The 270,205-nt window shown below is 35.9% G+C and overlaps 2 long non-coding RNA genes across 3 annotated transcripts; one reads left to right on the forward strand and one right to left on the reverse strand.

The window, feature by feature from the left end:
- Positions 1-5,646: 5,646 nt before the first annotated feature.
- On the forward strand, positions 5,647-47,770 carry LOC105499409 (uncharacterized). Of its 2 annotated transcripts, XR_011617334.1 has the most exons (4): positions 5,647-5,973; positions 8,707-9,281; positions 28,608-28,698; positions 46,538-47,770. It is a non-coding gene; the product is annotated as an uncharacterized lncRNA (long non-coding RNA). The 2 variants fall into 2 exon arrangements; XR_011617333.1 differs by lacking the exon at positions 8,707-9,281.
- A 58,635-nt stretch (positions 47,771-106,405) lies between these two features.
- LOC139360158 (uncharacterized) lies at positions 106,406-242,178 on the reverse strand. The gene is made up of 3 exons (XR_011617337.1): positions 241,968-242,178; positions 180,529-180,703; positions 106,406-106,468 (listed from the first exon to the last, which is right to left on the reverse strand). It is a non-coding gene; the product is annotated as an uncharacterized lncRNA (long non-coding RNA).
- Positions 242,179-270,205: the final 28,027 nt, after the last annotated feature.

The following is a 270,205-nucleotide window of genomic DNA, read 5'->3' on the forward strand; positions in this document are numbered from 1 at the left end:
GTAGAAACCAAAAAGCATTAAAAATTATAAATATTATCTGGACTGGACTTTTATGGAACAAAGGAAACCCAAAGAAGTTTAAGGATAGTGCTTGTTTGTCCTACCTGGTATATTTTGCTAGTAAAATAACCGCTGTGTTAGAAAAATACACAAATGTTTACACCAAGTAGCACTTGTGGAAACTAGTTTTGTTAATTTTTCTTCCTCAAATTAGTTTGACTGTTATAACCCTACAATTCTACTTATTAATATATAAATAAGCTTCATTTACTATTTATAAATAGGTTCCATTTACTATTTAGTGCTCAGTCACTGGCAGAAATACAAATAGCTCTAAAGAATTTTTGGCATAAGAAACATGACAATGAAGAGTGATAACAACTGTGGGGGCCATTGTAGTTCCAGTATAGTAACTGGCTGCAGAACCAAACTAGAAAGTGGCCAACATGGTATGATTCACCAAAGTTTTCTGAAATAATATATCCATTCATTCAATATTTTTAAAATATATATTATGTGCCAAGGCAAGGTGAGGTATGAATGCCACAGTAGCTGAGATTGACCTCATTTTGAAACTACGAAATACTATCTTGTATTATCTCAAGAAAAGAGGTAATACTAAGTTATTAAAAGTATTTTACTTACTATCAGTATGTCAAACAAAAAGGATCTGGAATTTTGTAATCTAAGCCAACATTTTTTTTTCTTTTAATGGGTAAGTTTAGGCCATTTATACTTATGAGAATTTTTAATTTATCTGATCCTTTCCTACCATTGTTTTTATTTGTTAGTTGTACTTGTTTTATGTTCCTTTATAATATATTCTTACTTTTTAAAGTGTGATACTTACATCTTGCACTAATCTCAGGAAACTATAAGTCATTTATATCTTTTTGTAAATTAAGTCTGTTAGATCAGTGCCTCTCAAACCTTTCTAAAACCTGTACTTTGATTCAGTAAGTCTGGAGATGGGAGCTAAGATTCTTTAAGTAGTTTATTTTCTGTATGTTTCCAACATATCTATATGTAGCTTGATGAAACTCAATAAATGTGGAAAGGTAAGCACCATGTATAAAGAAATTCCTCAGTGGAGCATTCCCAGATGGGGGCTGTAGGGGTCAGTCTGTGGGATCCTAAAAACCTGAAGAACAGTTTTTTGTTTCTTTTTAAAGACAGCTAAAAACAAACATGGGTGAGAAATCTGGGAATACAGTTTGTCTAATTTTAATTTTTTTCTGGAACAAGCCTGAATGGTACCATATTTAGCTCTGGGGAAATAGGACCCCTGTCCTGGGGGCTATACTTTAAAAGATGCAGATCTGGCCCTTCTATGGCAGTGACTTTTCCCCTGGTGTAAGACAATCTTAGGGCAAAGAAGAGGTGCTTTCTGGAGCCCAAAACTCTCTCTTCTATATCACATGCATTCTTCTCTTTCCAAATGTCCTGCATCCACCTCTAGGAACTATATGGGCTTCATTCTCAGAATGTCCTTCCCAGGACAAACCATGCCACCCATGTGAAACAGCCAGGAGTAGATTGTCTAGAAACTGCAGGGATTAACAGTGTGGAGGAAGGTGCTTGGTATATCCACATAGCTGAAACACCTTGCACTGTAGCACAAAATGGGCATTAGTGGGAAAGGAAAACAATGTGAGTGGGTTACAGTCTTCCACTTGCACTTTTGTCCTGAGCCTTGCAAATGTTAGAGCCAGGCTTGGATCTGTGTGGAAATTTTCAATGTTTTTGATTGCTTTGATTTTTCTTTGGTATACGTGGGACTGCTGTTGAAACAGATAAAACCTTGAATTGCTTCCATGTTTAGTTTCTGGAAGCAGTCTTTGTCCCAAAAGATCTCCACCTTTATGTCTGAACAACTTATTATAAATTAATTGCTATATGTTTAGGTATGATTTTGAGAAAGAGTTATGGTAGAAAGAATCAGAGGGCTCTGAACATGAAAGCAGAAACCATGAAGACTTTTGGAACATATGGAGAATAAAAGCAAATGACTTGTCTTATTTTCTTTGAATTGTATAAGACAAGCACAGAGTGGCACACAGTTTATGGCCAATAAACATTGCTCATCTTTTGATAATGAATGGATTGATGAGAAAGAAACTCCGAAAACAAAATTCGTTGGTTTTCTTCACCATTCTACCTTCCACACCCAAGATCAAACTAAAAGCTTAGCTTTCACAGCACCAGCTGATGGTGAGTTCCCTATATTAGTATTTGGTCAGACTATTCTGACTGAAAAAATAACAGTAAGATCCCTTAGTTTGGTAAGTATAGTGAGGGAACCTCTCAAGGACTTCGGAGTTAGGCTGGGACTTACTTAGACTGAGATTAGGGATTCTAGCCCTAGCTCTGCCACAAATTAGGTGTAAGATCTTGGTAAGTCATTAGATTTTACATTCCTTAGTTACAAAATCAGAACTATAATAATTCATCATTATACTTAGGTAAAATAAATAGAAAACAATGTCTTGAAACAATGTGGTACTATAAAATGCTAAATATTAATGTAGTTATATTTAATACACAATAAAGTCTTCTGCTTCTCTGTGTCTACAGTTGAATAGGATATTTCAGATAAAAGTATATCCTGGAATAATACTGTCATGTGGAACATCACAGATACAAATAAGAACTTTAAGTTTTCTCTAATTTTGTCTGATTTGATATATTTAAAATAGGACCATACAAACTTTGTAGGCAGTTTTATGACTTGTGGATCAATTTTTTAGTAGAGACTAGGCTCCGAAATCAAGCTAGGTGTAAGCGAAGTTAAGTCAAACCAGCAGGGATACTGCTGAAGAATTCCAGATAATTTTATCCCAAAATATGACACCTTGGTATGCTAATTATTTTAAATTAAACGCTCTTGAAAGTCAGATTTTGGAAAAGGCTCTTCTCTGCTATTCCCTTATCTACCTTAGGACTGGATCCACCAAAAACAACACAATTACCTTCCAATTCCTTCTTGATATTTCATTATCTATCATGGAAAAGAAGACTAAAGAATGAAACCACATCTGGATGAAGATTTTCACAAGATAATGCCTGCCTCCTGGGATCATTTAAATTCCATAGAGAATCATATAATTTTGGACTCCAAATTTGTTCATTCGCCCTCATAATCATCTACCACCCCCTCAAAAGGATTGTCTAAATTTTCTATCTCCCACACCATGAATAAGGGTATATGTGCATCTGTAGTCCCCTGGGTTAATAGGTAATACTGTGATTACCCCATGCTGTGCAGATTAAATAAAGCTGTAGACCTCTTCCTAATGAATTTGTCTATTGTCAGTTCATTTTCAGGGAATCTTCAGAGGGCAGAGGGAATCTTTCCCTTGGCCCATACACTGCCATTATAAGGGGACACATTTTTTTGGAGATACAGATTCATACGTTTTATGATGTGTTTCTGTGTTTGGTGGATATGTTGAAATTCTACCCATTCGGCCAGATCTTGACAGTGATGTTTAAAGAATACTGCTCAAAATATCAGGACACTTACATTAACATTCTGACCCTCCCTTTTACTAGTTTCTCAATCTTTGTTTAAACAAATTAATTACTTATTTATGTTTTCATTTACCCATCAACAAGGCAAAGTAATTAGTTCCTTATATTTTCATTTACCCATCAACAATTATAACAAAGACTGAAATATTTTTTCTACAAAGCTATTACAAGAAAAGGAGAGAGAAAGAGAGACGGAGACTGATAAATATGCTTTGGAACATACAAGTTCTTACCCAAATGTTAGCCGTCAGTGTTGTTAACTAATTTTTAAATTCTAGGCTCAGGAGTAGTATCATTTTGCTCCATACACTTTCATGTGGTTTCTTGTGGGACCAATGGACTACAAGAACCAGATGATTAGTTGAAGATTGAGAGTATCTCCAGAAGAAATCAAAGATGGCTAGTGTAATGAGGCCAATTCCATTATTGTTACATGACTATACTTCCTAAAAAGACTGAGGGTTATATGTATCAAGTTAACTTGCTCTTTGGGAAGTCAACATGTTACTTTGTCTTGCATGGACTTCTTTGTAGTCTTTTTTGTACCTGAGAAACAGTGCCTAGCTGAGATTATGGTTTGTTTAATAATAGCAGCCAAATTTAAAGACTTTATATATCCTAGTAAAATACTGAATCAATTCGATAAACCACAATTTCTTCTGAAAGTAACAAATGCCAAAACTATGAATAGGTACAAATTTTTAACTAGAAAGTATGCTATTGATTCTGCTTCTCTGATGCAGAATATACTACATATATTTAATTATCTAAATTCTTGAACAGCATTTGGGATAGAAATTTAGAAGCTTGTGTGATATAGTTCCAGCAATCATATCCAGAAATAAATATCCGGATGAGTTAAATTAATGTCTTTGTGCACGTACACATGCATACACAGACACAGACCCACAGATTTACACATGGCTACGTCTATAGACAGCAAGCTCACATTTATTTATACTTAAATATTTGAATATACCTTATACAGTTTCATCTTCCTATCATCAAATTATATTTTTTCTCCTTGCAAACCCTGGTCTCCTAAAAGATTTGTATGTCTACAATGACATATTTAAAAAGACTGAAAGATAATCCAAAGTAATCTGTAATCTCTCATTCCTGGCCCTCCTTCTGTCAGTTTAGCTAAGGAACATAAACAAGAAAGTAACCCAAGAGCCAAAGGAAGAGTCTACCATCACCATCATTTATTTGTATTCTGCATGCTAATTGTGTTCTTTCTGTGGTTTGATAATTTGGGATCTCAGATTTAGGGGCGAAAATTATTACAACTGCATTAAGGCTTGGCTCCCACATTTCGCTGTATTTTTACTTTCGTGGTCATTTAAAAGACATGTCTAGAGTTTGACAAAGCATTGATGACTCTCAGTAAGAATAACGTGCACAAATGGATCCAGGCTTCCCAATAAATCTGAATCCAGGCTGAGCGGTTGTCTGAGCACTTCCCCCGATTTGCTGCAGAATACTGCCATCAAGTGTGGAGTTACAATGGCAGTTTCTAGAGGTAGTTTCAGTGGAGCTGTGGTAGTGCATGGGTTTTTTTCAGAACTCTGATGCTCAGATATGATTTCTTTTTCAATTTTTTGACAAGTTCTCAGTAGACACCAAATGCCTTTTAAAAATTTTCACAGAATCTTGCCTTGATACAGCCCTTTTAACCTTCAGAGCAAAGGATCTTTTATATACTATATTCTACAGCCCTAACTTTACCAGTAAATATACTTGGAAATATGTCTCAGAATTCTAATCACTTTTTTCTGTCTAATTCATGTGTTGGTATTGAGCCTGAATTAATCTTCCTCCTCTCTGATCACCTTTAGCACTGAGTCTCAATCTCACATCATAAATAATTTCTCATCTTTATAAACATCAATGAATATATCTTTTAAAGTTAATAAGCTATTTGATGCATATTTTAATTGATCAAATCCAGTTGGCTATCTTGGAGAAGTGATGGCGATCTGTAACCCTAGCGTGATAGTTGAGTGTCAACTTGATTGGATTGAAGAATGCAAAGTATTGTTCTTGGGTGTGTCTGTGAGGGTGCTGCCAAAGGAGATTACCATTTGAGTCAGTGGACTGGGAGGGGCAGGTTCACCCTCAATCTGTGTGAGCACTATCTAATCAGCTGCCAGTGCAGCTAGAATAAAGCAGGCAGAAGAAGTTGGAAAGAGCAGACTTGCTGAATCTTCTGTCCTTCATCTTTCTTCTGTGCTGGATGCTTCCTGCCCTCAAACTTCAGACTCCAAGTTCTCCAGCTTTTGGTTTCTTGGACTCACACCAGTGATTTGCCAGGGACTCTCGGGCTTACTACCACAGACTGAAGGCTGCACTGTTGGCTTCCCTACTTTTGAGGTTTGGGGGCTGGCTTCCTAGTTTCTCAGCTTGTGGATGACCTACTGTGGGGCTTCACCTTGTAATCAGGTGAGTCAATTCTCCTAATAAACTTAGGCCAATTTTCCCCTTCATTTATACATATATCACATTAGTTCCGTCCCTTTTGAGAACCCTAGTGCATCTAGACATGTGCAGCCCCACCCAATTTACCCAGTGTACTGCACCTCTCTTTCAATGGCCCAAAACTTCCAAATTCCACCAATTTTTAGCAAGACATCCTAGATATCTAGAAGCCTGGTGGTGATATGACAAAAGGGAGGTGACTAAAATCTGCACAAGATCTTCTTTTGAACCAAGACCAAGTCCCCTCACTTTTATGTTATAGTCATTAATCCATTCAATCTTATAGAGTATTTCACTTTTATAAAGTCTTCTAGATGCTTGTAAGCAGGGCATACATAAGCAAGTTGTTTGCCCTACAAAGCACTTAGTTAAATGACATAGACATTTTAATTTTATTAAGAAGAAAACTCATGGGAAATAAGTCAGTGGAAAATGAGAGCAACTATATGTCACATGACATAAAATATTTTAAAATAAAAATGTAGACTTTGAGCTCAGAGAAGGCACTTGCCATGAGGCAAATTAGAACATTAGTTAATATACCATGTGTCTAGTATTATCTAATGATTGCACATGTTCAAAAAGTTGGAAGTTTGCAGAATTCAATTAAATTTCAGTCTGGCATTTTAAGCACTTTATATAAAAGGAACAAAAAGTTTTACCCCTATTTGCAACACACAATAGTATTACATATGTTCAGATGATAGCGTAGAGCCATAATGACAGACCCTATGCTAAGTATTTCACATATGCTATAGTCCAGTAATAAATATTTCTGTGCTTTAAATTAATGTCTTTGTGTGCATACACATTCATATAAAGATACAGGCACACAGATTTACACATGGTTGTGTCTATAGAGAGCAAGCTCACATTTTTTTATACTTAAACATTTACTTATACCTTAGACAATTTTAACTTTCTATTATCAAATTATTTTGATAGATAGGTAAAATTATTCATATACTATAAATGTGGTCAAGTAGTTTTAGCTACTTAACACATTAAATGTTAGAATAGCCATGATTTGAATGTAGGCCTATGTGATTCTACTCCAAAAATGTTAAAGATTTTATATAATAGTATAAAGAATCACTAAAGTCATTCAGTATAAGTTGAGTTGTTTGGTTTTCTGTTAGGTTGATAATTATTAAATATTTTCTTTTGATTTGGGCACAGAATTTGCTAATCATGGTTTCTTCTCCTTTTCTTCTATCAGTGTGAAATGCATATACATGTACTACTCTAAATCCAAATCTTGAACACCCTTTGAAATACAGCTCAAATATTTGTTTTTAGAAATTACCTGCACTAATTCATCTCATATCATTTTGACTATTCTGATACTTCATCAGTATCAGTGCTTAGATTATCTATTTATATTTACATTTTTACATTTATTGTAAGATTGTTCGTAGTTGGTTCTTGAATATCAGTCTAACTTGGTTGCAGCTTCCTCCAGTAAAGGAATCAAGTCGCAATGAAATTTCCATCCACTATTCATTGCTACCTAGAACCCAATACACTAGCTCATAGCATTGCTGTTGGAGTGTTTCCTGTGTTGATTAATATTTAAATCCAAAGGACTAAGAATGTTTTATGAGTGAAAGAACGGATTACAAAGCTGTGAATTCTAAGCCATATTCAGCCTAATGAACCACATTTAGGTAAATAGTTGAATGTTTTGGGTTACAAAAAGGACTTCATCATGTAAGGATTATAATATTTAAAAATGTGTTCCTATGTGCTATTGATTTGGTAGGTAAGAAAAGGTCAAAAACTGACATAGTAACTAAGGAATAAATTTAGATCCCAACATCATTGAGACAACATGGCAAGCAGTGTCTTTCAATAGGAAGACAGTAGATCTAGGAGGTAAGGGATGTGGGTTGTATTTTCTATTCTTAGATTTACAAAGTGAAATGTAAAGCATACCTCTTAATCTCCTGACCATAGTTTCCTCACCTGTAAAATAAAGATATAATGTTATATAGTTACATATGTCCATCAGATCTCATGGGTGGTGAAGAATAAATGGGATATAAGATGAATGGTATTGTAAGTTTTATATTAACAAAAAGGATTAATCACTGTAAAAAGCACACTTGGTTGGATAGCAAGAATAACTGGCTTTTGTTCTCTTTCTGGATTATGCATGCTACCTTGTCAGTCAGCAGCTGGTCTGGGTTGTGGCATAGCTATTTTAAAGGAATCTCAGTCTGTAGCACTGCCAGTGTACTATCCACTGATTAAGAGGCTCTTGAGCTCTGTGGGCTAAGAATTGCTCTTTTATTGTATCCTATCAGTTGTCTAGCATGCATCTAGTAAAAAATCTTTGCAGCAAAGATCTTCATAGATAGGCTGAGTGGGAAAGGCTTGGAAAATAACAAAGTTACTTTGAGGATGGCTTAGAAATGTCATTTTGACCATTTGCCCAATATAAGAGATGCTATGACCCATTTTTAATGTATACGTATATACATATATATGTGTGTGTGTATATGTATATATGGTGTGTATGTGTTTAATTAGGACAATCTTCTATAAGGTGCTAATAATATTGAGTCTTACAGTGGGATTAATCTCTAGAATTAACATCTGCATCTATTCTGCAGAATCAATATGATTTTGAGGGGTTAAATGTAGAGGTTTATACTAACTGCTGCTTTGAACTAACCTTAGGTCTATTTTATCTAGGAACCAGAGAGTCACTTCCAGCAGTGAAGGAGAAAACTCTCAAATAGCCCCTCCGCATCTCCTACTTGATGCTTAATGCTGGTTGAGGATTTCAGTGACAATTCAGAATTAAGGAGCTATAACCAAAAGTGGACAACACTTAGAAAGTCAGCTCTTCTTTTCCTCAAGCCTTACTTTCCTGGATGCACAGAAGACCAACAAAACACTGGGATTAAGGAGAGATGGAACTTTGGTATAAATGAAAACCAAATATAGCAATATATTAGAGGTCACAATCATGACTGACAGGGATTAGTGAACTACCAATATCCAGTGAGACTGGAATGCTCTCCAGTGGCATCCATGAGACCCTAATCCGTATGGGTACAGGCTGCTCACTTCCCCTTCTGCAGTCTCATGGATTGGAATCTTTCCCTGCCCTGTGGCCCCACCACCCTCTGCCTCTGAGCCTAATCTTGATTTTTATTTCTTCAAACTGCTGGCCAGAATTCTTTCTCAACCTGGATAGATCATCCTATAACCACAACTCTGTGATTCAACATGGAAAATAACTGCTGCTATGTCTTGCATTTAAGGTTAGTTAATTTGGGTACGGACACCAACATTGCAAGAAAGTTTAGCTATTCCTCATTTTTGTGATTTCATCCCAATTCCGTAAGTTACTCACATTTTTAAATTTTTTATTTTTATTTTTATTTTTTCTGAGACAAGGTCTTGCTCTGTTGACCAGGCTGGAGTGCAATGACTTACTCGCACCTCAATGCAACTTCCACCTACTAGGTTGAAGCGATCCTCCCATCTCAGCCTCCCAAGTAGCTGGGACTACAGGGGCAAGCAGCTAATTTTTTTTTTTTTTTTTTTTTTTTTGTACTTTTTGTAGAGACAGGATTTCGCCATGTTATCCAGGCTGGTCTCAAACTCCTGAGCTCAAGCAATCCACCAGCGTCAGCCTCCCAAAGTGTTAGGACTACACGTGTGAGCCACTGCACCAGCTGAGTAACTCTAACCTTAAATCATTTTTTCAACTTACCCCCACTTCCCAGACAACTCCCTCTTTTGGTGACAGCATCTTTTGGTATGAAGTATACATAGGAAATAAGGTAAACTTCATTATCTTTGCTGGGTGATTTTATACTTGTTTGCTCACAGCCAGGCTCTGCTCTGAGACCTTCTCTGACTTCCTGGCTCCTAATGATTATTTCCCTTCTCTGAACTCCTTTTCCATCCATCTATACCATTCACTTGAGACATAACAAATATTCCATTTGTAATTATTAAGTGTTTGCAGAAGTCCATGACCTCGGTGTTATAGGCTTCTAAAGTGCAAGTACTATACTTCATAATTCTTTCTGTATCACATTATGCTCGACAATACCTTGCTTAATTTATGTGTAGCAAATATGTTGATGACGAACATTGTATTTTTCTTTTTTTTTTAATAGCTTGTAGATGTATTTATTTATTAATTTTTATTATTATTATACTTTAAGTTCTAGGGTACATGTGCATAACGTGCAGGTTTGTTACATATGTATACTTGTGCCATGTTGCTGTGCTGCACCCATCAACTCGTCAGCACCCATCAACTCGTCATTTACATCAGGTATAACTCCCAATGCAATCCCTCCCCCCTCCCCCCTCCCCATGATAGGCCCCGGTGTGTGATGTTCCCCTTCCTGAGTCCAAGTGATCTCATTGTTCAGTTCCCACCTATGAGTGAGAACATGCAGTGTTTGGTTTTCTGTTCTTGTGATAGTTTGCTAAGAATGATGGTTTCCAGCTCCATCCATGTCCCTACAAAGGACACAAACTCATCCTTTTTGATGGCTGCATAGTATTCCATGGTGTATATGTGCCACATTTTCTTAATCCAGTCTGTCACTGATGGACATTTGGGTTGATTCCAAGTCTTTGCTATTGTGAATAGTGCCGCAAGAAACATATGTGTGCATGTGTCTTTATAGCAGCATGATTTATAATCCTTTGGGTATATACCCAGTAATGGGATGGCTGGGTCATATGGTACATCTAGTTCTAGATCCTTGAGGAATCACCATACTGTTTTCCATAATGGTTGAACTAGTTTACTATCCCACCAACAGTGTAAAAGTGTTCCTATTTCTCCACATCCTCTCCAGCACCTGTTGTTTCCTGACTTTTTAATGATCGCCATTCTAACTGGTGTGAGATGGTATCTCATTGTGGTTTTGATTTGCATTTCTCTGATGGCCAGTGATGATGAGCATTTTTTCATGTGTCTGTTGGCTGTATGAATGTCTTCTTTGGAGAAATGTCTGTTCATATCCTTTGCCCACTTTTGGATGGGGTTGTTTGTTTTTTTCTTGTAAATTTGTTTGAGTTCTTTGTAGGTTCTGGATATTAGCCCTTTGTCAGATGAGTAGATTGCAAAAATTGTCTCCCATTCTGTAGGTTGCCTGTTCACTCTGATGGTAGTTTCTTTTGCTGTGCAGAAGCTCTTTAGTTTAATGAGATCCCATTTGTCAATTTTGGCTTTTGCTGCCGTTGCTTTTGGTGTTTTAGACATGAAGTCTTTGCCCATGCCTATGTCCTGAATGGTCCTACCTAGGTTTTCCTCTAGGGTTTTTATGGTATTAGGTCTAAGATTTAAGTCTCTAATCCATCTTGAATTAATTTTCGTATAAGGAGTAAGGAAAGGATCCAGTTTCAGCTTTCTACTTATGGCTAGCCAATTTTCCCAGCACCATTTATTAAATAGGGAATCCTTTCCCCATTTCTTGTCTCTCTCAGGTTTGTCAAAGATCAGATGGCTGTAGATGTGTGGTATTATTTCTGAGGACTCTGTTCTGTTCCATTGGTCTATATCTCTGTTTTGGTACCACTACCATGCTGTTTGGGTTACTGTAGCCTTGTAGTATAGTTTGAAGTCAGGTAGCGTGATGCCTCCAGCTTTGTTCTTTTGACTTAGGATTGTCTTGGAGATGCGGGCTCTTTTTTGGTTCCATATGAACTTTAAAGCAGTTTTTTCCAATTCTGTGAAGAAACTCGTTGGTATCTTGATGGGGTTAATTCTGCCTCTCCTTTTAAATGTTTTACCCTAGTTGTTATATTTCCTGTCTGTTGCTTCATTTCTTTTCCATTCTTCCCTGCAAATCAACATGGTTTGGATTGAATAATCTTTTTTTTTTTAGACAGATTCTAGTTCTGTTGACCAGGCTGGAGTGCAGTGGTGCGATCTCAGCTCACAGCAACCTCCACCTCCAGGGTTCAAGCAATTATCCTGCCTCAGCCTCCGGAGCAGCTGGGACTACAGGCGTGTGCCACCACGCCTGGCTAATTTTTGTATTTTTAGTAGAGACTGGGTTTCACCATATTTGCCAGGCTGGTCTTGAACTCTTGACCTCATGATCTATCTGCCTTGGCCTCCCAAAGTGTTGGGATTACAGGCATGAGCCACCGCACTGGGCCAGATTGAATACTTTTTTTTTTTCCTTGAGATGGAGTCTTGCTCTGTCACCAGGGTGGGGTGTTGTGGTGTGATCTTGGCTCACTGCAACCTCCAACTGCCTGGTTCAAGTGATTCTCTTGCCTCAGCCTCCTGAGTAGCTGGGATTACAGGTATGTGCCACCACGCCCAGCTAATTTTTGCATTTTTTCAGTAGAGACGCGGGCAACACATGTTGGCCAGGATGCTTTCTATCTCCTGACCTCGTGATCTGCCCGCCTCCGCCTCCCGAAGTGCTGGGATTATAGGCATGAGTCTCCGTGCCGAGCCCGGGTTGAATAATTTTAATGAAAACCGAAATCACTAACAAAGTTGAGAATGGAAATGATTAGAATTTACTTTGGGTCAGGTATTTTGGTCATTTGATTACCCAAATCAGATTCACCACATGGCTAATTTCATCATCTTGATAACATCAGTCTTCAAACCGCAGTGCTGACTTTCACAGCACTAAATAAACATAATCACAACTGCTGGATTTGGGAATTGATGTGATATCAGCCTCTTTTCTCACTTAAGACAAGCCTCTACAAACAAAACCAAGTAAGCAATTTGAAACAATCCTATAATTATGTGTGGTAGCCTTGGGGTGATGGGGGATATGCAAAATAATTTTAACTTCCTTTATCTTTTGCAAGTATCTTCAAAAATATTTCAGTTAAAACCCAATTGTTATTGCTGCTATCTATATCAGACGCATGGAGAAACTGAAGCCCAAAGAAGATGAGGGAGTTTGCTAAAGGTATACAACTAATTATTCAAATAGTTAGGACTAGAATTCTTGCCAAGATGATTCCAATTGCACCAGATCACCTCTTACACCTCAATCATCAGGCCAGAGAAATGAAGATCTATGTTATTATGGTAGGATTCCTCCCTTTCAAACTCCATTGATGATTTAGTCCTTGCTTCAATCTGTCTGGGCAAGGGGGAAAAAAAAAGTTTGGGCTAGTTTCCTCTCTTCCAAAATGATTTCCTAAAATTTTGACATCTGCCAAAAGTTTGGACTCAGAAGAGACCTTTAAAATCTCTAAACCTTAATTTCAAATATTTTTTGGAAACATAGCTGTGACATGATTCCTCAGGAGTCCTAGCCACCTGCCAAGTTCGAAGTGTTTTTGTTCAGCTGTTTTTAACTTACTGCCCAAAGAGGTCTTAATTTTAATAAGATGGAAAATTGTTGTTTTTTTTTCCATTGGCCTATAACTCCAAAACAATTAAATGGGTGGACTACATGAAAAAAGAAAGAAAGAAAGAAAGAAAGAAAGAAAGAAAGAAAGAAAGAAAGAAAGAAAGAAAGAAAGAAAGAAAGAAAGAAAGAAAGAAAGAAAGAAAGAAAGAAAGAAAAGGCAAAAACAAAATACAGCATGATTATTGTTTGAGTAATTTGATAAATTATGTATTTGGAAAAGTGACATAAATGTTGAACAAAACAGAGAACACTGTCTCTCAATCAACCCTGAATGATTTACTGAGTGTCAACAAAATATCTGGTCAGTATTTGGTGCTATTTAGGAAACAATGTGGGAAAATATTGCCCATGCTTTAGGAAGACACTCAACTCAGTCTGCTAATTAGTATAATTATATCTTTGAGTACTATATTTTAAATCAAAAAAGTAAAACATCCAATAGCTGTAACATTTTTAAAGACATCATCTCATATATAGCCATTGCCTATGTATGCTAGAAAGTAGGATCCAGTAAAATATTCAGTAATGCAATTTCTTGTTGTTTATTAAATGACCTTAAAAACTAGAACCAGCATTTGTGAACTAGCATCACCCTTATGGCTGTTGAGAAAGACACAAGTTAATAAATCATTTTCCTCTTTTCTGTAAGTTTATTTTTCAATTTTCTAAAAGGATAGCCCATTTCAGTCTTGCCAATTAGAAAGACATAATTGTAAAGACAGCAAAATTATATTATATCAGCCTGTAGCTATGATCTCAATTGAAACTGTAAGACTGTATAGGTACCAAAGTTTGTTAAAACACCCAGAGAGAAGAAGATGCTTGAGTAAATGTCTTGCTTTCTTTAACCCTCAATCAACACATTTAAGCCATTTGGTGTATGGAGAACTGCCGTAGTGCTAGACAATTGAATAATTCTGCTGGATTCTGTTGGAACACTGTCTTGTCCTCAAGAGAAGACTGAAGATTTCTGAAATCATGAATCACATTTATTGCTTGTCCTCTCAAAAATTATACATTTCCCCCCTCTGACTTAACCAAATAGAATGTTGTCACATGACTTTTTCCTACATTTCACAGATAAATGTTGCAAATCACAGACAGTTCTCTAGAAAGTGAAAGACATGTATTTTGCAACAATACAGTGATTTTTGTCTCTATTATTCAGGATGATTGATGTAAATGTAATCAGTCTGTCTCTTAGATATTGGTAAAATAAAGTGATGGTTGTTGGCTCTGCAATGAGAGACCATCTGTACTGGGATGCCTTGAGGCATTGAAAAGCTGGCATTTTCACAGCATGAGATAAAAGATCACAATTATTCAGTTAGTTTATAAAGGATATGACTAAACCAGAAAACTCAGGTCTAATATTTTCTTCAAATGATGAATTATATAAATTGGTTTCTAGAATTAGACAAGATCAACTTTGAAAATATTGAAGTGCTATATCCACGAGGTTTCACGGTTTTCATCTCTTTGCATACTTACATTGTCCAGATTCACTTCTCACCTTATGGTCTCCCACCTAATTGCTACGCTATGCTTTTAGATCTGGGTGAAAACCTACTTCCTCCAGCACAACCTGAGCTAGGACTGAGACAGCCTGTAATCCTATTACCCTCCCATCCTCTTACTCATCAAACAAACATGAGATAGACATATATTTTTTGCCAAGGACTATGCTAGATAATGAGAACCCAAACTTAAAGTAAAACATGCCTATGTTTTCCAGAAAGGCACAAAAATAATATCCAATCAATGAATAAATAATAAACCCATGTCAAAATGGTTGTAAAATAAACATTTTGTTAATCCCTGAATTCCTCCATGAGTTCACACATTGAGGACTTTTAGCAAAACCCCTTTCCTCTTACAGCCATACTAGAAGAGGAAGTGTTTTCCTCTTGTTTATTCTTTGCTTCCTGAATGTCGGGGGAAGTCACTAATAATATAGGAACCTGCCATGCTGTATAATTCTTAATTGGAGCCAATCAAGGTGTCGTTTAACACAGACTGTGCTTGACTTCTGCATGTGTGTACTCTTTCAATCTCTTTCTTTCTCTCTCCTTCCTTTTTTTTTTTCCTTCCTGTTATTAGAAGCATGTTTCCATCCCTGTCTGTTTTAGAGTTGAGTTTTAAACGAACATTATTCCAGTAGAAGGTTAAGATGTGTACAACATTTGTAGTACATTCATTTTTCTACAGAAAAGGAATATTATCCAATAATAACATTTTATTTCCAAAGAAACTGTAGTAGTTTAGTACATAGTTTAGTAGTAGGTAGTTTAGAAAGTTATCTTTTTCAGATATAAAATTAATCCAATGTCTCTCATTAGTTTTAAGTGAATTTGAGAAGAGAGAGATGAAGCAAGCATCATTTAGCAGACATGAAAGAGAAAAGGGGCATTAAAAATCAAAAGGTAGATTTTGAATAGGTAGAAAGAAAATAAATTCTGGACGAGAATAATAAAAGTTATAAATTCAGGAGATAGTAAATTGTATTCTTTATTAAAGAGCTGCACTGCTTTGGAGTAATGTTTTTGTCATTATTATTTCATAATCATCATTAATATATATATACATTAATGTAAATTGAAGAGTTAAGGCAAATTATCTTTATTAGGTTACTTTTTGGTCTCTCTTACTAAATTTTTTTTAAGAGGGTTGTAACCTGCCATTTCTCTGTCTTCCTGTGACCCTTCTTCATCTAGAATAGAGAAAATCAGGTAATTGAAATACCAAACTTTCAGCTTACTGTCTTCTCCTTACTCTGAAATCTGAAAAACCACCCTAAAATAAGGATGTATTTGTTTGCTCACCTGAACAAACAATTCTCTTCCTTTTCCATTCACTCAAATTTTAGTCTTAATCTTCCATTTTCTGTGGACCCTTTTAAATGTAGTATATAACATATCTCTTTTAAAATTATGAAATTCAGTTTTACGAGAAACTTTTTTTTTCAATAGCTCCTTTTTCTCTTTCTTTGATTCTGTGAACATTCTTAATATGCTCAAAACCAGAATCTGAGGGGTACCAGTTACTATCCTAACATTTAAAAATATCAGGGTAAGGTTTCCCTGGAAACCACATGCACATGAAAACCATGCAGAGAAGGCTTAGTTTCATCTCTGGTTACATTTTCTATTGAAGAGAGAAATCACCCTGGCCTGTGTGTTTTTTTGGAGGTGAGATTCAGAGCGAAAAGCTATGCTGGTTATTTTATCAGGTTTTGACATCTATCAGACCAATCAAGTAGTTATAGTTATTGGAAAAAAAATAAAACTAAGCCATATATAAGCCTGTAAATGAATTTGAAGCCCAGTCTTGGCTTTTCTCTTTGCTTATGTGGTAGAAATGACAATTGACAGCATGGCAAAGTGTCCTGGGTGTCCTCCCTATCTCTGGTGAAGGAAGAGAGAATGGTGACGCCTAGAGGGGTGAAGAAAAGATCAGTTATCTGAAGCATACACCAGGTGGTCAGATTGGAAGAAGGTGCCCACCAAGTGTCTTTTACTGCCGAGGGAATGAAAGAAAGCACACTTTATATTATATTGATTTTCCATGAAGGTACTGTAATAATCAGAAGATAATAATGTCTTTTCATTAACTCATATATATCATAAATATAAGCTTTTTGCCCTATAACTTCTTAGAATTGCTATGCAGTGATGATAAGTCTTTAGACAGGTTCATATTGTCCTGTCATCTGAATTTCTCATCACAGAGTCTATGTTCTATATAATACATTATGCAGATGTTTCATACAATATATCAGTTAGCATGTGCTTTCATTTAAAAGTGGGGCCAATGTTTCCCTTCCCTGCACAAAAAAATTGGGCCTAACCCAAATGGATATTTTCTAAGTCAACCTGGTGACATGGTAATGCATGAAATTGTGAAGAGTACGTAGTAATTTCTGAAAAGCTTAGAATTTATATTCTCTTTCCTGCAGTAAAACAATAACCCTAAAACACAAACAAACAAACAAACAAACAAAAACAAGAAAACCCATCCTTTCCTGTAGCAAATTCCAAGTTCTTGGCAAAAGGAATATACATGCACATTAAAGAAACACAGGGATAAAAGTCATCTACAGTCTGAAATTACTCAATAGTCCTGTTTTTCCAAAACAAACAAGAACTCACCCTGCAGAAGGGCTATGGGAAAGAAGAAGAAAAAAAAAAAACAATTATCCTCATCTTCTATAGACTTATCTACAGAGCAAATGCCAGGTTCCATCTCCACCTCCTTCTTCTGCTGGTCCAAAACATAGCCATTTGTTAGCAATTTGAAAGGAAGATTGTAAAGCCAAATGACAGACAGACACTTTTCGTACTCTGTATTTAGAATGGCCCATTGTTATTACTATCCTATTATAAGAAATAGGTTGTCTTTGTGTCCACTTGAATTAACTAGTTTAACCTCATTACCTACTTACTTGTATTTAGACCTTTTGTTCAATCACTTCCCAAGCTATTTACTTGTAATATTGATTAAAAATAAGACTACACCAATCGTGCATGCAAACTTTTTAAACTATATGAGATTAAACATTGGAAGCTAGGAAAACATTTTTCTTTGGTTTTAAAAATGGAAAGTGTAGGTACTAGGTTGTGAAATAATTTGTCCTGGAGTCCCATAGTCATCTAGTGATCTGAGTCAAAATAGGTGTCCTAATTTGTTATCTGGTTATCTTGAAAACAATTTGTAAATAATGAGTACATTTAAATTTGAGATCTTATATGCCTTTATGTGATGTTAAGTTACAATTTGTTAGGCAATACACCTACCTATTAGTCTTTATTGAAAGAGTGGATGCTTAATTCCCATTAATTCATACGTCTATAACAAGTCAGCCAATGTTTAGAGGAATTTCAGTGGAGAAGAAATAGCTTTAGGAGGTGGTAGCTGAGAAAGTCAACATTGACTTTTCACTTGTTTCTTTCCTGAGTGACATTTTGGCAGGAGCAATGAATGAGAAAAATCCCTATTACATTTAAAAGTTGACATTTTTAGGGCAATTTGATTTTTCTATATATTATGCTTGTTTATTTCTTATAATGTCTTACAATTTTAATAGAAGAAGTTAAAAAGTATGATAGGCTACAAGTATGTAACTGAATAAATGAAACTTTTTTGTGGGTGATTCTATAGTATTAGCAGGAGGAAAGACTGGTAGGTTTTCTTTCTTTAAAAAAGAAAAAAAAGAAGAAAAACAATTTGTTGCCTTGTGTGATCGAGAAGCACTGGGGGTAACTGGCTTCAGGAAAAACTGGATCCAGGAGCTCAAATGATGTCACTAGGCCTCTGTCTCTTTCCGTTCTTTGCCACTTTAGTCTCTACATGGCTTCATTCTCCGACAGGCTGTCTCACCACAGTTCAGGCAAGATGAAAAGAAGCATTCCTAGCAAACATATTTTATGTTTATCAATCTTTTTGGAAACAATTTGTGTGTGTGTGCGCACTTGTGTGTATGTGTGTGTGTTTATATTTTGGTCTTTTTTAAAAAATTTTACTTTAAGTTCTGGGATACAAGTACAGAACATGTAGGTTCGTTATAAAGGTATATGGGTGCCACGGTGGTTTGCTGCACCTATCAATCCGTCATCTAGGTTTTAAGCCCCACATGCACTAGCTATTGGTCTTAATGCTCTCCCTCCCTTCACCCCCCAACCCCTGACAAGCACCAGTGTATGATGTTCCCCTCCCTGTGTCCATGTTTTCTCATTGTTCAGCTCCCACTTATGAGTGAGAACATGCAGTGTTTGGTTTTCTGTTCCTATATTAGTTTGCTGAGGTTGATAGCTTCCAGCATCATCCATGTCCCTGCAAAGGACATGATCTCACTCCTTTTTATGGCTGCATAGTATTCCATGGTGTATATGTACCACATTTTCTTATCCAGTCTATCATTGATGGGATTCAGGTTGGTTTTATGTCTTTGTTATTGTAAATATTGCTACAATAAACATACATGTGCATGTGTCTTTATAGTAGAATAATTTATATTTTTGGGGGTATATACCCAATAATGGGATTGCTGGGTCAAATGGCATTTCTGGTTCTAGATCCTTGAGGAATCACTACACTGTCTTCCACAATGGTTGAACTTATTTACATTCCCACCAACAGTGTAAAAGTGTTCCTATTTCTCCACAGCCTCACCAGCATCTGTTGTTTCTTGACTTTTTAATAATCGCCATTCGGACTGGTGTGAGATGGTATCTCATTGTGGTTTTGATTTGCATTTCTCTAAAGATCAGTGATATCGAGCTATTTTCATATGTTTGTTAAATGCATAAATGTCTTCTTCTGAGAAGTATCTGTTTATAACCTTTGCCCACTTTTTGATGGGGTTGTATTTTTCTTGTAAATTGGTTTAAGCTCCTTGTAGATTCTGGATATTAGACCTTTGTCAGATGGGTAGATTGCAAAAATATTCCCCCATTTGGTAAGTTGCCTGTTCACTCTGATGATAGTTTCTTTTGCTGTGCAGAAGCTCTTTAGTTTAATTAGATCCCATTTGTCAATGTTGGCTTTTGTTGCAATTGCTTTTGGCATTTTTGTCATGAAGGAAGACTAGCAGGTTTTCTAAGGGCATGCAAAGTGGGAAGGAAATGAATAATATTGAGGCTGATGCCGAACATTTGTCTTGTTTTCTGGTTGTTTATCACTTTAAGAACAGTCTCAGGATGTTTGAGGATTTTCTGCTTTAGTAGTCATGCTTGCCCAAGGAAGAAGTCTTAAAACTTGCCTTTGCTAGCCTCCTTGAAAACTGGCATGCAGCATTTGAATTAGACTTTACTAATTGGATGAGTCTCACAAGACTTTGATTTGGAAACTGGTCTCCCTAAACTTGATTTGGGAACTGAGTAATTGGAGGAAACATGCACCAAGCAGAGCCAATTTTCTGGCAAGGGGAGCTGTGGCGAACTGTGGTTTCCAGGGTCAGCAGCAACAAGAGTCCTACTGACACCCTCATCAGTGTCAGCTGTGGGATCCATGCCCACCAGCAGTGGTTGTAGCATCTTTGCTGGTGTCAGACCATAGTGAAGCTAAGTGTTGTTCCTAGCTGCAAGTTTTCCAAGTGTGATATTCTGTCCTTTATGAGCTAATTTCCCTTAATGGATTTCTTTGCTAATTAAACCAGTTAAAGTGGAATTTGTTATTTTCAATTTAGAACTCTACCTGACTCAACCCATAATTATATGCCAGGCATTCTGCCAATTACTTTTCATATTCAAAATAACTTTAGTCCTTATAGGCATCCTCTTATACAGGAATGTTGTACAATGAAGCTCAAAGATGTTAAGTAATTTGCCCAAGATCACTTAGCTATTTAGTATAGGAGCTGAGATTCAAACCCAATATGCTTTTCCTAACTTATGAAGAAAATGCATGGGTGGCTTACACTGAAATATAAAATGAGGAAATCTTGATGAATTCTAGAATCAGAACCCTAACCTGTAACCAACTTACATCTCAATACTACCTAAGTTAACTATTCCTATGAATCAGAGGTATTTACTATTTCACATAGATTCTCGTCTCTTAGAAAATTTGAAAAAGTGCCCTTCTTTACTGTTTTCCACTTACCCAACTTCTTACCTCCAGCCACAGTTGGATCTTTCCCTGAGTAGCTTGCTTTGCACTTGTGTCTTTCCCGCTTAAATCCTATGGCACATGTTGTCTCTATAAATAATCAGCTGGCATCCAGCCTGTGTTACCATATAACTCTCTTTTTGGGTTCTATAGCTCATGGGTCAGCAAAATTTTTCTGGAAAGGGCCAGATAGTAAATATGTTTCTCTTTGCAGTCCATACAGTCCCTGTTGCAGCTACTCAATTCTCCCATTGTAGTAAAAGCAGCCATAGACAATCAATAGCAAATGAATGAGCATAGCTGTGTTCCAATATAATTTTATTTACAAAAACAGGTGGTCACCTGGATTAGTTTGCAGAACCCTGCTATAGTTTAGTGACTCTCAAATGTAAATTTATAACAGAATCACCCAACCAGAGCTGGGGTGTAGCCAAAAAATTTACTTTTCTAACGAGTCCCAGTTTTCTTTGAGGTAAAGTTGTATTCTGTCCCTACAGTGTGGAATGAGGGTAACGGATAAGTGATTACCCTCACTTTCTTTATGAAATATCTTCTAAGGCTTCACAAAACACCCACTGCATTCAGCAACTAATTGCCCTTAGTGTTAGCCAATTTGATTAAATATTTTTGCATTGGTTTTGCCTTCTTTCTGGTTTTGTTTCCTTTGTCCCTTACTCCTGCCCCATTAAATCACATTCCCAAATAATATACCATTCATAGATCTTTGTTTTATGCCTGATTTGGGAGGAACTCAGATTAATAACATTGATACAGGACCAGGACTGGGGTTAGAGATTAACACATGGCATATAGTAACATGTTCATTGAGAATCTTGCCTTTGGTTAATTGTGACAATGGGCATGTGAGATGTGAAGCACTGAATTATATGACAGGGCACTTAAACAGTATGGGGAAAACTTTATTTACAAGGCTGATGATATAAGCTGAAATTTGTTAACTGCTTTGGAAATTATGACCAAAACAAATGAAAGACTTGGTCAGACAGCAATCAACTCAAGGAAACTGGAGTGCCTCCATTGCAATGTTAAAGGAAACCCTTCTCACTATAGCCCCTAAAGACACAGTTCTAAAAATGCATTCCAGTCTTTAATTTTAAGCCTGGAGATGCAGTGACAGGTTTTCTATGTCAATGTCAGAGGCCTGGAAAGAAAAGAGTTGAGCCCCGAAATCTAGTACATAAAGAGTTGGTAGCTGAGCCTGAGAGCCTAAAATTACCAAAAGTCCTCTGAAACCTCTATGCCAGCAGAAAAATTTACCTTCCTGAGATTTAGGAGAAGAGTTTCCCAGGCTTGGTGATTCTATAAATACTCACCTAAAGCAATTATCTCTCAAACTTACACTTGCCATCTGCAAGGTCTGCCCCTGCCTCTACCACCCGACACTACCTTCATGCCAATACTAGGGTCAGGGCTTAGTGTAATCCAATCAGGAAATTCAGCCACTGCTCTTTGAGGGTATAGCTTACATACTAAATACACTTAAAGTCTGGTTAATATATGCTAGAAGTAATTGGTACATATATATGTATATATTATATATATTCACTTCCATATATATTCACTTCCATATATCTTATATATATAATATATATGTACCAATTATTTATACACACACACACACACACACAGAGAGAGACAGAACATATATGGATGTGAATCTCTAGATGTTTTTAGTGGTTGGGCAAGGGTGTAGATTAAAGATGGTATGTAAACATCCACCACTGTCTTAAGATTCAATACTCTGGAAAGATTTCCTTGCTCTAGTACATTGCTGGGGTGGCTTTTGAAGTTGGGACATAACTCTGTTTACAGAATAAATGATGCAGAAAGTACAAGGACTACTACTGATGAAGTGGTCAGAATGTTCAGAGAAGTAAGCCTCTTGTCATTAAGTCTGTGATTATTAATTGGAGGACCAACAAGCAATGACTTAATTCCCTGGGTGGGCCCACAGGCATGCCTTTCCTTTAGGCTGTAAAGAATGTACAATGAAGGCAGAACTGGCATCTCTGACAAGCTCAGTGTTGGCAATCCTCTAGAGGCCACAATCTAGAGTGAAAGATGGTGCTCGACACATTAGATTACCTATATGGCATTGTCTGCCTGATAACTCAAATGCATAAGTCTGGGAACCAAGGGCAAGTAATAGAATTGGGCGCTCTCACCAGCATTTTCAGTCATTCATGTGTAATTTTTTTTTCTCATTTCCGCAGACTTAGGGTCTGCTAAGCCCTGACTCTTGAGAACTTCTTCTTTCAGAGGATACAGTAAAGGTTCCAAAGACCTTGAAGCTAGAACTAGCACATGGTCACTTTGAGCTCCTAATGCTAGTAGAAACAAGGGCAGAAAAATGCAAGTAATTATACTGGGGGAATAAATGTATTCCAATTACTCTAAATAGCTAGCCTTCTAGCTATATAACAGGGTCAGAGAGGATTCATTATGATGTCTCTTGTGCTGCCATTTCCAGTGATAATAGTTAACGGGCAATTGTAGCAACCAAGGTCCAGAAAGCAAGACAATTAAGTACTGTGGGAGAAATTTCAGTCATATTTTAAGCAAGCCAATTAGACCAGTTGACGATCTAGTCAAAAGTGAGGGAATCCTGGAATAATTGAGGGAGGAAGGAAATAATAAATATCAGTACATGTTTAGGACTATGTTGCTACAGTGAAGACTACAGGTTATTCTTCTAACCCTCTTGTGTCAATTATTTGCAGAGTTTGTGACTCGCTGTCATCTTGAAAGGGCCACTTTGCCATATTTAATTTAGTGGAAGGTATGAATACATCTGAGGAGTCCAAAAACTGGACTGTTTGGGGCCCCATTTGTGTACCACTTCTAAACTTTTTAGCTTTAACTTTTAGTTCAACCCCTATTTTAATAGTAAATTTGATGTGTTCTTCAGCTAGGTTCATGCAAGTGTAACCCAAAAGCCTCTTAACTTCTCTTGTTTCTTGGTCCAGAGCTTCTCTTATTCTGTATCATAAGACACCCATAGGAATCCACTAGAACTCATACATAAACAACCCAGAAGTGCAAAGTTGTTAATATCCCATTGATAATTGATATGTGTTTCTTCCTTTTTTTCCCTGGACAAAAAGATCTCAGGCATATTTCTTAGATCTCTTGGATTCTGTGGGATAGAGCACCAGCCATTCATAGTGGTGGAACTCAGCAATGTCCTCTTACATTTTCTTTTTCTGTTTCCCTGCTTGATTGCAAAATTTATTGTTTCTGTTTTCTGTATAGAAACTTTTGTCTGAGGGTCTGCATTGAGAGCAATTTAGTCTAAGCCATTGAAAAATGAGAATTCTCACAGTTTACCCCGGGATTGCCATGAATATCTGAATGTTTGATTGCTTAGTCTAGCAAACATCAAATCCATGGAGACCAGAAAGTTTTAATCTCTTGAACTCTCTACAAGAAAAGAGACACCTTATTAAAAGTAATTGTTGCTTTAAAATAATCTTCACAGGGTAAAAATACTAGAGAAGTTCTGTATTGTGTTTTAATATGGGACATGATGAATCACAAATTCGCATGCAGGTGTGACGGTCTCACAAAGATCATGATTCACTAAAAAAATATGATGTAGGCTGTGTTATTTATCTTTGAAATTTTTAAATGTGTTAAAGCAAAGCTAACTTTACTTGAATCTTCTGATGGCTTTTCAATTAACAGGAAAGATAGAGCTTGATAGATTCAGAATATCACAGATTAGCAATTCTAATCATTATTCTAACTGTAGTTTTCTTTTTGTCAATTATAGACCCTTAGGGGGTAATCCAAACTGCTGTGTAAAGAAGGCTCAGAAGAACAGTACAATTTAAAATACTAAAGTGGTTTTTATGCTGATTGAGTCTTTCTTATTTTGAAAACATAAACACTTCTAACAACATTTAGCTTCTTTTTTTTTAAGTTCTTTAAAATTAGAGTATAAAGCATTCTGGGGACATGTTACAAATATATAACTGACCTGATTACACAAAGTAATGAGTAACAAAATGGCTTAGAGTCAATGAATATTAGAGCTAAACTGGGGTCCTAAAAATAACCTACGTATGTCTTATGTTGGCAGCTGAGTTAAGTAAAGGCAAAATGAGATGAAGTAGCTTTCTCATCCTGGGGCCAGGACCCTGGTCCCTTGACTGACTTGACTGAAAGTCAATCTCTTCCATCTTTTAAAATTTGTTGAAAACATGTATTTTTTTCATTAGTTTTGAATAATTGTATTTGTTTTCACAGAATGTCCTTCTGTTTTTGCCCTGAAACAGAAGCTACTTAAATGAGTAAAATATCAGAATGTGAAAGGGAACCTGAATATGTTACACATGGAAATATGTGTGAGGTACTTTCTACTGGTTAGCACTGGCCTTATAAAAGAACAATCTTCTGGGATGTATCCCCTAGATATATTCCTCCTGAGAGATGATCTTGGTCTATTCATGAAGATAGCCGTGGCCACTCCAGTGATATTCCAAGTCTGACTGACTCTCCCAAAGTGAATCAGATGATTTTCCATCACAGTCTGTTTGGCCTGACTCACCGAGTCCCATTCCCACTTCATATTCTAGTCTACTAGGTCCTGGTAAACAGGCCTCAATATGTAATTCCAGTACACAGGAGAACTTGCTTCCAAACGAATTTATAGCAAGTCTCATTCTCCTTTACCTATGGAAAATAATCTGAGTGTGCAGATGATGTTCAAAACAACTAAATTTCTGTGTCACACAGTTAAGAGAGTTTACATTGAGATAAAAAAAACAAAAAAAAACAAAAAAAAAAACACAGAACCCTTGCGGTTTGAAACAGCAGAAGTTGATTCCTTAAGTGTTATGTGTCCAGTGCAAGTCATTAGGTAGGGATGCCGGAAGGGGAGCAATGCTTATTACAGTTCCTTGGGCTGACAGAGGCTCCAAACAACATATGTGTTCAAAGAGGTTACACATGGGAACATGATAACATGCATACAATTTGATAAAGTTTCTTTGGAGAAATTTTACTCCACTTATTTGTAAGGTGGTGGAAGAGGAGAGATAGAAATAATTTGTAGACAGAGGTAATAATGACCATCACAACTCCCTTTTGATATTCCCCCACCAGCACCCATAGAAGAGACTACATAAACCACTTCAAGTTCCTGGTCTACCTCCTACACATCATCGGGCTTAGCCTGTTTTCTCTGTCCTTGCTTCTGTCTTCCCTTCTAGAAGAGTTTCCACTAGGATTTGACTATATGGCATGTGTTTAGCAATCTTTCTGTCTGTATTGATCTGGTTAAAGCCCTGGTCGCTTCCTTTGGAAGCATAGCTATATGCAACCCACAGGCCAACATCATATCACCCTTGAACTCATCCCTAAAGTCATCCAGAATCTCAGCTTATGCATAGCATCTCAAGTCTATGATGTTACAAAAGGATCTTTCTGAGATAGATTAGGAAAAGGAATGAAGTGAGACTGCCATGAAAAAATACCTGAAACATGGTATTCATATTTTAAAAAAAGGACTGACCAAATTGATTTAAAACCTCAGTTTGAGGCCATTGGAAAGACATCAGAGATACCAAGAGGAAATAATTATTCAATTTTTAAATTTTAGTATAGTTGTATTATATGTCTACCTATGTGGGAGATAAATATGTATAAAATATAGATATCTAGAAACTATTGAGTGAAAAATAAATTTCTGAAAGAATTTTTTCAATTATGTGCTTTATTTGAATACTGTTATGTAAGAGGTCAAAGATTCATAAGAAGGGACTAAAAGGCTAAAATTTTAATGGGAACCCAAAGGAATTTGTAGAGATTTTCTGTAAAAATTCCACTTATAACTAAATTCTTTCCAGTTCTCACTATACTGGGAGGTGGAATAATCACCAAAACTGAGAGCTTAATTCTAGGTTCTGTTTAATTTTAACTAGTGCGGAAAACTTGAAAAAGTTAGTTTGCGCTCTGGGCCTAATATCCTCAACTGGGTGAGAATATTGAACTAAATGGTGTGAAAGTTTCCTTTTAGATTGAAATTAGAGAAGTCTTTTCTTCTTGGCATCAAATCTACTTAAATGTGTCAAGGGAGTGAGATCAGAGTAGAATCCTCCTTTAGCTTATTTTATTGACATTTTGGGTGTGGCTCCCCATTTCTCTCGGGTAACAGGTAGCCCCACTCAGAAATGCTACATGTTTGTAAAAGACCTTGCATTTTTATTATTATTATAGTTTACAAGAGTATAGACTATTCTTCTTTATTCTGTAAGAATTCCAAGGCCAGCTGCATCCTATTTGAGTCACTACACTGGACTCCACACACAGACATAGATAGCCTTAAAAATGGGTTTTGTAAAAATACTTACTGGTTCATGCTAGAGAAAGAGGTTGATTCCCAAGATATCTCTCAGTCAGGAGTTACCCTGACCCTAAGAGCAGAACAATCTGATGAGTGTCATCAAGGCGCTAGTCTTGCAGCTCTTTACTCCAAGGGTGCTCAGATGGATGAGACATCTATTGAAAAACCACCTAGGTCAGGTCAGAAGAAAATTTCACAGGCCACACAGGGCCATTAATTTGCTGAGTGAGATGTGTCTCTAGCCTTGCCCTCCTAATGTAGGAAATGAAGGGGTTTTATTAGAGCAATGGTTACTGAGGCCCATTGTCTAAGTTAGATTAACCTAGGCTCTCTGTATGGTCCTGTAAGTTTTCAGGCTTCAGAAAAATGTTTCCTCTGATGGTTTTAATTAAGAATAGACAGAAAAGACAAGGATCTAAGCTGGAAAAGCAGTTTTGAGGCTCAGGTAGGAGACAGGAAAGGACAGTAGTAGTGGGGATACTGAAGTGAGATCAGATCCCGGCACTATTTTAAATGCAGTGACAATAATATTCTTTCATGGTTTGAATGAAGAGAATAAAAAATAGAGCAAAGGAAAGGTGACTTCAAGTATTTTTGGCCTAAAAACCTGAAGGACAGAGCTGTCATTAACTTAGGGAGAAGACTGTGGGAACATATATTACATTTTTAGATAATTCATATAACTTATTATACCATATAAGATGGTATTATTTAATAATGATATCATTTATATAATTTATTTAACTATGCTTATATTTGTATATATATATGAGAAAGGTTTTGAGAACTCAAATTTGAACACTTTAAGTTTCAGATAACTGGCATGTTCATGAATCCCCTAGTGTGTTTTTCTATGCATATATAATATTATGTATACATCTGTAATCATCCTCTACATATCATTGAAAAGAGTTAGCCAACTTGCTTTAGGCAGACAGTAAGGGAAGGGTCCCTCTAGAACCTCCGACCCCTGTTTTGTGCAGATAAGGGAACTTGCATAGGGGGCTTGCCTAAACCTGCCCGCAGGGGCCCTCAAGCGCACTGGGGAAATGGGGTGGAGCCACCAGGAATTTGCACTTTATACAAACAGGGAAACCAGCCTTATCAGCTTTTATGTAAAAGCTCTTGTATTCAACTGCGAAGAGGGCAACTGAAAACCAGCTTTCAAGAACCTTTTTGCTGAGAGCTTTCCTTTTCGCATAATGAATTTGACTCCACTGACTCTTCAATGTCTGCATGCCTATTTCTTCCAGGTGGTGAGACAACAACCTGAACCTGGCTGAGCTAGGGAACAAAAAATTCCTGCATCGTTGTTCTATAACATTCTTCTTTCTTTGGACCCAGGTGAGTAAGGAAGATCTTTGAGAAACTCTACATGCTGCTACTTCTTATAACATGCTTCTTCTCCAGCAGGTCTCAAAGCGATAGAACACTTGACCTCTAATAAATAATGCGAATTTATTTCTTAATGTAATTCATCTGAAGGATGAATACTTTTTATTTTCTGAAGTTGGCAAGAAAATGTGGTATATTGTGGTATATTAAGCCCCTCAGGCTAAGATGATGTATTGTAAGTTTTGTTGGAAGGATAGGCAAGTCTCTGAGGGTGTTACAGTGACAGTGTATGGAGGGTATGGATAGATTTTTGTCCAGTGTTGAGATTCTCCAGTACTTCACTAAACCCTGAATCACAAAAACTATTTGGTTCCATGGCACCTTTCCGTTTGTTGTAAACACAAAATGTGCCTTATATTAACCCTTGAGCAATTGACCACAGGATTCTGAGAGAGATTGCTCTAAATTTATTCACCCATGAATAAATTTGGATATGGATGTTTTCATTCTAGCTCAGATAACTCATTATTGAATTCCTTGGAAAGAACTTTGCTCCCTACATAAAAAACAAGCAAACAAACAAACAAAACCCAAAACAAACATGAATTTCCTTTGGAGACAACGTAGGACGATTCTCTAAGGAAGAACTCATATCAGTATTGCTTACAAAGTTACTTGCTTGTCCTTTAGGAACAATAGGCCTCTTATTCCTGTACCTCCCTCCACTCTTTTCCACATTATGCTGCTTAAATGCTCTTGGCTTTGTCTTGCCCACATAAGGCCTGCCTGCAATTACAAGACAAACCATTCGTACAGGAAATGGTTGCTCTTTGCTACTCAGAGTTAATACTGCCAGGTCTCATTTCTTTTTATTCTCCCTCTGAACAAAGATGATGAAGAGAGGGGTTACTGATTTGTCCCATTCATGCAACATATGGTTTAACAATCATTTATGGGTTATATTTCTACCTTCAGATCCCAAGCACAGTGCTTCTGTTTTAACAGGTGCAAATAATTGTAATAAGTTATATGGCATATGGGAAAAAGGAAGAAAATGAAAGGATACTAGGGGAAAAAAGTAGTTACAAAATGGGGCAAATTAGCAAAAACAAAAAATGAAAAGTAATCAACGAAAAACTTGCTAATTGTCCAAGCTTGCTGCTGGCTGACTGAACCCAGTACATTCAGGGAGTATACTTCAGACCCAGAAAAGTTCCTGTGATGACAGGAGGAGTGAAGGGTGTTCTAAACATCAGCCTGATACAAACCAGCTTCTTCTTTCTGTTCCAAGTTTCCAGCTCTTGGCTCACAAGCAAAGTGATATTTGGCCCAGAATCCCCACAGCTGTCAGTTCTAACAAGGGCCAGAGCAATTTTGTCCACTGGTGTGGAATGTTCCATGAAGTGACCAACGGTACACATTCCAGGCTCTAGGTGACTCCAAGCCTTACATTAGGCATCTGGAAAACAGAAAGTTTACCTGCAAACTGGGAGCAGTTTTTAGACAATAGTCATTGTTTGGAAGACTTTATATAAGCAGAAGCTATACATGAACACAGAGCCTGGAAGCTTGTCCAGAACAAGTAATTGAATTGTATCAGATTGTCCTGAAGAAAATTACCCACCTTTGCTGAGAAACCCATATCAGTGATTTCAACAGCGTTCTTTATATACATAGCATGTTCTAATAAATATTTAATGCATCTATCAATGAAGGGTTCTTAGTTCATTTTATTAACTCATGCTTCTTGGTGCCTGCAAGTAGGATGGTAAGATTGATCTTCTATGTACCTGAAATAAAGTGATTGCTCTTGGTAAATGATTAGTGTGATATGAGCTACTCTTTTATAATCAAATCATCTCATTATATTTTCCTTTTGAAACTTGAGTTCTTATTGAAGTATAATTCACTGACATATGTCAGATTACCCAGAAAATGTAAGACTAAGATCTGTGTGTAGTTGGCTGTCTTTGTTTGTTTCTGCTTCCATAATGAAATATCTGAGACTGGGTAATTTACAAAGAACAGAAATTTGTTTCTCACAGTTCTGGAGAATGAGCAGTTCAATATGGCATTGGTAAGGTCTGGTGAGGCCTCTGGTGAGGGCCTGGTCTTTGCATCCAAGATGGCATCGTGATGCTGCATCCATCCTCCAGAAAAAAGAACGCTGTGCCATCACATGAGAAAAAACGACCTAGCTAGTTCCCTCCAGCCCTTCTATAAGGTTGTTAAAGCCATTCATGAAGGTGGAAACCTCTCCTAATCACCACCCAAAGGCTTCACCTCTTAATACTATCACATTTGGGATTATGTGTCAAAATCTGAATTTGGGAGGGACACATACAATCAAATAATAGCAGTGACTTTTGGGATTGTGTTAGAGAAAAAAGGCTGCTCATCAGAAGAAGTTGAATTGATGAAGTCACATCAGCAGCATTAGTCAATCCCATAAGGACAGCAGTGCAGAGATAGCCTGAACTGAGATGAGAGCCTGGACCTACATACCAAGTATTAACCAATCATAGGGTAAAGGCTGTCTTCAAGGAGAACGTGCAACCTTAGGAGAAGCAGTTCCATTTGGATGAGGGCAATTTCCAGAAAGGGATGCTCAGTGTGCATTTAGAAGCCACCTCTCTCAGCAGCTAAGAAATGAGCATGTCAGTCCTGAGAGCATATCTGGTCAGCCCAGGGAGGCTTACCACAGTCATTGACTACAGTCTACTCCTTACACTGTAATTCCTTACTTGATCATTTAAATTTATTTCTTTTGGAAACAGCTGCTCCAGGATTCCTGTTGATTTTGTTTCCAGGAGGGTTAGTAGGGAACCATATAGTCCCTGGCACTACAAGTCGTCATGAGCTTCTAATAAATACTCATGATCTCCCACCCTCCTACCCATTCTAGATTCCCCTAATCTTGTCTAACATCTCTTCTAGTCTAGATAGCTTAGCTTGGTAGGGTGCTCCAAACCCTCATTACAGGCAAACCTCAGAAATATTATGTGTTTGATTCCAGACTAATGCAATAAAGCAAATATCACAATGAAGTGAGTTTCACAAATTTTTTTATTTCCAAGTGCATATAAAAGTTGTTTACATTATACTATAATCCATTAAGTGTGCAATAGTATTATGTCTTAAAAACCCTACCTACTTTAATGAAAAAATACTTTATTGCTAAAAAATGCTACAGAACATCTGGTGGCAAAGGGTTTTGCCTCCGTTTTCAGGGATGCTGATTGATTAGGGTGGTGTTTGCTGAAGGTGTCTGGCAATTTCTTAACATAAGACAATGAAGTTTGTCACATTTATTAACTCTTCTTTTCACAAAAAAAAATTTCTCTGTAGCATGCAATGCTCTTTGGTAGCATTTGACCCACAAAAAAACTTTCAAAATTGGAGTCAATCTTTTCAAGCTCTGCTACTGCTTTATCAACTAAGTTTATGTAATATTCTAAATCCTTTGTTGTCATTTCAACAATGTCCATAGCATCTTCACCAGGTAGATTCCATTTCAAGAAACGACTTTCTTTGCTCATTCTCAAGAAGCAACTCCTCATCTATTCAAGTTAGATCAAGAGATTGCAGCAATTTAATAACATCTTCAGGCTTCCCTCCTAATTCTAATTCTCTTCCTATTTTTCCACATCTGCAGTTACTTCTTCCACTAACATGTTTCTTGTTTTTTCTAACATTGGAAGTTTTGAGTTTTGACTAAGTTTCCTGTAGCACACCTCTATATTAAAAATTTTCTAATGCTTTTATCATTATTAGACTGGGGTTATAGTTGGGAAAAGAAGATCACAAAGTAAAGTGCCATTTTTATCATCTATCAAGGGTACAAACAATATCACTTATGACTATTGATATTGACCATGGTCCTGACTGAAGTAATTGTTGTCAGATGCCTCCACTGTAAAGTTACGCTCACCCCACACACTCTCCATACTGCCATCATCGGCAGAAAGTCACTATGTTAGTTCACACTTAGGGAGTGGGATGTTATATGCTCCCCCTTCCTTAGGGTGAAACATCTACATAATTTATTTGGAATTCAATATGAGAGATTTATCTCTTCTCCCCCATTTATTAATTTGTTAATTCATTTGTTAATATTAATATGAAATCATAAATATTTATTTTATACTTTAGGTTAAAATCCAACACTACTTTATTTTGATACTCAAATTGTTCCCTCTTTGAACATCAAGAGCTTTTAGTTGACTCCTGTGTCACTTTGACATACCCTTATTATTGTGGATTATTGTTGCTATTGTATTGCTTCCTTACTTTCTGGTACTACAAGATTCCCTAGGCTCATTTGAGTATTTCCTCTTCCAGTTCCCAAATCAGAGTTTCTTTAGGAAACTCTATTTTCTTTCACTGGAGATGAGATAGAAACCAAGATCTAGGTATTAGGTGTGCTCATTGCTACTGGGGTGACATTTTTCAGTTGCTCCCAGCTAATAGTAAAAAACACTAATCCATATATATATTAGGGACACATACTAAGTTAAACATAGTTTCTTACTGATGTCTCTCATTCTAATCTGATACCATATAGATCATGTTAGTCATTTTCTTTGTTGTTTATTTACAAATTTCTACTCAAACATTAAGAATATAGTTCCCATCATATGCCATCCATTTCCTTAATTGTTCAGTTACAGTATAGATGTATCGTAGCACATTTTTTTAACCTTTAGCCTCATGAGAAACAATTTTGCCAACTATTGCTTATTGTGCCATTCATTTTGCCTTTAATGTTGCAGATTCCATTTATCTCTAAAATCACTTAGATTGATACTTCTTCTCATATTCCTTTCAGTGAGATTGTTTTATACATTGTTATTATAATCAGCTTATCTTGTCACAAACAGCATTCTTTCCCGGGATCCTTGACCTCCTAAGTTTTTTCTTTTTAATTTGTAAATATTAAGATTAACTATTTTCCCAGGGATGAAGCCAACTTGATCATGGTGGATAAGCTTTTTCATGTGCTTCTGGATTCAGTTTGCCAGTATTTTATTGAGAATTTTTGCATCACTGTTCATCAAGGATGTTGGCCTGAAGTTTTCTTTCTTTGTAATATCTCTGCCAGGTTTTGCTATCAGGATGATGCTGGCTTCATAGAATGAGTTAGGGAGGAGTCCTTCTTTTTCAAGTTTTTGGAATAGTTTCAGTAGAAATGGTACCAGCTCTTCTTTCTACCTCTGGTAGAATTCACCTGTGAATTGTCTGATCCTGGGCTTTTTTTGGTTGTTAGGCTATTTATTACTACCTTAATATCAGAACTCATTATTAGTCTATGCAGGAATTCAGTTTCTTACTGGTTCAGTCTTGGGAGGGTGTATATGTTCAGGAATTTATCCATTTTTTCTACATTTTCTAGTTTATGTGCATAGAAGTGTTTATAGTATTCTCTCATGGTTTTATTTCTGTGGGATCAGTGGTGATATCACTCTTATCATTTCAGATTGTATTTCTTTTACTCTTCTCTCTTTTATTAGTCTTACTAGCATTCTGTCTATTTTACTAATTTTAAAAAAAATCCAGCTCCTGGATTTGTTGATATTTTGAAGGGTTTTGTGTATCTCTATCTCTGTTAGTTCATCTCTGATTTTGGTTATTTCTTCTTTTCTCCTAGGTTTGGGCTTTGTTTTCTCTTGTTTCTCTAGTTCTTTTAGGTCATGTTAGATTGTTAGGTTGTTAACTTGAGATATTTCTAGCTTTTTGATGTAAACATTTAGTGTGATAAATTTCCCTCTTACACAGCTTTAGCTGCATCTCAGAGATTCTGGTACATTATCTCTTTGTTCTCATTAGTTTCAAATAATTTATTAATTTCTGCCTTAATTTCATTATTTACCCAAGAGTCATTCAGGAGCATGTTGTTTAATTTCCACATAGTCATGTGGTTTTGAGTGATTTTCTTAATCTTTAGTTCTAAATTGATTATGCTGTGGTCTGAGATACTGTTTGCCATGATTTCAGTTCTTTTGGATTCACTGAAGGGTATTTTATTTCCAATTATCTGATCGATTTTAGAGTAAGTGCCAACAGGCAAAGGTGGTTCAACATATAAATGTGATTCATCACATAAACAGAACTAAAGACAAAAAAAAAAAAAAAGACTGTCTCAATAGATGCAGAAAAGGCCCTTGATATAATTCAACATTTCTTCATGTTAAAAACTCTCAATAAACTAGGTATGAAGGAACTTACCTCAAAATAATATAAGTCATCTATGACAAACCCACAGCCAATATCACACTAAATGGGCAAAAACTTGGAAACATTCTCTTTGAAAACCAGAACAAGGAAAGGATGCCCTTTCTCATCGCTCCTATTTAACAGAGTATTAGAAGTTCTTGCCAGGGCAATTAGGAAAGAGAAAGAAATAAAAGGGTATTCAAATAGGCAGAAAAGAAGTCAAATTATTTTCATTTGCAGATAACATGGTCCTATATCAAGAAAATCCCATTGTCTCAGCTTCAAAGTTTCTTAATCTGATAAGCAACTGTAGCAGAGTCTCAGGATACACGATGAATGTGTAAAAATTGCTAGCATTCCTATATACAAACAACAGGCAAGCTGAGAGTCAAATCATGAATGAACTCCCATTCACAATTGCTAAAAGGAGAACAAAATACCTAGGAATACAGCAAACAAGGGATGTGAAGGAACTATTCAAGGAGAACCAACCACTGCTCAAGAAAATCAGAGAGGACACACACACAAAAAAATGGAAAAACATTCTATGCTCATAGACAGAAAAAATTAATATCATGAAAATCGTCATACTGCCTGAAGTAATTTATAGATTCAATGCTATTCCCATTAAACTAACATTGACATTCTTCACAGAATTAGAAAAAAAAAAAAAAACTATTTTAAAATTTGTCTGAAACCAAAAGAGAGCTCATATGGCCAAGACAATCCTAAGCAAAAAGAACAAGCTGGAGACATCATGAAACCCAACTTCAAATTATACTACAAGGCTACAGTAACAAAACAGCATGGTACCATTACAAGAACAGACATTCTAGACTAATGGAACACAATAGAGAACTCAGAAATAAGACTGCACACCTACAACCATCACGTCTTTAACAAACCCAACAAAAAAAAGCAATGGAAAAAGATTCCCTATTTAACAAATGATGCTAGAACTGGCTAGCCACATGCAGAAAATTAAAACTGAACCCCTTCCTTCTACCATATACAAAAATTAACTACATATGGATTAAACACTTCAATGTGAAACTCAAAACTATAAAAACCCTAGAAGAAAATCTAGGCAATACCATTTAGGACATAGGCACAAGGGACAATTTCAAAATGAAAATGCCAAAAATAATTGCAACGAAAGCAAAAAATGACCAATGAGATCTAATTAAACTAAAGAGCTTCTACACAGCCAAATAAACTGTCATCAGAGTCAACAGACAACCTATAGAATAGGATAAAATTTTTGAAATCTACCCATCTGACAAAGGAACTTAAAAAATATCTACAAGGAATTTAAACAAAAATAAGAAAGAAATAAATGATCCCATTAAAAAGTTGTCAAAGAACATGAACAGACACTTCTCAAAAGAAAAGATATATGTGGCCAACAGACATAGGAAAAAAAGCTCAACATCACTGATTATTAGAAAAATGCAAATTGAAAACACAATGAGATACCATCTCACTCCAGTTATAATGGCTATTATTAAAAAGTTGGCCAGGTGAGGTGGCTTATGCCTGTAATCCCAGCACTATGGGGGGCTGAGGCAGGTGGATCATGAGGTCAGGAGTTCGAGACCATCCTAGCTAATATGGTGAAACCCTGTCTCTTCTAAAAATACAAAATTTAGCTGGGCGTGGTGGTGTGTGCCCAAAGTCCCAGTTTCTTGGGAGGCTGAGGCAGGAGAATCGCTTGAACCCAGGAGCTGGAGGTTGCAGTGAGCTGCGATAGTGCCACTGTACTCCAGGCTGGGGAAAGAGCAAGATTGCATCTCAAAAAAAAAAAAAATTGAAAAAACACAGATGCTGGGGTGAGGTTGCAGTGAAAAACAAACACTTTTACATTGTTGGTGGGAGTGTAAATTAGTTCGACTGTTGTGGAAGATATTGTGACAATTCATCTAAGACCTAGAGGCAGAAATACCATTTGTCCCAGAAATCCCATTCCTGGGTATATACCCAAAAGAATATAAATCACTGTATTATAAAGACACATGTGTACGTATGTTCATTGCAGCGCTATTCATAATAGCAAAGACACGGAATCAATCTAAATGCCTATCAGCGATAAAGTGCATAAAGAAAATGCGGTATATATCTACCATGAAATACTATGCAGCCACAGAAAGGAATAAGATCATGTCCTTTGCAGAGACATGGATGGAGTCCATGTGGAAGTCATTATTCTCAGCAAACAAATGCAGGAAAAGACAACCAAACACCACATATTCTCACTTGTAAGTGGGAGCTGAATGATAAGAACACATGGACATAAGAGGTGAATAACACACACTGGGGCCTGTCAGAGGGGTGGGGATGGGTGAGGGAGAACATCAGGAGTAACAGCTAATGGGTGCTGGACTTAATACACAGGTTATGGGATGATCTGTGCAGAAAACCACCATGGCACATGTTTACATATGTAACAAACCTGCATATCCTACACATGTACCCCTGAGCTTAAGAAGTTGAAGAAGAAAAAAAAGATTAACTGTGTTGTACAGTACTACAGGTTTTGACAATGCAAAATGTTATGTATCTATGATTACAGTATCACACAGAATAGATTCACCACTCTAAAATTTCCCTGTGGTTCTATATCTGCAGCTTCTTCTCCTCCTGAACCCCTAACACATATAAATCTTTATAGTACAAATTTATCTATTTTTTTTCTTTTTTTTTTGCTAGATTTCATTATATGAATGTAATGTAATTTGTTTACTAATCATCTATTAAGTGACATCTTGGTTGTTTTCAGTTTTTTACAATTATGAATAAAGCTGGCATAAATATTCATGTATAAGTTTTTTTTGTGTATGTGGACATACTTTTCAACTCAACTGAATAAATATCTAAGAGCACAATGACTGAATTACATGGTAAAATTGTATTTAGATTCATAAGAAATTGCCAAACATTTTTCCAAAGTGGCTACATCATTTTTCATTTTCACCAGCAGTGAAATGAATGAGAATTGCTCTTGGTCAGCATCCTTGCCAGAATTTGGCATTGTTCTTTTTGGAATTTTACCCATTCTAATAGTGGTATAATTGCATCTTGTTCTTCTATTATTTGCAATTCCTTAAGGACATATAAGAGTGAATATTTTATACGCTTATTTCCCATCAGTATATCTTCTTTTTTGTCACCAACTTTGGACAGAGAATGTCCATATATTTTCTTTGCTGAGATATCTGTTCAAATCTTTTGCCCATTTGGAAAATTGCATTATTTTCTTATGGCTGAGTTTTAGAATTTTTAAAATATTTTAGATACAAGTATTTTATCAGATAAATATTTTGCAAATATTTCCTTCCAAATGGTTCATTGCTGTTATATAGGAAAGCAATTCTCTTGTATGTTAATCTAATCTTATGAACTTGTTAAAAATTACTTATTAGTTCTAGGAGATTTTTATTAATTCAATGAAATTTTACTACATAGATAATCATGCCTCATGGAAACAAATAGAGTTATACTTATTCTTTTTAATGTATATAGTTTTAATTAACTTTTCTTGTCCTATTGCACTAGCTAGGACTTCCAGTACAATGCTGAATAGAAGCAATAAAAGTAAACAATCTTATCTAACTCCTAATATTAAGGTACATGTAGTTTTTGCCATCAAATATAATGCTAGCAGCAGATTTTTGCAGATATTCTTTATCAAGTTGAGAAAGTTTCCTCTAATCCTAGTTTGCCTAGAGATTTTATCAGGAATGATGCTGAATTTGGTCAAATTATTTTTCTGCATCAATTGAAATTCTTATATTTCTTTTATAGCATTCTGATTTATTAAATTAATTGACTTTAAAATGTTGAACTAGCCTTGCTGGGAGCAAATTTTACTTAGTCATGGTATATAATTCTTTTTGTACACTGTTGGTATAATTTGTTAATATTGTGTTGACAATTTATTCAACTCTGTTCAGGAGAAATAATTGCTTTGTAGATTTTCTTTCTTGAAAGGTATTTATTGGGTTTTGATATCAAGTTTTTGTTAAGGGTGACCTCATGGAATAAGTTAAAACATGTTTTATCTGCTTTTATTCTCTGTAATAGAAAAGAATATAGAGAATTGATATCACTTTCCCTAAAATACTAGGTGGATTTCACCAATGAAAAAATGTGAGCCTGATGTCTCTTGTTTGGAAGGCGATTAATTATACTTTTTAACATTAATATACACTTAATTAAATTAATATATACTTACTCTGTTTTTTAAGTTTTGGTAGTTTATATCTTTCAAGTAATTGGTTCATTTCATCTAGGTTGTCAGATTTGTAGGTGTATGGCTCAGCTGTTCTTAGTATTCTTTAATTATACTTTTAATGCCTGTGAGATCGATAGCCATGACAACACTTTCATTTATCAATTTCATTCATCTTTTATTTTATTGATATTATGATCATTTTTCTATTTTTATTTTTATTTTTATTTTTATTTATTTATTTATTTTTTCGAGACGGAGTCTCGCTCTGTCTCCCAGGCTGGAGTGCAGTGGCCGGATCTCAGCTCACTGCAAGCTCCGCCTCCCGGGTTCCCGCCATTCTCCTGCCTCAGCCTCCCGAGTAGCTGGGACTACAGGCGACCGCCACCTCGCCCGGCTAGTTTTTTGTATTTTTTTAGTAGAGACGGGGTTTCACCGTGTTAGCCAGGATGGTCTCGATCTCCCGACCTCGTGATCCGCCCGTCTCGGCCTCCCAAAGTGCTGGGATTACAGGCTTGAGCCACCGCGCCCGGCCGATCATTTTTCAAAATAAAAGTTTTTCTTTCATTATTTTCTCTATGGGAATCTTGTTTCATTTTCATTGATTTCTTTTCTATTTTTTATTATTGCTGATTTTCTGCTTCCTTTAGGATTAAATTACTTTTATTTCTACAGTTTCCTAGGGCAGAAACAAATTATTGATTTTACAGCTTTCTTCTATTCTAATTCTATGCCATAAGTTTCTCTCTAAACACTGCTTTTACACCATTCCACAAATTGATAAGCTGTACTTTCATTTTTGTTTACTTCAAAATACATTTAAATTAATTATGAGCCATTTTATTTTTCTGTTTTTGGAAGTATGTTGTTTAATCCCTAAATATTTTGAACTTTCCACCTTTCTTTATGTTGATTTCTAGTTCAATTCTATTGCAGTCTGAGAACATAGTTTGCATAACTATATTCCTTTAGATGTGTTTAGGTGTAAGGTTTTCCTCGTCCAGAATATAGTCTATATTGATGAATCTTACATGTGAGCTTCAGAAAAGTGCGTATTTTGCTGTTGTTGGATAAAGTAGTCTACAAATTTCAGATACAATTAATCAATGGTAGTTAATCATTACTGATTATTTACCTGCTATATCTATCAGTAACTCAAAAAAGAGGAGCAGGAAGTTTTGTGGGTATTTTGTTTTCTTTTTTTTGGGGACGCAGGTCTGTAGGCAGTAATTCAAGCCTATTAGTTAGAATTTCTGGAATTGTAATGCCAGGATATGTGTATTTTCCTTTTTTTTTTTTTTTTTTCTGAAATGGATCTTGCTCTGTAGCCCAGGCTGGAGTGCAGTGGCGTGATCTCAGCTCACAGCAGCCTCCATCTCCCAGGTCCCGGTTCAAGCAATTCTCCTCCCTCAGCCTCCCGAGTAGCTGGGATTACAAGCATGTGCCACCATGCACAGTTAATTTTTGTATTTTTAGTAGAGACGGGGTTTCATCATATTGGCCAGGCTGGTCTTTAACTCCTGACCTCGTGATCCGCCCATCTTGGCTTCCCAAAGTGCTGAGATTACAGGCGTGAGCCACCGCACCCAGCCAGGTTGTGTGTATTTTTAAAGCACCATGAGTGGTTTTCTTGTGGATAGTGCAACTAGAGTAGCCAAGGACTACCTCCATGAGAATTAATTTGTTGATACATTTTCTCTCAAAAGTGAAAGTGAATTTAGTTTTATAAGTGGTGAAATTTTGATATCAGACCTGTCAAACACCAAAATTTCAACAAATTTAGTTTAAGATTTGACTTTTATTAGTGATTCATGAATTGGTCAGCACCACATCTATGAAATAGAAAAGGTACTCTCATAAGTTGAGCAGAAGTGAGTCCTATAGACAGAAAAGGCTGAGGAAAGCGGAAACAAAGAACAAAAATCGAATTGATATTTCAAACTTTCTTTCCTTTTAAAGTTAAAACAGAGGGGACTTCCTTATCATGCCAGCTTGAGTACACTGGGCTTCTTTCTATTGGCTTCTATAAATTTTCCATTTCTTAGAAAATTAGTCCATCTTAAAGTTCAGTTTAATTACATGACACCTACCACAAGTGACACCATCCTGACTTGGTCTGGTCTGTTGGGGTTAAGTGCATAAAGTCAGTCCAAAACAAAGGCTTCCAGTAAATTTTATTTAACAGAGCATAAGGCATTCTTTGGAAGGCTTCCTTTAGCAAGTACAGTGCTTTGGGACCATGGATAGCTGAAGAACATATGTAGATAGATATGTTTATTACAATACCTAAACATTCCATGTGTTACCTTGATAGTTTTGGGTTTTATGGCACTATAGACATCCAGCCATGAGTTTTCCTGCTCTTGTCAGATCATTCCCAAACATTGGGAAAAGTTCTTCACTCAGCTATCAGGTGGACTAGCTGCACCAATCCTCTGGTTACTACAAAGCCTGCCTACCATAGCCCCTGCTGGTTCACTCTACTTCTAAATAAATAACCCTGCCAATGTGACCCTGTATGGAGTGTAGTGTTCCCCTACCCAAGGCTGTGAGGATCTGTGACTAATAAACTGCTGCCAATCTTATCTGTCCAGTTTTGGGTATCACATATTTCGCCATCTCACACTATTTAGGGTGAGATATCCCTCTATTCCCAGCAGGTAAGTAGGAGGTAATCAGAATAATATGGAGTATCTAAAAGGAAGGGGAATGAAGCAGGAACAAGAAAGGAGAATATTAAAGAAGAACTATAGAGACACTGCCTAAAAACAAAAAATGTGTCTAGTCCTTTAGGCAATAATAGAATTAATTAGAAGATTAAATTTAAAAACTGGCACAACTGAGGAAAAAATACTATTTTCTATAAATTACATGTTTTTATTGCAAAATTTGAATACAAATAACATTTTAAATAACATCAAGAAGCATTTTCTTAGATGAAATATTTTAAGAAAGATAGAGATGTCAGTTTGTATAGGAACATCATAGACTTTCTAAAGATGTTGTAATATTCACCCTTATCTTTAGAAATATGGAATCAGAACTGTGAACAGTTTTTCCTGCTGGTTCTGTTGAATTTCCCTTAAACCAACAATCACCAAAGGTATGCCAGTGTGAACAGAGTACTTCTCTAAAATGAAACCAATAGGGGGCTTGTTCCAAGAAATGCTTTGCTAGGTAAGCAGGCTAAACGTGCTGAGCAGCAGTTTAGAGGCACTCTGCTATGTTTCCTTTTTATTTACTTATTTTTGTTTGTTTATGTTTTCAGAAAACATAGCCTCTGAAGTCCAGGCTAGTGATAATTATTCAGATCCTCTCAAAAGCACAGTTGCTTTACCCAAAGGCACTGTCTTTGTAGAATTGAAGTCTTTAGATTGAACTACTCTTGGTATAAATTCATTCTTTAGATTAAAAAATAAAAAGGCAAATATTAAATTTATTATGACTTCTGTTTGATAAAAAATGAAGAACTTGATACCAATTAAAAGATTCAATAGTCTATTATTTTTTATAATGCTCACCCTCATTTTAATGTAAGATTTCAGCTTGTACCTTCTTTGAATAAGAGAAGGAAGAAAGTGAGAAACTTAAACAATAATGAAACTCTCCTAAGGAAATGAAAACATGATGAGGCTTCCACTAGATGTCATAATTTTTTGATAACTCTCCTAAAACTCTCTTTTATTCATTCCCATTCCTCTGAAACAACCTATTATTTTGTTCTCCTATAACGTTTTATTTAAAGCTCCTCTAAAAACAGGTATTAGATTGAAACACAGTGAATTATCCATGTGGTGTTTTTTTTCTGATTTTATACTTACCCATCTTTATATCTCTAGCATGGCGGCAGGCTTTAAGTAGATATTCAAAAATATTTATCGAATTTTATTGACTGTGCTGTTTGCATTGTTAATTAATGCCAGTGGTGTTGAGGGCCTTTTGTCTCTTAGCATCTTCACCTACAGTCATTAGCATCTTCACCTACAGTCCCACTCAAAGATCACAGGACCAACAAGAGCATCACTACAGGAAAAAAAAATACTTTAAAAACTATTTGGCTTAAGAGGAAGTCATCTCTAATCTAAAAGGGAAAGAAGAAAGGACCTTTGTCATTGTAAATGATCATGATGTCAACTGGTTCAGAGACTCGATTCCTTCTTGGGTTTAGAACATGTTCTCAACTTGGCCCCTGACTTTTGTCTGACTTTTAGAATGCCTGAACACAAACTGATCTTATTACTCATCCTTTTTTTTTTTTTTTTTTTTTTTTTTGTGCCACGCTCACTCTGCAAGTCCAATTAGATATGTTTTTCTTTGCCAAGCCACTCTCTGGGCTGAGAATGAAGATTCCAAAACAATAAAAGTAAGAGTTGTGTTGGTGGATTGAGCCTTCTTTGTCAAAACCAGCAGCCATATCACTTCCCAGCAGTCTTGCTTTTCAACTCTTTTCCTCATGTTTCATTTAACTATATCAGTACTCAGTAGTGTCTTACTGAGTTCTATTACCACTTTGCTTAATTCTTCAATTTTCTCTTCCTTAATTGTGCCTAGGCATGCTTTGCATTCAGTCACTCTTTAGTTCATGGGACCCTATTTTCAGCAAAGAAAAGTCTACATCTGTGAAGAGGCCTTGAGGGGCTGTGGCCATTGAGCTCACTTAGCCCAGTCGAATCTAAAATGGATCTCTTAGAAACACAAATGTGAGCAGAGCAAGCATGGCATGGAGAAAAAAAGGATATGGAGATGTTAGTGGAATTTCATATATAGGTACCACAGACAAGTTCTACCTAATGATTTCTATCTAAATCCCTCCATTAAAGTTTTACTCCTCAGCCTTACAAAGCTTTTCCACCTATTAAAATACTGTTTACAAAAATTTTGATCAGTTACATCTCAATGTGAATGTCTTTAGCACAGTATTTCCCCAAAGCACATTTTAATAGTGGAGAGGGACTATTTCTCACAGGTAGCTGCGTACCTGAGGCATCTGGGGAGGATTCCCAGAGGTGAGATAAGTAGAGCAGAAAGGAATAGCAGGGAACTCTGGCAAACAAAACTTAAGGTTTTCAGGAAGAATTGCCTTGCATTTTCATGTTGCTTAATCTCCCTATCTTGGTCTTATATGGAAACAATAGCAATGTCTATGCTCAAAAAAGTTAATTTACTCTTAAGTAAATTATTTTAATAATGGAAAAGGGTTTTGCAAATTACTATGCAATTCTTAAGAATGCTGGAGTTTCCTACTGGTTATCCTACCTGAGGCAGCATACTCTAGGCAGTTGGTATTTTAAACAGCCAGCGCTTTCCAAAAGACACAAAATGTCATTGTCTTAGTTCTGTGCTGCTCCCCACAAATAACTAACTTAGACCTGGTACTCTTATTCTTCACTTAATCACTCTTTGTGATTAGCTGCCCTTCACTGAGATCTTTCTTGTTCAATCTATCAAAGGTATATACATGTACGTGTGTGTGTGTGTGTGTGTGTTACCTTAGAGTTTAGCACTTATTTGATTTACTAAACATTCACAGGAATTTTTAACTCAAATTTATTAACCCTAGAAGTAAGCATTTATTTTTTTTCTTCATCTAATAAGAAGTCCTCTAAATCAATAGCTAAATGACTCATATATTCTTTTACCATGATCAGTCACTAAGGTTTTTTGTGTTTCACCTTCTATAATTTAACTGATTCTTATTCTTTGACATTTTCAAAGCAAGAACAGCCTTTTTGAATTCATTAGCGGAGTCCTTAGCTGGATACTTGCCCCCTGTGAATTCCGGCCCTTCACAGTTCAACTTTCTCCAGCACATAATTGCAAGTTCTACATCGCTCCCCTCTGATTATTACTTTTAAAAATTGCCTCTGTTGATTACCTGCGTTCTTTCAGTAAGGCCCTGTGAGACTCCTCTAATTTTTGAAGCTTTGCTGGATTCCAGTTCACCACCAGGATAAGAAGAAAATGAGAACATTTTTGTCGCTTGCTATGAGGAAGTAGCTTAAAGCAATCTCTCTCCAAATGTCCTTCTGCCTCCATTTCCCACCTGCACCCCAACACACAGGCACCAGGAAATCTCAGTAGGACAGCCAAGTGTTTCATGCAGAAGCAATTAGACAAAGTTATAAGATTCTCTTCACCTTCTCCTCCATGTTCCCCGCAGCTTATGCAGCCTTCAGGGTAAGCAGGAAACAGTGGAGAAGTCACCAAGCTCACAGAACCTCTCGCAGCAAGCAAATCATTTCAGTGTATCACATTTAACTAATTCACTAGTTAGAGATCAGGCCTGCCAACATACTGAATCTTTCTCCCTCTGTAGTTCGATATTAACACTTAATAGAAACTTTACCTATAAACTCCCACTTTGGGCGGGGGTGTGTTTTAGGCTCCAAATGACTGGCAGTAAATTCCTTATCAAAAAATTTATGGAATTGCAGTGAGATAACCTTATTTTTGCAAAAAAACTTTTAATATTAATATTATATTGAGTCAGTCTTATTTACTTATAAATTATGTTTGAACGCCAGTTTGCAATTTGTCCAGAAGGGTGGTCTATTTAGTACTGACAAATGGTGACAAAGAATAACTAAGAAATTTAGAATGTGACACCATAATTTCTCCTGGGACATCCACATCAGCAGTCTTTAAACTGCAAGAAAATTAAGAAAATGACAAAAGAGGAAAAAGAAGAGGAAAGTCTGGCAGTTGGCAACTAGAAGCTGACAGCCAAAGAAGCCAGGCTGGCTGTTAGAAACTGAACATGAACCAAAAACACAAAACAAAACTTTCACAGACAAACCCATTGTGTGACCTTGGAGGAACATAACAGTGACCCAGAGACTCTATGATGAAACTAGCTGGAAAAGACACCATGGACCCACAAAAATATGTATCTCCTCTTCCAGCTAACATGAATGACCACTGTTTGTTCACCAGTAATGGCTCTAATTTCACATTAATCCTCTCACCTCTAGCTAAAAGTTACCAAGATACCCAATCACAGCATTATCCCTGCTTCCTGACAGCCTGCAATTCCGAAAAGGCCACTGCTTTCTGTACAACCTCCTTAGAATCATCTTGTACATATTCGAGTTCCATAATAACCTCTTCATAACTCTCTTTTACCAAGATGCTGTTTGTTTGCTCTTATGTGTATCCTTCTTTGCTGCTGGAAGGTAAATAAACCCAACTTTGTTTGAGTGCAGGCCTGCATCTACAGGTCATTGGTTGATGTGTTTAAAAATGTAATACTTGTTATAAACTTAATACTTTTGTACTTCCAGTAATTCATATGCTGAAACTATACCCTCTACTGTAACAATATTAGAAGGCGGGGTCTTTGGGAGGTAATAAGGATTAGATGAGGTCATGAGAATTGAGCCCTCATTAATGGAATTTTTGTCCTTATAGGAATCCCAAGAGAGCTTGCTTCCTCTATCTGCCATTTGAGGACACCACTAGGAGACAAGCATCTAAGAACCAGGAGAGTATTAAGCCATTCTTGCATTGCTATAAAAAAATACCTGAGACTGTGTAATTTATTTTTTTTTTAAAAGGTTTAATTGGCTCATGTTTCTTCAGGCTATGTAACAAGCATGGCACTGGCATCTGCCCAGCTCCTGGGGACACCTTAAGGAACTTTGACTCATGTCAGAAGGTGAAGTGACAGCAGGCATTTCAGATGCCAAAAGCAGGAGCAAAGAGGGGCTGTGGAAGGTGCCATATACTTTTAAATTGGCAGATCTCATGAGGACTCAGAGGGAGAGCTCACTTATAACCAAGGGGATGGCCCAAGCCATTCATGAGAAATCCGCCCCCATGATCTCAACACCTCCCACCAGGCCACACCTCCAACACTTGTGATTGCATTTCAACACGAGATTTAGGTGGGGACAAATATACAAACTATATCAATGCCAGACATTAAATCTATTTGCCCCTTGATCTTGGACTCCTCAGCCTCCAGAACTGACTGTGAGGAATATATTTGGATTGTTTATAAGCCACCCAGTTTATGATATTCTGTTATAACAGCCTAAATGGAGTAAGACAGCACTTTTTACAGATGATTAACTATAAGGACTTTATCTATACATTCTTAAAATATTTTTAAATTACATTGATTCTTTTTTTCCAAATTAATACAGTTTGACCACTGTAGGAAATTTGGAAAACAAATGATTACATTTTTAAAAAGCATCTTTTTTAGCCATGCTATTTTCTACACTGGTACTACTTTTATAGATATTAATGCTACCACCATCACTTATTGATACTTATAGAGTATCAGTGACAAAAATAAACAAGTTATATGTAATAATGTAGTAAGATAGAATTTTTAATCCTTACTTCACATATTAGGAATCTGCAACTAAGAAAGTTCACAAAACTAGTAAGTGGCAGAGCTAGTATTTAAGCCCCTGTGTGTTTTAAGAAATATTTTTTACATGAGTTCACTTTGTCTTATCTACTTTCTTAAAGGCTCTAACTCCAAATACAGTCATATTTTAAAATACTAGGGGTTAGGAGTTTAACATGTGAATTTAGAGGGACACAATTCAGCTCATAACATTAATACATGGTCTCATTTTCTTCCTTTCTTTTAAAATATATGAAAACTTTGGATTATGTTGCATATATGGTAGAGTCCTTTTTATATACAATTATCATGAGTATTTATAACTTTAAGTATTTTATAAATATAATTTTTAATTGCATTAAATTATTTCTTAACTTTGGATTATGTTGCATATATTGTAGAGTTCTTTTTATATACAATTATCATGAGTATTTATAACTTTATTTTATAAATATAATTTTTAATGGCATTAAATTATTTCTTAATGTAGACACCTATACATTTTATCTCATAGTCTCTTGGGATAATAAATTGCTAAAGTATTCTGTCTATTTAGAGAACAGTGTTGCTTTTAATTTAAAATTTTATTAAAGAGTGAACCTCACAGGGGTGCGAACTCCCAGGGACTCCTTTATAACATCAAAAAACTTACTAAAAAATATCTCACATATAGTTAACAATATTTGTCTTAATTCAACATATATTTAAATTTACTCTATCAAAACCTTTCAATATTTGATAAACACACATAACAGATTAAAAAACTTGTTATATCTAAGTCAACCTAAGGAATTACTAGTTTACAAACCTCGTGCTACAAAAAGAAAATTGAAACACTGTTAAGAGAAATTACTTGCTAAGTTCTGTTGTAGGTAGACTCAACATTTAAACCAGGCTTCTGTACTTCACATAACCATGTCTCAGAACTTCTGATTTTTAGTGGAAATACTGGAAAGGTTTTTTAAATTGAGTATCATTGAAATTCATTGACACACTCTCTATTTTTTCTTTGAAATGTTGTATGTAGGGTCATCATATAATGTAGAGTCTGAACCAGGACTCTCTCTCTCTCTCTCTTTTTTTTTTATAATGTGCTTTTTAACAGCCACAACCAGACATAGGTATAAATTAGAAGGGAATCAGGCAAATCAGGACCTATTATCAACATACTCCTAAGCAAAAATGTCAATTGTGCTCAAGAGACTATGAGGTCAAATCATAAGCATGGAGTACAAATATGTCATTGCTAACCACCAATAGTTTTATGTTATATTTTCCAAAAGGTAGGCAAAAATATTCAAACACTATAGTAATGGACCAAAGGGTACATGATCAAAATAGGATTAAATAATGAGTGATGCACAATACAACTTATCATGAAATATGAAGTGCAGTTTTTAAAAAATGCACACACACATATAATTATGTATGTATACACACAGATAAGTACAATTTATTTATACAAATAAAATGTACAAATAATAATTTACTTTTTTTGTAATTTCACAAAAAAAAAAAAAAGGAAGCAATGTCGGCAAGAAAAGGGAAGTAAAAAACTTCAAATTCTTCCCTTCCATTAAAAAATATTAAAAAGTGGATAAAAACTGTTGGAATCAATTTTTCTTTTTTTTTGAAATTCTAGGTATTAACCAAAGGGTTGTGAAAAGCTTTGTTGGGAACTCTTACTCAAGAAAAACTAGGCACCATTTATTCAAGAAAAAAAAAGGCTAATTCTTGGTAATAATAGCAAACTTTGTGGCATTTTAAATTGCCCCTAGCCACTCTGTACTCCAAAGCTTGGTACCCATGAAAATAACAGGCTGAGGATGAGCATGGTAGCTTATGCCTGTAATTCCAGCACTTTGGAAGGCTGGGGCGGAAGGATTGCTTGAACCCAGGAATTTGAGACCAGCCAAGGCAACAGAAAGAGACCTTGTCTCTTCCAAAAATTAGAAAATTAGTTGGGTGTGGTGACACACACTTGTAGTTTTGACTATCTGGGAGGCTAAAGTGGGAGGATTGCTTGAGCCTGGGAGATAGAGGCTACCATGAGCCATGGTCAAACCACCACACTCCCACCTGGGCAACAGAGTGAGAGCCTGAAGGAGGAGGAGGAGGGGTGGGAGGAGGAGGAGGAGGAGGAGAAAACAGGCTGCATTCCAGCACCAAAGTGTATAAAAGAGGAATTACTTGTAAAAAACTGTAATTAGTTATTTGATATGACCTGTTCCCAGTTGCTTGCTGAAAGAACAGTTTAAAAGGCTTGCACTTATTTTAACGAACTTTAAGCTAGCTTAGTACTAAAGTTGCTTCCCAGGTGGTATTGTAAAACATTTATAAACTAATATCTTAGGTTGCCACTGCCTGAGGTACTAAATAGCAGTTGGAACAGATAATAAGCTAACCAAAAAGCTTGAGAAGAAAGGCTCAGGAATGAAATGTTATTAAGTGTTTTGAAAAGCCCCAACATATTCCTGGAATCTAAAAGCCCACCTACATGTTCAGGGCTGTATGTGTGTTCAGGAAAGATAAGAAGATTTTGCTAAGATCTCATCTCCTGCTGACCCTGAAGCTTAGTGAAAGCAGGAAATGAAGGCTAAGGCAAAATTGTTAACTGCCTTGATGAATGTGGAAAATGTGCTCCAAATAGACACAGAATCCCTCAGCGAAGACTAGGAGATTTTTTGGTTCTAGTCACTTAAAAAAAAAAAAAAAAAGACCATTAGCTCATCATGAAGAACACATAACAGAAACTCCAGGGGACATTTGTAAGAACTAATACAAACTTTATGGACTAAGTTCACGATAGTACCAAACAAGCAACAACAGCTATAATAGAATAAACAACAGATCTTGACAAATCCCTGGGAAGGAGATAGAATCTGATTTCCAAAGTTGGTGCATTCATTATAATAGTCAAGTGTCCAGTTTACAGAATAAAAAGCATGGCAATAGACAAAAAACAAAATACATTGATACGAACTATGTCTAAGAAAGCTCAGGTTTACTGACTAAGAATTTCTAGGATTGTCATTCAAGATCTACAATTTTAATAACTTCCTTGCATGATTCTAGGTTTAGAACACATTGGTACCTAACTATATTGGGAGGTTTTTGTTTTTTTTTTTTTTCTTTTCAAATTTTATTTTAGGTTTGAGGGTTCTTGTGCAGGTTTGTTGTATAGGAATTGGATGTCCTAGGGGTTTGGTGCACAGATTATATCACTACCCAGTTAGTAAGCATAGTACACATTTGCTGGTGTTTATTGACATAAAGTATTCCTAAATGATCAAATTAAAGAATTCCATAATTTTAAATGGCGTCAGTGGACTTAAGGTTAAACTTATTTTGACTGAATATTTCTAGTAATAAGAAAAAGGGCTCATTACTCACAGCAGTTACAATGGGAATCTCATAAGATTTTGAATTTCTAAAGATTGAAGAATTTCACATATATACTCATTTTTGGAGGAATGTAAAATTAATATAACTATGTTCATTCTCCAGTTACAGAAAGTTGTTTTCATAAAGGTTAAACATAGAGTAACGTATCTAGTTAGCAACATTACTAAGATTAAAAGAAAAATATACCATTTTGTTTCATTTATAAACGTACAACACACATACACATGTACATTTATACAAATCATGTGCATAGAAAAGATATTCACCAAGGTCATCTTGATGAATAAAACATTATTTTGGAATGAATAGTTTATTTTTGTGTAATTTGAATTTATTTAAAACCACCAAGAAATTCCAATATGTCCTTTATCCATTTTCACCAATTGCCTATATTTTGCTCCACTTGCCCTACTTTCTCTTTTTTCTTCGTATATATTAAATATGTGCATATATGTGTATGTCTCTCTCTCGGCTTAAACAACTTCCTTTAGCATTTATTATAATGCAATTCTATGAGCAATTAATTACCTCAGTTTTTGTTTACTGAAAATATTTTTACTTGACACTCATTTTTGAAGGACATTTTTGCTGGTTATAGTATTCTGGGTTGACGGAATTTATTTCTCTTTTTCTTCATGTAATCTCATTTTTTCTTGATTTTAAGAGTTAATTATAGATAGTAAGTTATCATACATATTGCTGTTTCAATAAGTTTTTTTTAATTCAGAATTTTTTTTGCAGACATCTTTAGTTTTCGTCAGTTTGATTATGTGCCTAAGCATGGTTCTTTTTTTCTTTTTGCATTTATCCTGCTTGAGGTTTACTGAGCTACTTGGAACTGTACATATTGTTTATTTGCAAAATTTTGGAAAATTTGAACTCTTATACATTGCCAAATATGTTTTTTCAGCTCTGTTAAGTTTCCCTTCTCTCTGCAACTTCAATTACTATTGTTTTATGGTTTGCAAGTCCCTATATAATTTAAATAGTTTTCTCTATTTTTTTTCTTCAGAATAGATAATTTCTATTGACTTGATTTTCTTGTGCAGTATCTAATAAAATGTTAAGTCAATTGAGTAAAGGTTTTTTTTTCAGATCTGGTCATTTTCAGCTCTACAATTTCATTTTAGTTCTTTTTTATATAGTATGTCTTTACCTTTTACTATTTCCTGACTGTGCAGTCATAATCTATACTTCAAGTTCTTAAACATATTTACAATAACTACGTTTAAATCCTTACTTAATACAAATAAATGAGTCATCTCATTTTTTTTCCTTGACTAATTTTTCCTAAGACTATGAATCACATTTTCTGCTTCTTTGTGTATTTTAAAAATTTCTGATGGCATGTTTGACATTGATGATGATTCATGAGATGATGTCACCATTTAAAAAAATGGTTTTGAGTTTTGTTCAATTGTAAGCTAAATTACTGGAAAATTATCTTATCCCTGTTAGGTATACTCTTATTCCTTATTAAAACTGACCCATTTTAGTTTAGAACCTAGTCCTAAATCATGCCTTTAAGTCAGGGTTAAGCAAATTATGACACATAGCCCAAATCTGGCCTGTTGCTTGTTTTCATGAAAAGATATTATTGGAACACAGCCATACTTGTTCATTTGTATCTAGTCTATGGCCACTTTCACATTATAATGGTAGATTTGGGCAGTTGGGACAGAAATTGTATGTCTCACAAAGCTTAAAATATTTACTATTTAGCCTTCTACAGTGTCCTTACTCTTCACTCACAGCCTTTAATGGGCTACATGTAAATGGCTGGGATGATCAATAAGGTCTTTCTATTATGGCAGAGTCAGAATTTCAATATTTTAAGGATCACTTTTTAAAACTCTTGTGTGTGAATGTGAGGGAATGTAAAGAGTCTTTTCATGGCCATGGCCTTTGCCCATTTTTCTATCAAATTGTTGGTCCTTTTATCTTAACTCTGTAGATTTAAAAAAACATGTTAGGGTTAGTACCCTTTTATATTTTATATATCTTGCAAACATTTTCTCACAGTTTTTTTGACTTTGAATATTGTTGACGAGCAAAAGATGCATTTTAATGTAGTAAAATATATTTACCATTTCCTTTGTTTTAAGAGTTCTCAGTTGCAACATGATGGCTAGTTTGAACAAGAAAATGTTTTGTTCTGGGAATTGACCTGTGCAATGCAGGATGTGCAGTCTCATTCTTGACGTCTACCTACATGATACCAGTTACACACACCTCATTTTCTTTTCAGTTGCCACCAAATTATCCACGGACATTTCTAGATGTTACCTGTACAACCAAATCACACCTAATTGAGAACTACTGTTTTATTGCATTTGAGTTTTAAATTATAAATATAAAAGCTTTTTCTACACCAATGCTGAAGTGGAATTTCTTCTAATATTCCTATGGTTTTATTCATCCATTATTCATTTTTACATTTAGATATTGAAGTCATTTGGAGCTTTTTACTGTGTATGTTATAGGGTATGGATATATTTTCTTATTCTATATAGTTATATGGTTGTTCCATCATTACTTATTAAAAAGTGCATCTTTGCCCTAAAGATTTGAGGTACATGTAATGTGCTAATTTTCATATATATTAGAATTTATTTCTGTACCTTCTAGTCTACTCTTAACTCTTTCTGGCTATTTAAATTATATATAGACTGTATGGTACCTTTAATACCATACAGGGATAATATACTATTGTAGCTTTTTTATGTTTTTCTACGTATTTGTTTATAATTATTTTATGTCAAATTTACTGTTAACTTGTCTAGCTTCATAAAAATATTATTTGTATTCCTTTTGAGATGTTTTAAACTTTAAAAAGCAACTGGAATGCTCATGATGTCTATGAATCATTTATCCAAGTAAAAAGAAATATATTTCCATTTAACTATATCTGTTTTTCTATCTTTCAGGGTGTTTACAATTTTTTCTTATATAACTTTCACAATTATTTAAGTTCATTTTATGCATTTTTGTCTTCATGGTTGTTACTATATATAAATTTGTAACAACCATTATTTTTTCAAACTGGCTATTTGTGCATACAAAGTCTACTAATTCTGGAGAGTAATTTTATATCCTGATGCCTTACTGATTTATATTATTGTGTGAGATAGTTTTATGTATTGATTTCATGATTTTGCAAGTACACCATTTTATCATCAGCTAATAAAGCTAATTTCACTTTGTTGTTTCAATTCTTATTTTTCTAAAAAATTTTCTGTGAGTTCTTACATTGATTGATGTCACTAGTTTAATTTCATGTAGTAGTGGAAATAGTGAGCATCTGTAACTGTTTCCTGAAATTTTGTAAAACCTAGAGTAAGTACTTTCCTAGTAGACGTAATGCTTCTTTTAGGATTAAGGTATATTCAAGCAAAGACATATCCACACACATTCACCTATGCACAAACACAAAAACACACATATGCAATTTTGAGACGAAAGTTATACATTCTATATTCTTCTTCTTCTTCTTTTTTGTTTTTTTGTTTTTTTGGTTTTTTGAGAGGGAGTCTCGCTCAGTCTCCCAGGCTGGAGTGCAGTGGCGTGATCTCAGTTCATGGCAAGCTCTGCCTTCACTGGTTCATGCCATTCTCCTGCCTCAGCCTCCCAAGTAGCTGGGACTACAGGTGCCCTTCTTGACTATTTATATCAGAAATGTATATTGGATTTTGGAAAAAAGATTTTTCAGCATTGAGATATTCATAAAAGTTTTCTGTTTATATCTATTAGTAGGGTTCATTATTTTAATGGAGTTTTAAACATAGATTTGGTATTAGTATTATAAAATAAAGCCCACTTATTTATTTTTGCTATTTTAAAAGTGGTATTAAATTCTGTTTACTGATATTTTATTCAGTATTTTTGCATTGATATCCATAATTGATATGATATTAAAGTGGTTTTATTTACTTATTTAGTACTGTATCAGGTTTAGTAAATAATATTATCCTTGTCCCATAAAAATAATTAAATAATTTATATATTTTCCTTCAATTTTTATGATCTGTAAATAATGTATGCATTTTCAGGATTATCTGGTCTTTACAAGTCAAATATCTGAGCCCAGAACTTTTGCTAGAATTGTTTCTTGAAAACTGTCTATATTTTTATTTAATTTATTCTGTTTAAGCCTTCTCTATTTAATTGGGTCAATTTTTTACAAATCCAAGCCCCCTGGGACTTTTTCCAGTTCTTCAAAGACTTCAAATTCATTTTTATAGAGGCTTGCAAAATATTCTCTTCAATTGTTATATTCCTTCTATTTAAATGGTTATTTTTTTCTTTATGAGTTCCTATGTTTTATATTTATGACTACCCTTTAATTTTTTGTTTACTTTTATTTAAGGTCTGGATGTACATGTGAAAGTTCGTTACATAGGTAAACATATGTCATGAGGATTTGTTGTGTATATTACACCATCACTCAGGTATTAAGCCCAGTACCATTAGTTATCATTTCTTATCCTTTCTCTCCTCCCACCTTCCCCTGTTTAGTAGACCTTAGTGTCTGAAGTTTTCTTATTTATTTTCATAAGTTCTTATTATTTAGTTCCCACTTATAAGTAAAAACAGGCCATCTTTGGGTTTCTGTTTCTGAGTTTGTTAAAGATAATAGCCTCCAGCTCCATCCGTGTTCCTGCAAAAGGTATGATCTCATTCTTTTTTATGCTGCATAGTGTTCCATGGGGTATATATACCATATTTTCTTTAATCTGTCATTGATGGGCATTTAGGCTGACTCTGTGTCTTTGCTATTGTCAATAGTGCTGCAATGAGAATTCGTGTACATGTGCCTTTATAGTAGAATAATTTATGTTCCTCTGGGTATAAACCCGGTAATGGGATTACTGGGCCTAATTGTGGTTCGGCTTTTAGCTCTTTGAGGAATTACCATACTGCTTTCCACAATCATTTAACTAATTTGCACTCCCACCAAGTGTATAAGTGTTCCATTATTTTCACAGCCTCACCAACATCTGTTATTTTTTGACTTTTTAATAATAGCCATTCTGACTGGTGAGATGATATCTCATTGTGGTTTTGATTTGCATTGCTCTAATGATCAGTAATACTGAGCTTTTTTTCATGTGCTTGTTGGCCACATGGATGTCTTCTTTTGAGAAGTGTCTGTTGATGTCCTTTGCCCACTTTTAAATGGTATTTTTCTCTTGTAAATTTGTTTAAGTTTATTATAGATGTTGGATATTAGACTTTTGTCAGATGAATTGTTTGCAAATAATTTCTCCCATTCTGTAGGTTCTCTGCCTAATCTGTTGGTAGTTTCTTTTGCTGTGCAGAAGCCCTTTAGTTTAATCAGATATCTTTTGTCAATTTTTGCTTTTGTTGCAATTGCTTCTGGTGTCTTTGTCATGAAATCTTCGCTGATTCCTATGTTTAGTATAATATTGCCTAGATTGTTTTCCAGAATTTTTATAGTTTTGGGTTTTACATTTGTCTTTAATCCATCTTGAGTTGATTTTTGTATATAGTATAAGAAAGCAGTCCAGCTTTAATCTTCTGCATATAACTAGCCAGTTATCAGATGGTCATAGATCATATGGTTATAGATATGTGACCTTATTTCTGTGCTCTCTATTCTGTTCCATTGGTCAATGTATTTTTTTTTTTCCTTTTAGCAGTACCATGCTATTTTGGTTACTGTAGTTTTGTGGTATAGTTTGAAGTCATGTAACCTGATGCCTCCAGCTTTGTTCTTTTTGCTTAGGATTGCCTTGGCTATTCAGGCTCTTTTTTGAGTTCTGTATGAATTTTAAAATCCCCAACAAAATACTTGCAAACTGAATCCAGCAGCACATCAAAAACTAATCCACAATTATCATGTTGGCTTCATCTCCACAATGCAAGATTTGTTCAACATACACAAATCAATAAATGTGATTCATTACGTAAACAGAACTAAAGACAAATACCATAAAATTATTTCAATAGATTTTTATTTTGTTTTAGGGTTCTCCAGAGAAACAGACCAGTAATATATATTAGATAGATAGACAGATAGAAAGATAGATAGATAGATAGATAGATAGATAGATAGATAGATATTATAGGGAGTTGGCTCATGTGATTATGGAGGCTGAGAAATCTCAAGATCTGCTTTTGGCAAGCTGGAAACCCAAAAGAACCATGGGTATATTTCTTGACTTTACCTGAAGACAGACAAAGATGGATGTCCCAGCTTAAAGTCAGAGAGTGAAATCTCTCTTACTCAGACTTTTTTTCTAGTCAGTCTTTTAACAAATTGGACGTGTCAACCACAGAAATGTGCTTTACTCAATCTACTGACTGAAATATTAATCTCATTTAGAAACACTCTCACAGACTTATTAAGGATAATGTTTAACTAAATATCTAGACATGCTGCAGTCCAGTGAAGTCAACATGTAAAACGAATCATCTTACCTTTGATCACTGTTTTTTAATTGTGGTAAAATATACATAACAACATTTACCCTTTTAAGCATTTTTGAGTATACAGTTCTGTGATATTTATTACATTCACACTGAATTACAGCCATCACCACTGTAAACCAAAAATGAAATCCTAAGTCCTCCAACTAACTGAATGGGCCCCTCTTCTCATCCAGGGCACTCTAAAGTAAAGCCAAAACACTAGTTCAGGCCATGATGGGAATGGGTGGTTGGACATGGACATGCCTCATTATACCCTCCTCCCTTTGGAATTCAGGGAGAGCTGACCAGTATTATCATTAAAACAGAGATTAAGACAGATAATATAGACTTTTTGTAACAATAAAACATCAAATTCCACCCTGACTTCAATATAGCATCAGATGACAGATAGCAGGACCTGAAAGAAATAGAAGTATTTTACCCCAAAATATATTTATTTGACATGTTTTGAAATAGCCCTGTAAAGCTATCTCTTATGAGGAAAATCTACATTATATAGAGAATCCCCATTCCTTTCCGGGTCTTTTCCCTGATCCAGGAGACAATTAACTAAGAGTCTAGAACTTTTTTTTTTTTTTTTTTTTTAGATGGAGTCTCACTCTGTCACCCAGGCTGGAGTGCAGTGGCACCATCTGGGCTCACTGCAACCTCCACCTCCCGGATTCACACCATTCTCCTGCCTCAGCCTCCTGAGTAGCTGGGATTATAGATGCCCCCCACCACACTTGGCTAATTATTTTGTATTTTTAGTAGAGACAGGGTTTCACCATATTAGCCAGGGTGGTCTCAATCTCCTGACCTCGTGATCCACCCAACTCGGCCTCCCAAAGTGCTGGGATTACAGGCATGAGCCACCGCGCCTGGCCCAAAACTTCATTTTTTAATTGAATATCAAAAAATATTATTTTTTGGACCTCTCCTAAATTTCATTATTCTAGCTAACTCTCTAGATTCTTAGCTACTGTTTCTTGGTTCATGGTAATTACTGCTTCCTTTCCATTGCTGGTCTACATAAGTAAAATTTTGCCCTATGTCCTTCTTTATAGTATGTCATCTAATATATCCTCTGTGAATGCACATCTACATGTTTTTTGAATCTTCAAATGATATACCCTAATCTATTTTCAGAGAATCTAAGCTCTAATTAACTTGCACTGTGGTCCCAAGCAAGTCAGTTACCTTATTAGGAAGTCAATTTCCTCATCAGTAACTTGCAGAAAATAATGCTTCCCACATAGTGTTATCATTACCTTTAAAGAAGACAATGAATGGGACAGCATTTTCTAAATTATAAAATACTTCACAGTTCCACATAAGTTCTCACAGCCATTACAACTGTATTAAGATATATGTTATATCCATTAGACCAGTGCAATATAAGAACATAAAAACAGGAGATTTGTTCCGTGATTTGAGTTCAAATCCCAATTTACCACTCCTTAGATGTGAATTACTCAGCAATTTATATAACTTCTCTGACTTAACTATCTAATATGTAAAATAAAATAAATACCTAGGTCATAAGACTGTCATAAAAACCAAATAAAGTAAATAATATAAATACCTTAGCATATTAATAAGAAGTATTCAAAAAGTGTTAACTATTATTATTTTTAATATAGTAATAAATTTTTAAAAATTATCCACATTTTTTATTAGAGGATCTATGTTATGTCACTTAGCATAAATCCTTAATTGATTATAAATATATTTTATATTAGATAGATAATATTTTAATAATCATTAGCAAATCTAATTTTTTACTTTTTATTTTTATTTATTTTTTTTGAGATAGAATCTCACTCTGTCACTCAGGCTGGAATGTAATGGCACAATCTTGGTTCACTGCAACCTCTGCCGCCTGGGTTCGAGCAATTCTTGTGCTTCAGCCTTCCAAGTAGCCGGGATTAGAGGCATGTACCACCACACCCAGCTAAGTTTTTTTGTTTTTGTTTTTGTTTTTTTTGTTTTGTTTTGTTTTTAGTGGAGACAGATTTTCACTATGTTGGCCAAGCTGGTCTTGAACTCCCAACCTCAGGTGATCTGCTTGTCTCGACCTCCCAAAGTGCTGGGATTATAGGCATGAGCCACGGCACCCTGCCTTCTTATTAATTTTAATAACCAATACTTTGCCTGTGGTTCTTCTGAATGTTCTCTGTAAACATCATGTCATTTAACAACAAAGGCAGTTTTTTTTTTTAATGTTCTTATAACTTTTATCCATTTTCTTGTCATATTACATTGGCTAAAATACTGCTTATTGAATATAATCAAAAAAGATGCTTGTAAGCATCCTTGAGTTTTCTGATTTTGAAGAAAATGCTTTAAATATTTGAGAGTTAGAAATAAAATTAGTTATTGTTTCTTAATAAATAATCTTTACAATTTAAGTTTGTTCTTTTATATTTCTAATTGCAGGTATTTTTCACATGAAATCCATACAAAGAACTTTAGTAGCTAAAAAATATTCTTTGATAGTGTATTTAAAAACATACACAAACACACACACACTTAATAATATAAACACATTACTAAAGTCTTGCAGCTATACATTATCTTGAGTGTTGATAATATGAAAATATAAATGATTGTATGATGTTTTAGCTGCTTATGAATTATTAGGCATTGTGATAACTTTGGACTCATACAAATTTCATAACAACATTATGAGATGGCTAAAAAAAGACCATTTTACTGATGGAACCTGGAACAAAGAAAGGCTTATTTGTTTTTCCAGATTTCTAAGAATCCTCTCAGTAAAGCAGAAATATATATCAGACTGAATAACGGCAGTGTTAATCTGTTTAGCCATTACGCAATTGCATTATAAAATTATGGAATATAAGTATTTGGATTGCAGAGCTTACTTATATTTCAGGTACAATCTTAGTAACAGTTTATAGAAGCAAAGAAATTCCTTATTCTGAGAGACTGTAACATTTTTCTAACAAATGCCTTCATCTTAAATATACAAAAAACAAGCAAGATTCTGTTGTTTCTCTCAATCTCACAAACAATAATAAAACAACATTTTTTGACTCTATACTGTCTTATTATTTTATTCTTTGTTATTCTTGACAGCAAAACTTCTTGGAAAAGTTTATCTCACTCTCTCCAAATTATTTTTTCCAATTGTCTCTTAATTTTCTTCTAATCAATCTCTCATCTGTACCTCAGCAATAAAATTGTTCTTTTCATAGTTGTAAATTTTGACCATATCGCTAAATTCCAGGTCAGTTCTCAATCCTCATTTAACTCATAAAGTGACCACTGATTTCTCTTTTTGGCACCTCAGATTTCTCCCTTTTCACTTTCTTCACTTGGATTTTACAACTCCACAGTAACTTAGCGCTTTTCTTACCTCTCCAGTCACTTTATTCTTTCCGCCTTTCTTACTGATCTTCTGAAGTAAAATCAGTTCTTGGTGCTTTTCCTTCTCTATCTTCAAACACTATGCTTGGTCTCATAAAGACTCAGAGCTTTAAATACTATATAATATGCTCTTAATTCCAAAATGTATCCATAGTCCAGTCTGCCCCTACATATCATACCCATATATTCAATGTCATGCCAAGGGTGAAGGAAAAGTGGTGTAGGGTGGTGTCATAATTTGAAGAGAATATATTAAGTCTGATTAAAAGTGGGTCTGCTTTTTATGATCACCATGCAATTATAGCATAGGCCATTGTTAAATATATCTCTAGGCCGGGCGTGGTGGCTCAAGCCTGTAATACCAGCACTTTGGGAGGCCTAGACGGGCGGATCACGAGGTCAGGAGATCGAGACCATCCTAGCTAACACAGTGAAACCCCGTCTCTACTAAAAAATACAAAAAACTAGCCGGGCGAGGTGGCGGGCGCCTGTAGTCCCAGCTACTCGGGAGGCTGAGGCAGGAGAATGGCATGAACCCGGGTGGCGGAGCTTGCAGTGAGCTGAGATCCGGCCACTGCACTCCAGCCTGGGCGACAGAGCAAGACTCCGTCTCAAAAAAAAAAAAAATAAATAAATACATCTCTAGAGCTAAGATCCAAACAACAGTTTTCACCCTTGATAGATGCTCCCATCACCCAGCAATTGATGTGCCTTGGTTTATAGCCAGCTACCTACCAGGCCTCTCCATATGAATATTTACTGAACATTAATCACAACATGCCTAAAACTTAATTGTTTCCCTTAAATTTACTCTATCTTCAAACTTTTTCATTTCTACTGAAAGGCAACCAACTGAGGTCAAAATCTGCAGTCGTCTGGGGCACTTCTGTTTTTCCCACAACCCTCATTGAATCGAGTAAGAAATCCTTATTCCTCTACTGAAGTGTGTGCCTTATCTGAATGGCAGAGATCTTTGTGTGTTTGTTTTGTGTTTTTTTTTCCTTCTGATATATCTTAAGCTCAGTAAAATTTTTAAACAAATCAATAAAGTATCTATGAAAATATGTTATCATTATTTTTAAAAACTTTCACTCCTTAGCAATTATTCTATCACATTTCAAGCAATCTGTGCTACTATTTGTATTTTTGACAGTTTTATGTAGTTACTATGTTGTTCTTTGAAAAGTCACTTGCCAAAACTACCTATTTTTACAACATGTTTCTCCAAGTTAAGGATTCCAAATATTGGCTTGTTTCCTCCACTGCTACATCTAACATCCATTTAACAGTATATCACGTGGAAACATAATACCATAAATTTTCGTAAGCTAATCAATTAAATATTGTATATTTGCTGGATAAGACAGATATATAAAAATTTCCAAAACAGAGCATCAGGAGATAAATGAGGTAGTTTAAAGAATGGAGACATTTTAATGCTGTCACTCATGAAAAGCTTAACAGAGGAGATACCACATGATCTGAGTCTTGGAACAATTTTAGCCAGTTGAGAGTAGGCCATTAATGTTGTGGTAATAGCGAAAGTTCCTCATGAGGGTGGCAATTGGTTGGCACATTGCAGAGTAGCAAGTGATATAGTTTTGCTGGTAACAAGAAGAAGCATGGAAGAGAATGGGAGAAAATATTTTACATGTTATAATTAGAAACTCAGTATCACTCAGAGATGTGTGTGTATGTATAAATATGTATGAATATATATATGTGTGAGTATGTACAAATATATATATATATATATATATATATATATATATATATATATATATATATATATATATCTCCATGGGTTAAAAGGAAGCATTTCAAAATTTTTTTAGGATGAGATTGAGAAACTAGAGGGTTGTGATGAAGACGCCAAGTAAAGAGCACTGTGCCAATGAAGGTGAAACGGACTGATAATAAATTTGGAACTATACATTTGTACACTATTGATACTGTGCACAGTCCAAATCCAGATCACTGATTCAGACATTTCTCATTAACCAAGACTCTTACTTTTGACTGGGTGCAATGGTGTGCACCTGTAGTCCCAGCTACTCAGGAGGCTGAGGCAAGAATATTTCTTGAACCCAGAAGTTCAAGGCTGTAGTGTAACATAATCACTACTGTGAATAGCCAATGTCCAGCCTGGATAATATAGTGAGGCCCTGTTTCTTATTAAGAAAATGACTGTTATTTTTAATTATGCATTGTGCTATCATATAGCCACTTCCATTTTCATAAATCCAAAACAAGACATTATTTTTTATTCAAATCTATTTTAGCTGTACTCCTAAGTCTTGTGAATAACCCAAAAGGTTATTCAATTAGTTGAAACAGAAATCTAGAACTCTGCAGATTATTTTTTCTCTTCCTCACTTAGCGTATAATGAATCAATCAAAAAGACCTACAGGCTTCATCTCATGTCTTAATATGTTCCTTTTTTTTTTTTTTTTTTGAGACGGAGTCTTGCTCTTTTGCCTGGGCTGGAGTGCAGTGGCTGGATCTCAGCTCACTGCAAGCTCCGCCTCCCAGGTTGACGCCATTCTCCTGCCTCAGCCTCCCGTGTAGCTGGGACTACAGGCACCCGCTACCTTGCCCAGCTAGTTTTTTTGTTTGTTTGTTTGTTTGTTTGTTTTTAATTTTTTTAGTAGAGACAGGGTTTCGCCGTGTTAGCCAGGATGGTCTCAATCTCCTGACCTCGTGATCCACCCGTCTAGGCCTCCCAAAGTGCTGGTATTACAGGCTTGAGCCACCGCACCCGGACTCCTTTATCTTCATCTTCCTGTAACTGTCCACTCTCAATCTTCACTTTAATTTAGCAAGGAGATACACTTGCTTCCTCTTTTACCTGTCCTCAAACCATATTTCAATGTGTTGTCAAAGCTTTGTTATAAAAATATTATGCTTTGACTTCCCTGCTTAAATTCTTATGCTGGTTTCCGACTGCTTCTAGGTAGAATGTCAATCTCCTTTATGTGATATTCCAGCTCATCCATGAAAATAATAATAAATCTAGCACTGATAGAAGTAATGACACTGATAGTAGTTACAATGAGTGCTAACTAGAATGCTTATTATGTGTCAGGCATTGTTTTACTCATTTTATATAGTGTAGTTCCTTTTACTCCTCACATATTTCTAAAAAAGTAGGTGATAATGTTATGACCTGATTCTATAGACAAGGAGAGTGAGGAACAGAGCACCAAAGCAGCATATCCAAAATTACAAAGCCAAAAAGTGGCAGAACTGAAATACAAATGCATATTGTAGATTTCTCCCCATTATTTCCTGCATGCTTTACCTCAGTTCACATCCCCCAACCACAGTCAAACTTTGTTTCAACTATACAGGAATAGTAGAAGTTCCTAAAGCATTGTGTTATATGGTGGAGTCAGATTGCTATTTTTTAGCAGAGTGTGAGCCCCTTGAGGGCAGAGGCTGTGTTTTATACTTCCTTCTCACGTCCAAACTCAGCAGGGCACTTTATATATTATGGATGTTTGATTTAATTTGTTCATGTAGAGTCAGTTCTGCTGTAACTGACAATTTAAGTATCGCATAAATTTCACTCTTGTGTATGGGCAATTTTGTCCTTGAGAAACACTAGGTGAACATAGAAAACCATACTTAAAAGAAGCAAGTGATATTGGAATATGCAAAATGCATACATCTCACACTCCTACCAGCTATCTTAATTCTCTGTATGCATTATGAGTCAGCCTCTACCAAATTTGATGTCATAACTCCCTTTCATATAAATCTTGTTTCAGATAAATCTTTTACCACTTCACAATAATTCCCAAGCTGCAGCTTTTCCCATACCCATTTCCACAAATGCTTTCAGGTCTTTCTCAATATAAAATGTCACATTTATTGTAGTATTTACATATTTTCAAACATATAAAATGTGTAGAACTGTTGTGCCATTTTTGCTAGGTTCCTATCTCTTTTTGTATGTGTTACTGATAAAGTATTCGAGTGTTGTGTCTCAACCCTACTTTCCTCATAAGCCCTGTAGCTTTTATTGTGCCAAGCTTTCAGAGAATAGTGAGGCTTCAGAACACACATTTCTCATTATAGCAGAACCGACTGTACTTGAATGAATTTTAAAAAGGCTGAAACTCACCCAATTATCATCTGTGGCTGAATAGCATTCTCTCAAAATTCGCATGTTGAAGCCCTCACCCCTAGTACCTCAGCATGTGACTGCATTTGGAGATAGAGGTGATTAAGTGAAAATAACGTCATTAGCATGGACCCTAATATAATATGACTAATGTCCTTATAAGGAGAGGAAATTTGAACACAAGGAGATACCACATATACACAAGCACAGAAGATAGGCCATATGAGAACATGTAAGAAGGCAGCAGTCTACAAACCAAACAGTGACATCAGGAGCAACCAAACCTGCTGACACCTTGCTCTTAGAGTTCTTAGCTTCCAGAAGGGTGAAAGTATAATTACTATTATTTAAGTCACCCAGTCGGTGGTACTTTATTACGGCAGTGCTAGCAGATAGTTACGTTGACTATTTTCTATGCAGCTTTCAAGACTGAGCTAAGGCATATATCTATTGCTTACTTGAAACATAATCCTCATCCTGAATGGGAACTTTTATCCTCAGCCTATCCCTGGCTTCATCCCAGTATATCTTTTATTTAAATTTTTTATCAAACGATGTTATAATAATTTATACTTTTTGTATCTGGTATAGGTAATACATTCTATAGACCAATTCATCTGTTTTTTAACCCTGTGCCAACAACTTCAAACGTGACATTTGTAACATTGTAGACTCTGAATATATCACTGTTACATATATTGTGGCATAAAATCAAAATAATTTTTCAATGAATTTAATGAAGAAAACCAAGAAGTAATGCATTTTATGTGACTACAATGTTAGGATGGCACATATCTACAGCTGTCCACGTTTCAGATGATTAATTCTGTTTCATTTGTGGGTACATTATTCCTCTTCTGTCCATGTTCCCCTGCATCATATTAATGAAAAATCACTCAAGACTTCTAGCATGGGTGAAAGAGAAAATGATAGTACTATTGAAAAAAAAAACAAAAAACAAAAAAAAAACTAGAGATCTGGAGAAAAATTACAACCAAGCTTTTAACACATGAATCAATATCCCTGTATAGAATAACGTTTGGATATCCATCATCTATTGGTGGGAATATCTACTTATCTCTCAGAAAATTAGCTCATGCTGAATAAGAGTAACATTCTACAGAGATGCTATTGCTTTGCCAAACACTATGCTTGCTGCAATGAAGGAAAGGAGAATAAGTGTTTAGTGCCTAATAATTGAAACGTAAACATAATAACTGTAGTAACATAACTGTAGTATTTATATACACGTAGGAAGGATGATAACTTTAATACTAATGATAATATTTAACATTTTTCTTTTTTTGAGACAGAGTTTCCTGTTGCCCAGGTTGGAGTGCAACGGCGCAATCTCGGCTCACTGCAATGTCCACCTCTCGGGTTCAAGTGATTCTCCTGCTTCAGCCTCCCAAGTAGCTGGGATTACAAGCGCCCACCATCACGCCTGGCTAATTTTTGTATTTTTAGTAGAGACGAGGTTTCACCATGTTCGCCAGGCTAGTCGTGAACACCTGATCTCAGGTGATCCACCCACCTCAGCCTCCCAAAGTGCTGGGATTACAGGCCTGAACTACCACACCCAGTCCAAGTGCCGCATCTTATGATGCCACTCTAGCTCACCATGCCGTTGTTGCTTCTAAATGTCTATGGGCTTTACCTTCTGTATAATTCATTTGTCAACTACCATGCTCTGTTTTACACTTTCCCATCAGGTTACGAATACCTTGTATTCAGATATTTCAACTGCTTTTCAAAATAAATTCTCTTTGTACCTTATAGTGAAATTGTACATATTTCTGGATTGATAAATTCTAGAATAATTTAATACAAAATGTTAATATGATTGGGGTAATCTACCAAATGCCAGACACCGTGCCACAACATGAATTTTGTTTTATGTCTTTAAAAACTCATTGATAGTAGGTTTTGTTGTCATTGTGTGTGTGTGTGTGTGTGTGTGTGTGCGCGCGCGTGTAATGGGTTGTGATCTAAAATGTATTTCTTATCTTGGGTAATGGTCAAAAAATTTCAACACCATGGTCATTTAACAAAATAGCAAACCTAGGTTACATATTTATTTTTTATCCAAAAGCAAACCTTTCGGACTTTTTTATTCTCACCATTTTGCCAGTCTGAGGTCTTGTAGATTGCAATAGTGTCTTTAGGCAGGGATGCTTGAACTATCCTGATAGCATAAACAAAATGTCAGTTGGGCTAGACTCATTTTCTCTCACCTGGCCCAGCTCCAGGAGTTCATTGATTTCTGTAATTAAATGAGTTGGAAGTAAATCCCAGGACTGTGCTGCATGTTGGTCATTGGTGCTGAGGCCTGAATCTTAATAAGCTGTTGAGTGTGATCTTGTGCCAGAGAGGCAAAGTGTTAACAGTCTTCCTGGTGCTCCTAGACCATGTAGCAATCTGGGGTTATAATTGCTTCATGCAGGACAAAATGGAGAGGAGTTAGTTAGAATGGCATTAGATTCGAATAAAATAGCATACTTCAGAAAGTGCTTAAATGACAGAATACAAAATATGTCTTTTTTTTTTTTTTTTTACATAAATCCAACTTGGTGAATGAAATATTCTTTAGCCTTTCTAAGTGGAATATGAAATTCAGGCTTTCAGTTTGATTGGGACAGTAGTAAGTATATAAACTAAAAAAAGCAAACAGTAAGCATTTTAGTTAATTTTCAAGTTGCTGAAGGCCATGCTAACTCAACAAATGTCATATCATTTTTTGTTTGATTTCTTTGAGTCAGGTCTTAAAATTATATTATTTTCAAATTTACTTACAGAAACAAAATAAAAAATATATCAAACATATATGTCTAAATATATGACTAGAAAAAATAAAAACACGTATATCTGATACATTTTTCTTTTGTTATATATGTTCAGATATGATTTTATATATATGTAAAATATGTATTCTTATTTATGATGTATCTTTATATGATGTAGCTGTATCTCTATATCTATATTATCTCATAGAATATGGTAGCTAGAAAATAATCTAATCCAGCTCTTGCAAAACACTTAGTTACAAGAAATTACACAAAAAATTACAAATTGAAATTTGTAATTTCTCAAATTATAATTGAGAAATTTGTAATTGAGAAATTTGTAATTGAGACATTCCAAAAGTGGAAAATTCAGAGAGTTGTTTTTGGAAGGCAAAACTTTAAAATCTAAATATATTTAAAGAAAAACCTGATTCAGAAAGAAATAAAACTAAAACATGGCTTTTATTTGCAAGTAGTGGAATCCTAAATCTTCAGAATTTTCTATTTGCTGGTGAGAGTGAAAAAATACTGGTTCAAATTTTATTAATGCTTTACAAATTTTTCTATCATTTAACCTGCAAAGTCCAATTTAGAAATATATTCTGAGAAATAGTGTTCATGAGAGTAAGGGAAGTCAAAACTTAAAATCCACAAAATAACCAATTAAATAATACAACTATAAAATAAAATACCATGCAAGCATTAAGAATAAAAGTGTGTTGTTATTGACATATATTTTAATATACACTGGAGAATAAAAACAAGTTATAAAATGTATGTATACAGATAAGTATTATATAAACGTAGTTTTATATACACACATATACATATGTCATGTTTGCTTTATATTTCTATATTTATGTATATGATTATGAATAAAAAATAGTTGGATATGTATACAACAAAATTTTAACAGTGATTGTCTTTAGTAGTGGAACTATGAATGGTTTAACTCCATCTTTTCATATCTTCAAAATGAGCATTTATTTCTTGTGTAATTAAAAGTAACTTTTAAAAACTCACATTTTAATGTTATTCTATATAAAATGAAAATACAGTAATTTATTTACCAAGGAGATGAATAGCAAATTGAATCAAATTCATTAAATATTTATTATAACTTGAACATTTTACCTGGAACTCTGGAATATAAAAAGAAATAGAATGGCTATACAGCATTACATTTTCTAAACATAAAGCTTTGACAACTCTTTCCTCAAACGTGCAAAATGCTGCCTATGCCAACTGACTGAAGTGAAAATGTCAGTCTGGCATTGAAAGACTTTATAAAACAATCTGAACATGACTCTAACAACCCCTACCAACAAAAACAGCTAAAATTGAAGTAACAACAAATAGAACTAGAAATAACTGATTTAGTTCCTCATATTAAAAACTATACACACATACACCTATATGTATATATGTATAATCAGAGTCACTATATACACACAAACACACACATATGTATACAAACATATATACATATGCATGTGTGTGTGTGTGTATAGTTTCTTTTCTTTTTTTTTTTTTTTTGAGACACAGTTTCGCTCTTGTTGCCTAGGCTGGAGTGCAGTGGTACAATCTTGGCTCACTGCAACCTCCGCCTCCTGGGTTCAAGCAATTCTTCTGCCTCAGCCTCCAGAGTAGCTTGGATTACAGGCACCTGCCACCACACCTGGCTAATTATTTTAACTTTTAGTAGAGACTGGTTTTTACCAGGTTGGCCAAGCTGGTCTTGAACTCCTGACCTCAGGTGATCCACCCATCTTGGCCTCCCAAAGTGCTGAGATTACAGGCATGAGCCACCACGCCCAGCCGTGTGTGTGTAGTTTTTAACATACTATACACACTATACACACACAGACACGCACATACAAATATATGTATACATACATATATATATATATAAATATGTATATGTGTGTGTCTGTGTGTGTATATGTATGTATGTGTGTGTGTACCGTAGACCCTCTATACTTGTGGTTTCTGAATATGGAACTCGGTATAAAGGACTGACCATAAGAAACTTCAGATCTGTGGATTTTTGTATATGAGGGGTCCTGAAATCAATCCCCTGTGGATACCAAGGGGTGACTGTATATTTTATATAATACATATACATACATATATATAGAGAGAGGGGCACTAAAAGTAAATTGTATTAAGATGTTACATTTTCTCTATTTATAGGGCACTGTGTACATCACGAGAATGCATATGATACATGCCCATGACTTTGAAGAACTGGCAATCAAGTTGAAAACAGTGAGGTGACTTTGACTTCTGACTGATAATGAGCTAGAGTGAGTGGGCAGGGGCTGACTTTGCTTACGATAATTCCTGCTAAAGAGGCTAGGCAAATGGGGATGAAACCTGGCGTCCGCCCACTGGTGACTGCATTCTTTCTTAGATGGCTTCCTGTAGATGCTCCTAGGGTATACTTCTAGGTAAACATATTTACAGCTTTTTGACTCCTGTAAAGCCTGTTGAGGAGTAGACTGTCAATACGTCATTTCTCACTGGTTGCTTTTAAGATCTTCTCTGCATTTTTTCTGTTCTACAGTTTCATTATGATAGATTTAAATATGCCACATTTGTCAACTCTGTGTATACGGATTCCAGAATATTTATTCTAATATGTCTTACAATCCCTAATTGTTTATTTAGCTATGTCTGATTTACTGATTAGGCCACCAAGTTTCTAATTTTAGAAACTACATCAATCACCTCTAGAAATTCTATTTGATCCTTGCTCAAATTCATCTTCTTTTTGTTAATTGTAGTTGTTAGTAGTTTGGGTTTTTAAGCCTTCCGTTTCTTCTTCAATAATTTTAAACATACTTAAGTTATTGTCAATATCTGATAATTATACTATGTAAAATGATCAGGAACCCGATATTCCTATTTAGTCTATAGACCGTCAAACACAGTAGATTCTTTCCTATTACGTTTTTGTAATTTAGGATTTTAGGTTTAGAATTTCTGGTGATACAACCATCGCAGTAGCACTTTTTACATATGTTTACCAGTTCATAAGGAGGCAGGTAAGTAGTGTGAATTTTGCCTCGAACCTATGGAACAAGAAGAATGTAATTATGATTTGCTATGCAACGGTCTTTTGTTGTTATTTTCTTATCTAGATCCTAAATTTAAATATGGAATTTTTCTTGTCATCTCTTTCTGTATGAGTTTTCCATATTTATCCATTCTCTTTGTGTTTACATTTTTAGTGTTCTTGATCATTTTCATGGGCCAATAAATTCTATCCTGCTCGGTTGAATATAAATGCTTTTAAGTGCAAGCCTCTTGGTTATTAAATCCTACAACTTCACCTCTCTTGTTCCCTTCTCCCCAGCTCTACCAGGTGAATAAAAGCATCAGTACCACATAACATCTCTGATATTGTATTTCGCCTCCATTTGTTTTAACTAAGAAAACTGGCATTTATTTAATGGCCCTAACATAGTTTGGAACTGTCTTTCCTATCTATGTTTTTTAAAATTTAATTTAATTTAAGTTCTGGGATACATGTGCAGGACGTGCAGGTTTGTTACATAGGTAAACACATGCCATGGTGGTTTGAATCTCTCACTTTTCTTTGAAGTTGGTATGAATTTAAAATTTTTGGTATGTATTCGTTATACTTGGATGTATTCAGGCAGCATATTTTCGTGTTACCTGCCTTTCAATGTTGCTACGTCATAATGTATATTTTATTTAAAGGCATACCTAATCTTACATATCTATAAAGCAAAATTGTTGAAATTATTTTCTTCTCAATAATTATCCCAGTCATGGTGTATAATAGAGGCTCAATATATAAACACAGATTGAATGAATATGTGAGGGGTGCACTTCTTCCCAGCTGTTGACATAGTCCTCTTTTTCAGTGGTACTATAAAACTATAATACTGACTCCTACGACAAAGAAGATAACCTCGGAAAGGGAGGTGAACTGGATTCAGGGAGCCTCGTGGAATACAGCGAAGGTCAATGAACATCAGCAACTTTATCAGCTGAGCATCAGTCAGTCAGCAAAAGTGACCAATAAAGCAAACTTTGAAACATAACCAAGCCCCACCCCAGATAAAAAGCCCGTGGCATATCCCTATTGACTGTCAGACAGAATACATTCTTTCTGGAAAGATACATATTTCCTGCCACATTTCCTGCCAATGTTTTGCTTCATGCCCAAGGTAGCCTAGTCATCCTTGTTTTTGATTATGCAGTTCACACATAGGTAATAACTTATTTTTCCTTGTGCCTTTATATTCATAGATTTGCAAATGTTACTCAACCGTTTCCTTTACTCTTTTAGCTAGAAGAACAAACTTTTTTAATTATTGAAAGTATTTAAAGTATTTCTGTTGACTGTTTTCATTTACTCTCCATGTTTCTCAATAAATACTATTGGGACTTGTAGATTCTTCTACAACTAAAGTCTTAACCATGACTAAATATGTTTGGGATAGAAATTGTAAAAATTACTTTCATAGGATATGATAGCTTCTAATTGCTCTAATATGTTCTATATTATTGCATGAATATATTTGGGAATCAATTAAGTTTAGACATAAAAATAGTTTTAAAATGTATTTACTATTTAGAAGCCTGAAAACATAGTACACAGAAACATAATATCAAATGATTCTTTATCTTATGAAAAACTACTCAATCTGGCTCAAAATAACATAAATGCTGACTAAACTACACTGTAATACTATTTCTCATATATTGAATAAAAAGTTAAAAATCATTCTCTGTTGGTAAATCTATAAAATAAATAGGCTTTCGGACATCATAGCTAGTGGAAATACAAAATGATACAACTTCTGTGAAAGGGAATTTGGAAAATTCTCTATTCTAAGTATATGATGAGAATTTACTCTTAGTTTCAGAAATATAAATTCTAGGGTTCTATTCCTAAGATTCTGTGGCAAAACCACAAAATACTAAAATGACATATACACAAGATTATTTTTATTGTGGCATGTTAGTAATAATAAGAAACTAGAAATAGGCCTTTTGTCAACTGTAGGACACTAGTTGAATAAAGTATGGTAGGCACACCTGATAAATTAACAAAAAATAAGGAAGATTAACTATCTCTAGGATACACTGTAAGATTTTTAAAAAACCAAGCCAAAGGAAAGTATTGTCAAGCTAAAAAAAAAAAAAAAAAAAAAAGGAGATCTAGAAACATCTTTATAATAAATTACCTTTTCTATGAAAAAGGGATGTTGGCAATATAAACATTATATACACTCATGCTTATATTTTCAAGATGAAACTATTAAAGAATAAAGCCAGACTGAACCAAATACAATTACATGAGGAAAGAGGGAACTGGGGGAGAATATAGAAACAGAGATGAGACTTCTAACAATACATTTACTTGTATAGTTTTGATTCTGAAACCAAGAATATTCAATCAAAAAGACACAAGCAGTATAAATAGAAAGCGAACTAAAATTGATACACTAAACCCTATATCAAGGAAGTACTATAACCTCCAAGAGAAGCTAACTGGGTCCTGTGACTTTAAACATTATATTTTGACTGAGTACCCTTAACAGAAATGATTTTAATGATAGAAAAAAAAAATCTTAAACTTTGAACAATGTAGCAGAATTGTATAGGAACTAAAGGGGGTAGAGGAACAAGATAACCAACATCACGAGGTAACAGTCAGAAAAGTTTAGGTAAGGCCGGGCGCGGCGGCTCAAGCCTGTAATTCCAGCACTTTGGGAGGCCGAGACGGGCGGATCACGAGGTCAGGAGATCGAGACCATCCTGGCTAACACGGTGAAACCCCGTCTCTACTAAAAAAAGTACAAAAAACTAGCCGGGCGAGATGGCGGGCGCCTGTAGTCCCAGCTACTCGGGAGGCTGAGGCAGGAGAATGGCGTAAACCCAGAAGGCGGAGCTTGCAGTGAGCTGAGATCCGGCCACTGCACTCCAGCCCGGGCGACAGAGCGAGACTCCGTCTCAAAAAAAAAAAAAAAAAAAAGAAAAGTTTAGGTAAAATCAAATCTGTGTTCCATCATCTACAGGATAAATGATGTGGCTTTTCGGACACATCAAATGATATCAGGGCAAAAAAGAATTGTTATTAAATAAAAGACACAAGAGATGTTCAAATTCTGATCTGAATCAAACCAATTTTAAAAACGTATATTATTAAGGGCTGTTGAGAAAACTTCAGTCTAGACAGGCTATTCTATGCAGTTAAAAAATTTCTGTTTGACAGTGATATTAACTTGGTGGTTATTTTAAAAAATACTCTTATAGAATATGCTTAATAATAACGATACATAAACTATCTACAGAAAAATGAGATGATGATGTCTACGGTTAGCTTTAATATGCTCCTGAATTATTTTAAAAGAAACATTTAGGGCAGATATAATAAGATTAGCAAAATGTTATTCATTGTTGAAGGTGGGTAATAGATACATAGGGGTCCATTATATTAGGTTGGTGCAAAACATTTAAGTAATAGCAAAAACTGTAATTGTTTTTGCACCAATCTTATAATATCCCCTATAAATTAGAATCTCCAAATATAATAACAAATAAACTGCATTTTAAATCTCTCCTTGAGTGTTTCTGATATCCATCCAGGATTAGAAAATGTTGTTACCTAGCAACAAAAAATATGTTTATGGATTCTTTATGTATCTAAGTCAAGTGCCGAAAATTCAATTGTTTGGCTAATAGATTCTACTATTCGTTATTCTTGTCCTTTAGTTTGGTTCTAGGTGAACCATATCTTTATTCTTCTCCTCCTTTGGTTCTTACTCCTACTCTTCTTTTAATTTCAATAATGCAGGATAACTTAAAGAAATTTAAAGTTGTTATTGAGCAAAAAGTGCTAGCTGCCCGATGCGCTAGAATTCAATACTATGGCACTGGAGTTTTTAAGGAAAGCTTTATATTGAAATTTTACTTTCAAGGAGAGAGAAACCAAACTCAAATCTGTGTCCCTGTGCTGCCTTCAACCCTTAGAAAAGGTTTAGGGGCTGGATACTGGGATTAGCAGGTGATTGGTCAATAAATGTGACTATTTAGATAAAATAGAATCCATGAAAGATGCAAACTATGAAAGCTTATTAAAACAAACAAACAAAAAAACCCTAATAACCTGAATAGTCCTAAAATCTACTTCTGAAATTGAATTCATAATTTTTAAAACCTTCCCACAAAGAAACTTCAGGCTGGGATGAATCATATGAAACATTAAAAAAGAAAAACATTTTCAAACATACATTTGAAGGGGTGAAAATATATTCTGATATATTCTGATTCACCTGGAGGCCAACATTAACCTGACACCAAAACTGCACAAAGATATTACAATTTAAAAAACAACAATAGAACAATATTCCTCATCAACTCCAATGTAAAATTGTTAAACACAAGTGTCTGAAAAGGCCAATACATCATAAATAAGTGGGATATATGTTAGAAGTGCAAGGTTATTGTTTAACATTTGAAAATCAATAAATGTTATTCTTCATTAAAAATAAAACTTTTAAAAAGGTAATTTCTCATTAGATGCAGAAAAGGCACTTTATAAAATTTAATACTTATTTCCAATAAAAAACTCTAGCACACTAGGAATAAAAACAAACTCTCTCAATCTGATAAAGAGCATCTTTCAAAAATTAAAGCTAACATTGCAGCTAATGATAAAGGACTAAATGCTTTTTGTCTGAGATCAGGACAAAGTCCAGGATGCCTGACCCCTCCTTTTTTTACTCAGCATTTCACTGGAGGTTCTAGCCAAGGCAATAAGGCAAGCAATGAATATAGCAGTCATCTAAATCGAAAACGAAGTAGTAAAATGTACTTATAGCCATTTAGTTTCTTAATTATATGTGCTTTTCTCTTTCTCTCTGTTCACTCTACCATATGGTTTTATTCTAAGTTATGTATACATATACCTTTACTATATATTTGTATATATTGCTCATTGCAAAATAATGAAAATTAAACCATGGAATTGTCTAGAAATACACTAATATAGTAGGTTAGTTAAACTGTGCAATTAACTCAATTATCCTATGCTGTAATTTGAATATGATTTACTGCATAATTTAAGAAAAAAATTTATAGTGAAGAAAATATTAATCAAACATAAAACAGGTTTAAATTTGATTTTTAAGTAAAAGCATTGACTAAAGAATTTAATCAGCAAAATTCATGAAGGTTAATCCAAAAATTCATTGGAATCTATTTAGGAATAAATTAATTCACTTGAAATGTATCACTAAAATTATTTCTTGATCTAATGGAGTGATAATCGAATACTTTTCTAATCTGAGGCAGCGGAGATAGTAGCACCACAATGTAATTACTTGTCTAGTTAAATACATAGTCCTTTTTTGTGGAAATTATTTGCTTTCAGATTCATGCTGAGAAGTGACCAGCTTCTCTTTATCATAATACAATTTAACAAAATGTAGCATTCCTTCTCCATCAAAGAAAGGCAATTTGGAAAATTAAAGAGTCTTTGGGTCTTAGCTCTTCAATCATCCTCCGTTGTTCTCATCAACTGAGAAAAAATAACTGTGAAAAAAATCTTGAAGGATTTAATTTCCTTCCATATTACTAAGCTGAGAGAAGTGATGCCCCTAAAAATGGTAATGACTCAGAGGGTAACACTAGCAGTGTCCTTCTTTACATACCTTTTCTGAGCCAAGTCAACTTCTTCCAGGCTCTCACAGGATAATTTACAGGTATATTTGCATGATCACAAGAATAACAAGTTTAGGCTGAATAGCACTAAAATGTCTAAGATACATATTATATTGACCAAGATTTCTGTCTTTTTTTCCTCCCTCTCTCACCTCTCGTGTCTTTCTCCTCTCACCACCACATATTCATCAACACAACCATCAATCAATGACACCAACAGAATCACTTCTTTATCAGAACTTAAACCACAAAAGAGGTATCCCGTAATTCCATAATCTGTTCTGCTCATTAAATCCTGGGTTTTAAGTGAGTAAATAAATTACTTGATGAGAATAATTTCAACCTGAAGTAATACTATTTAAGCGGTATTTTAAAAAAAGATTTGCATGCTCTGAAATGGCAGTTATAAAGGCATTTGGAAAGGCAGCTATAAAGATATTAAAGGAAGGATATTGATTGTAAAACTAATTAAAAAATATTCTTCCTAAAGTATTTTTGGGACTATCATCTTTGAATGATTATGGAAGGATGCAATAACATGTTATTTATATTAACTTAAAAATGAAAAAAAACACAAAAAAATCTGGAAGCATGAAAAAAAATTGCCCCTTTCCTTACTTGAGTGGCACCATCAATGTGAGAAGTCTGATCTGTCTCTGTTTTGGGTGTACACATGGATGTGTGTTTCATAGCTGTAGAAAATTTTGTACAATATGTCATATAAAAATTTTCACTTATAGTTCGGAAAATTCGTTTTAGAAATCTGTAAGTACTTGATTAAGTATGAATTAACTTGTCCAGATGTGGTGGCTCATGCCTGTAATCACAGCACTTTGGGAGGCCAAGGCAGGCGGATCACTTGAGGTCAAGTTTGAGACCAGCCTGGCCAACATGGTAAAACCTCGTCTCTACTAAAAATACAAAAATTAGCCAGGGTTGGTGGCCCATGCCTGTAATCCCAGCTACTCGGAGGTTGAGACATGAGAATTGCTTGAACCTGGGAAGCGGAGGTTACAGTGAGCGGAGATCCACCACTGCACTCTAGCCTGGGCAACAGAGCGAGATTCCATCTCAAAAAAAAAAAAAAAAAAAGACAGTGAATTAACTCATAATTCCAGTGCTCTGATGAATCTTTGCAGAATAAAAATATTTTTATTTAAAATTGTATGTACATTCAATATGTTCTGTACAAATCATTGTTTACTTTTCTAGGGTTTTATTATGGAAAATTTCAAACATATATAAAGGTTAAGAAAATAGACCCCCAGGTAGCTAAATCCAGATGTGGAACGCATCCCTTTCTTTCATCTGACTCCTATTCACCTCCCATCTCCAAATGGATTATCTTGAAGCAAATTTCCAACATCATATAATCTCTATATATTTTAGTATGATTTCTAAAAGATAACTTTTAAACATAACCACAGTACCTGCAATATGTTCCTCAGCTTTTAAATGTATATTTATATTACTACATAAAGATACATGATTTATTTTAACCGTTTTAAAGCACTCCAAGAAATCAGCACACAATAACCTATTTACTAAATCTCCTAATAATATTTTTTTCCCAATCCTTATGCAGTAGAGACAAGGCTGCAGTGAAGGACTTCTCATGTTACTAAATGTTGCCAAATTCTTCTCCAGACAGCTTCCCAACCTGTATTCCTACACATAGTAAAAGAAAGCATTTATCCCTGTGTTTTCTAACACTGATAGTGACAGATATTTTCATTCTTGCCAATAGAAGGGGTCTGAAATGGAACAGCATTATATCTGTTATTTGCATTTCTACTCTTGAGGCTGAAGTAAGTCACATTTCCCAATGATTAAAGGATCATTTGGTTTTTTAATCATTAAATTGCCTATTCCTCTATCTGATTTATTTTCTCTATTGTGACATTTTAAAAATGTATAGCCTAGTTCAAAATGCCACAATAATTCTCCCAGTTTGTGGCTGGCCTCTTCACTATGTTTATTGTTATTTCCTGAACAATAATAATAGCAACAACAACAAAATTAACTTCAAATCTTTCAAACATGTCCCTCTTTTCCTTCAAGGTTGGATTTCTCCAACCTTTTTTGTCTTTCATGTATAAATATTATTTTATCACAATGACATAATTATATTATTTAAATATTTTAGTTTAAATATTCTTGCTTTTAAACTTGTCAACTATTATGTCCTAAAATTTTGGGGGTTTTCTTTGCATATTTTGAAGGCTCCAATATTTTTCATACATATGACCAAAAGTCCCAGCACCATTTTTTGTTTAATTCTTTCTTACCTCATGATTAATAATGCCATGTGTCATTTAACATTCTCCTGTATGTATAGGACTTCTCTGAGTTTCTATTCTGACCCATTGGTTTATGCAATGTGTCCCTATTTAAGTAGCACAACAGTTCGTTGCTGAATTTTGTAAAATTTTGAATATTTTAAAGCAAATATTTCTATAACTCACTTATTTTTTGTTTTCAAACTGGTTTTGCTGCTTGGTACCCATCAAATTTTCATAATAATTTTAGTATTGCTTTTTCAAGTTGTAAAGAAATTATTATGTATAAGTATTTACTTTTAAAACACTTTTTTTTTTTTTTTTTTTTTTGAGACGGAATTTCACTCTGTCGCTCAGGCTGGAGTGCAATGGTACAATCTCAACTCACTGCAACCTCAGCCTCCCAGGTTCAAGCAATTCTCCTGCCTCAGCCTCCTGAGCAGCTGGAATTACAGGTGTGTACCACCACGCATGGCTAATTTTTGTAGTTTTACTAGAGACAGGGTTTCGTCATGTTGGTCAGGCTGGTCTTGAACTCCTGACCTCAGGTGATCCACCCACCTCAGCTTCCCAAAGTGCTGGAATTACAGGTGTGAGCCACCGTGCCTGACTAAAACACTATATTGTCACTACTGTATTTCAAGTATTGTTCTAGGTCCTAAATATTTCCCAGTATTAACTTACAAAATTTTTATAACAATAATAGTAATATCTCATATCCCTAGGGCCACAGAGGTTGTAAATCTGTTACTAGGGAAGCTGCACTATAAATTCAGGCAATACAGATTCATATCATATTTACAAATTTATTTGAACAGCACTGCCTGCCATCTTTATGATATGGAGAGACATCTGTCCAACAGAAGGCCATTAGGCACATGTGGCTATTGAGAACATTAAGCCACTAGAAATGTGGCTTAATGTAAAATAAAAATGATTTGGATTTCAATGGCATTGATAACTTTTTTGAGACGGAGTCTCACTCTTGTCGCCCAGGCTGGAGTGCGGTGGCGTAATTTTGACTCACTGCAACCACCCCCCCCGGGGTTCAAGCGATTCTCTTGCCTCAGTCTCCTGGGTAGTTGGGATTACTGGTGCCTGCCACCATGCCCGGTTAATTTTTGTATTTTTAGTAGAGATAGGGTTTCATCATCTTGGCCAGACTGTATTGAACTCCTGACATCGTGATCCACCTGCCTTAGCCTCCCAAAGTGCTGGGATTACAGGCGTGAGCCATCGCGCCCGACCTAAAAATTTATTTCTAAAATACATCACTGCTATATTTCATTAACTGACTATATATTGCAATCATAATATTGTGAACATAATTTTAATAAAATATTAAAATTATCTTCACCTATTATTTTTGGTCTTTAAAAATGGCCATTGAAAATTCAAAATTATACATGAATCTCTCCTTACATTTTTAAGAACAATACTGATATAGAGTATTCCATCCATGGACATACTATATATCTACATTTATTTAAAGATTCCATTACATCCTTTAGTACTGCTTATAATTTCCGTATAAAATTCCTAATTATTATAAATTGTAGGTATCATAGTTTTTATTATTGTAATAACAATTACCTTAAAATTAAACTTCTGAATTCATATACTGCTTATAATTTCTCTATAAAATTATTATTTATGTATTTATGCATAAATAATGTATAAATAAATTATTATTTATGCAGCATTATTATAAATGTATTTATAGGACTCATAGGTGGCTTCTGTTATTGTAATAGCATATTATTTTGTTTTTGTTTTTTAATTTCTGGGATACATGTGCAGGATATGCAGGGTTGTTACATAGGTAAACGTGTGTCATGGTGGTTTGCTGCACCTGTCAACCCAACACCTAGGTATTAAGTTCAGTATGCATTACCTATTTTTCCTGATGCTCTTCATCACCCTGCACTAGCTTCCAACAGGCTCCAGTGTCAGTTGTTCCCCTCCTTGTTCTGTGTGTTCTCATCATTCAACTCCCACTTCTAAGGAAGAACATGTGGTGTTTGGTTTTCTGTTCCTGCATTAGTTTGCTGAGAATAATGACTTCCAGCTCCATCCAGGACCCTGCAAAGGACATGATCTTATTCCTTTTTATGGCTGCATAGTATTCCATGGTGGATATGTACCACACTTTCTTTATCCAGTCTATCATTGATGGGCATGTGGGTTGACTCCATGTCTTCACTATTGTGAATAGTGCTGCAGTAAATATATGACTGTATATATCTTTATAGTAGAATAATTTATAATCCTTTGGGTATATACCTAGTAATGGGATTGCTAGGTCAAATGATATTTCTGATTCTAGATTCTTGAGGAATCACCACAGTCTTCACAATGGTTGAACTAATATACATTCACACCAACAGTGTAAAATCATTCTTATTTCTCCACAGCCTTACCAGCATCTGGCATCTGTTGTTTTATAGCTTTTTAAAAATCACCATTCTGACAGGTGTGGTTTTAATTTGTGTTTCTTTTAAGATCAATGATGTTGGACTTTTTTTGTATGTTTGCTGGCTGCATAAATTGCTTGTTTTGAAAAGTGTCTGTTCATGTTTTTTGCCCACTTTTTGTTTGTTTTTTTCTTGTAAATTTAAGTACCTTGTAGATTCTGGATATTAGACCTTTGTTAGATGGATAGATTGCAAAAATTTCCTCCCATTCTATAGGTTGCCTGTTCACTCTGATGACAGTTTCTTGTGCTGTGTAGAAGCTCCTTAGTTTAATTAGGTCTCATTTGTCAATTTTTGCTTTTGTTACAATTCCTTTTGATGTTTTTCTTATAACATCTTTTCCCATGCCTATGTCCTGAATAGTGTTGCCTAAATTTTCTTTCAGGGTTTTTATGGTTTTGGGTTTTACATTTAAGACTTTAATCCATCTTAATTTTTGTAAAAGGTGTAAGGAATGGGTCCAGTTTCAATTTTCTGCATATGACTAGCCAGTTTTCCCAGCACCATTTATTAAATAGGGAATCCTTTCCCCATTGCTTGTTTTTGTCAGGTTTGTCAAAGATCAGACGGTTGTAGATCTGTGGTCCTACTTCTGAGATCTCTATGCTGTTCCATTGGTCTATGTGTCTGTTTTGGTACCAGTACCATGCTGTTTTGGTTACTGTAGCCTGGTAGTGTAGTTTGAAGTCGAGTTGTGCAATGCCGCCAGCTTTGTTCTTTTTGCTTAGGATTATCTTGGCTATGTGAACTCTTTTTTCATTCCACATGAATTTTAAATTACTTTTTTTAGTTCTGTGAAGAATGTCAATGGTAATTTAATTGGAATAGCATCTAATCTATAAATTACTTTGGGCAGTATGGCAATTTTCATGATATTGCTTCTTCCTATTCATTGGCATGAAATGCTTTTCCATTTGTTTGTGTCATCTCTGATTTTCTTGAGCATTGGCTTGTAATTCTAATTGAAGAGGTCCTTCACATTCCTTTTTAGCTGTATTTCTAGGTATTTAGCTTTCTTTGCAGCAATTGTGAATGGAAGTTCATTGATGGTTTGGCTCTCCGATTGTCTATTTTGATGTATAGAAATGCTTGTGATTTTTGCACATAGATTTTGTATCCTGAAACTTTGCTGAAGTTGCTTATCAGCTTAAGAAGTTTTTGGGCTGAGGCAATGGGGTTTTCTGGATATAGGATCATGTCATCTGCAAACAGAGACAACTTGACTTCCTCTCTTCCTATTTAAATATCCTTTATTTCCTTCTTTTGACTGATTGCCCTGGCCATAAATTCCAATACTATGTTCAGTAGGAGTGGTGAGAGAGCACATCCTTGTCTTGTGCTGGTTTTCAGAGGGAATGCTTCTAGCTTTTGCCCATTCAGTATGATAATGGTTGTGAGTTTGTCATATATGATTCTTATTATTTTGAGATATGTTCCATCAATACCTAGTAGTTTATCGAGAGTTTTTAACATGAAGGGATGTTGAATTTTATTGAAGGCCTTTTTCTGCATCTATTGAAATAATCATATGATTTTTGTCATTAGTTCTGTTTATGTGATGAATTACATTTATTGATTTGTGTATGTTGAACCAGCCTTGCATTCCAGGGATGAAGCTGACTTGATTGTGCTGCTTTTAATGTGCTACTGGATTATGTTTGCCTATATTTTATTGAGGATTTTCACATAGATGTTCATCAGGGATACTGGCCTGAAATTTTATTTTTTTGTTGTATCTCTGCCAGGTTTTGGTATCAGGTTGATGCTGGCCTCATAATATGAATTAGGGAGAAGTCCCTCCTTTTCAATTATTTGGAATAGTTTCAGAAGGAACAGTACCAACTCCTCTTTGTACTTCTGGTAGAATTTGGCTTTTTTGATTGGTGTGCTATTTATTACTGCCTCAATTTCAGAACTTGTTGATCTATTCATGGATTTGACTTCCTCCTGTTTCAGTGTTGGGAGTGTGTATGTGTCCAGGAATTTATCCATCTCTTCTAGATTTTCTCGTTTATTTGCATAGAGGTGTTTATAGTATTCTGTCATGGTTGTTTGTGTTTCTATGAGGTCAGTTGTGATATCGCCTTTATTTTTTTAATTGTAACAATTTGATTCTTCTCTCTTTTCTTCTTTACTGGTTTAGCTACCAGTCCATCTAGTTTATTAATTTTTTCAAAAAACAAGTTCCCGGTTTCATTGATTTTTTGAAGGGTTTTTCATGTCTCTATCTCCTTCAGTTCCTATCTGATCTTGGTTATTTCTTTTCTTCTGCAAGCTTTGGGGCTTGTTTGCAACAAAGAGAACTTGGTTTTCTAGTTCTTTTGGTTAGGGTGTCTATTTGAGATCTTTCTAGATTTTTGATGTGGACATTTCATGCTATCAATTTCCCTCTTAACACTGCTTTAGCTGTATCCCAGAGATTCTGATACATTGTCTCTTTGTTCTCAATGGTTTCAAATAACTTCTTGATTTCTGCGTTCATTATTTATCCAATAGTCAATCAGAAACAAGTTGTTCAATTTCCATGTAGTCGTTTGGTTTTCAGTGACTTTCTTAATCTCGAGTTGTAATTTGATTATGTTGTGGTCTGAGAGACTGTTTGTTATTATTTCAGTTGTTTTGCATTTGTTGGGACTTTTAATTATGTGATCAATTTTAGAGTAAGTGCCATGTGGCACCAAGAAGAATGTATATTCTCTTTTGGGAGGGGGGTGGAGAGTTTGGTAGATATTTATTAGGTACACTTGATCCAGCACTGAATTCAAGTCCTGATTATCTTTGTCAATTTTCTGTCTCAATGATCTAATACTGAAAATGGGGTGTTAAATTCTCCCAACATTATTGTGTGGGAGAGTAAGTCTTTTTGTAGGTCTCTAAGAACCTGTTTTATGAATCTGGGTGCTCCTTTATCGGGTTCATCTATATTTAGGGAAGTTAGCTCTTCTTGTTGAACACTTTATGATTATGTAATGCCTTTCTTTGTCTTTTTTAACTGCGTTGGTTTAGAGTCTGTTTTGCCAGAAACTAAGATTGCAACTCCTGCTTTTTCCCGCTTTCCATTTGCTTGGTAGATTTTCCTCCATCCCTTTATTTTGAGCCTATGTGTGTCTTTGCATGTGAGATAGGTCTCTTGAATACAGGACACCAATGGGTCTTGTCTCTATACAGCTTGCCATTCTGTGTCTTTTTATTGGCTCATTTAGCCCATTTACATATAAGGTTAATATTATTATGAGAATTTGTTCCTGTCATCATGATGCTACCTGATTATTGCACAGACCTGCTGATGTAGTTGCTTCATAGTGTCATTGGTCTGTGTACTTCAGTGAGTTTCTGTAGCAGCTGGTAATGGTTTTTCCCTTCCATATTTAGTGCTTCTTTCAGGAGCTCTTGCCAGGTAGTCCTTGTGATGATGAATTCTCTCATCATTTGCTTGTCTGAAAAGGATTTCATTTCTCCTTTCCTTATATAGCTTAATTTGGGTAAATAAGAAATTCTGGTTTGGAAATTTTTTTGTTTAAGAATGTTGAATATTGGTCCCCAATCTCTTCTGGCTTGTAGAATTTCTGCTGAGAGGTCCACTGTTACTTTGATGGTTTTTTTCTTTGCAGGTGACCTAGTTTTTCTCTCTGGCTGCCCTTAGCTTTTTTGCTTCATTTCAAACTTGGAGAATCTGATGATTACATGTCTTGGGGTTGATCTTCTCATGGAGTATCTTATTGGGGTTCTCTGGATTTCCTGAATTTGAATGTTGGCTTGTCTTGCTAGGTTGGGGAAGTTCTCCTGGAAGTGTATTTTCCAACTTGGTTCCATTCTCCCCATCTCTTTTAGGTACCCCAATCAGTTGTAGGTTTGGTCTTTGTACATAACCTCGTAGTTCTCAGAGATTTTGTTGATTCCTTTTCATTTTTTTTCTTGAATATTGTCTGCTTGTTTTATTTCAGCAAGATAGTCTTCAAGCTCTTAAATTCTTTCCTCCACTTGATCTATTCAGCTATTGATACTTGTGGTTGCATACAGGGGCCTCTGAAAACAGTATGCTGAGAATAGATAGGGCTCAAGGACAGTATCTCCAATTGAACTTTTAATGAACTCCCGTAGGTGCCAAGAAGGCGGGCAGATAAGGAAGAGCATAGAAACAAGGAACTGAGTAGAAGGTTACATCTGGGAAAAGAAAGTTTGTTTTGCATTGCATTCTTTCTGCTGACGTGGGGTTTATGGGGTATAAAGTGAGGCGGAGGCTCTGAGTGCGGCCGCCATGTTCTCTGTGTGTCTTTGTTTTTGTGTGTTCTTTCATTCTCCACCACCCCCGACATGGACCCCAACAAGTGGCGCAGCGAGCAGGGTCAGCATGGGTGAGTAGGAGAGAACAAGAAGGGGAACCCCCTAGGGGCGGGTAAGGCCCGGATATTGTTAAGGGGAACCTTCTTAAGCTTTCATTATGGGAATTCCATCTCTCTGGCCTCAGAATATTTACGCCTGTTTCAAGGACTGTTGCTGTCTATAGGAGTAGAAGTGAAAGAAAAAGACTTTGAAGTGATTGTTTGCCCATGTTGAACAACATTGTTACTGGTTTCAGTATCAGACTAAAGTGCAGCTGAATCGGAGAGAATGGTTACAGGTAGTAAAAGCTCTGCTTAGAGCTCTCCAGTTAGGGGATATTATGCCTCTAAAATTGTGGACCTTGTCTAACTCTATCACTCAGACATTAGAGTTACTTGAGACTGATTCAGAGTGTGGTAATGTAGCCACAGGAGGAAAGGTATCTGAAGATTTGGGAAAAAATAAATCTGAAATGGAGCCCATTTGTGCCAGGGTAACAGAGGATGGGGGGTTAGCAAAAGGGGGAGAAGAGAAAAAGCCAGTTCTTCCTTCTTCTAAGGGAAATTCTGACATGCAGTGTATTATGGAAATGCTTCAACAAATATTACAGATACATTCTTCTAATTCACCTTTGCGAGCTTTCCCTGTTTCTTTTCCTTCTGCCCTGTTAAAAGAGGATTTTCCAGTGCCTCCAACCCCCCGGCTTCCTTACCTTTACTTTTGTCTGGCAAAGTTTTTTCAGTGCCTTGCCCGCCATTGGGGGAGGGAGAAAAGGAAAAGATAAAAAAAATTTAAGGAGCTGGATCTGTTTCCAATTAGTTGTGCTTCTTTTGCTCCTAATGCTCAGTTTTTAAATGGTGGCAATAATGTCCAATTTAATCCTTTACAAATTAAGTTTTTAAAAGAAATGAAACCTGCCATTTCCAACTATGGATCTCAATCTCCTTTTATCCTTGGTCTTCTTGATGTTTTTTCATGAGAAAATTTGATGATTCCTATAGACTGAAAGACTTTGGGGAAGTCTTTTCTTGATCGTTCTCAGTCGTTATAATTGCACAGCTGGTAAATGGACAAGGCGCATGTACAGGCTAGAAAAAATGTTACGTGTGATCCCCCAGGACCCACTGAGGAACAACTCACAGGCACGGGCCAATATGCTACTCTTAATGCTCAGGCTGGTTTAGATGATGTTGCCCTTACTCAAATCAAGACTTTGTTTTTAAGGGCCTGAAATAAGGTAGAGATAACAGGAAAATCTTTCCTTTCCTCTGTGAAGATTTTACAGGGCACAAATGAACCATATCCAGATTTTGTAGCCCGTCTTCAGGATGCTGTCTTGAAAATTGTGAGTGCTGGCCTTGCTTCAAAAATTTTGTTACAAACATTGTCTTTTAAAAATGCTTATGCTGACTGTCAAAAATTGTTAAAATCATTAAAGGCCAATGGGGCCAATTTAGATAAATATATTAAAACTTGTGTTAGTGTTGGAGGGGCTATTTATAATGCTCAATTATTTGCTGGAGCTTTGTCTAAAGCCTTAAAAGGAAATAACAAACAAAGTGTTTGTTTGCAGTGTGGTAAACCTAGACATTTCAAAAAAGGAATGTCATAAAAATTGAACACTTTTATCCCTCAAGGCAGAAAGCTGCCTTCAGAGGTGTACAAATGTTGTGATAAAGGTCGACATTGGACAAATAAATGTCGTTCCAAAACTGATAAAAGTGGAAATTTACTGTCTCCTCTCCTGGGAAATGGGAGTCGGGGCCCACAGGCTTGGGGCCCCAACAATTACAATACAAGTCTATTACAATATTCAGTGAGCAATGGCCTACAACATCAAGGAATAAATTCAAGTCCTCCTTAAGGATCCTACACCTTACCCCAGTTTCTCAGCTTTATGCAGCAACTAAGCAGAGCACCGCTGCTGACTTAGCTATTACTCAGCCTTATACTTTGTCTCCTAATAGAGGAGTATATAAATTAGCTATTCGAGTGTGTGGCCCTTTGCCAAAAGGACATGATGTTACTAATAAAATTCTTATTATGGTACAAGTCTCACAATTTATACACCTAGAGGCAGGGGAACGTATTCTCAACAGGGAGGGTTTGGTAACACAGAAAAAACTGTTTTTTGGGAAACTTTAGTTTCTAATCAAAAGCCCTTATGTTCATTGCATATTAATGGAATAGTTTTTAAAGGGTTAATTGATATGGGGGTGAATATGTCTATTATTTGTTTAAATTAGTGACCTATACAATGGGAAAAAAGACAAGTTTCAGTTATACTCACTGGCTTGGGTGCTGCTTCTGTGGTTTATCAAGACGTAGAACTTTTAACCTGTGTCGGTCCTAAAGGTCAACAAGGTCAAGTTTTTTTTTATATTATTCCTATCAATATTAATCTTTGGGGATAAAATCTTTCATAACAATTTGGTGCTTTTTAAAACATTCTTCATATTTCCTCAGCTGCCAAAATTACGATGTTCAAAATGGGCTACAATCCTTTAAACTCATAGCCACTGTTCACCAGCCTCAAGTTTTATAATTAAAGTGTAAAACGACCACTCCTCTTTAGGTGAAACAGTGGCCATTATCTAAAGAAATACTTAGGACTTTAAAAGAGTAAGTCAAAAAACAAATGGCTGAGAGGAATCTAAAGCCACGTACTTCTGCATGGAATTCCCGTCTTTGTCTTGTTCTTAAAACTATAAATGTTTACATTCAACCTAGGGAAAGTTTACAGCCTGGTCTTCCTAATCCTGCCCTTATCCCACAAAGTTAAAAATTAATGGTCATAGATCTCAAAAATTGTTTTTTCTCTATTCCATTACAACCTCAAGATTGTAAAATGTTTGCCTTTATTATTCCTAAATATAATAATGGACAACCTATTCAAAAATATCAGCAGAAGCTTCTTCCCCAGGGTATACTTAATAGCCCTACTATATGTCAAAAATTCGTACATAGGACTTTAAATCCTGTAAACAATCAGTTTCCAACTGTGTTAATTTATCATTGTATGGATCTTCTCTGTCCCTGTTTTTAATAATTTTCAGCCACTTTTTCGATATCAATGGAAAGTTTTACCTCGAGGTATGTTAAATAGCCCTACCTTGTGTCAAGAATTTGTCCATAGAGCCTTGGATCCTGTTCGAAAGCGTCATCCTTCTGTTCTTTTATATCATTATATGGATGACATTCTTCTTGCTGCACCCACCAGAGAAAAGCAGCAAGATGCTTTTGTATCATTACAAACTCAGCTTTTCTTTTACTCACTTAATATTGCTCCAGAAAAAATTCAACTGGATTTTCCTATTCAATATTTAGGTTATACTGAAAGAAAGAATGAAAGAAAACAGGCACATTCCTCAACCCCGGGCTCAACACAAACAGGCCCAGTACAAACACATCCCACCATATATCTCTTAACTTCCTGAGCCCAGTACAAACACATCCCACCTGGAAAGTCCCCGATAAGGACACAGCCATTTGTGGTTTTACTGAAAGTGCGGGAACCAATAGAAAAACTGCTAAATGTATAACTTAAAATGTAAACCAATTGTAATGCTGTAACCAAAAGAATTCCCTTGTTCCTCTGTAACTTTACGTATCCTATTTACATCGGGCTATAAAAAGCAAGCACTCGCATTGTTCAAGGCCCTCTTGTATGCTGTGGAATGGAGGGACCAAGTTCGAACTTGCAGTAAAAGATCTTTGCCGCTTGGCTTTGACTCTGGATTCTGGTGGTCTTTGAGGAACAAACGGTCTGGGCATTACAATACCTTAAGAACACAAAATATTCGACCCCCAAAAAACTCAAATTCGATGTGATAATTTAAAAACATTAAATGGTTTTCAAAAGCTTCTAGGAGATATTAATTGAATGAGTCCTGTTTTAGGAATACCAACATATCAGTTACAACATCTTTTTTCTATTCTAGAAGGAGACAGTCACTTGGACAGCTCACGCCATTTAACTCCTTTGGCTTTACAGGAACTCCAGCTTGTGGAAGAGCAACTTCAAAAGGCCCATTTACATTATCTCCTTCCCGATGTTCCCCTTTCCCTTTGTTTATTTCATACTTTATATTCTCTTTCTCTTACAGGAATGATTCATCAGACCAATCGGCCACTAGAATGGATATTTTTGTCCAATAAAATCTCTAAACGCTTGGCTACTTATATCGATTGTTTAGCTGAGCTGATCATCAAAGGACGACATCGTTGTCGACAACTTTAGGGAGGAGATCCTTCCTTAATTATTTCTCAATTCACTCATAATCAGATCACTTATCTTCTTGCAACTTCTAATTCTTGGCAAGTTGCTTGTGTTTCCTTTGTTGGACAATTTTCTACCCAATATCCTAAGTCTCTGATCTTTTCATTTTTTAGACAACATTTTGTGTTGCCTTTCTCACTAATTTCTGTATTTCCTGTTCAAGGTCCTACCTTTTTTACTGATGCTAGTAGCAATGGTAAGGCTGGATATTGGAGTGTTCATCAATCTCGAGTCACAGTTTACCCTTATCCCTCGGTGCAACAGGGATTCTCTGTTTGCTATTCTCATGGTTTTACTTGATTTCCCTACTACTAGTTGTAATATTGTTAGTGATTCTCAATATGCCGTTTATGTTACTTCTTATATTTCTCAGGCCACTTTACCTCTTTGTGCTACTTCTTCTCTTCAAAAACTCTTTTCCTTATTATCTTCTACTTTGAGCCAACATCGAGCTCCTTTATTCATCACTCATCTTCGTTCTCATTCTCAACTTCCTGGACCATTAGTTCATGGTAATACTCAGATTGATTCACTTTTAATCGGCCACCTACATGCTGCAGAACAAAACAAGCTCATTCTCTTATTCGAGCTTGTCTTTCCTGTGCTCCTTTGAGCATTCCATCCTTCCATCCTGGGGTTAATCCATGAGATGTCCCTTCTTTTGGACGATTAAAGTATGTTCATCATACCATTGATACCTTTTCTCATTTTCAATGGGCCACTCCATTGCCATCTGAGAAAGCTGATTCTGTTATTACACATCTCTTAGCTTGTTTCGCCATCATGGGCATTCCTCTTATATTTAAAACTAATAATGCCCCTGCCTATGTCTCTCATAAATTACAAGTTTTCTTACAGCAATTAATATTCAACATATCACCGGTATCCTGGGCAACAGTCAAGGTCAAGCCATCATTGAGCACGCAAGTTTAACTTTAAAAACTCAACTACTAAAACAAAAAGGGGAAAATGAGCCCCCCAGAAACCAGATTTTGAAGGTTCTTTTTACCTTAATTTTTTTGAATCAATGGAGACAATTGCAAGACTCCGCTGTTGTAACCCATCTTTCCTCACCTCCCTCGGTGATAGTCCCCGCTGACAATTTAAAGGTTTGGTATCCTAATGAAGAAGGTAAGTATGTTCAAGGGCAAGTTCTAAAACAGGGACAGGGCTATGCTCTTGTCCTTACAGGGAGCGGACCTGAGTGGTTTCCTACAAGATGATTGAAACCCTGTTGAAAAGAAAACTGGATTCAGCATGCATTTCTTCCTTTGTTAGATGTGCCTCAGCAGGGGACTTATTTCTCTTAGTGAGGCTTTGTATGAATATTGGACTTATATTCCCTTTCCACCCTTGTATCAGGGAGTCGTCTGGGAGGAGGCAAAAATTAAGGTTTTTACCAATGACATTACTTGGATGCCGTCCCCCTATATGGACAAGGACAACATAGAACGGGAAACAGGAATTATAATCAGCACATACCAATTTGGAGTGGAAGGACTTCCAATATGTATGGGAAATAGTCCTCATTGTCTCTGAAAATCGCATGAAGCTTGGGCTGTTCGCTATAATCATAGTCATGTGGCTGCTAATACTGTTATTATTGTAACTAGAAGCTTTCAGTATAATCATACTGTATATAGTAATGAAACTATTCCTAGTTCTTTACCTTTTTGTCCTATTCTAGATGTTTCTCCTAATATTGAGGTGCTAGAGTGGCAACAATGTCGGGGAACTAAACCCCGGATTTTATTAGAATACAATGGGATGCAAATAACTGATTGGAGTGTGCACAGTGATTTTCAAATAAAATTTAGTCATATACCTTTGAAATGGCACGGGGTAAATAAAAGTATTGCCGCTAACAGTAATGAAACCTTGGTATGGCGTGAAGGAGGCCTGAAGTACAGAGTCATCTTTGGAAGTTGTTAGCTGCAGGCAATGCCATTAGCACTTTTGTGGGGAATATGTCCCTTAATCTTTCTATCCCAACTAACTCCTTTCATATTCAGTTATATCGGAATACCTCCCGATATATTATTGCTTGAGTCCGTAAGCCCTACCTATTATTAGCGGGGAATTTGACATGTGATGATAATATGGGAATTCTTAATTGTACAGATATGTGTACATTTTTGTCTTGCCTCAATCATTCTTGGTGGCACAACTTTACTGGGGATATTTATATCCTCAGGACTCGTAAGGAAATTTGGCTACCTGTTAACCTTACGTGACCATGGGGGGCATCACCTCTTGAAACTTATATTTGGACTTCTCTCCAGTGAACCCACTGTGCCCTTGGACTTATAATTGCCTCGGTGATGAGTCTTGTCACCATCGTCTCCACTGCGGCCATAGCAGGGCTCGCTCTACATCAAAGTATACAAAATGCTGAATTTGTGCAGCAATGGCACGAACAATTTCATCAGTTATGGCTTCAACAACGAAACATTGACTCTCAACTTGCTGAAAGATTGGACAACATGGAGCAAGCATTGACATGGCTTGGAGATCAGCTCATTGTACTCAGTACTCAGATGACATTACAATGTGATTGGAACTCCACTCAATTTTGTATAACGCCTATGCCATTTAACATCTCTCAAAATTGGACTGTAATCTGAAAATTATTAGTAGGCCATAAAAATATTAGTTTGGACATCCAAGAGCTCACTCAGAACATTTCTGAAGCATTTCGACAACAATTACATGTGTTGTCTGGAACCATAAGCCTGCAGAAGCTGGGTCAGCGCCTTGCTGCCTTTAACCCATGGACCCAGATGAAAACATGGATTTCTACAATCTCTGGAAGTATATTGCTTTGGGCACTTGGATTGGGTCTACTTCTTTTGGTGATTCAATGCTCCCTCCGTCGCCTCCAAAAACAAAAGAAAACACAGGAACAAATATGGGCTACCTTTTTAGGATTGAGGCAAAACAAAAACAAAAAGGGGGAAATGCAGGGGCCTTTGAAAACAGCATGCTGAGAATAGATAGGGCTCAAGGACAGTATCTCCAATTGAACTTTTAATGAACTCCCGTAGGTGCCAAGAAGGCGGGCAGATAAGGAAGAGCATAGAAACAAGGAACTGAGTAGAAGGTTACATCTGGGAAAAGTAAGTTTGTTTTGCATTGCATTCTTTCTGCTGACGTGGGGTTTATGGGGTATAAATAAAGTGAGGCGGAGGCTCTGAGTGCGGCCGCCATGTTCTCTGTGCGTCTTTGTCTTTGTGTGTTCTTTCATTCTCCACCACCTCCAGCACGGACCCCAACAGTTGCACTGTAAAGTTCTCGTGTTGTTTTTCAGCTTGATCATTATTTTCTCTCTAAGCTGGTTTTTCTGATTAACAGCTTCTGTACTTTTTTAAAATCATGGTTATTAGCTTCTTTGCCTTGAGTTAGAATGTGCTCCTTTATCTCAGCAAAGTTTGTTATTACGCACCTTCTGATGCCTACTCTGTCAATTCATCCATCTCAGCCTCAGCCCAGTTCTGTGCCCTTGCTAGAGAGGTGTTGCAATCATTTGGAAGAGATGAGAGGCATTCTGGCTTTTTGAGTTTTCATAACTTCTTCATTAATTATTTCCCATCTTCCTGAGTTATCTATCTTTGATCACTGAGGCTGCTGACCTTTGGATGGGGTTTTTGTGCGGACTTTTTTGTTGATGTTGTTCTAGTTGTTGCTTTCTTTTTTGTTTGTTTGTTTTTGTTTTTATAGTTAGGTACCTCTTCTGCAGGGCTGTTGTGGTTTGCCAGGGTTCCACTCCAGACCCTCTTCTCCTGGTTTCCTCCTGCTCCTGGAGGTGTGGAGGCTGCAGAAAAGCAAAGATGTCTGCCTCCTCCTTCCTGTGGGAGCTCCATCCCAAGGGGGCACTGACCTGATGCCAGCTGGAATGTTCCCATATAAGGTGTCTGGTGACTCCTGTTGGGGGAATCTCACCCTGTCAGGAGGCACGAGATACACATTTAAGGAAGCATTCTGGCTGCCCACTGGCAGAGTGGGTGTGCTGTGCTGGTGGGAATCTCCCTCATCTGGACTGCCCAAATTCCTCAGAGTCAGCAGGGGAAAAGACTAATTCTGTTGACCCATGGAAACCACAGCCACCCCTCACCCGATGGGCTTTGTCCCAGGGAAATAGGAGTTCTGTCCATAATCTCCTGGCTGGAGTTGCTACTAAAATTCCCACAGGGAGGCCCTACCCGGTGAGGAGGGATGGGTTCCGTTAGGTCTAAAGAGGCAATGTGGTGACAATCTGCCACACCCACTGTGCTGTGCTGTGGGGAATTCTTCCAGAGTCCAAACTGCTCAGTCTCCCCAGTGCTGGAAGGGGAAAATAACAGACTGGAACTGTAGTAATGTATTGAAAAGCAGCATTATTCTTAAAATTAAACTTTTGAATACAAACTTTTCAATTCATTCATGGATTTTAAAAATATCCACCATGAATCCAGCAATTTAGCTAAACTCTCTAATGAATTCAGTTTGTCTTTAGTTTCTATTGAATTTCTTATTTAGAAAAGTATGCCATCTTCAATTAATAAAAATAGTGCTTGGTTATTTGTTTATGCTTGCTTCAATCAATTTCCTAGGACCTGACGTAAGAACAGAATATAGAATGGTTGTAGCAGGCATTCTTATATTTATTCCGATTTTACAGAAAATCATGTTTCATGATCCAATATGATGTTTGCTATAGATTTGTGGAAGATAATTTTGTAAAGTGAAGTAAGTTACTCTACAATATTGGTTTGTTAAAATATTTTCTGTATGCTTAATATTATCAACTTATTTTCATTGATTGAATTTATACTGTTTTCTCTTATTTGTTCATGCTGTAACAAATAAATTTTCTATTTTTAAACCTTTGCATTTTATGATAAACATTACATGTTCATAGTTTTAAAAAATATATTGTTAGGCTGACTTGTATGTACATACATATAAAGTTATGCATTTTTGTGTTTTTGCAGATATGTTCTCAAGTGATTTTATTTATGGTTTGAGAATCCCCAATATGGCAGCATTGAAAGCTGGGGCCTTAGGTGATTGTGTCATGACAGCACAGTCCTCATGAATAGATTAATTCATTTATGGATTAATAGATGAATTGATTAATAAGTTATCATGGGAATGAAACTAATTGCTTCATAAAGAAGAGGAAGAGACCTGAGAAACACACTCAGCCCCTCACCATGTGTCACCCTGTGTTGCTTAGAAACTTTTCAGAGAGTCTTCGCCAGCTAGAAAGTTTTCAACAAATGTGGACACTGGAACTTGCACTTTTCAGCCTTCATAACTGTAAGAAATAAATTACTTTTTAAGGGGAATTTAAGATAGTTTCAGACACTCTGTTACAGCAACAGAAAACAGACAATTACAAATGAGATTTATCTATATTTTCTTTTATTTTGCTATTGTTTTGTTTAGATACTATGATTCTAGCTTAATAGAAATAGGTTCCTTCAAGAAGGGTAAAACATGCCTGGAGACTGTGAATAGTTTTTTGAATAACAATTCAATTCACTTAAAGTACATGGTCTTTTTCATCTTTTTTTTTTTTTTTTTCCTGAGACGGAGTCTCACTCTGTAGCCCAGGCTGGAGTTCAGTGGTGTGATCTTGGCTCACTGGAACCTCTGCTTCCTGGGTCTCAGTTCAAGCAATTCTCCTGCCTCAGCCTCCCGAGTAGCTGTGATTACAGGCACACACCACCATGCTCAGCTAATATTTTCATATTTTTAGTAGAGATGGGGTTTCATCATGTTGGCCAGGCTGTCTTAAACTCCTGACCTGGTGATCTGCCCACCACAGCCTCCCAAAGTGCTGGGATTACAGGCGTGAGCCACCGTGCCTGGCCCTTTTTCATCTTTTTAGTAAATTTAGCTAGTTTATAATTTTTCAAAAAAAATTGTTCAATATTCAAATATGTTGACATAAAATTGTGCATATTTTTTATGATTAAAAAAGCATCTTTTTTGACATTATACCCTTACTTTCCTTATTTCTAATATTGTTCGTTTGTGCCTTTTCTTTAAAATTTTATCAAATTTTTTTTTTTTTTTGAGATGGAGTCTTGCTCTGTTGCCCAGGCTGTAGTGCAGTGGCGCAGTCTCGGCTCACTCCAAGCTCCACTTCCCGGGTTCACGCCATTCTCCTGCCTCAGCCTCCCGAGTAGCTGGGACTACAGGCGCCCACACCATGCCTAGCTAATTTTTTTGTATTTTTAGTAGAGACAGGGTTTCACTGTGCTAGCCAGGATGGTCTTGATCTCCTGACCTCATGATCCACCCACCTCGGCCTCCCAAAGTGCTGGGATTACAGGCATGAGCCACCGTACCTGGCCAATTTTATCAATTTTGATAGAACTTAGTTGTTTTGCCAGTCTTTTGCAAGAGCCATCTCTAAAGACTTGTTCCTCTTTTTTATGTGTACACATTTTTTCACAATACTGTAACTTTTATACTTGAAAGATCTTTCTTTTTCAGTTAAATATATCTAGGAGATACTTAAATTTCATGTTTTTGAACAGTATCATTATTATTACAATAAAAGATGCATAGTATATTATTTAATTGGTTTACTAGTAGTGGTCATTCATATTATATACCAATTTTGTACATTTAATTCTGTGTTGAATACTTTCTAGCATACCTACTTTGCAAAACTGTGTATGTTAGTAGAATATCTTCCTAAAAATAGAATTTCAGGAATAAAACCTACATTATTTAAATTTTGTTTTTACCATCAAAATTTATTCTGTGGACATTGTTCCCATCAACAGATCAAAAATAAGTGTACATATTTCCCCACCATTTTCCACTATAATGTGTTATCAAACTTTTTGTTATTTACTAATTTGATAATTGAACATTGGTATATCAATAAACCCTTAATTCAGATATTTCCATGTGTGAAAGATTGAACACAACTAATAGTTAAGAAAACATGCTAAGAATGATGGTTTCCAGCTGCATCCATGTCCCTACAAAGGACACAAACTCATCCTTTTTTATGGCTGCATAGTATTCCATGGTGTATATGTGCCACATTTTCTTAATCCAATCTGTCACTGATGGACATTTGGGTTGATTCCAAGTCTTTGCTATTGTGAATAGCAAACTATCACAAGAACAGAAAACCAAATACCGCATGTTCTCACTCATAGGTGGGAACTGAACAATGAGATCACTTGGACTCAGGAAGGGGAACATCACACACCGGGGCCTATCATGGGGAGGGGGGAGGGGGGAGGGATTGCATTGGGAGTTATACCTGATGTAAATGACGAGTTGATGGGTGCAGCACACCAACATGGCACAAGTATACATATGTAACAAACCTGTACGTTATGCACATGTACCCTACAACTTAAAGTATAATAATAATAAATAAATTAAAAAAAAAAAAAGAAAACATGCATTTTCCTTTTTGTAAAATCTCTCTTTACATATTTTTCTCACTTTTTATTTGACTGTTGGCAGTTGTCAATGTACATCTCTAAATGTTGTACACACGAAATAAATTATTCTATTTTCTGAATTATGATGATCAGTTTGATATTATATTTGGAATCTCTTCATTATATTTAATTTTTAAAATTTTTCACGTACTCAAATTTCTCTAGTGTTTCCCATTAGGCTTCTTAGTTATGTGGAATACCTACAAAGACTCTCTTTAACAGGTTTTTTTTGATAACATCCATTCTGACATGTATTGTTCCAGTCCATTTTCTATACTTTTATTCTTCATATTTAAATATGTCTCATTTGTAATTCACTTTGGTGTAGCTATTAAATACAGAATCACATTTTTTGCAAAAGTCTATCCAATTGCCTCCATATCATTTATGGAACAATTATTTCACCCAATAGATCAAGTTCTAGATTCAAAAGGTATGTTCCTTTATTTCTGGTCTTTCTAATCATTATGCCAAAATGTACCCTAGTAATGTTCTGTATTACACATTGTAGTTTTACAATTTGTTTTTATTGTAAGTTGCTTTTTCAATGAAATTTTCTATTATTATTTTCTATATTATCTATATATGAAATATAGAATTAGCTCAGCTATATAGAAAATAGTTTTTATTGGCCGGGCGCGGTGGCTCAAGCCTGTAATCCCAGCACTTTGGGAGGCCGAGGCAGGTGGATCACGAGGTCAGGAGATCGAGACTATCCTGGCTAACATGGTGAAACCCTGTCTCTACTAAAAATACAAAAAACTAGCCGGGCGTGGTGGCGGGCGCCTGTAGTCTCAACTACTTGGGAGGCTGAGGCGGGAGAATGGCGTGAACCCGGGAGGCGGAGCTTGCAGTGAGCCGAGATCACGCCACTGCACTCCAGCCTGGGAGACACAGCGAGACTCCGTCTCAAAAAAAAAAAAAAAAAAAAGAAAATAGTTTTTATTTCTTTGGAAATTATTATTTTTACTCTTCTGTTGTAGAAAAAATGACATCTTTGTGATGTTTAGTTTTCCTGTCCATGAAGATGGCATACTTTTTCATTTGTTCTGTTATTTGTATATGTGTTTGTGTGCCTTAATATAATTTTAATAACTTTTTATATAAATCATGTACCTTTCTCATTAAATTTATAACTATATATTTTATTCTTTTTTGTTGCCTTCGTAAATTAAGCACTTGATTTTTTCTATTATATTTTCTCACAGTCTATAATACATCTTTATTCCAATATCTGTAATTTTCAGTCATTTTTCTTATCTAATAGTATTTTTCACCCCTTCCACAAAATGTTTCGTAATGCAATATTGGGTATCCTTGAATTGCTTCTTACTTTCATGACCATCTTTCTAGCATTTCCTCATTGAGAAAGATTTTGGCATTTGGCATATGATACATCTGTCTACTCATGGCTGCCGAGATTTGTCTGAATAAGAGTAGATAAAAGCAGAAGCAGGTGTTTGGAACCTACTGCAAAGATTCAAACAAGAGGTAATGGTGACTTAAAGACAGTGGTCTTGGGAGTGATGAGAGGTGCTCAGTTTTGTAGGCAGAACCAACAAGACTTCCCAGATGATGTTGGTCCAAACACTGAAAGAATGGAGTTACTATTAATTAAGGTGAATCATGGAAAGAGTAGGTGGGAAATGAGGCAGAAATACCAAGACCTGAGTTTTTGACATTCATTTCAGGAATAACAATATGTATTAATATTAGGAGAACTATAATCTACCACATTAATAAGTTAAAAGAAAATACTAACTTTGATTTATGTGGGAAACAGCATTTGATAGAATTCAGTATCTTTTTTTCATAAAACTCCTTAGCAAAGAATAAATAGAATAATAATTCTTAATATATTTAAATATAAATTTTACAAACAGCCAGCATCGTCCTTATGAGTAAAATATAAAAAGCATTATCATTAAATCTAAAAAACATTGTCTGCTCTAACCACTGCCATTAGACAATTAAAAAAACAAGTATGAACATTTGAAAGGAAAGCACATGTGATTTGTAAATAATATAGTGTAGAGCTGAAAACTGAAAAACAATATTTGAAAAGTATTAAAATAATATGAGAGTTTAGGAAAATGATAAATTATAAAATAAACATGCAAAGTATAATAGATTATGATATTTTAAAATACAAGTTTCAAGACATACTTTAAAACATCTTTTGTTAAAAGTATGAACAGGAAAGATAAATGTACAGAAATTGTATTAATAAAACTAGAAAATTATCCAACTCTATTCAAGGAAATAAAAAATATATAAGAAGCATGTAAATATCACTTACTGTGTGCCAGACACTGGTCTAAGTTCTTTACCCTTTAATCATCACCAAAAATCTTTTTCATAGATATTAATATTAACATTATTTTACATTGGATAAAAATTAGGAAAGGAAGGGCTTAAATCAGCTACCTAAGATCAAGCAGGTAGTAAATATCAGAGCCAGGTGGAAGACTGAACATACAAATTGGACAATAACCAGACCATAAATAAAAATAGAATTCTTACCCTCAATCTCCAGCAACCAGCCAAGCTAGCCAACCCATTATTTATAGTAAATTGTTCCCAGAAGCCAGATTACTAATTCTAATAACAATTGTGAGAAGTCAAACTAAACCCCTATAACACTTAGCCCCAAATGACTAGGAATTGATTAATATCTGACAGCTTTCCTAATTTTCACTCCTGTAACGTAAGGCCAATCTGAGAACGCTACACATGCATCCTTAACCAATAACATAAGGTAGCCTGCTTCTAGTTAGCCTAGTTTCAGCCTCCCCATGCCAACAGCCTACAATGAGGGCATAATGAAGTCTTCAATTCATTGTGAGGCTTTCACACTTTTCTGTTTGCCTTTGAGTCTTTGTCAAATGCAAGTGATAATGGCTGATTGCCTTGCTGTAGCAAGCATTGAATAAATAGCCATTGTTTATTCTCATTTGGGTGGTCTTACTTGTTTTCACACAGAATTCAAACTCAGAATATCTGAATCCAAACTCTGAGAAAAATCTTTCTCCTTGATGAAAAGATCAGTTTATTACAATCTATTGCAAAAATTAATTTGGCTAAATTTGGAACTTCATAAAATTATTCTAATTTTATCTGTATATAAACATAAAAGCAGAAAAATATGAAAAAAATAATTAAAAAGGATACATGCCTTTTCAAATATTAAAATGCATTTTAAAGTCATAATGATCTAAATAGCATGGCAATGTTATGGAATAGCCAATTATAGCAACAAAACAGAAAAGAGAGTCCAGAAATTTTACTATATATATAAGACATTATATGTGAAAAAAAACATAAAATTATCTCAAATAATTGCTAAAATGACATTTTTTAAATTATTTGAATTGCATAATGTATATACATATCCTAATATGAAAATAAATTACAGATTTTAACTCAAAAGGTTAATCATTGATATAAAGATAAAGTATATCATTCAAAATAGTAATACTATGTCTTGAATTTTCATCGGATTTTTACATCAAACCTATAAAGCACTAAATACTTGAAAATAAAGAAAAAAATGACAGAAAATACTAAAAGCAGTAGCTAAACATATTTTCATCTGATCAAAAAAGATCAAGCAGATAAACAGTAGTAGGAACAAAGAAGAAATAAATAACATAAATAATTACATATTTATTTAGTCAGCAAATAAAAATATACTCTCTTATCAAATAACTATGACATACTTTAAAAGATGGACACAAACCCATAATTTGATCACAAAAATGTAATATATTCCAAAAATCAGAGGTAGCATAAAGTTCAATCTCTTGATCCAGTGCATACACATATTAATTAAGAGTAAACAGAAACAATAATAACATTGACAAAAATTTCTGAAACATTTGGGAGTATAATGACACAAGTTTTAAATCAAAAAAATATTTAGGGCTGCAATTAAGTGAGGCACTATGTGTCGTAAAAGATGGGACAAGTTCTAAATGGCACCAGGAAGAAAATTTAATCTGTTGAGTTACAGAAAATAATACCCAAAGTATGATGTTTAGACATGTTGAGTATTTGAAATAAAAGAGACTGGAAAATCTCAGATGCAAGTTCTTTCTCACCTTGTCCTATCTTCCTGTTTCCTGTCCCTCTTTCTCCCCTGGAAGTGAGACATAGAAATGAAAATTCCCTTCCCCAAGACAGGCAATAGAAACTAAAATCCCTCTCCCCAAAGTAAGCCATAAAACTTAGAAGAGTCACTCTTTGCCTCCTTCCTTCTTCCTTGAAGACCTTTCCAGAGGGGTCTAGCCCCAGACTCATAAGCAAGGAATGCTACATAGGGAGTCTTAGAAAAATATGAATAGATAGACCTTGCTGGGTTTCTCCACTTAGTCTATTATCATTAGATCATAACTGCTTGCCCAATTACATTTGTATGTGGCTAGTCATTCTTCATCAAACCTAAGCATAAAAACGGACAGTTTTCTCTGGATCTTTGGGCCTTCATTTCTGAAGGTTCTTGTGTTTAATAAAACTAAATAAATTTATTATGTATATTTTGTGTCAACCTGTCTTTTGCTATAAGAGTGTTAGCCATGACCTTCAGGAGGGGTGAGAATAGGTATCAAAACCTTTCCATCCCTACAAGTCTTAAGTATGAAAAAAATGACTTAAGTATCCTACATAATACATTAGAAAAAGAGCATTATGTCACAGTATAAGGAAAGCAGTCCAGGCATGGAGGCTCATGCTTGTAATTTCAGCATTTAGAGAGTACGAGGCAGAAGGATCATTTGAGGCCAAGAGTTCACGATCACCCTGGGTAACAGAGCAAGATCCTGTCTCTATAAAAAAATAATAATAATAAGGAAAGTAAAGTTAAAGGGCTCCTGAAAATGGGCTACTGCTATCTTTTTTTAAATTCTACTTCTCATTTTATATTTTACTCTAGACATGCTGATATACAGAAGGAAAATATTCTTTTCCCTCTACTCTTCTAAGTTCGTAACAGAAGACAGATTAGACAAGAAAAAACAAACAGAAGTTTATCAACATGCATGAGAGGTGGTTCAAAATGTTTGTGGAAAATGCATATTATAAAAAAGCTATGCATGGATTTGAAAATCTTTATGCTAAATAAAGGTATACTGACTTTTTACAATATATCTGAACAGGATCTAGCTTGAAACACTAAGGGTGATAACACATTAGTTTGAATTGAGTCTCTATCAGAAGAACATAATTCTGCTAAAACTGAAGCAAGAACAAACATCAACCTTATGGTAAAGCTTGGGTAGAAGAATGGTGAAATTATTGATGCTTAACAAAAGTTTATAGGGAATATAACCCAAATAAATCAGTAGTTTACAAATGGATAACTCCTATTAAGAAGAAACGAGACAATATTAAAGATGAAGCTCACAGCAGTAGACCATCCACATCAATGTACAAGGAAAAAATTAATTTCATGGTGCCGTAATTGAAGATGAACAATGATTAACAGCCGAAACAATAGAGAACAGCATAGCCATCTCAACTGCTTCAGCTCACACAATTCTGACTCACAAATTAAAGTTGAGCAAATTTCCACTGAATGAGCACAAAAACCATTGTGCCCAGGTCAGTTGCAGACAAGAGCAGAGTTTCTTTTTCTTTCCTTCTGTCTTTTTTTTTTTTCCTGAGACAGAGTCTCCCTCAATCAACCAAGCTGGAGTGCAGTTGTCCAATCTTGGCTCACTGCAGCCTCCACCTCCCAGGTTCCAGTGATTCTCATGCTTCAGCCTCCTGAGTAGCTGGGATGACAGGCATGCACCACCATGCCCAGCTAGATTTTTGTATGTTTAGTAGATACAGACTTTTGTTATGTTGTCCAGGCTGGTCTCAAACTCTAGTCTCAAGTGATTTGACTGCCTTGGCCTCCCAAAGTGCTGGGAATACAGGCTGGAGCCATAATGCCCAATCAAGAGCAGATCTTTCCATGGAAACTTTAAACAAGTAAAATCAAGATGCTGATTTTTTTTTTTTTTAAGAGTCATAACACGGCATGTAACATAGCTTAACTAGTATAATTCTGAAGACAAGCACAATCAAACCAATGGCTACTAAGAGGTAAATGTGCTCCAGTCAAAGCAAAACAGCACCAGTTTAGAGCAAAGGTCATGGTAACAGTTTTTCAGGATGTCCGAGGCATTTTGCTTGTTGACTTTCTGGAGGGTCAAAGAACCATAACAGACCCAGTGCAGTGGCTCACGCCTGTAATCCCAGGACTTTGGGAGGCCAAGGCAGTGGATCACCTGAGGTCAGGAGTTCAAGACCAGCCTGATCAACATGGTGAAACCCCATCTCTACTAAAAATACAAAAACTAGCCAGGCGTGGTGGCAGGCACCTGTAATCCCACTTACTCAGGGGGCCAAGGCAGGAGAATTGCTTGAACCCAGGAGGAGGATGTTGCAGATCGCATCATCGCACTCCAGCCAGAGGGACAAGAGCGAGACTTCATCTCAAAAAAAAAAAAAAAGAAAAATGCCCAAGAAAGTGTCGCCAGGTAGACCTTTTCCAGTGTGACAATGATTTTGCTCATTCCTCTCATTAAACAAGGACAATCCTGCAAGAGTTTCAATAGGAAGTTAGTAGGCATTCACCTTACACCTTATTTAGCTCCTATTAGACATTTACCATTCACCAGATTAGGCTTCTAACTTTTTTGTTTTCAAATCTTAAAAAAAATTTAAAGAGCATCTATTTTTCTTAAGTTAACAATATAAAAAGATGACATTGACATGTTTAAATTTCCAGGACGCTCAGTTTTTTAGGGGTAGGCTAAATAGCTGGTATCATTCCTTACAAAAGTGTCTTAAACTTAATGAAGCTTACAGAATGGGAGACACCTTTACAAATGGACATTCCCTTTATAATATAAATTTGTCATACGGAAGGGTAACTCTTCATTTGTTTACAGAGGTTTACCTATGTCTGTGGTTTCTTAAAATAATCACCCCAATATAATTCCTGTGCCAAAAAGGCATATTTCAGGTGGCATGTTCTGGTCTCTTACACGGGCGCCTCTCAATTTTCTAGCAACACTTCGTGGAATTATCCAGAATGTCCTCCACTCTATTTCTTAGCATTGTATCATCTACATTAAATTAAATCCACCTTCATTAAATCTACCTTCTTTTGTAAGATATTCTTCAACAATAATCAAGCCACAGTAAAGAAAGAAATAAAAAATAAAAAATTATATCATAGACCAGTATCAGAGTGTATTTAAAAATCAATATTTAATTATGTCCACTCAGTGTATGTGTGTCATTCTCTAACCACCAGATTAGTAGCTCCCCTACAGCCTTATCTTGATTGTTTCCCACACACAGGTTATAAGGTGACTGATAAAGAGTTTACTTTTGGAAGGGCACTAATACTTTTGTGACATGCCAAGGATAATACTTTACAGTCATTTAAACATGGGAAATAAGAGATAGAGAAGTGTACTAAAAGTCAGATATAAGGCAATGATTTTCTCCCATAGGCCAGAGATTTTTCTGATGATTTTTCCAGATAAGGAGTGGACCTTTGGCCCCATCACTTAAGCTGATTCTGTTGTTGCCATTTGGTATTTCTTTGAGCCCTTTTTTCATCACCACAGGCTGTGATCGCTTTGTATCTACTTTGCTACTTTACGATTTACTGTCAAGGATCTTTGACTCTGGCAAATATAACTCATGCTAAATGATTTTCAGTAATACTTCAAAACAGGAGCTAGCATAGCCACATTTGTGACTAAAAAATCTCCTTCTCGCTCATCCCTCGTCTTGTCTTTTCCATTTTCCCTCCTCTTCTACTGACTGATAAAATAATCTGACTATATAGCAAATTTGAGAAATTATTTTCCAATGAAAATTTTGTGAATAACTGCATCCCCACGCCCACTCAAAAGATACAGTAAGCAATAAGAACATGCATTCAGGAAAAATCAGTAGAATAATTCATGGGACAGATAATTACTACTTACATTTCACGTATGTAATATATTGATACTTACATTTCAATGGTGCCACCTGCCCTGAGCTAATGGGAATTGGTTGTCAGATAATAAACTGGATAGACTGCCTGGCTGTCATATCAGAAGTTTTTAGTTTTATTCTAAAGATAAGAAGCAATGCAGATTTCCCTGTGATGGAGTTAAATTAAGCTATTCTGAGAATTTTAAACTGCAAAATTGTCAAATAAAAAGATTATTGCAAAAGGAAAAAAGATTTTCAATAAGAAAAGAGAGACTATTGCACCAGGAAGACTACTTAGGTCATAAGATCTGCAAGCATCTCAAAGGTAAGGCAGAAAAGAGCTTTTCTTTAGTAGGGAGAAATGAACAAGTCTAGAAAGAACTGAGCATGGAGAAGTGGGGCCAAACCAGAGTTAATTAGGAAATATTATTCCCTGAAGTTAGACTATGTTCAGCTGTATGCTAGTTCAAGGTTAATGTGGGTAAAATTCAGGGGCCTGGGAGAAGAGAAGGTTAAGTGTTAGGTTGGTGCAAAGGTAATTGAGTTTAATATTGTTGAAAAATCTGCATTAATAAAGGGATTATCTGATAAGTCTGAGTAACTGAATGAATATATAAATGACGATAATAAATACAGATGACGATAAAACTCTGATCTGCAACATCTACAGCAACCAGCCAGGAAGCCAAATCACAACCTCTGTAGCAACTGGGCCATAATGATGAGAACTTGGTCAACAATGTCCAGCTTTCTGGTTTACTTCTGATCTCAATGCAGGATAAGCCAAAGAAAACCAAAAATACTTCCCAAACCAATCACATAGGATGCTGTCTTCAGCTTCCCATACCAATCATCTCCAATTAGAGCATTTCTGAATCCTTCCCTTGCTTTTACTGTAAAGTTTGCTCATTCCTTTGTATGACTGTGAGTCTCCACTAAATGCAAGTGATGGTAGCTGGTATCCATGATATCACAAGCTCTGAATAAATAGTAAACACTATTTATTCTTATTTGGGTGGTCTTCATTTATTTCCACAGTTTTTCTAGTGGCTCCATTGAGACACGGTTGCACTGCCTTCTGCCAAGTGAGGTACTCACAATGGCTTCTTATGCCTTGCTGCCCAGGGCTTCCATGCTAATGTGGTAAGTCAACATTACATCAGAACTCAACCATCCTTTAAGTATCTCTGCTATTTATTCTTAAGTATATTACCTGAGTTTTGTTATAATTCCTCATTGTTTGCCATTCTTGGTGAGATCAGAACATTCATTTTCATTCATTTTTGCTCTTTTGTGCTTCTGTTTTGTGTTATGATATCTAAAAGTGTGGTAGTGTTGCTTGTCCTAAGAAAGAGAGTCAGAGGATAGAACACAAGCATGGACACTGTAAGTTTGTGGTTTAAGGAGACCTCACAAATCAATGAGTTTATATAATACATAGGTACAGCCTCAAACAAACTTTGCTGTGGGTCACAATTAAAATCATTCTCCCTCTATCTCTTTTGTTTTGTCCTGAGATCTTTGTTTTAACGAATAGAAAGCATTTTCTTCGATCATTTGCTTCCCTGGTGGCATAGATTGTCAGATCTGCATTTGGAGGCAATAAACTATCAGATTGGGGTGCCCAAGATCTGAAGTGCACAGATATCACTTTCAACTAGCCATTTCCAGCTCTTGTAAGCATTCTAAGGCTAAATATTATCCTCCTTTAGGAAAAAAAAATTCCTGCCTCTGTATGTATTCTGATTATAATTATAACTATTGTCTTATCTTTCCAAATGTCATAACTTTACCAAGGATCATTTGGACCTTCAGTGGCTCCTGTGTGCCAGATTTGACTGAAAAAGGGTAGTTCTTTTAAGAGACATAATAAAAACAAACAGAGAACAAGATCACTCAAACTCAATGGAAAGCAGTTTTTAGTTGGTATGCAGAAAACCCAGAATGAAATTCTGATTCAAAAATTGCTTATCTAAATGATTATTTGGTCAAAGCTAATGAGCAATTTGAAAACTTAAGCACCAGAAAACAGACTTATATTTTAGTCAATGCCCCCTATTCTTTGTTTTCAAGTTGCCTTCCTATATTCAATACTCTCTCTTCCTCATGTCAGTTGTCCATAAAAATCCATCCCACTCATGAATCAGGTATGCAGACAACTGTGGAATTTAAACCTCGGATCTGAATTAAATTAAGAGTCATTATTAAATATTTCCATAATAAAATATCAACTTAAAATGCTGTATTTCAAAAAAGTAAAAATTTATATTTCCATAAAGTTGGGCAAGGCCAGCAACTGTTTATAAAATAATTTATAATTCTTTTGGGTTCATACAACAGAGTTACCTGATGTATTAGTTTTTTTAATTGCAGCTGGAACAACTTACCATGAATACAGTGGTTTTAATCAATAAAAATTTATTAACTTAACCTCCTGTAGGTTAGAATCCTAATCAGGTCTAAGACCAAGGTGTCGGCAGAGCTGTGTTCTTTTCTAGAGACCCTAAGGAAGAATTCACTTCCTTCCCTTTTCTAAAATCTAGAGGTCATCCATATTCCTTGACGCATGGTCCCTTTCTCATGTGATTTTGTGCAGTTAACCTGGATAATCCAGGATAGCCTCCCCATTTCATGATTCTTACCTTAATCACATCTGCAAACCTTGTGCTATGTAAAGTAACAAAACTACTGGTTCCAGAAATCAGGATCTCCCTATAACTGGTATCTGGGAGGCTCACACGTTTAAGAATTTTGTCTGTGGTACTAGACTCTATCCTGTATCATGCATATATGATAAATATTGCAATGACCCATGTACTACACTCAGACCCACCACTTCACCGCTGATATATTAAGGCCATTTCTCACATCTTTTTAAATAGCCTCATCATGATCTTCAACCAGATTTCACCTATTGGAAGAGACATCAGAGAAAAACTGCTCTTGAACCGTGTTAAAAGGAACCTAATTAGGTACTGCTGACAACAAATACAACTGTGAAACTCCAGGGAGTTAATTGTTAGGTTCCCATTTCACAGCCTGAGAAAGCAATGCAGAATTCGAGAAACCATTGCTAGACCTCAAACTATCATGCTCAGACTTTCTCTAGACGTCGTCAATCAGAAGTAAACCCTGACCAAGACCCCTTTGAACAAGGAGATGATCTCAGGTACAGGACAGTTTCTACACCAGTATTTGAGCGGCATCAAGACCCCTGTCTAATACCTATTTTGTTTCTCATTTGCTTGTTTATTGTAATTCTTCTCATTTTCCATAGTACCTGGTTGTAATCTACCAATAGTATCCCTTTTCCTCATTTCTCTCCTTTTTATAATTGTTAGGTCAGAACATACTCATTCTAGTGCCATTTTTAGATTATTTCAAAACAGAAACCACAGTCCTTAATCTTGCTGATTCCTAGATATGCCATGCAGCTCTGAGTCCTCATGTTAAAAAACCTCTGAACAATTTCAGTCTCATCAAATGAGATCTTAGAAAATTATAGTCAATGGTGCTTTCAGGTACCTACATGAACACATGAATTTTAAAAAACTCAAGTTATGACTTTCCTAGTGGTCCTTTCTTTCAAAAAACTAAAATAAAAATTATTTTTAATTCTCTAGAAAATTCTTAATTTGTAATCAACAATCATCCTACAATTACAAGCCAAATACTTGCCACCTGAAAGAGACTAATTGAAATTCAAAAGTGTAACTCAGGTAATGTAAGACCTTGGATGTAACTTCACATCATGAATGATTCCTTTGTTCCCTGATCTCCATGTTTCTCTATTGGATACTAATTCCTTTGTGGCCAGGGTACCTGTTATTGTTTGCTAGGACTAAAATCTCATGAAATTTAGGAATAATGTTTCAAGAATTGGCTATACACCAAGATTCTAATTCTATAAATCCCCAAAGCTAAAAATTTTAACTTAGACACAAGGTCCAAAATGAGGTTAACTTTGGTTATTTAGACACTCTAACTGAAGGAATTACTGATTCATTGTTTATATAACAATCAGAACAATGTTCCCGATGGTAAGAATCATACAACAAATGAAGGCTATAAGAAATGTATGAATTCTGGCAGCAATAATTAATGATATCACTTCTGCCCTAGATGGAACACAGATCATTCTCAACACTTTGGCATGAGTAGTGGTAGACAATTGCATTGCTCTGGAATTCTTATTGACTGATCTTGTGTATCTGTGCCATTGCTAATATTTTCCTTTGTACTTACATCAGTTAAACAGGCAAAGTAGAACCTTAACATATCACCTTAAGACAAAAGCTATTGGGCTTTCTAAAATTAATCTTCATAACCTATGGAATTTGTTCTCTCGATCTTTCTTTAGAAATTTTAGTTCCTGGTTCTAAAGCATCTTATGAGGGCAATTAATTATTTTATTTTTATCATAGTGGGCATAATACTGGTCTGTTGCATTCTATTCAGTGTTTTAAATGCTTCTGCCTAGTGACTCTCTTATAAGATGAGTGCCATGAAGATACAAGAAAAGGTCAAGAAGACTTTGCAATATAATTGACTATAGAGACAATAGGATTATCTGTGAGTGGTGAAGATCTGGATTTCTAATCTTCCCTCATTTGGTCAATCTGTTAGAACTGAGAAAATGACCAAAAAGAGGAAATGAGAGATTGAGTACACAAACAGACAATGGCCAGTCCATATATGAAAATAGAACTCTGACCTAAACCTTCTGCAGCAACCATCCCAGGGAGCCAAACCACAGCTTCTGCAGCAAATAGTCCAGGGAAAGAAACTACAACCTCTGTAGCACTTGTTTCAGACCAGTAATCACTTCTTTAATCACTAAGATATGATAGCTTTCCTTACCCATCATAAGGGACACAGCTGACACTCCTATAACAAAAGACAAGAGGAAGCATAAAGGATTTATTTAATCAAAGTTTACATGACATGGAGGCCTTCAGAAATGAAGACTCAAAGATTCAGGGAAAACTGTCTATTTTTATGCTTAGCTTAAATGAAGAATTGGCGGCCATGTGGAAATGTAATTGGACAAAAGGGTATGATCTAATAGTGAAAGACTAAAGGAGAAAACCTGGGATGTCCTATTTGTTCAGATTCTTACTGGCCTCTTTGTGTAGCATGTCTTCTTTCTGGATATGAGGCTGGACCCCTCTGGAATGAGGGTCTTCAAGGAAGAAGGGAGAAAGGAGGGAGGGACATTTATAGATTTTATGGCTTGCTTTGGGGGAGAGGAGTTCTAGTTTCTATGACCTGCCTTGGGGAAGAGGAATTCTTTCTATGACTTGCTTCAGGAGAATGAGGAGTAAGAGAAAGAGGACAAGAAAAGTTCAGAAAGACCTTGCCTCTTAAACCTTTCCAGTTTCCTTCAGTTCAAAATATTCAGTGTGTCATGGTGCTATACTTGGGGATACTGTGCTCTGAGCTCCAACGGTCATTAGTTTTTTAATCTTTTTTCCCTGCTTTGAGCTCCGGAATAACCAGAGAAAGTCAAATATATTCCCAAATTAATTACAGGTTGAATATTCTTTATCTGAAATGCTTAGGACCAAAAGCCTTTCGAGTTTTAGATTTTTTTTGAATTTGGAATAGCGTCATAAATGTAATAAAATATCTTAGGGATGGGACCCAAGTTTAAACACAAAACTTATTTATGATTCATATGCACCTCATACACATAGATTGAAGGTAATTCCATGCAATATTTTAATTATTTTTATTCATGAAACACAGTTTGACTGCATTGAATTTTCTACTCGTGGCATGATGTCAACACTCAAAAAGTTTTGAGTTCTGGAGTATATCAGATTTTCAGATTAGCTACGCTCCACCTGTTTATGACGTGTCCTGCTTTTATTTGGTCTGCCTCTAGCATCCTCATACCAAGAAACTCCACTAAGAGAGTTCCTGAAGCCTTCCTTTTTTTTTTTTTTTTCCACAACGAAGTTCTCTCAGTCCCCTACCTCTGTTGGTGCCTGCTAAATGATGAATGCAAGTAATAAAGATTTACTCCTTTGCACCAGGCGGCACTGAATACATACCTTTTGTTTGTTCTCATTTGGGTGATCTTCCAAATCATATTTTTTACATACAAGTTTTTATCTGATTTGAAATTTTCTTCTCAAAGTGCTTCTCACATTAGGAGATAATAAGATTCAGGTGGAATGAATTATAAGGCTATTCAGTTTTCACAGCTTTGTATTGACATATCTTTCTTCCCTGTCAGGACTGGGTGCACAATAATTCTCAAACCAGGTTTTTCAGCACCCTGAACACTCAATTGCTATAATGTATTATCTTTTAGTTTCTCAAGATGGGATTTACTGGAACTTTTTCTTTACCTTAAATACATATAGGATACTGCAGTCACAGGACATTTTAAAACAACAAAAATGGGCTGTTTTGTAAGAGAATTTAGAAAAACCAAAACATGTCTTAGGCGTATCCAATGGAAAACTGGACAGTTTAGAGCACATCCTTCTTGAACCCCTTTCATTGACTTTGGGCTATTTTACAACTTTGTAAATAGATTATTGTAGCAATGCAAAATAATTTTCATGCATAGACATGCAAATGAATTCAGTCTTGTGAAAGTTCAATTGACTGCCCCCTATTGAAAAGGCATTTCTATTTTTAACTATAACACATATAAAATTGTGCTTCTTTGACTTCAGCTTTAAACTAGTAGTAAGATGTGCCCTGTTTTTATCAGTAATAACGAGCTTAAAAAATACTTAACAGGTGTTCAGCTTACATCTGTATTAAAGTCATAACTTTAGCTTTTTTAAAAAAATTATCCTTTCATATTTTTAAGTCTGTAAAATCACTGACAAAATTAAAACCATTACGTGATAACTATGTGAAATGACAGTATATTTTAAAAGCAATTATTTAGGTTTGTTATTCACTATTCTTTCTGATGTTTAAAAATAAAAATTCTGAATATTTAGACATGAAGAGAAATTATTAGGTACTTGTATATAATACAATTTCACAGATTTTAAAGTCTTCTCTAAAATAGACAGAACTGAAAAGAAAAACTCTCTGAGAAATTTCTACTTTTTCTTATTACCAAGTATGGCATTCATTTTAGTTCTTCAATGTCATCTGTACAAGAAAATGTTGAAGATAATATGCACAGCTACTTATTAATTTTGATGTGAAAAATTGTCAGCAGCCTTGTCTTATTCTAAGTTTCCTTTAAAATATCCCATTCTTACTTTAAAAAATTTTTTTTTGGTTATGTAATCTGAAGCCACACACACAACTGCCTAAATCTCCACCATTGCTATACTACTTCTTTCAGTTTGACAGAGTTTTTGGTTATATACCAATTAAAATAAAAAATACCTCTGGAAAGAATCAAACATAATTAGGGTTGAAGCCCATGACAGAAGCTTATTAAGTCTTAGTAGATTCAGATACATCATATACTAACTTGAAGTGTTCCCTGAATAGGGAAAAGTGGTCAAATTGGCAAAAAGGGTGCTGGAATGGCATGTTTGAATTCTTTGACCTTTCTCGTGTTTTTAGAATTTAGTGAAATTTTAAATGTTAACTTCTGGCCAGCAAATTCTTTGGAATCTGGGGCCACCCATGTAACACCATTCAGTGGACATTTTCTCTTTCTTAGGGATACCTAGCCTTTTTGTGTTGTTTTATTTTGTTGTGCTGTTGTTGCCATTTTATTTTATTTCAGCCTGTCTCTCATCATCCTTCTCCAGATGTCTCGGTGTCTTTCTTAGTCATATCAGGTCCTGGCATTCTTCAAATGTCCAATTAAAGTTGGCAAATAGAAAATGATGGTTTCATTATTAACAGACAAAACAAACCAGCAATTGAAAGAGTGGCCACAATAATAAATGGGTGCTTGATGCCTGAGAAATGTGAACGGAAACAGTTCATTTACATTTACGGTCTCCAGAGTTCTAATTTAGTGTAGCCAGGTCTAAGGAAATAGGAAAAGGAAGGAGAGAAATAGCTTGGGTTAGAATAATGAGAGAGTCTTCATTTGATGGGAAGTTAAGTTGGGCCTCAATTAGTAATGTTAAGCACATAAGATAATAATGCATTAAAGGTAAATCAATAAAGTGGCAGAAAGCAAATAACATGGTAAGTGCTGGTGGAATAATAGTTATTTTTCTGGGTCATTTAAGTGCAATGCAGGTTGGGGAAGAGATCTTTATAAATTGAGAAAACTTTTTTTTTTTTTAAGGGAAGCTCCTTTTACGTTTTTCTTTTTCTCAAAATTGAATGATCAATTCCATTTTGTACCTGGAATTAGATGAGATCACTAAGAGCTGATTAACATACAGATCTAAGGCCTTCGCCTCCTTCAAGAACCTGAACACATCTCCTCTTCCACTCATGGAAACTTTCCTTCATTCTAAACATTTATTTTGTGTAAGTTCTATATCTACAAGGGATCATAAGGTGACTGGTAAGATAAAATTGTACTCTGTGCCCAGGCCTCCTTCTCTTACTTAAGCTTTAAAATAATTCAAGGAGATGGTTTTTGTTTTTATTCTCATTGTACAGATGTGAAAATTGAGGCAAATAAAAGCTATATATCACACACAGTCTTAAAGGTTGTAAGTGATTTAGCAAGGATTTTATCTGGATATAACTGATTCTAGAGCTTGTACCTTTAACCACTTGTTTATCATCTTCTCCAAAAACACCTTTTAAAAGAGTAAAAGGCACATTGCTAGGATTTAGTCGGCACCATTAAGTCTAAGAGTGATTCTATTTTGCTAACTGTACCTCAGCACTTTGGTCTCTCAATGCTGATAGGCAAAGTATGATTTTAACAGCACAGATTGTGGAGCTAGACATCATGTATGTAAAATCCAGCTCTACTGTATCCTACCTGTGTAACTTGGGGAAACTTTACTATGTCTCTTGATGCCTCAGTCTCCTCTGCTGTAAAATGGTAAAACATTGATAACCACCTTATATAGTTTGGATATTTGTCCCACCCAAATCTCATCCTGAAAAGTAATCCCCGATATTGGAGGTAGGGCCTGGTGTGAGGTGTTTGGATCATGGGGGCGGATCTCTCAGGAATGGCTTAGGCCATCCCCTTGGTGATAACTAAGCTCTCTCTCTGAGTTTTCCCAAGATGTGATCATTTAAAAGTGTTTGGCACCTCCTCCAGATGCTCTCACTCTTTCTTGCTCCTGCTGTGGCCATGTGATGTGCCTGCTCCCCCTTCACCTTATACCATGGTTCCTGAGGTCTTTCCAGAACCCGAGCAGATGGCAGTGATATGTACAGGAGGCAGGGAAATACTGGGGTGAAGATGGTGGGATCCCTGACAAGTTCTCCACCCTCAAGCCTGAACCTGCGAGCCTAAATGAGAAAATGAATTTCTGTTTTCCTGCCCAAATGCTGCCTTTTCCAAAACCACCCTGGCCTGCCATGCCCCCCATCCTGTACCCATAAAAAGCCCAACCTCCACTGGCAGAGGAGCTGAGTGGTGTGGCAAAGAAGGAGAGAAGAGAAGAAGTATCTGAACAACGAGAGGAGAAAAGGCAGCTGGACCTTAGATACTACTGTCAGAGAGGAGTTCTACCAGAAACAGCCAAACACCAGGGGAATATTATCTTTCCTCTGCATCTCCTTTCTAGCTCCCTGTCTTGCTGAGATGCACTTTAACTGGCAATAAAATTTTCTGCATACACCACCCTTCAATCCATTCGTGTGACCTGATTCCTCCTGGATGCTGGAAAAGAATTTCGGACACACTGGGTGTGGGAACCCCAAAAGACTGTCATGGTGACTCTTCACTGAGCTGTTTAACACTTAAGCCATCCACGGACAGCAAAACTAAAATAGCACAGTTTATAACACATGCCTTCTGGGACTCCAGAGGCCCTGGGCAACCCTTAAACACTGCTGCAGGCAGGTACAGGGTTCGTTCCTGCTGGTGCCAAAGGCACTCGTCCCAGCTCTTGCACCTTCTTACCTGTGGCTCCCACTCCTGCCAGGGGTTTGAGCTCAGCAGCCCAGTAAAGGAGCCACACCACTGTCACAAGTGCCACGAAAGGGTTAAGGGAATTCTCCTATCTCACCAGCATCATACTTCCTGTAAAGATTGCCAAACTGTGAGCCAACTAAACCTCTTTCCTTTGTAAATTACCTAGTCTCAGGTATTTCTTTATAACAATGGAGGAATGGCCTAATACACTACCCAATAGAGTTGTAAGATTTAAATGTACTTATATATGAATGTATGTAAATTTAATATTTATATATGAAATATTATATATAATATATACATAATTATATATGTTACAAACAAATATTTATGTGTTTGCTATTATTTCTTTTTCAGATATATATATATACTTTTCAATTGGATAGATATTTTTATAATGTACCCCAATTAAATTACTATTTGATTTTACTTGCATGCATATAATCCTTATAATGTCTGAGACTTTAAAGTTCCATTAGAAAAAAGTTCAATCTCATGTTTCTAGATTCTTCAAAAATTTGTACATGAAAAATGTTCTAGATATTAAAAAATCTTAATTGGTTAGATTTACTTTATATTTAAGAATACCAATGATTATGGCCAAGTGTGGTGGCTCATGCCTGCATTTTGGAAGGCTGATGTGGCTGGTTCACCTTAGATAAAAGTTTGAGACTAGGCTGGCCAACACGGTGAAACCTTGTCTCTACGAAAAATACAAAAATTAACTGGGTGCAGTGGCATGTGCCTGTAATCCTAGCTACTCAGGAGGCTGAGGCAGGAGAATTGCTTGAACCCCGGAGGTTGAGGTTGCAGTGAGCTGAGATTATGCCACTGCACTCCAGCCGGGGCAACAGAGCAAGACTCTATCTCAAAAAAAAAAAAAAAGAATACCATTAAAACATTTGGTGTCTTATGTACCAAATTTAAATGGGAGCAAATAAGTCTGGAATGAGAAGATTAAGTTAGAGTAATGGGCCACCTAATATAAAAGACCTTGGCTTTGATCTTTGACTTCGGAACTTACTAGCCACATGTACTTGGACTATATGTTCTACCTTTTGGAATTTTAGTTTTCCTACTTGTGCTATGGTGATAATAGTGTGAAATTGATAGGGCTGTAGTAAGAATTAATGAATTTATACATTGGCAGTGTTCTCAGTAAATGCCAGCTACTATTTTTTGTTGTTGTCTTGGCTGCTATTAAATTTTCAAAGATTAGACAGTAGGGCAGGGTAAGCCCTTATGGCTTTCATCTTAAAACTGAAGTTACTAATATCCTTTGTGAATTTTATCTGAGCATATTTGGTTCCTTTGAGAAGCTAAGTAACTAAGTGGTGATCACTAATGACAATAATACACATTTCAGCATCACTTCTACTATATTATCTTAGGAATCAAAGGTCCATTCACTTTCCTTGTCTCAGACCTTTATTTTGAATTAATCTGTTGGGTTTTTTTTTTTTTTTTTTTTTTTGCTTTTGTTCACTCTAGCTCTCTTTCCTAGAGAAAACAAATTCTCTGAAACAATATACAGTAAGATAGTGTCTGAAGGATGAGCAGAAGTTAACTAATCAAACTAAGGATGAAAAAACAGTCAGCTTAGAGAAAGTGTGTGCCAAAAGCCTGTGGTTCAAGACAAAATTGTAAGTAAGAGTATCTAAAAATTTGGCGCTGTAAGACTGCTAAAACTACATCAAAATTTTGAATTAAAGTAAATGCTGAATTTAAACTACTAAAATTATTTTGAATTGAATAATAATAAGTGATACAAAGATGTAAAGGGGATAACTGAATAAGAGAATCAAACAACCTAAATATATTTATTATCAACATAACTGGCAAAGAGTTAATGTTCTCACTACTGACACCACTTATTCAAGAACATGTTATATTTTTAAATTAATTTTATATTTTCAGATTATTTTACATCTTTCAATAAGGCCTTATATTCTTTTCATGTGGGTTTTAGCATTTTTTGCAACATATTATTTAAGAATTTTATAACTTGTGGAGCAATTTCTAAATTTTGTTTTGCATTTTAATTTCTGGGTCACTGATTCATATTATAATGGCAAGAAAGTATAATTTTTTACATTCACAGTATGTCTAATTACCTTGAACTCTCAGAAATTCTAATGTACTTTAAATTATCAGTATTTACAAGTATATAATTATAAGCGTGAACCAAAATATATAAGCATATTTGTACTATTAATTTTATTTTATTATCTTATTGCACCTACACTATGAATACAAATAGGTTTTTAAAATTGGATTATATTGCCCCAAGGTTTACATTAAAAATGACAAATAATATTTATTATTTTATAATAAATAAAAATAAATAATATTTTTATTTATTCTTAATAAAAATAAGAATTTCAAAAGAAGTTTTACTCAGCTGAGTATTAGTAGAGCCATGTAATAAAATCAGTTTTACATTGGTAAAAAATATAAAAATAAATGATGGGAAATAATATACAACATCCAGAATGCATATACCTGATAGCAAAAAAATGAAGTTATTCAAACCAAAACTCATTAAGTACAAAACCTATTCAAAATATTAAATATATATCATCGGTGTTATCAAACAAAGACAATACAATGAAGAATAGAGGTCAAAATCCATAAGAAGGAAAAATACACAGAAGGCAGTCTGGCACTTGGAATCAATTTCTCTGTAGAAGAAAACTATTAATTTTTAAAGTCAAAATATAAAAATTGTATGTGTTTATGGGGTACATAGTGACGTTTTGATACATATAATGTATGGTAATCAGATCAGGGTAATTAGCATATCCATCATTTCAAACATTTATCATTTCTTAATGGAGAACATTTAATACCTTCCATCTAGCTATTTAAAATTATATAAGATATTATTACCTATAGTCAAGCTACAGTGGTATAGAACACTAGAAATTATTTCTACCATCTAGCTATAAATTTGACTGACTCAACAAATATGTCCCTTTCTATTCTTTCCACCCTCTAGTGTCTTTTGTTCTACTTTTTACTTCTTTGAGATTATCAGTTTTCATTTTACCTTGTATATATGAGTGAGAATTAACAGTGTTTAAGTTTCTCTTCCTGTATTATTTCACCTAAAATATTGTCCTTCAGTTCCATACAGTGGCCATGAATGGCAAGATTTAATTATTTTCTATTACTTATTAATATTCTTTGGTGTATGTATACCACATTTTCTTTATTCATTTATCTGTTGTTGGATACCTAGGTTGATTTCATAGCTTGGCTATTGTGAATAGAGCTAAAATAACCATGGAGGTTCAGATGTCTCTTTTATGCACTGATTTCTCTTTTTTTGGACAAATTCTCAGTGATGGGATTGCTGGATCATATGGTAGTTTCATTTGCAGCTTTTGAGGACTTCTATACTGTTATTTATAGTGACTTTACTAGTTTACATTCCTACCAACAGTACATAAGAGTTTCCTTTACTTTCATCTTTGTCAGCATTTGTGATTTTTTGTCATTTTGATAATAGTCATCCTAACTGGGGTGAAGTGATACCTCATTGTGGTTTTGATTTGCATTTTCTGATGATTAGTGATGTTGACCATTTTTTCATATGTTTTTGGTCCATTTGTATGTCTCTTTTTAACAAATGTATGTTCAAATCATTTTCTAATTTAATTTAAAACAATTGTATAAATTTATGGCACAGAAGTGCAAGGTTGTGCACTGGTTGTATTATTTTGTTTTCACACTGCTAGAAAGAACTTCCTGAGACTGGGTAATTTATAAAAGAAAGAGGTTTAATTTACTTACAGTTCTGCATGGCTGGGGAGGCCTCAGGAAATTTATAATAACGGCAAAATGTGAAGCAGACGTGACTTACATGGTGGCAGGCGAGAGAGAGAGCACGAGAGAGTACAGAAAAAACTACTATTTATAAAGCCATTAGATCTTGTGAGAATTCACTCATTATCATGAGAACAGCATGGAGGAAACTATCCATGTAATCTCATCACTTTCCTTCCTCAACACCTGAGGGTTACAATTCAAGATGAGATTTGGGTGGGGACACAGAGCCAAACCATATCAGTGGTCAAGTCAGGACTTCTAGAATATCTATCACCCAGATAAGATATATTGTACCTACTAAGTAATTTACCAGCATTCACCCCCTCATTCTGCTAAATCTTCATTGTGATCATTCCACTCACCAAGTCCAAGTGTATGCCGTTTTTCTCACCCACTTATGGGCAAGATCATATGATACTGACTTTCTGTGTCTTGTTTCACTTAATGACCTCCAGTTCCATCCATGTTGTTGAAAATGACAAAATTTTATCCTTTTTTATGAATATATACACCACATCTTGTTTTTCCAGTTACCCGTTGGAATCAACTTAGGTTGATTTCATATTTTTGCTATTGTGAATAGTGCTGTGATTAACATATGAGTACACGTATCTTTTATATACATTGATTTATTTTTCTTACTTCCACTGGTGGGGTTGCTGAATCAAATGGTACTTGTTTTTTGTTTGTTTGTTTTGTTTTAAGAAAGAGTCTTGCTCTTTTCCCTAGGCTGGAGTGCAGTGGCACGATTTCAGCTCACTGCAGCCTCCATCTCCTAGCTTCCAGTGATTCTCCTGCCTCAGCTACCAAGTAGCTGGGACTACAGGCATGCGCCAAGACATCTGGCTAATTTTTGTATTATTAGTAGAGACACGGTTTCCCCATGTTGGCCAGGCTGGTCGCAAACTCCTGACCTCAAGAGATCTGCCCAGCTTGGCCTCTCAAAGTGGGATTACAGGCGTGAGCCACCACATATGACCAAATCAAATGTTAGTTCTATTTTCAGTTTTTTGAAATACCTCCATACTGTTTTCTATATTGGCTGTACTAATTTACATTCATACAAACTTCTTCCATACTATTAGTTTCAAAAAGTTTAATTTCCATTTTAATCCTCTGTTGACTCAATGATTGGTCTGGAGCATGTTGTTTAATTTCCATGTATTCATACATTTTCTGAATTTCTTGGTATTGATTTCTGGTTTTATTCTGCTGCAGTCGGAGAAGACACTTAACACTCTTTTGAGCTTTTAAACACTTTTGGAAACTTGTTTTGTGGCCTAACATGTGGTTAGTCTTGGAGAATGTTTCATGTGCTGATAAAAAAAAAAAAAAACAATGTATATTCTGCACTTGTTGGGTAGAAATTTCCGTAAATGTCTATTAGGTCCATTCGGTCTGAAGTTTAATTTCAGTCCAGTGTTTTTAGCTGCTTTTCTCTCTAGACATGAGAGTGTGAGGTGTTGCAGTACCTCACTGTTATTGTCTTGCTGGCTATCTCTTTCTTTCTCTTTTGGTCTAGCAATACATTTTTTATGAATGTGAGCATTACAGTATTGGGTGCATATGTATTTAGAATTGTTATATCCTCTTGCTTAAGTGATCCATTTGTCGTTCTAGAATGTCCCTAATTGTTTTAGTTCGTTTGTTTGTTTTACTATTTTGGGCCTAAATTCTATTTTATCTAAGTATAGCCAATCCTGCTCACTTTTGCTTTCTGTTTGCATGAAATATTTTTTTCTACCCCTTTACTTTCTGTCTCTATGTGCCTTTTCAGGTAAGGAGTTTCTTGTAGGTAATATGTAGTTAAATCATGTTTTTTTGTTTGTTTGTTTGTTTTTTTTTAATCAATTCAACAAGTCTATAGTTTTATGTGGATAATTTAATCCATTTGTGTTGATTTTAATATTGACATGTAAAGTTTGTTCCTGTCATATTATTAGTTATTTTCTAGTTTTACAAATTCTTTTTTTCTTTTTCTTCATTTGTCATTTTGGCTTGGTGAAATTCTGTAATGACGCCATTTGATTCCTTCTCTTCCTTGTGTGAGCCCTTTAAAATACAAAATAGGATATTTTTACCTAGCCCTGTCCTGCTTGGCAGGCATTGGACTCTGTTTTGTCACTCTAACTGTAAAAAGTTACAATATTCTTTAATGAACATCTGAATCCAAACATCTCAAAAAAACAAACAAACAAAAACCCGCAAGCAGTCCAAGGAATAAATGGAATAAATGGACATATGCAGAAATGATGTCTGACCAGAAACATTTCAAGCATGCCACACCCACTTAGAAGAACCAAATAATATGTAGACAATCTCACACTTTGAATACATTATCCAAGAGGGAACATAGGAGCTCAACAGAAAAGAGACAAGAAACACCACATTCTAGAAAGGAGGAAAACAGGGAGCCTGTTTGGCCAGAACTGGCTGGAAACCAGGAGTGACTCCCAAACATGGCAGAGAGTCAATGAGTCACTGGGGAATTATACAATTTAGTTCACATGAGGGCATCTTGACCACCCCCACCCAAATCCCTGAATCTAACTAAGAGAGTGGCGAGGAGGCTGTGAGAAGAAACTGCTCAGAGAGGGAACAAATCCTGGGTCCCACACACTTTATGAGACCTAAGTGACTACAATAAGATTCTATTCTTGATTCTAGATCTTAACAGGTAAGCAAATGTTAAGGGAATTTGTCACTACTAGAGCAGCCCTATAAGACATGATTAAGAGAATCCTAAACTTGGAAGCAAAAGTATGACATACTTTAGGCAGATTGAAAATAATTTCTAAGTTACATTTGGATCTGCAATAAAAATGGGAAATGGGAAAAAGTGAAATGCCTATTAATAGTATATCAATAATTGTGAAATGTGGGTTTATACAGATATGTGATATGTGTGTGTGTGTGTGTATAAACTGCATAACAATAAGTTAATATAATTTGGAAGGGTACTAAATTAATCCAAAGTATTTTAATTTGTGTGTGTGTCTGTGTCTGCCTGGGAAGAAGTAAAAGTATGTACTGATTTTTGATGAGACCCAAATGAGTTTTATAATCTTGATGCTAGTAAAAAGTTTGTTTTATAAGAACTAATGTGTTTTACAATCATTTGGATTTCTGTACATTGCCCTCTCCCCTAAAAAGTTTTTCCCTTTTTATTGCTATAGTAAGCTCCCACTTTTTCTTTACAGTGACTCTCAAATCTTAATTATTTGGTTAACTCTGACATTCACAACTAGACCTGGTACATTTCTCTTTGATCATCACTGAAATATATACATTCTCTTTTCATTGTTATATTACAGATTTATTTGAGACTAAAAGATCATGAATCAATTGGCCAAGGCTACATGAATAATCAACTGCAGATGCTGGATGAAAATTCTGAACTCTTTCTTGGTTCTACCACATATTTCTCATGTTACATTGTAAATATTACATTTTTATTATTTTTCTATAAAGACTCTAAACTTCTGTAATCATTTCTTTTGCAAAACTATTATTTTAATTCCCAGTGTCACATTCATTAGCTTTTCTTTGTTTTATTTATATTTTCTAATCCCTTCTACTAATATAGAACCTTTTAAAGGCAAAAATAAAATGCCCCAAGTAGAGCCAACCATTGTGATTAAAATGTTTTAGTGTGTATGTATTTACCACCATTTTTTTGTTTGTTTGTTTCTGTGTATGTATGTGGGTGAAGAATAAAAGTTATATATGATAAATACAAAAGTTTCATGTTTTTAGTAATACTTTTAAAATATTACACGGTGAAAAGGAAATAATAAATGTTACCTATTTTTCTGTAGTGAAATACAAAGTTTGTTACCCACCCACGTAATAAAAGATCACATAAGTAATATTTCTAAAAGTATTTAAGATATAAATATATTACTCCAAGCTAACTTTTTTTCTGAAAGGAAGAGAAGAAAATCCTAGATCTAGAAATCTATCAAAATATATTATGGTCTAAATGAGTTTAGTTTTATAATACAGCTCATGAATTAAGAGAGTCACAGAACTACCTAGTGTGCAGATTTCATAGTCTACCTATCAGTTAAGATTTTTAAAACAAAAATAGTTTTAAAAGAAAGGGTAATATTTTTTGAGTTAATCTAAAAGAATTTTCTCCAAAGGATGAAATCATTGTGAAGATGTTCTTGAATGGCTGAAGAACAATTTTTGAATGTTGGCTTAAGATTTAGACTACTGAAAAACAATCAGCAAGCAGGATGAAGTAGAGTAGTTCATGCACAGGAAAATTATTTTGAGGGAAAAGGCACCAGCAGTATTGATAAAATGAATGCTAACTGACATTCATTAGGAATTATTTAAGTTTACATCAGACTATTTATATTTGATCTAAATTCCTTACTCTCCTTCAGTGGGTCAGGTCTTCTACCATACTTTCATAATTTTGCTCTGATATTGATGCTAAACTAGAATATTTTGATTTCTTTATTCTTTTTTTTAATTTTTTTTAATTTTTTATTTTTTTATTTTTTGAGATGGAGTCTTGCTCTGTCACCCAGGCTGGAGTGCAGTGGTGCGATCTCAGCTCACTGCATGCTCCGCCTCCTGGGTTTATGCCATTCTCCTGTCTCAGCCTCCCAAGTAGCTGGGACTACAGGCGCTCGCCACCTCGCCTGGCTAGTTTTTTGTATTTTTAGTAGAGACTGGGTTTCACCGTGTTAACCAGGATGGTCTCGATCTCTTGACCTCGTGATCCGCCCACCTCGGCCTCCCAAAGTGCTGGGATTACAGGCTTGAGCCACCGCACCCAGCCTTATTCTTTTTTATTATAATCATTATTTCAAAAATTTTATTTTAGAGTCCAATAAGGCATTAATTGGCATTTCAGTTTGTTTTCTACTGATACAACAGAATAACTGAGACTGGGCAATTTATTAAAAATAAAGAAAATCATTTAGCTCATGGTTCTGGAAGCTGGGAAGTCCAAGAGCACGGCAACAGCATCTGGTGAGGGCCTTCATGCTGCATCATACCACAGCAGAAGGTAGAAAAGCAAGAGTGCACCAGTAAGAGTGAGAGAAACAAGGAAGAACTTACCTTTTATCAGAAACCCATTCCTGTGATAACTAACCCAATCTTATAATAATGGCATTAATCCATTCATGAGGGCAGACCCTTAATGACCTAGTCACTTTTTAACAGTCTTATCTTTTAAAACTGTTTCATCGGGGATTAAGTTTATAATATACATTCAAACTTTAGAACTACTCCCCTTTTCTTCCATCTTAAATGAATATATGTGCTACTGCTAAATCTATTTTAGGTGGCTTTAAATTCCAGATAATCTTCTTGTACCCTCACGTGTGAACCAGGTTCTTCAATGAACTCATGAAATCCTTCAATATAATAAGATTGATATCAGTATTAATGATCATATTTATCATTCCCAACTCTAGGGAATTAAAATATTATTTTTTCTTGCTTGATCCTCTTATCTAGATGGCAAATATGAGCAGTGATGACAAAGAAGATTTGGAAAGATTTGTTAGGTTTAAACAACTATTACCACTACTGAAAACATTATTCAAAGACATACCAGACTAATACATTGCACTCGTAATTTCTACCAATAATAACATGAACATATTGTGGCCATCCCTCCTATGTTATCTTATTTATCATCAAATTTAATATTGTGAGAGTCACTGTATAATTGTAACATTAGTCATCTGTTGCATCAATACATATATTTTCTGTCAATTTTTTAAGAATAAATTAATAATCTGTGTTCTCTTTACTTACTAATTAAATTAGGCTGAAAATTTCCATTTGATCGGAAGGGTACTTGCTTCAACATTAATTGATTTATTAAGTTTTTTTGACCCAGGAAAAATGCTTTGATATGTGGTGCATCCAATATAATAGTAAATATATTTCTAAAATGTCATATGGATATAGCATCTTCAATGATGTTAAGATTATTAATGAAATTAAAACTCTAATATTGTCTCATAATTTGAAAGGTGATTTTGTGTGTAAACATTGCTTGTTCATGTTTATGTGGGTCTCTGTGTTTGTATGTGTGTATTCTATTCTCTTGAACAGTGCTAAATGTAGGTAAAATTGTGAACAAGGCACATTTAACTCTAGACCTCTCCTCAGACTTTACAAAAGACTTATTTACTTTTTTGTTGTCTGAAAATATTCTGATATCCATCAGAGTAATAGTCATTCACAGGATTCTTTTCTCCAGGGAATTCTAACTTTCACTTTCATTCTTGTTCATTAAATGAAAATCATATCCTGGCAAAGAAATATTATTGCTTTTGTTGAGAAGTGTTTTAGAGATGAGAAGAAGCATAAAAGACAAAAGGGGAAGAGAGTGAGATGAGGAGGATAGAGTTAAAAAAAGAAAGAACAAAAGAAAGGAGACTATCTCGTGAAGCTCAGTAGAGAAGACCTGGAAAGAAAGAAACCAGAAGTATCAAAGCAGCACTTGGAATCTTGATCCAGGAAGCAAAATTATATTCAACGAGGTAACAAGTTCTTGTCTTCTGCTCATAAAAAGAGGAAAAAAGAAAAAGTGGAAAAAATGAACCTGCTTGAAAGAGATTTCTTCAGAATGATTGTAGAAACTTGTAACGTGTTTACTTAATTAGTATATGCTATGGTCTGATTGTTTTTGTCCTCCCAAAATTAATATGCTTAAATCCTCACTCATGAGGTAGTGGTATTAGGAAATGGGGCTTTGGGGACTTTGGCAGAGCCCTCATGAATAGGATTGGTGTTCTTATAAAAGAGACCACAGATGGCTAGTTAGCCCCTTCCACCACATGAAGAAATAGTGAGGAAGTACCATCTATGAACAAGTAATGAACCCTTAGTGGACACTGGATCTGTCAGCACCGTGATCTGAGATTTTCCAGTTTTCAGAACTGTGTGAAATAAACTTCTGTTGTTTATAAACCAGACTATGGTATCTTGTTATGGTAGCCCTAATGGACTATGACAGTATAAGACACTGAAATAATAGGAATTTTAAGCAATTATACATCATGTATTTATTCTTTGTATATTTTGAATCCATTCAATCAATATAAAATAAATGTGGTAGCTAGGTGCTATGTAATGCATTTTATAGAAGATAAGGTATAAAATATTTATATTTTACATGAATAGACTTTATTTTTTAAACTGTTTTTAGTTTACAAAAAAAATTGAGCAGAAAGTACAAAGTTCCCATATGCCTCCTCATTTTATTTTTTTCTCATTCTCCCCATTATTAACATTTTGCATTAGTATGGTATATTTGTTATAACTAGTGAGCCAATATTAATATATTAATATTCATTACATCCTAGTTTTTTTTTTATTATTAACTAGTCCATGTATCAGGATTTATTCTTTGTGTTATATGTTCTATATAGTTTAAATGTATAATGATATATGTTAACCATTACAGTATTACACATAATAGGTATACCCTAAAACACTCTTATTCATCCTTTATTTATCCCTTATCCCTAAAACTCCTCTATTCATCCCTTATTTACTCTCTTACTTATTCCTTAAAATTCCCTTATTTATTTGCCCTAAAACTCCCCTTATCTTTTTCTCCCTCTCTGCTCTCCTGGCGACCACTGATCTTTTTACTGTCTCCATAGTTTTACCTTTTTGAGAATGCCATGTGGGTGAAATCATGCAGAATATAGTATTTTCAGATTGACATTTTTTACTTACCAATATACATTTAAGTTTCCTCTGTATCTTTTTATGATTTGCTGGCTCAATTGTTTTTAGCACTGAGGAATATTCCATTGTATAAATGTATCACAGTTTGTCCATCATCTATTGAAATACATTCTATTGGTTTATTAGGGCTGCCATAACAAAATACTAGATTGGGTGGCTCAAACAGTAGAAATGTATTTTCTCACAGTTCTGGAGGTTTGGTTTCTTTTCTCTTTTGTTGGTGTGTAGAAGGGTGCATTCTTGCTTTGACTTCCATGGTGTGTGTGTGTGTGTGCACATCCCTAGTGTCTCTTAGTGTGTCCAAATTTCTTCTTTTAAGGGCATCAACTATAATAGATTAGGGCCTACCCTAAGGATCTCCTTTTAACTTAATCACCTCTCAAAAGGTCTATGTGCAAATACAGTCACGTTCTAATGTTCTGCGCTTAAGGGCTTCAACATACGAATTTGGGGGGAACACAATTCAGTCCAGAATAGATATCTCACATGCTTCCAAGTTTTGACATTTATGAATAAAGATGTTATAAATATTCGTTTGCAAGTTTCTGTGTGGACATAAGTTTTCAACTCATTTGGATAAATATCCAGGAACACAATTGCTGGATCATATGGTGGGTATATATTTAGTTTTGTGAAAAACTCCCAAACTCTCATCCAAAGTGGCTGTGCCATTCCTACATTTCCACCAAAAATGAATGAGAGTTCTTGTTGATTGGCATCCTTGCCAGAATTTTGTGTTGTTATTTTTTAATATTTTTGCTATTCTTATAGATGTGTAGAGGGATATCTTATAGTATTACTGGAAATTATCAGATGGCATGTGATGTTTAGCATATTTTTATATGCTTATATGCCATCTGGATGTCTTCTTTGGTGTGATATCTGCCCACATCCTTCAACCATTTTTTAATTGACTTATATGCTTTTCTGTTGTTGAGATATAAGAATTGTTTGTATATTTTTGATACCAGTCCTTTATCAGATACATGTTTTGTAAATATTTTCTCCTAGTCTTTAGCTTTTCTTTTTTCTCTCAATGTAACTTTTTTTCTGACATTTTAATTAGTGCTCATTTGTAGATGTGTATAGACTGGCATTTGGCACCCAAAGGCTCTTGGATTAATGCAATATAATCAAACAATATTTCTAGTTATTGAAAGAACCTCAAACAACTTAATACTATAATAAGCTGTTTAGAAAATATACAGACTATATACTTCATTGTCAAAAATAATCTTAATTCTAACCCAAACTGTTACCTAAAGATTTTATTCAGTTCCATATGTTCTGTAGCATTATCAAGAGGCAAAGCTAAGTGAACAGAGACTCAATTGTTCTCATGGACAATATACAGGGAGATAAACTAGTTGTTATGTAGTTTTCTGTCTGCTGCAGAGTTTTTCATGCAAATGCATGTACAGAGGACACAGATATATCTATTCACGGCCTGTGCCTATAAATATACTCTTTTAAGTAATAGAGTTTATCCCAAGCTATCCTGTGAATATTGACATTTACGTAAAACATACCTCAGCACATTTATCTAATATTTACTTTGTTGAACACATTTTATTTTAAAATAATTCTAGATTCATAGAAACTTTCAAAGAAGTACAGAGAGCTTCCATGTGACCTTCACTAAGTTCTTTTTATTAGTTACATCTTATATTAATTATAGCACAGTATCAAAACCAGGACATGGCCTAGTTCTGTGTCATTTTATTGTATGTATAGAATGATGTAACCACAATGACAATAAAAGTAAAGAACTAGTCTACCTCACAAAAATCTTTCTGATGCTATCACTTTAGAGTGACACTCACTTTCCTCTTTTGCATCATACACTATCCTGGCTATCACTAACCTGTTCCTCATTTTCATAATTTTGCTATTTTGAAAATGTGACATAAATAGAATAATATAACCTGAAAAATTTTGAGATTAGTGCTATTTTTACTCAAAAGAATGTTCTTTATGTCCCTATGAGTTGTTAAATTACTAATAGTTTTTTCCATTCCATCACTGAGTAGTATTATATGATATGGATGTATCACAGTTGGTTTAAACATTCACCTGCTGAAGGATGCTTTGACTGTTTCTAGCTTTTGGTAAAATAATACACTCTTTAATTTCAATTCTTTTAAATTTTTGAAATTTATTTTATGGTCTTTGATATAGTGTATATTGGTGAATGTTCTAAGGCACTTGGAAAGAATATGTATAGCATTGTAGTTGGGTGGAGCATTTTATAAATGTAGCGTAGATCCTGTGGTTTCATAGGATTGAATTCTGTGTCCTTGCTAATTTTCTGTCTAGTTCCATCAATAAGTGAGAGAGATGTTTAAATTTTCAAAAATATTTATGAATTTTTGCATTTTTTTGAGTTCTAACAGTTATGTCTCATATAACTGATAGTTTTATTACTTGGTAGATATGTTTAGGACTACTGTATGTTCTTGTTAAATTGAAGCTTTAATCATTAGTAGAATGTCTGTTTGCCTTTTACTATTCTTTGCTCTGAACACTGTATCGTGTAATTTTTTTAAAATTATATTCTTTCTAATTGAAAAAAAAGTATACATATTCATGGGGTACATAGTGATGTTTCAGTATATATAAATATAGTAACTGGATCACAGTAATTAGTAATCCATCATCCCAAACATTTATTATTTCTTCACGTGGGGAGCATTCAGCAACTTCCTTCTATCTCTTTGAAATTTTATATAATTGTTAACTACAGTTTAATACTACAATTGTATAAGACACTAAAACTTATTCCTCCCATCTAGCTGTAATTTTGTATCTTCTAACAAATCTTATTCCTTTCTTCCCCCTACCCTTCCCAACTTCTAGTATCTTCTGTTCTACTTTTTACTTCTATGTGATCAACCTGTTTTAGCTTCCACCTATAAAGGAGAACACGTGGCATTTAGCTTATTTCCTAGCTTATTTCACTTAACATGATGTCCTCCAGTTCTATCCCTGTTGTCATGAATGAATAATTTCACTCTATTTTAAGGTTGAATAATATTCTATCATGTTTATATGCTATATTTTCTTTATTCACTCATCTGTTGTTGGATACCTAGGTTGATTCCATATCTTGGATATTGGGTATAGTGCTGAAATAACCATGGAGGTACAGATGTCTTTTTGATATACTAATTTTCTTTCCTTTGAATCAGTGCCCAGTAGTAGGATTGCCAGATCATCTAGTATTTCCATTTGTAATTTTTTGAGGAGACTCAATACTGTTCTTCATAGTGGTTGTATTACACTAGTTTACGTTTTCGTCAACAGTATATAACAGTTCCCCTTTCCCAATGTCCTCATCAGCATTTATTATTTATTGTGTTTTTGATAATAGATACCTTAACTGTGGTGAGATAATACTTTGCTATATTTTTTATTTGCATTTTCCTGATAATTAGTGATGGTGAGCATTTTTTCATACATTTGTTGGTTATTTGTATGTCTTCTTTTGAGAAATGTCTGTTCAGATATTTTTCACATTTTTTAATCAGACTTTTTTACTGTTGAGATTTTTAGTTCCTTGTATATTGTGGATATAAGCCCCCTGTTGGATAAGTAGTTTGCACATTTTTTTTCGGTCTTTAGGTTACTTCACTCTGTTGATTGTTTATTTTGTTGTGCAGTTTTTTAGTTTGATATAATGCCATTTGTTTTGTTTCCTCTATGTGTTTTCTAGTAGTTTTCTCATTTTAGGTCTTAATTTAGGTATTTGCTGTACTTTTGAGAGAGGAAAACAGGATCTGGAGGCAGGGAACATGAGCCAATTCACACTTCAGCTACGACAGGAAATTTCCTTTCCATAGGGCATAGGCCAAGTAAATGACTTTGTAACTTTAATTCATCCTCTTCATTTACATAGGGTGTACCCCAAGTAGAGAGTATTTAAACTCCCAAAAATTATGTAATGGGGATTTTGAGCCCCTAAACTTGGGCTTACTCCCACTTTGTGGAATGCACTTTCATTTACAATAAATCCCTTCATTCCTTCCTTGCTTTGTTTGTGCATTTTGTCCAATTATTTGTTCCAGATGCCAAGAACCTGGACAGCCTCCACCATTAACATACTTTGACCAGCCAGCCAGAAGGAAGAGGTAATTCCAAAGTTTGAGATGCATTTTTCTCCCTCTCTCTCTCTCTTTTCTTTTCCAACTTGGGACCCTTGGTAGGTAGCACCTAAACATGGAGACAACTGCAGGTTTCTGGCCATAGCCGATGAAACTTAGGGGTTTCCATGTGGAGAAACCTGACCACCACCACCTGGTTCACTTAAGAAAACTGAGTCTTTTTCATTTGTTTCCTTTCTTTCTTTTTCAGTCTTTCAGCAGCTGTTTATAGTTGTCCTGTGCCAAAGGGGCAATAACTTCTTTTTTTAATCTTTTCTGAGCATGGTCCCTGATCCCTACATGCAGAGCAGCTTACAGCAAATCACACATGTTTCAGAGGACTTAAACCTTACTTTTGTATGCTAACTTCTTCCCTTATCAGACTCAACTGGCTAAGGACGAAAAAGGCTCAAATGGCATCCAGTTCTCATTACACTTCATAGCTATTCTTATAAAGCTCAGAGTATGCTCTGGAGGGGAAAACCTGCATGCGAGTTGATTTTTGTATAGGGTGAGAGGCGGGAGTCTAGTTTTATTCTTCTGCATTTGAGTATCTAGTTTTCCCAGAAGCATATTTTGAAGAGACTATTTTTTCCCCAGTGAGTGTTCTTGGGACCCTTCTAAAAAATCAATGGGTTGCAGTTATATGGATTAATTTCTGGGGCCTCTATTCTGTTTCATTGTTTTATGCATCTGTTTTTATGTCAGTACCATGCAACTTGGTTTGTAGTGTATTTTGAGGTCTGATAGAGGTCTAGCTTTGTTATTTTTGCTCAGGATTGCTTTGGATATTTTGTGGTTCCATATAAAGTTTAGATTTTTTGTTTTCTGTGAAAAATGCCATTGATATTTTGAAAAGAATCATGCTGACTCTGTAGACTGCTTTGGTAGTATTGTCATATTGACAATATTAATTATTCTAATTTATGAGCATGAGATATTTTTCCACTTCTTTGTTTCTTCTTCCCTTTTAAAAATCAATGTATGTCGGCCAGGTGCGGTGGCTCACGCCTGTAATCCCAGCACTTTGGGAGGCCGAGGAGGGTGGAACGCCTGAGGTAGGGAGTTCGAGACCAACCTGGCCAACCTGGGGAAATCCGGTCTCTACTAAAAATACAAATATCAGTCGGGCGTGTAATCACAGCTACTTGGGAGGCTGAGTAATGAGAATCGCTTGAACCTGGGAGGCGGACATTGTAGTGAACTGAGATCGCGCCATTGCACTCCTGCCTGGGCGACAAGAGCAAGACTCCATGTCAAAAAAAAAAAAAATCAATATATGTCATTGTCCTTATAAAGAAAGGTCTTTTACCTCCTTGATTAAATGTATTTTATATTTCATAAATATTTTTATTTATGAAATATATATTTTATTTTAGGTATTTTATTATATTTCATAGCTATTATAAATGGGATTTCTTTCTGGATTTTACTTTTAGCTAGCTGGTTGTTCATGCATGAAAATACCACTAATTTTTGCTTATTAATTTGTATCTTGTAACTTTACTGAATTTGTTTATCACTTCTAAGAGTTTTTTGGTAGAGTCTTTAAATTTTTCTCTATATAAGATTATGTTATCAGGAAACGGGAACAATTTGACTTCCTTCTTTCCACTTTGGATGCATTTTATTTATTTCTCATGACTAATTGCTGTGGCTAGGATTTCTAATACTATGCTGAATAAGAGTGATGAAAGTAGGCATCCTTGTGTTGTTTCAGTTCTTACAGGAAAAGCTTTCAGCTTTCCCCTAATCTGTAAGGTGTTAGCTATGGATGATCAGATATTAATATAGCTGCCTCTGCTTTATATTAATGAATATTTGCATGGCATATATATATATTTTTTTTCTTCTTTTACTGTCAATCTCTGATAATATTTAAAGGGAATTTCTTGTTAATGGCTTATAGTTAGGTCATTTTAAAAAATATCTGCCATTTTTGTCTGTTAATTGGTATATTTAGATAATTCACATTTCATTGTAAGTATTGACATGTCAGGGCTCATCTGTCACTTTTTGCCTTCTGGTTGTTCCATGTTTTGTTTTTTTAAATCTTTTTGTTAACTCTTATTTTTTTCTGCCTTTCTTTGGGTTACTTAAATTTCTTAAAAATCTACTTTTAGCTATCTATGTTTTTAAATGTCTCTTTTTATATAGATTTTAAAGTTGTTGCTGTAGATTTTACTTGGGACATACATAACTAATCACAGTCTACTAATGTTGACATTTTACCAGTTTGAGTGACGTGTAGAAATATTACTTCTCTATTTATCTTTCTCCATGAATAATTGTCAAAATATTCTATCTGCCTATTTGACACAATGTTATTCTTTTGCCTGAACCATTAAATATAGTTTAGTAATCTCAAGAGGAAATGAGTCTACTTTATTTACCTATGTTTTTGCTTTTTCCATTGTTCTTTTTTTCTTTTAATATTCCGAGATTCTTTTGTTATCCTTTTTTCCTTCTTTCTTGGCATTTATTTTCTTTATTTCGTTGTTTTTGTTGTTTTTTCTCTCTCTCTTTTCTTTTGGCTCAAGCAATTTTCATAATTGCTTCCTTGATAGATTTTTTACAGTAGATCTAAATGCTATAAATTTCCTTATTTTTTTTGATCAAAGAATACATTTGTTTTCCCCTTTATTACCTTATTCTAGATAATTTTGCTAGCTGACATTTCCTTTCTTTTTTCAACACATGGAAATTGTTGTGCTACTTCCTTCTGGCATAAATGACTTTTGATGAGAAATCACCTGCGATTTGAAATGGTTTTCTCTTATAGGCTAAGTGTTCCTTATCTCCTGTGGCTTTTAAGATGTTTTCTTTGTTTTTAGTTTCCAGAAGATTGATCATAATTTATTTTGGAGTACATTCTTTTTGAGTTTATTTTGTTGGGGGTTCATTTAGCTTCTTGAATTTGTAGGCATGTATCTTTTAACAAATTTGGGAAAATTTCAGACACTATTTCTTCAGATAGCTTTTTCAGCCCCACTGTTAAGCTCTACTTCTGGGTCTTTAATAACATGACCATTAATTTATTTGTTGTAATCTCAAAAGTCCCTGTGGTTCTACTCTCCTTTTTCTTCTTTTGGTCTTTCACTAAGATTTCTATTGTTTTATCTTCAAATTCACTGATTATTTTTTCTGCCCCCTCCATTCTGCTATGGAGTCAATTCACTGAGGTTTTTGCTTTCTTTTTGTTTTCCTTTTATCTGATATTATATTTCCTAGGTCTAAAATTACCTTTCTGTTCTACTTTATATCTTCTATTATTTTGCCAATATATATTTTATTCATTTGTTTCAAGCATTTTCATAATTACTCATTAAAGACATAGATTGGCTGCTTTAAAATTCTTGTCAGATAATTCTAGTAACTAGAATGTTTGAAGCAAAAAGAAAACTCAGGAAACACCACCATGTTATTTTTTTAGCCTCAAGGTTCTAGCCAGTCAATCCTTTTATTGCCACCTTTCAGAGTCTTCTAAACTATTTATATTATAATATATACATATATATATATTTACAAGACTGTTAGTTGTGTTTAGCATAATGAAGAGAAAGACGTGTATTTACATCTGGAATGTTGAGGAAAAAGAAGTAAAGTATAAGAGAAATAAAGAAAGTATTCTTTCTCTTTTAAGTAAAAAAATGTGGAAAACCTGAGATTTGCTTTCTTTCCTAGCTGGGATAAAAAATAGTGACTATTTTATTAATTTCTTTTAAATGGGAATCTACCATCTCAATATATATAGGGTAAAAATGAACATGTGATTTATCAGCTATGTTCACATGTAATCAAAGGCCCATAGGGTTCGGAGTGCTAGTATGCTGAACGATACAAGAGACTTGAGTAATTCAGTGGGTTCAGAGTAACATGGCTGCTTCTAGAATAAAATAGCTGAGATTTTACAAATCAATCAAATTTCACAGATTTCTAATTAAGTGATATAAAATACTAATTATTTTCCTGAAACTTAAAAGTCTGAAAATATTTGAAAGACAGACTTGAAGTTTGATCCTGCAAATTTCCTTCTTATATCATTTATGTATACAGATTTGGAAACAGATGAGAAAAATAGTCAAGTTCTGAAAACTGTAATAGGGACATAAAGTCAAATTGAGAAGACTTCATATTCCATGAGCCATCAACCTTTAGTGTGTTCCTCCTCCATTTGTCTATAAAGTTATTTCTCACTAACTGGTAAAGGTGCAGAAAGTATTATTTTGAGCCTTTATACCTTAACAAAATAGGCTAGTTTTGTCTATGCCTTGCCCTCAGTCATCACCCAAATTAAAACTAGAATCAGATTCCAGCGTTTCCAGCTAATAGGGGATGATCCATACAAAGTCAAACCTAGGAAGAGAAGCTTTACAAAGCCAGAAGAGCAGACGTTGCTATTTTAAGTCTGGGAAATGATGTAGGAAATGATTTTGAGACACTGAGTACAAGAAGCAGTTTAATGTCTTCACACTGCTGAATATACCAGATATTCTGAAGTCCTTGGGCCAACAAATGAATAAAGTGATTTTTATGATTCCTTGATTAGCAAACAGAAATATAAATTCAACACAAAATCATAGAGTGCATTTATCATTTATAATCCATCATACTATCTCATACAATGTATATCATTATAGGGATACTCTTGTTAATATATTCTTATATGGAAAATAAATTCTCAACATGTTTCAAAAGCATCTCAATGTTTGTTACCAGAACTATGTGGATTCTCTGTTACATTGTATGTAAACTCGAACTTGTCTAAAGGGATCTCTCAATGACAGAGACTAAGTGGGAGCATATAAGAAGAAAATTCATTATGGTTAGTATCATTGAAGTAGTGTGAGAGTAATGATCAGAATTATCTATTCTGTAGACATTTTTGAAGGCTATTATTTGATTGTGTGGGATTACTCAGAATACAATAGGAGGGCAGCCCACTAAATGATGAGTTGATGGGTGCAGCACACCAACATGGCACAAGTATACATATGTAACAAACCTGCACGTTATGCACATGTACCCTACAACTTAAAGTATAATAATAATAAATAAATTAAAAAAAAATTTTGCCACAAAACAGAGAGTCACAGCTTCCAACTTATTTCTTAAACCTGACTCTGTACACAAACTTAAAGTTCCTTAAAAGAAGAGGAGTCCATATATTATTGTAAAAAGACAATCTAAGACCAGCAGAGATTACACTCTAAGACTTCTTCCTCCATTTCCCACAATCTCTAGACTAATAGAGTACAAGAAAATGTTAAATCACCAAAAAGTCAAGACTTTTAGAGTCCTTGCTCTACGAACACTTGTTCCTATCCAAAATAATTAATAGAATAACTAAACTGATTCTCTAACTTCATGAAGAACTTATAGAATTGGCTAAATGTGAACCATAGGAGATTTATTGCTCCCAAAATAGTAAATCCCAAAGTATATCATAAGCCTGTGAGAGTTTCAGTGGTGAGTGCAACTGTTAAGACTTGTAAGATGTAGGGTAGATAATTATTGAACATCCTCATTACATCTCCATGTGTCCAAATACAAAAAAAAAAATACCTGTGACATTGAAGAATAATAATGAATTACATGATAAACAGCAGTTGCACAAATGAATTTCTCACTAGAGCAAATTTGTATTGCCCCGGCACCTAATGACAAACGTTTTGTCATTAGTCTTATAAACAGAAAACAGAGGGAACAGTTAACTTGCAAAACACAGGCAGAAAATTTCACTCTTACCAACATGCTCCAGTGTTCCTCAAAGAGATGAAAAACAATGGGCCATTGTGTCAATTGGGGTGATTGATTTTGACTGTTAGGAAAATATAGGTTCTTCAACCCAATTTTGCCAAGGAGAAGCTACAAATAGAACTCAGGGGATCTATTGGAGCACCTTCTAATAGTACATGGGCTAATAATAAAAGTTAAAGAATAATAGACAAAGTAATCCATACCGTTATTAATCAGGATAGTGGAATAGTGGACATCTTTGGAAGGAGCCATGACTTGAAGAAAATTCAAGGAAGACTTCTAGAGAGCTGGTAAATGTTTATTTTAGGTTCGGGGATACATGTGCAGGTTTGTTACATGGCAAATTTGCATGTCTTGGATGTTGTTTGGTTGTACTCTTTCATTTTCATGGTGCTGATAAAGATATACTCAAGACTGGGCAATTTACAAAAGAAAGAGATTTAATGAACTTGCACTTCCATGTGGCTGGGGAAGACTCACAATTATGGAAGAAGGCAATGAACAACAAGTCTCATCTTACGTGAATGACAGCAAGCTAAAGAGCTTGTGCAGGGAAATTCCCCTTATAAAACCATCATATATTGTGAGACTTATTCACTATCATGAGAATAGCAAGGGAAAGACCTGCCCCCATGATTTAATTTCCTCCAACTGGTTCCCTCTCACTACACTTGGGAATTCAAGATGAGATTTGGGTGGAGACACAGCCAAACCATATCATTAGTACACAGATTATTTCATCACCTACATAATTAGCGTAGTACCCATTAGGTAGTTTTTTGATCCTATTTGTTCTCTGCTTCTGATCAGCTTAGTTGCAAGCTAAAGGCAAAGAGTCATTCAATGAGAATGGAGGGCAAGATTTGTAAATACCAGCAACTCTATTTGGATTAGGTTTAGAAACAAAGCAGTGTCCATTGTAATTTTCCCTATTTTGTGTTCTCATGGTTATTTATTCATAAAGATTTTGTTTTGCGTTCCTACTATTCTTACTATATTTTGTAAAGTGTCATGTTAAATTGATCTTTTAGTTAATGTTTTTCAGAAAAGCAAGATGGTTATGACAGATGAGTATGCCTTACCCCAAAATACTGGATGTACAAGTGGAGAAGAACAGATATGAATTTCAGTCATTTCCTTTGAGAACATGTTGAGTGTGGGTTTTTTTGTTTGTTTGTTTGTTTGTTTTTTTGGTTATAAGAGGGATGGTAACCATATCCAAGGAGGGATTAGTTCTATATAAGTAGGGAAGACAAGTGTCTGTAGCTGATGAGCAGGTAAAGGAATTTATTAATAGTATGTGTGGCTGGGCATGGTGGCTCACACCTGTAATCCCAGCACTTTGTGAGGCTGAGGGGGGTGGACCACCTGAGGTCAGGAGTTTGAGACCAGCCTGGTCAACATGGCGAAACCCCATCTCTACTAAAAACATAAAAAAATACCCAGGCAAGGTTGTGGGCGCCTGCAATTCCAGCTAATCTGGAGGCTGAGGCAGGAGAATCGCTTGAATTTGGGAAGCAGAGGTTGCAGTGAGCTGAGATCACACCATTGCACTCCAGCCTGGGCAACAAGAGTGAAACTCTGACTCAAAAAAAAAAAAAATGCCATTTTTACAGACTAACTTAATGGTCCTTCCTATTTAAGAATAATCCTCAATAATGTTTGGTATTTGGTATTGGTGGGAAAAAGAGTCCAACTACTTATTAGTAAAGCTATAGAAAAGTGGTCATCTCTCTCTAATGCTTAGCAAAAACAGGAGAAAGCATGATTAGGTCATGGGCAACTTAATGTTTTCATACAAGACTCTATACCTGGGATTTGTAACACAAAGCCTAAGGACAGGTTAGAATTCAAACTAGATAAATGCCAAGATAGAGGAGTACCCGGGCATTGGCAGCAGTGGTAATATTGTGGCATGATAGTTCCCGGTGGTTTTTCTGCTTTCTGCTTTTTGTCCTTCCAAAATGTGTTTTGGATATTGTTTTCAAAGTTTGCTATTGCAAATGCTAGTTGTGTCTCTAGTTATGTCTATGAGTATCTTACATCTTTCAAATGTATTTTTTATTGCCTAAAATAACTAGAATCAGTTTCTGAGGCTCAAAACAAAAACCCTGACCATACCCATACAGTATCTAAATTGATTATTATAATGAACTCGGGAGGCCGATATTGTTATTCACAATTTACAGAACCAAAACCAACTCTTCAGAGGAGTTTAAATAACTTACCCAAGGTTAAAATCTTTTTAAGTATCAGACAGCAAATTTTAACATTATCTTTCTGCTTCCAATTTCCCATTTTAACCATTATGTGATACCGTACATAGGAGAAAAAAGCCTGCCTAGTTCTTTGTCCAGGACACTCAGGAACCAGGGAGGATGTCAAGTGATTATGCTTCTTAAAATTCTGAAATATAACATGTATTACAATGCCATATCATCATCGATGCTTTCTGTATTAAGCTATGAACTCAAATACTGAAGGAGCATTTTCAAACAGTTTGTTTCTGCCTCCTAATGCTGCCTTTTCCTTCCTCATTCCGAATTAATTTTACAAATACTAGATATGGGCATAAAGTATTTTAAGACTCTCAGAAATAAGCTGCACACATGATCAAATCAAGCCAGAATTGCCAGTTTCTAGGTTATTGCCTGCATCTTAACGTCCTTTGAAATAACTATTCTGACTTTAATGCATGTGCTAAGATACTTCTTTATCGTTTAATAATACCATTTAACTATTATACGCCAAATTCGATGCTAAGTTCTAAAAGTATAAAGGCAAATACCACATTGTGCCTCTCTTTAAGAGCATAAAGAATTTTAAGAAGGAGAGATGTATAAACATATAATTCTTTGTAATATTCTAAAGTCTGGAATCTACAAAGTGTGCAATTAAAATAAAGAGAAATAACACTTATAACAGCAATGGGAAAGAATGGAATTCAGGGAAGATTTTCTGGAAGAGTTGCCATTGGAAGTAGAGATTAAAGGATGAAGAAGTAATTTTCCAGGCAAAGAAGATAAGACTGTAGGGAGTGTGTACTCTAAGATAGTACAGGTTCCAAAAAGTACAGAAGCATGAATTACACTGGGCTGCTATAACGGGTCTGGCATTATAATGTAGTGTATGAGACAAGAATGGTAAGCAATGATTCTGGAGAGTCAGAAAGGGCCAACTGAAGGAAGACTTTGTAAATCATGCTATAAATTGTACTGAAACCGGGAAAGGGTTATCATGCAGAAATTCAAGGAAAACAATACATTACAAAATTAGTGGAATTTGCTAATGGATTAACTACTGTGGTGAGGCAGGGGAAGAAGTCTAAGTTGAATTTTGGCTTCCTTTCTCAATCAATTAGGGAATACAGAAAGAGAAGAATTCGTGCAGTTGAGGTCAAGTAATACTGTCTTTAGTTTTTAACATGCTGAAGATGTCAATAAAGCATTTATGTCTATAAATATCTGAAGCACAAGAGAGGAAATATCTGAAGATATCCGAAGCTAGGCTAGAGATTGCTAGAAACACATGTTGGTGTACAGCCAGGTCAAGTGAGTCAGGGAAAAGAAGCTCATATAAAAACTTCACAAAGAAAGGAGGCTACTCATTCCCAGGAAAATATTCCTTTTTCTTTGAGTTACATACCTTGTTCTCATCTTCCCCCAAGTTTTATTATTCTTGTATTTCTCTTTGAAGCTTTCACTAAAATATTACAATAAGCTAAAAATAACTATACTCCATGGACTCATGCTTGGGCAAAGTGAAATTTGGAGAGTATAATCAGAATTTTTCAGCCCTAATGAGCTATATCAGTTAATCTGGGACTAATAGACACAAGAAGTGAGAAATATTTGAGCCAATGGTATGCTACAGTCAGCTGGCATCACTTTTTTTTTTTTTTTTTTTTTTTTAGCAACTCTTATTTCAGTGACATTATATTAGTAGCTTGAAATTAACCATGGTGGGAGTATCTATACTACAAAAAATGGATACTTTGGTTTGAATGTTTTGCCCCTTCCAAAACTCATGAGTTGAAAGCTTAATTACCAATGCAACAGTATTGGGAAGCAGCACTGAATAGAAGGTGTTTCTGTCATGAAGACTGTGGCCTCATTAGTGCAATAATATTACAATGAAAGGGCTTTCAGCCTTCAGGAGTGGTTTCCTTCCCTTCAACTTTTTTTGCATGTGAGGAGTAGCGTCTCTACACTCTGGAGAATGCAGTCATCAGTATGCCATCTTGGAAGTAGAGACTGGGCCCTCACAAGACACTGAACGAACCTACTAGCATTTTGACCTTAGAGTTCCCAACCTCCAAAATTTGTAAGAAATAAATTTTGTTATTTTATAGATTACACAGTCTCAAGTACTTTATTATAGCAAAACAAAACAGACTGACATTGGCAAATCCTATAAATCAATATTGATCATTTTTTCATAAGGAGTTGATTGACAAATACTCGCCAGCACACTACTGGCTCATCCATATAGATAGACGCTCCTTTCTCAATGAGTATCTTCAAAAGCAGTCATGGAAACAGCAAGAGAAACACTCAAAACAACTCTAGAAGGTCCACAGGCACCGTATTAGAAAATCTAAAGAAGAACTATAGCAAGAATGAGAAGTGGGTTTCAGGTTGGGCGAGGTTACAGATTTACCGTCTAAACAGATAAATCTCCTAACATCTTTATATCTGAGTGCTATTACCTGTCAAGAGGAAATAATGACTTAACACAAAAGAATAGATATTAAAAGTTAAGTGATTATTTTAAGAAGTTTGACATGCTATGCATGTGAGCTATTATTAGTAACTCAAGGATTCCAACATCAAAAAAGTATATTCAGACTTCAAAGGCATCACTAAATTTTGCCTTTAACACCATCTTACTTCACTTGAATTCCCTAAACTCCAGTGGCCTACAGGGAGTTATATGGCTTTCTGTGCACTGGAATTGTAGTATAATCAATCCTTTTGTTTCTCCACATGTATTAGGTAGCTCTACATTGGGGTTTGCTGTCTGTTTTGCTATTAACAATAGGGAAGAGAATCATTTCGGATACTTTTGCTTGGGAAAGCTAGGAATCTAGGTGTGATTGTTTTCAAACAGTCTAAGAGCATGGCACTGATAATTTTATAATTAAATTATGTTTTACTATGTAAATTAGTGCGTGCTTTGGTGATGAGTTTTTCTAATTCAGTTCCTGGAGACGAGTTGATGCTGCACAGTGAATTGAGTGCCAGATCTGCAATACAACCTGGGTCTCCTGGATTTCAGTGCATGGCCTTTCCAAGATAATATGCTACTCTCTAGGTATGTAAAAAGAAATTTTTTAAAGCAAAATTGCAATTATCTATAGTCAGAATTGTTGGGTCCTCTCTCATTCCTCATCCAAGGCAATGTGCCCTTCGAGGTTCAGTTTGAGTCTCACTTTCTTCATGCAGCTATTCCAATGACTTAGCACCCAATGATCCCTTCCATTCCTATAGAAACATAGCACAATTTTAGGATGTGATTATATCCCAGCTTGTAGCATATTTATGAGTGAATCTCCCCAAAAAGTATGCAGATTCCTTGGTAACAAAGTAAATATCGTTTTATCTTTTTGTCTTTCTGTATCTCTCACACTGTGTGGCATAAAGTAGACCTAGAATAATTGTTTTTTTCCTTGTAAAGACCAAGTCTTGCTCTGTCACCCAGGCTGGAGTGCAGTGGCATGATCTCGGCTCACTGCAACCTCCACCTCCCAGGTTCAAGCAATTCTCATGCCTCAATCTCCCAAGTAGCTGAGATTACAGGCATATGCTACCACGCCCCGCTAATTTCTTCTGTATTTTACTAGAGAGAGGGTTTCGCTGTGTTGCCCAGGCTGGTCTCGAACTCCTGAGCTCAGGCAATCCGCCTGCCTTGGCCTCTAGGCTTACAGGCATGAGCCACCACGCCCTGCCTTAGAATAATTTCTATGTGAATACCACCTAATACATAAAAGCAAATGTGTGCCAACAAATCCATACTTAGCGCTAACACATGTTTCATGCACATTTGGACAAATAGACTATGGAATTCAAAAACATATGTGGCCCACTCAATATATACATAATGAAATGATATATTTATAGATGAGATTTTTTTAGAGTTAATTTATGTGTACCATATTTGCAGCCAGTAGTTTCTTAGAAGGTTTTCCCCTGTCCACCTGATGGATATCTAATTAGTATGCTTTAAATTTGGAAAGCATGAATTAATTACTGAGAACATTTATTTGAAGAAATGGTACTAAAAAATATCTCCCTGAAATAAGATTTTTAGATGCTCAGCCAGCTGCTTGCCTCCTTGTCTTGACAGAGGAATACTGTGCATTATTTTGTTATTAATTCATGTTTAGTGAAATATTTTAAAAAATAATAATAATGTGGAAAAACAAAAGCTTTTAAACATAGCAACTCCTATGGCATTTTTTTCCCTGCTGTGACTCAACTGCATTACCCAGTCTGAAAAATATACCACATGACTGAGTATATTGGTTTTGAGAACACAGTTGCTGCTCTCCTGTGCCTGGAATCTGAGTCACTGTCTTACACTCCAGTAAAACTGGCAGTTGTTGCAACAATGTTTCTGTGTTTCTAGCCAGCATTGTAATCTAGTAATATCTGGATTTATGTATTAGAAATACAACGTAATGGTCTTTTAGCATACCTACATTAATTTTTCAATTCTCCATTATTTATCCATTTATTCATCATTCATCAAATAATTCAGTGTCTCTTGGGGGTATTTAATGTACCAAGGATACTATTGTAAATGTGACATTCTTCACATGGAACAAATCTAGGCAGACAGACACTAAAGACTCCAGAGAGACATTAAAGACCCTAGTGAAGATGCTAAGTAGAGAAAAATCTGAGTAGCAGTTAGCCGAGAGCAGAAGAATAAGGAGGAATTAGCCAAAACCTGAAATCCTAAAGGTTTCTCTCCCTTTTTGAATTAACTGAAAACAGATGATATTTCAGGATATTTAATCAAGACTAAAAGCTGCCATGCAGCACAACTCAACATACTTTCTACCATGCCTACTATAGCAAATCATCTCAATTGCTTAATTAATCTAGTCACCTCACATGTCTCAGTAAAATTTTCTAGGTGTGTGTGAATAATTTGTCTACTACTTCCTCAGGTATCTCAAGGCCTTCAAATATACTCATTCTCCAAAGCTGAAAAAGACATCTCTCTACTTAAAATCATCCAGAGGCTTCTGATGTGATTTGTAGGAGGAACTAAAATCCTGAGTCCCGCTGTCTTTTCCCCACTGTCTCACTCCACACCAGTCATGCACACCAGTCTGTTTCTTGGTAAGGCCACGTTGCTATCAGAAACTTGTGTGCTTTTCCTACACAGCCTGGAATACGCATTAGGCTGATATCTACATGATTTATAGTTTCGCATATTTCAGGTGTCTCCTCAAATGTCACTCAGCATGACAGTTTTCTCACTGTCATGCTTAAAATAGTCTTTCTGTTTTGTCAATCACTTTTTTTTTCTTCTATACTTTATTTGTCTCCATAACACTATTACCATCAGACATGCCATTTACTTAACTCATTTATCTAATTATTTTGTCTTCCTCCTTCCCCCTGGCATATGGGCATATGCTATATTTGGGCAGGCAATATTGTGTGTCGTTTCATCACTGAATTTCCAGTTCCTAAAATGGTGTTTGTCAACATAGAGATTTTGAATGAATGAACAGATAGGTAGTAATAACAACTTATTCCTAAGTTCCTCTCAAATGCAAATATGTATATTATATATATACATACAAAGCTTTACATTGCATGTTTAATCCTCTAACTTGCTGCTTTAAGAACTAGGGGACTTGATGACATAATAAAATTTCTTCTCATTCAAAAGGAAGAACCATTGTTCAGGCGATTCTCACAGATGGTCATGAGAAATTCATTAATCTGTCCTTCTACTTTAAACGGAACATGGATATTTAAAAGGTGAGAGACAATGTTGAACAATGTGTTGTCCTTAGCACATAGAATAAAAATCATTAGTTTAATTTCTATTCCACAGATTTTGAAGAAAAAAAAAAAGCTCACCTAAAGAGAAAATCGAGAAAAACTATAAGTATTAATGTACTATTATAAGTCTCTATTACAAAGACAGGTTTATAGGAAATAAAAAGTCACATAAAGCATGCCACAGGCTCATTACTTAAAATAAAATTTTATGGCAGAATTGGCCAGACTTTTTTACTATTAGAAAATTAAGTAGTGATATTAGAGTTTTTAAAATAACTTTTTAAAATTATGAGAATATTCAAACATAAACCAAAATAGAAACAACAATATAATGAAAGCTACTCTACCCAACACCCAGTTGTAACAATTATCAACTGTACTAGAGTGTGTGGGATGTCTTTTGGGGATATCAAAAATAAAAGCTTTTTTTAATTTTCTTATAAAAGACAGTAAAAAAGGGTCATATGTGTTTAAAATTTTCTCAAAATATATACTCATATTTTCGCAATACCTGGATCTACAATTCAAGAAGAGGTTAATTTTATTCGATAGTTACTATTATTACTCACGCTTTCAATGAATAAAGTGAGCATCAGGGATTTTTGGACACTTGGTCAAGGTTATGCAATTAATAATTGAAAGAGTAGAGATATGAGCTCATGTTTTCTGACTGTGCTGTAAAATTATCTTGGAATTAAATATGGCTATTTTAACAAGAATTTTATTCCTGATTTTTTTCATGGACTATTTTCTAATTAAATCTAGATTTTTTCCTGAATTATTTTGCATTATTTGTTAAATCTGGACATTTATTACATTTACCTTTATATAATTTTTGTTTATTGTGTGATTATTTTATATGTGATTATTATAATCTACTCAATAAGAAATCCTGTGTCTAATGTTGTATGCATTAACGAATGCGAGATTAACAGGTAGTATATTTCAAAAATACTTCTGCCATACTAAATTATCATATTTGTTAAGCAAGTAATAACCCTAAAACCAACACATAAATATCTCTTGTTTGCATAGAATATATTATTTTCACAAGAAAAATAAAGGAAATTTTATTCTTTGAATAAATCTATTTATTTTTGTGAACTTGAATAATGCAACATTTATTAAATAATTTAAACATAAAGCTGTTGGAACTTTAAATTATTCTGAGACTTGACAGGAATGAGGCTATGCAGCCTGAGTCATGTGGCATGCAACTGCACGACTTTTGTTTCTATAAATAACTAGGAAAACCAAACAGCACCAGAAATAAGACGCCCTCAGATCACTGCCCCTCCTCAGGGAACAATAAAGCAATCTTCCTTGGAATGTAAACAATAGAATCTGTACCAATCTGCAACCAGTTGAATCACCATAACATATGCACTAGCCTCATATGAAGAATTCTGTAAATCTGCTAAAGTTTCTCTTTCCCTGCTAAGAGAAGTGAAACCTTAATTTCTCCATTTGGAGCATTGACCCTATTCCTTTAGAGTTGGTATCTCTTTGGTGAATATCCTCAAGCTTTCTATTAATACTTAAATAAATCCTATACTTTTCTGAATATCATTATTTAAGATTGACATTTTGGGGACCACAAAAGGACCAGAAGCAAACCTCCAACAATGTCCACCACTTCACCCACAGGGGGACCCTTGGAACCACCACGAATTACATTTGTTTACCTGACCTTGCTAGTGAATGGAATCTCTGGTAAACTTCTCTTGTGTTCAGATCCTCATGGCTTCATTGAAGAATTCAGACGTTATTTGAACTACACGCATTCTTAACTCAATAGAGTAGGTGTTAAAGCTTTACTGTAAGGTAGGAGTTTCGTTTGTTATTTTCTAGAGATTTGCTAACCATGAATTTGTGATTTTTACTTTTCTCTGAGGGTAAGATTTTGTTTGAAATTACTAAGAGTTTTTACAAACTTTTATTTCCTTCAAAATTTTGGTCAGGGAGAAAACAGTTTCTCTGAAAAGAAAATGTAAATCTTTTTGGGTTAAGCAAAAACAAAATAAAACAAAACCCAAACAAAAAAACCAACCAACCAATAATTGTAATCCTTAAAACTGGCCAAGTTCTGAAGTTGGGTTTAGTTGACAAATCTAAACTTTCTTCTTGAGTGACCAAAATTAGAAAAGGTTCTCTATGAGGATGAGATAAGTCTCAAAGTTAAGAGACATTGTTCCTCAGAGACACTGTTTCTCCCAGCTGAAAGCCATCTTAGGCGACTAAAGTCTCACAGGAGTGTGGCAGCTTATTGCTAGTGATGTGAAACTGTACTAACAGGGAATCTCACAAGAACATTCAGGGAAGCTTGTTTAATCTGGTAAGGACACATAATGGTTGATCACTGAGTGCCTTAACCACCAAAATCTCTTGGGATTGAGGAGACATGTAAAACAGGTAGAATCAGCTCAAGGGTGACACCTTGAGGAGCTATCCCACAAGTAACACACTGGATCCAATACATCTCCCCAGGTCTTGTTGGTCATTCAAAAAAAAAAAAGTCTAAGTTGTGGGAAACTGTACTCTCAAGTCTTCCTCCTTAAGAACACATCCACCACTAGAAATACTTTCTGGATTCACGATTAATATTTATTGTGCCCTTTTTCTGTAGCTATTTAGAAAAATAGTGCCATATACTTTGTGATGACCCCAAATTACAATGGCCACAATGGGGTACCTTTGAAATATCTAAACTAGTTTATCTGTGCACTCAGAGAAAGCTGACTCTAAAGTAAAAATAAATAAATAACTGGGAGAACTATTTTCAGTGATAGAAGCTTTTAAAGAGTCTCTGATCAAGTCATTTTCTTGTAAGAGGAAAACAAAAGATTTTCAAAAAATTTCTGAATTAAAAACAACTGCTGAAATTTTGATCCCTTCTTCTGCTTCTCCTTCTCCTTTGTCGTAACTTTCTTGTTTGAACTTACCTCCTTCTCCTTCTCTACATTTTTGGCTACTATGGCTTCATTTCAGAAATGCTGTGTGTACAGTAGAGGAGAACCTGTCTTAGTTTATTAACCATGGTCAAAAGTAGAACTTAAAGGCATACTTAAAGAATTTCCAGATCCGCTTCAGGCTGCTATTGCATTTACTAAAGAATTTGCATTAAATATTCTAATTTGTGACCCCAGATTCTCTGATTCATATAAATTGGTTCACCTGTTAGCATCAGAAAGCAAAGCCAAAGATAGGATAACAAAAACAAATTAGAGAAATTATTTAGAGGACTTTCATAAATTTTCTGAAACAGACTGTAAATGTGTACACAATACTGCTGAAGCTTTATGGCATGCTATCCTATTAGTTTTCCAAACAATAGTTGATATGAACAAAATATAACAATGCTGACAAAATCTTGATGATCATGTAATGGCATACTGTGAAAGATTTGGAAAAAAATATTTAAACAATAGTCAGGCCTATCAGAAGAAAGTTATGCTAACCACCAAAATGATACTTTCCTTAACTCAAACATGATAAATGAATTAGATGAAGAATTAGCAATTATAAGAGAGTCTACACCCTAGTTGAGCTCTCTCTCAAACTCAAGATCTAGTTATTTTTTTGATTAGATATTCTATACTTGAACCCAGAAGAAAAGGAAGAGAAGGTTAAACAGAAAGGAAAAGCAAATAAGATCATGAGTTAACAACTAAAACAACTGTCTAACTAATTTGTAATACCTCAACAGTCTAATACATTTCAAAACTCACCCAATTCCCTGCATTACAACTACTGCAAAAAGCCTGGACATTTCAAAAGGGACTGTAGAAAATTGAAATGGAGAGAACAGCAACAAGCCAAAGAAAAAGAATAAGAATGTTCTGAGAAAATCAAAGAGAACTTCTCTTTTATCTAAACTAATACCTTAGGGGAAAATGAAATTAATTTAAATGGGAGAACAAACACAAGTTCTCGTTGACACTGGAGCTACATCATCAGTGATAAAATCCACCTTACTACAATACCACATTCCCTGGAGTAAAAAAAAAAATACAGTACCCCCCGAATCTAAAATAAACATTGAAAAATAAATAAATAAAATTAAAATTAAAACAAAAATATAAATGGTACCCCGTCTCTACCAAAAATACAAAAAATTAGCCGGGCATGGTGGCGGGTGCCTGTTGTCCCAGCTACTCGGGAGGCAGAGGCAGGAGAATGGCGTGAACCCAGGAGACAGAGCTTGCAGTGAGCAGATATTGTACCACTGCAATCCAGCCCAGGTGACAGAGCGAGACTCTGTCTCAAAAAAAAAAAAAGATATATATATATATATGATATGATATAATATGTGTAATAAGTACTCCTATATCAGTAGATAAACCTCAATCTACAATTTTTCAGTTGGGTCCCCTACAGAGAATACATGTTTTTCTCTTGTTCCCTCAACCCCCATTCATGTAATAGGGAAAGACATTTTAGAATTATACAATACCCACATCTCTTTCACACAAAAGGGGAAAAGATATTTATAATTAGAATATAAAGTAGAATTGTTATACTTAAAACATCTCTGATCCTTAAAAAATATTCTAGATTAGAGGTCTTGGAAGGGATAAGACCTATAAATTTGCATTATATAAAAGAGGCTTGATTATTCTCTGTACAAGCTTAGCCCATGTAACATTTCAATTCAGTGGTACCAAACCCTCCTATCTTTTTTACTGTCATTCAAACTGAAGGTGAGTTATTTACTGTGATCATTAATACTTTCAACTTGACTGGATTAAAAGATGCAAAGTATTGTTTCTGGGTAGTTAACAACTGGACCCTGTGGCTAAAAGATTGGCACCTTGTATGAAAACAATAATTCTTCCCCATGAATAAAAGCAACTGAATAAATTGTGATGAAATCTCCCCTCACTGTCTTTATTCCACATTCTGAGGAAGCACTTCTAAACTCCCACTACACTCAACACTCTTCAGTTAGTAGACTGGCTTCTTATAACGTTCTTCTTTCTGCTCCCCTATTATACTCTTCAAATATAATAACCTAAATTTTACCACTCTTCTACCCCTGCTTTCAGAGGAAATGCAACATGATTACACAATCTTAACTGACCAGCTTCTCTCATCCAGGATGCACCTATAAGAAACTCCCTTTACTAATGCTGATGTTGTTTGATTTACAGATGGATCTTACTTAAAGGATGAATCTGGAATTTAACATGCAAGTTATGTGACACTATCTTTGACAGAGGAAATAGAAAGTGCTTATCTTCTGGGAGCAACCTCAGCTCAACAAGCAGAGTTAATAACATTAATTAGAGCCTGTCAATTGACAAAAGGAATAATTGCTAATATTTATACAGATAGCAGATATGCTTCTGAAGTAGCTCATGACTTTGGGGCACTATGGAAACAAAGAAGATTTTTAACCTCTTCCTATTAGTCCATAAAAAATGGACACCCTGTTTCAAAATTATTGGAAGCTATATTATTGCCAACACCATTAGTCATTGTTAGATTCCTAGCCACTCAAAGACAAACACCCTAGAAAGCAAAGAAAATCATTTAGCAACTAGTACAGCAAAAAGAGCTGTCCTACATATATTTAAACAAGAAAATCAAGCCATTTTAGCTTTAAAGGAAGCACTTGATTTTGATAAAAAGTTAACTCAATCCAAAGCCCCAAAAATAGAACAAGAAAATTGAGAGAAAAAAGGGAGAAACAATCGAGAAACAAAAAGTTCTCCTCTCAAACTGTGTGATGGCATGAACCAAAAGGTCTGCCCATACTTCCATCCCAATTACCTTCATCTTTCTTAACGTGTGTGTGTGTGTGCGCGCGCGTGTGTGTGTGTGTGTGTGTAGTTTAACTCACTGGAGACTTGATGAAATGATTGCTTGGAACAAACAATATTACTGAAAACCTTCTCCATTTGTTGCTTATAAGGTATACAATTGCTATCGTATCTGCATAAAACATAATCCAGGGAAACCTTTACGTCATTTGCAAAGTCACTTTTCTTTACGGGATGGCCCTTCCAAAGTATGGCAACTAGATTTTATTCAAATCTAGAGTACAAATATGTCCTAGTGATGGCTTGTAGATTTTCTCATTGGTTAGAAGCATTTTCATGCAAAACAGCAACAGCCATAGTGGTAAGTAAAATTCTCATAAAAAATTATTCTAACGTGAAGAATTTCCCTAAACTTTATACAACAAAAGTATTAATTTTACTAGACAAGTAATCTAGTCAGTATATGATATCTTGACCATTCTTCAACATTTCCATTGTGCTTATCACTCCCAGTCATCTGAGTTAGAGGAAAACACAAATGGAACAATGAAAAACTCAATTGGCAAGATTAACTAAGTTTTTTAAAATTCCTTGGCCAAAAGCTGTTTCATTAGTTTTGCTTAAACTAAGGTTTATCCCTTCTGGTAAATACCAAGTGTCTCCATTTGAAATTATAACAGGCTGACCTATGAAATTGTCTCCAGTAAATTGTGAATCTGTGATATCAAAAGGGAATATGTTGTATTATTGCAGTGGCCTTATGAGGCAGCTAACTAAAACCTATAATTTAGTAGAAGACTCTTTCCACAGGAAGTTTACAGGAGATGAGAAACTCAAAGACCAGCCAGGAGATTTTGTCTATTGGAAATAGCATATTTTAAAGGATTGCTTCTAACTAAGGTGGAAGAGAACTTACCATGTGCTCCTAAGCAACTCTTGTGCTGCCTCGCTGAAAGGAATTAATTACTGGATATACATCACTATCTTAAAGATAACTGCTTTGCCTGCTTGGACTTCATCTCAAACCAGTAATTAAAAATTCTCAAAGAACCAACAAGGATGAGAAAATGACAACATCTGAAGTAGTCTACTTTCCCAAGACACCAGACCAGGCCTGCATCTAAATGAATGCTTAATATTAATAATCATTCATGTCAAGAAGGTCTTTCTTTGCAAATTATTACTTAATTTATTTCTTTTGTTCTTGTGTTTTGTTACTACTATGAACAGTTCTTATGCTTTACAACAAACCTTTTCTTGCAATTAGTTGTGGAATATACTAATGGATTACAGAAAAAAAAAAAAAAAACTGTTGGATATGCAGCCACATTCTCCTTTCAAGTGTTACTGGCCTACCATGGTGGTAGACCAAGAATGTGATTGGATAGAATATCAGAATTATATCTGCATGTCTTAGGAATAGTCACTGGTGCCTGTGACGGTTAATACTGAGTGTCAATTTGATTGGACTGAAAGATGCAAAGTATTGGTCCTGGGTTTGTCTGTGAGGGCGTTGCCGAAGGAGATTAACATTTGAGTCAGTAGGCTGGGAAAGGCAGACCCATTCTTAATCCGGGTGGGCACCATCTAATCGGTTGCTAGCACAGCCAGGACATAAAGCAGGCAGAAGAAACATGAAAAGGTTAGACTGGCTTAGCTTCCTGTCCTACATCATTTTCCCATGTTGGATGCTTCCTGCCCTCGAACATCACACTCCAAGTTCTTCAGCTTTGGGACTCAGACGGGCTTCCTTGCTCCTCAGCTTGTAGATGGCCTATTGTGGGACCTTGTGAGCATGTGAGTTAATACTACTTATTAAACACCCTTTTAAATACATATATATCCTATTAGTTCTGCCTCTCTAGAGAACGCTGACGAATGCAGTGCCTAACATTAGTATGACAAAAACGATGTGCATCACTGGCTTTTTAAAAAAATTGTACTTTAAGTTCCAGGATACAAGTGAAGAATGTGTAGGTTTGTTACATAGGTATATGTAATGCCATTGATGGTTTGCTGCACCTATCAACATGGCATCTAGGTTTTAAGTCCCACATGCATTAGCTGTTTGTCCTAATACTCTCCCTCCCCTCACCCCCACCCCCTGACAGGCCCCAGTATATGCTGTTCCCCTCCTTGTGTCCATGTGTTCACATTGCTCAACTCTCACTTTTTTTTTCCTAAGACCTATGTTTTTATTATTATTTATTATTATTATACTTTAAGTTCTAGGGTACATGTGCATAACGTGCAGGTTTGTTACATAGGTATACTTGTGCCATGTTGGTGTGCTGCACCCATCAACTCGTCAGCAACCATCAACTCATCATTTACATCAGGTATAACTCCCAGTGCCATCCCTCCCCCCTACCCCCTCCCCATGATAGGCCCCAGTGTGTGACATTCCCCTTCCTGAGTCCAGGTGATCTCATTATTCAGTTCCCACCTATGAGTGAGGACATGCGGTGGTTTTCTGTTCTTGCAATAGTTTGCTGAGAATGATGGGTTCCAGCTGCATCCATGTCCCTACAAAGGATGCAAACTCATCCTTTTTTATGGCTGCATAGTATTCCATGGTGTATATGTGCCACATTTTCTTAATCCAGTCTGTCACTGATGTTGATTCCAAGTCTTTGCTATTGTGAATAGTGCCACAATAAACACACGTGTGCATGTGTCTTTACAGCAGCATGATTTATATTCCTTTGGGTATATACCCAGTAATGGGATGGCTGGATCATATGGTACTTCTAGTTCTAGATTCTTGAGGAATCGCCATACTGTTTTCCATAATGGTTGAACTAGTTTACAATCCCACCAACAGTGTAAAAGTGTTCCTATTTCTCCACATCCTCTCCAGCACCTGTTGTTTCCTGGCTTTTTAATGATTGCCATTCTAACTGGTGTGAGATGGTATCTCATTGTGGTTTTGATTTGCATTTCTCTGATGGCCAGTGATGATGAGCATTTTTTCATGTGTCTGTTGACTGTATGAATGTCTTCTTTTGAGAAATGTCTGTTTGTATCCTTTGCCCACTTTTTGATGGGGTTGTTTGTTGTTTTCTTGTAAATTTGTTTGAGTTCTTTGTAGGTTCTGGATATTAGCCCTTTGTCTGATGAGTAGATTGCAAAAATTTTCTCCCATTCTGTTGGTTGCCTGTTCACTCTGATGGTAGTTTCTTTTGCTGTGCAGAAGCTCTTTAGTTTAATTAGATCCCATTTGTCAATTTTGGCTTTTGTTGCCATTGCTTTGGTGTTTTAGACATGAAGTCCTTGCCCATGCCTATGTCCTGAATGGTATTACCTAGGTTTTCTTCCAGGGTTTTTATGGTATTAGGTCTAACATTTAAGTCTCTAATCCATCTTGAATTAATTTTCGTATAAGGAGTAAGGAAAGGATCCAGTTTCAGCTTTCTGCTTACGGCTAGCCAATTTTCCCAGCACCATTTATTAAATAGGGAATCCTTTCCCCATTTCTTGTTTCTCTCAGGTTTGTCAAAGATCAGATGGCTGTAGATGTGTGGTATTATCTCTGAGGACTCTGTTCTGTTCCATTGGTCTATATCTCTGTTTTGGTACCAGTACCATGCTGTTTTGGTTACTGTAGCCTTGTAGTATAGTTTGAAGTCAGGTAGCGTGATGCCTCCAGCTTTGTTCTTTTGACTTAGGATTGTCTTGGCGATGTGAGGTCTCTTTTGGTTCCATATGAACTTTAAAGCAGTTTTTTCCAATTCTGTGAAGAAACTCATTGGTAGCTTGATGGGGATGGCATTGAATCTATAAATTACCGTGGGCAGTATGGCCATTTTCATGATATTGATTCTTCCTATCCATGAGCATGGTATGTTCTTCCATTTGTTTGTGTCCTCTTTTATTTCACTGAGCAGTGGTTTGTAGTTCTCCTTGAAGAGGTCCTTTACATCCCTTGTAAGTTGGATTCCTAGGTATTTTATTCTCTTTGAAGCAACTGTGAATGGAAGTTCATTCATGCTTTGGCTCTCTGTTTGTCTGTTACTGGTGTATAAGAATGCTTGTGATTTTTGCACATTAATTTTGTATCCTGAGACTTTACTGAAGTTTCTTATCAGCTTAAGGAGATTTTGGGCTGAGACAATGGGGTTTTCTAAATATACAATCATGTCATCTGCAAACAGGGACAATTTGACTTCTTCTTTTCCTAACTGAATACCCTTGATTTCTTTCTCTTGCCTGATTTCCCTAGCCAGAACTTCCAACACTATGTTGAATGGGAGTGGTGAGAGAGGGCATCCCTGTCTTGTGCCAGTTTTCAAAAGGAATTTTTCCAGTTTTTGCCCATTCAGTATGATATTGGCTGTGGGTTTGTCATAAATAGCTATTATTTTGAGATACGTTCCATCAATACCGAATTTATTGAGAGTTTTTAGCATGAAGGGCTGTTGAATTTTGTCAAAGGCCTTTTCTGCATCTATTGAGATAATCATGTGGTTTTTGTCTTTGGTTCTGTTTATATGCTGGATTACATTTATTGACTTGCGTATGTTGAACCAGCCTTGCATCCCAGGGATGAAGCCCACTTGATCATGGTGGATAAGCTTTTTGATGTGCTGCTGAATCCGGTTTGCCAGTATTTTATTGAGGATTTTTGCATCGATGTTCATCAGGGATATTGGTCTACAATTCTCTTTTTTTGCTGTGTCTCTGCCAGGCTTTGGTATCAGGATGATGTTGGCCTCATAAAATGAGTTAGGGAGGATTCCTTCTTTTTCTATTGATTGGAATAGTTTCAGAAGGAATGGTACCAGCTCCTCCTTGTACCTCTGGTAGAATTCAGCTGTGAATCCATCTGGTCCTGGACTTTTTTGGTTGGTAGGCTATTAATTATTGCCTCAATTTCAGAGCCTGCTATTGGTCTATTCAGGGATTCCAAAATTGACCACATAATTGGAAGTAAAGCACTCCTCAGCAAATGTACAAGAACAGAAATTATAACAAACTGTCTCTCAGATCACAGTGCAATCAAACTAGAACTCAGGACTAAGAAACTCAATCAAAACTGCTCAACTACATGGAAACTGAATATCCTGCTCCTGAATGACTACTGGGTACATAATGAAATGAAGGCAGAAATAAAGATGTTCTTTGAAACCAATGAGAACAAAGATACAACAAACCAGAATCTCTGGGACACATTTAAAGCAGTGTGTAGAGGGAAATTTATAGCACTAAATGCCCAGAAGAGAAAGCTGGAAAGATCTAAAATTGACACTCTAACATCACAATTAAAAGAACTGGAGAAGCAAGAGCCAACACATTCAAAAACTAGCAGAAGGCAAGAAATAACTAAGATCAGAGCAGAACTGAAGGAGATAGAGACACAAAAAACCCTCCAAAAAATCAATGAATCCAGGAGTTGGTTTTTTGAAAAGATCAACAAAATTGACGGACCGCTAGCAAGACTAATAAAGAAGAAAAGAGAGAAGAATCAAATAGACGCAATAAAAAATGATAAAGGGGATATCACCACCGACCCCGCAGAAATACAAACTACCATCAGAGAATACTATAAACACCTCTACGCAAATAAACTAGAAAATCTAGAAGAAATGGATACTTTCCTGGACACTTACACTCTCCCAAGACTAAACCAGGAAGAAGCTGAACTCCCACTTATGAGTGAGAACATGCGGTGTTTGGTTTTCTGTTCCTGTGTTAGTTTGCTGTGGATGATGGCTTCCAGATTCTTCCATGTCCCTGCAAAGGACAGAATCTCATTCCTTTTTATGACTGCATCATATTCCATGGTGTATGTGTACCACATTTTCATTATCCAGTCTATCATTGATGGGCATTTGGTTCACATCTTTGCTATTGTAAATAATGCTGCAATAAACATATGTGTGCATGTGTCTTTGTAGTAGAATAATTTATATTCCTTTGTGTATATACCCAGTAGTGGGATTGCAGGTCAAATGGTATTTCTAGATCCTTGAGGAATCACCACACTGTCTTCACAATGGTTGAACTAATATACATTCCCATCAACAGTGTAAAAGCGTTCCTATTTCTCCACAGCCTAGTCACCATCTATTGTTCTTGGCTTTTTAAAAATTGTCATTCTGACTGGAATGAGATGGTATCTCATTGTGGTTTCAATTAGCATTTCTCTAATGATCAGTGATGTTGAGCTTTTTTTCATGTTTGTTGGCCACAGAAATGTCTTCTTTTGAGAAGTGTCTGTTTATATCCTTTGCCCGCTTTTTGATGTGGTTATTTGTATTTTTCTTGTAAAGTTGTTTAAGTGTCTTATAGTTTCTGGATACTTGACCATTGTCAGATAGGTAGATTGCAAAAATTTTCTTCTATACTGTCAGTGGCCTGTTCACTCCAATGATACTTTCTTTTTTCTGTGCAGAAGCCCTTGGGTTTAATTAGGTCACATTTGTCAATTCTGAGTTCTGTTGCATTGCTTTTGGCATTTTTGTCATGAAGTCTTTGCCCATGCCTATGTCCTGAATGGTATTGCTTAGGTTTTCTTCTAGGGTTTTTATGGTTTTGGGGTTTACATTTAAGTCTTTAATCCATCTTGAGTTAATTTTTGTATAGGTGTAAGGAAGAGGTGCAATTTGTTTTCTGTATATAGCTAGCCAGTTTTCTCAGTATCATTTATCAAATAGGGAATCCTTTCCCCATTGCTTTTGTTCAGTTTGTCAAAGATCAGAAGGTTGTAGATGTGTGGTGTTATTTCTGAGGTCTCTGTTCTGTTCCATTGTTCTATATTTCTGTTTTTGTACAAGTACCATGATGTTTTGGTTTCTGTAGCCTTGTAGTATAGTTTCAAGTCAGGTAGCATGATGCCTCCAGCTTTGTTCATTTTGCTTAGGATTGTCTCTGCTATATGGCAAATTTTTGGTTCCATATGAAATTTAAAATGGTTTTTCTTCTAATTCTGTGAAGAATGTCAATGGTAGTTTAATGGGAATAGCATTGAATCTATAAATTATTTTGGGCAGTATGGCCATTTTCACAATATTAATTCTTCCTATCCATGAAGATGGAATGTTTTTCAATTTGTTTTTGTCCTCTCTTATTTCCTTGAGCAGTGGTTTGTAGTTCTCTTTGAAGAGGTCCTTTATATCCCTTGTTAGTTGTATTACTGTATTTCTTTTTGTAGAAATTACATTACTGGCCTTTTAATAATACTTAACAAAGCAAAGGACATGGGAAAAGCTTTCAGGTAAAAGAGATCAGTCTGTTAGTTTGAATGCTGCTGCTTTCCCAGCTAAGAGATAAGACTAGATTTTAGGAGAGTATAACAAAAATGTGGGATAGTTTCATCTTACCTTCTTTTTTCTTTTGGTTTAGTCAGTTCCTCTCTTTATACTGGGAACAAAAGAATCACACCAAAGTTACATAACTCACTATCACTAGATACATGGAATGCATACACAAAAAATGATGTGTTTATGCCATTATTTTACAGAGTACTGATTGGCATCCCAATGAATGGGCACAGAAACTGGATATTTATTGACTAGTTCCAAATGAAACATCTTGGCTATGCAGCACCAATCTATGGCCATGGTTACCCCCAGGATGGTTAGAATAGTGATCTTTGGTTTATGCCTAGACACAAAGTTAAATAGTTTATACTCTTTTAAAGCCTATAATTCTTCCTCATTTACAATCTCATTTGGTTCATTTTGTATTCTATTGGTATGATCATTTAGCTTCCATCTTTCTGTCAGAACGGGGTATTGAGGATGTCATTTGGCATGTAGAGGCCCTAAGCAATTACACAAAAAAAAGGACCTACATGATAGCTGCCTGGGTATTATGTTACTAAGAAATGATGTTGCTTTTATGAGAAAGGTTGTATTACAGAACTTTATGGCTTTAGATACATTAACCGTAGCTCAAGATGAACCTGCACAGTCACAGGACTAACTATCATATCTCAGATGAATCAGATAACATCACTAAAGTGACAGGTAATATGAAAACACAAATAAATAACCTTTCAAATCTGATATGGTTTGGCTCTGTGTCTCTATCCAAATCTCATCTCAAATTGTAATCCCCACATTTCAAGGGAGGTCCCTGTAATCCCCACGTGTCAAGAGAGGGAGGTGATTGGATCATGGAGGTGGTTCCCCCATGCTGTTCTCATGATAGTGAGGGACTTCTCATGAGATCTGATGGTTTTAAAAGTGTGGCATTTCCTCACTCACTCGCTTTTCTACCTCCAGCCACCTTGTGAAAAAGATGCCTGCTTCCCCTTCACCTTCTGTCATGATTATAAGTTTCCTGAGGTCTCCCCAGCCATGCAGAACTGTCAGTGAGTTAAGCCTCTTTCCTTTATAAATTACGCAGTCTTGGGTATTTCTTTACAGCAGTATGAAAATGGACTAATACAAGATCTGACACCCTCTCTACACAGTAGGCTAAGCAGCTGGTTTGGATCTTAGGGAATTTGATGGCAGAAACTATTACTTATTCCCAGAGTTATAATAATCTGCTGTGTGTGTTTTATCCTATTTTTGTCTTTACTGCTGCTTTAGCATTTGTTCAAAATGCAGTCAGTGTACAACTGAATGAACTAAAATGATGGTTGCTCAAAGAATTACGTTCATTGAAGGTGCAATCATCAATGGGCAGCCCTACTCAGGTCACAAAATTACTTCCTTCATGTTGCTTTAAATTTGGCCTATACCCCATGATATGGCTTGGCTGTGTTCCCACCTAAATCTCTTCTTGAATTCCCATGTATTGTGGGAGGGATCTGGTGGTCTGTTGGAAAGTAATTGAATCATGGGGGCTGGTCTGCCCCATGTTTTTCTGGTGACGGTGAATAAGTCTCACAAGATCTGATGGTTTTGTAATGGGAAGTTTCCCTGCACAAGCTCTCTTTTTGCCTGCAGCCATCCATGTAAGACGTTACTTGCTCCTCCTTGCCTTCTGCCATGACTGTGAGGCCTCCCCACTCACACAGAATTGAGAGTCCATTAAACCCTTTTTTCCCGCATAAGTTACCCAGTCTTGGGTATGTCTTTATCAGCAGTATGAAAATAAATGAATACGCCCCATCAGCTTTATTATCAGAATAATTCCACTGCCATGGGGTATGACATTCTAGGAATGAGCATTCCTAGTGACATGGGACTAAGCTCTTGAACATAAAAGGGGCAAAACTGCTCAAGTTTATCTACGATGCTTTCTTCAAAAGATCTTGATAAAAATGGGGAAATGTGAAGTTAAATAATTCAAGCTTTATTAAATAATTCAAATGTAAAGCTGTTAGAACTTTAAATTATTCCGAGCCTTGAGAAGAATGTGTCTGTCCATGCAGCCTGAGTTGCATGGGCATACAACTGCAACTTCTACTTTTTTTTCTGTAAATAATTAGGAAGACCAAACAACAGCAGAGATAAGAGCCCCATAGATCACTGCCTCTACTCAGAGAACAATAAAGTAATCTTCCTTGGAATGCAACAATCTGTAACTAATCAAATTGTTGTAATGCATGCACTGGTGTTATCTAGAAAATGTTGTAATTCTGCAAAAGTTCTCTGTCTCTGCCTATATAAGTGAAACTTTCACTTCTCCACTTTGGAATACTAACCCCATTCATTTAGAGTTGATGTTTCCTGGGTGGCTACTCTCAAATTCTGCTCTCAGATAAGCTCTATACCTAATTATATTTTCTGAATCTCATTAAAGGTTGACATTTGAAACCAAAAGAACCATAAATACACTAATGTCTCTTCATTGTTTTCTACTTCAGGGTCACTGAAACTTAAGGAACATAAGCTTCAGTGTGTTGAAATGACAAGCTAGCCATGGATCCTTCCAGTCAAAAAGTCCAATAGTCTTGAAGGAATCTAGATTAATGAATCTGAAAATTCCAGTATTATTCTGTGGTTTTTATATTTTAACCTGGGATTGTGTAATTTATTTAAAATGGAACATTGGGTTTCACATATATACAAAAAGTAAGAAAATTAAACCAGATGATTCCAGTTGGTTTATTTCAAGAAGATCGAATGAGAATACTTCTCAGATGTTTGAAAAAGTTTTGAGAAAAATAAAAAACATATTGTCTACAGACAGCTCAATTTCCATAGCTGGGTTATATTGTGATTCAGTAACTGTGAGTCTTACAGTTATGAGCTGAATTGTTTCCCCCCAAAATTTGTATGTTGAAACACTAATTCCCATTCCCTCAGAATGTGACTTTATTTGGAAACAGAGTCATTAAAGGGGTGATGAATCTACTAAAAGGCCATTATGATTGGCCCTAATCCAATCCAATTGGCTTCCTTATAGGAAAAGGAGAGTTGAACATACAAAGAGACACTATGAATGCACACACACAGAGAAAGACCATGTGAAGACACCCTAAAATATGACACTGTTACATGCTAAACTAAAGAGGCAGCCTCAAATTCTCTCTGATCTTCCTCCCTTATCTTCTCCATCCTTTGTCTCTACCAAAACACAGGATAAGGCTGTTTTCTGAAGTTCCTATTATCTGCCTAGAAACCAGAACCCGCAAAAGGAACACATCAGCTCCCTGTGATCTCAATATTTATGCAGAAGAGAAGACTGAGGGATTCAATCGCACCTAAACTGATTTTTTTTTTTTTTTACAAGATAAATGTTTTATCTTGGGCTCGATCAAATTCCAAACAGAATCATTTATAAGTTAATTTCTGTGTGCTGGGTTTATTCATTTTTCCTGAAAATCATTTACCCCTACACTTCCCGTCTCTCCTCTTCTCAATTAAGTATTTAAGTGTCAACTATCTGGCCCTCCTTTGAGTTTTTATATTTTCTATGATGCCCATGCAAACATGCACATGTGATAAATTTATCCTATTCTCTTGTTAGCATATCTTTCGTTAAAGGAGTGTTGGTTATGACCCTTTGCAAAAGGGTCAAAAGACTCTTTTGCAAAAGAGTCAAAAGATCACACCCTTTTCACCCCTATGCAGCCCTAGCAAATGAATACACCTATATTTTTATGAAATTCAGATAACTGTTTAAGTGTTATATGTTGAACTGGTATTTGTATCACTCTGCTTTCTGCTTCAGGGATATGATTTTGCCAAGGAAGCATAGGTTTCATAGTGAGTATTTAACTTCAAATTCTCAGAATATCTTTTTTTTTCCATTTAGCACTATCATATATAGGTGCAGAAAGATCTTACCCTGTCAACTCTGTCCCACTCCTTTAGATATTCAGTGTCTCATTTCCTTTTCTTGAGTTTAGAAGTGACCTGGATGAGTGTCTGCAATGGAGTATATTATTGTCCATATGCATAACCAGAAAGATTTAAGGAATGTTGTACAGCACAAAACAGCACACCTGCAAAGAGAAAGCTTCATTGGGTGTTAGTGAGGGCAATCATCTATGTAGCTTTTGGACACAGGAATGGGAGGTTTAAAAGGTAGTGGAAGCTGGAGGCAACACTCTCTTCTCAGGATCAACTACTGACTTTTCTTGAGCATGGATCTTCTTGTTTCTGAGCTATCTTCTTCAGATGGCATCTTTTTTTTTCTCATCCCAATCCCCTTATCTAACTTTCTTTTCAATGCTTTCATTTATCGCAGGATTGTCTTTTCATTCTTTGCCTTTTGCTTCCTTTTACTCTTTCCAGAAAAGCAAGTTTCATTGTGTATTTTCTTAGTGGATTTCATAGAACCCACTGAATTCAGGGACTAAATTATTAGTAACCACATAGCTCAAAGACAGTGTTAGAGCTTCAAATCCTCAAAGAAATTGAAAATAATTACTTAGATTTCATCATCTATTGCAGCAAATGAAGAGAGTAAAACCAGGAGATCAATTTACATATCAAAACAATCTTAATATTGCTGTTCTGTATAAGTTTTTGCCTATATGGTATAATTTCAGGAAAAAAATAGAAAAATTCGTGCAATCTTGTTTTATGTATTTTTCCTGCATTGACATTAAATGCTTTAATTTAATATATGTCCCTTTGCAATATTTTCTTTTAATAGGCAGACTTTTTGATGGGAGAGGAAAGGGAGAAAAGGAGAATTGAATAGTTAGCCTAACATTTCTAACATCATAATTGTAATGAACTTATCTGAAGGGATGGTTGCAAAGACAAGTGATCTTCAAAAGCTTGACTTACCTTCTATCTCACATACACATGCACACACAAACATGGATATATGTAGATGCATGTACACACACCCACACCCCACATGATTCCCTTCCACATACCTGAAACATCCTGAGTGAGTAAAGTCCCTAGAGGCAAAAAGTCACTTTTCTGAGAAAACTGGAACTTCAAAGTTAACAATTTACACTTTTGCTACTTTGCTACTCACTATGCTGGCTGTGGTGTAAAGAAAAGTTCATATAACTTTTAAGAACAGAATTTGTGTTTTTACTTCCTCAACCAATATCTGTGCAAACAGGGAGATAATTTATTAGAGGATTCAAACATAAATATTGCAAAATCACTGCCCACCATTGACAGGCTAGTCTCAGCTGCCTCCTACAGGATAGTGAGTATAGTATAGTAAGAAAGTTAAGCTTTCCTTAGTGAGGACATTCATTCACTCAACAAGTACTGAGCACTTACTAGGTGTCAAGCCCTGTTACTGGTAGAGAGGCTATAGTAATGAAATACGCAACATTCCTGGTCCAGCCTTGCTGGGTACTCCCAGATTGGCCCACCGCCTAGTTTATTACCATTAAGCCATACCTCTTTCAGTCCAATCATGCTTCTCCATAACCACTCATTCTTTCATTAGAATTAGCATCTGAATTAGTATAAAATATTTTTTTCCTTTGTCTTTGGTTGTATATTTTTGAAGACTTCCTGTGTCACATAAGACTAGATCATGCCAGTATTTCCTATAGTTCCCAATTTTGCCTTTAACTGTGGCCATAAGAGAAATTTTGTAGTAACATAGATATGTTTGCTTTCCACAGTATCAACCTTAAAAGTTTAGGAAAAATCCCTAATAATAATTTTTTGCCCCATATGTTAGAATTATTCTTATTCATTATTTTTAAATTGACAAGTTGAAATTATATATGTGTATACATATATATGGTATACATATGATGTATATGATATATATGTATACATATATATGTATATATGATATATATGCATATGTAAAATGTGGTATATATGTATATATGTACATATATATGTATATGGCATACATGTGGTATATATATGGTATACATTGTTTGAAATATACATACATTATAGAATAGCTAGATCAAGCTAATTAGCATATGTATTGCCTCATAAACTTATTTTTTTGCAGTGAGAATACTTAAAACCTATTTTCTTGGTAATTTTCAAGTATAAAATACATTGTTGTTAACTACAGTCATCATGTTGTACAATTGATCTCTTGAATATATTCTGTCTACATAACTTTTTTTTTTTTTGAGTTGGGGTCTCGCTCTGTTACCCATACTGGAGTTCAGTGGCATGATCTCGGCTCACTGCAACCTCCGCCTCCTGGATTCAAGCAATTCCCTGTCTCAGCCACCCAAGTATCTGGGGTTACAGGTGCCCACCATCACACCTGGCTAATTTTTGTATTTTTAGTAGAGACAGGGTTTCATTATCTCGGCCAGGCTGGTTTTGAACTCCGACCATGTGATCCACCCGCCTCGGCCTCCCAGAGTGCTGGGATTACTGACATGAGCCACCGCGCCCAGCCATAAAATTTTGCATCTTTTGACTCCTAATAATCTTAACTACTGCCAAACACATTAAGCATCAATCATAAATAGATTTATCTTACCATCATTGTAATCATCTTATATTTTTCTTTTGGATTACTATGTTTTTCTCCATGCAAATAAATAACTATTTGACCAACCTTTACAAAAGACTTTGCTAAATTAATCTGTAAGGCTTTTCCCTACCTTATTACCCTGACTTTCATTATAGGAGTGTCAGCCATGAACCTTGTGATGGCTGAGGAAAGGGATTACTTCTCTCTTACACAGGTATGTGTGTGTGTGTGTGTGTGTATACACACACATATATTTATATTTTAAGATAAAAATCATGCAATTCATTTACTTGAAGTCTACATTCAATGTTTTTTAGTGTTCTCAGAGTTATGCACACCTTATCACAATTTTTTTTAAAAGTGTTATCCCACAAAGAAACCTTATACACCTTAGTGGTCATTACTCATTTGTACTCAATCTGCCCAGACCTAGGCAAATTCTAGTCTATGTTCTGTCTCTCAGAAGTGACTAGTTGCTCATTTCATATACATAAGGTTATAAAACATGTTTTTTTATGACCAGTTTTTTATACCTAGCATGTTTTCAAGGTTCATCCTTATAGTATGTATCAGTACTTAGTTTTTTCTTATTGCTGAATAATAATCTATTATGTAGATAAAATAAATTTTATTTCTCCTTTTATCAGTTGACGAACATTTGGGTTGTTTCTATTTTTTTTCTTTTGATTTTATGACTAAAGCTCCTGTAAATATTCACTGTAAGTTTTTATGTGGACATAGGTTTTAAAATCTTTTAAAATGTTCACATCTGAGGTATCTATCTAGGAGTGGACTTGCTGGATCATATGATATCTCGTTGGTTAATCTTTCAAAAAAAAAAACAGTAGACTGTTTTTCAAAGTGATCACACCATTTTATATTCCCATCAACAATATATGAGAGTTTCAATTTTTTAACCTCCTTACCAATGCTTATTATACTCTGTTTTGGATTATAGCCATCCTATTGAGTGAGTACTATCTCATTTTGGTTTTAATTTGGATTTCTCTCCTGGCACATGACAGTGAGCATCTTTTAATGTACTTATGGCCATTTTTGTATTTTCTTTGGTGAAATGTGTATTTAGATGCTTTGCCCATTTTCAAATTTGGTAATTTGACTTTTTATTATTGAGTTGTAAGAGTTCTTTATATATTTTAAGTAAAAACTGCTTATAATATGTGATCTGCAAACATTTTTTTCCACGAATTGATTAGTAATGTGATCTGTGAGGCTGTGTATATAGAAACCAAAATATCTCTCTCCATGCTCCAGATTTAAGGGTAAGGTGCCTGTGACGTTTTTTCCAACATATATCCTTTTGGGGTTTGGACAGGGTTTAATATCTTATTGCAAGAAAAATTAAAGGAATCAAATGAGCTAACATTTTACGGTAAAACATTTCCCTGTTGTTGTTTTATGCTTCTCTTTGGCCAAGTGCCTAAGCTTATGTCACACTTTGAAGAATTTCTACATATGTCTAAAAACAGGGCAGTAAGTTTAGGGCTGAAGGTCCCCTCATCTCAATTCAGAATGTGGATCCTGGCTTGTTCCTGAAATAAACTCAAACCTTACGGGTCAACGTTTGGTTGGGTCAGCAGCTAAGGCTTTCTCAAAGATGGCCTATTAGTGAAGAGGTCAGCCTGTTTACATTGGTGAAAGCATAAATCCTGTCTTGAATAATTAATTCAATTATTCATAATGCATGGTAAAAGGGTGAAGCTCCAGGAAGATACAGCATTTCCCAGCAGCTCTCCCCAACAATGCTGATGTCAATAAGAAGGAGATGAAGTGCCAAGGCTCATGTAAATAATGAGATAACAACACAAATCCTTAAGAAAACAGCACTGTTCACTTAGCAACAATGTGCTTGCAACTCAATCATTCTGTTCTTAAAAGTTCACCAGCAGGATCTCATTGTTCTAAAATGGAAATTCCAATAGTAAGAAATAGATGCTTTTTCGAAAATACAGTGTCTTTTAAAAAGTAGTACAACCTCAGTAAAAACACAACATATAATTGAAAGTAAAAAGAAGACATGCTTACAGTAATAAAGGAATGACATTTGGGTGCCTGTGTATTAAGAAGAAAAAAAAAAAAAGGAATATAGTGTTGTGTGTGTATCTCTCAATCTGCCTACTGGGTCCTTCTGATTAATTTTAAGTAAGTCTATTTGATCAAAGAAGCAACATGAGAATGTACATCCTATATTTTATTTTTCAGTCTCTTATAGATAGATGAAAAGAATAACAAAACACTGTAAGAATCCTTGTCTGTTTCCTTCTTATTAATTGATGCAAAATTTTTTAGAAAAAAAAATCAAAATAGGAAGGGAAGGAAAGATGGAAGAGGAGAGAGGGAGTGTGAGAGGGATTAAGTCAGGGAGGGAGTTAATGTATTAAAAAAATGTTAGAAATAGGCAGTGAAAGAAAAACTAAAATATTTGCAGGTGTGCCATGTATTTGAATCTTCAAAAGAACTTTTTGGAGTAGGTCTTACTGACACATTTCAGATACAAGGCTCAAGTTCAGAGAGGATAAATAACTTGATTTAAGTTCACGGCTAGTATGTGCATGGGACTCATTGTCCCATGAGGGAGACTCAGGGTAGACTCTGTAAGCACCAATCCAGGTGGAATGCAACAAGCATTGATTTTCCTAAGTGCTGTATAGCCAACGGGCTTTAGTGCTTGCTGAGGTTTCACATTGAGACAATCAGAAATACACTCCCCTCAGGACCTCTTCTGCACAGTAAACATGCATATTGTATTGATCTGCTCTCTTCAGTATTTTTAAACCATACCCTAATTTCTATATCTGCCTGCCCCATAAATTTCTGTCTTTAATGACTTTCAAACTGTGGGACATTTGAATGTGATAAATCAGTGGATGTGAATGTAAATGTATATGTATTTATGTGTATACACACACAGTGTGTGAGTGTGTGTGTGGGGGGGAGTGGTGGTGTTGTTGGATGGGGAAATCCCTCTAATATCAACTTTCTTGGCCATTGTGCAGAATTTTCCAGAGGAAACAAAGTATAGTAGTTAAGAATATAAATTCTGAATTATTACTTCTTGTGTGTCAATCTCTCTCCACCATTATTAACTATATAATCAGGGCAATTACTTAACCTCCCAGCATTCAGTTTGCTCATCCACAAAGCAGAGGAACATGAACAAAGATTAGTGAATCTCTTAGAATAATGCTGTGTATGTAACAAGAACTATTTTGTGTTGGCTAGTTCTACTCTGTGATGAACTGCAATGAATCACTAACTTATGTACTCAACTCTACTTTGACTTTCCCCAATCTCTTCACACTACAGTCAGTGAGATCCTCTCTTTAGGTAAAATCACTCTGCAGGATAAGGCTGTAAATGGACTGTGAAGCTCTGCATTGTCATAGTTAGGATCAATCTAATTTGACTAATCCTACTAATAATTTCTCATTCACTCCGCCACAGCCCATCTGATTTTTCTCTATTTCTTTAGTGTTCGTAACAGTCAGCGTTTTTCAGAGAAACGAAACCAATACGTGGGGCAGGGGAGGAGAGATATTATGAGTGATTGGCTTATTCATTTGATTATGGAGGCTGAGAGTCCCATGATATGCCATTTGCAAGCTGGAGGTCTGGGAAAATTAGCGGTATAGTTCTGGTCCAATACTGAAGACTTGAGAAATAAGGAGGCAAATACATAAGTCCTGTTCCAAATCTGAGGGCTTGACAATGAAGAACAGCCAATGTTCAAGGGCAAGAGAAGATGGATATTCTATCTTGAAGAAGAGAAAGTGAATTTATTCTTCCTTTCTCTCCATGTACTATCTGGACTCTCCATGGATGGATGATGCTGGCCCACATTGGTGAGGATGATCTTTTTTTACTCAGTCTACTGATTTTCATGCCAGTCCTTAACAGCCTCACAGCCACATCCAAAAATAATGTTTTTCCAGATGTCTGGGCATACCTTAGCCCATCAAGTTGAATAACAAACCTAACCATCATAGTGCTGCTGTATATGTATCTTTGCTCTTCCCTGAAAGTTCTTCTCTTTCTTCATTACATAGCAATACTATACTGACATTTCAGAGTTCAAGAAAGTTTTCCTCAGGGAAAACTTTATCTTTTTAGTAGATAAAATTTCTCCTTCCTATTTTTAATAGCACCTTATATTTCTTCTACATAAAATGTTCACTGTTGAAATTTTAGTTTTTAAACTCAATGAGTTACATAATGGCTACCTCTATCATTAGACTAAAAGATCTATGAGGCCAAGGACTATATTTTTTGTGTTCACTAGTGTATCCTGGAATCCTAGTGATATGCATTCAGTAAATAATTGTCAAATAAAAGAAAGAGGGAAGGAAGAAAAAAGAAGAGAAAAAAGAAGATGGTGTAACTCAGGCAAGGGAATTTGATTTTGTAGTTGAGACACTGAGGGTTCACAACAGGACTGATTTAAAAACTTCATGGCAGAGCAGATGTGGTTTAGAATACAGCATGAGAAATCTTGGCATTGGGACTTGAGAAGAAGAGAGTAATTGAGGAAAGAAAAGTCAAGATGAGGGTTCAGAGATATTTCACTGTCTACATTATTCCCAAATATTTTCCCAAATATTATTCGCTGTCTTTATTATTCCCAAAATAAACTTCACTGACATCAGAGTTTGAACTGATAGCAACATATACACTGTTTAACACAGATGAATAAGATAAAGTAAGTTGCAATATTTTCTTGGATGACCCCTATAAATAAAATTCAGATTTTAATTTTCTTGCCAGGATCTCTAAAGTCCAGCCAAGGCCCCTTTGCTGGTCTTTTTTCAAAGGTAACTTTGCTACTTTCACCTTGATGTCGAACAGCTCAGTCATTCTGAGGTGGGAGCAGGTTGGAATACAGGCATACCCCCATTGAATTGTGCTTTACTTTATTACACTTCTCAGATATTGTGTTCTTTACAAATGGAAGGTTTGTGGCAATCCTGCATCAAGAAAGTCTGTTGGTGCCAATTTCCAACAGCATGTTGGAAATTTCATGTCTCTGAGACATGAATTTCCAACTTCATGTCTCTGAGTCATATTTTGATAATTCTTGCACTCTTTCAAACTTTATTATTTTTACACCTTTTACAGTAATTTGTGATCAGTGATCTTTGAGGTTACTATTGTTATTGTTTCGGGGCACTATGAAACACACCCATATAAGAAAGTGAGCTTAATTTGTTAAATGTTTTGTGTGTTCTGGATGCACCATTGACCAGCCATCTCCCTGTCTCTCTCTCCTTGGACCTCTCTATTCCCTGAGACATAACAATATTGAAATTAGGTCAGTTAATAACCCTACAATTGCCTATTAGTGTTCAAGTAAATGAAAGAGTCACAGGTCTCTCATTTTAAATTGAAAGTTTGACATAATTAAGCTTAGTGAGAAAGGCATGTTGAAAGCTGAGGCAGGCTGAAAGCTATCCCTCTTGTACCAACCTGTGAAGGCAAAGTTAGCCAAACTGTGAATTCAAATGAAAAATACTTGAATGAAATTAAATGTGCTACTTTAGTGAACACAAGCATAACAAGAAAGCAAAACAGCCTTGTTGCTGATCTGGAGAAAGTTTGGGTTGTCTGGATTAAAAAAAAATCATATCAGCCACAACATTCACTTAAGCCAAAACCTAATCTAGAGAAAGACTCCTTCTTCAATTCTATAAAGGCTGAGAGAAGTGGAGAGGCTACAGAAGAAAAGTTTGAAGCTAGCAGAGATTGGTTCATGAGGTTAAGGAAAGAAGTCATGTCCATAACATAAAAGTGCAAGGTTAAGCAGCAAGTGTTGATGCAGAAGTAGCAGCAGGTTATCCAGAAGATCTAGCTAAGATAATTGATGAAGGTGGCTACACTAAGCAACAGATTTTCAAAGTAGGTTAAAGAACCTTCTATTGGAAAAAGATGCCATCTAGAACTTTTAAAACTAGAGAGGAGAAGTCAATGTCTGGTTTCATAGCTTTAAAGGACAAGTTGATTCTCTTGTTAGGTGTTAATGCAGCTGCTGACTTTGAGTTGAAGCCAACGCTCATTAACGTTCTGAAAATCCTAGAGCTCATAAGAATTATACTAGACCTACACTGTTTGTGTTCTAAAAATGGAACAAAGCCAGGATGGCAGCTTATCTGTTTACAGTATGGTTTCCTGGATATTTTAAGCCCACTGTTGAGACCTACCACTCACCCTGGTCACCCAAGAGCTGTGCTGGAGATATATAAGGAGGTTAACGTTGTTTTCCTGCCTGATAACACATTTTTTCTCTAGCTAATGGATTAAGAAGTAATTTTGACTTTCAAGTCTTAATACTTAAGAAATACACTTTGTAAGGCTAAAGCTGCTGTAGACAGTGATTCCTCTGTTGTATCTGAGCAAAGTAAATTGAAAACCTTCGGAAACAGATTCACCATCTTAGATATAATTTAGAACATTCATGATTCATAGGAGGAGGTCAAAACACCAACACTAATAGGAGTTTGGAAGAAGTTGTTTCCAACCCTCATGCATGACTTTCAGGAGTTCAGCATTCCAGTGGAGGAAACAACTGTAGTAGGGAGAAAATAGAAATAAAACTAGAATTAGAAGTGGGGCCTGAAGATGTGACTGAATTGTTGCAATCTTATGATCAAATTTGAATAGACGAGGAATTACTTCTTACAGGTGAGCAAAGAAAGTGGTTTCTTGAGATAGAATCTACTCTTGGTGAGGAAACTGTCAACATTGGTGAAATGACAACAGATGATTTAGAATATTACATAAACGTAGTTGATAAAGCAGCAGCAGGGATTGGGAGGATTGACTCAATTTTGAAAGAAGACTGTGGGTAAAATGCTATCAAATGGCATCTCATTCTATAAACAAATATTTTGTGAAAGAAATAGTCCATCAATGGGTCAAACATCATTGTTGTCTTATTGCCACAACCACCCCAACTGTCAGCACCTGATCAGCTAGCAGCCATCAGCATTGAGACAAGACCCTCCAGCAGCAAAAAAGATTAAGACTCACTGAAGGCTTAGATGACTATTAGCATTTTTTAGCAATAAAGTATTTTTTCATTAATATATGTATATTTATTTGACATAATGTTATTGCACACTTTTTAATAGACTACAGTGTAAATATAACTTTTATATGCACTGGAAAACCAAAAAATTTGTGAGACTTGCTTTATTATGATATTCAATATTTGCTTTATTGTTGTGATATGAAACTGAACCAGCAATATCTTTGAGGTATGCCGGTAGATGATTTTCTAACCCAATGTGTTAGTTTTATAAAAGGCTCTAAACACGGGTTCCATCTTTTTGGGACAAAATAGTCTGATCTGATTTATTCCGATTTTCCTCCAGAAAATAGCTTCAACCAGAAAAAAAAAATCAATCTCTGTATTCTCTAAAGGATAAACATAAAAAGAATATTAAAATGAGTCCAAAAATTAATGTGCGTTATACCTTTGAAAAAGGTCAAGTCAAGAAATATAAAAAATTGCTAAATTTCCCACAGCTAATCATAACAAGTCTCCTAACATCTAGTCCAAAACCAAATCTTATACAAAATAGCTCTTTTAGCAATTTAGAAAAAAAGTGAAGGCTTATACTGGTTCTTATTTATGCCACCATGCTGATGCCTGGACATGTAGAAAAAACACTAAAAGCCACACATGAGATACAAAGATGCTTCTACACTTTACCTGCTTATGTTCGCTTCCTCTACCCTTTTCTCTCATCAACTTTATTATATTAAAACACCACATACCAGCTTTCTCCAAATGACTCCTTATGTCTGGAGTTTAGTGGCTCCTTCAGATGCATAGGGCTTGGCTGGATATATGTGCTTTAGATGAAGGTCTGTAAACTTTTTCTGCAAAGGGTCAGACAGTAAATAGTTTTTGCTTTTCTGGCCATACAGTCTTTATTGCAAATACTCATGCTATAATTACTCAACTCTGCTACTTCAGTGAGAAACAATCTATAGGCAACATGTAACCCACTGGAAATTTATTTACTGTTAAATGATGTTTTTTTAAAGTATAAAAATGGCTCATAGATAAAAAATGAACATGGGTTAAAGATTGTATTTAACTCATATGAGAAAATCAGATATTACAACCAATTCACAGCAGAAGTCAAAAAACAGACATATTTATTGATCAAGATATTAAAATGAATCTGCCAATAAAAGGAAAACTGGTTCTTCCACAAGGATAAATGGAGTATGTCCCTCCACTGGATAAAATTTAGTTGTATATCCATACATAAGAATTATTTTTGCCTTTCTCTCAGTTACTTACAATCTAGAGTTATGAAATAGCTTTCATAGTATCCAAAATTAGTAGAGTGTACTATTAACAGTGCTGAGCTTTTCACTGAAATACCCTTCATTACAAAAACAGATGGAGAGCCAGAGCCTCCTTTGTTTACCCCTGCCTTAAATGAGTTGAAGGAAATTAAAGAAGGGTAACAGCCTTTTTTTCTCAGCTAAGAATCTGTGAAGAAAGAGAAAAGAGCATTTCTACTTATTAATATTGCAGAAAAAAATAATCAAAACAGCATTAGAGTGGACTCTGTGGCAGGAGTTCGTTGTGAACAATCGTGAATGCTGTAACCTTCCAACAATGTGCATGCCACTTCGAAGTCTGGGATCCTGAGCTCTTCAAGCATTACAGAGTGAAAATATTAACTACCTATTTTAATTCTCTTGAGTTTCCTGGGGATTTGACAAGCAAGTGGATATGAAAAACTCGGAAATAAATAAAGCACAAGAATAATTATACAAAGAGCCCACACACACAAAGCTGTGATTTAAATTGCTAGGCTGGTGACTGATGGCTTCAAGCTTCTTCTTATTCTAGCTTCATTTCAATTTGTTCCTCATCAGTGCTTGCCACCTAGGTAATTTGGGAGCAGATGGCGAGAGGAATGGAGGATGTTCCATTCAAAACTGCCGCCTACCTGCCTCTCACTCTGGGCCATGAAAGCCTCCCTGCCTATTCTCTAATCCCTCATCACTAGCCCAGAAAAGTGATCTTTATTGCTCATGATATAGCACTTATTGCCTAATTAGAAGCGCTGGAGAGGAAGTGGGAGATGACTTCACTTGAGTTCATTAGGAAATAATATATCAGGTCTTGTTTAATTACAACTAAATTACTGCCACATATTATTGAACAGAACCTTGCTGGAATGATGGAGGGTAGCAGAAGTCTCTGTCTTCTACTGCTCCAAGACCACATTCGTGGGAAGGGGGTTTCGCTCATTTGGGTTGGAGTTGCAATGTACACATTGGCAAAAGGTTTTATCTGATTGTGACCCTTTTATCACCAGATGATGTGATCAGTGTCATATGCCATTCAGTGAGTCACTCTTCGCAGTTGCTAAAGGCTCTAGTAAGGGGAAAATGCTAATTCTCATTGTTGGCAGTTGCTTCTGAATGGCATAGAAAAACATCTCACTCATGATCTCTAACTGCTTAATTGCTGGACATAATGTCTTGCACTAAAAGGGAGGACAGGATGGACTAAACAAGAACATAACCTCCTCTCAGGTATAAGGCAAAAATAGGAGTCTTCCTTCTTTAGTCCTTTTCCTACTTAGTAGAATAACGTATGTTGGCTTGTTATTTGTAAATTTATAATGATAACTTTGACAAGTATGTATTGCATGTCTAATACATAGTCAACTTCATTTGAAACTTTGTAGGGAATACAGAGTTGAATAAGACCTAATCCGTATGTACCAGGAGCCTACACTTACACAAAGGAGATAGAATGTATGCAAATATTTACACTATGAGGTAAACAAATGTTTAGAAGAACATTTCAGATTATAAAATTTTCACTGAGGAGTTGAAAATTAGGATAAATTTAAAACTATAGTTTAGACATGAAATGACTAGAAAAAGAGCATTAGAGATAAAATGGATATTGCAAAGAAAAATATGCAGATCTGATAACAGAGATCATGAATAAGAAACAATATAAATGCAGTTTAGACTTACTGAGAGCATAACAAGGAATAGATCAAAGGCCAGATGTGGCATCATATTTTTAATGAACTATCATTTTCTTTTAGGTTGCCCAGCATCTCTTAAGCTGTTACAATGACATACTGAATTCTTTTACATAATTACCTATTGTACATAAAGTAATGAGGTTTTATGAAAACCAAGGGGCATTGCTTGCCCCTACTCAAAGTATTGCTAGTTACTCCAAGTTGATTAAAGAAATTCTCTATGATCTTTAAATCATTGATTGATTGATTGATTGATTGACAGAGTCTTGCTTTTTTTGCCCAGGCTGGAGTGTAGTAGTGTGATCATAGCTCACTGCAAACTCGGACCACTAGGCTCAAGAAATTCTTTTATCTCAGCGCCCTGAGTAGCTAGGACTACAGGCGCACAATGCCCAGCTAATTTCTATTTGTTGTAGAGAAAGGGTCTCGCTATATTCCTCAGGCTGGTCTTGAAGTCCTAGTCTCAAGCAGTCCTCCCACCTCAGCTTCCCGAAGCACTGGGATTATAGGCGTGAGCCACTGAGCCTGGCCTAGACATTTAAATCTTAAGCAGAATGGCAAAGAACTTAAATGTTCTTCCCAAACAGGATCCTTGGGCCTAGCTCCTAACTAATTTATTCAATATTCAAGACTGGATTTCCTAGAGGCTATCCATTTTGTCTCTAGCCTTTATCCTGATTTACTAAGTTCTCTTTTCAATAAAATTATTCATGAATTGCTTATAACCAACTCATGGACTCTCATATTTTATGGAGACCCTAAATGCTATTCTATAGAAGCCTTCTATTTCCACATATCAAAATTTTTGAGCAAAGAAGCAATGTTTCCAACACAGGATTCTGGGCTTGGCTGGATATGTATGGATATATGTGCTTTAGATGAAAGTCTATAAACTTTTTTCTGCAAACGGTCAGATAGTAAATGGTTTTTGTTTTTTTGGCCACAGAGTCTTTGTTGCAACTACTCATGCTACAATTACTCAATTCTGGAATCAGTGGAAAATGTATGTTGTTTGGTAGCAGCAAGGGAACCAGAGAATAGGTATTTCAGTTGGGTCATAGTTTGAGCTACTATCACAAAAAAGAAACAATAACTTAAATTAGAATTTGATTTCTATCTCATTAACAAATCTGTAGAAGAACTGTTCAGGTTGGCAGGATACCTCTGCTCCAGGAAGCATTTTAGGGACCCAGGTTCCTTCAATTTTTAGCTCTACCTTCCTCTAGGGTATTGTCCTTGTCTGCATGGTGTAATTTCTGTCACATCGACACTCAAGCCTGTAGAGGAGGTCAAGGTAAGTAGCTGGCTCTTTCAATAAGTGATGGAGAAGTTACATCATTTACTTCTCTTTACAGCTCATTGACAAGAACATAGTCACATGAGCCTGCCCAGCTATAACAGAGCTGATTATAAGTACAGTCTTTAGGTAGACAGTCATGGGCCCAACTAAAACTTAGTAGTTCTCGCATGATAGGCAAATGGTCCCACTGACAGGTAATAAAGGTATAAATTAGGTGCTGACAGTAAAAACAGAGAGAAAAGGGAGATATGTTAGAGACATAATCACTTGAATGTAGTATTAGGATTAGATATGTTACAAGAATGACAGAGTTAAACATTAAAAGTTAAAGATAAAGCCTGAATGACTTTGGATGTTACTGATATATTTTTTAAAGCAAATATTCCTAAGGATTTTGAAGGAAAAGATTCAATTTCCTTTTGATTTTAATATTTGTGGAGATGTTTCAAATGTTTCGAGCCCTGCTAAACAATAATTTTCAGAAAAAAGATAAAGTCATGACTCTCATACATATATAAAATGACACACTTCCAAAGTTTTACTTAACTCATTAATTACAGGAGATAACCAGAAAAAAAATAACCATTCAAAAGAGGATCCAAAGAACAGTCACATTTATAGATCAAGAATATTGAAATGAATTTGCAAATGAATATAAAACTGGTTTCTTCTAGAGTGGGTAGAGAAGTCAATTGAAACTATACTTGACAAAATTTGTCTCTCAGTTTTCTGTAAGATACCTTTTACCTTTACATGGTTGTAAAATACAGCCTTGTCAAAGACAAAGGCGCTCATCTCTTAAAATCATACAATCCACAGAGCCCCCATCATTCCATTAAAAGGTTGTCCATTAATCTCATTTGCTTATTCCAGTCTTAAATTTCTCCTCACAGTCTTAAGAAATAAGTGAAGTATTAAAGTAGCTATTATAAGACTTTGTGTTTAAGGTACTTGATATCTGTATTAGGGGAAAGTCTGGGGACAGTGAAATCTAACTTGAACACTTCAATGTATGGTGTTTTTCCACACTATATGCTTTTCACAGATGTATGCAAACTAGCAGTTTGAAGGGATTTCAGGGCAAGGAGTGAGGAATAAAGTCCAATATAGCTAGATATTACTGAATTGAATCACTATTTCTACTCCTCATACAATAAATAAGCAATATTGCAACAAAAGCTATCTGTTATACCTGTTTTAGAGTACCCCATTTATGTCACTTAATGAAGGAACAACAGAATGACTCTCAGGTAGCCTGGCCATAGGCAATGCTGACATGTGGTGGTTCAAGAGTCACGAAAGAGTTCTGTGTGGTAGTCTTTTTCATGTAGAGAAGTTCCCTCTCTGGAACCTGGAGTTTTCCCATCACCAACTATTTTCTATAAAGAACTTGAGGAGTCCCTTTCAAACACCAGTTACACACAAAGCCAGTGTTAGACTTTGAGGCTTTAGTTTAAGTATGTAACCTATACTTTACAGAAAGCAAGACCACAGAAGAGCTGGATATGGATAGAACATCTAGATCAGGAAGAACTCGGTCTGGAGGAGTATGGGCGAAACACAGCAATGGAAAACCTGGAACATGCAGAGTACTCTTGTAAGTGCTAGCACCCATAAGCTCTCATGATTTTTAAAGAAAGTCAATCTCAACTTGAGGCTGCTTCTGGAAGAAAAATCACTGTTTTCTAGAACTTAGACTTTTTGATCCAGGTGCTCTTACATTGGAATGTAAAGGCAAAATCCTAACTGCAGACACATTTAGTTCTTCACTTTCTCTAATATGTATTACAGCTGTTATATGATGACAAATAAACCACACAATGAAACAGATTTATGCTGCCAAGAAATCATGATCACCAACATCAATTCCTTTTTCAACAAAGTCCCACAAACTCACTGTAATCTTTTGCTAATTCATTCTCTCTTTCTATCTAGTGCCTATTTTGACTTTTACCACTCCTCTTTACAGAGAAAGCAGACACCATTTAGATAGGAGCCCCAACAATTTTCTGCAAATCTGATTTTCACAACTACACTTCCCCATGTATGTATGTATATGTGTGTGTGTGTGTGTGTATATGTGGAGGCTGACAAAGATTCAGTCAAAACATCGCTTCTCACAATGTTCTCTCTCTTTATTCTCTCATATATTCTGTGGTAATGCCTTCAGTTATTATACATCGTTTTCTCTCAAATTTAAATGTTTTGTCCAGTAACAACTTTTGGATCACTAAACATATTTAGTAAACTAACTTTAAGGAATCACTGCTTAGATGGTTATCTCAACATCAACGTCAAAATTTAAGCCCATAATATTTTTCCCTAGCAAACTTCTCAATTTGCACATTCATCATGTATTCTTCCCACTAAACAGGCCTATTTTCCAAGTTCAGCTAATGGTACAACTATTCTAATAAGGTTTTCCTCATATCCAACCTGTTTATACCCCATTTAAAAAAAAAATCCTAAATACAACTTTAATGGCTACACTGTTCTCTAGTTCACTGAAATAGAACAAATGACCAGAATTCTTCATCCAAATCATCAAGATGTCAGCTACCCTCCCTTGCCACAGTTCACACAGTTAGGAAGAACTCATGCTGCTATTCTCCTGCTGAAGACTCTCAAAACCCATTGACTCTACCTGAAAACCCCAAATTCCTAATGTGGTTTTTAAGTTAGTGAAGGAATGGAGATCAGTGATTACGAGTATGGGACCTGACTCCTCCTTCTTGAGTTCAGACTCTAAGCAAGTGTCTACCCCATCTGGGTCCCAGATTTTGATGGCTTCCGTAAGAAGTTTTCTCCAGGTGAACAATGAGTCTATGGTCTTAGAAAAGAAGAGAGAGAACATTAAAGTAGCAAATAATTATTAAGAAATCTAATTTCATGTTTGAAAATCAATGAGCAAAGGTAACCTAACCTAAGCTGTAAGTGACTGATTTAGAGAGACAAAGAGACAGAGAGAAAGAGAGAGACTAAGTGGTGACCGCTTTGAGAGATCAAAAGAGAAGATGTTCTTTGTTATACCACTCTCTTCTGTCTTGGTTAGCACAGTCTCATATACACTTCTTCTAAAATAAGGCTAGTACTATTAACTTCACCTACTCTCTAAGGACAATAAATTTGGCCACTTGCTAGTGATAGCCCTTAATACATTTTCCAACTCCTTCCATTCTTTAAATTCTCCCTTCTTATTTAATGCGATATTGCTTCCCTATCTTTCTTGTAAGATGAAATGTTTTTCACTACTCTATTGAGGTATAATTTACATATCATAAACTCACCCATGTGAACTTTAGCAAATGTATCAAGTCGTGTAACCATCACTATAATCAATTTTAGAACATTTAACCACCTCAGTAAGATTCCCCATACCCCTTGCAGTTAATCCTCCATTTCATCCCCAGCCCCAGGAAACCACTAATCTATTTTCTCTCTTTATAGATTTTTGCCTTTTCTGGACATTTCATATGAATATGTGGTTTTTATGGCTGGCTTATTTCACTTAACATAATGTTTTTGAGGTTTATCTTTGTGGTAGCATATATTAATAGTTTATTCATTTTTATTGCTGAATACCATCCTACTGTATAAAAGATGTGTCACACTTTTTGTAGCCATTTTCCAGTCAATAGACATTTGAGTAGTTTCCACTTTTCGGCTATTGTGAATAATGCTGCAATGGAAGCTAACATAAAAGGTTTTGTTTAGAAATGTATTTTTATTTCGGTAGATACTTAGGAGTGGAATTGCTAAGTTGTATGTCTAAATTTTTAAGAAACTGGTGAACTGTTTTCCATAGTGGGTGACCCATGTTTTGTCAGTTGAATTTTATCTTAAAATCAAACAGACACACACACACACACAAATGTTCTTTACTCCAAGGCTTTAATGTGGGGAGAAAGAAAAGTTTGTAATTATTTTATTTTAAATATGTATTTAAAACTGGATTAAATCTATATTTCTTTTAAAATAATATTAATTGTAAACTAAGCTACTGAGTTAGTAAAAGGGTTGGGTGAATATAGGTGGGGTGATACAGCGGGGAGGTTGGAGAAACACTACATGAATCAATTCTATGTCATTATCCAATTTTAGAAACTTTAATTTTTGAACTTTTTTTTCTTAGAATTAAGAATGAATCATTGAAACACATTGGCTTCAATTTACCAGTGGCTCTTGCTCTCTGCTTTTTTGTGTTGAGAAAAATTTTGCATCCAGATCTTTGTGCAGGCTCAATGGAAAGAAGGACGCTGATTGATGAGTCTGCCCTGATCAGTGAGAAGGGGGTTGTTTTATTATTTGGCTATTTATTTGCTTTCTAGTACTGAGGGTTAATGTGTTTCCGCTTAGAAAAAGAAGCACTGAATGAAAACCTATTAAAAAATCATCAAATAACAGATAATTTTTGTTCCACAAGAATGAATTTCTAGTGGTTAACTTCGGGCAGAATTATGGTGGTATCGGGGCAGAGCCTCCTTAAAAATATGCTTCACCTCAAATCATGTGAGTCAACATTTTTCAGTTTCAGTTATTAATTTTAACCATTATAATCTGTGATTTTTAATCCAAAAACTTGTGGTTTTCTGCTTGCCTTCCACTTGGATCTGCCTCATCTCCTGCATGTTTATTTCTGCTTAACCTTTTCATGACAACATTAACCAAAGGGGGGTTTTAGGAGCACAATATGCATATAATTTTTTTTGGGGGGGGGGTGGGGAGTCAGCCAAAATCACAGATTTCCAGTCTTACACAATAGAAGATTTTCAATTTGACCAACCCTTCCCACCCACTGTGGTGAGTGTTCTCTTTTACAGCCATCAGCATTCTCAAGGCAGCTGAATATGAGTCTGTAATTACAAGGGAAACAATGGCTGCAGGGCAGGAAATGTGCATGAAATATAATGCAGCTGAGAGCAGCATTAGCCCAAAGTGCTCTAATGGTTTTAGGACCTCACCAGGTGGTAAGCCATCTCCCTGGATTTTCATTTCCACCCACCATTTACCAGGTAACCTTTGCCCAGTCACTTACCTTCCCAGGGTGCTGTCCTCAGAATGGATGATGGGATTGGTCATTTGCTGGCCTGGCAGGGGGATCTCCCAGCTGGATGAGGTCATGCAGACAAAGCTTACAGAAAGTGGTAAGCCTTCATTATATGGGCAGAAACAGAGCAGCAGCGGGAGGAAGGTCTACTTCAAAGCTGAGTCTACAGGGAGGGAGAGATGGTGATTAGATGGTAAGTCTTGAAGGGCCCTGAATAAAGCGTTCCTGTCTCTGTATCACCCATAGCATGGCTTTTCTCAGTGGGAAAAACTGACGCAGTTGAATTATTTCCCTACTAAAATGCATGAATAATATGTAACAGAAAGAACATTTTTTTATCCCCTCAGCATTTTTCCAACTTAAATGTGTATGTGAATTACCTGGACATTTTGTTAAAATGCAGATCCCCATTCAGTAGCTCTGTGTTGGGGCCTGAGATTCTTTTGTCTTTTTTTTTTTTTTTTTTTTTTTTTTGAGACGGAGTCTCGCTCTGTCGCCCAGGCTGGGGTGCAGTGGCGCAATCTCCGCTCACTGCAAGCTCCGCTTACCGGGTTCACGCCATTCTCCTGCCTCAGCCTCCAGAGTAGCTGGGACTACAGGAGCCCGCCACCAAGCCCAGGTAATTTCTTGTATTTTTAGTAGAGATGGGGTTTTACCGTGTTAGTCAGCATGGTCTCTATCTCCTAACCTCATGATCTGCCCGCCTCGGCCTCCCAAAGTGCTTGAATTACAGGTATGAGCCACCGCGCCCGGCCCAGAGTTTCTGTATTTCTAACGAGCTCCGAGGTTAGCCAGTGCTGTTGGTCATAGGATCATATTTTGAATGGCAAGTCTCTATCATATACTCCTCCTCATTTTTTTGTGGGGTGAAGAAATGAGACCCAAAGTGGTACAGTGATTTAGTCAAGACATCATAGGTACCTTTACTGGCAGGATGAGTCTAGTCCCTGGGGTCTCCTCAAGTTCTTTCCCTAACCCCAGCTCTCCTCATAGGAGCAACAGGAAGCAGCAGCAGGAGCACTTACAGAAGGCAATATGGTGGCTGAATAGATACAGGCCCTAACAGAATATGATTGCAGCAAACAGGAACAAAGGGGACAGATTAAGGACTGGATTATATGCTTTAGTGAACATTCAGCCTGCTGAGGAGTGTTTGGAGCTGAGTATTCTACCTTCAGTTAGCAGCCAATTTGGAGTAAATAATTTTGCTTCTAGGCTGCCACTACTCTCAGTTATATTGCCAGGAGGTCTAGAATGATCTGAAGATTGCTTCTAGCTCTGGCATTTTATGATTCTCTAATGACTTCAAATCTGCCAGAACTGAATGATTGATTATTCATCTGTTTTGTTTTGCTTTTCTTTTGTTTCTTTGCTCTGCCTCCAGGGAGTATAACACCTAAGAGACAAGAAAAACGCTAGCGCAAGACCAACAGGTTTTAGAAACCTATGCTACTTGCTCACATGTTGTTTTGTCCTACATTTTCAGAAAAATGTGGTAAAGAGGTCTTGAGTAGATAGAAACCAATAAACTTGGGTTCAAATTCCAAAATAAACAGTAAATAAAGGCTTCGACCATTGTACATGAGGATGGGAAACAGAAGATGGTATCTTTATGTGGTACATGTTTTCATTCTGCATCACTGTTGAAAATACACATCATAAAAATGCTAATGCCAAAATACCCTTGTTAAGATACACCATTTTCCCGCTCATATTTATAACTCTAGCTTAGCTACAATTGGCTAGGGAAATTGATTCTACTAGAACACGTAGATAAGTGTATTCCTTGTGCTTTATAAAGTATGCTTCCTATGCTTGAGTTATCATTTACTCAAACCATATTTTCTTCCTCACTAAAAGAGGAAAATTGTCCAAATCTAATCATATCAACAGTTTCCTGTTTCATTTTATTATTATTGTATTTTTAATGCCCGGTTTAGTTAATGAGATTTGAAAGTCTTATAATTAGAACATTTGAAATAGAATTCATTAAGAGGCAGATATTTTTCTACTGTATTCAGAAAATTACATTCTAATAAAATAGGAATTTGATTTGAGAAATTTCTAATACAAATTGATTTTTACATTAATGATTTCAGTATTCAGTTCTATGAAAGGAGAAAGACTGGTTCTGCATGTAGGTTAGACATGAATGAAAATAAGTGAAAATAAGTAGTTTCACTCCTGCACCATGCACAACCCCATATGAGACTCTGTGGGGTCACAATAGTATGATTCCTGCCTGTTGAAGATTCACTGTCTAGCCAGAAAGATGACTGACATATATGAACCAATTAGAGAGCAACATGAGATAAAACAGAATTAAATTAGTACAATGTTGTATTTTGCAGACTGCCAGAGATAGCTTCATTTGGAGACCTAGGAGAACACTGGACCAAGAAAAATGTCAATGAAAGCAAGGGGTAACATGAACCCCCACTTAAATTGAGAAGGGTAGAAAGCAGAACTCATCTAATTCATGATGATACAATTCTCTCTAGTTGCATATAGTTTTATTTGTCTTTGGTTTTTGTTTCCTTTTAAAATAGACTTTCTATGGTCATTACCAGTGTTTAGAGAAAGAAACTCAGAATCAGAACACCTGGATTCAAGCCCAGGTTTCTGCTATGCAGAAAATTTGCACTTAGCATGCACCTGAGAGAACAATCATTCCCAAGGAAGTAGGAACAGATAATAATGAACTCGCTTTCATTGAAATAAACAAATGTCCTCCTTTCGGTTGAAAAAGACGAGAGTCATTTTTGAGGAGAGTACATTATCTGTCATTCAGATTTATTTTACTGTCCAGATCCCATCTGGATTTATGTACTGAGTGTGGTGTTGAATAGGGAGGATGTAAGAAAAAAATAATAAAGAGCTGCTTTATTTCCTAAAGTCACTAAGACATTGGGATGTGAGCAGCACCACTGTGTTGTGTCAGAGTGTTCCAACTGAAACCAGAAACATTTAGTTTTTCATCTCCTGGATGCCAATTCCTAGCTACAGTGGGCTCTGGCAGAAAAAGTTGCTTCCTAGATGAAAGAGGAGAAGCTGAAAGATGCCCGGCAAGATGCCTCAGTCCTTCCTGGAAGACCATGAAGTCCAGTGAAGCTATCGGTACTCAACAGCAGAAGCCCGGAGAGGAAAGAAACACCAATGCCACGCAGTAACTAACTGGGAAGCTTACTAGACTTGTGCGTAGACACGAATGCACATGAGACACTCTGGGGATTCTCAGCTGGATTGATGTAGAGGTATTCAAGAAGGAGTTGGAGGGGAGAAATAGATGAAAGGAAACAGTAAAATCTGGGTTATTCTTCGAAGCCCCAGACCCTTATCTGAGGACTAAGGCTACTCTTAATGTGTACAGTATGTTGATAGCTTTCCATCTTCTTTATGTTTACGAAATTTTTGAAAAGTAATTGTTTTTAATCTTCTCTTTATATTTATATAAACTTTTTTCAAATTTTCATATATTTTCTTACTGTATTTTATTTACAAATAAAATTATACAATACAAAGAATATAATATTAAATATTTTATAATAAATGCATTTTATTTACAAATAAAATAATACAATACAAAGAATATAATATTAAATATTTTATAATAAATGCATTTTATTTACAAATAAAATAATACAATACAAAGAACATAATTATAATATTAAATATTAAAATATTTTATTTACAAATAAAATAATACAATACAAATATACAAAAAAACCACATATTGCTTTATTTATTTATTTATAGATAGTGTCTCAGTCTGTTGCCCAGGCTGGAGTGCAGTGGCCCAATCTCGGCTCACTGCAACCTCAGCCTCCTGGGCTCGAGTGATCCTTCCACCTCAGCCTCCTGCGTAGCTGGGACTACAGGTGTGCCACCGTGCCCAGCTAATTTCAAAATTTTTTGTTGAAATGAGGTTTCATCATGTGGTCCCGGCCAGTCTCAAACTTCTGGGCTGAAGCTAGTCACCCACCTCAGTCCCCTAAAATGCTGGGATTATAGGTGTAAGTCACTGTGCTTGGCTGGCATTATTTATTAAATTCATAGTTTTCTATTAGTATATGGTACAGCATCTCTTCCAGTTCAAGCTGAGGGTGGGAACTTGGCTCTCACTCCCACAATCTTACATTATTTCTATCATGTGATTTCATTTTAGTAGCACTTGGTATCATCCTTTGGTTTGGGCTTCCAAGAATGATTTCCCCACAATTTTAATTAAAATGTACCTTTGTCCAAAGGGAAGGAGAATATATTGTTTTTGAAATGATAAATGACTCAAGTGAGGCTTTGAAACATTCTTCCACAAGCTTGTTTGAACTATAGCTTGTGAGACAAACCTATTGCCTCTCATGTGAAAAATCTAAAAGGTGAGGAATATTCTGGCCATTTTGAAGTCTCGTGAAGAAGAAATTAACCAAGGGAAAATAAGCAAGAGAGAGCAAAATAGAGCAAGGGAGTAAGAGGCATCACCCACCTTCTTTCTGTCCTATTGGTCCAAAATAGCCCTGATTACTTAATTTCTTCTGTCATGTCTACTAGCGTCTATAAAATGTAATGGATTTTTTTAAAAAAAACTTCCCTTGGTTAAGCTGCTTTGAGTTTTTGTCACTTGCTATCAAAAAAATTCTAAGACATCACTCAAATATGATTGAGATATTTATTGCAATTCTGTCATCTTCCTAATATCATTCTCTTATCTTTTCCTGTTGTGTGATAACTAGAATGTCACTAATTTGAAAGGAATGCTTCCTACATTTTCTATTTTTATAATAATAATAGTAATAAATAATAAAAGAACATTGGAAGCAATGAATTTCCCTCCAGGTATAAGTTTGGTCTACTTCATAGGTCCTGTCTTTATTTTTAATATTCCCTCTCTAGAATGCTATGAGTACTTACAATCTTGTTTTATTTAGATATCAGTTATTTAGTTCAACATAGACAGCATGACTTATAATTTTGAAAATGCTTATTGTATTTTCTATGAATCAAAAATTATTAGTAGGGTGATGGTCGTAGGCTGATATAGCTGTAGGGTGGTGATTTTAGTACATATCCATTAAATATGTTGTGAACTTGCTACTATTGCCTTCTATTGATGAGGACAGTTTTTTGAGAAACTTTGAAGAAAGAATGTTAAGTGCTTATCATTACTTTCTTTAGAATATTTTCCTTTTATATCATATATAGTTATAGTATTTAGTTGTTTGGATGATAAAAATTTATTTTCTTTTCAAATTTCAATGAACATACATTACTTTTATAATCAGAAAATGAAATATTGCAAACATAATCTATCTTTGTTATCTTTATATAGTATTCATATAAATAGGCTGAATAACACCTTACTCATTGTATCCTACAATTTGCTTTGTCTGCCTGACATTTATTAGCTGTGTAGGTACAAGTGATTTAACCTCACCAGATCTCAATTTACTCATCTGTAAAGTATGGATATTAATATGAACTTCATATGATCTGTTTAGGAGTACAAAATGAGAATGTTTCAGTCTGAATATAAGGTCAATTCAAGAAACAGGAAAGCTTGAAATTTACAGGAATGTTTAATTTTCTGTCATTTTTCTATAGTTCTAAACACAATGCTTTCTCAACCACAAATGCCTAAAGATCAAGAAAGAGCAGAGCACATTATTTCATTGCTCTTGACTCAGCTGGATAGGAAACATATCTAAAGTTAAGACAAATAAAATTTACATTCCCTCAAACCCTTCATTCTCTAAAATTTGTTCTACCTTCCTGAACTTCAGAGTCACAACATCCTTGTCAGTTTGATGGGCTTAATAGCTCTTTGGTAGGTTTCATGTGAAAGATTTAATCTTTTACGGACCCAAAGTGGGTACTCAGTGAATTGTGAAGGTGGCTATGTCTTGGGGGCCAAGTGCATGTAGGGCGTGACGCTGTTGAATGTCTTGGGCAGAGTATTGAGCATAAAACTGAGAAGCCCCTTTCTCTTTCTAGGTCTGTTCCAAACAGAGCTGTATGATCCTGTGGGCTATCACTTAATATTTCCAATACTTTGTCTCTTCCTCTAATACATTTTTATCAGAATTCTTTCCTGACCACCTCAACTGGTTTTATGAAGACCAAAGGGTACAATGGATGTGACTGAACTTTCTACTTGCCTACTTTATACTCCGTGGTATTGTACTTTGAACACTCCAAGTTTCTTAGCTTGGGAATTGAGAACTTTAATGGTCGGGTCTCCTCCTATTCTGACTAAATTTATTTTATATCCCACCTCAAATCTTTGCCTCAGTCATACTAAGTTACCTGAGGTTCCCCACAGTCACCATTTTTTGCATAATGGGGTCCCCTGCAGGGAATAGTCCCTCCTATGACTTCTCTCCAATCTCTTTGTTGGACTTAGTGTTTTTGGAAACTTAGGCCCCAACCCTCATGTCACCTCAGGCTGAAAAACATATTGAATTTTCCAAGGATGGGCTGATACCATTTACCAAATTATCTTGCCCTTAATTATCTTTGTATTTATTTACATCTCTCAAAAGTACGTGAGTATGGTTTCCCAGAGTCTGTCCTGGAATAAATTGCACAAACTTAAAATTGCATTAGCTTTGTTGAGTAGATAAAATAGTAAACCATGTAGATACCCCAATATTGTTTTAATGATTATAAATAATCATTTTAAATATAAATTCTGAGTAGGTGGGTGGGTAAATAAAGTCTTCGTGGAGCAAGACAATGCAATAATAGATATTTTTTTAAAGTTTAAAAAATTTTTAAATACTGAACCCATATAAAGTGTCATCGGGTAAAACAATCATATATGAAGAATTATGTTTTGAGCTGGAAAACTTTTAAAGAAGCTCTTTGTTTTCTAAAGCATTCCTTTGCAAAGGTGAAGGGTCAAAGATGCCATGCCTCTCTCTGTTTCCTGACGATTGCTGGGGCTAGGAAAATTCTTTCTTTTGACTCTACTGCCATCTCTTGTTCAAAGAAGTAATCACATTTCTATTATTTTTCAGTGTGACATTAGATCACTTGCACATCAAAAGTGCTAACCTTTGGCCCTACCCCAAAATCTGTTGGGTGTGGGCCTGTAGTCTTGCATTTTCAACAAGCTGTCCAATAAGAAAGGAACATACTGGGCAAAGGACTTAATGTATGCATCCATTGTTAGTGTGTACAAGGCTCTGCACTAAGCAGGGGCTGAGTTTCCTATTACTTAAATGAAAGTACTATCACAGAGGGTTTATTTTTGACTCATTGATATGAGTCTTTTACTTTCTCTTGAGCCGTCCCTACTACCAGACCACTCCTCACTACCAAGCCCCAACTTGAAGAGATAGAATGTTAAGTGCTTATCATTACTTTCTTTAGAATATTTTCCTTTTATATTATATATAGTTACAGTATTTAGTTGTTGGATGATAAAAATTTATTTTTCTTTCAAATTCCAATGAAAATATGTTACTTTTATAATCAGAAAGTGAAATATTACAAAGATAATCTATCTTTGTTATCTTTATATGCTATTCATATAAATGGACTGAATAACATCTTACTCACTGTATCCTACAATTTGCTTTGTCTGCCTGACATTTATTAACTATGTAGGTACAAGTGATTTAACCTCACTGGATCTCAATTTCCTCATCTGTAAAGTATGAATATTAATATGAACTTCATATGATCTGTTTAGGAGTACAAAATGAGAATGTTTCAGTCTGAATATAAGGTCAATTGGGTGGAAAAGAACAAATTTTAAACCTCACATCACTTTTGGTTGTATTTTATTTTGTTTTTGCTGGGTTCATTCAAAGATATATCTATTTATTTATCCAAGTCTGTGTAAACCATGGGGTAGGAGAAAACCAGTGTTCATTTATTCGGCTCCCATCAGTGTTTTAACTTCAAATACTTCTTTCTCTGTTTCTAACATTTTACCTGTATTAAAGACTCATTCCTTTGAAATAAAGTTTCTGCTTCACCAAAATAAGCAAATAACCTTTGGAGTGGTGATATATTAAATAGTTTTAAGTCATTAATATTTACCAGGCCAGGCGCAGTGGCTCACGCCTGTAATCCCAGCATTTTGGGAGGCCAAGGTGGGCAGATCACCTGAGGTCAGGAGTTCGATACCAGCCTGGCTAACATGGTAAAACCCCGTCTCTACTAAAAATACAAAAATTACCCAGCGTGGTGGCAGGTGCCTGTAATCCCAGCTACTCAGGAGGCTGGGGCAGGAGAATTGCTTGGACCTGGGAGGCGGAGGTTGCAGTGAGCTGAGATCGCACCATTGCACTCCCGCCTGGGGGACAAGAGCGAGACTTCTTCTCAAAAACAAAGAAAGAAACAAACAACAAACAAAAAAACATTTACCATGAAGAAGTTTCTAAATGAACTTATCTATATCCAGTAAAGAGAGATTGGAGTACTGAGACCATGGAATTATAGGGTGGATAAATCTATGTTTGGAGGAAGGAGTAAAGACACATGGATACAGTTCAGGAAGGGCACTATTTCGCCGTGTGTGTGAGGGAAGGACTGTAATATCTGGAGCAGCATCAGAAAGTCAACCATCAAGAGCTAGAATGATATTTAAGAATGGTTAGAAAATACTCATATGTCAATCTTTGCATTGTGTAATTTTGTCCAAAGCTGACTCTGAATATCACAAGGACATATTCTATGCCTTCACTTTAGGATGCTCCAAATTCTAATCTTGCTTATCATAATTCTGGTGATCTCATTAAAGCTCATGTTCATTCTCTATCCACAAATCTTAAAAAATAGCTGTGATAATAAATAGCTATTACATCATTTTATAGTCAATTATTAATGATATGTAGAAAATTAGAGAATTGTGCCTGTTGATAAGCATCCAATTCTGGTTGAATTGAATTTTTAGCTATATGAGAGAGAGCTGAGCTGATATAGCTAAACACTGAGATGTGTGTGTGTATGTATATATATGTATATCAGCTATATATATATAGTTGCTATAGCTAAAAATATAATTATTTATACTGCATATTTATTATACTTTTCTATTCTACTGGTTATATTATAGATCTATATCACCTATGTATATATATATCATCTATGTGTATATATGTATCAGTTGTGTGTGTGTGTATATATATATCAGCTGTGTGTGTGTGTGTGTGTATATATATATGGTCAGTTTATTCTCTTTGAAGGCAGACACCCTTAACTTCTTACATAAAGATAGCTTTAAATATTTTATCACTATTTATCATGTTAGTATGCTGTAAGTTTCTGGTAGAAAATCTCTATCAAGCTAAGAGAGCATGATATAGAAAGATTGGATTTTATTAAATGATTTTTTTCAGCATAAACTAAAATGATGGTTTTTTTTAATTGGTTAATATTTTTAAAATTATTTTATTATTGCTTAGAATAAACTTACAATATTTTATTTTGAATTTATGTTGTTACATTTATAGGTGAGATTGGCCTTTTTTCTGTATATTTGTGCATATAAATGTGTGTGATTGTGCATATAGAAATGCTTGTAGCCTTATAATATCTTATTTTGTTTTGATGCTGATGTTATTGCAAACTGATAGTTTATGTTGTGAAATATTGTTTCATTATGTTTTGGAACAGTGTATTTAACATATCTGCATCATCTGTTTCTTAACTGGTATAATTTTTTCATCATTCTTTCAGTGACTGGTATCTTTTCTAGAGTAGATCTTTGTTTATATTTCGAATTACTTCTATAGTGATTGGACTCCTCAAATTCTATTGTTCTTCTGGAATAATATATTTTCTAGAAAACATATAATCTATCTAACTTTTTCATAATTGTGTAAAGTTTTCCATAATAAATTTTATAATTTTGATATTTTAATTATAGTGGGAAGTGACTAAAGTTCTATGCAGGGAACACCTAATGTGATCTACATATTTAGTGTAATTTCATTTATTTACATACCTATAGAAAACTGTACACATTGTAAGGATACAGCTTGATGAGTACTCATAAACAAATCTGTAACTAGCACCCTGATCAAGCAACACACTACCAAAACTCTTTGCACGGTTTCTACCTGTCCACTGCCTGCCTAGAGTCATTGCTATTCTGACTTTTAGCACCATAGATTAGTTTTGACTGCTTTAGAATTTTACATTATTGAAATTTGGTTATGTACTTTTTTCTGTCTTGTGTTCTTTGCTTAAAATAATTTTGCGAGATTCATTTACATTGTCGCAGGTAGTGTAGGTAGTTCATTCTTATTGCTGTACAATGTATCATTGTATAAATATATCATTATTTATTCTACTGTTAATTTATATATTATATTTTTCTATTCTACTGGTTATTTATTATTTTCAGTTCAGGACTCTTTAGGATAATTTTTATGAAGATTCTTGTCCATATATTTTAGTGAATATAAAAATCTATTAGGTATGGAAGAAGCAATTGTTGGGTCTGAAACTACATGTATGCTCAACCTTATACTATCAAAAAGTTTTTCAGAGTGGTTACATCAGCATTGTTTGGAAGTTTCTGTTGATATACAGCTTAACTGACACTAGGTAATTTTTTTTAATTACTATTTCATTGTGCTGTGGAAATTAACTATAGTTTTTCTTAGTATATGCCAGATAACCAATTACATTGATAATCTTTCATATGTTTATTAGTTAAATGCATATTTTATTTGTTGAAGTATCCGAGTCTTTTGCCAATATTTGTATTAGGTTTTCTACCTCTTACTGATTTGTAGTTTATTACATACATTCTGGATACAAATTTTTAAAATCCGATTTATGAATTTCAAATATCTTCTCATATTCTGTGGCTTACAGTTTTATTCCCTTAATAGTGCCCTTAGATGAACAGACATTCTTCATATTAATGCAATTCGATATATTATTTTTTCCTTCCCATGTTATTTTTAATATATTGTTTGACAGATCTTTCTTTATCACAAAGTCATTTCTCCTTAATTTCCTTAAAAGCTTTTTTAGCTTTTTATATTAACATTAATATCTGGAACTAATTTTTGATTATGATGGGAGATGACAGTTGTCACAATCCATTTTTTTCCTCTTTGGATCATCAATTTATCCAGCACTATTTACAGGAAATTCCATCACTTCTTTGTTTTACTATAGTTTCATCTTTGTCATAAATTAGGTGATCATATATTTGAGTCTCCTTCTGGACCCTTCACAATTAATTTTATATATTGACTTGTTATGAAACAATTTTACAAAATTCTTTAATTCTGATAATTTGTAAATTATTTAAAATTTTTGTATATATAAAATTATGCTATTTATATACATGAACACTTGCTAATATTCATGAACACTTGTTCTATTTATTCACATCTTTCTGAGACTGAAATTTTCTTTGTGGAAAATGCATAACTCTAGATTTATTTTTTCTGGCAGATTACTCTAATTTTCTATTTCATCTTGTTTCCATTTTCCAAATTTTTAGTTACTTTGACATTTGTCACTTTGTTTGAATTTTTAAATTTATTAGCAAAAATTTTTAAATAAAATTATTTTTTAATGATTTAATGTCTGTAAGATCTGTGGTGATGTCTCCTATTCATTTAGTCTTTAATTGGAGCTTATAGTCCATTTATACTTAATATAATTACTGATATTTGGTGTATAATAATTTGGCCTTACTATTTACTATGCTTTTTTCTCTTGTTCTCAACATCTTTTGAATTAATAATTATTTATTATTCTGTTTCCCCTCTATTGGCTTTGAAATTATATATATTTTTATATATTATATATACACATAAATATATATTTATATATATAAATATATATAATTACATATATATATATATATGCTACCCCAGAGAAGAGAACCTCAGATGCATACTGACTTACTGAAGACTAAAATAACTTGTTATATTTATTCTACCTAAAATAAGAACATTATTTAAACTCCATTAATATTTATCTTATATGCAATTTTTGACTTATATACAATTTATATTTGTATTTAGAATCCCTATAGGATATTATTTAGATATTCCTTTTTGTTCATTTTTTAATTGTTCTTTATTCCTATATCCCTGTCTTTCCAATAGATAATTTTTATTTTGTGTGAAGAACATGTTTAACTATCTCATTTAACTAAGGTTTACTGGTTAAAAAAAAATTCCTTTGGCTCTTGTATGATTGAAAAGATATTTATGCCCTTGTAAGTATATTTTAAATCATACTACAACCATCTGATCTTCCACAAACCTCACAAAAACAAGCAATGAGGAAAGAATTCCTTGTTTAATAAATGGTTCTGGGAAAACTGGCTAGCCATACACAGAAAACTGAAACTGGACCTCTTCCTTATACCTTATGCAAAAATTAACTCAAGATGGATTAAAGACTTAAGTGTGAAACCCAAAACCATAAAAACCCTAGAAATAAACCAAGGCAATACCTTTCAGTACATAGGCTTGGGCAAAGACTTCATGATTAAAACACCAAAAGCAATTACAGCAAAAGCCAAAACTGACAAATGGGATCCAATTAAACAAAAGAGCTTCTGCACAGAAAAGGAAAATAGCATCAGAATGAACAGGAAGCCTATAGAATGACAGAACATTTTCGTAATCTACCTATATGACAAAGGTCTAGAATCTGCAAGGAACTTAAACAAATTAACAAGAAAAAAACAATCCCATCAATAAATGGGCAAAGAATATGAACAGAAACTTCTCAAAAGAAGACATGTATGCAGCCAATAAACATATGAAAAAAGCTCATCATCACTGATCATTAGAGAAATGCAAATGAAAACCACAATGAGACACCATCTCATGCCACTCAGAATGGCGATTCTTAAAAGGTCAACAACAATAGATGCTGCTGAGGATGTCGAGAGATATGAACGATTTTATACTGTTGATGGGAATGTAAATTAGTCCAGCCATTGTGAAAGACAGTGTAACGATTCCTCAAGGATCTAGAATGAGAAATAAACCCTGCAATCCCATTACTGGGTATATACCCAAAGGATTATAAATCATTCTACTATAAAGACACATGCATACGTATGTTTATTGTAGCACTACTTCCAATATCAAAGACTTGGAACCAACCAAAATGCCCATCAATGATAGACTGGATAAAGAAAATGTGGCACATATACACCATGGAATACTATGCTGCCATTAAAAAAAGAATGAGTTCATGTCGTTTGAAAGGACATGGATGAAGCTAGAAGCCATCATCCTCGCAGCTAACACAGGAATAGAAAACCAAACACTGCATATTCTCACTCACAAGTGGGAGTTGAACAATGAGAACACATGGACATAGGGAGGAGAACATCATACACTAGGGCTTGTTAGGGGGTAGGGGGCAAGGGGAGGGAAAGAATTAAGACAAATACCTAATACACGTGGGACTTAAAACCTAGATGACAGGTTGATAGGCACGGCAACCCACCATGACTCATGTATACCTATGTAACAAACCTGCACATTCTGTACATGTATCGCAGAACATAGAGTTAAAAAAGAAAGAAGAAGAAAAGATATTTACTTCATACTAATCCTACAGTATAATTGAGTATTAGATTTTAGCTGGCAAGTATTTTACTTCAGGGCTTTGAATTCATGTATTCAAATATGATAATCAGAATCCCAATAGTTTTACATGTTTGAAAATCAAACATAATATTGAACATGTGAGATCTGAAAAGTAACCAAATGTAAAATATGTTACTATATGTATATATGTATATACATACTTTGATTTTTTAGAAGATTGTACTATTTTGAAAGCAGAGATTTTATGTTCAAAAAATTTATGAAAGATAAAAGAGTAAATCACATCATTTTCCAGCAAACAGGGAGATAAGTTTTCACCAACAGATACTCACTGAAGTTACTTCAAAAAGATGTGCTTCAAACGGAGAATATTGAACCCCAAAGGAAGAACTCAAATGCAAGAAAGAATGGGAGTAATAAATTGGTCAGTACATAAAGAAATTTAAATGAACATCAACTTCATAGGAAATGATAGAAATAACAAATTAGGAGAAGGAACAAAAACAAATTTGAACTAAAATTCTTGAAAATACAAGCACGTGATATTAGAAAGGACGATTGGAAGTAGGAAACGATAATAACTCTAGTCGTAGCCTTCTCTAAGTACACAAGCAAAAAATTTAAGGGTAACTCTAAGCACAAACCAAATGGGACTCTTTTATATCCCATGTTCTTCCACTTTTCTGTTCTTTATGAGGGCCATAATGTTATATTATGGATTGTTCATTATTGAGGTGAATGAAAGTGCAGCTGTACTGAGAGGAAGTGGAGATATTGTAAAGTGAGACAAGGGTCCAGTCTTCTCAGAGGTAGGAAAGAGTTTATTGCAGAAGTTAAGATGGAGTGTTACCTGCTTCTCTCTTATGCTGGAGAAGATTGTGTAAGACAGTATCTTTGTCTTCTCAGTTTAGATCTTATAGAAGGCACAGAGACCAAGTGCGGATAGCAATATAAGAGTTAGCAATAGCCTAAGATGAGATTTTCCAATATTCATGTGAAATTTTGAGATCAAGTTTAAGCTTGGGAGAAAATGATTGAATGCCTATTGTAAGCTTTTATTCTAACATGAAATATAGAGTACATTTAAGGTTCAATAAGTCAAAATACTGGTGATTATCATAAAAGAAAAAATAAGCTGAGATTTTTCCTATTCTTTTTATTAAATAATGTTTTTGATAAAATAAAAAATATACATTTACTGTAATTTCTGCTTAATGAATTCAATTGTACTTCCGTGTTTTTCATCAGATTTGTCTCACATCTGAATTCAAGCAAAGGCATCCCTGTCTTCAGCATAACCATCAATTTAGAAGGAGAGAGAAAAATTTAGCATCAATGCTGCCTTGAACGCCAAACAACAAAATTGGACAGTGCACATGGGAAGAGAAATGTACTCAACCTTCCTTCGACCCATGCACTTCCTCATGTCCCTTTATACTCCTTCTGCAGCAGTCATACAGGGTTATTTTTAGCTTTTCATCTACTCTTTTAGAAAAGAATGAGAGTATGATTCAAAACTGGGACATGAACAAATATTTAAAGATGATACAATTTCCAAACAATTAGCCAAATAACAGTGTGGGGGAGTACATCTCACATGAGGAATTACAGTTCTAAAACACAAGGGAGGATGATATACTAAAAAAAGTTTCTAATATCCCAAGTTATTACAAGTAGAAGAACACAATGTATGCTAGCAGTAGTGGTGAGGATTAAGGATAGAGAGGTAAGGAGGGGCTAGATCGTGAAGGACTCTATGTGGGAGTTCGTATTATAGTCTGAAGATATTGGAAGAAATACTGGAGAGAGTTACACAGAGATGCACTCATATTTGTTTGTTTATTCATATTTTAAATATAATACCTATTACATTTACTTTATATTATGTGTTAAAATAATCATTCTGTATAGATAAAAGAATAAAAAAATAACTTTTGAAATTAGAATAGAAGCAATGAGCTCAGTTAGGATCAAGCAGCTCTTGCACAAACTCAGAGAGTACATAACAGCCTAAACTAGGATGAAGGCTGCTGGAATTGAATGAAAGGTATAGGTTTAAAAATATATATAAGTAAATAGAACTGGTGATCTGTGGAGGGTGAATATAGCAAGAGGAAGCCAAAGTAGTCAGTGGCAACTATTAGACTTTTATTTTAGTTGCGAGGTAGCTAATAATAGCATTCATTTATATTTCGAATATGCATATGCCTGAAACACACACACAAACACACAGACACATACACACACCCTCACCCACAGGTTTTAGATAGTAAGTTCAATTGTTAGAGTAGAATTGAGTTGGTGATGCTTTTGCAATGTGAAAATAGAAATACAATATCATAATGTGCAGTGGAAATATAGGAGCACAGGAAGAAAATCTAAACTGAAGACCAAGATTTGGGAGTCATCCATAGACAAGTCCCCATGAGGAAAAATGAGATTAGCAAAAGAGGCTGTAGAAGTAAGAAAGACCTAAGCAAAACCAACATTGTGGTATCAGTGATGCCAAGAGAGAAGATTTTGAGTAAGAAATCATGGTTAGTTATGACAAAGAACAAGAAGTTCAATCTCTAAATCGAAGGACCCTAACCCCTGTGTGGGCTCTTTCCCTACAGAGAAGATATGCTGTGCATTCAAATTAACTAGAAGACATTATGTGGTCAGCCTTTCCTTTCTTCTGAGACAGTTCTACGTATGTTTTCCCAAGCCCCAGGACGTTGTCTAGTTGTCCTTCAGAGATTCGTTCTCGAGCTGTTATCAGCCAAATCAGTCTGCGGGAGGACCAAGAAAAGAGAGGCACTCGCAACATTGAAGAGTTGCCACATCCTGACAGCTGTATCTGTTACTTTATACACATTAACTCACAAAAATTCTCACAAAAAAAAAATATATATAACCATATATTGTGGGTATTTGACTGATTTTTAAGGTGAAAAATTGAAGATAAGAGAAACAAATAAGTTTCTAAAATTACACAGCTGGTAAGTGATTTTTTTCTTAAATTTGAAGGCCCGTTCTTTTTCCTAAGTGACTTCCAGAGACTTCTCTTGCAAAAATTAATATTTCTATTGGTTCACGGCTTGAAGGGAAGACACATTAAACCACTGAACTCTCTCATCCTGGAATATTGAGAGTAGAATAGTTGTCCTTTAGGGGACTTCTTTCCCATATTGTCCATAATTAAGAAAATACATTTTTCTTATTTGTCCATGACACTGGTGACTAAGGATCTTACTATAAGTATACTAAAAAAATGTTTGAGTAGAAATACTGGGCAGGTGTATGTTGTTTATGTATGGCTACAAGGTCTTATAGTTTGAAATTCAAAGCCCTTCATAAATTAGCCTGTGTCTAGTTTTACATTTGACATATATAATGGCCACAATTAGCCATGTTAGCTGCTGCTTTCTACACACAGTGTTTCATTTATCGTCTCCTAGAGGATCTTTTTTTTTTTTATTGTCACTTTTCTTCTATTACTGTTATCACTCCTACTGCCTTTAAAGCCCTCTGATTTCTGACATTTTTGGCTTCAAAATGCTTCAGTATTTCAGCAGGTACACATGGACATACAGAAGGGAATAACAGACACTGGGAACTCCAAAAGGAGGGAGGTTAGGAGGGAGGTGATGATTGACAAATAAACTATTGGGTACAAAGTTCACTATTTTGGTCATGGATACGTGAGAAGCACAGATCTCATTGCTACACGACATATTTATATAACAAATTTGCACATGTACCCCGAGTCTACTTTTTAAACAAGGAAAGCATGAAAACATGCTTCAGTTTCTGACTTTACCACTTCTAGGAACTTGTTCTTCTCAATCTGCATTATATAGCACCACTGGCAGATAGAAAGTATTTCTATTATATTTATTAATTAATTGATTATTTCCCTGTATACTTTGAATCACAGTTTATTTTAAATGTTATTTTAATTTTATTGAGATATACTTTACCTGAAGTAAAATGTCGAGATGGTCAGAGTAGTTTGATGAGTTTTGGCAAACATATACACACAAATCAAGATCAAGAACACCTTTATTACTCCAAAAAGTTTATGACCCTTTTCATCAATATTTTTGCAAGGTCCCCTCTATTCAGATTTCTATCACCATCAATTATTTTTGCTGGGATAGATTTTTATTTAAATTTGCATTGAAATTTTGTTTTGTTCCTATAAAGGTATAATTTAAACATGGTGAAATGCCCAGCTCTTAAGCGTATGGTTTGGTGAGAGCTGACGATTTGACAAATATGAACACTTGGGTAGCTCACACATTTGTCAAGACAGAACAATTTTATCATTAGTTATTAAGAAAGCATTTATAAGAAACTACAAAATGTTTTTAAAATAGTAATACTATTTTTTTTTTACTTATATCTGCAATGTATGAGATTTTGTTTGCTTCACATACTTTCCAACATTGGATGTTGTCTTTTTTTATTTTTATCATTTTAGAAGATGGTACTGGTATATTGTGGTTTTAATTTGCATTTTCTCGGTGACTATATTAGTTTTCTGTAGTTGCTATAACAAATTAACATAAATTCAATCAGTTGAAACAACTAAAATTTAATCTTTCACTTTTCTGGAGGCCAAAGTCTGAAACCCAGGAGACGGCAGGGCTGTACTTCCTCTAAAGATTCCCAATTCTAGAAGCTCTTAGCATTCCTTGACTTGGAATCTAATTGCTCCAATTTCTGTCTGCTCTCTTCACATTGTCCTCAGCTCTGTATCTATCTGTTCCTCTGTTTATCTCTGATGAGAAAACTTGTTATTGGATTTAGGGCCCACTCAGATAATCCAGGACAGTCTTCTTATATCAAAATCTTTAAATAATTACATCTGTGAATGTTAATAACATTTACAGAATCCAGAGATTGGGACATGAGCATATCTTTTGAGAGCCACCATTTACTCTACTATGATGAATGATGTTGAATATCTTTTCTTGTGGTGCTTGGCTATTCATATGCCTTCCTAGGTGAAGCATAACTTGCCCATTTTTAATTGAAATGTTTAATTTCTCATTACTTATTTGTGTAAATCTTTTATATATTCTGAAGAGAAATTCCTTTTTTCTCTCCTCCTCTCTCTGTTTGAAAATATGTCATATTTTTACTCAGTCTTTAGCTTGTTTATTTATCGTGACCACCCCTGCCTGTGGCACAGAGAGAATGCATACAGAAATGTGCCTGCCAGTGTCCTGCTCCTGTGCCAACATAACTACCAACACAATCACATACACAGTTGCCATCTGGGCCTCCTGCACCACTCTAGTCATGTTACCTGTGCCACTGTGATGAATTATCACAGGGAGGCAGGCATCCTGGCACCTGTTGGCACCCTGCCACAGTGAATGAGCATGCACCTCAACACTGCAGCTGCTGCTAGAACATGTGAATGAGCACAGATGCTGCTGTCACCACACTACAAAATGATTTGGCCAATACTACCCATTGGAGTGTAATGACCAGTGGTCTGGAAGCACCTCATCCCCTCCCACTCCAACACAGTGGATTCCTAACCTTGAGGAGCCAGAGAAAAAAGTCTGGCCAACACAAGTCCCCCAGACTTAGAGAGCACAGTCTGGGAGTTGGGAGCTGAATGTTGGCCCTCCCTTCTAGAAATAAAGTCAATTGGCTGAATCCACCTTATACCACAATCAGACCCTCAAAGTTACCAAACAGAATAAAAGAAAAAATCCAAAGGTGAGCAACTTAAAAGATTGAAAACATCAACCTTTTAAGATGAGAAAGAACCAGTTGTCAACAAGAATTCTGACAACTCAAAAAGCTGGAGTACTTTCTTTATTTCAAACTACTTCTCCACCTCCCCAACACTGGTTCTGAACTGGGCGGAGATGTCTGAAATCACAGGAATATAATTCAGAATATGAATAAGAACAAAAATCATTGAGATAAGGAATATGCTGACACCAAAACCAAGGAAGCTGAGAATCACAATAAAATGATGCAGGAGGTGACAGACAAAATAGCCAGTATAGAAAAAAACATAACAGACCTAATAGAGTTGAAAAACACACTACAAGAATTTCATAATGTAATCACAAGTATTAATAGCAGAATAGACCAAGTACAGGAAAGAATATCAGAGCTTGAAAACCAACTTTCTGAAATAAAACAGTCAGACAAAAATAGAGAAAAAAAAATTAAGAAAAGAAGAAACAAAACCTTCAAGAAATATGGGATTATGTAAATAGATCGAATCTCTGACTCATTGGTGTCCTTGAAAGGCAAGCAGAGTATAAGCACTTTGGAAAGCATATTTCAGGATTTCATCAACGAGAACTTCCCCAACTTAGCTAGACGGACCAACATTCAAATTCAGGAAATGCAGAGAACCCCAGTAAGATACTTGATGAGAAAATTATGCTCAAGACACATAATCATCAGATTCTCCAATGCTGATATAAAAGAAAAAATGTTAAAGACACCTGGAGAGAAAGGCCAGTCACCTACAAAGAAAAGCCCATCAGAGAAAGAGCAGACACTCTACAAGTCATAAAAGATTGGAGGCCAATACTCATTATTCTTAAACAAAAGATATTCCAACCCAGAATTTTATATCCAGCTAAACTAAGCTTCATAAGCAAAGGAGAAATAAGACCTTTAAACAAGCAAATACTGAGGGAATTTATTGCCACCACACTTACCTTGCAAGACCTCCTGAAGGAAGCACTAAATATAGAAAGGAAAGACCATTATCAGCCACTACAAAAACACATTGAAATACACAGACCAATGACACTATAAAACAAGCACATAAACAAGTCTGCATAATAACCAGTTAACATCATGATCAAATCCACACACATCAATAGTAACTTTGAATGTAAATGAGTTAAATGCCCCAATTAAAAGACACAGAGTGGCAAGCTGGATAAAGAACCAAAGTCCATTGACATGCTGTCTTCAAGAGATTCATCTGATATGCAAAGACACACATAGGTTAAAATAAATGGATGGAGGAAAATTTACCAAGAAAATAGAAAACAACAACAACAAAAAGCAGAGGCTGCAATTCTAGTTTCTGACAAAACAGACTTTAAACCAACAATGATCAAAAAAGACAAAAAGGAGCATTACATAGTGGTAAAAAGTTCTATTAAACAAGAATATCTAACTATTCTCAATATATATTCACCTAACACAAGAGAACCCAGAATCATAAAACAAATTCTTAAGGACCTTCAAAGAGACTTAAACTCGCACACAATAATAGTGGGAAACTTTAGTCTCCACTGACAATATTAGATCATCAAGGCAGAAAATTAACAAAAATATTCAGGCCTTGAACTCAGCACTGGATCAAATGGACCTGATAAATATCTTCAGAATGCTCCAACCTGAAACAATAGGATATATATTCTCATCTTCACATGTTGCATACTCTAAAATCCAGACATAAAACACTCCTCATCAAATTTAAAACAACTGAAATCATAACAACCACTCTCTCAGATCAGAGCACAATCACATTAGAAATCAAGCCTATGGAATTAGCTCAAAACCATACAATCACATGGAAAGTGAATAACTTGCTCCTGAATGACTTTTGGGTAAATGAAATTAAGGCAGAAATCAAGTTTTTTAAACTAATGAGAACAAAGATACAACATACCACAATTTCTGTGACACAGCTAAGACAGTGTTAAGAGGGAAATTGACAGCACTAAATGCCTGCATCAAAAAGTCCAAAAGATCTCAAATTAACAACCTAACATCACAATTAGAGGAGCTAGAAAAACAAGAGCAAACAAACCCCAAGGCTAGAGACAGACAAGAAATAGCCAAAATCAGAGCTGAACTGAAGGTGACTGAGCCACAAAAGACCATTCAAAAGATCAAACAATCTAGGAGTTTTTTTTTTTTTAATTTTTTAAAAATAGATAGATTGCTAGCTAGACAAATAAAGAAGGAAATAGAGAAGATTAAAATAAACACAATTAAAAATGACAAAGGGGATATTACCACTGACCTTACAGAAATACAAATAACCAGAGAATATTATGAACACCTTTGTGCACAGAAACTAGAAAATCTAAAAGAAATGAATAAATTTTTGGCACACACACTCTCCCAAGACTGAGCCAGGAAGAAATCAAATCCCTGAAGAGGTCAATAACAAGCTCCAAAAGCGAACCAGTAATAAATAGCCTACCAAACAAAAAAATAAGCCCAGGACGAGACTGACAGACAGATTCACAGCCAAATTCTATATGAACAAAGAAGAGCTGGTACCATTCCTACTGAAACTATTCCAAAAAATTAAAGAGTAAAAACTCATTTCTAACTTATTCCATGAGGCCAGCATCATCCTGATACCAAAACCTGGCAGAGACACAACAGCAACAACAATAACAAATCTTCGGGCCACTATCTTTGATTAACATTGAAGCAGAAGTCCTCAACAAAATACTGGGAAACTTAACCCAGCAGCACGTCAAAAAACTTATCCAACACAATCAAGTAGGCTTTATATTTGGGTAACAAGTTTAGTTCAACCTAGCAAACCAATAAATGTAACTCATTACATAAACCATGGGTGGCCAACCTTTTGGCTTCCCTGGGCCACACATAAAATACACTAACAGTAACAATAGCTTATGAGCTAAAAAAAAAAAAAAAATAGGTCTGTGCATAATTTTCATGATATTACCACCACAGATAAACAAAAAAGTCCTCATGTTCAAAGAGTTGGTCACTACTGACGGAACTAAAAACAAAAACTACATGATTATCTCCATTTTAGTACTGGGTATTTTGTTTTCTTACTATTAAGTTTTGGTAGTCCTTATATTCTGAATATAAGTCCTTTATTAAGTATATGTTTTACAATTATGTTCTCACAGTTTTGTGTAGTTATTTTTTTAAAATCTGATAAAGTCAAATTTACCTTCTTTTATTTTTACTTTATTTTGTGACTGCTTTTTCTGGTGTTATATTTAGATGTTGTTGCCTAACGTGAGGTCAGAAAATACAAATATTTGGAGATAAATTGGCCCAATTGGTTTTTCTAAAAGTTTTCTACTTTAAGGTTTTATCTTTTGGACAATGACACATTTGACACATTTTGAGTTAATTTTAACATACATTGTGAGGAGTTGAGGAAATTTTTTTGGGAATATACATATGCAAATTTCAACATTACACGTCAAGACTACCCCTTCTCCACTAAATTGCAATTGCAACTACGTCAAAATCAGTTGGCCATTTATGTGTGAATCTATTTCTGAGCTCATTATTCTATTCCTTTGATCTAGCTGTTGATCTTTGCCAATACTATATTAATAATTGTTTCTTTGTAAGTCTTAAAGTTGAGTAGTCTTGATCCTTTCTGTAAAATATATATATATATATATATTTTATATATATATATATATTCTAGATCTTTTACCTTTTCGTATGAATTTTAAAGTTAAATTGTCAGTTTATACCAATATCCACAGGCTGTGATTTTGACCAGGATTACATTTAACCCAAGAATTAACTGGTGGAGAACTTACATTTTACAATATTGAGTCTCTGACATTTTAAAATGGTATATTCCTTCGTTAATTTAAGTCTCTTTTAACTTCTCTCAGCAATGTTTGTATAGTATTTAGAGTATAGTCAGACACATCTATTGTCAGATTTACCCCTAAGTATTTTATATTTTTGATGCTATTGTAAATAGCATTTTTAGTATTTCAATTTTCATTTGTTAGTTGCTAGATTACAAGACAAAACTGATTTTTATGTATTGACCCTATGTACTACAAACTTGCTAAACTAACATCAGTTTTAGTAGTTTTATTCTTAATTCCATTGGATTGTCTACAGAAATGATCTTATCATTTAGAAATAAAAATGGTTGTTCTTAATTTTTTAAAATATCAATACCTTTTATTTCCTTTTTTCTTTTTGCACTAACTAGAAAATTCATAAAAATATTGAAAATAAGTAGTGAGATCAGAGAGCTTGTCTTATTCCTGATCTTAGGGGGAAGGCATTCAGACCTTTCATCTTTGATATAATGAGGTTTTTTTGTTGTTTGCTTTGTTTTTTTAGATGCTATTTATTAAGTTGATAATATTTATCTCTACTTCAATTTTGCTGAAATTCTAAAATATGGAATGGGTACTGGATTTTGTCAATTATATTTATTTGTGAATATTAAACCCACCTCACATTCCTAGAATAAACTTCTTACCTAGAATAAATTTCATGTTATAATGATAATTTGTGTGTGTTATACATATCATATATACATATATATATATAGCTGTGTTTGATTGGCTAAAATTTTGTTAAGACTATTTACATCTCAATAAAGGATATTGCTCTGTAGTTTTTTAAGTAAAGCCTTCTTTTTCTTCTATATTAAGGTAATACTAGCCTTTATTGATGAATTGAAAAATATTTTCTCCTTTTCAACTTTTTAGAAGAGTTTGTGTTAAATTAACATTACATTATTTCTTCCTCAATTGTTCAGAACTCTGGTTCTAAATAAAGCCATCTGGTTTTGGTTCTGGAAGCCTTCCTTCCTTCCTTCCTTCCTCCCTCCCTTCCTTCCCTTCCTTCCCTTCCTTCCCTTCCTTCCCTTCCTTCCCTTCCTTCCTTTCTTCTATTTCTTCCTTCTTCCCTCTGTCACTCTCTCCCTCTTTCAAAAATTTTAAATACGAATAGAATATTTTAAATTTAAATAGGATTATTCAGATTTTAATATTTATTCTTAAGTAAGCTTTGGGAGTTTTAGGCTCTCAAGTAATTTTTCCTGGTTTTGGTCATGTTTTTATTAAACATTTATTAGCATTAACACTATTCATCATACATGTTGCGTATTCCTAATGCAAAAATCCACAATTTGAAATTCTCCAAAATCTAAAATTTTCTGAGTGCCTATATGATACTATAAGTTATACTACAACATTGTTTTTTCACTGTATTAATGGAATGCCATTTTTTACTGTTAAGCACTTCTGTGTGAATAAATGTTGGAAAATGATTGCTTGTTGAGAGCATACAAATACGGAGTCAGGAATGATGGCGATAATAAACAATCATAGATTACCCACAAGGGTGGCTGAGATGGTGACATCATTGCTTTCTAATGGTTCAATGTATACAAACTTTGTTTCATGCACAAAATTATTTAAAATATTATATAAAATTAGCTTTAGGCTATGTGACTAAGGTGTGTATGAAACATAAATGATTTTCATGTTTAGACTTGGGTTTATTTCCAAGATATTATCTAAATATTTGAATTTTCCAAAATATTAAAAACAACCCTGAAATCTGATGCACTTCTCTTCCCAAGTATGTTAGATAAGGGATACTCGATCTGTATTTTCATGTTATCCTCTTACTATCTGAATCTGTAGAGACATGACCTTTCTCATTCCTGATATTAATAATTTGTTCCTTCTTTTTTTTCTACTGACCAGTCTAGCTGGAGCTTCATCCATTTTATTGATTAAAAGCAACAACTTTCTTCTAAAAAAATTTTGTTTCATTGACTATTTTTCTGTTTGCTATTTTATTGATTTCCACTCATGTCTACTATTTCCTTTATTTTCTTATTTGGGCTCTCTTTTTCCAGTTTCTAAAGGTAGAAACTGAGATCATTGATTTGAGGCCTCTCTTGGTTTCTAATATGATCCACTGCATTCTAAGCTGTGCTTTGATGTCATTCTACATAATTATATATGTAGTGTTTTTATTTTCATTAATTTCAGAACACTTTCTAATTTCTCAATGATATGTTCCTTTTTTACCCAAGTGCTATTTAAAAGTGTGTTATTTAGTTTCTAAATATTTAGGGGTTTTTCAGATGTCTTTTTCTTCATTTCCTACTGAACTCCATTGTGACCTCAGACCATACTTTTTGTGAAAAATTGTTTTACATTTGTTAAGACATGTTTTATAGCTAGAATATGGACTAATTTACTTATTCTATTCTATATTCTAAGCTATAAAACATGTCTTAACAAATTTATAGTTGTGTTTTATAGCTTAGAATATGGACTAAATGTGTCTTTTTCTGTTGTTGGGTGAAATAATCAATAAGCATCAATTAGGTCAGGTTGGTTGGTAGTATTGTTAAGGTCTTTTATGTTTGTACTTCTTTTCTGTCACTTGTTCTAACAAGATATTATAGATAGATAGATAGATAGATAGATAGATAGATAGATAGATAGATATAGATATATATAATAATTGAGAGATGCGTATGTGAAGCTCCAACTCATAAATTTGACAATTTCTTCTTGCAGTTGTATTAGTTTTTGCTTCCTTTATTCTCAAAGCTACTTTTGCTGCATGGAATTTTATGTTCTCCTAATGAATTGACTTCTTTATAATTATGAAATGAACTTACTTACTTATCATTGGCAAAAATAACATTAATATACTCACTCATGCTTTCCTCTGATTAGTTTTAGCTTAGTGTATCACATTTTATCCTGTTACTTGTGACATAACCTTACGTTTAAATGTAGGGTGGGTTTGTTTGTAGGCAGCATACATGTGGATTATGCTCTTTTTTCCCATCTAACAATTTATTCCTTTTAATTGGATGTTTAAACTATTTATGTTTTATTTGATCATATATTTTATTTGTTTTAACCTGTCATCTTTCAATTTATTTATTTTTTCTAACTATTCTTTGCTCCTTCTTCTTTTTCTGTATTCTTTTGAAATAATTGTATAATTTTTATGATTTCCTTTAACTTCCTTGACAGCTTATGAGCCATAACGATTTATTGTTTTATTCTAATAGATGCATTGGGGTTTATAATATATCACTTTAACTTACCACAATCTACGTCGAAGTTGTATTACACCACTGTACGTATAATAAAAGTACACTGCAACAATAAACTTCCAATTTCCCACTCCAGCTTTTGTGCTATTGATGTCATTCATTTTAATTCTTTAGATATTAACTCCCACAATCAATTGTTATTTTTAAAATAATTATGTTTCAAATAAATTTAAATAATACTTCAAAGTTATATATATTTATATATTTATAAATAATACTTCAAAGCTTTATGTATTTAAATAATACTTCAAAGTTTTATATATTTACGAAGTTTTATATATTTACCTAGTTACACTATTCCAGTAACTTTCATTCCTTTGTGTAGATTCAGATTTACATATGGTATCACTTTCCTTCTGTCTGAAGAGCTTCTTCTTTCAATATGTCTTGTAGTATGGGTGTCTCTTGCAGCATTGGTATTTCTGAAATGTCCTTATTTTCATTGTCATTTATGAATGACACTTTCTCAGAATATAGTATTTTAGGTTATAAGCTTTTTTTTTCCTTTTGATACTGATAAAAGAAAAACTTTAGCTAAATAAAATGTACAGGAGTTTAGTTGAGAAATGAACGATTTGTGAATTGGGCAGTCCCCAGAATCACAACAGAATCACAGAAACTCCAGAGCAGTCACATGGTGGAAGATTTATAGACGAGAGAGAGAGAGAGAGACAGAGAGAAATAGAGATGATATACAGAAATTGGAAGTGAGGTACAGAATGGCTGGCTCGGCATATACATTATTTGAACATAGTTTGAACACTCAGCAGTGTTGAAGTATGGCGGCTGGGACTGGCCAAGACTTTTTACAAGAGCACACTATACTAACATAGGTTTTCAATTTTTTCTGCTTATTAAGCTAGGTTACAGTTCATCCACAAGGACTCAAATGTAGAAGTATAGAATCTTTCTCAGGCCATATTCAGTAAGCTTTAAAAGTACTTTATATATTTTGTTTCACTGTCTTCTTGTTTGCATTGTTTTCTATAAAAAAATCTGCCTCAACCCGTATCTTGGTTCTTCTGTAGGTAATACATTTCTTTCTTATGCTTCATTTCATATTTTTCTGCCTTATTAGTGGCTTTGCACAATTTCATTATGATGTAACTTTGTGTAGTTTTCGTCATGTTTTCTATATTTGGAATTCATTGAGCTTTCTAGATACGTGGACTTTGAATTTTTAACAAATTTGATAATTTTATGACCATTATTTTTTAAATATTTTTGCTTTTCTTTACAAAACTCTAATTACCTATACATTAATGTGCTTGAAGTTTCCAAGAACTCACCAATGCTCTGCTCAATTTTTCAGTGTTTTTACTTCCTGTGCTTTATTTGCAAGTTTTTATTGCTGCGGCAGTATGGAAGGTAACCCCAGGCAGAAATCCAGTGTGGGTTTAATACTCACCTCATGTGTTTTTTTGTTTTCTCTCAAGGATCTCAATGTTGTGATACCTATTATCTGATGCCTGAAATAGCTGATTCACATATTTTGTACTGTTTGGGTTTTTTTAGTGGTGTTGGGGTAAGTTCATTAGCTAAAACTCTATTATGAGTAGAACTGGAAATATTCCTATCATATATTTTTGAATAAAAACATGAGCATCATTAATAGATTAAAAGCTTCTTAGAATCTGAGGCCATGTATTAAACTTCTATGTAAATTAAGTATAGCATTTCACTAGAATAGCATTAAATAAATGTCTCTTAATATGATGTTTCCATTTTTTTTTACTTAAAAATGAAATAATGACCAGAAAAGGGATCATTAAAACCATAAAGCTATTGGCAATTGTGCTTTGTGAAAGAAAAATATCTTGAATCCCCAAGATCACTAAGGAAAACTCAAGCTGGAAACTGCTTATGGCAAACCTGCCTCCGATTCTATTCAAGGTTATCCCTCTGCTCACTGAGATAGATGAATATATGATTGCCTTTTTTGGAAAGGCTAATCAGAAAGTCAAAAGAATGCAACCCTTTGTATCTTACCTATCTGTGACCTGGAGGCTCCCTTACCACCTGGGGTCTTCCTGCCTTGCTTCAAGATGTCCAGCCTTTCCAGATTGAAACAATGTACTTCTCTCATAAATTAATTGATGTCCCTAAAATATCTCCCTAAAATGTATACACCCAAGCTGTTCCCTGACCACCCTGTCAGGACTTGCTGAGGCTGTGTCACGGGCACACATCCTCAACCTTGGCAAAACAAACTTTATAAATTAACTGAGATCTGTCTCAGATTTTCTGGGTTCACAGTTTCTAAGTTTTTAATATTTTCAATTTCAGAGACACGTACAGTGCAAAGATTATACAGATACAGAATCTAGTGTCTACTCATTTCACTAAAAAGTTATTGATGTCCTATAATATTTCTGAAACTTATAAAATGTAATAATAATGAGAGACACTATGCTTGACTAGGAAAAATCTGCCTACAGCTGAGAGTGTCAGTGTCCACTAGTAGAAAATTAACTAGAATAACTGACATGAAAGAAAGCGCAGGGAGATGAAATTAACAAAAGAACGCTATTTGAAAGGATGGCTATACATTTGCACATTTGAGCAAATTGGAGAGTGCATCCTGATTTCATCAACTCCAGATAATTTTTCACTATAGTTTTTAATCAAATACATAGGTTTTAAAATATTATATAATAAAAACTTTATAACTTATACATTGCTGTGGTAAGTGTTGGGCGATGAAAATTTTATTATATTCTCTATTGTGTTATAAGACATTGGTAAGGGTATATGCAGCCTAGTACGAATTCACTACCATGTCCTAGGAAAAGAGTTCCACATTCGGATAGCATTGGTGTACATTTTCCACTAGATGGCAATCTATACCTATTTGATGTCTTTAAATACAAAGCAGTTCCAACTTAAAACTGTGCACCTGATTCCTGGACTCTTATGATTAAGAGGGCCTGTTCATTCACTCATTTACTCCATTAGCACTTTCAGAGCTCCTACTATGTGTCAATATAAACACTAGCAATAAGAATAAATAAGACATAGTTGCTGTCCCGAAGTTTCTCACAGAATCCTGAGGGGAGAGACAAATATGTAACCCATTAATTAAAAGTCAAAATGATAAGTATTGTAACAAAAAGAAGCTCTCAGAGCTCCTGACTTGAGGAGCATAGCAAATATCTCTAGAGTCTTTGCCTTTCCCTAGTACTGCATTTTTCAAAAGTGGGGGCAATTTTATAACAGGAGGGTTGATATTTAAAAAGGAATCTAAGCAATATATATTTATTAAACATCTGATATACACATGCAAACCAAGATGTTAGACACTACCATAAAAAATCAGTAACTTATTCTTTCATTCATTCACTGCTTAAGAAACTTACATCAGTTGGAGAAGTTGAAAAAAGTGCATAGATAACTATAACATGGGAAATACTATATTAAGAAGCTTTAAAGTTTCTGGGGAGAGAAGGCTATGTTCTGGCTGGGGAAATCACGGAAGTCTTCATCTAAGAGGTACCATGTAAATAATCTTTTACTAGATAAAGTACCAATCAGAAAACAAAATGAGTAGGAACCTCACTTCAACCAAGAGGAATAGATGAGAGGAAAATTACCATCTGTACAAAGCCACTACTGTGTTTCTAAGGCTTTATCTGATTCTAACCATGCTGCTAACTGACCAGCTCTGTGTCCTTGGGCATGTCAGTAATTTTTCTGGGTGCCGGTTTTCACCTCCATTGAGCTGGCTAGACATACATAATCATTCTCTCTCATCTCAAAGATATTCAGTTCAACAATAAAGTGGTGGGAAAATGTAGGTTTTATTTACAGAATGGGAATTCTGCATGTCTAGCTGAAATGTAAGGTATGATGAGAGGCAGTTATGGGCTAAATTTTGTGTTTCTTAGCACCCTCATCCTTACCAAATTCATGTGGAATTCCTAATCTCCAGTACCTCCACACAGCATGTGACCGTATTTCAAGACAGAGCCTGTAAAGAGGTGATTAAGCTAAAATGAGGTCCTTAGGTTGGGCTCTAATCCAATCAGACTGATGTCCTTGTAAGGACAAAATTTGAACACACAAAGAGACATCCGCTATGCATGTGCACAGAAAGGAGACCCCGTGAGGACAAAGTAAGGAGACAGCTATCTGCAAGCCAAGAAAAAATGGCCTCGGGACAAATCTAACCTGCTGACACCTTCATCTTGAACCTTCAACCTCCAGAACTATGAGAAAATCAATTTATGTTACTTAAGTCACCCATTCTGTGGCATTTTGTTGTGACAGCCCCATGAACTAATGTAGAAGACATTGTAAAATATGCCTGGAAAAATAATCTGGGACTATTCTGTAGGATTCCTTAAAGCTGAGATAGAAATTACATAGTTAATCTGGTACTAAGAAACTATCACAAGTTACGAGCACTGGAAATGGACACTCTTGCCAGAACCCAACCATCAGCTGCTCTCTTTGAGAATAAAGATAGGATGGAAAAAGCAAGTAATGTTGAAAAGGCATTTTGAAAACCACTTGGAAAAAGAGGAAGGAAAATGGAAGTAAAGTGGCATAGCGCAGTCGAATAGTTCTTTCTAGAGCAGCAGCTAGGAGGTCATGTTCTCATGTCAGCTCTCCGGCTCAGGTCCTCAGCGACTTTGTAAAAGGTCCTTGACATTGTGGGGCTGCTGTTTCTTTGTTGGTAGCACAGAAATGTTACTAGTGGTCATCCTCCTTCTACAGGATGCTTGCTGGTCAAATATGAAACTATTGAGAAAGTACTTTAAAAATTATAGAATGCTAGACAGATATTCTATATTTTCTTAATGTTGGAAGAGACCATAAGGCCATAGAGACTAATCTGCTTACTTAAAAGTCATTAGAGAAAGTTATGGCATTATTTGTATTGAAGGCAGATCAAATATCCTGACCCCTCTCCCCTGATCTCCAACATTAATAGGTTTTTTAAAAAATTGTTCCTCTAATATATCTGAACAACTTGCCAGAATTGAATTGGCATACACTCAGGAGAAAAGTAAGAGGGAGACATTTAATTCAAGCATCCAACAAGACCTGGAAATTATTTAAATCAAAATTTAGCTATATGTTCTTAGGCAAGTAATTTAATTGCATCTGTGTATGTGTGTGTGAGGGGGTATGAATCTGTATTATATATTGTTAGAGAATATTAGAAAATCTATTTTTAAAGAGCCCAAAAGATCACTAGGTCAGTGACAATTATTGGTATTATTAAAAATTGTAGTAATAGTGTCAACATTCTTGTCAGGTTAAATCCTAGTGGTGTTTAAGAGCTAAACCATTACATTTTTACTTGTTCTAATTGTTAGAAAACCTTTTTTTTTATATTCAGTTGAATTTTGCATTCCCTGATTTCTAACCACACCCTTGTTTTCTTCCTGTCATTTTCATTTTATTTTTCAAAAAATAAATGTCTTTTCTCTTCCAAATAATAGTTCCTTAGTTGTTTGAAATCAACCCTCATGTACCTTTTAATCCTACAATCTTCAGATAAAGGGTATCAAGTTCATTGCATCAAACCACACATAAAATGATTGGCTATCTCATCCCTGCGCTAGTTGCAGTGTTCTGAATATACTGTAATGCCAGTTTCTTTAATAAGTAGTACCTGGAACTTAGCATTAAATCTCAGCTGTGGATGGACTACTGCTGAACACTTTTGAGAAATCTCCTTCCAGTCACTAGATCTTCTAATTAGCATTCCTTGTACTGTGTCATTTTACAATAGCAGATACTCAATAAATAGTCTTAGGTTTTCATATGGCTTAAATTGACATTTTAGGCTTAAATTAACATTTTAAGTAGCTATTTTCTGTTGTCCACTGCCCTTGTATATTCCAGTGAATTCAAATCTAAAGTCAAAGATGTGTGCTAAAATAGCACAGAAATTATGCCCCATGCATAAGCTATAGATAATGTTGGGTCTTATCAGTTCCCTTCTGGTGGTTAATAGAAAAATAAAGCCACTTGATAGGCATAACTAAAATTTCCATAACAACATATTATTATATATGAAGTCACTTAGAGGAATGCAAACATTTTCATGTAACAGGACAAGAAACTGTGTGACTTGCAGCACAGCTGTGAGAAATAAAGTGCTAATCTACATTACATGTGAGTATTTCATACATTTTTAATAGTATAAAAAAGTAAAATGATGAGATGATGAGATACTCACAGTGTGGATGAAAAAGAATGAGGGAGGACCCAAACCCCAGGGAACACATCTTTCCCACACCCTTTCCTCAGCTTCTCAGAGATATCCTAGCTTCACTTCTTCGTATGTGAGGTTGTCAATCAAACTAGGTGTTTTTGGTGTTGAGATGTCACTCAAAATGGACACTGTGCAAGTGAAACTGTCATTCAACATTGCTGCCTGGCAAATGGAGCTGTCAGTCATCTTGAACAGTTTAGTCTGTTAAATTGTCAATAAGATTGGCTGGTATGTACTGATAGCTGCTTCATGAGATTCAAAAAGTCTTGATTTACTCCCTAGTCTGCAGTTCCCCAACCTCTTTTTCCTTTCAATGGAAAGATACTTTTTATTTTCCAAAAGCTGATGATAACCAACAACTAAAACAGAAGGGTACAGTGAAAAGCAAACATTTAGGCTACAAATTGCTAATAAAAATGGACAAGGAACGAGGTTGGCTGCTCACTCAACTTGTCATCATTAAAGGCCAAAGAGAATGTAGTATATATAGTGTATGATAAGCATTATGGACATTAATTTATTCATGTATTAACTACATAAACCTCAATGACATATTTATTGGGAGCCAGTTGATATTTATTTGAAATAAGACATTAGTGAGTTCGGAGCAAAGCAAGACTTCAGGAGCCAACATTTTTCAACAGGCTCTGAGTAAAATGCTCCATCCTGCGGTGTCCCAATTTTGCTTCTTCCTCCATCATTCTTGACACAGTTTCACTTATGTTATGAAATTCTATTTCTGTTTACCTGCTATGTGGCTACAAGTGATGCTTCCCTCTTAATCCTTAATTTACCGGCTTCACCGGCCAAAGCTGCTTTAGTTTTAACTCTTTTCCTGTTTAGGAAAAGAAAGTGCATCTCGCTGCCAGTGTTCATTTAATTTTATACAAAAAGGCTTTCTGAGGCTGAAGCAAATCTGACTGATTTTCAATGTGAAAATAAAATATAAAAACTGTTCTTGGAGTTATTTCTAAACAGAACTAACATCAGAATCGTCTGAATCATCAGGATTGTCTATTTTGGAAAAAAACATTCAATAAATGACTATTCGGCCAAGTGCTCGAGAACAATGTTAACATGACGCGTAGAAATACTATGGTTTCTAGGATTTGACATTTTCAGCGATTGAGAATTACTATATTTTGTAAATGGAAAACATTCTGAAAGCAGAATGCTATAATTAGAATGCTGTCTTTTGTTTTTAAAGTCGATATACTAAAGCGATGCAAAAAATAATAATAAAAGTGTGATATTGTGTAGCAAAGTTTTCTCGGAGTAAACACCTGCAAGTGCCACTAGCGAGTAATCTTGGGGCAAATGGGAATAGGCTCAAAAGATTATGGCAAACGTATTGGGAGATATCGTTTGAATCTATGTCTATGAAATGTTCATTTAAAAATAATTTAAGCTGACATTAAGTTAATGTATGACTTTCCAGCTACACCTACTAATGGAAAAATGAGATATTAACCTGTAGTTTCAGCTGTAACTAGACCCCATGAAAATCCCCAAGGAAATGTATTCACCGGTAGTTTCAACTGTAACTAGACCCCATAGAAATTCCCAAGGAAATAAATTCCAGATCCATATTGGCAGAAAATGTATCTAATTTTAACTACTGTGTTAGAAACAGTCATTGTGCTCAACACGGAGTACCTTCGGTAAACAGTATTAAATAAAGGAATCTTAGCCAGACTACGGTGTGCTTTAGGAAGCTTCTATTTAATAGTAAGATAACTACAGACAGCATTTCTGGCACACATAGGACTAGTATTTGGAACAATAGAGCAACTTTCCTAGATTCTGCTTGCTCAGAATGACTCAGCCTGGTTCTACATACACTTCTGATGGCAAGGGCGGGGCACTTGGAGCAGCTGCTGCCATTGGGCAGACTGCAGCAGGAAGGCACTGGCGGTGGCGGCAGGAGCAGCTGCGGGAGCAACAGTGGCGGCAATGGGACCCTGTGTCCTGCATTTCCAAGGCAGCCAACTGCGCCACCCCCACCCTCTCATGGCCAGGCAGGACCCACTCCCAGGCCTGGAGCCTCCGTTGCAGCCTCAACCTTGCTACCCCGTGAATTCCGGGAGCCCACGAGCACCCAGTGGAAGGTGCAGCCAGGACTCACCGGGTTGACCCCAACAGCGTCAGGTTCATTTGTGCGGGGTTGGCTAGGGTGCCATGCCACCTGCACCTCACCCACTGCGGCTGCAGGGAAAAGGTGCAGGGAGGACCTTTTGGTCTGGCTGAGTAGAGAAGAGGCTGCAGAGGAGGCTGTAGAGAGGAGGCGGCAGTCCCCAGGACCTGCCCCTGGGAGCTCCCCAGGGCCCACTGCCCTCGAAGTCACTGCAGTGGGGCTGAGCCACATCTCCCACCGGCAGTGGGGGGGAGTATGGTCCAGCACAGGGGGGCGAGCAAAGAGGGGCCCAAGGAGCAGCTGGGCCCGGGGCAGTGCCGCGCGCAGGAAGGAGCCCTGCACTCCCAGGTGCAACTATAGCTGCCCAAGTCATGGCTGTGGACCCGGGCCTCCCTGTGCTCTTGGGGGCCTGGAGCAGGCATGAGCGCCCCCGTCCTGGCCGCAGCTGCTGCTGCCCAGCCTTGGCTGCAGACCCAGGCATCTCTACTCTTGGAAGGTCCCCCATTCACCTGCAGTGGAGCGGAATGCTCCCGCTTACACTCGGAGATGTCTGTTCCTGCTGCCTGGCCTCTCTCCACTCCTGGCACCCACTCTGATCTTGGAGCAAGTTTGGGGCCAAGTTTGGGGCCAAGTCTAGGTGCTGTTGCAGGCAGGCCAGGTGTGCGCATGCTCGGGGCAGGGTAACATGTCTATCTCCATTTGCTTCAGCGCCGCTCCCCTCACCCCCACCCACCAGGCTTTGGGCACAGATGAGCATGGGGAGGACAGCCGAGGGGGGAGCTGAGGGCAGCTCAGTGCTGGCCTGCATGTGTCCCTTGGCACGAACAGCCTGGGTGCTATGAATGGAGGAAGGAAGCAGGCTGGCTCCTGGGTGCAAGAGGGCCGGTCCTGGGTGAAGCTCCGCCTTCAAGCCGGGGAAGGCCTGAAGCCTAGGGACTGGGCTGCTGGTCCCACCTACTGGAGTGGGAACTTGTGGTGCTTTCTCTGGGCCCACCGTGGCCGCCCATGGACCAATCAGCCCTCACTTTCAACCCTCTGAGACCCATAAAAAGCCCTGGACTCAGTCAGATCAGAAGAGACGATGGGATGACCTGCCTACAAAGAGGAGCTACCCTCTCTACTGACAGCTGGACACTCATCAGGACACCCTGACTACAAAGAGGAGCTAGCCCACTGGGGCTCCCCTCTGAGCTGTTCTATCCCTCCATAAAACTCCTCTTTGTCTTGCTTATCCTCCACTTGTCTGTGTACATCATTCTTCCTGGACGCAAGACAAAACTTGGGACCAGCCAAATGGAAGGGCTAAAAGAGCAGAAACACCAATAGAGCTGAACCCCGCCCCTTGCTCGCCTCGTTGCAGGCTAAGAAAAGGAGAGAAGAGCTATGGCCCTTTGGGGAGTCCAGACCTGGGAGCTCCCTGAACCAGTGCTGTAACTCCCCTTATAGGGCCCTGAGGTTTCTAGAATTTCCAAGCTTCCAGGCACCCCCGTGTTCCCTGGTGCTAGCCATGGAAGCTGCTTGCAGTGAGCCTGGTCCAGCCACAGCCTCACAGGAAGCTGGGTCCTGTTCCAACACCTGGTGCTGCCCACCCCGTCACCACCGGCGTGCCTGTCTGTGCGCAGTGGCCAGACCCCATGCTTGCTCATATACCCCTGGTCACTCTGTGCCTGGCTTTTCCTTGGCAGGCATAGGATTCAGGCCAGTAGTGTGAGCCGAATGCAGTCTTCCAGGCTGAGTGGGCAAAAGGAGCCAAGAAGGCCAGAGTGAAAATCAGACAAAGCTGCCACTGTTCACAGAGGTTTCCAGCTGGTGAAGCAACATGCCAAGGATCCTATCACACTTCTGTGTTGTCCTACGCTGAAATGGTAAACCATTGCCCTGAATTTTTTATCTATACACAATTAAATTCTAAAAGGCAAGTCTCCTATGGCATGAGTAAAATTAAGACCCTGACACAGTGCCATTCTGATTCTTTCCAGTACTTCCTCTACCTAGAAATAAATGCAACCCTGCCATTTAAGACCCAACTAGAAGGCTGATGTAGCTGCCTCACCTGATTATGAATACCACTCACCTTCTCCACTTCTGATGAACTACTTTTCCCAGAAAACTGCAACTCTTTGGATATTTGGTAATATACCCATTTTTGACATATTTGGATCCTGGTTAATGAAACTCTACCACTCCCCACAATCCAGTCTCTTTCTTCAGTCCCAGGTTTTCCTCTGCCTAGTTCCTTCTCAGCCGATGCCATTCCTCTTAGAGAATTTCCACTAAAGTATGGCAAACAACCTCTACACTATTTGTTTTGATCAACTATATAAATAAAATCTTCATTTCAAATAACAAAAACTATAAGAAGTAACCTATATTTGCTCATAGATTTCATGGTATTTTCTTTCCTTTGTTTATGCTTCTTAGCTATTTCTCCTAACTATATCTTGTCTTAATTTAACTAAGCTCCCTGAGAGGAAGGTGAAAGTAATGTCAGAAGGCATTTTACAGGGAAGAAAGGAGCCTGTGTTCTACTGATAGATCGACCACTATCTTCTTGGCTGGAAAACATGAGAAGTTTGCATTAGATAATTTTTTATTTCCCTTATAGTTCTGGAATTTTCTGATCTTATATGAATGAAGAGAGGAAATGAGGAAAGTAATTTTTTTCCCTAGGAAATGGGGAATTAGGAAGTATGAAAGGTATAACAAATCCCTGTCTAGCTGATGGTAGTATTGCTCAGTGATGAGGCTCAGATGAACAACATCATGTCATCACATGCACTGTATGAATAGAATAAACCATGCATAACCTCAGTGTATTGGGATATGCCACTGATTTTGTTGAAGGTAGCTTTCATGTTTCTGGCTGTACTTTTCTTGATAGCCACCAGGTGGCATACGGATTTGATTTCCTGAACTGTAGACAGGCCTACATCTTGGAAAAAATATGCTGTAGCAGAGCTTTTCCGGGTTCACTCAAAAAATAAAGCCTTATTTTAAGAATTACATAGACAATTCTACTAGCTCAACTATCAGAGAAAATGGACTAATCTCTGTGATATATTTATATATAAAAACCTGTCAAATATGAGTCATTAATATGCAAGGGCAGAAAAAGACATTAGAGGGCAGAGAATAAGAGATATAAAAATAAAATGCTAGTGGAAGAGAGACAGAAGGAAGATGACATAAACAGAAAAAGAGAAAAGGAATATAGAAAAACGAAACTTGAAGAAAATGGAGAAATGTAAGCAAAGAGAAATAATGAGAAAGGGAAATGCGGGAAAAGAAAAAAACAATAGCATTGAGAATTCCACAGAGGAAGACTAAAGAGATAATAGTGTTCCAGAGAAAAAGACAGGGAGAGAGGCTCTGTAAGTTTTGGGGTGAATTATAGAGATTACTTCATCTTATTCTTGCTATCACAATATTTATTTTGTTTCACAAATCTTTAAAAGTTTTGCTTATAATTATATACATACTTAAACTGGCAAAATATGAGCTCCAGCAAATGAGTAGCTGGATCACTTGACTTATTGATAGCCCAAGTTGAGGCAAGAAAGAAGGATACATTCAGAGGCTTCTTGTATTGAGGCTCATATGGCCTCTTTAGAAAAAAAGGACTTTTGATGATGTAAACATTTTCACACTGTGCCTCTAAAAACATTGCTAGGCAAAAAGAATATGGCCTCCCACCACTAACCAACCCTCCAGGTCTGACATTGACATCTACTCCATGACTCAGTCAAATGTAACACTTCATAAGAAATCAAAGTGGTGATGGAGCTCCCTGATTCACACAAGTTTGGCCAGAAATTGAAAAATCAGAGCTTTGGTTAAAACAATGACTTCAAATCGCTCTCCAGCTAATTTCTCTCTATGGCCCTGAGTAATAAAGCTGGAATCAGATATAATCTCTAAATCAGAAGAGCACAGTTCTATGTCATGAAATTTAGTAGAAGTGGGTGCATCTTGGACTCTATCCGGTGGAATTTGTGAAAAGGATTGGTCAGTAACAATACAATGATCCACTGGTGTGAAACCTGAATTCAACATTCAAATAGATTTTTATAATAAAGCAAAGTCAAATAAATAGAAAAATTTTGACTGAAGGTTGTTATGTACTACATGCTTATATCCCCCAGAAGTTTAATATGTTGAAATCCTAATCCCCACTAGGATGATATTACGAGGTTGGGCCTTTGAGAGATAATTAGGTCATGAGGGTGAAGTCTTCATGATGAGATTAATTCCCTCATTACAAGAGACAAAAGAGCCTGCTCTCCCTCTCTTTCCTCTTCACCATGTGAGGATACAAGAAAACATTAAGTAACCTTCAAATTAGAAGAAAGGTCTTCAGCAGACAGTGGATCTGCCAGCACCTTAATCTTCTACTTTCCAGCCCCTAGAATTATGAAGAGTAAATGTCTGTTGTTTAAGTCAACTAGTCTAAAGTAATTTGTTGCAGTAGCCTGAAAAAACTGGCTTTAAAACAGTAGAAAAGACAATCAACTCAAACCAGCTCAAGAAAAAAAAAAAAAGAAAATATGTTTATATGTTAGTAGATAAAACCAAAAAATTCAAGGATGAAATTGGCTTCAGTTCAGTTGAATCTAGTTGTTCAAACGAGATTATAAGAGCTCTGCCTCTTTATCTCTCACTTCTAAAAATTTCTGCTTGGTCCATTTGCTCTTGGATTCAGAGACAAAATAATGTCACCTGGGTTTCTTTCCCTTCTCTCTCTCTCTCTCTCTTTCTCTTTCTCCCCACATAAGGTCTGCCTGACTTTATACTAATTGTAGTCTCTGTTCATATGGCAGGAAGCATGGCCATTCAACCTCAGATTCATGTTCTTTTAACATTGAACACTTCCTATAAAAATGTTTCTCTTCTTAACAGCTATTGCAGGACAGTTCTGGGGATGGTTCTGATTTATCTGGTATAGATTTTCTGTTCTCTCATTAATATAACCAGAAAAATAGAGTTTTCTTATTTATTATGTCCAAGGATAAATGTCCATGATTAAGGGAGATGATGTGGGTCCAGCCACATAATAGCCACACGAATAGGTTTCCCCTAAATATATATGTATGTTTGTCTATCTATCTGCCCATCAGAAAAGGAAGGAGTGCTGTGTTACAAAAACCACTGATGTCAACTATAGAAGGCCACACTAACTATTCCACAAAGACAGGTTGGGCTGTTGACCTCGGCAATTTTGTACTCTAGCACACAGGGAAATCAGGACAACCTCATTTACTGTGCAACTGTGTAATATGCCCTTTATCAGCATCTAGGAGGTCATCCTATCACTAAATGCCTCCCTTCAAGTTAAGAAGTTTTTAACATTAGCTGATTCCACCATTAATTAAAGTGGTAAAAACAATTCCAAAAATGATTGTGTTGAAAAAATTTCAGCTTAGTGTACAGAAATCAACTTATTTTAAAATTTCCACAGAATGAAAATGAAGATAAACGAAGACATTCTAAATGATATCACTGAAGTTCATTTTATATCTATTTTCAGTGTGTGGTATATGGTATTAAGTCTTAAGTATTTGTTGATAAATGAATGAATGTCATGGTCCTTAAAAGCAAAATCTGGAAGACATGGAAATTATCAGTGATCACAAGCTAACTGAGTGTAGGTGTATTCTTTAATGAACCTTCAGCAGATATTCAGTAAAGAAGAACTTCTGGGGAATGCATTCCCTTAAACGAAAGCTTATTATTTTGGTTTGGTCCCTTTGTTACTTTTTTAAAAAAAAATTATTGACTCTTGATCTTTCAAAGGTAAATTTCATCCTTTATCTCTTTTTTCAAAAGAGCACATTACACATATTTTCCTTTACTCTTGATGAGTCAGGTCCACAAGACTTAATATCATTTATCATAATGTATCCAGGTATAATTTCGTGAGGTAGGTTATTATTATAACTATATTCTTACAATAGAAAACCATTACAATTTTATATATGTATGTGTGTGTATATATATATGCATAGAAAATCTTTCATATGTATATGCAGGAAATAGAAAGTATTTACTCTCTGAAAAATTGAAACAATTGATAGTATCAATTAGGAGTAATCAAATAATACTTAAATATTTTACTGAACAACTTCTTTGTGCTTGTGCTTACCAGAGACTTAGAAGAACAATGTAAATTATAAGCCATGAAATGTTTTAGAAGAATAATGCAAATTATGCACCATGAAATGTCTTAGAAACAAACTAGAAAGTTTCTGATCTATGTGGGGAATATACCATAAATGTATTCAAGAAAATAGAGATGAAAGTAACAGCTAATGGATGCCATGAGCCCAAACAGAGATACAGATAGGAGAAAAGCCAAGTAATCAGAGAAGGTTTGGCAAAAATTGTGGTTTTTAAATTGAACCTAAAGATAGGACAAAAATATTAAGTTCATATTTTTTCTGCAGTATGGTCTTTTTCGTTTAACTGTGCCTAACTCTGTCCTGGGGTGGTTGGTCCTCTGCGGTTTGAGACTCTGAGGAATAAGACAAAGCAAAGTGAAGTTTCTGTACTGGAGATGACCAGCAGCACAAACCGCAGTAGAAGTACTTATTTTCATGAGGTCCAAGAAATAACTCTGGAAAACCAGAACTCTATATATAAATTTCAAAAGGCAGCAGTAGATCATGAATGAATAGGCAACTGAGGCAAAGATTTTGAAGAAAAAATACATCAAAATCAATCAGAATTAAAGCACATTAAGAGCAAGCCCCAAACATCCCGAGGACTCGCTATGAAAAGATGCATATGCTAAATGCAGATGCACTGGCACTGGTCATCTGCATTTAGTATATGGCACACAGGCAGTTTAATATGTTTTACAAAAGCAAAGGTGGTATGAGTAGATTGGATAAAAGAATCACAGTCTTCTAGAATCAAAAAATGTTGTAGAGGTGAATTACTCTAATTCTATTCTATAGCAAAATGAATCAAGTGTAATGTAAAGTTTTTGAGCACATATGAGCAAAATACAAATCTTCATACATCTAGTTCTGCAGATACACCCAACAGGATTCATCACTGTAATGGCTAATTTGTTTATATTATCACTTAGAGAGACCAATTAGAGGAAAATAATTTACTTCTGAGCAGTCAGTCACATTCATTTGTAAGTCCATAAATTCAGTGAAATTGATTTGGTTTCAGAAGCAGCCATTTCAGCCACAAAATCCTAGGGATTCTTCCAAGATTTGTCTATTACAAGCATTTTTGGTGGCCCTAAAAGGTGTAGTTTTAGTGTTTAGTAACTTTAGTGTATGTATTAAAGAGATTTTCCTTTTTCTACTTTCTTTTTTTACTATTCATTTATTTTTATGCCTTTTGTTTGGGTGCTACTGAAAAAGAAACAGCATTTCAATTCAACAAAAATTCTTTTGGCATATGCTAGGTAGGGTAATCACAGAAGTTATGATTCAAACGGAAACACTTTTTTAACAGCTTTACTGAAATTTAATTAACACATAAACTGCATATATTTAAAGTGTGTAATTTGCTAAGTTTGGATATAGGTATACAATTATGAAACTGTCACACAATCAAGATAGTGAACATATCACTCACAAAAGCTTTCTCGTGCCCCTCTGCAATCCTTAACTCTTGCCTCTTCTGCCCCAACCTTCCCAGGCATTCACTGAACTGTTTCTGTCACTATAAATTTCTTTGCTGTTTATAGAGTTTTCGATAAGTGGAATAACAAAATATGTATTATTTTTGTTTTATTGCTTTCACTCAGCATGATTATTCTGAGAGAGTCTTCCAAGTTATTGAATGAATCAATAGTTTGCTCCTTTTTGTTACTGAGCAATATTCCACTGAATGGATATAACATGCTTTGTCTACTCCTTGTTCTGTTTATGTACATTTGGGTTTTCGTCGGTTTTTTAGCTGTTACATATAAAGCCTGATGCGAACAGTCTTTGTATGCTTTCCTTTTGATTGGTAAATATCTAGGAACAGCATGAATTTGGGGGCACTTTGAGGTGGAAAAGTACTAGATCAGATGCCAGAAAAGCAGACATGAACCACTGTGTTCTGGGAAAACCCAGTTTTTAGTCACCCTAAGGTCAGACTACCAGAAGAGTGTTTTCAAGTTGAAAGTAATTGACCTGGCAAAAAGCTATTTTTCATTGTACTTCCATACTGCACTTGGCAATAGCATGGTGTCAGAGACTACTGGCTGTCTCCCAATACCTGTTATCTTTCAGAACAGGAGTTCAAACTGTGGCCATCGGGTTACATTTAGCCTACCACCTGTTTTTGTGAATAAAGTTTTACTGGAACATAGCCATGCTCATTCATTTACATATTGTGTATGGCTGCTTTTGAACTATAACAGCACAAATACTTAAATACATGAGACAGAGACCATATGGCCTGCAAAGCCCAAAATATCTACTATCCTAGATGTTTTATACATAAAAGTTTGCTGATTCCTGTTCTAAATTCTTAGCTATATTCTTGATTACCTAGAATAGGATCTAATTTCTAGTTTCACCTGAAGCTAAATTCTGGCTAATATCACAGAATATAAGAAGTGGTATGTGCAACTTCCAAAAATTATCTTTAAAACAAAGGGCTTAGCCATTCTCTTCCTGCCAGTGGGTCTACCTTTGTACATATTAGAATATAGCCATAGTAGCTAGAGATCCTGCAAGATCTTAGACAATGATGTGACCTTGAGTGTGGAAGGAACCTGTCTTCACAGTGCCATGGAGTATCACATCACACCTGGACGGATTTCAGCCAGGCACATATATCAAAAGTAAACTCCTACCTTGTTTAAGGTGCTTTGTTTATGGGTGGGATGATGAGTTCTATTACTCATAGCGAATGTAACCTAAAGGATATAATATCCTTTGTTGTAACCAACTTTCACATTGCACAGCATTCCGAGGGTAATCAATGCTATGGAACCTTGGGCAAGTTTCTTAATCTTGGGAGCCTCAGCAATTTCATCTCTCAATATAGTCAAAAGAGCCGTACCTCCCTAAAGGCTGAGGTGGAACTCAGATTCCTGTTCAAATTCCTTCCACTGCAAATTCATGAGTCTTCCTCACCATTATCATCCCCAAATGTGTCACCAGCCTGTGTATTCATTTTATGCAGAATTGTGTTCAGGCCTTACCAGGGGTACCAATACTAGTTGCCTTGAATAGTTTATTCTTTGTTGTAGGAAATCAGGTCAGTCCAACATTTTATCTTGATTTTGTTGACAATAATTTTGGCAGATATGCGAATTTCGTTTTGATGTCAATGTAAATGTTGTATTAAAAAGAAAAATTCAAAACCCTTGATCAAGCTATACATCCATGTTATACATCACAGATTAATAAAAATATTATCATACATGTTTATGGTATAGGCAATGTTGATAATACAAATAAATCCATGAGTACTTTATAGTCAAAATTCACAGAAGCACCAGTTTGAATAGTAACACTTTATGAAAATGAGAATTATTTTATAAAATTATTCTGATTTTATAAATTCATAACATTAAAAGAATCTCTATATATTATCTCTAATTTTTGCCTGCACTTATTTTTCTATTTTTGACATACATATATGTACAAAGAGATAAGCTAAAACAGAAACATTAATTTATTTGAAAAATGTGTATCAATATTGCCCAGTGGTAAAAAGAAAACAGCAGAAATATAATGACGATCATCACAAGAAGTCATTACTAATATTGCTGCTGCTATAGCTGCCGATGGTTTTATTGTCTTCAGGACTATGGCTACTACTAGAATTACTGCCACCATGATTAGAATATTACTGTAAAGAAAGTGGATATGGCTCAGGCTACAAAATCAGTTATACAAAAAATAAAATTACTTTTTCTTCCATTTTCTATACATCAATTTCTAGGTCCCAAACTGCCTGGCTGGCAGGAAATTCAGAGTTATTGTGGGGACTCCCTGCTTCCAGGACTGTGAAAACAGCAAAGTGTAGTGAGACCTACTTGGTCACTGCTAACCACGGTCTCAAGCCTCTGACCCTATGAGACTCTTGGGCACAGAAATAGTGTGTCAGGCTGGGAAATTACAAACGAGAGCCCAGCCTCCCTTGACACAACTATCAGCCTCTGAAGTTTTGCTGCTGCTCTAGTATACTGTCACCAAGCCACAGGTCTTGAAAACTCATTCTCTGGCCTTAGAAAAACTCCTCTCTCTTCCTCTGTCCTTTTATGGTCCTTTTGTGAAATAGTCTCTTTTCTCTCTCCTTTGCTCACTCTCTCTCTCTCTCTCTCTCTCTCTGTGTGTGTGTGTGTGTGTGTGTGTGTCAATTTTTCAACAAACCCTGGCTTTCACAAGATGAGAAAAACCCATTGATTTTTTAAAAATCTATTTTTAAGGCCAGATGCACTGTTTTATGCCTGTAATCCCAGCACTTTGGGAGATGGAGGAGGTTAGAAAACTTGAGGCCCGGAGTTCAAGACCAGCCCTGACAGTGTAGTGAGACCCCAAGTCTACAAAAATAAAAATATAAACAAAAAATTAGATAGGTGTGGTGGTACGTGCCTGTAGTCCCAGCTACCTGGGAAGCTGAAGCGGGAGGATCACTCGAGCCCAGGTATTCGAGGTTACAGTGAGTTATAATAGCACCACTGTACTCCAGCCTGAGCAACAGAGAGAGACTATCTAAAAAAAAAAAAAAAAAAAAAAAATCTATTTTCAGCCTAGCCAAGATTCCTGGAAAAAGGAAATACTAAGAATCAAACTCCAGGTTTCTTCCCCTTAGCATATTAACATTTTGGGCTGGAAAATTCTGTTATGCGGGTCTGTCATGTGCATTGCAAAGTTGTATAGTAGCATCCATTGATTCTACCATTGATGTCAATAGCACCCTTCCCCAGTAGTTAAAAACTAAAAATGTCCCCGGACATTACCAAATGTCCCATTGAGGGTAAATTAGCGCTGGTTGATATTTCTTTTTCTAATGGCTTAAAATGGAGGAAGAAAAAAAAAAGCTAAAAATATAGATTAAAATTTAATAAATTTTTTGGCCCCAGAGTTATGTTTAGAGCACTTACAATGTAACAGGCCAAGTATTCTTATGTGGTCTCATTTTATCCTCACATGAAATTTATGAGTATTGAAAGTTTCCTTGTTTTATAGTTGAAAAAAATATACTACATCATTTAGGGTCCCGTCAGAAGTCAGAAAACACACTAGCCATTTGAACAGAAATTTTTTTTTAAGTTAAAGACATTTTAGTCACGTATAATATTACTAACAAAGCAAATAAACAGTTAAAAAGAGAACTCTAAAGGAGCAGTAGGCTGCCAAAGTGGCATTGTCTGGTAGAGGTGAGAGTAGCCCTGGCTGTTTAGCATGTGTCAATATCAACGGTGGGCATGTTCCCATCACTGCTGACGCCATACTACCAACTGGACATCATGGAACTCTTGAAGAGAAGAGCACAGTCAACGTTGGCAAGCTGGTATAAGCCAGTGCCAGCAGAGTATCAACCCTTAAGTTTCACCTCAGAGCTGGTTCTACAAATATTGGAACAAATATAATTTGGATTAGCTGCTGCTACAGGAAGAAATTGCCGCTGCTGCTGGAGTGAAGAAGTGTTGCTATGGTGATAATGACAAGAAAAACAAGCAGACAGAAAGGAAAGAGTCCCTGTTCCCTTCTCCAGCCTTGCATTCTCCTTGAAGTGCAGAGCCCAACAGGGAAACACCAACAAAGCAGATGTATGGTATTTAGAGTCCTAGCTCCAGCCCCAGCATTATAAAACAGAACATTGAAACTGACAGATGATAAATTCAATAATTGACACAGATATCTAGTGACACACGAGGTCACTTATATAATTAACAAATATCAACTATCTAAGTCTATTTACCTAATAGCAGATAGACCTGAACTCAATTCTTACTTCATATGTTCTTAATTGCTATATTATATTATGAATAAGTTTCAGTAAGTTTTTTATCTTTCTTTTTTGCTCTGGGTGTTATGTTGATCTTTAACTTGCTTATCAAATATACTATAATTTCTATTTGTGGTGGTGACTCTATTTTTAAACATTTCTAACATATCCTTTGCTGCTTCTTGGAAGAAAATGCACCACAAATGAATGCAAATGAGAAATTGATTTGATGAAAATAAATGAGATCTGGCTTCTGAAAGAGCATACTTATTTTAAGTCTTCAATATATTCACATATCCATGAAACTAATAATTCAGTACGAAGAAAATCTCATGGGATCAAGCATTTCCAATTTCTGAACACAATTTTAAGATTTCCTTTCAGTTACCTAGGAAAGAAGTGTTGTATTAGGATGGCTAAATGGAGCTGGAACACTGAGAAATTCAAAGATCTCCTTCCCATCACACAAAACATTGATCAGATGGAATTGGAAAAAATATGAAGTACTATAGGTTCAGTGACACACACACAAACATCACACTCAAAATACAAAAATACTGTATAGAGAGAAGATACAGAACTTGATAGAATTTAAATTCCATTAATTGTAAGATTTTCCATTAATGGAAAATTGTAAGATTTTCCATTAATCTATTACTAAGGAAAAAGGCTGTCACTTAACTTATGACAAATACACACTTTTAAGGTATATCACAACTTCAGAATATTAAAACATGAAGAACATTTATCTTGGACTCTATGAAGTATGATATAAATAAAGGATACAATTGGATATTTGTGTTAGTAATGACATATTAAGTAAAAGGGATTCTGTACTAGTGAGAAGAATGCTTTCAGCCTTAGTATGACTCTTAGGATATAAACTTATTTATCCTTCATATGTTTTTTCTCTATCTTCATCAAATAATAAACTGAGGGGGAGTGTCATTTTTTGCCAATATATCGAATTACAATTGAACGTAAGAAAACATTTTTTTAAAGTAAGATGTATTAGTGCTCTTCAAGAAGCAGATGTCAAAATGAAATTAGACAAGGCAGAAGTCTGTTGAACTGTGGAGTAGAGGAAGAAGGAGAGAGACTTCAGACTGTGATACAGGTATCATTCTTCTTCCTGTAGTAGACAAGAGGTAAAGAAGGAGAAGGAGGCTTGAGATAGCAAGAATGTGTGACTGCAGCACTGCACCAAGACAGGTCTGGCAAAACTAATGTGAAGCCCCAAGGGTAAGTGATCTGTTGGAGGAATAACATGTCTTGTTGGAATGGGTAGGCTTTCAGGCCCTGCAATGCACTGTCATTGGCTGGGAATAGTTGCAAGAGCCATGGCCTCAGTAAAAATGAAGTAGATCCAGAAGGATAGCACCTGGACTGTCAATTATACTCCCTGCAGCAGGAGAACCGAGCAGAGCATTTTTATATCCACCATTTAAGACCCAATAAGTGCTGGAGGAAGACTGATAATTGTTTTCATTATGTGAAAATAAAATATCATCTAATGTTTTGGAATGAGATTCATTCTAAAGGGAAGAGACAAACCTTATGAACTATTTAAGTCTTTCTCAGCACTGCAATTTCATTACTACACAAATCTACATTGTGATCTACAATTGATGAAACTTTAGGAGCAAAAATCACAGCTGGAAATGAAAGACATTTATATTGCAAGATTGTTATTGAGGATGTACCAGATGATGGTGTAGGAGCAATATTTAGAAGTCTACAGATGATGCTGAATTAAGTGAAATGGTAATAATGAGCACAGTGTATTCATACACAGCACAATTTTAGCCATTTAATTACTGTGCTGGGCTAACATGATAAATGCACCTGGACACAAATCAATGGTAAATGGTTCCCAGAACAAAACATTCAAGAAAGCCACGTATACTAAACAGAATAGTGTTTGCAATATGCAGCTAGAAATACTTCTAATGATAGACCATGAAGTTTAGGCAGCAGAATTCTAATTACATATTGAAACTGGCTCTGGTAGATGAGTGAGCTACTTCCTGGTTACAAATGTGCAATTTTGGCAGGTGCTGTTAGTCTTGGAAATACAATTTTGTACACCAAATGTCTCTTTATGTCCTGAGGGAGAAGAATAAATGCCTACCTTCTCCCTTTATTGAATCTTAACTCAAAACTAGCACCCACACTTATGGCAGTTAGAAATTGTAACTGGTAAGTCCATGTTTGCCTTTCTCAAACTTTTTAACAGAGAGAAATATACATGATACCAGAAGGAAAAAGGTCATTAATAAACTGAGGACACTACACAATATTCATGCCTTTTCTCATGAACTTAGCCAACGACTACCTTTCCTTTTTCCACTATTTCTAAGATGATGGGAGCATAGGCTCATGCTCATTTTTATTTTCAAAATAACTGAACAAAAAATGCCTAGTAACACAGGGCTGAGACACTATATGATATTCAATTATTATTTACTAATATATTATTAAGTTAATACAAATTGCTTCTTTGAAGGTATCACTTTTTCACATATTGGTCTTTGGAATTCTGTGTCTTTTACTCAGTCTTAAACATAACAATTTATTTTATTTAGGATCTTGTAAAAAGATCAAACTTCCCCCTGACATATGGCTACACAGATTTGGCACATAAATTTGCAATTTTAGAGGCAATAAGCCATTAATGATTTATTAATAAGCCACTAATGATTATTGATTTATTCAATATTTCTTATGTACAGACAGAATTTGTATATCTGGAAAATGCAACAGGAGGTAAATATAGTAGGTATTTGTTGTATTTTGAGGTATGAAACGTCCAATCACACACGGAGAAACAGTTACTATATCTGTTTAGGGTTTCTGCCTCGTCCCTCACTCTCAGGATGTGCAGTTCCTAGGAAGCTGACTACAACTCCAGTCTCAGGAGTGGGACATATGGGCAATGAATATGAACCTATCAGCTCATTCTACCCCCAATCCTGGGTGGCTTGTCAATGGGTATATGCTCTTTATTAGACCAATCATAACTTTGAAGCTTCAATGCAAGTACTTTTTTTTCAAACTTTATTTATTTATGTTTAAATTGCCGTATAAAATTATATGTATCTTGTACAAGATGTTTCGAAGTGTGCATGTTTACACACACACATATATATTATATACACCTATTATGTGTGTGTGTGCCTATACGTAAAAATGGAATGGTTTACTCTAGCTAATTAACAAATACATGCCTTCACAGACTTATCACTTTTGGGTTGAGAGCACTTATCTGCTTGCTTAGCATTTTTCAAGAACGATACGTCATTATTAATTGTATTTGTTTGAGCCGTTGGGGGAGTAGATTGAATCCTGCTGACTGTAAACTCGAATGGATGTATGAGCTGGACTTGTTCCCATCATCTTGCTACCAGGTGGACCGGAGACTGAAGCCAATATAGCAGAAGGCAAAGCCAGAGATAGAGAATAAATTGAGCCCTGAACACATCATCTGATTCCAACAGTACAGTGATAGCAGAGCCAGTTCTCTCCCTAGACATTTCAGTTGTGCAAGCCAATAAATTATCTCTTTATTGGGTCAATTTGGATCACACTTTATACAGGCAACCAGAAGTGTCCTGACTTTCAGATTACCCAACAGGGGGAGATGAATGTGTTGGGGTAAGATACATTGAAATGACAAAGTAATTAGAAGTGAACGTGCAACTCATTTTGTTTAATATCATCATAACAATTCCTTTAAAATAAGCACATAATAATTGAATGAGCCAGGAATACTGACCATAACAGAATACCAGTAAGGTGATTAAGAAAAATTAGGGTGTCTTATATTATGCCAACCCCTAGAAAACTTTATCATTTCAAATAATTATCTAGATTCTTCAAGAAGGAGGAAACTATGGCAAGAAAAACATAAAAGAAAAATAATATATGAAAGAAATTTAAAAAGATTTTTCCCAAGAAAGTAGTATAAATTATGGTAAGAAGGCTGGGATGTAAAAGCTAGGAAGGGACTTTGGAGAACGAAAACTGAACTGCAGGTGACGTTACCTCAGGATGAAGGTGTTTTGAATTCCTGTCCCACATCTTCCCGTCCCATTACATCTTCTATGCCTACCTGACAATCCCTTCTCTTAATAGTGAGTGCCCTAAGTAAGCTTACTGAGGGACTCATAATTCACTCAACAGTCAACAAGTATTTCCTGAGCACCTACTCTAGGCAGGTGCTGCGTTAGCTGTGAGTGATATTGTAGCAAACACAAGGATGGGCCCTTTCCACGTAGAGCTTAAGTTCTACCAGAATACACAGTAGAAAACAATTCATTATAGAGACTTATTTTTTAAATGTTTTCAAATGTTCTATGGAAGATTATGACTAAGGGAAATGACACTATTTCTAGGCTCAGCAACTATATCCTTAAGAAAGTGGCATTAGAACGCTCCTTAGTGTAGGAGTCAACCAGGTAAAGAGGAAACCAGGAAGAGTCTTGCATCCAGAGGGAATAACATGAGTGAGACCCTGTAGTGGGAGGGAGTTAGGCATGTTTGAGAATCTGAAGAAAAACCAGTGAGGCTGAAACACTGAGGGTGCATGAAAAAGGAGCATAAGGTGAGGTGGGAGAAGGCAGGGGCTGGACCAAAAGGAACCTGGCCATGAAGGATTGAGGTCTTTGTTCTTAAAGTAATAGGACTTTACTGGGGAGTGCAATCAGAGGTGCCACATGATCAGATCTGTAATTTTAAAATATAATTCTGTGTGAATGGTTAGCGAAAAGACAGATGTGATGTTGGAAGTCGCATTAGGAAGCTCTTATAGCAACTCAAATGAGAAAGGTTTGGAGTTTATTAGGGTGTCAAAATGAGGTGAAGTCAAGCAGTTAGATTCAAGAGATGTTTAGGTAATAAGTCATAATCTTTTCATTGATTAAATATGGGAGAGGGGCAGATAAAGACTGAGAAATGCTTACAGTCATCCCTAGCTTTCTGGTTTGCATGAAAAGTGGAGGTTTTTTTTTCCCAGTCCATAGATACCAAAAATAGTCTTGATAGATGCCCAATAGCATATGTTCACTTCTGTCAGATAAAACTTTGAGGTATCTGGAAACAGTAGGAAAATTGAGTAGGCAGGTAAGTATATGAATCTGGACCTCAAAGGATGGATATGACAATACATATATAAAAATTTCAAAATAAAAGGCATATCAAGAGCAATTGAAGAGGCCACAACATGATGAAATAGTCCAGAAAGAAAGTATGAAATAAGAAGACAGGAGGATCCTTCTGAGATTCCCTGTTATTTTATTCTCCTCTATCAGGCCGATAAAAGTTGAAATAAATTCAGGGCTCCATATAAGATCATAAAATAGAAACAAGATGGGTCATCACAGAGAGCAAGAAGAGAGAATAACTCAGGGTGGAAGAAATGGTTAAGAGTATCAAATGCTACTGGGATCAAATAAGATTTAGATTAATGTCCATTTGATTTAGTTTTATGGAGGCCATTGGTGACTGTATTAAGAGCTGAGGAAATGAGTACAATAAGCATGAAATTGAAGTATCTTAAAAATAAATACAGAATCTCCATTATTAATACATCACATTCTAGTTTTCTTACTTAATGATGAACATGTACAAAATTAATTGTGATCCCTGATTAAACCTGTTCCTTGAGATGTAGTTGAAAGCTAAATAATATTTTTTCTGTTTTGAAGTAATCCTGCTTTGGAAGTAGAATCTGAGCAGAAATAGTTTCCAAATGCACAAATCAACGTGACAATAGTATTGTGATTGCCTCCAACATTCCTGTAGCAAAAAACTTTGTTACAATTAAACAGTCATGGCATTTGCAACTAAAAATGGAGGGTACTTACAGCTAAAATGGAAACTACCAAATAAAGCAGTTACATATCAGCATTTGGAGGCAATGAGTTAGTCTGTGCTTGCAGACTGAAAGGAAAACTCAGCCAAGACCTGTTTGAATAAAACCTGCTAACTGAACAGGAGCTGAAGGATTGAGTTGGGCTACTTTTTCAGTTACCTACTTAGATCATTTAAAGTTGGAGGGTTGTAGTCTCTAGTAAGTAAGACAGATTGTATGACCCTTTATCCTCCCCTACTTTCTATGTCAGTAATTCGCTGGAAGCAATCTTTTAAAGAAAACGGTATTTACAAAGTAGAGATGAGATCATTATTTGGTGAGACAGAACTTACTGAGATATGATTCATTGTGAAAGTGAGAGATAAAGTAGGCCAAACCCTTAATATTCACTGTCAGGTACAACAACTGCTGTTTTTAGAGACATCTGCAGAAACAGAGCACGTGCCGCTTTTCAGATCAAGTTTCTGTCTTAAATTTAAGGAACAGCTGTTTCTATTTGAGAAATGACAAGAAGAGTATACATTTCAAATGTTCCACAAACATCTTTCAAAATCAACAACTTCAACAGTGGAAGATACTGACTTTTTTTTTTCCTTCTTTTTCTACATTTTCTACAAATTCCTGTAAAAATAGCTCATTCATTTAAAAAAACTGCATTGAGTTTGCTAACACAATGTTAGGTCCTGGGACATAAAGTGAAAATGTGCTACATCCCTTACGGAAATGGACGTTGGGCCGGACCAGGCATAGAACTACATATATTACAAATTGAAAATGATAATTGGTGTAACAGAAGTGTAAGAAAACTAATATGAGAGTGAATACCCTGGAGTGAGAAGAGATTCAGCTTATAGAATGTGGGACAAATGGAGCTGTACTTGAAGGAACAGTACATTATTAATGGGAAAAATTAAAGGGTGGTTTATGATGGAGAGAACTGCATGAGCCAAGAGTTGAAAGTATGAACAGACATAGCTCATTAAAACAAACAAACAAACAAACAAAAAATTGTCTGAGTGCCAAGAAAAGGAAAAAAAAAAACAATTGTTTCTATTTTATCTGAAGGTTAACACATGGAAAAGGACTTAAAGATATATATTTAATTATTTACCACTTATAAAATGGATAAATGAAAAGGGAAGAATGATAAACTCTTCTACCATAGATAAAGAGGCAGTATATTCTATTTTTAGAAGCAGGATGCTGGAGGTGGACTACCTGGGCATGGATTGAGCACCTGCACTTACAAGCCGTGTGACCCTGGGCAGGTTATTCAACCTTCCTGAACCTTTGTTTGTCCTTCTCTAAAATGGGCATAAGAACATTACTTCTTACACATGGTATGTTGGTTTATTAAGTGAGTTAACACATGTAAAGCCTTTGGACCTGTGTCTGGAACATATTAATTCTACATAATGTTCAGTCTTTGTTTTTATTCAAAAAAACTTCAACCATTATTATTTGATAGGTTACAGCTCCACCTACTGGTTGATGGGGTTTGGCACTGTTTTCGGTATATTTGGATTCACATTGTTTTTATGTGAATCCATGGGTGGCAGAGTATGTTTTCTCTCATGGTTTTTTCCCTTGTTCTTTTCCTATTGAAGTCAGTGCATGCCTGCACTTTCTCTCAAAGAGAAGGAGATGGCAAAATAGAAAGTTAAAATCACCTGTTTTGGGTTTTAAAAAGTCAAAGAACTTTAGAGAAATTAAGGCATTCTCAGTTATGGACAGATTGCCCTGAAGTAAACAAAATAGACTATTTCTCCTAAACTGGAAGAGACATCGGGGGCTGATAGAGGGGTAGGTGTGGAGAATGATCTATTCTCTTCTTCCTTGTAGCTCTGCTAAGGAGGTCGAAATGCACACAGGCCAACTGGCGTTAAAAAAAGGCAAGTGGAAGACTACGGGTAGCCCAAGCATGACACTGGATAAGACTGTCTAAGGGGCTTGTTCAGCCTGGATGGTGCTGACCTGAGGTAACCTGTGTGACTCTGCAACCATGGTTGGTATCTCCTAAAGCTGGATTACATTTCAGGCCATGGGAAGCCGGGAAATTCCTATAGTGTTTGAGGTTCTTATTGTCCCTGCCAGTAATGACAATGGTTGTGCACAATTCATTATATAAAATATAAAATGATCTGAAGTGCTCACCTGAGCTTATGACTACATAATAGCTATATCCTTGTATAAATGAAAATAAAATTTTCATACAAATCTAGATTATTCTCCTTTTTCCTCTGTTCTGCATTATCTCTTGTTACATGGTAAACAAAATAGGGTTGAACTCGGAAAGCTGAGTCTCAAAGGTTTTTCAAACTAGTCTTTATCTCAGTTAGAAGAAATTCAAAAGTTTCCACCAGAAGTCACCACAAATCTAGGCCAAGTTGGTATCCTCAGTTTGCTTCCATTATTCTCCCAAGTCTAATTCTGATACCCTTTCTAGACCATCTCCCTCTTTTCTCTGAATTTCAATACCAACAGGATCCTGCTTCTAAAAATAGAATATATTGCCTCTTTGTCTATGGTAGAAGAGTTTATCTTTCTTCCCTTTTCATTTATCCATTTTATAAATGGTAAATAATTAAATATATATCTTTAAGTCCTTTTCCATGTGTTAACCTTCAGATAAAATGGAAACAATTGTTTTGTTTTGTTTTTCCTTTTCTTGGCACTCAATTTTTTTGTTTGTTTGTTTGTTTGTTTTAATGAGCTATGTCTGTTCATACTTTCAACTCTTGGCTCATTCAGTTCTCTCCATCATAAACCACCCTTTAATTTTTCCCATTAATAATGACTTCTCACCAAAAATTGTTATAAAATTTTCCTTTTCTATTTTCTATGATAGCCCCAAGCATCAGTTATTGCTCTCTGTCTCATGGCATTGATCTGATTATCTACTTAGAGAAATTGAGAATAAGGCTTAAAAGAACATAATTTCCCACAAGACATTTTCATTTTGTTAATACAGGAGAAATGTCAGTTATTGGAATGTATGAGGAAAATAAATTTAACACAGGACAACAGCTTGGGCTGCTGTCTATTTCTTGGGTTGGTGAAAAAGTAATTGTGGTTTTTGCCATTTTAAAAAGTAATACTTAGTTTTCTAGAATTTTAAACATGAAATCAATGCAGAAGTCCCAAGTAAGAATCTGCTCCTATCCCTGGAAGTGAAAGAAGCCCTCCATTGATACCTTGTAGCACATACAATTTTAAAAGGCACATCATTTTAAATACGTTCACTCATTTGATTTTCGGGAAAACCAGTTATAATAGACCTGGTACTGCCATCCTTAAATGAGCTACTATCAATTGCTCTTTACCTCTCAATGTTAAACATGCAAATGCTTTCTAAACCCAAAATTTTGCAAAGTGTTTTTTAACTCTCCTTTTATTAATGCAATCATAATTATTGACTTTGAAGAGTTTTCATAAGTTTGATTCTACAATGAATATTCAAAGATAAGAGCTTTAGATAAAACTTATTTTCCCTTCACTCAGAATAGTAAGTCTAAAGAAAATACTAGTTTGACTTCAAAACGGATTAGATTGAAAGTTACTTGGAAGCTTCTACATCTTGCTGAATAAAAGCAAAAAAAACAAGAAATCAAGGCTAATGGAAAAACAAATGCAAGATGCACTTGTGTGTTTAAAGGCTCTTTTCATACCCTTATACTTCAGCTCCACAGAGAAAATACCTTGTTCATTGTTAATGTTTAGTAGATGTTGATCATGTATTAGCATTATAACTACCAAATGCTGAACGTGAAAGCACCTTAGTCACAATTGAGACTAGCCCCTAGTTTTCAGATAATGAGAGCCAGGGATCTAAGATCCACACAATTAACAGATTTGCTACAGGCACAAATAAAGCCACAGAGAACTGGAATAATGTCTTGGTTTTCTAATTCATATTCCAAGACCATTCTAAGACTGGACCCCACACTACATTTTCATCTATTTGGGAGTTAATGTTGATGTCCCACCGAAACCTACCTTCTCTATCATGTCTATTAGAGAAACTCACTCTTTTCTTTCTAACTCTCCTCCATTCAGTTAATTTCAGATGCCACTATGTTTGCATCTTTGTCCTGATTCATCTTTCTGACTCTAGTCATATCTCCTACTCTGCCCACTGCAAGCTAAATTCTACTAAGATGCAAATCTGATCATGTCATTCACCTCATTAAACTCTCCAAACAGTGATAAGCAATGCTTATTTACCACTTATTAGTGGAGTCTTTAGGCTCATTGTTTCATTGAATCTTCACAATTGATTTGAGGAAACTGGCACCAAAAGACTAAAAAGCTTGTCCTAGGTTCCAGCTAGTAAGTGGCAAAGGAAGATTCACACTTCAGACTTCAAATTCTTATCATGCTATGCTATGCTGCTTCTAGGACTCAACAGTGCTCTTACGACAAATTCTGAACCCCTTCCACACCACAAAATGTTGTTGGATATAGTGAATGCTAACAAGGAGTTGCTTACACCTTTGCCATTACTCTGGTTACCTGAGTATACTTAAGCCAGACTAAACTCATGATTCTCAGTGTTCATATACTGTTTCTCTCCTCTGAAAAAGATGGGATTGAGAATTTCAGAGGCTAGTTATTGGAAAGATACGATATTCTTCCACTTTCATGTCATTCAAAATAAACATAACATAAAATCATTAAGTAAGTGTACAAAAACAGAATAAAGTAATTTTTCCTATGGTAGAGAGTCAGATATTTGAATATCAAATTCTTTATACTTGTTTCTGATTGTTTCTAGATCTCTGCTTTTATAAAGCAGAGAAATAACCTGATACAATTTGGCTGTGTCCCCATCCAACTCTCATCTTGAATTGTAATTCCCACATGCCTACGTATCGTGGGAGGAACCCTGTGGGAGGTGATTGAATTATGGGAGTGGGTCTTTCCTGTGCTGTTCTTATGACAGTGAATGAGTCTCATGAGATCTGATGGTTTAAAAAAATACTGAGTTGCCCTGCACAAGCTCTCTCTTTGCCTGCCACCATCCATATAAGACATGACTTGCTCCTCTTTGCCTTCTGCCATGATTGTGAGGCTTCTCCAGCTATGGGGATCTGCAAGTCCAATTAAACCTCTTTTTTTTGTAAATTGCCCTGTCTGTGGTATGTCTTTATCAGCAGTGTGAAAACAGATTAATATACAACCTGTACATAACAACCTGTACTTTACTTGCCTATTGGGTAAACTGGCATGCATTCCTGGGATCCCATTTTTACTCACCCTTTTTGCCTAACTTATTTCCAGATTATAGAAAGACTACCTGATCTTATAATGGTCTTCCCTGAAACTAGGTCAGCTCCCCAGATTTTGTCTTACCCCAGCCCTCTGCACATCTCTTATGTAGCCCTTTATCATACTGCCCATCTATTAGTCTATATCTCAAACAGCATAGTTATATACCCTTACAGCCTAACAGATTTCAAGCAACCAACTGTTATTAATAAAATAAGTAAGAATTGAGCTCTATCATTGTGCTGTGTTATAAATGCAACAAGACAAGAATTCAGAAACTTGAGTTCTAATTTTGGGTCTATGAAAAAATGTTTTATCATCCTTGATCTTGCCACTTCAATTCCTAATGAATAAAGCATAATAAAATTTAAATGTGTTTACCTACATCATAGAGACTTCATGAGCATCTATGGAGAAAATGTGAATTAAAACAATTTAAAAGGAAAACCATTGTTGGAGAAAAGTTTACGTTATTTTTATGACTGTAAAATGTGTCAATGTCTCCAAACATCATATGATACTAAATAGAACATTATGAACAATATAAAGGATTTCCCCTTACAGCTCAGTTCTTGGGCCATTAAATCTAGAATTATAAACCTGAGCCTTAAACATATGAAGCAGAGTGTGTAAAATGTGACCAAAGACTACCACCCAATATGCCTGGATAAAGTCAATAGCAGATTCAGAGGATATGGCTACTAACTTGATTTAGCAGATCGAGCTAGCATGGGATAAATAAACATGAGAAGAAACATGAGTTACTTACATAATGAGGTGAATTCTATTTTGCCTTTTCCCTATTGGAATCAGTTGAGAAACCATTCTAGCTGAAGGGACCTGGAAAAATTGTCTTCTGCTGTGTGGGCACCTAAATAAGTATGATGTAAACACCTTGCCTGCATATCCACAAATCTTTTGGATGACAGAGCCCAAAATACATGGATGATCAACTTTGTATGTATAGACACTGTTTACTTCCAAAATTCAGAGCAGTGTTTCATACTGGAAAAATGCTGCACTAACATGTAAGTGACTTGATGCCTAGATTTATTCCTTAACGAGTCTTTTAGCCTGAGACAAGTTACTTTCTTTACTTAATCTATGTCAGGTTCTTTATCTATGAAAATGAGTAGAAAATACCATTTGCATCTACCAGGTAGCATTATTACATAGATTGAACTCAAAATGAGATGGGGAGAATGTTCTGTTTGAAGCATTCGGGGTTCTGCAAGGGATAGAGAACTTGGCCTGCATGCCACAATAAGACCATCAATGGACACGTTGAATATTAAAATTATGCTGGCAATTGGAGTGCTGGGATTATTAAGTAAAATAAGGGTTACTTGAACACAAGGCCTGTGATACAACAACAATTAATCTGATAACCCAGATACCTATTAAATGACTAACAGGTGGGTCATGCAGATAGCATAAATATGCTGGGCAAAGGGATGATAAATGGACAGAGTGGGATGGTTGAGATTTCATCATGATACTCAGAATGGCATACAATTTAAAACTTACAAGTTGTTTATTTCTGGGATTTTCCATTTAATATTTTCAAACCATGGTTGACCTCAGGTAACTGAAACCATGAAATGAAAGCTGCAGATAAGAGGGGAGCATTGGGCAGTGCAAGGAAACCTTTTCTATCCACTCAGATAACCCCACTGTTAAAATTCCTTTTTACTTCATTTGCTCTATAGCCTCCTTATATCTCTCTTCACACACAAACACATATGTATGTAATATAATCATCAGTCTTTTGTTTTCAACTATTTAAAAGCAAGCTGCAGATAGGATATCCCCAACACCCCTAAATACTTCAGTGCTTATTTCAACCAAATAATATCTACTATCTAACTGCCATAAAAACTTCCAAATCAGAAAATCAATGCCATTATGACACTACTGTCTAATAATGTCTCTTTTTCTTTCTGGTCCAGAATGTCATTTAGGAATACCCATTAACCTAATCGCTATGTCAATCCAGTCTTCTCCAAACTACATGCTTATTATTCTTTCTCTGTATTTAATATCCTGGATAGACTTAAAATCTATACATCCTGTGTTTCATAGGATGATTCTTAATTGCATCTGTCCAGTGTTACCTCATAATCAGACCCATATCACTTTAAATAATTTTTAAAAATAATTTTGAGGTCTTCTTTGTGGCATCATATCAGGGACAGGCAATATTTGTCCATCCCACCGCTAATGGTGTTAACTATAAATGCCTGGTCCCATAATGTCTCCCTCACTGTAAATTCACAATATTTTTGGTAATCAATAAATATTTTTCCAAAGTATGCCAATGCCCTGTTCTTCATTAAACCTTTGCTTATTAGCTTTAGCCTCAATTATTGACTATTACATCAAACAACTAGCAACATGATGATTGCTAAACTCTGATGTTCCATTTATTTTCCCCCTACATTTATTATGGGCATTCTACCACAAGGAAGAGCTTTTCACTCTCACCATCAATACATTTATTCATACATTTATTTATATCTGTATGAACTCATAGATTTCTATTTTACTCAATGTGGTGCAATCCATCACTATAATTATTTAGTTTGATGCTCTAATGATACCACATTTGTCCAGAAGGAGTCCTTCAAGCTGGTTCTTGTGGACTCTTGACACGTCCCCAACATTCTTTTAGGATTTACCACAATATATTCTAGGCACATCTTGTTTTCTTCTCATAGCCCTTGAATGTGGCATTTCAAAAATATTTATGTTAAGATCCCTGGTGATATTTAGATATCAAAATATGTGTGCTGTGTATGTTCATTTCTAGTGGGATGCCTTCACTTTCATTATTTCTAGGTCTTCTGGAAGATCAAAGAATGTAATACACAAATATATATATATGTATGCATACATATAAGAATATATATTCAGAAATTTTCATGTACATAAGTGTGTGTATATAAACACAAACATTATATGTATATGTCTCATATAGATTAATACCCATAATTCTAATTATATTCTGATAAATCAATGGACATATTTCTCTCTACCCTTTCAATATTTTGAATTACTTTCTCCAGTTAGAAACTTGGCTTTCACTATCTATAGTGTATGTTTTATTCACTTATTTGTTCAATATTGCAAGTCTCACAACTGTGTTCCCCTTTCATCTGTTACCTCCGCACCCATCCCCTTTAGCACCTTGTAACCTAGACTGCCAATGTGCTTTGTAACTTCCAATGTAACTTCCTCTACCCTTAAATGCCATGTCCTTGGGTGCTTGTGAGCACAGTCAGAATGCTTCCATGTGGCATCTGCTAACCTACCCACATCTTTGGCCACTGGTAAGCACATTGTCATTGTGTGTTGGAATATCTCCTCTGTTCAGCTCTTATTACTGATCTCCAAGCCCTCAGGCACCTCTCAAACACTCTGCAGTGTAAATAAAGGAAAAGAAACCTGGGAAGAACAGGGACAATGGAAAGGAAGGATTATTCTTGGTTTTTACATGCCCTTCCGTTATATCAGACTGTCAGCTGTCACTTTTCCTGTAGTCAATATGCCTATCTCTACCGTATCATCCCCCAACTTCCACACATCTGATATTTCCATCAAGTCATTGTAATAAAGAGTCTTACCTGTCTGTGCCTTTGCTTCCTCATCTGTATTACGGCATAATAATGATGTAGAGTTCATATGGTTGTTGTGGGGGTTATATGTGCTTAAAATAATGACAAAGAGTGAGTGCTGAATAGACACTAACAATTGTTTAATTCCTATTTGGGCCATGTGATGGCACCAGACGCCCTGTTTTCAGTATTTGGTGGCTGGCAGTAATCATTTCCTGGCAGTCTGTTGGCTCATGGAAGATCTGACCAGAGAAGCAGATTAGTGTTTTTGAAAACTTTGTTCATAAAGAAACCGGCTATAGGTCAGGGACACTTTCATTGTGACCAAACAAGATCAGCGCATGAGGTCATGTGAATCACAAATGCTATTCTTCACAAAAGTGAAGTGTGAAAAGTTTCCATGGGCTAAAATGACTGGAAAAAAGGAACATAATACTTTAAACTCACACCTTTCTTGACCTTTTACTTCCTTTTGCAGCTCAACAAATGTCGTTAATGCTATTTGAGGCTCTTTGTTCTGTGTTACCGATCTCGAATTGTGTTTCATGGACAGGTCTTCCTGAATACGTTCTCTTTTGCATGCTGTAATTTTGATGTCTCCATTTCCTAGAAATGAATGGGAAATCTATATATACAGACTGACTTAGAAGAATATACAAACTCCTAATCCTTCTGCCATTCTCCGAGTCTGGTGCTATTTGTAGCAAGTGTCTCACTATCACTTCAATGGTGTCAAGCTGTCAGTGAAATGGGAAACAATCTGATCCAGGTGTGAAGATGTAGAGCAGAAAATGATGCTAAATTGTGACAGTAGTAACCCAGTTCATCCTAAGGAGCAGATGGAATTGATTATTTACCACCCTATCAAGAACTTGATGCTTGATTTACCATTGTTCCAGTGACTATCATTCACCCTACAGATAACCAGAGAAAAGATTCCTTATAGAACCTACACTGTTTTTTTTTATTAGTATGTCCCTGGTTGTCACCCTATTGTAACAGGATCATTCTTTTCTTCTGAGATAGATGACAGAGCACGAACATCCTCAAATAACATTGGCTAACTCCCCCAGAGTCCTTGACCAGACCATTTATCTACAGAAATACATTTTTAACACTTTCAAAACAAAGGAATCCAGCATATGGCAGTTAATTTGGATCTTAACAACTCGGTACTTTGAAAAGACAAATGATCAGCAAGCTGTTTCAAACCTTAACCTATAATTTGAGAGGAATAATTTATTATCCAAACAAAACTCCTTTAATTAATCAAAACCTAACATTAAATTCAGAATTAAGTCATGCCACCAAGCCATCTGTTTCCAAGTACACACAGGCATTCTCCTCTCCTACTGACAAAATACTTTCTCCTATGTAAGTTTGCAAACAGGTGTTTTTTAAAACTTAATTAAACTCAGACATTGTGTTATTCATTAAACATACGTTAATGACTTTTAATCAAGAGTTGGCTGGAATAAAAAGCTATTCAACATTTCTGTGAAAGAGAAAGGCAATGGATAATTAAGAATATAGCAAGAAAAGAAGTGATCAACTTGTCAGGCACAGAATGACAAAGAAGGGAAAGTTTGTCTCATTGGTAACAATGACAAAATTCACCTGATCTGCCATGAAATCATGATCCAACCTTCCACTATTTAACTTCTAGACTTTTTAAGGAAATTGGACTTCAGTTATCAAGTAATTTTGAACACACGGAATGCAAATAAGCCTGGGAAAGAAGAAAAATCTGAATCATTTATGAGTGAACAAAAGTAGATGTCCTAAAGCATGCCTCAATAAGCATGCCTCATGGAATGGTTCAAAATTTACTAATGATACTATAAAACTATACCTGCTAATAGGAAAGAGGAGAGAAAATATTAAATACAGTCAAACAGAATTTAAAAATCTGTATATAGCTCTTTCCCTTAGGGAGGTATAGCTTATATATTTCAGGAGCTTCTGAAAGCATTGTTGTATCTACAAGTGAAGATAAATGATGATTCAGGATTAATGTTACATTATCCCTACTGCCTACAATGTAAGAAGGTAAATAATTATGTGTTGCATCTAATTTTATATAAACTTAAATTTAAAATAATTTAGGTGCATCCCAAGTACCTGTTTAGTAGGAAAATTTGTTTCCCCAGTATGTTAGGTTTGGAAAGTTTTCCTTTACTCTTGTGGTCCAAATTAATTTGGTCCAAGAACTTTAAAAGATACTCATAGTGGACTATGGATACAATTCAATAGACTAGATTCATAATATATTCCATGTCAGCCAATTGGAGGATAATTTTAGGTGAAGGGAAGAGCTGAGTTTTCTAGAGATCCCTTCCATAAGTTTTGAATCATGATTTAGTATTCATGTCAAAATATAAATAAATGCCTAGGAGCTATGTTTTAAAATGTATTTTTCCAACACTTCTCATTACAACACCCATGTTTCCTGAATGTAGCTATTCTAAAGCCATTCATTTCAACACCTACTTCTTTCTTTTCTTTTTCTCTTTCTTCTCCTTTCTTCCTTGCTTCCCTCTACCTTACCCACTTTTCCACCTTTACTCCTTTGTTTGGTTCTAATACATTATGTTTATTTAAAACATACCTTTACCAAGTTTCCATTTCCAGCTGAGATAGACGAAATTTTATGAAAAACTAAAACAGTGAGATAAAATTTTAAGACATATGTTTCAAATCACTGGAGAGCTACAAATACAGCAAGCAAAGAAGAAAATTCTGGATAGGAAAAAAACATATATAGAGAGGTCTACATTTATATAAAGCTATTAAGTAAAAATAACCTGATATATTATTCCAGTCACTGCTATATTGGCGTATCGGTCATTTGCATTTGAAGTTAACTCTAATGAGTAAAGTTATTCAGTGCTAGAATAGAGTCCAACCTAGCTTTGATGATTTAAATTTCACTAATTTTTGTGCCTCCACAGAGTACTTGAACTTCAGAACCTTTGAGGAAGGGATTGAGGAGAAATATATTATCAGAAAAATGCAAAGAGCAACCCTATGAAATTATCCAGTGTTTAGTTTTCTTCATCCTTCTGTGCTAGAATTTAATTGGCTGTTGGGGAAGCTTCATGTCCATTTTCGTGCTCTCAGATGACGTAGAATAATAATTGAGGACTCTATTAATAACTCTGCCAAAGGAGACAATATTGAATTTATATTTCAGGAACTGGCCTGTAAGGGATCGCTAAGCTCCTCACTAGCTGTGTAACATTGTCAAGTACTCTACCCTCTAGGAGCCTCAATATTTTCATCAATTTGATGAATCATGTAAACGATTATAACAATTACTACCAGAGGGTGGGGTCAAAATGGCAGGGCCAAGATGGCAGACTAGAAGCAGCTCATCTGTGCAGCTCTCTTGGAGAGGAAACAAAAGGGCTGGTGAGACCAGGCATGGTGGCTAATGCCTGGGAAGCCAAGGTAGATGGATCACTTGGTCTCTGGTTCAAGACCAGCCTAGCCAACATGGTGAAACTCTGTCTCTACTAAAAATACAAAAATACAAAAATTGCCCAGCGTGGTTGGAGGCACCTATAATCTCAGCTACTCAAGAGGAGAATGCCTTGCACCTGGAAGGCAGAGTCTGCAGTGAGCCGAGATTATGCCACTACACTCCATCCTGGGTGCCAGAGTGAGACCCTGTCTCAAAAAAAAAAAAAAAAAAAGTGTGGGGGGTGGGCCTGGTGAACACTAACCCTGCACCAATCATCTGAGAAACAACACTGGGATCCATCAAGGCAGCAGGGGAACACAGAGAATAGAAAGGAGCAAAGCTGGGTGCCAGCCTATCTGGGTTCAGTGTGGAATCAGTGGAACGTCTCCTACACAGGAAAGGGTGAGTGAGTGAGAGCCCTCAGAGCAATTCACACTCACCACAGGCACCTGTGCAAGACTGGAAACAGGAGAATCCCATTGGCCACCCTACAACTCTATACCACGCTTCTAGAATGAGACAGAGAGCCACCTGGACATTTTGTTGGGGCAATTCTTTAGTCCAAGGAGATCACTATGAACCTTGAAGCACAGAGGGGAAGAGCACTGGTGCCATAGCCCCAGTAGAAGCTGCAGTTGTGGTGCCTGGGAGCAGTGAGATTGCTCTACCTCAACTTACCAGACAGGGTTTAGTGCACATTTCTGGCCCAGCCATCTTGCTTCTGCCTGAACTCAACCAGCAACTCCATCAACCCTCACCACTGGCAGTCAAGCAGCCAACACTTGCTAGGGCTTTGAGTCCAGCAGTCCTGTTTTTTGTAAACTCAGTTGGAGGGCACAGCCTCTTGTTGTCTTCAAAAACACCCAGATGGCAGACCACACAACTCCACCCACCTCCACCACTGGTAGCCAGGCAGGCAATGTTTGCTAAAGCTTTTGGCCCAGTGGCCCCACTTCTGTGTGAGCTCGACTGGAGGCTGCAGCTTCCTGTTTTCCCAGGAAACATCCAGATGGCAGGGCACATGACCCCACCAGCCCCTACCACTGGTAGCCAGGCAGGCAGCACCTGCTAGAGCTTCTGATCCAGTGGCCCTGCTTCTGTGTGAACTCAGCTATTGGGTGCAGCCTCCTCTTATCCCCAGGAAGCACCCAGATGGCAGGGTAGGTGACCCAAGGCATCCCCATCACTGACACCCAGACAGGCAATGCTTGCTAGAGCTTCCAACTCATTGGTCCTGCTTCTGTGAGAACTCAACTGGAGGGCACAGCTTCCTGTAGTCCCAGAAAACACCTGGATGGCACAGCACACAATTTCACCCATTCCTGCCACTGGTAGTAAGGCAGACAATGCCAGCTAGAGTCTCTGGTCTAGGTTCCTGCTTTTGTGGTAACTCAGTTAATGGGCACAGCATCCCACTGTCCCAGGAAGCACCTGGATGGCAAGGCAGATTACCCCCATTCCCATCCCCACTCCATGCTGGTAGCCAGGTGAGTCACACCTGCTATTGCTTCTGGCCCAGTAGTCCTATTTCTGCCTGAATTTACCAGGGGGTGCATCTTCTTGTTGCCATTGAAACACTCAGATGGCAAGGTGAGCAACTCTACCCACCCCTGCCTCTCATAACCAGATAGGCCACACATGTTAGATCTTCCAAAACAGCACTCCCAATTCCACCTGAAATCTGCAGACAGGTGCAGCCCCATGTTTGCCAGGAAGCATACAGATAGCAGATTAGGTCCAACTTGGCAAAGGTATAGCTTGTCTGCCAACTGTCTCTGCCTGATGGAGCCCTGTGAAACAGAATACCCAACCCAAAGAAATGCATACATAGAGACAGTAATCAGAGAGGGATTCTCCAAGATCTAAGAGTGGACTAGAATTGAAGCCAGTCAACTGAATCCACATTGTCTTATACATCAAACCCCAAGTACATCAAAGAAGAAAAAAGCAAAAAATTCCATCCAAAGGACAGCAATGTCAAAGATTGAGAATACATCAGCCCACACAAATGAGAAAGAAACAGTGCAAGAACTCTGACAACTCAAAAAGTCAGCATGCCTTTTTAGCTCCAAACAACCACACTTGTTCCACAGAAATGGTTCTTATCAAGGCTAAATTGGCTGAAATGTCAGAAATAGAATTCAAAATACGCGTAGGAATGAAGATCATTGACATACAGCAGATAGTCAAAACTCAATCCAGGAAACCTAAGGATTACAATACAATAATACAGGAGATAATATACAAAATTACCATTATAAGAAAGAACGAAACTGATCTGATAGAACTGAAAACACACAAAAAAAATTTCATAATGCAATCACATGTATTAACAGCAGAATAATTGACCAAGCTGAAGAAAGAATATAAGACCTTGAAAACTGGATCTCTGAAATAACTCAGACAAAAATAAGGAAAAACAATAAAGAATAATGAAAAAATCGGTCTTTGAGAAATGTGGGATTATGCAAACAGAGCAAATCTGTGGCTCATTAGTATCCTTGAAAGAGAGGCAGAGAAACCAAGCAACTTGGAAAATGATATTTCAGGATATCATTTATGAAAATTTTTCCAACCTCACTAGAGAGACCAACATTCAAATTCAAGAAAGGGAAAGGATCTTTGCAAAATACTACCCAAGACCATCCCAAAGACACACAGTCATCAGATTCTCCATGGTTAAAATGAAAGAAAAAGTGTTAAAGGCAGCTAGAGAGAAGGGGTAGGTCACCTACAAAGGGAACCTCGTCAGGCTAATAGCAGACCTGTCAATAGAAACTCTACAAATCAGAAGAGATTGAGGCCTACATTCAACATTCTTAAAGAAAGAATTTTCAAAAATATTTCATACCCAGCCGAACTAAGTTTCATAAGTGAAAGAGAAATAAAATCCTTTTCAGACAAGCAAATTCTGAGGGAATGTGTTACTACCAGATGTGCCCTACAAGAGATCCTGAAGGGAGACCTAAATATGGAAAAGATTATGTTTATTGATTTGCGAATGTTGAACCAGCCTTGCATCCCAGGGATGAAGCCCACTTGAACATGGTGGATAAGCTTTTTGATGTGCTACTGAATCCGGTTTGCCAGTATTTTATTGAGGATTTTTGAATCGATGTTCATCAGGGATATTGGTCTAAAATTCTCTTTTTTTGCTGTGTCTCTGCCAGGCTTTGGTTTCAGGATGATGTTGGCCTCATAAAGTAAGTGAGGGAGGATTCCCTCTTTTTCTATTGATTGGAATAGTTTCAGAAGGAATGGTACCAGCTCCTCCTTGTACCTCTGGTAGAATTCAGCTGTGAATCCATCTGGTCCTGGACTTTTTTTGGTTGGTAGGCTATTAATTATTGCCTCAATTTCAGAGCCTGCTATTGGTCTATTCACGGATTCAACTTCTTCCTGGTTTAGTCTTGGAAGGGTGTAAGTGTCCAGGAAATTATCCATTTCTTCTAGATTTTCTAGTTTATTTGCATAGAGGTGATTATAGTATTCTCTGATGGTAGTTTGTATTTCTGTGGGGTCGGTGGTGATATCCCCTTTATCATTTTTTATTGCGTCTATTTGATTCTTCTCTCTTTTCTTCTTTATTAGTCTTGCTAGCGGTCTGTCAATTTTGTTGATCTTTTCAAAAAACCAACTCCTGGATTCATTGATTTTTTGGAGGGTTTTTTGTGTCTCTATCTCCTTCAGTTCTGCTCTGATCTTAGTTATTTCTTGCCTTCTGCTAGCTTTGGAATGTGTTTGCTCTTGCTTCTCTACTTCTTTTAATTGTGATGTTAGAGTGTCAATTTTAGATCTTTCCTGCTTTCTCTTGTGGGCATTTAGTGCTATAAATTCCCCTCTACACACTGCTTTAAATGTGTCCCAGAGATTCTGGTATGTTGTATCTTTGTTCTCATTGGTTTCAAAGAACATCTTTATTTCTGCCTTCATTACGTTATGTACCCAGTAGTCATTCAGGAGCAGGTTATTCAGTTTCCATGTAGTTGAGCGGTTGTGATTGAGTTTCTTAGTCCTGAGTTCTAGTTTGATTGCACTGTGGTCTGAGAGACAGTTTGTTATAATTTCTGTTCTTGTGCATTTGCTGAGGAGTGCTTTACTTCCAATTATGTGGTCAATTTTGGAATAAGTGTGATGTGGTGCTGAGAAGAATGTATATTCTGTTGATTTGGGATGGAGAGTTCTGTAGATATCTATTAGGTATGCTTGCTGCAGAGATGAGTTCAAGTCCTGGCTATCCTTGTTAACTTTCTGGCTCGTTGATCTGTCTCATGTTGACAGTGGAGTGTTGAAGTCTCCCATTATTATTGTATGGGAGTCTAAGTCTCTTTTAAGTCTCTAAGGACCTGCTTTATGAATCTGGGTGCTCCTGTATTGGGTGCATATATATTGAGGATAGTTATCTCTTCCTGTTGAATTGATCCCTTTACCATTATGTAATGGCCTTTTTGTCTCTTTTGATCTTTGATGGTTTAAAGTCTGTTTTATCAGAGACTAGTATTACAACCCCTGCTTTTTTTGTTCTCCATTTGCTTGGTAGATCTTCCTCAATCCCTTTATTTTGAGCCTATGTATGTCTCTGCATGTGAGATGGGTCTCCTGAATGCAGCAGACTGATGGGTCTTGACTCTTTATCCAGTTTGCCAGTCTGTGTCTTTTAATTGGAGCATTTAGTCCATTTACATTTAAGGTTAATATTGTTATGTGTGAACTTGATCATGCCATTATGATATTAACTGGTTATTTTGCTCGTTAGTTGATGCAGTTTCTTCCTAGCCTCGATGGTCTTTACATTTTGGCATGTTTTTGCAACGGCTGGTACCAGTTGTTCCTTTCCATGTTTAGTGCTTCCTTCAGGGTCTCCTGTAAGGCAGGCCTAGTGGTGACTAAATCTCTAAGCATTTGCTTGTCTGTAAAGGATTTTATTTCTCCTTCACTTATGAAACTTAGTTTGGCTGGATATGAAATTCTGGGTTTAAAATTCTTTCCTTTAAGAATGTTGAATATTGGCCCCCACTCTCTTCTGGCTTGTAAAGTTTCTGCCGAGAGATCTGTTGTTAGTCTGATGGGCTTCCCTTTGTGGGTAACCCGACCTTTCTCTCTGGCTGCCCTTCAGATTTTTTCCTTCATTTCAACTTTGGTGAATCTGGCAATTATGTGTCTTGGAGTTGCTCTTCTCGAGGAGTATCTTTGTGGCGTTCTCTGTATTTCCTGGATTTGAATGTTGGCCTGCCCTACTAGGTTGGGGAAGTTCTCCTGGATGATATCCTGAAGAGTGTTTTCCAACTTGGTTCCATTTTCCCCCTCACTTTCAGGCACCCCAATCAGATGTAGATTTGGTCTTTTTACATAATCCCATACTTCTTGCAGGCTTTGTTCATTTCTTTTTCTTCTTTTTTCTTTTGGTTTCTCTTCTCACTTCATTTTGTTCATTTGATCCTCAATCGCTGAAAGTCTTTCTTCCAGTTGATCGAGTCAGTTACTGAAGCTTGTGTATTTGTCACGTATTTCTCGTGTCATGGTTTTCATCTCTTTCATTTCGTTTATGACCTTCTCTGCATTAATTACACTAGCCATCAATTCTTCCACTTTTTTTTCAAGATTTTTAGTTTCTTTGCGCTGGGTACGTAATTCCTCCTTTAGCTCTCCAATATAAAAACAGAATCAAAGACAAGAACCACATGATTATCTCAAAAGATGCAGAAAAGGCTTTTGACAAAATTCAACAGCCCTTCATGCTAAAAACGCTCAATAAATTCCGTATTGATGGAACGTACCTCAAAATCATAAGAGCTATATATGACAAACCCACAGCCAATATCATACTGAATGGGCAAATACTGGAAAAATTCCCTTTGAAAACTGGCACAAGACAGGGATGCCCTCTCTCACCACTCCTATTCAACATAGTGTTGGAAGTTCTGGCTAGGGCAATCAGGCAAGAGAAAGAAATCAAGGGTATTCAGTTAGGAAAAGAAGAAGTCAAATTGTCCCTGTTCGCAGATGACATGATTGTATATTTAGAAAACCCCGTTGTCTCAGCCCAAAATCTCCTTAAGCTGATAAGAAACTTCAGCAAAGTCTCAGGATACAAAATTAATGTGCAAAAATCACAAGCATTCTTATACACCAGTAACAGACAAACAGAGAGCCAAAGCATGAATGAACTTCCATTCACAGTTGCTTCAAAGAGAATAAAATACCTAGGAATCCATCTTACAAGGGATGTAAAGGACCTCTTCAAGGAGAACTACAAACCACTGCTCAGTGAAATCAAAGAGGACACAAACAAATGGAAGAACACACCATGCTCATGGATAGGAAGAATCAATATCGTGAAAATGGCCATACTGCCCAAGGTAATTTATAGATTCAATGCCATCCCCATCAAGCTACCAATGAGTTTCTTCACAGAATTGGAAAAAACTGCTTTAAAGTTCATATGGAACCAAAAAAGAGCCTGCATCTCCAAGACAATCCTAAGTCAAAAGAACAAAGCTGGAGGCATCATGCTACCTGACTTCAAACTATACTCCAAGGCTACAGTAACCAAAACAGCATGGTACTGGTACCAAAACAGAGATACAGACCAATGGAACAGAACAGAGTCCTCAGAAATAATACCACACATCTACAGCCATCTGATCTTTGACAAACCTGAGAGAAACAAGAAATGGGGAAAGGATTCCCTATTTAATAAATGGTGCTGGGAAAATTGGCTAGCCATAAGTAGAAAGCTGAAACTGGATCCTTTCCTTACTCCTTATACGAAAATTAATTCAAGATGGATTAGAGACTTAAATCTTAGACCTAATACCATAAAAACCCTAGAGGAAAACCTATGTAGTACCATTCAGGACATAGGCATGGGCAAAGACTTCATGTCTAAAACACCAAAAGTAACTGCAGCAAAAGCCAAAATTGACAAATGGGATCTAATTAAACTAGAAAGCTTCTGCACAGCAAAAGAAACTACCATCAGAGTGAACAGGCAACCTACAGAATGGGAGAAAATTTTTGCAATCTACTCACCTGACAAAGGGCTAATATCCAGAACCTACAAAGAACTCAAACAAATTTACAAGAAAAAAACAAACAACCCCATCAAAAAGTGGGCAAAGGATACGAACAGACATTTCTCAAAAGAAGACATTCATACAGCCAACAGACACATGAAAAAATGCTCATCATCACTGGCCATCAGAGAAATGCAAATCAAAACCACAATGAGATACCATCTCACACCAGTTAGAATGGCAATCATTAAAAAGTCAGGAAACAACAGGTGCTGGAGAGGATGTGGAGAAATAGGAACACTTTTACACTGTTGGTGGGATTGTAAACTAGTTCAACCATTATGGAAAACAGTATGGCGATTCCTCAAGGATGTAGAACTAGATGTACCATATGACCCAGCCATCCCATTACTGGGTATATACCCAAAGGATTATAAATTATGCTGCTATAAAGACACATGAACTCGTATGTTTATTGCGGCACTATTCACAATAGCAAAGACTTGGAATCAACCCAAATGTCCATCAGTGACAGACTGAATTAAGAAAATGTGGCACATATACTCCATGGAATACTATGCAGCCATCAAAAAGGATGAGTTTGTGTCCTTTGTAGGGACATGGATGCAGCTGGAAACCATCATTCTTAGCAAACTATCACAAGAACAGAAAACCAAACACCGCATGTTCTCACTCATAGGTGAGAACTGAACAATGAGATCACTTGGACTCAGGAAGGGGAACATCACACACCAGGGCCTATCATGGGGAGGGGGGAGGGGGGAGAGATTGCATTGGGAGTTATACCTGATGTAAATGACGAGTTGATGGGTGCTGACGAGTTGATGGGTGCAGCACAGAAACATGGCACAAGTATACATATGTAACAAACCTGCACGTTATGCACATGTACCCTAGAACTTAAAGCATAATAATAATAAAAAATAAAAAAAAATATGGAAAAGAAAGACCACTATCAGCCACTACAAAAACATACTTAAGTACATAGACCAGTGGCACTATGAAGCTGCAACACAAAATGTCAGCATAATAACTAGTGAACAACATGATGACAGGATCAAACCCACACATCTCAATAGTAACCTTAAATGGACGTGGATTAAATGTCTCAATTAAAAGACACAGAGTGGCTAGTTAGATAAAGAAGCAAAATTCAACAGTATGCTGTCTTTGAGAGATCCATTTCACATGCAATGGCACCCATAGGCACAAAGTAAAGGGATGGACAAAAATTTACTAAGCAAATCAAAACCATAAAAAGGCAGGAGTTGCTGTTCTAACTTCAGACAAAACAGACTTTAAACCAACAAAGATAAAAAATCATAAAGAAGGGAATTACATATTGGTAAATGGCTCAATGGCTAAACCACAAAACCTCACTATCTTAAATATATGTGCACCATCACAGGAGCATCCAGATTCATAAATCAAGTTCTTAGAGACCTACAAGAAGACCTAGATATCCACATAATAATAGAGGCAGACTTTAATACCCTACTAACATTTTAGACAGACCATCAAGGCAGAAAACTACTGAAGATATCTGTGATTAAATGGACCTAATAGACATCTACATAACTTTCCACCAAAAAACAACAGAATACACATTCTTCTTATTTGCACATGGCACATACTCTAAAATTAAACACACAATAAGGCATAAAATAATTAACAGCCAATTAAAGAAAACAAATCATATCAACAATGCTACCATACCACAGTGCAATAAAAATAGTAATCAATGCTAAGAAAGTCACTCAAAACCATACAATTACATGGAAATTAACCTGCTCCTGAATAACTTTTGAGTAAATAATGAAATTAAGGCAGAAATCAAGAAAGCATTTGAAACTAATGTGAAAAAAAGATACAACATATGATAATCTCTGGGACACAGCAAAGCAATGTTAAAAGGGAAGTTTATAGCACTAAATGCCTACATCAAAAAGTTACAAACACCTTAAATTAAAAACCTAACATCACAATTAGAGGGATTAGAAACAAGAGAAATCCAACCCCAGGCTAGCAGAAGACAAGAAATAAGCAAAATCTGAGCTGAATTGAAGGAAACTGAGACATGAAAAAACATTCAAAAAATCAAAGAATCCAGGACCAGTTTTTTTTTTGAAAGAATTAATTAGATAGACCATCAACTAGACTAATTAAAAAAAAAGAAGATAGAATATCTAAATAAACACAATCCAAAATTATAAAAAGGGATCTTACCCCTGACCCCACAAAAATATAAAAAACCTCAGAGACTATTATGAACACCTTTATGTACACAAGCTAGAAACCTAGAAGAAATAGATAAATTCCTGGAAACATATAACATTTTGAGATTGAAGCAGGAAGAGATAGAATCCCTCAACAGACCAATATTTAGTTCTGAAATTGAATCCATAATAAAAAGTCTGGGATCACATTGATTCACAGGTGAATTCTACCTGATGTATAATAAAGAGTTGGTACCACTCCTGCCGAAATTATTCTAAAAAATTGAGGAGAACTCCTTGATAACTCATTCTATGAGGCCAGCATCATTTTGATACCAAAACATGGCAGAGACACAACACAAAAATAAAACTTCAGGCCAACATCTTTGATAAACACAGATGCAAAAATAATCAACAGAATACTAGCAAACTGAATCCAGCAACACATCAAAAAGCTAATTTGCCCAGGTCAAGTAGACTTTTATTCCTGGGATGCAATGTTTGTTCAGCATACGCAAATCAATCAATGTGATAAACATAACTAAAATCAAAAACCACAGGATTATCTCAATAAATGCAGTAAGGCTTTCAATAAAATTCAACAGCCCTTAATGTTAAAAGTCCTCAACAAACTAGGCATTGAAGGAACATACCTCAAAATAATAAGAGTCATCTATGACAAACTCACAGTCAACATTATACTCAGTGGGCAAAAGCTAGAAGCACTCCCACTGAAAACTGGCACAAAAAACGATGCCCTCTTTCATCGCTATTATTCAACATAGCACTGGAAATCCTAGCCAGAGCACTTAGCTAACAGAAAAAAATAAAAGGCTCCAAATTGAAAGAGAGGAAGTCCAACTATCCCTGTGTGCAAATGATATAATTCTATACCTAGAAATCCCCATAGTTCTGCTCAAAACTTGCTTGATCTGATAAACAACTTCAGCAGAGATTCAGGATACAAAATTAATGTACAAAAATCAGTAACATTCCTAGACATCAACAACATCCAAGTTGAAAGCCAAATCAAGAACGCAATCTCATTCACAATAACCACAAAAAGTATAAAATACCTAGGAATCCAGCTAACCAGGGAGGTGAAAATTTTGTATAACATAAATTAAAAAACACTGGTCAAAGAAATCAGAGATCACACAAACAAATGGAACAACATTCCATCCTCATAAATAGGAAGAATCAACATTGTTAAAATGGCTGTACTATTCAAAGCAATTATAGATTCAATGCTATTCCTTTCACACTGCCAATGACATTCTTCACAAAACTAGAAAAGAAAAACTATTTTAAAATTCATATGAAACCAAACAGGAATCCAAATAGCCAATTCAATCCTAAGGACAAAGAACAAAGCTGGGGGCATCACACTGTCTACCTTCAAACTATACAAGGCTACAGAACCAAAACAGCATGGTATTGACAAGAAAATGAGCACATAGACCCACGAAACAGAAGAGAGGGCCACACATCTATAACCATCTGATTTTCACCAAAATCTACAAAAACAAGCAATGAGGAAAGGACTCCCTATTCAATAAGTGGTGCTGGGATAACTGGCTAGCCACAGGCAGAAGACTGAGAGTGGAACCCTTTCTTACACCTTATACAAGAATCAACTCAAGAGGAATTAAGAATTAAATGTAAAACCTAATACCAAAAAAAATGCTTGAAGATAACCTAGGAAATACCATTCTGGACATAGGACCTGGCAAAGATTTCATAATGAAAATACCAAAAGCTAATGTCTCCCAGCCCCCACCCTCCACACACAAACAAAACTGACAACTAGAAACCTAACTAAACTAGCTAGCTTCTACAGAGTAAGCAGACAACCTTCAGAATGGAGAAAATTTTTGCAAACTATGCATCCAACAAAGGTCTTATATCCAGAATCTTAAGGAAATTAAGCAAATTTACAAGCAAATACCTCAAAAAATTTATTAAAAAGTGGGCAAAGGATATGAACAAGCAATTTAAAAAATACATACACGTAGGCAACAAGCATATGAAAAAATGCTCAATGTCACTAATCATTAGAGAAATGCAAATCAAAATCACAATGAGTTACCAACTCATACCAGTCAGAATGGCCATTATTAAAAGGCAAAAAATAACAGATGCTGGTGAGGTTTCAGAGAAAAGAGAACATTTATACACTGTTGGTGGGAGTGTAAATTATCTTGACCATTATGGAGAATAGTTAGGTGATTTCTTAAAGAACTCAAACAGAATTATCATTTGACCCAGCAATCCCGTTATTGAGTATATACCCAAAGGACTATAAACTATTCTACCATAAAGACACATGCATGTGTATGTTCATTGCAGCAGTATTCAAAAAGGCAAAGACATGGAATAAACCTAAATTCTCATCAATGGTACACTGGATTAAAAAATGTGGTATACATACACCAAGAATTAGTAGGGAGCCATAAGAAATGAAAGCATGTCTTTTTCAGCAACATGGATGGAGCTGGAGGCCATTATCGTAAGCCAACTGACACAGGAACAGAAAACTAAATCCACATGTTCTTACTTATAATTCAGAACAAAACTTTGAGTACATGTGGACACAAAGAAGGAAACAACAGACACCAGGGCATACTTGAGGGTGGAAGGTGGAAGTTGAGGATCAAAAAACTACCTATCAGGTACTATGCTTATTACCTGGGTAACAAAATGATCTGTAAGTCAAACTCCTGTAATATGCAATTTGCCTATATAACAAACCTGCACATATATCCCTGAACCTAAAATAAAGTTTAAGTAATAATAACTACCATCTATTTATTATGTAACTAAATTGAAATAATATTAAAGTGTTTTAAAATATTTATGATTTTAAAATGCTAACAAAAGTAACAACATTATTGTTATGTTTGCTACACATCAGCCAAAATTTGCTGCAATTCCATGAGTTCATTCTAAGTATCCCTGAAGGGCCAAGCATTTCTATACCTGTGGTGAGTACTCTATGCACTAGAGACCTCACTGACCCTATTGCTCATTAAGGTCTTCTTCATTTGTTTTTGAGATGTTCCCAGGACATCACCTACATTATCTCCTTTTACTCAGCTGCTTCCTCAGCCTGTTGACAAGTACCTGCCTCTGTTACCAATGACCCTTTAAGATAGTTGGAAAGGTGAGCACAGTTGGGATTCACCAATGACACTCACTCTCTTCACAGGGATGAGGATAGTGATATTGGGACAGCCTCACCCTGAATTCAGTCCTAACATAAAAGTATTGTTCATAGAGGGCAATAATACTTAGTAAGAACTTACGGTGTATGTGCTGTATAAAAACTGTCATAAAATGGAAGTTCAGAAGAAAGAACAATTTGTGTGTCTATGCCCTATTCTAGGAAGGATCCTTGCTTGACTTGATATTATGAGGACAGCTCAACTTTCTTCTCTTCACCTATCCCTAAAACACACACACGCTCGCTCTCTCTCTCTCTCTCTCTCTCTCTCTCTCTCTCTCTCTCTCTCTCTGTTCCTGAAATAACCTAAGCCATCTTCATAGTTTTGCACCTAGGTCAATCAAAACTTATTTGGAAATAATAATTTTTTTCTTCACTCCCACCTTTCTAAATTCTCACTTTCTGATCCAATGTTAACTTCCAAAAATGGCTGAATATTGTGTTTCATTTTTTTCAAAAGAAAACTACCCCCTCACTCTCAATTGCATGCTCAATTTTTTTTGATATAAGAATCCCAATGTCTTCCAAGAAGGGTACAGTTCTGGGTTCGTCCATATTATGCCAATTTAAGTTTGCAAAAGCCTTTTTGCTGTTGAAATTATTGGATTATATGACATCAGTCATTAATTACTGCTGAAGAGCAGAAATCTATGAGAATAAAACTGGCCTAAGAATGTCCAGTTGAGGAGAGAAGTCTTCAGGGGTAGGACGCTTCATACAGGCAGCATAAACTCAGGGGATGCAGGACTCTAGGAGGAAGAATGTGGAAGCTGAATCTGTGCCCCGTCAGTCATGGTGGGTGAATGGTATGGTTTGGTTGTGTACCACCCAAATCTATCTTGAATTGTAGCTCCCAAAATCACCACCCATGGTAGGAGGGACAGGGTGGGAGGTAATTGAATCACAGTGTCAGGTCTTTTCTATGCTGTTCTTGTGATAGTGAGTACGTCTCATGAGACCTGATTATTTTGTAATGGGAAGTTCCCCTGCACACGTTCTCTTGCCTGCCACCATGTAAGAAGTGACTTTGCTCCTCATTTACCTTCTGCCATGATTATGAGGCCTCCCCACCCATGTGGAACTGTGAGTCAATTGAATCTCTTTAAATAAATAAATTACCTAGTCTCTGGTATATCATTATTAACAGTATGAGAACAGACTAATATAGTTAATGTAACATACTTAACCAGAAGACTCCCAGTCAAACATGTAGAGAGAGAGACATGGGAAAATAAACAAATTAAACAAACAATAGGAATAAAGTAGGATATCATAGGCATCCAAAAATTAAGAATTTCACAAGAATATGTCTATTTTCCTGTGAGGATTTTCTGAAAGAGAGAGATTAGAAGTAACTCAAATTCTAAAAGCCACAAGCAGTGTTTACATTTATTCATTCCAACGTTCTCATCTAATACAGGAGGAAACTATTGTCCATAGGAGTTAGGTCCACAGAGATTATGTTACTAATCCAGTGGCATAAAGGGATTATTTCAAAACCGTAAGAAGCTTATCATCAGTCATACATTCCTGAAATGGTTTGGCTGTGTCCCCACCCAAATATCATCTTGAATTCCCATGTGTTGTGAGAGGGACCTGGTGGGAAGTCATTGAATCATGGGGCAACTTTCCTGTGCTGTTCTTATAAAGGTGAATAAGTCTCATGAGATCTAATGATTTTAAAAAGAGGAATTCCCCTGTACAAGCTCTCTCTCTTTGCCTGCTGCCATCTACGTAAGATGTGACTTGCTCTTCTTTGCCTTCAATCATGATTGTGAGGCTTCCTCAGCCAGGTGGAACTGTAAGTCCAATTAAACCCATTTCCTTTGTAAATTTCCCAGTCTCTGATATGTCTTTATCAGGAGCATGAAAATGGACTAATACAGTAAATTGGTACCAGTAGAGTGAGGTGCTGCTGAAAAGATACCCAAAAGTGTGGAAGCAATTTTGGAACTGGGTAACACGCAGACACTGAAACAGTTTGGAGGTCTCAGAAAACAGAAAAATGTGAGAAAGTTTGGATGACTTTGATCAAAATGCTGATAATTATATGGACATTAAGGTCCAGACTGAGGTGGTCTCAGATGGAGATGAGGGACTTTTTGGGAACTAGAGCAAAGGTGACTCTTGTTATGTTTTAGCAAAGAGACTGGTGGCATTTTCCCCCTGGCCTAGAGATATGTAGAACTTTGAACTTAAGAGGTGATTTAGGGTATCTGGTAGAAGAAATTTCTAAGCAGCAAAGCATTCAAGATGTGACTTGGGTGCTGTTAAAAGCATTCCATTTTATAAGGGAAACAGAACATAAAAGCTCAGAAAATCTGCAGCCTGACAATGCAATAGAAAAGAAAATCCCATTTTCTGAGAAGAAATTAAAGCCTGCTGCAGAAATTTGCTTAAGTTACAAGGAGCAGAATGTTAATCCCCAAGACAATGAGGAAAATATCTTCAGGGGATGTCAGAGACCTTTGTGACAGCCACTCCTATTACAGGCCCAGAGGCCTAGGAGGTAAAAGTGGTTTCACAGTCTGGGCCCAGGGCCCTCATGCTGTATGCAGCCTAGGGACTTAATGCCCTGCATTTGAGTCACTCCAGCCATGGCTGAAAGGGGCCAAGATAGAGCTCAGGCCCTGGCCTCAGAGGGTGCAAGTCCCAATCCTTGGCAGCTCCCAGGGGGTGTTGAGCCTGTGAGTGTACAGCAGTCAAGAATGGAGGTTTGAGAACCTCCACCTAGATTTCAGAAGATGTATGGAAATGCCTAGATGTCCAGTCATGTTTGCTCCAAGGGTGAGGTGCTCATGGAGAACCTCTACTAGGGCAGTGCAGAAGGGAAATGTTAGGTCAGAGCTCCCACACAGAGTCCCTACTAGGGCACTGCCTAGTGGAATTGTGAGAAGAGGGCCACCATCCTCCAGACCACAGAATGGTAGATCCACTGACAACTTGCTCCATGAGCTGGGAAAAGCTGGACACACTTGACACCAACCCATGAAAGCAGCTGGGAGGAAGGTTATGCCCTGCAAAGCCACAGGGTTGGAGCTGCCCAAGACCACAGGAATCCACCTTTTGCATTTGCGTGACCTGGATGTGAGACATGGAGTCAAAGGAGATTATTTTGGAGCTTTAAGATTTGACTGACCCACTGGATTTTGGACTTTCATGGTGCCTATAGCCCCTTTGTTTTGGCCAATCTCTCTCATTTGAAATGGCTGTGTTTACCCAATGCCTGTACCCCTACTGTATCTAAAAAGTAATGAACCTTTTGATTTTACAGGCTCATAGGTGAAAGGGACTTGACTTGTCTCAGATGAGACTATGGACTGTGAACTGTTGAGTTAATGCTGAAATGAGTTAACACTTTGGGGGACTATTGAGAAGGCATGACATGACTGTTTTTTAAATGTGAGGATGTGAGATTTGGGAGTGACCATGGGCAGAATGATAGAGTTTGGCTCTGTCCCCACCTAAATCTCACCTTGAATTCCCACATGTTGTGGAGGGACCCTGTGGGAGGTACTTGAATCATGGGACAAGTCTTTCCCATGCTGTTCTTGTGATAGTGAATAAGTCTCATGAGATCTGATGGTTTTATACAGTGGAATTTCACTGCACAAGCTCTCTTTGCCTGTTGCCTTCCATGTAAGACATGACTTGCTCCTCCTTGCCTTCTTCCATGATTGTGAGGCTTCCCCAGCCGTATGGAAGTGAAAGTCTAAATAAACCTCTTTCTTTTATAAATTGCCCAGTCTCGGGTATTTCTTTATCAGTAGTATCAAAACAGACTTATACAATTCCTTTGCTTTATTTTGTTTTCTCTACCACTTTTACACCAGTTATATCTAATCTTTGTAGTTCATGTGGATAGCTAAGGAAGAAACATGAACAAGACAGAGATAAATTCTGATAGCGTGTGGAATCTTCTCTTTAGTGTATTCTGCTTTTAAATTGTATATTTTCTATTGATTTTAAATCTCCTGTCCTTTTCTCCTCCCTTCCTCCAGTCTTCCCCTCCTCCTCCCTTCTCTCCCACTCTTTTTTTCTCTTCCTTTTCCTCCTCTACATCTCCTTCTCTTTTCCTTCCTTCCTTCATCTCTCCCTTCCTGTCTTTGTCTTGCTGTATATCCTTTCTTTCTCTACAAGTTTTCTTTTTCTTTTCTAATTTAGTCTTTCACATTGAAATGTCTTGGTTGCTTTTTCCATCTTTTTATTTGGTCTTCCTTTTTTTCCAATAGTGTCTGATGGAAGGGGAAATATTTAATTGAGAGTGCAATAAAAAGATTACATGGCTCTATAATTATGAAATGAAATGAAAATGATGAAAGTGATGTCCACGGGTTAATATCAAAGAGCTAATCTTATTCACTAATGGAATAGTTCAATCCTCACATAAGATTATATTTAAAATAAGAAGATATCATAACTTATAAGTCATAGCTTGTCATAAGACAAATGGAATTCTCCTTTCATTCTTTTTAAGCCACATGTTCATTTTTATCAATGTTTTTAAAAAGTTCTCATTAACTAAATAGCTGTGTTTTCTTTTATTTGGTGAGCTCAAGATTCAATCACTATGAAGCCTCTTGACATTTCTTAATAGAGATGTTTCCAAGCTTCCTTTGGCGATTTGGGAAAAGGGAAATGGTTGTTAAAGAGAATTTCTGAAGTTTAAGTTTGGTTGCTATAGGATCTATTACAGAAAATATTTTGTTCTTTGTTAAATTGGTGTGGTAATTAGCAGCCATGTTTTAGTTTCTCACTGAATCCACTATACATAAAAAAGAATACTATTCTCTAATGGGCACTGATAGAGATTCTAGCTGCATGCAGACTTCTTTCTCTGCCCATCCCCACTATTGAAGTTGCAAGAAAGCACTTAATAATTTTTATTTAAGAATTATTTTGTAAGTACGTGTTGAATTAAATGCATTTGTTGTCAGAAGAGTCATTCAAATTCTGTTCTTCTAATTTATGGCTTGGTAATATGAGAAAGGTTTTTTAAACCTCAGCTTTCCTATTTGTATTTAGGTATAATCACAATACTTGTCTCCTGCTCTAAATAAGATATTTATATGAGAAAATTAATGTAGTATTTTGCCTACTGCTTGTGTCAGATAAAACACTTTATAGATGTTCATTGCAATGATAATTGTGATATAATTCACACTTTTAAAAATACTAACGAGTGGGGGGCGGAGCAAGATGGCCGAATAGGAACAGCTCCAGTCTACAGCTCCCAGCACCAGCGACACAGAAGACAGGTGATTTCTGCATTATCACCTGAGGTACTAGGTTCATCTCACTGGGGAGTGCCAGACAATCAGTTCTGGTCAGCTGTTGCAGCCCAACCAGCGAGAGCTGAAGCAGGGCGAGGCATCGCCTCACCTGGGAAGCACAAGGGGGAAGGGAATCCCTTTTCCTAGCCAGGCGAACTGAGACACACAACACCTGGAAAATCGGGTAACTCCCACCCCAATACTGCGCTTTAAGCAAACGGGCACACCAGGAGATTATATCCCACACCTGGCCAGGAGGGTCCCACGCCCACGGAGCCTTCCTCTTGCTAGCACAGCAGTCTGCGATCTAACCGCAAGGCAGCAGCGAGGCTGGGGGAGGGGGACCCGCCATTGCTGAGGCTTAAGTAGGTAAACAAAGCCCTGGGAAGATCAAACTGGGTGGAGCTCACAGCAGCTCAAGGAGGCCTGCCAGTCTCTGTAGACTCCACCTCTGGGGACAGGGCACAGCTAAAAAACAACAACAACAACAACAAAAGCAGCAGAAACCTCTGCAGACGCAAGTGACTCTGTCTGACAGCTTTGAAGAGAGCAGTGGATTTCCCAACATGGAGGTTGAGATCTGAGAATGGACAGACTGCCTGCTCAAGTGGGTCCCTGACCCGAGTAGCCTAACTGGGAGACATCCTCCACTAGGGGCAGACCAACACCCTACATCTCACACGGTGGAGTACACCCCTGAGAGGAAGCTTCCAAAGCAAGAATCAGACAGGTACACTCGCTGTTCAGCAGTATTCTATCTTCTGCAGCCTCTGCTGCTGATACCCAGGCAAACAGGGTCTGGAGTGGACCTCAAGCAATCTCCAACAGACCTACAGCTGAGGGTCTTGACTGTTAGAAGGAAAACTAACAAACAGGAAGGACACCCACACCAAAACACCATCAGTACGTCACCATCATCAAAGACAAGAGGCAGATAAAACCACAAAGATGGGGAAAAAGCAAGGCAGAAAAGCTGGAAATTCAAAAAATGAGAGCGCATCTCCCCCTCCAAAGGAACACAGCTCATCGCCAGCAACGGATCAAAGCTGGATGGAGAATGACTTTGACAAGATGAGAGAAAAAGGCTTCAGTCCATCAAACTTCACAGAGCTAAAGGAGGAATTATGTCCCCAGCGCAAAGAAACTAAAAATCTTGAAAAAAGAGTGGAAGAATTGATAACCAGAATAATTAATGCAGAGAAGGCCATAAACAAACGGACAGAGATGAAAACCATGACACGAGAAATACGTGACAAATGCACAAGCTTCAGTAACCGACTCGATCAACTGGAAGAAAGAGTATCAGCGATTGAGGATCAAATGAATGAAATGAAGCGAGAGGAGAAATCTAAAGAAAAAAGAGGAAAAAGAAATGATCAAAGCCTGCAAGAAGTATGGGATTATGTAAAAAGACCAAATCTACATCTGATTGGGGTGCCTGAAAGTGAGGGGGAAAATGGAACCAAGTTGGAAAACACTCTTCAGGATATCATCCAGGAGAACTTCCCCAACCTAGTAGGGCAGGCCAACATTCAAATCCAGGAAATACAGAGAACGCCACAAAGATACTCCTCGAGAAGAGCAACTCCAAGACACATAATTGCCAGATTCACCAAAGTTGAAATGAAGGAAAAAATCTGAAGGGTAGCCAGAGAGAAAGGTCGGGTTACCCACAAAGGGAAGCCCATCAGACTAACAACAGATCTCTCGGCAGAAACTCTACAAGCCAGAAGAGAGTGGGGGCCAATATTCAACATTCTTAAAGAAAAGAATTTTAAACCCAGAATTTCATATCCAGCCAAACTAAGTTTCATAAGTGAAGGAGAAATAAAATCCTTTACAGACAAGCAAATGCTTAGAGATTTAGTCACCACTAGGCCTGCCTTACAAGAGATCCTGAAGGAAGCACTAAACATGGAAAGGAACAACTGGTACCAGCCGTTGCAAAAACATGCCAAAATGTAAAGACCATCGAGGCTAGGAAGAAACTGCATCAACTAACGAGCAAAATAACCAGTTAATATCATAATGGCATGACCAAGTTCACACATAACAATATTAACCTTAAATGTAAATGGACTAAATGCTCCAATTAAAAGACACAGACTGGCAAACTGGATAAAGAGTCAAGACCCATCAGTCTGCTGTATTCAGGAGACCCATCTCACACGCAGAGACATACATAGACTCAAAATAAAGGGATTGAGGAAGATCTACCAAGCAAATGGAGAACAAAAAAAGCAGGGGTTGCAATACTAGTCTCTGATAAAACAGACTTTAAACCATCAAAGATCAAAAGAGAAAAAGAAGGCCATTACATAATGGTAAAGGGATCAATTCAACAGGAAGAGCTAACTATCCTAAATATATATGCACCCAATACAGGAGCACCCAGATTCATAAAGCAAGTCCTTAGAGACTTATAAAGAGACTTAGACTCCCATACAATAATAATGGGAGACTTCAACACTCCACTGTCAACATGAGACAGATCAACGAGACAGAAAGTTAACAAGGATATCCAGGAATTGAACTCATCTCTGCAGCAAGCAGACCTAATACACATCTATAGAACTCTCCACTCCAAATCAACAGAATATACATTCTACTCAGCACCACATCACACTTATTCCAAAATTGACCACATAGTTGGAAGTAAAGCACTCCTCAGCAAATGTACAAGAACAGAAATTATAACAAACTGTCTCTCAGACCACAGTGCAATCAAACTAGAGAACTCAGGACTAAGAAACTCAATTAAAACCACTCAACTACATGGAAACTGAATAACCTGCTCCTGAATGACTACTGGGTACACAACGAAATGAAGGCAGAAATAAAGATGTTCTTTGAAACCAATGAGAACAAAGATACAACATACCAGAATCTCTGGGACACATTTAAAGCAGTGTGTAGAGGGAAATTTATAGCACTAAATGCCCACAAGAGAAAGCTGGAAAGATCTAAAATTGACACTCTAACATCACAATTAAAAGAAGTAGAGAAGCAAGAGCAAACACATTCCAAAGCTAGCAGAAGGCAAGAAATAACTAAGATCAGAGCAGAACTGAAGGAGATAGAGACACAAAAAACCCTCCAAAAAATCAATGAATCCAGGAGTTGGTTTTTTGAAAAGATCAACAAAATTGATAGACTGCTAGCAAGATTAATAAAGAAGAAAAGAGAGAAGAATCAAATAGACACAATAAAAAATGATAAAGGGGATATCACCACTGACCCCACAGAAATACAAACTACCATCAGAGAATACTATAAACACCTCTACGCAAATTAACTGAAAATCTAGAAGAAATGGATAATTTCCTGGACACTTACACTCTCCCAAGACTAAACCAGGAAGAAGTTGAATCCGTGAATAGACCAATAGCAGGCTCTGAAATTGAGGCAATAATTAATAGCCTACCAACCAAAAAAAGTCCAGGACCAGATGGATTCACAGCTGAATTCTACCAGAGGTACAAAGAGGAGCTGGTACCATTCCTTCTGAAACTATTCCAATCAATAGAAAAAGAGGGAATCCTCCCTAACTCATTTTATGAGGCCAACATCATCTTGATACCAAAGCCTGGCAGAGACACAGCAAAAAAAGAGAATTTTAGACCAATATTCCTGATGAACATCCATGCAAAAATCTTCAATAAAATACTGGCAAACCGGATCCAGCAGCACATCAAAAAGCTTATCCACCATGATCAAGTGGGCTTCATCCCTGGGATGCAAGGCTGGTTCAACATACGCAAATCAATAAACGTAATCCATCATATAAACAGAACCAAAGACAAAAACCACATGATTATCTCAATAGATGCAGAAAAGGCCTTTGACAAAATTCAACAGCCCTTCATGCTAAAAATGCTCAATAAATTCGGTACTGATGGAACGTATCTCAAAATCATAAGAGCTATTTATGACACACCCACAGCCAATATCATACTGAATGGGCAAAAACTGGAAAAATTCCCTTAGAAAACTGGCACAAGACAGGGATGCCCTCTCTCACCACTCCTATTCAACATAGTGTTGGAAGTTCTGGCTAGGGCAATCAGGCAAGAGAAAGAAATCAAGGGTATTCAGTTAGGAAAAGAAGAAGTCAAATTGTCCCTGTTCGCAGATGACATGATTGTATATTTAGAAAACCCCATTGTCTCAGCCCAAAATCTCCTTAAGCTGATAAGAAACTTCAGCAAAGTCTCAGGATACAAAATTAATGTGCAAAAATCACAAGCATTCTTATACACCAGTAACAGACAAACAGAGAGCCAAAGCATGAATGAACTTCCATTCACAATTGCTTCAAAGAGAATAAAATACCTAGGAATCCAACTTACAAGGGGTGTAAAGGAGCTCTTCAAGGTGAACCACAAACCACTGCTCAGTGAAATAAAAGAGGACATAAACAAATGGAAGAACATACCATGCTCATGGATAGGAAGAATCAATATCGTGAAAATGGCCATACTGCCCAAGGTAATTTATAGATTCAATGCCATCCCCATCAAGCTACCAATGAGTTTCTTCACAGAATTGGAAAAAACTGCTTTAAAGTTCATATGGAACCAAAAAAGAGCCTGCATCTCCAAGACAATCCTAAGTCAAAAGAACAAAGCTGGAGGCATCACGCTACCTGACTTCAAACTATACTCCAAGGCTACAGTAACCAAAACAGCATGGTACTGGTACCAAAACAGAGATATAGACCAATGGAACAGAACAGAGTCCTCAGAAATAATACCACACATCTACAGCCATCTGATCTTTGATAAACCTGAGAGAAACAAGAAATGGGGAAAGGATTCCCTATTTAATAAATGGTGCTGGGAAAATTGGCTAGCCATAAGTAGAAAGCTGAAACTGGATCCTTTCCTTACTCCTTATACGAAAATTAATTCAAGATGGATTAGAGACTTAAATGTTAGACCTAATAGCATAAAAACCCTAGAAGAAAACCTAGGTAATACCATTCAGGACATAGGCATGTGCAAGGACTTCATGTCTAAAACACCAAAAGCAACGACAACAAAAGCCAAAATTGACAAATGGGATCTAATTAAACTAAAGAGCTTCTTCACAGCAAAAGAAACTACCATCAGAGTGAACAGGCAACCTACAGAATGGGAGAAAATTTTTGCAATCTCTCATCTGACAAAGGGCTAATATCCAGAACCTACAAATAACTCAAACAAATTTACAAGAAAAAAACAAACAACCCCATCCAAAAGTGGGCAAAAGATATGAACAGACATTTCTCAAAAGAAGACATTCATACAGCCAACAGACACATGAAAAAATGCTCATCATCACTGGCCATCAGAGAAATGCAAATCAAAACCACAATGAGATACCATCTCACACCAGTTAGAATGGCAATCATTAAAAAGTCAGGAAACAACAGGTGCTGGAGAGGATGTGGAGAAATAGGAACACTTTTACATTGTTGGTGGGATTGTAAACTAGTTCAACCATTATGGAAAACAGTATGGCGATTCCTCAAGGATGTAGAACTAGATGTACCATATGACCCAGCCATCCCATTACTGGGTATATACTCAAAGGATTATAAATCATGCTGCTATAAAGACACATGCACACGTATGTTTATTGCAGCACTATTCACAATAGCAAAGACTTGGAATCAACCCAAATGTCCATCAGTGACAGACTGGATTAAGAAAATGTGGCACATATACACCATGGAATACTATGCAGCCATAAAAAAGGATGAGTTTGTGTCCTTTGTAGGGACATGGATGGAGCTGGAAACCATCATTCTCAGCAAACTATCGCAAGAACAGAAAACCAAACACCGCATGTTCTCACTCATAGGTGGGAACTGATCAATGAGATCACTTGGACTCGGGAAGGGGAACATCACACACCGGGTCCTATGGCGGGGAGCGGGGAGGGGGGAGGGATTGCATTGGGAGTTATACCTGATGTAGATGACGAGTTGATGGGTGCTGACGAGTTGATGGGTGCAGCACACCAACGTGGCACAAGTATACATATGTAAGAAACCTGCACATTATGCACATGTACCCTAGAACTTAAAGTATAATAAAAAAATTAAAAAAAATAAAAATACTAACTTGTACAAATATATATTCTCTACATTTTCTTCTAACAAAATGTTTATATCTTTATCATATTGCTGAATATAGAAGGATGTTATGATTGCTTTATATTAATATTAAAGCACCCTTTCTGTTGCCTTAGGAGTATAATGCCATTAGACTCACAGAACTCAAAGGGAAGTTAGAAATTATCTTCTTCATACAGTTGGCACTTGCCCTTATCTTTATGCCATGCCTCCTCCTACTTCTCATTTTTTCCTGTTTGAAATGCTGATATAATGGCAGGCGTTCTAGCAGTAATATCTTCTCATGAAGCAAGGTGAAAAGAAAGCCACAGGCTAAAGATGGTGGAAGAAAATGGTAGAAAAAGCCTCTGACATCATTGGCAACATGAAGCTGATATGTCATGCTATCCTGCCTGCTTCTGGACTTCAACTCCTTATTTTTCAACCTACTAGTATATACAGTCTCTTCATTAATGAAATCAGTTTCTATGGATGGCAACAGTTAGCAGAACACTAAGCCAAATTTTATTGGATTATTACACTGTTTCTTTTTAGGAAACATTTTTGATACATGATAGATGTACATATTTTCTGAGTACATGTGTTAATTTAAAATATTCATGTAATCTGGAAAGCTCAAAACCATGTAATTGCGATGCCCATCACCTTAAATATTTGTTTAAATTCATTTCCTATACATGTCAAAATTCAGTTAAAAATGAGAAAGAATGAAGACCCTTTTATCTTTGCACCAGTTTTCTTCCTTTGGCTAAGCAACATCTGATAAAGAAGAGTCTTCAAAAATAGATAAACTCTTTGCAGTTTTTAGCTGAAAGGAAGCCTGTTGCTGGGACATAGTGTTGATAATCTGAAGTAATCTGCAGCTTGCTCTGTCTTTAAAGAGCAAATATTTTCCTCTCACTTTGAACTTATGATTT

The sequence above is a fragment of the Macaca nemestrina genome, chromosome 19 (assembly GCF_043159975.1).
Source record: "Macaca nemestrina isolate mMacNem1 chromosome 19, mMacNem.hap1, whole genome shotgun sequence".
In the NCBI taxonomy this organism is placed as follows: Eukaryota; Metazoa; Chordata; class Mammalia; order Primates; family Cercopithecidae; genus Macaca; species Macaca nemestrina.